The sequence below is a fragment of the Sebastes fasciatus genome, chromosome 21 (assembly GCF_043250625.1).
Source record: "Sebastes fasciatus isolate fSebFas1 chromosome 21, fSebFas1.pri, whole genome shotgun sequence".
In the NCBI taxonomy this organism is placed as follows: Eukaryota; Metazoa; Chordata; class Actinopteri; order Perciformes; family Sebastidae; genus Sebastes; species Sebastes fasciatus.
The window spans coordinates 5,640,665-5,876,046 of record NC_133815.1 but is presented as its reverse complement, the minus strand read 5'-3'; the positions used below and the strand labels follow the sequence as shown (position 1 = coordinate 5,876,046).

General features: G+C 40.1%; 14 protein-coding genes across 28 annotated transcripts; 8 read left to right on the top strand and 6 right to left on the bottom strand.

The window, feature by feature from the left end:
- Positions 1 to 9,965: 9,965 nt before the first annotated feature.
- On the bottom strand, positions 9,966 to 13,234 carry rbis (ribosomal biogenesis factor). The gene is made up of 4 exons (XM_074621860.1): positions 13,086 to 13,234; positions 10,974 to 11,089; positions 10,744 to 10,860; positions 9,966 to 10,652 (listed from the first exon to the last, which is right to left on the bottom strand). Exons 2-4 carry the CDS (start codon positions 11,082 to 11,084, stop codon positions 10,584 to 10,586), a joined length of 297 nt encoding a protein of 98 aa, XP_074477961.1. The 5' UTR covers positions 11,085 to 11,089; positions 13,086 to 13,234; the 3' UTR covers positions 9,966 to 10,583.
- Positions 13,235 to 14,311: 1,077 nt separating this feature from the next.
- rad51b (RAD51 paralog B) lies at positions 14,312 to 15,575 on the top strand. The gene has a single exon (XM_074621859.1). It carries the CDS (start codon positions 14,445 to 14,447, stop codon positions 15,519 to 15,521), a length of 1,077 nt encoding a protein of 358 aa, XP_074477960.1. The 5' UTR covers positions 14,312 to 14,444; the 3' UTR covers positions 15,522 to 15,575.
- Positions 15,576 to 17,812: 2,237 nt separating this feature from the next.
- On the top strand, positions 17,813 to 25,247 carry LOC141759895 (carbonic anhydrase 1). The gene is made up of 7 exons (XM_074622373.1): positions 17,813 to 18,071; positions 18,323 to 18,520; positions 20,238 to 20,356; positions 21,545 to 21,637; positions 21,747 to 21,809; positions 21,904 to 22,059; positions 23,801 to 25,247. The coding sequence occupies exons 1-7, from the start codon at positions 18,044 to 18,046 to the stop codon at positions 23,918 to 23,920; spliced, it is 777 nt and encodes a 258-aa protein (XP_074478474.1). The 5' UTR covers positions 17,813 to 18,043; the 3' UTR covers positions 23,921 to 25,247.
- Positions 25,248 to 65,342: 40,095 nt separating this feature from the next.
- Positions 65,343 to 70,787, top strand: rdh12l (retinol dehydrogenase 12, like). Its single transcript, XM_074621716.1, has 7 exons — positions 65,343 to 65,498; positions 65,787 to 65,902; positions 67,494 to 67,649; positions 67,738 to 67,842; positions 69,204 to 69,413; positions 69,493 to 69,685; positions 70,289 to 70,787. Exons 1-7 carry the CDS (start codon positions 65,485 to 65,487, stop codon positions 70,389 to 70,391), a joined length of 897 nt encoding a protein of 298 aa, XP_074477817.1. The 5' UTR covers positions 65,343 to 65,484; the 3' UTR covers positions 70,392 to 70,787.
- Positions 70,788 to 72,189: 1,402 nt separating this feature from the next.
- Positions 72,190 to 82,368, top strand: LOC141759267 (phenolphthiocerol/phthiocerol polyketide synthase subunit C-like). 3 transcript variants are annotated; one of them, XM_074621164.1, is made up of 7 exons: positions 72,190 to 72,446; positions 72,896 to 73,049; positions 73,456 to 73,616; positions 73,722 to 73,928; positions 74,026 to 74,207; positions 74,972 to 80,695; positions 81,361 to 82,368. In XM_074621164.1, the coding sequence occupies exons 1-6, from the start codon at positions 72,392 to 72,394 to the stop codon at positions 80,516 to 80,518; spliced, it is 6,306 nt and encodes a 2,101-aa protein (XP_074477265.1). In that variant the 5' UTR covers positions 72,190 to 72,391; the 3' UTR covers positions 80,519 to 80,695; positions 81,361 to 82,368. The 3 variants fall into 3 exon arrangements, with proteins under 3 accessions (XP_074477265.1, XP_074477266.1, XP_074477267.1); XM_074621165.1 differs by having other exon boundaries at positions 72,207 to 72,446; positions 74,096 to 74,207; XM_074621166.1 differs by lacking the exon at positions 81,361 to 82,368 and having other exon boundaries at positions 72,207 to 72,446; positions 72,896 to 73,012; positions 74,096 to 74,207; positions 74,972 to 80,636.
- Positions 82,369 to 82,785: 417 nt separating this feature from the next.
- On the bottom strand, positions 82,786 to 91,354 carry pks1 (polyketide synthase 1). Its single transcript, XM_074621163.1, has 6 exons — positions 90,986 to 91,354; positions 90,747 to 90,900; positions 90,202 to 90,362; positions 89,906 to 90,109; positions 89,532 to 89,713; positions 82,786 to 89,193 (listed from the first exon to the last, which is right to left on the bottom strand). Exons 1-6 carry the CDS (start codon positions 91,041 to 91,043, stop codon positions 83,722 to 83,724), a joined length of 6,231 nt encoding a protein of 2,076 aa, XP_074477264.1. The 5' UTR covers positions 91,044 to 91,354; the 3' UTR covers positions 82,786 to 83,721.
- A 934-nt stretch (positions 91,355 to 92,288) lies between these two features.
- On the bottom strand, positions 92,289 to 101,291 carry yme1l1a (YME1-like 1a). Of its 2 annotated transcripts, none has more exons than XM_074621161.1 (18): positions 101,076 to 101,291; positions 99,675 to 99,794; positions 98,924 to 99,092; positions 98,705 to 98,806; positions 98,502 to 98,611; positions 98,248 to 98,398; positions 97,625 to 97,732; positions 97,005 to 97,178; positions 96,721 to 96,873; positions 96,497 to 96,629; positions 96,341 to 96,403; positions 95,616 to 95,728; positions 95,013 to 95,168; positions 94,759 to 94,910; positions 94,546 to 94,672; positions 94,131 to 94,204; positions 93,316 to 93,402; positions 92,289 to 93,222 (listed from the first exon to the last, which is right to left on the bottom strand). In XM_074621161.1, the coding sequence occupies exons 1-18, from the start codon at positions 101,109 to 101,111 to the stop codon at positions 93,070 to 93,072; spliced, it is 2,181 nt and encodes a 726-aa protein (XP_074477262.1). In that variant the 5' UTR covers positions 101,112 to 101,291; the 3' UTR covers positions 92,289 to 93,069. The 2 variants fall into 2 exon arrangements, with proteins under 2 accessions (XP_074477262.1, XP_074477263.1); XM_074621162.1 differs by having other exon boundaries at positions 97,649 to 97,732.
- Positions 101,292 to 103,248: 1,957 nt separating this feature from the next.
- On the top strand, positions 103,249 to 111,190 carry mastl (microtubule associated serine/threonine kinase-like). Its single transcript, XM_074621312.1, has 12 exons — positions 103,249 to 103,580; positions 103,664 to 103,801; positions 104,334 to 104,473; positions 104,554 to 104,642; positions 104,724 to 104,830; positions 104,934 to 105,078; positions 105,245 to 105,393; positions 105,954 to 106,997; positions 107,922 to 108,063; positions 109,662 to 109,775; positions 109,909 to 110,010; positions 110,224 to 111,190. The coding sequence occupies exons 1-12, from the start codon at positions 103,410 to 103,412 to the stop codon at positions 110,379 to 110,381; spliced, it is 2,499 nt and encodes an 832-aa protein (XP_074477413.1). The 5' UTR covers positions 103,249 to 103,409; the 3' UTR covers positions 110,382 to 111,190.
- A 670-nt stretch (positions 111,191 to 111,860) lies between these two features.
- On the bottom strand, positions 111,861 to 119,957 carry acbd5a (acyl-CoA binding domain containing 5a). Of its 2 annotated transcripts, none has more exons than XM_074621313.1 (13): positions 119,826 to 119,957; positions 119,441 to 119,564; positions 118,172 to 118,292; positions 117,452 to 117,524; positions 117,240 to 117,357; positions 116,241 to 116,468; positions 115,958 to 116,149; positions 115,604 to 115,698; positions 115,317 to 115,524; positions 114,735 to 114,937; positions 113,566 to 113,625; positions 113,288 to 113,397; positions 111,861 to 113,201 (listed from the first exon to the last, which is right to left on the bottom strand). In XM_074621313.1, the coding sequence occupies exons 2-13, from the start codon at positions 119,535 to 119,537 to the stop codon at positions 113,189 to 113,191; spliced, it is 1,518 nt and encodes a 505-aa protein (XP_074477414.1). In that variant the 5' UTR covers positions 119,538 to 119,564; positions 119,826 to 119,957; the 3' UTR covers positions 111,861 to 113,188. The 2 variants fall into 2 exon arrangements, with proteins under 2 accessions (XP_074477414.1, XP_074477415.1); XM_074621314.1 differs by having other exon boundaries at positions 119,787 to 119,914.
- Positions 119,958 to 122,809: 2,852 nt separating this feature from the next.
- abi1a (abl-interactor 1a) lies at positions 122,810 to 180,574 on the top strand. 9 transcript variants are annotated; one of them, XM_074621629.1, is made up of 12 exons: positions 122,820 to 123,054; positions 137,746 to 137,913; positions 154,594 to 154,770; positions 159,308 to 159,322; positions 161,100 to 161,203; positions 161,826 to 161,978; positions 167,259 to 167,359; positions 168,497 to 168,643; positions 171,559 to 171,843; positions 175,394 to 175,480; positions 177,054 to 177,239; positions 177,920 to 180,574. In XM_074621629.1, the coding sequence occupies exons 1-12, from the start codon at positions 122,938 to 122,940 to the stop codon at positions 178,093 to 178,095; spliced, it is 1,716 nt and encodes a 571-aa protein (XP_074477730.1). In that variant the 5' UTR covers positions 122,820 to 122,937; the 3' UTR covers positions 178,096 to 180,574. The 9 variants fall into 9 exon arrangements, with proteins under 9 accessions (XP_074477724.1, XP_074477730.1, XP_074477728.1 ...); XM_074621627.1 differs by lacking the exon at positions 168,497 to 168,643 and having other exon boundaries at positions 122,821 to 123,054; XM_074621624.1 differs by lacking the exons at positions 171,559 to 171,843; positions 175,394 to 175,480 and having other exon boundaries at positions 122,822 to 123,054.
- Positions 180,575 to 180,618: 44 nt separating this feature from the next.
- Positions 180,619 to 186,566, bottom strand: pdss1 (prenyl (decaprenyl) diphosphate synthase, subunit 1). The gene is made up of 11 exons (XM_074621630.1): positions 186,332 to 186,566; positions 184,714 to 184,781; positions 184,205 to 184,340; positions 183,850 to 183,980; positions 183,557 to 183,698; positions 183,353 to 183,464; positions 182,308 to 182,417; positions 182,124 to 182,204; positions 181,773 to 181,886; positions 181,607 to 181,687; positions 180,619 to 181,397 (listed from the first exon to the last, which is right to left on the bottom strand). The coding sequence occupies exons 1-11, from the start codon at positions 186,491 to 186,493 to the stop codon at positions 181,257 to 181,259; spliced, it is 1,278 nt and encodes a 425-aa protein (XP_074477731.1). The 5' UTR covers positions 186,494 to 186,566; the 3' UTR covers positions 180,619 to 181,256.
- A 1,406-nt stretch (positions 186,567 to 187,972) lies between these two features.
- LOC141759501 (protein adenylyltransferase SelO-like) lies at positions 187,973 to 195,736 on the top strand. 2 transcript variants are annotated; one of them, XM_074621620.1, is made up of 20 exons: positions 187,973 to 188,101; positions 188,532 to 188,729; positions 188,812 to 188,930; positions 189,747 to 189,875; positions 190,303 to 190,367; positions 190,475 to 190,531; positions 190,645 to 190,743; positions 191,374 to 191,441; positions 191,538 to 191,625; positions 191,724 to 191,793; positions 192,076 to 192,148; positions 192,231 to 192,314; positions 192,404 to 192,530; positions 193,034 to 193,078; positions 193,188 to 193,269; positions 193,363 to 193,455; positions 194,233 to 194,309; positions 194,469 to 194,512; positions 194,694 to 194,773; positions 195,211 to 195,480. In XM_074621620.1, exons 2-20 carry the CDS (start codon positions 188,546 to 188,548, stop codon positions 195,331 to 195,333), a joined length of 1,707 nt encoding a protein of 568 aa, XP_074477721.1. In that variant the 5' UTR covers positions 187,973 to 188,101; positions 188,532 to 188,545; the 3' UTR covers positions 195,334 to 195,480. The 2 variants fall into 2 exon arrangements, with proteins under 2 accessions (XP_074477721.1, XP_074477720.1); XM_074621619.1 differs by lacking the exon at positions 187,973 to 188,101 and having other exon boundaries at positions 188,406 to 188,729; positions 195,211 to 195,736.
- apbb1ip (amyloid beta (A4) precursor protein-binding, family B, member 1 interacting protein) lies at positions 195,574 to 221,828 on the bottom strand. The gene is made up of 14 exons (XM_074621618.1): positions 221,092 to 221,828; positions 214,947 to 215,006; positions 213,529 to 213,616; positions 210,998 to 211,293; positions 209,543 to 209,620; positions 206,721 to 206,880; positions 202,232 to 202,353; positions 200,763 to 200,837; positions 200,498 to 200,641; positions 199,936 to 200,046; positions 197,693 to 197,791; positions 197,465 to 197,588; positions 197,285 to 197,346; positions 195,574 to 196,660 (listed from the first exon to the last, which is right to left on the bottom strand). The coding sequence occupies exons 2-14, from the start codon at positions 215,004 to 215,006 to the stop codon at positions 196,037 to 196,039; spliced, it is 2,043 nt and encodes a 680-aa protein (XP_074477719.1). The 5' UTR covers positions 221,092 to 221,828; the 3' UTR covers positions 195,574 to 196,036.
- A 5,310-nt stretch (positions 221,829 to 227,138) lies between these two features.
- nell3 (NELL (neural EGFL like) family member 3) lies at positions 227,139 to 232,214 on the top strand. 2 transcript variants are annotated; one of them, XM_074621786.1, is made up of 5 exons: positions 227,139 to 227,267; positions 227,806 to 228,461; positions 229,026 to 229,585; positions 230,199 to 230,265; positions 230,546 to 232,214. In XM_074621786.1, the coding sequence occupies exons 2-5, from the start codon at positions 227,834 to 227,836 to the stop codon at positions 232,075 to 232,077; spliced, it is 2,787 nt and encodes a 928-aa protein (XP_074477887.1). In that variant the 5' UTR covers positions 227,139 to 227,267; positions 227,806 to 227,833; the 3' UTR covers positions 232,078 to 232,214. The 2 variants fall into 2 exon arrangements, with proteins under 2 accessions (XP_074477887.1, XP_074477888.1); XM_074621787.1 differs by lacking the exon at positions 227,139 to 227,267 and having other exon boundaries at positions 227,700 to 228,461.
- The last annotated feature ends 3,168 nt before the right edge of the window (positions 232,215 to 235,382 follow it).

Below are 235,382 nucleotides of genomic sequence, written 5' to 3'. Positions count from 1 at the left end.
AATCTGCCAGCAAGAGGAAATACTTCCATGTTTATACTTTCAAGTGTCGACATCTAGGAAATCAAAATCTAGCTTTAAAGCCCCTAAAGGCTTAAATCTTTCTCTATAACATCAAACATTGAAGACTAAAGAGCAACAATTAAAGTTAAACTTTTGGGAAAAAAACTGCCTCAGTTATTATTTATGAAGAGTTTAACTGTCACAAAGGCTTTCTGTTTGGTTTTGCCCATTCTGCCTCTGGCTGTTTCTCATTTCCTGATATTGTGCCTCCCCGTCTCCTCTCTCCTCCGGCTCGTGACCTGGAAATCAACCTCAGTGCTCCATCTTTATGGACGTCCCAGTTCCTAAAATGCATCTCGATGAGCAAGGAGGCTTGCCGGAGGAGCTATAAGCGAGGATACACACAGCTGGAATAATCTCAAACCATGGCAGAACTCTACAAATGTTCCTTTTTCATTCATCGGTTGTAGTTATTAAAATGATCAAACTTTCTGTCCTTCACCGTTTGCGTAGCGCCTCGTAAGGCGCCGTTCTCACCGCATTTCTTAATGACATTAAGGCTTCATCCGAAATCACATACTACGCACTACGTACTCAATATGTGTCCTATCGTTTTGTGTGAATAAACACTAGCATGTATCCTTTCAGACGCACTGAGCAGTAATTTACATCATCACTTCCTGAGAGCCTCTTTGCCGGATGGAGATGTGTAACCATGGTAACCCGAGCCAATCTCATGTTACCAAAACGACGATTTGTAAGAATCAAATTATGAACGAATTTAAAAACTATATTACGCCTAGCAAAGTGGAGTCTTACTGTATACTTACAGTTAAATCGAAGCGTTATTGATGTTACAGAGCTGTCCGTCAACGTCTGCTATGAACGTTGTTGTCACTACCGTATTGCATTGTGGGATATTTATGCCACCGTAGTGTCCCACGTTTCATACTAAGGTTTTCGTTTTAGCGTACTAAATAGCATGTTAGTGTGGAATTACGGACGCAACCGTACACCTTGATATTACATGTGTTTATTATTGAATGAAGGCTTCATCCAATTCAACTGCTATTATGGTGACATGATGTTTACAGCTGCTGACGCAAATTATTATATCAATAATCTCTTACATTCTAATTTGCTAAATCCAACATCTGTTCATTCTTGTCTCATTATGCCACGTTGTGAAATGAAATAGTAAAAGTAAATACAGCTGACAGAGATCATAAAATACAGCAGTATAACAAAACAATGGACAGCTGATGCAGCTGTGCAACATGTCATGTTTAATTGATGTCGCTTTGAAATGACGACTCCGAGGTGAGGATGTCTCATTACTTAAATGCCTTTTGCCTCAACTCCTCTGTCCTCCTTCGCCCTGCTTCGCTCGCATATCCCGTAGGAGGGGCTTAGACGCGAGGAGAGGGGTCAAGGAAAGGAATCGAGGATGTACAAACGGGAAATGGGAAAGGCCCCTCTATCCCTCCTTCCAGCCACTTCCTCTGCATCTCTACTAGAGTCATTCTCCAGTCATCCTGGTCACCTGACTCCCACATCCTCCTGCTCACCTGTGTCTCATTTCCCAATCACCATGTCAGTACATATACCAGCCCTCTTTTCTTCCAGTCAGTTGCCAGATTGTCAGTCTTGCTATGTGCGTTGCTTTCCAGCCACCTGAACCCTTTATCCTGCTTGCAACCATATATCTTCACTTAAATAAATCACTGCCTCACACTCAGCTTCCTGACACCCTAACACTCAGTTAATCTGCTTCATCAGGGCCGTGTGGCTGTTGTTTGATCAGATTTGACCGACGGTGGCAGCAAATCCAGCAGCCAACCTGACTAAAACCTGACAATTATCATCAGGTTTTAGTTCAAATGAAGCTAAACTCTGATTAGTGCAGGAAAATATCACCTCTGTCCAGCTGAGCTTTGGCCGTTTCAAACTAGTGAGAAAAGCAAGGACAAACACACAAACACAGAAATCCTTCCTTTGAAATAAAACTAATAAAAACTGTCACCAGTCTGGTCGCATATTGCAGTGTGCAAGCCAGAATCCTTTTACCCACAATACTCTGCATGGCAGATATATGAGCAAGAGGGTCAAAGTTCTAGGCGCAATGTTGATGATGAAGTAGTCTGTCCCAACTGTAGGCATACTGCTTGCAACAGTACGTTCTTTGTAAGGGCAGCTGCAGTACTAAAAGTAAAAAGAAAAAGTTTGTGATTTGGAATGTATCCTGGGTTTCAAGACCTTTTTAAAGAAGAACAGATATTGTTAGTACGATTTTTTGATTTTTTTTATCTCACCAAATGCAAGTCATGTCTGTACTAAACAGACTGTATATAAGAAGTGGACGTAGTCACCGTGACGTCACCTATTGGTTTGTGGACTACAGTTTTGAAGCATCAGGTTCAGCATCCGTCACCATCTCGGTTTTTGATCGTCCCCATCTTGGTATTTTGCAACCAGAGGGGACACGAGAGGGTGGAGCTAAGTACAACCCAACACTGAATAAGACATTTTTAGGCGACCAAATTACAATTAACTTTCATGAACTGAAAACACACTGAAAAGGTTAAAGTTCTATAAGACGAAAACACAGACAATACCCAGACCAGACAACGCCGTGGTAGCGACCTGTCAATCACAAGGTAGTCACGCCCTAAAGCATCCCCTGCTTTATGGTCTATTTGACTCTAAATGGGACCATAATTTACTAAATGAACATCATGCTGTATTGAAGAAGACTTGAAACTAGCGACTGAGACCATAAACTCATGTTTACAATGTTTACTGAGGTAATAAATCAAGTGAGAAGTAGGCTCTTTTTCTCATAGACTTGTATACAACCAGACTTCTTTTTGCAACCAGAGGAGTCGCCCCCTGCTGGCTATTAGAAAGATTGCAATTTTAAGGCACTTCCACACTGCCTTCACTTCTCAGACCTGGAGGTTGGAGGTTGCTGCCTGCTGCACAAAAAGAGGTGTTTTATTTACAATATATTACCATATATTCTTACATAGACATTTTATTTTTATGCAACTCAACCTTAAACCCTCTCAGTACCTTTGATATAGGCGACATGACACATTGTGGAACTCACACTGAATTTTGCTTGTCTGCGAGTCGATGCATCAGCCAGGCTGTGCAAAATTTCCGTTCGTTTTTGGTATTGTCAAGCCCAAACATAAGGCAGTGATTAATAATGAATCATCTCTAGTTACAACCTTGAATATGACATGTATTTTGAGTAAACATAGAGCCAGGACCATGAGGGCAACTCTATAATGCTGTAAACAGAGTATATTTGCACCACTTTCTCTCTGTGTTTGTGCTCATATGTGTGTGAAAAACAAAGAGACAGTGACACAGAGGCAGGCAGAAATAAGTGCGCTGTGTTTTTAGCCGGTGACATCTGATGGAGGAGGAGGGAATGAACAGATGTACTTTGTTCATACGTCTGACAGGCGTACGAGAAAGCTCTCTCCCCTCTCCACGTCTCTGACAAGCAAGCACACTCTCCCCTCCAGATCCCCTCTGAGCCGTACACTTCTTCTCCTCCCTCTGCTGTCCCTCAGCCACAAACCGGCCCTCAGCACCCGCAGGTGGGACCTCACCGGCGACTGGAGCCAACGTGCCCGGGATCCCATTAAAAAAGCAGCTCTGCGTGCCGTGTTCTCTCAAGTGTAAAGCCTATTTCATTCCCTACAAGCCAAACAGCTTGCAGTGGCTTGACGCTCGGGTGGTTTGTTGCAGATGGAAAACAGAGCAGCAGAGGTTTGGGGTTTGGTTGGGATCCAGATACAGTTTGTGGCGTGGAGTCAACGGGTTTCTTGACTCGTGGCTATAAGCTTTCAGTGGTCAGTCCCAAGCTTTGTCCTGTCCTAAAGTCAAGTTTGCGATTCTTGAATGTTTTTTTTTGGTGTCATTTAAGTTTTTATTTAAATTTGGGGTTGCTTGGCAAATAAATCTAATTCTGTTTAATCAACTTTCAGCTCTAGTTGTTGGTTCAAATTATTAAAACAAACCACAGTATGTGTATGTTTTGCTAATCGTCTCTCAGAAGTAAAGGTGGAAGTAGTGTGACATTGTGTCCGATATGAAAGCCAAAGTCAGCCATGACCACCTTAACCTTAACCTTAACCTTACCTAAGCACTTTTAGTTGCCTGTATGTAATCAAACCTTATTACCACAGAGGTGGCAGAACTGAACATTTTCATATGAATCACTTGGACAAATGAGAAATGAATCATTGAGGGTATGAGGACTGAAGTTGATTTATGATGTTGGCAAATCCCCAAGAACACACTTACTGATTTGTCTTCTATTGTTAACGTTATATTCAATAAATCGTGTGCTTTCGGGAGATTCTCGCCTGGTCTTGATGATTTACAGGTGAGAAGACATCTCGGCATTTAGATACATCTTGATTAAGTTTGGTTGAAGAGTGAACCTTTTTGGATGTATATGAAAATTGTTACTTCAACACGTAGCAGATGTTGAAATAGTGAAAACAATGCAACCTATTTTACCTTTCAACCAATTTATCCTGGACACCTTGATGTCTTCTCACCTGCAAAACAAAGTCCAATTTAGTATCACCAGATTTAAAGCAGGAAATCTCTAAATCTAATGTTGAGTTTCTGAGTTTTTTCCCAGGCAAAGATGTAGCAGACACTGGGGTTGGATCTTTAAAATTCAGTTTCTTCTCTGACCTTGATGCAAAGACAGCAGAATACCAAACTTCCTGTGTTTCTGAGGATAAAGGAGACAGGGGGGAAAAGAACAGTAAATCAGCTTTCCTCGCTGAGACTACTTTAATTGTGGCTGACACTTTAACTCAGCGAGGAGCCTCTTAATCAAGACATCTCACCTTTACCCGCGGTGTTAAGAACAACACATGTAAGAGCTTTAATGAAATTATAACGGGCTTAATCACAACTGTTCTAAAAACACCAGTTCTTGTAAAACGAGAATAAAAGCTATATTTATTAAAGGTGCTGAAGTTGATATTCAGAGCATTAATACAGCAGCTAACAACTATTTGCTATATGTAAAGATATAGAGGAGTAATGTCTACCTGAGCAGAGAATGAAGTCACTCTGTGTGTGTTGTAATCAGAGCTTCTCCGTGCTTTGTTGACACAGCCGGTCCAGTCATGCTTGCTTTTAGTGCATGTTAGCGTGCCCCACTGGTAGCTCACGACCGCCGCTCTGCCCTGCACTCGTAGTCACGAAATGTAATCTATTTGATTCATGTACATAAACACAAATTTCGCTTTTTTCGTGACGCTCGGCACGACTTTCAACAAAGTATTTTTCATGCATTTTCCTACAAATGTCCAGCAACACGTGATGTTCGTGTCAATTTCTGCTCCAGTGTTTTCAAAATAAAACTACTCAGGTTTAGGAAAAGATCAACTTGAAGCGCGATGCTAGCCTCATCACGTCAGTGATTTTATAGGTGCTTCTTCTGTGGAAAAATACCACGAGCGTGGGTTTGATCTGACCTTCAGAGGGACAGCCCATCGATCAAACAGTAAATCACACTGACGGCAGCACAGTAGCAGCCAGAAGTCCCTGAGTTCAACACTGAAGCGAAATATACTGATTCACATGAGATAAGTCTGCAGGCGCCAGAGAGCGTGCAGAATATTTGCTCAACCGGACTCTGGTCTGAGGAGCAAACTTTAATCATAATTTGAATCTTGGCTGTCTAACTTGCTGGCAAAATGCCTTTAAAGACATTAAAGGATGATTCAAACAACTGCTGTAGGAAAAGACATTCATTTTTGAAGAGGTTTCAATGACAAGTCAATGACACAATGGGTTTCAGTAAAGATAATTTTATGAGTAAATATAAGTTTGTAGCGTTATTTAGCCTCCTTTGCATGGTTGGTACCAATGGATTCCTTAGGTTTTCTAGTTTCATATGATACCAGTATCTTCACTCTAGCTTTAAAACTGAGCCCGCTACAATCTAAAGTTCACAAGTTGCGTTAATGCGTTAAATAAATTAGTGGCGTTAAAATTAATTTGCATTAACTTTGACAGCCCTCATCAATATATACCCTTTTCAGGCAGATTTATCAGATTTTTATCCGAGGTTGCAGAGTGACACATTAGATTTGTTTAATATGTCAAGATAACTTTTCACTTTCATTTCATCATGACTAGTATTCTAATTTGATCATCTTGACCTTTCAATTGCACATTTTCAAAGTCAAGGTTGGTTTGAATAGTTCACTACGTTCTCTTTTAGCAGAGCAAAGCTGTCAGATAATCATTTAAAAAGCATATTCAGTTAGGGCATTAAAGCTGATAATGTATGTCCTTGCCACCTACGGTACGGCATTCATGTTTATTTTAAAAAAGCGGAACAGGAAGAAGTTCGGGCTATTAAATAGACGTTATCAGTCGCTATAAGCCCAATAGATGTGGGTCAATAGGAGCATACTACACCCACTAGTAGGTTTTATCATCTATACAAATGGTAGATCACCAAAATAAGGTATAAAAGAAGACAACAGCGACCTCTAGTGACCGTAGTAATTATGAGAGGAGCAAAAGCAGAAGTCAGGCACTGTAGTATAGACAAAGTTGTAGTTTAGTTGCCTAAACCTAAAGAAGTTGTAGTTTTGTTGCCTAAACCTAACTGTTTATTCCTAAACCTAAAGAAGTTGCAGTTTTGTTGCCTAAACCTAAAGAAGTTGTAGTTTAGTTGCCTAAACCTAAATAAGTTGTAGTTTTATTGCCTAAACCTAACAGTTTTTTCCTAAACCTAAAGAAGTTGCAGTTTTGTTGCCTAAACCTAAAACAAAGTTGTTTTGTTGCCTAAACTAAAGAAGTTGAAGTTGTATTGCCTAAACCTAAATAAGTTGTAGTTTTGTTGCCTAATCTAAACAAGTTGAAGTTTTATTGCCTAAACCTAAATAAGTTGTAGTTTTCTTGCCTAAACCTAACTGTTTTGTTGCCTAAACTAAATAAGTTGTAGTTTTGTTGCCTAATCTAAAGAAGTTGTAGTTTTGTTGCCTAAACCTAAAGAAGCCTTTTTGCTTGCGTTCAAAACATGACGTTTCCTTCAGTTTTACAACGTGTTAGAACGTGTTGCTTTTAAGTTTCATTTTTACAACGTAGTAGGTGTAGTAGGCCCCTACTGACCCACATCTATGGTGCTTATAGCGACTGATAACACCTATTTAATGGCCTCACAACAGTCCAATCGGGTGCAAACACTGACATCTGGGCTGTCACAACTACTGCGATCTGAAATGGCTGCGGAAAGCAAATCTGCATAGGCAAACACAAGCAGACAACACACACACACACACACGCTGAGTCTGTCTCTGTTACAAAGACAAACACAGTGATTCTTATTTCTGTCACAGGGAGAAGTGCAGGTGCTGTAACCTTTTGCTGCTGGTCCTGTCACAGTGAAAAACCCAGCTGTGTGGCTGGAATGACATACTGCAAATAGGCCTTCAGCTTCTTATTGGCATTCAGGGAGCGCCCCACGCGCACACACACACACACAGGTCCACTTCCTCGCTTGTCACCATGCATATTGATCAGCCCGTCCAGAGCACCATCTTGTGGACATTTCCCACTCTGGTGGTTGTCTCAAATGCCACTTTTGATTACATCCAATTAAACAACTGACTAATAAAGTTCAATCAAAAGTGCCGGGGAGTTTTTTTCTTTTCTCTCGAGACATCATTTTAATTATGAATCTATTTTTTGAGAATCAATTCTCTGTTATAAAACACAGCATCATTAGTATTGTCTGTCTCTCCTTGGCATTTCAGTGACACATACTGAGTTCTTATTTAATTAATGCTTCTGAAGTTTTAAAGCAACAAGCAGAACTCTTCTTTATTTATTTGCAGCGACAAAAATTACTAACAACTTTGGCTGACAAACACACAAACACACAGATCCAACTACCCCCTACCAGCTCATGTAGATTACATTCAGAATTCAATATGTGTGCTGGCATGATATCTGTCTCCCCGGGGTGTGTAGCGGTGCAACCCCACCGCCTGTGCCCGCGGTGCAGCCATCTGGATCACAGCAGGGGGCACCTGACACCTTAACACTGCATCTGCTACACTCTCCTCGCCAATCGTTTCCAACTGAAAACCTTTTCCTCTCCATTAGAAATAAACGTCTCTGCCCTGAAGGCGTTGATCTAATGCATTGCAGACCAAATCGTTTCATATTTGTTGATTTCCTGTGATTCTGCTGGCGTTTATTTGGAGCTTTTATTGATGCTAAAAGGGCTTTGCTGCACCTTTTCAGCAGCATCCTGCTTCATACAGTTTACATCTTTAAAGCTGCTCGAATAAATATTTTTATGTGAACACTTTTAATGTAAAAGGGGTCGCTCATATAGTGACTATACAAAATAGACTGTATATACTGTAAGAAGTGGACGTAGTCACCGTGACGTCACCCATTGGTTTCTGGACTACTGCTTTGAAGCCTTGAGTTTAGCAATTTGGCCGTCGCCTTCTTGGTTCTTTGCGAGCAGAAGTGACACGAGAGGGTGGAGCTAAGTACAACCGAATGCTGAGAAAGACATTTTTAGGCGACCAAAAGCGTTATAATGAACTTTCATGAAGTGAAAACACGCTGTAAAAGGGTTAAAGTTCTAAGACGAAAACATGGACAACGGCGTGGTAGCTACCTGTCAATCACAAGGTAGCCCCGCCCTAAAGCATCCCCTGCTTTATGGCCTATTTGACTCTAAATGGGACCATAATTTACTAAATGAACATCATGCTGTATTGAAAAAGACTTGAAACTAGCGATTGAGACCATAAACTCATGTTTACAATGTTTACTGAGGTAATAAATCAAGTGAGAAGTAGGCTCATTTTCTCATAGACTTCTATACAATCAGTCTTCTTTTTGCAACCAGAGGAGTCGCCCCCTGCTGGCTGTTAGAAAGAATGCAAGTTTAAGGCACTTCAGCTTTGGCTTCATTTTTCAGACCCCGGAGTTGCCCGCTGGTCGCAACTTTAATGTTTTGGCTCACTCTCATCAGCGTTAATTTCATTCATTTCAGCATTAAATGGCAGACGAACAAAGTTAGCGATTATCTGGTGAACATTCGTGGAGCAATTAGCAGCTAAAGAGACAGATAATTCTGTGTAAATAGGTAACTGTTTGCTAACAAATTCATCATATCGACTTAAAGGTGTTACAGCTTGTTTCTGCTGCCCCCAAGTGGTTTAAATAATCAGTTATTGCAGGTTTAATCTTGTCAGTACAACTACCTCCATCTTCCTTTAAGTCATCTCCACCTTGAGAATCTAATTCTCAGCTTATAAATGTCATGCGTTTTAGTTTACCAGCCTCACTCGTGTTTCTCACCTTGCTCCAGATTTATTGACCAACTATCTCGGCCAGAGGTCGCCATGGAGACGAGCCATCAGCTGAGCCACTGGTACACACATGACCTCTGATGTCAAGTTGCTACAAACAGGATGCAGCAGCAGCAGCAGCATGCTGATAACGGACCGCCACTCGCAGGTGGAGCCAGAAAATCTATATTTCATCTTCAGGTGCAGTCCTAATAGAAATGACAGTGTGAAGCCCTGAAATAGATAGCCTGTACACGGACACGGGGTGGACGAAATATCAGAAACACCTGACAATATGATTCACTCCAGTACGGCAACACCACAAACTACAGCCAACTGATATAAAAATGTATGTGCATTTCTCATTTAAATTCTGTTTTTGTGAACTTCTTCATGAAGTTTTAATGATTTCCACGAGGACAAAACTCTTTGGAGAAAACACTTTCATCCTTACCAACAGCAGTCACAATGATCTCCTTTGTGGCTTCATTTACACTTAATCTGGGGCATGAAAATGAAGGTGTGAAAACCTTGAAGTGCATTGCAAAACAAAAACTCAAAGAGGGTAATGATAAAGTGCACATTGTTATATAATTCCTTTGAAAAGTTGTCTTTAATTGCATCCAGATTCAAGATGATGAACAACAACACTGTTTAGTAGAGAAAGTAGAGCTATAACAAGTTAACTATTTTGTTAATGGATGAATCATTTCAGACATTTTTCAAGCAAAAATGCCAAATATTATCTGCTTCCATTTGCTCAAATGTGAAGTTTTGCATTTGTTCTTTGTTATTTATGATAAATAACAGAACATTATTTTTGTTTTGGACTGTTGGTCGGGCATTTTTTCACCATTTTCTGATATTTTACAAACAAAACAAGTTGCCAATTAATCTAATAAGCAGATTAATCGATAAGGAAAATAATGATTAGATGAAGCCAAGAGAAAGCAAACATTTCTACACAAAAGAATATTCATTAATAAAAATAAAAAATGTCCTTTGTTGCTGAAACAATATCGGAGATGACACAGAGCACAAGTCCATCTTTGCATTGAATATACAGAATGCTTAACTTTTGTACAACAACCTTTTAATTTACAGCTTATCTGCAGTCCTGCATTGGAAGTAAACTGACTTTGTTATTTCATATGTCCAACATGGAGAGACGTGTACAGTAAAACTTTATGACAGTCCCATTTTCATAGTCCATTATAGCTGAGAGAACAGCTGAGCAGCATTATCCACGTTTACAGATTCTTTTGGTGGCTCTCTGACAACCTAAAAAAGACAAAAAAAAAACATTTGAATATATTATAAAATGATGGATGATAAATACAATCTTTAAATATCGACAATTTCCACCCCTTACCTGTGTTTGTTTCTTTGGTTCGGGTGCAACAGACTTTGAAATGCTCTTAACGTCCCTCTGGACCTCTGTGAAGATTTGATTGAGGTTCTCCACCTTCTCATTTTTCAAGGCATTGATCTGTGAAGCCACAAATTACAGTATGTTGCTTGAGCAGCTGCAACAAACGAAAGAGAATATAAAATATATGCAGGAAAAAGGAGAGGAAAGAAACAATAGACAAGAGATCTTACGTGTTTGAGCGTTGTCGTGACAGGTTTCGCTTTGTTCTTGTGCTTCTGGTGCTTGTTTGCAACTTGAAAGACGTTCTTCTGTTTTTTCCCCTTTTGTTTATTCTTCCCCATGTTACCTGAGGAGGAGAGAACGCCAGTCAGCTCATGGGAGATAATTCATTTCTATAGCATGGTCTCGGTTTTATCCTTACTGGTGTGTTTAACTGCTCTAAAGTGGTAGTTTTCACATTAATCTCACTGCTCTCTAAAAGCAGAAAGATGTTGAGATTGTTCCAGCTTCTCCACACGCCTCCGACACTCAGCAGCCACCTGATTAGCAACACCTCCTTGAGACAGTGAGTCATAAAACTCTAACAGTGTCAAGAGGTGCAGATGATGTATGAATAAGCCTAATTAAATTTGGGCATTTTTTTCAATTTTGCAGCTGACCTTCTTGCAATTTCATGCACACAACAGTGTCTAGACTTTTACCAAGAGTTGCACCATAAACAAAACAAACCCCCGTTGTCTGACTGGCAGTTACTTGAAAGGTTGGTGGGAAAAAAAGAACAGAAAAATATAAGTTGCTTTTGAGAAAAGCAGTAGTTGTAGTACTAATGATAATCGATCTTTTATACATGTAAAATACAATCCAATGTGCTTTACTTAAAGAGAAATTGGCCTACCACCATATATAAAAGAAAAGAAAATAGAGAGAAATTGCATTACTAACTTCCCATAATCCTACAGTCAAGTGCAGTGGTGAAAAAAGCCCTCAAGTACAATTTTGGAATACTTGTACTTTACTTGAATATTTCCATTTAATACTATTTTATACTTCTACTTCACTATATTTTGGAAGCCAATATTTTACTTTTTACTCCACTACATTTATTTGACAACATGAGTTACTACTAGAGTTGTTCTGATACCGATACCAGTATCGGAAATGTGTCCGATACAGCCAAAAATTGAGGATCGGGTATCGGCGAGTACGCCGGTCTATGCACCGATCCGATACCATAATTTATAAACCCAGAAAAAAATCAACTTGTATTATTCGGAAATTAATTCTTCTTCTCTTCCAAAACAGTAGCCTTCACTGTCCTGTCGCCCTGGATGCATCATGGATGCCACTGGCAACTACTGCCTATACATACATGGTCAGAAGTAAACAGCTGTTAAATAATAACAATAAGAAGAAGAAGAAGAACTATATATTTTTTATCACGCTGGTATCGTATCGGTATTTGGTATCGGCCGATACCACAAGTTCAGGTATCAGAATAGGTATCGGGAAATAAAAAAATTGTAACATTTCTAGTTACTACTGTAGTTACTTTGCAGATTCAGATTATTAATACAAAACACAAATTAACTAATAAATGATCATGTATTATTATAGATTAAACTACCATGCAATATATACAGTGATTAAAATAATCTCCACCTTTACCAGCTGCGACATTAAAGTGATACACATGAATGCATCACTAATTACAGTATAATCCACTGCTATAATACATATTATTCTGAAAGAGCCACTCTGCATAATGAGTACTTTTACTTTTGGTACTTTAAGTATATTTTGATGCCAATATTTTTACTTTTACTTACTTACGATTTTGAATGCAGGACTTTTACTTGTAACAGAGTATTTTACACTGGTATTACTACTTAGTGAAGGCAACTAGACAACCTGACACTGATTCAACAGATATCATCATGTAGTGTGTATCACTGTCTTCTATTTATACTGACATTACGTTTATTTTGGTCCATGTCAGACACACAATCTTGACTTCCATGAGGGAAAATATGAGTTCTACTAAAAGCTAGATGTAAATAAATATGAATTAAGTAGCCTGTATGTTGTAGAAGCCTTTAAATTACTCTTAAACTGTATCCACATCTGGATAAACTGTAAATCAACTAAAATAAGTCACAAATGTCCCAGATGTTGTTGCCAGTTAGCTGCCTTACTGTACACATGAGGCTATACACGTGTGTTATTATCGTCATTTACTAATGAATTTGATTGATTTTACTAAATGAAATGATTCTTAACAAAAGGGATTACAAACAGAGCGTTCACAGTTTAACAATTTAATAATAAAATCGGTATAAACAGACCTATTAGATGAGCTGATGGCTGGTGTTGATATCCTCACGTTGTAGCTACAGGCTAGTAGGAACGTCCTCTCTCTGTGACGTCGTCCGCGTGCGACGAATGTTGTTGTCAAACATAGTGATGGGAATTCCGGCTCTTTTTAGTGAGCCGGATCATTTGGCTCAGCTCACCAAGAAGAGCCGGCTCCCAAACGGCTCTTCATTTTACCACTTCTGCCTTTTTATAATTCAGCCAAATTTAGCTTTAGCTGTTTTGACCTATGATTAGTATGTGTGCACATATATCACTTAAATTATTCAATATAATTATACTAAACCTTATAATTTCCAGAATATCATAATTTTACATGCTGCTTCGTTTCTGATTGTCACTCATCTTGTCTGCTATTCGTGCACCGCACCACAACACACCACAACACACCGCATCGCACCGCACTCCTCTCCCTTTCTCTCCTCCTCTTCCTCCTGCTCTGTACCTGTAGACCATCAGCGTGCCACCCCTCCCTGCTTGATGGTATGATCATGTCTGTCATCACCTGATTGGTTGCACGGACGTCATTAACACAACATTCAGTCACAGTCAGTGCATAGAGTGCCCGTGGTGCGGAAAAGATCGTCATATCATTCGGCCTTGAATTAAATAAGAAAAGAAAAAAAAAGAAAACGGCTCTCGGACGGGAGCCGGCTCTTATTGTACGTGTCCACAGCCTCCGTGCTTTCCACGCTCCCCATTCATTGTCTATGGTACATGTCCACAGGGGCGTTTTTTATCACGAGTGGACGCGACGCTTCCCAACATTGGACGCTTGGTGGGCTGTCGCTTTCCCTCCGTGGGCTGCTGCTCCCAGCTTTCAAACCGGAACCAGTATGGAGGCTCGTTTGGAAACTTTCTTCTCTTATTTCACAAGAAATATTGAAGCGAGAAATAAGCTGTGCAGTTGATGAATCTGTCTTTATTTTGGATCGACAACCTTTATTTTAAAAGATTCTCGAGAGTTTCGAGAGGCGGCGAGTCGCGTCTGACGCCCCATGATTTGCATAAAGTAGACTAGCCCTCAACTTTATGCAAATGAGGAGCGGGCGTCGTGACGCTCCGCTTCTCGAATCGCTACGCCACGCTACCAGAATGCATTGCGCGGCTGCTTACACAGACAGTGAATGGGAAGCGTGGAAAGCACGGAGCCTGTGGACACACACCATTATCGTTCACTTAAAAGAGCCGGCTCTTTGAACCGACTCGTTCTCGACCGACACATCACTAGTCAAACAGGAAGAAGAAGACAACAGGCGCAAATTATGAACCAGTTTTATGTGTTTGTTGTGTTAAAACAGTTGAACAATAAGAGGTGAAAAGAAGCCAACATGGCTACTAGACTGCTGAAGCGAGCCGGCGTGTCAACAGACCTATGTGAGCAGTTGAAACGACACCACATAGAGAGTTGTAAGGACCTGTTGTCTCTGAGTCCTGTTGAGGTGATGCATGCTGCAGGGCTGAGCTACCAGAAGGTCTCAGAGCTGCTGCAGACTGTCAGCAAAGCTGTTGCTCCACCTGTCACCACGGCTCTGGAGCTGTGGAAGCATCACTCCTGTTTCTCCACGTCTTTACCTGCTCTGGATAAACTCCTGAGAGGAGGTCTTCCCTGTGGGACCATCACAGAGGTGGCAGGACCATCTGGATGTGGCAAGACCCAGATGTGCTTGATGCTGAGCGTCTTGGCCACTCTGCCAAAGAGTGAGGGTGGCATGGACAGCGGTGTGATCTACATCGACACAGAGTCCGCGTTCTCTGCTGAGAGGCTGGTGGAGATCGCACAGAGCCGGTTCCCAGACCACTTCAGCTCTAAGGAGAAGGTACTGCAGATGGCCGGACGGGTTCACCTCTTCAGGGAGCGCACCTGTCAAGATGTCCTCAACAGACTGGACAGACTAGAAGAGGACGTCATCTCAACCGGAGCCGGTCTCATCATCCTGGACTCCGTGGCCTCAGTGGTGAGGAAGGAGTTTGACACAACGCTGCCCGGGAACCTGATGCACCGCAGCAGCCTGCTGGGCCACGAGGCCTCCACCCTCAAATACCTGGCTCATCAGTTCAACATACCTGTGGTGCTCACCAACCAGATCACGACCCACTTAGGGGGTCAGGTGGATTCTGGGTTTGTGACAGCGGCTCTGGGGAACACGTGGAGTCACAATGTGAACACACGTCTTATAGTCCAGTATGTGGACTCACGCCAGAGACAGATACTGATAGCCAAGTCGCCCGTGGCTCCGTTCGCGGTGCTGAACTACACCGTTGAGAAGCAGGGCATCTGTATAGATGGAGACAGTCAGGAGACCCTGTATGAGGGCACAGATCCGGGTCTCCAGCCAATCAGGGTGCAGACTGGATTCAACTTCAACCTGACCAGACCTGTGGACCAGACTGACCAAACACTGTGACTCAACTTCATGTATATGTGTACATATGTTTATTAAAGCCAATACATCATTTCACCTGACTTGTTACGTCCTCAAAATAAACTTACTTCTCAAAATATACCCTGAATATTTCATTTTCAGTGAGGAAAGGTGCACTAACATAACCGAATTAGATGAAAACAACACTTAAAAGCACAAAAGTTTAGATCTGTTACAATTACTTTCATTATTTTTAACGGATCTAATAATGGCGAGGCATGCCACACGCTGTTTGGCACCATATTGTATGCCAAATTACCCTGAGGCCTACTGGAATTCAGAGGTGGAAGAAGTACTACTTCTACTAAGTAATACCAAAACGTAGAAATACTCTGTTACAAGTACAAATCCTGCATTAAAAAAAGTACATAAGTATTGGCATCACAATATACCTAAAGTACCAAAAGTTAAAGTACTCATGATGCATAATGGATAATCACTTTAATTTTGCAGCTGGTAAAGGTTGAGTTCATTTTAATTACTTTATATACTGCTGGATTATGTTTAATCTATTGTAATATAATCATAATGTATTAGTTGAATATATGTTGTATTAATAATCTGAATCCGTAAAGTAACTAAAGCTGTCAGACAAATGTGGTGCGGTAAAAAGTATAATATGTCCCTCTGAGATGTAGTGGAGTAGAAGTATAAAGTAACATAAAATGTAAATACTCAAGTAAAGTACAGTACTTGAGTAAATGTACTTAGTTACATTCCACCACTGCTGGAATTCATGGCACAATACGTTTATGATTAAACTTTTTGGAAGTTACCTCTGCAGAAATTACAACAATATGAAATCTTGAACAGTATAGCCTACTCTAAAATATTATATTTTAAAAAATAATTTAATTCGATTAAAATGGAATTAAAATTTTAAAAAAATGAAGTTGCTTTTGTCTGTTTGCCTATCAAAGCTGCATGCGGGGGGAAATAATTAAACAAACTAAAAGGGGACAACAAAAAGCCTTGTAGTCTCATTGACCAACAGCAGGTGGCAACATAACACCATCACAGATGTGTTCATCACAGCCTGTATGATTTTCTGCTAAACTGAGCAATCATTGTGCACTGAGCTTTACTGACCACTAGGATGCAATCAAACTGGTACTGGAGATTTTGGGGAGACACATGAGGTTTTATAATAGAAAGATGAAACGATCCCTCACAAAGACAATTAATTAAATCTTAATGATGTTTGTTTTAATAGTGTTCATGCACATTATAGCATGCTACTAATATGTGATTATAAAGTATCAGTCAATTCTTTATCAGTAAACACTGAGTTGGCCTACTTGTGTACCTGCTGCAGCAACATCACTAATAGACAAACCTTCAGTTCTTATCTGTCTGGAGCTGTGCAGAAACCACCCACCCAGATTACTCTCCTCCTGTCCTAACTGATCAAACTCTTGCTCCAAAGACACAAGTTATGTTTTAAAGGTCCCATATTATGCTCATTTTCAAGTTCATACTTGTATTTTGTGTTTCTACTAGAACATGTTTACATGCTGTAATGTTAAAAAAAAAAAATTATTTTCCTCATACTGTCTGCCTGAATATGCCTGTATTTACCCTCTGTCTTAAACGCTCCGTTTTAGCGCATTTTGACGGAATTGCAACGGAATTGCAACAGAATTGCGTTGCTAGGCAACAGCTTGGGTCCATGTGTTTTTTTAGGACTATACACTGCAACAGGAAATAAACTGGGACACATTTAGAATGTTTACATTTAAAATTGTGTCAAGGGTCTAAATATTGTATATTTGTGACATCACAAATGGGCAAAAATCCTGACAGCTTGTTTCAAATGCAGTTTCTGAATACGGGCTGTGTGTATTTCCCTGTGGATTGAGCGTTTCGATACTTTCACAGTATTTATATAGGACTTAAGCCTGCTTTATAATTAAAAAAAAACGTGAAAATCTTGCACGTTTCCATTTATGCGTCATAGTGCTATTAACCTATATATATCTTATACATTTATATCTAGGTTATTTCCATAGTGTTTCATTGTGCCTCAGCAGTAGCAGCTGTTTGAATGTGACGCACCGGCTGCACGCTGCTGCGTAATACCGTTACTTCCCCATGTGACATTCAAGTTTAGTTTATTGATCACATACACATTGACATGGCAGTGACATTCTCTGTTCCTGTTTGTTACTCTCTCATCCCTGTATAAATATATATATATATATAGAGAGAGAGAGAGAGAGAGAGGGAGAAGGAGAGGGAGAGGGAGAGGGAGAGGGAGAGAGAGGGAGAGAGAGAGAGAGAGAGAGAGAGAGAGAGAGACTCATTGATCCACAGTGTTGCAGCGCTGCGGCGCATCTTAACTCCTCCCGGTCACGTCGTCGTGGACATGTGTCCACTACCAGCCCGACACCGCTCACAGGGACCCTATATAAACCGTGCAGCTGTCAGGTGGAGGACACTGGAGGGACGACTCTCTTTAGGGAATTAACAGCTCCACATACTCACAGATCAGAACTGTAACCATCATGTCTTGGGGATACGCAGCGACCAACGGTGAGAAGGCTGCACATATACAGTATACTGTAATATAGAGGTGACTTTACTGGGAGGAATGGAAACCAGTGAATGAATGGAAGGACATGGGAATGTCACTGCAGAGATTTTTTTAATTATAGGCGCATTTTACGCACAAGCACATCACCATCATCACCCAAATTTGTTTCATTAAAAGCTCATATTTCATTGTGAATATTCTAATATTATTCTAATATATCTAATTATATGATTTTTTTTTTTTTTTAAAGGACCAGACAAATGGGCTGATAACTTCCCTATCGCCAATGGACCCCGCCAGTCTCCCATTGACATAGTACCTGACTCATCTTCCTACGACTCTGGGCTGAAGCCTCTCAACCTGAAGTACGACCCCTCCACCTGCCTGGACATCCTCAACAACGGACATTCCTTCCAAGTGTCCTACGTAGATGACACCGACAGCTCAAGTTAGTGCCACATTAATATTGCATGAACAGTTCAATGCAAGAAAAATGCAGATTCTTGCAAATATATTGCAAAATATTACAAATGCATTGTAATATTTCGTCTTAAACCTGGGAAAAAATGCAAGAAATACATATTCTTGCATATATATTGCAAAATATTACAAATACATTGTAATATTTCGTCTTAAACCTGGGGAAAAAATGCAAGAAATGCATATTCTTGCATATATATTGCAAAATATTACAAATGCATTGTAATATTTCGTCTTAAACCTGGAAAAAACACAATATCAATATTATTAATATTGTATGAATACAGTTCAATGCAAAAAAAATGCAGATTCTTGCAAATATATTTCAAAATAATACAAATGCATTGTAATATTTCGTCTTAAACCTGGAAAAAACAATATTTTCTTATATTTGCAATTATTATTTCAATGTTTGTAGATGTAATAGAGGAGCTATAAGAGTATTAGATGCGCAAACAAAGGGAATCAATATCCTCGTGATGATTTATGGGATGCAGCAACCTGCACAATGCTGCAGTCAGGTTTAATGCTCCTGTGTGTTAACAGCAGCTCTCAAAGTAATGTTTAATTTTGATATATTTGATTATTTTGGCAGTTTTGTTTTACATGCATTTTCTTTAATAAAATATGTTTTGGTGCCTTTTCTGCAGGGGCTCGATTCAAAAAGGTTATTGTTAGACAAAGCTAATTGAATTGGTAATTTAACCCCGAGTAAACCTTTCCCACGCCAACTCTTTTCTGCTGTAGCAGTGAGGTCAAAAACGAAGGTTACACTGCAAACAAACCTTGTTTGGTTGACTGTTAATGTGCCAAATGTGCGTGAGAGTGAGTTACCATAAAGACGCTGTTTTTTTTTTCCAAAATGGAGATTGCATTGTTTCTCTCTATTTTTGTTTTATTTCATTAAGATTTTTTTTCAGAAAAAAGGATTTAGGATTTGGATTATTTTGGATTGACTGTCCTTTAGCTGATCTGATAAAAGATTAAAAAAAAAGAATATGGTTACATAACCAACACAATCATGGATTATTTCTAGTGCCCATACATCAAAAACAAAAGCACTTTATTCTATAAGAATATGAGCTATAGATGAGTTAGAGCCTCTTAAGTCTCCCTTCACTGCTCTTATTCTAAATAAAGGACAAGCTCAGTTTGCATGTCACGGTCATGCATCAGGTCATGCATCATGAGTGTGTGAACAGTGGAAAAGATGAACAGCCTCCAACACACCCTCAGATTGCTTTAAGATTAGTTCTGCACCCTCTTATTGTTTGAGGCCGACTGCTGAGAAACAAATAGTGTTTGGAGAGGGCAGTGCGTTTCATAACATTGCACCAGAAATAGAACAATATACAGGATTATCTACTGCAAATAGATGCATTATGTAACATTGGGAGGAGGTTTGATGTTAACAATACCTGGACATCATTTAGGGCTGAATGTAGCCCTCAATTTGACCAGAGCTTACACAACAGGATCTGAGTCGGCGCCCATGAAATAGGAAGTCTGCCACATAGTGTGTACAACTCACATCTTATTCATATTGTTAACCTGTTCGTCTTTGTTTCTGCTCAGAACAACATTTCCTTCCAAGTAGGATGTTTTATCGTTTTATAACAAAGTCTCATCATGATTCACGTTCAGTGTGGGATTAACTGATGGGTGGATTTGTGTTTGTCCTGCAGCTCTGAGGGACGGACCCATCTCAGGAGTCTACAGGCTCAAGCAGTTTCATTTCCACTGGGGTGCTTGTGACGACAAAGGCTCCGAGCACACCGTAGCCGGGACCAAGTATCCTGCTGAGGTACGGAGCCATTATCATGATCGTGATCCTCAGACCGCTGTAGTTCTGACAGATTGAGGTTGACATACAGTAACAAGAAGGAAAAAGGCAGATAAGGGTTTTTAAATTGTATTTGTATTGTAGGTTGACTCTCAGATTAAAGCAAGGCCCAAGTAGAGAACTAATTTCTTTGCCCCAATTCACTAACTTCCCCTCAAAGAGTAGCATCTTTTTGTGCTCGTTATCTGTAGTTTTTGGGTTGATTTCTAACTCAACCAATAACATAATTTAACCTCAGAGAAGGTTTGTATGAGTAAAACTTCAATCTGTGAGCAAGTGAATGCGGTTGTTCACCTTAAATAAATGTTTTTTTGTTGTTTTTTCTACGAAAAAATTCCACAATGTTGAGTGAAGTTATTGTCTTACAGCCTTACGTTTTTATCCCCACCACTATACTGATCAAAATTAGGCCTGTGAATCGATTAAAATATTTAATTGCGATAAATCACAAATTATTCGTACATTTTTTACCTGTTCGAAATGCACCTTGAAGAAAGATTTTTCAAGTATTTAATACTCTTATCAAAATGGGAGCGGGCAAATATGCTGCTTTATGCAAATGTATGTATATATTTATTATTGTAAATCAACTAACAACACAAAACAATGACAAATATTGTCCAGAAACCCTCACAGGTACTGCATTTAGCATAAAAAATGTGCTCAAATCATAACATGGCAAACTCAAGCCCAACAGGCAACAGCTGAAAGTTTTTCCTAGCCGAAGTTTAGCATAAGTTTTGAGCATTATTTCCTTCCCGACAAGCTAGTATGACATGGTTGGTACTAATTCAGTATCTTCACTCTAGCTTTAAAACTGAGCCCACTACAACCTAAAAATCGCAAGTTACGTTAATACGTTAAAGAAATTAGTGGCGTTAAAACAAATTTGCGTTAACGCGTTATTATCGCGTTAACTTTGACAACCATATAAAAAAGTTTTTTTGAAGCAAAATAAACTACTTTTCAGTTCAATATCTACTGTTTGATAAAAAAATAAACAAGTTTTTTTACGTAAATTAATTGCACTAAAGGCCCAGTTAGCAGATAAGAAATTACAAGATTTCCACAGTTCTGAAAATGGATCATAAGAATAATATTACTTTAGAAGGACTTTGTTTTTTATGTATCTGCTTTGTTTATTCTCAGCTCCATCTGGTGCACTGGAACACCAAATACCCAAGTTTTGGTGAGGCAGCTAGCAAGCCTGATGGGCTCGCTGTTGTTGGAGTATTCCTGAAGGTCAGTAGGTTAAAGCACGTTGTTCAGTATCACTGTAATCTGCATAATACACTGCATACTTGCACTGCAAATGGATAGTACTGTTTGCTGATGATTTATTATTTTTCAGATTGGTGCTGAAAATGCCAGTCTCCAGAAGATTCTTGACGCCTTTAATGACATCAAGTCCAAAGTAAGTTTCTATAGAAAAAAAACACATTCTCTTGCATTCGATCATTTATTTGATTTATTTGACTGACCTTCTTCAAATTCTTTATTGTTTTCAGGGCAAGCAGACCACTTTCTGTGGTTTCGACCCCTCTACCTTGCTCCCTAGTTGCCTAGACTACTGGACATACGACGGCTCCCTGACCACGCCCCCTCTGCTGGAGAGCGTCACCTGGATTGTCTGCAAAGAGCCAATCACTGTCAGCTGTGAACAGGTATGGCTGCAGCTCACAGAGCCCATTCAGTAGCAGCAGCAGCATTGGCTGCATGCCCGCGGTCTAGAATAGCCCTGTCTCCAAATCCTCTCTTACGCTACGATCTAAATCAAGGACTTAATTGTTCAGATTAGCTGCGCGGCTGAAACGAGAAGAAGAAATCTCTGTAATGGGAGGAGAGGCAATACAGCAGCCTATTTCACTTTCAAAAGAATGGTGGCAAGTGAGAGTTCACATATATGCTGTTGCGTTACCACAGTATTGCTGTTTCAGTATGAGTCAACAAGAAATGTCTACCCACACATGCATTTTAGGCAAAGACACTTAGCTTCAGTCAGTGGGTGATTTCAACCTTTACTAACCACAGTAGACATCATCCCGGCATTTACTAAGTATTTACTGCTAAAATTACCCCTAATCCTACCACTGAAATGGATATTTGACTTCTAACCACCCGTTAATCTGAGCTAACAGCCTCTCTAGGCAGGTTTGTCCTTGTGGTTTTAGTCTTAAGGCCATGTGAGAATGTTCAAATGTTTATTTCATGGTGGCAAGTAGGTTTCTCAAGGGTAAACATGTGAGACGTGTTGACACAACCTTTAGACTTGGTGCCACATTAAGCCGGTCAAGCAGATAATGACAAAGTAAGTCATTCATATAAAGTAATATGTGTCATTAGTTCATGTTTTCTCATCAGATAATACAACATTTTTGAAGTATTCTGTCCCCAGTAGTGAATAGTTACCCAATGTGTACATTATACTTATGTGGCCGAAGTAATGTAATTACCACGGACTAATTCATTAGCCAGAGTTAATAATGAATCCCTTTAGGTCATCTGACACCACCATGCTGTAGCAGCTGACTGGTTTTTCTTGCCCCGCTTTGACTCTTTGAGGAATGCACTTATTTGTTTTCTTGCCACTGTAATGTCTATATGGTAAATATGAAGCTAACGCTAGCAGCTAGCAGCCATTTCTGGAAATACCCTTATCCGTTCTCCGAGAGTTAGATGAGAAGATCAATACCACTTTAATGTCTGTTTGCTAAATAGAGTGGTGCAGAAATGAGTCATAAAACCCGGAAATGAGTTTGCATTTTAGCATTTCCGGTTCCCTCGTCTGAAGGTCAATGTTTTTTTTCTGCAATAATCCAAAACCTAATGGAAAAATCCAATTGGCTTTTTGTCGAGGGAACCCGGGAGATGCTATCTTCCTGGTTGGCCTACAAAAATATGTCTTCCCTGCAGCACTCTATATGACCCCCCGACTAGCTTAATCTTAGCATAAAGACAGTAAATAACCACAATTTGTTGTTTTTATACTTTTGTTTTTGTACAGATTAAACTAACTAGATATAACATTTTAATTGGTGAGCTTTAGAGAAGCTGGTTTTGTCACCTTTGGACAGAGCCAAGCTAGCGGTTTCTTCCTGTTTAGCATATTCTTTATGCTAAGCTAAGCTAAGCTAACCGGCTGCTAGCTATAGCATCATATTTAGCATACAGGCCATGTGTGGTATCAATCTTCTCATCTAACTCTCAGCAAGAAAGCTAAAAAAACTGTTTCCCAAATTGTCAAACTGTTCCGTTATGCATCAACAATACAGCTGCTAATCCACAGTACAAGACTCTGAATTGAAGTCAATGTTACTGCGGTGATACTAGTGATGTGTTTGCTGAGTGACAGTCACAGGAGGTCAGCAGGAATGACTAACGCGACTGTCTTCTCCCTTTTCACAGATGGCCAAATTCCGCAGCTTGCTCTTCTCCGCTGAGGGTGAGGCCGAGTGCTGCATGGTGGACAACTACCGCCCTCCCCAGCCGCTCAAGGGTCGCCCCGTCCGTGCTTCCTTCAAGTAAAACCCCTTCCCCCCCTGTTCGCCCTTTCTGCCCTGTTGCCCTCTCCCTTCCCCCTGCCCTTTAGTCAGAGTTACTTCTCTTGAAGTGAGCCACAAAGCACACATATCTCTCTCCGTCCAATTTTTAAAAGAAATTAAATTCCTCTTCTGTGGCCCATTGCTTTTTAAAGGTTGGGCCGTCTAACTGTGACATGAAGCACTTGCAGGATTTGTATCTCTGTATTTTAATGTGTGTGAAAAGCCAGCAAAGATGTCCTGTTATAATTTATTCTATAAGACAAACACTTCACAATGGCAGCGACATGTTTACTAGGACTCAGCAGCCGGTGCCAATGTTTTCAGAGACATTGCAAACACCACAAGGATGAAAAATGATGAGCCTTAGTCAAAATGGTGCTCGAGAGCCAGCAGAAAGCTAGTCGCAGCAGGCGGGGGGGAGGATGAAACTACCATCACCATCTGTGAGGAGGGTAAGGTGCAGATAAAAAGACGCACACACATACACTCCCTGTGCCAGTCTGTCTGTAATCTCTGACTGACTGCCAGCCTCTGCATCACAGCAGCTTAATGAAACGCTGCAGCCGCCTCCATCACAACCGATTGACTCAGAAAATCCCCCTCTGGCACCCACACAAACACACAACATGGTACGCACAGTCGAATGCAGACACGATGCCTATAGGCGCTGACCTGCTTATTGATCTGAATTCAGCGTAGAGCAACAAAGGACAGGCTGCTGCTAGTGCTAGACACCGAACATCATGACAATGGCTTATTTCTCTTATTGATAAATCTTCAAATGTGTTTGTCATTCCGTGTTGTGTTTTTATTAGTCTTAAGTCTGAAGTGATTCCTAAATTATGTTTTTGTAAGCAAAAGCTCATCTGCATTTTTGATGCCCTGACGATATAGCAATAGAGAGGAATTATCCTCCTTTTTCAAAATTAAATGTGTAAAGGAAATTTCTTTGTGTGTTGTTTTGAAAAACGCCAGCGTGTCGAGTGCTAAAGCTTAAAACGCACAGTCGCCATGTGGGCGAAGCCATAACGGCTAATGCACAAAGCCAAGGAATAAATTATCCTGCCAAGGACGACAAGGAAGAAAAGAAGCTGCCAACAGATCAGATCATAGTGTCAGGCCCTGTATAGGAGAAGAGTTAACAAAAGACCACGAGAGGTCCTTCTGAAACGATAAAGAAAGATTGTAATTAACATAAAAAAGGAAAAAATGCCTTATGCCAATCATTGTTAGGGCCGTCCTATGTGTTGTTGTCATTCTATTTTGGAAGTGGACGTTTTACTAGTTAAATAAATATATTTTATGACTAACAAGTGTCAAGTGTTTTTCTTCTTTCCATACAATTCAGAAAGATCCTCCATATCAGTTGCTGTATGATGTTTTTTTGCCATTATTACCCATTTGAGTTCTATATTCATTAGTCAATCTGACTTTGAAGTCTTTTTTGCAGCTCCATTTTCACATATCAACACCTGAAACCCAACAGGATTAGAATTACACAATCCCAAATGACATGCTGGTCCAAAACTAAAGTGTAAAATGACTCTTCTATGTATCCTATATCTAAATCTTTTTACATCTGGGTTGTTTTATCATATATTTCTCAGCCAAATCATTTTAAAATTAAGGAATGCATCAAAGAGACGGATTGTTGAACACCCAATTTGCAGTATGTGCTTGAAATATAGGCTAAATGCTGACTGGTGACGTTAGCCTATCTTATCTCAAAGGTGGGGAAATTCACCTTTAAACGTCTCCGAAGATAAGGTCGAACTGCTCATGCAGTGTGGTGTCACTGATGTCATCATTACTAATGAAGAAATTAGATGTTATCAAACTTCCTGTTTGCACCATGGCAAACATTTACACAATGTATGCGGCTGCAAGGGTGCAATAGCCTATGCAGTGTTGGAGGAAGTATTGATCCTATCTTAAAGGGATTGTTTGACATTTTGGAAATTCACTTTCTTGTGGAGAGTTAGATGAGAAGGTCGATACCACTTTCATGTCTGTCAATTAAATATGAAGCTACAGCCAGGAGAGGGTTAGCTTAGCTTAGCATAAAGACTGGAAGCAGGGGGCAACAGCTAGCCTGGCTCTGTCCAAAAGTAACCTTATCCACCGTAATATCTTAATTGTTTAAGATGTAAATGAACCAAAGTGTGAAAATGACAAGTTGTAGTTCTACTGCCTCCAGTCTGTATTCTATCCTGGTGGTAACGTAGCTTGATATTTAACGGACAGATATGAAAGAAAGTAAAAGTAGCAACACCACAGTGTTAAAGGTCCCATATCATGCTCATTTTCAGGTTCATACTTGTATTTTGGGTTTCTACTAGAACATGTTAACATACTTTAATGTTCAAAAAACACATTATTTTTCTCATACTGTCTGTCTGAATATACCTGTATTCACCCTCTGTCTGAAATGCTCCGTTTTAGCACATTTCAACGGAATGCCAACGAAATTAAGTTTCTAGGAAACAGCTTGGCTCCATGTTTACATCCTGTCAGCTGATGTCATTCACATACACTGCAACAGGAAATAAACTGGGACACATTTAGTATGTTTACGTTTAAAACATGCCTAAATATTGTATATTTGTGACATCACAAATGGACAGAAATCCTGACAGCTTGGTTCAAACGCACAGTTTTCTGAATACGGGCCGTGTGTATTTCTCCATGGATTGAGTGTTTTGATACTAAACTAGTATTCATATATCACTAAAACCTGCTTTATAATATAAAAACATGAAAATCACACTTTTTACAACATGGGACCTTTAAAATACAACATTAAAAGTCCCTCGATGCTGAACGTGTTTTGGTGTGTAGGCCTATTGAAGTAGAAATATAAAATATTAGATAATACTCGATACTTTAGTAGGCTACAGCACTTTAATGAATGTAGTTTTTACTTTCCACCACTGGCCTTATTGTGTAGCTGTTTCATAAACTGTAGCTCCAGTTCTTGGATTTTGCAACTTGAAAATACTTGCCAAGCATAATAGTCCAAAGTACTGCACCCTCAGCAATGAAGGTGTATTTTCCCGTATTGGAGCGGAGCTGTTACCTAATCTTTAACTATGTGTAATTATTTTAGCTAATCAATAATCTTTAACTGCAGACTGAGACGGGGTTAAGTGGGGAAAAGCCTCCATAAAAAATCCACAATATACCCTTTCTTCCACATATAAGTGATGAATAACTATGACTGCTAACACCAATCAGATGGTGGGCGATGGGCGATGATCTCCTTACATGTATGGGCCAGAAGACACAGCTGTTATCACCTCAGTGCACTTGAGATATTAATAAGCAGTGGCATTTCACCCACTGAAATGTGAGTGACACTTGACTTCTCACCTCCGCTGTGAGCCTTTGACAGGAAGATGAGACAGGTTTTAATCAACAGAGCGTTTCTACCTCCTCTGCTTGAGAGCTGGTGTTACCTTGTGTTTTCAGCTGGTCTTGTGGAGGAATGTGCGGGTCCCTTATGTATAGTAGAAGTTGGCTTGACAACACAGAGCTCTAAATAGAGCTGGATTTGTCCCCAGTATGTCCCCAGTGTACCTTTAGTCACCGCAGTGTGGGATGTGTCCTACAAAATATCAATAAAAAAGAAGAGCTATCGACTGCCCAAATGTCTGTCTGACTACTCCAGTCACAATCAATAACAAATTGCATAATTAAAAACAACTCTGCCAGTGGTGGCATTGGGGAAAAGTTTCATAACCAGTCAACCCTGAAGGTCAGCTACGTTGGAGACAACAGGAGATGAAACCAGTGATGTCTGGATTCTCTCTGTGGTCAAACCAGTTAAGAAACCCCCGTATCAACAATGAGCATCGGTCCGTTTCGTCATGCCTTGTGAAGTATGAGGAACTTCTGCCTATCAGATGTACTGTGTATGTCCCCTTTAGAGAAAACCTTGTTGTTTGGAGTTGTTTGTTATAGGCCTAAATAGTGATTCGCTAAACCCTGCTCCATTTATTTCGACCAGGGGAAACTGAGTGACCTATTATTTGTATTGACATGTGCGTAAAAGGATGAGAACTTAGGCTATTAGACCCCATCGTGACGTATATGTTAAGGGGGTGGTGAAGCCATAAGTAGAATAGGAGTCTAGACACTGGTGGTGGTGGTCAGTAGCTGCAACTTTCGGACATGCGGATAAATTATGTATGTCATTCCTTGAACTTGCACTATCTTTGGTGAAAATGCTTTTAAAGTTTTAGCATCTTGGTGTGAGCTATAGAGACACTTTAAACTAGATGATTTTATAAGCATGGAAGACTATAAAAACAGGATTAAGGACTCTTTGACACCTGAAAATAGGCCTACGTGTCCTGTTACTGGACACTGCTTACAAAGAACGTATACTGCCAAGAAATGAAAGTCCATTGTTCGTTCCATTGCAACATCAGCGCCCAGCAGCAAAGCTAGGACAGTGCAATATGTTTAAACAATGCAATATGTTAAATTGGGACAGTGCAATGTGTTGCATATGTGTAATATTGGACTATTGTCTGTGCAATATGGGCAAGAAGGAAGACGGTGCAGTGCACTACCTGGGTGCAATACCTGCCATGGTGTGTGTGATAGTATGTGCCGTTATGTACGTGGACTGTGAATATGTTGAAACATCTGTTTCTGTCAAACTGTTTCCCTGTCTTGTGTGGAATCGTTTATTATTGTTGTTGATGCTGTTTTAATTTAGTGTTTGTAACTGCAGTTGTATGGTGTCCAGGAAAAATTCCCTCACGGGGACATAAAAGTATATCTTATTTTATCTTATCTTGGCTGGTTTGAACCCAGTCTACTTTTGATTAAGTTGAGCTGTTAGATGAAATTTGGGCTGCTTTTGTCAACATTTGGCAGTTACCAAACAAGCTGTCATTTTATGGTCAAAAACAGATCTTCTCTGTGTCAACTCACTCATAACATTGACACATTTAATTTGAAAGTATTTGATTGACATGAGTTGTTTTCAATCGTTGTTAGGGATAAGGGAGGAGCTACTTACCTTGACGTCATCATCATTGACATTGACATGCGACTTTGTGTATTTGGTTGTCTGACTACACTCTTTGTGGGTTAATTATCAAGCAATTTATCTTTGGTTATTTAATGTAGATATGAAGCTTTGTATGCTTATGATATGATTTGTTCTGTTTTTTATTGAATTGGGCGGGTTTTAAGTTGTGATTGGGCTGGAAGATGGTAATCTGATCTGGCAACACTCTCTCTTTCTCTTTCTCACAACTCACCTGGACATAATCTGCGATCAGCACACCTGCCTACCAATCAAGCACGCTCCTCTTCACTTCTTAAACCCTGCTCCAACGGCCAGTCTCTGCTGAATCGTTGCCATACATGGTTTGTCTTTGTTTGTCTTTGTGCCACGCTTCCAGCTCCTGCTAGTGATCCACAGTAAACCCTGACAGATATGACAAAAGCAGCTTCTCATTCAAAGCTGGGAACCCGTCGTTTTTTATCACCTGAAATGACAACTGTCGCTAGCAGAATTCATAAACAGTAGCTACCTAATTAAGCCAATGTTAGCTTCAAGAGTTGGTTAAAAACACTGTCTTCGACTGACCTAATGTTACCAGCTGACTCATTTCAAAACCCACCACCAAAACATCCCCCTCAGGGGGGTTGCGTCAGGTAGGGCATCCACCGTAAAACCTGATGCCAAATCAATATACGGGAGAGTGATCCGCTGTGGTGACCCCTAACGGAAACAGCCAAAAGACTAACAAAAATAACATTAGGCTACCTGTTCGTATTTTCTTAAAGTATATTTCACTTTTAACGTTTCAAGAGAAAAGGCTTTAAGGATGAGGACTATCTGATGTCAAACGTAGCCTGACGCTATCTTGGGTATAGGCCAACTTTAGCTGACATTTTTGGCGTGACAGATGCTAATGTTAGCCTGAACTCTGATAGCATTCAGGACCAGCTTCCACACAGGGGGTAAATACTACACAGTGGATAAGCTAGTCATAAATAGGGCTGTCTTTTAATATAACCTGAAACAAAACGTAATGATGTTACCACTGTGGTAAGCTAGAAGCCAGATATGCGATACAAATCCAAAGCTTGACAGGCCTCATAATGGTGTTTAGCAAACAGTCGTTTAGGATGACATTCTGCACAAATTAATTAAACTAAAGGTGTGAATAAAACCTAAGATGCCCTTCTAACATCCTCCATGACGGATTGTTTAGAAAACACTGGCTTTGATCGCCTTTATCCCCCGTCTCCATCTCCGTACAGCTTCCTATATTCCCACCGTCCTGTTATCTCACCAGCGCTGCCTTTGTGTTGCATCTTTTCATCTCACTAGCTGTTGTGACAGCTGGCTGAGAGGAAAGACCCTGCTGGGTACCATCATGTAACGCAGATGTGGCCACGCTTACTTGCATGTTTTGTCTCTCCCTGAAAACATGCTTTCATAAACTGATGGGGATGTAACCCAAGGCCTGGTCGTCGTATCTGCAGCAAGGTCACAAGCTTCAATGTCATAACAGATTTATGTTAGTCACACTGAGCTGGGCCTCACACGTGATGCCGTAATGTTGTTTAAATGGATTTTATTGAACATAAAACAAACAAATCTGGGTTAATTCTTTATGGTCAACGCATAAAAAGTCACGGTCAGCTTGTCACACATTTCCCCCCCAGGCTTCTGACCAGCGGTTGTTGCATAATGAAGCGTGGCGGGCGGGTGACATGTATTAGAGAGTCAGGAACTACGCACACATCTATAGTCTGAGAGAAGAGAGAGTGAGGGAGGCCGTCTAAATCCACACCTCTGCAGTCTGCAGATCTGATGTTGCACTTCTGTGTGACTGACAAGTAGGGTGAAATCTAACCTCTAGCCAAGGACAGTGACACCCATTTCCACAGAGGAAGGAGAGGATGCACCAACCTACTGTAGAGACGCAGTGTTATTTAATCTGATTCAGTCTGGATGGTGAACACTTTTATAATTTATCAGATGTTTCTGTGTATTTTCAGAAAGTCAATCAAACATTTGAGGCACATATTATTGTTTTGAAAATGTATCTCACCACAGTTTCCATTAAGTCCTTTACACACCGGGAACGTGATGAATAAACGACTGGAAAATGCTAAATACTCGCCTGCGAATATATGTCTATGTCTAGGGCTTTTATTGTGAAAGGTACAAACGGAAGGGTTGGACCTTGTGGGGGGATTAACATTAAAACTCAGTAAAACTACTGATCAATTTAGGGCAACACGAGTCAATTGTCCCCTCTTTGTTGAGTTTAGGACAAGATGATTAACATCATACTATTGGTATTGATGTGGTTTTATGTTCTCGCAATGTCAACAAAGTCTTGTTGTGAAGCAGGTACATTTGTAGATTAACGCTCTTGATACTTGTCTCCCAAAGGATCCTTGCAATCCTATGATTTTCAAGGTCTAGTTTGTACCTATTTTGATGTACACTACACAGCCCGTTCGCATGAAAAGGCATATGAATGATACGATAATTCGGAAGGCATTTAGCGTGCAATAGGAACGCCTTTCTTGCTTTTGGCGTGGTATTTGTACACCATGTAGTCTGTACCTGTACTGACTTTCTTTCTTTTTTTAATTTGTTTTTTTTAGTGATGTTTATGACATGTTTTTTGTATGCTACGTTGTTTCTGTACGTATTTTACTTAGTTTACATACTTATTTTTAGCCCAACCATCACATTTTTGCTAAACCTACGTGGTTTTGATGCCTAAACCTAACTGCAGATGTTACCGTATTGTTGCGTACAAAAAGCCTAAAATGTGTCCTCATGACACGCCGAACGTCCTTGTACTGTTGTGCTATTTACACGCCTTCCCGTGAGATTGACTTGACCCTACAACAAGTTTCTCCACTTGAGGTTGCATTAAAAAATTGTGCTGGGGCACAAGTCAGGGTCTGAACTATCCTGGCTTGGTCACTTTTGGAGGTCACCCTGTGTTGGTTTTAACAGTGTAAACAGTACAATATTCTCTAAATTCCTGGCAGGGATGTGTGCTTTGGAAGGTATTACTGTATGTGTACTGATTGTGTCATGCGGTGTTGATCAATCATGTGACGGAACATCTGTGGCTGCTTAAGGGGGTCTTGTGTTGTTAATAGGCCTGATGAAGAACACCGTGTTTGAAATGTCCCTCAGTAGATTGAGGTGATGATGGACCCGTTTAGCAGTATCGGAGCTTTCGATTCGCAGAAGTTATTGTTTAGATTTTTGCTCGTGTGTGGTCCGGTGATTCACTTGATTGTGTATTTTACATCCTTAAATCAGGGCAAGAAGGAAAATTGTTAGAAAAAGAGATGCGGGGGAGAGTTAAGTTAAACAGAGTGGAAAGAAGATTGCTACTGTAGGTGGATAAATAGCAGTTGTGGAGGCCGTACTGCCTTCAGCTACTAATCTATGTTGTGTCCTGCTATTCGCTGCTGTTACTTTTGAAAACATTCATTAAACGATAAAGTAAAAAAAAAGCAATATGAATCATTTCATATCTGCTTCTGTAGAAAAACTCCTCTTATCTAGAAGTCGTTAGTTCAAAGATCATATTCAGGAAGCCCTCCACTTAGCACTAAGCATTTTTCAACCTGTGAGCAAGAATGGCCTCACGTAAACATTTCAAGAGCAAATTTCCTGTGTAATTTCCTGCCCTCGCTCGTCATTTGCCATTCTATATAAACATCCACTTCTCAAGAAGAGTGTTTCACTGACAAATGTGCAGTCCGCTGTGTGATTCATTATATTCTCCCTTATTCTTTGATTAAGAAATAAATGTTTCAACACACTCTAACCTGGAAAATTTATTATATCTCATGGCCTAAATCCTTTGTATAAAGCAAATGCTAGTGTGTACTTTATTTCCCAGACATGCACTGACCCTGTCTCTGACCCTCAATCCTCTACAGGCAAAATGTAATTCAAACAATAAAGTTTTATTTGGTTGCAGATGAGACACTTTGTGACAACAGGATATTTGCCTCAAACATCAACAGCAGTGTTTTTACATGTTAATCCATGGTGGCCAGAAAATATGTCAATAAACAAAGTAAAAAAATGCAAATATTCATTCAAGTGGACCCACTCTATTTAGTTTCCCACGAGGAAAAGCAAATAAACACAAACATTTTTGTAAATCGTGTCCATTAACTGAAAGCCTCGATATTAATCTTCTCCCATTGTGGCCTCTTTTATTTTCTGTTATCGCGCTATATTCAAATGTCAAGTAGGCGCTTTGTTAAAAATAGTAGCTTAAATTGCTTCCCACAAAGAATATAGCACAGTGTGAAGCTATAAAAACATCACATTTGATGCTCTTAATAGCTTCTTAGTGAGTATAAATAGATGCCTGACAAGTCCGTTCTCCTGCAGCTCTGCATGAGACTATCAGTATGATTCTGCATTACGTCCACATACTCTACTGTAGCTCTAACTTTAATGAGATCATGGGATAATCCCTGTTAACTGCCGGGTCACGCTACTGCTGAACCAAACTACCTCTGACAGTTACACTGTGGGTCATTACAGGCTGTTTGTGACATACGGAGCATTGACTATGTCCAGCATCTGTTTATGTTTTATTTATTAATCATTCGGGCAGGATGGATAATGATGAATGTGCATTTTGTGTGTCTGTTTTAAACCCATAATCCACCAGATGCTTATTCATATTGATGACATCATTGGGCAGAGGGGTGATGATGTTTTCTCCAACAGCATTTCATGAGCTTATAGTCCGGTAGCTTTGCAAATAGGACCACTTCTCCACCCAACAGTGTTTCAAGTATTAAGTCTAGTTTTGGCTCAGAGATGCTCACTTTTCTGTGCAGAACATGCACGTGTTGAATCAGTTTTTCTATTTTTGTACCTTGGACAAAAGCTATTGCTGCTCATGCTAACTAACCAGTTTTTTTTATATTTATTCCAAGCAATCTGTAATCCGCAATACATCAGGTTTACTAGCATCCAGGTTGACTCTGTAAACTGTTGTTCATCCAAGCGGTCAGTCTGACTGCAACATTTTCTCAGGAAATCAAATTTCTCTGAAAAATTAAATGGGTGTTTGCAGTTGCTCCAAGATAAGCAATAGTAAAGCGGAACCATGTTACGTGCAGTTAAAGTTACAGAATTGTACGGGACTAGCCCATGTGTCATTTTTACGCCATGCAACAAAACTATGGTAATGTCCGTAGTTAGGTTTAGGCAACAAAACCACTCACTTAGGTTTAGGAAAAACATCATGGTTGGGCTTGAAATAAGTATGTAAACTTAGTAAAACACGTACGGAAACAACGTAACATAACTACAGAAACCACATCACAAACGTCATTTACAAAACAAAAGAAAACACTGGTGTCAAACAGCGGTCTCCTGCATGGTTCAAAGTCCTGTGTTTGTTGGACCCATCCACCTCCCCTCCCACTCGCAGTCTTTCCAGACCGTTTTCATTCCCAGGTCCTCAAGTAACGAGGCTTTGTCACGTTCGATGAAACGCACCGGGCATTCCATTAACTATAATATGTAAATCCATCTGCAGAAATAGTAAACGATCCAAAAAAGTGCGCCAGGAGTGTGGTGACGTAGTTTAAAAAGTGAAAAGACACACAGGACAGGAGGGGAGGTGGATGGGTCCAACAAACACAGGGCTCTCATCCAGGAGACCGCTTTTTTTAAGCCCAACCATGTAGTTCTTTCCTAAACCTAACTAAGTGGTTTTGTTGCCTAAAACTAAAGTGACGCCGGTGAAAACCAGTCTGAAAAATCATCAGAGAGCCTAGTAGCTGAGTTTGAGCTGACACATCATGCATGACGACACACAAAGTATCGACCATGTGATGTTTGGAACGAGGTCCGTCGTGGTGATATCTCCTGACTAACATGATAGTATTTTCTACTGATAACAGCGAGAGGAGGGGGGGTTGATAGTGGAGGGGTGTGTCACCTTGGGAGGCCGCCCCACTTGCCTTGTACAGCTCAGGAATAACCTTATCTAGGTCACCTACACAGAACCTCACCTCCTCCTCCTCCTCCTCCTGCTCTGCTGGCCACTCTGATAAGAAGAATGAGTCTATTGAACGAGGCTATCAGGCCGGCTTTGCTTAGTGAGAGTGAGCCAAACCTGTACCAGCTCCAGCCATCTCTTTGTCCATTTGATTGTTGGTTTCTTGACTCTCTCTCTCTCTCTCTCTTCTTGCTCTTTGTCCGCCACTTTTTCTCACACACACAAGCAGCCAACTTTTTGAGGTGGAGAGATGTTTCACCTGAATAGACAACAACAGTCACTTTCTCATTCCTTCCTTCCTTTTGTTCCCTTCTTTCCGAGCCGCTCAGCCGAACAAATCTTGTCTTCTTCTTCTTCATGTCGTCTACTGATTTGCCCCTTTCAATGCTCCCGACCACAGTCAAATTAATCCACCCATGGGCCGGATTTCTGTTCATGCTCCTGTGCTCTCTCTCGGTGGCATGCTGGCTAGCGTTACCCATGGGGAGTAGGGTTTCCTGTAGAGCTGCGGGAGGTCATGTCTCTCACATTACCACCTGTTAGCTAGTGCTTGTGAAGGTGGATAAATGAAGCAATGTGGCGACGTTATGGCACGCTCAGCTGTTCGTTTAAAGAAAGCGTCAATTTAATGTTATGTTTAATTTAATGATCATTTTGTAAAAAGTACCCCAACAAAGAATTTTCATTTTCCCTTTTTTTGTATTTATTTATTTATTTATTTATTTATTGTGTTTTTGTTTGTTTTTAATCCTTTAATTATTTTTAAATTATTTATTCATTTTTTATCCTTCTCCAATACCAATAAACACATTTAAGTCCTTGATGACACGCTGAAGCTTTAAATCTCGTCATATTTAATTTGCAGACCTATAGTCGTCATTATATTTGTACACACATCAATGAATTTTCATTTTCCCTTTTTTAAAATGTATTTATTTATTTATTTTTATTGCATGTGCTCTTTGTTTGTTTTTAATCCTTTAATTATTTTTAAATGATTTATTCTTTTTTTGTCCTTCTCGCTCTTTTGTTAGTAAAACACAAAATGTAATTTGCATTGAACTTATCTGTAAAGCTGAATACCAATAAACACATTGAAAAAATGTCACAGCTTTGATAATCATTTATTATTATTTTAAGAGGGAGTGAGTGATTTTTATTACATGATAGTAATTAAATTTAAGTGGTCGGACCATGACCGCAATCGGTATTTAAAGGTGTGTGTGTGTTTGTTTTAGGTTATGTATTAAAGGTCTAATGTTTGGTTTGCCTCTCTGCTATCAGGAGATTACTGTAATCTTTTTTTTAGTCATCATTCGTCTTTGTAAATTATTTGGCAGCACTTTATTTAAAGATAATGTGACTGTTCACCAAAGTACTGACACGAATATCTGCCAGTGGGATGAGAGAGATTTTATTAGTATTTATTTAGTTTTTTATTACAATATAAAATATTTTCTTGCAGTTTTCTTAAAACAATTAGAAACATATTTGAAACTAGTTGAGTTTAAGCCAGCGTCGAGGTGAGCATGGCTGATGGGGGAGGCTCATGAGAGCAGTGCCAGGTGAGTTAATTGGCACAGCTGGTGCTCATTTGTCTAATGAGCCTCTCCTTTAAATGCATTAGCGAGCTGGTTCTCAGATGACTCACACACACAACAGGACACACGGCCACGTCGGCCTGTCAGATGACGGGGGAAAAAAGTATTGTTTGCTTAACAAGACCAAATACTGACTGGTGTTACTGTCTTTAAGAGGCTGTAGCAGATGGTTTTCATCCATTGGTACCAACCATGTCTTGTTAGCGTGTCGGGAAGGAGGCTAAATAACGCTACAAAGTTAGGCTAAATTTTGGTGAGGAAAAGCCAGCATGGCCATTTTCAAAGAGGTCCCTTGACCTCTAACCTCAAGATATCTGAATGGAAATAGGTTCTATGGTTACCCATGAGTCTCCCCTTTACAGACATGCCCACTTTATGATAATCACATGCAGTTTGGAGCAAAAAACAGAGTTCATGTGTGATGATGTTAGTCCCCATAGGCATTTCATTGTAGTGAGACCATTTTTTGAAACATGACGTCACTGTATAAAATGACCTGTGGTGACCTCTAGGATAATCACAGCCTCATGAAACTTTACAACCACAAACTAGAGACCTAGAGCATTCAGAGGATTGATGGCTTTCTTAGGTATACTGACAATAAGGGGGTTTCCAAGCAGTTTACACAACAGAAGTGCTCGCCATCTAATAGCTGAAAAATGCAATTCTGGCAGAAATCTCCAAATGTCAAAAGTTTTTGATACCAAATCGCTACATGGCTTTTTATTATGGTGTTCCTCAATGCCTTGGTGTGTTAATGTGGTATTTTGGATTTGATTATTGTAAAGGGATATTTAAAAAAAAAAAAAAAAAAAAAAGTTAAATTTAGCACCAAATCTGTGTAACAAATGGTGCAACAACTTATGAGACATAGTATTTGCATCGGGATGACCATAAATGTTCACTAAAAGACTGGTGATAGCAAAATTTTCGGCTCTAAGATGCTATGAAACAATGTTAAATATCATAGTGGTGACATAACATGTTACATAAGAGGTACAAATAATATAGGAGGCAGATTTTCCCTATATTCTACTGTTACCTGGAAGTGCTTTGTCCTCGATTACACATTGAAAATACTTTATATTATAAACACATCACTTTATGGTGAAACACTGCACATTGTTCTCCTCGGAAAACACACAAAGATGAAGACGACTAAAGAGCACGTATCTCACAACATCTGTCACCACACCACAACTGTCGATATTTCTAAAGAGCCCCTCTCATCTCAGAGGAACACTCGTCTGGCGCCATGTAAATAAGGAAGGAAATTCCTTCAATGCAAACATCAGTGTATGGAAAGATCACGCCTTTGATAGACCAACGTAGCCTAAATAGCTTCATGGGAGCATCTAGAGGCTAAAGGAAATGTGTGGAACACGAGGTGATGAGGTGATAAAGTGCAACAGCCGCGGCCCTCATCAGCTTTCAAAAGGGGCGGGAGATGGCTGAGATTCTGGAGGTCCCTCGACAGGTGATACACATGATATAGCATTATCTTGTTCAACAGCCTCAATGCAAATGCATACCCACATGCAGCCATGATTAATGACATGCTGGTGAGCTATGGCAGCAATGCAGAGAGAAGACTAATGTACAGTCTGGATTATTTTGTCTACGCCGAGAACCATAAAATGAGGAGGAAACCTACTGTAATTACCACATGGATTAAGTTTACTACCAAGATTTATTTTTTTTACAATCCAATAATCCTTATACTGCACAGAAGTTATAGAGATAAGGTCGTGGGAAAGCACAGGACTTTGACATCAAAGACCAGGATTTGTAACCTGCATCTCCTGTTGTAGGTTTGAGGCTACTAAACTTTGTTAAAGACACAATGAGTAGGAGTTTCCTAAAAAACTATGTATAGACTCAAAAACTAATCCCTCCCAATCATCACTTATGAAGCACTAGAAGTGTGTGGCGGTGTCTGTATCTGCAGAGACCCTGCAGCTCTCTGTCTGGATTTTCTTATATCGTAGTGTTCCTACGATCTCACTTGTAACTCGTCAAGTACCGCCTGGTCAGTGCCCCTCAGTATGGGATACTGACAGATACTGATACTGACACAGAGGCACCCTTTGGCGACTGTATGCGACGCACCGGCCTTTCAGCTAACTCCAATGTAAACCCACCCGCGGCGTTATCTGACGGTCAGAGCAAGTGACGTGCTATTAAAGTGGCAGTAGGCAGTATATTTTTGGCATCATGTTCTGAGAGAAAACTAAACTTCTGCACCTCCTCATGGCTCTGTTTTCAGGCTTTAAAAAATCTAGCCCGTGACGGGAGACTTTGACCAATCACGGGTAATTTTATTGAGAGAGCGTTCCTATTGGCTGTGCTCCGGTCATGTGACCAGAACTTGGCGTTACTTCATCAGATTTCACAATGGCGGCGGCGTCACAAACTTTCTCATTTTACAGCTAAACCGTGCTCTACAAGATGATTCTGAAAACATTTGAGGCGAGAAACAGGTATTAACGTAACATAATATTGATTCATATTCGTCACAGTTTGACCGTTTGGTCGGAGTTTGCAAGTGATTGACAGCCGGCTCTCATAGACGGCAGCTGGACAGCAGACCTCAGATAAGTTGTTTTCCTCCAGAAAATCTTCTTGCAGATGCCATAAGGAGCACTGGAGGACACAGAGGAACATGTTTTTTTTCAGGTTACCTGTTTCATGTACTACTGTCACGATATAGCAAACTTTTTTTAATCATATTTGCTCCAATCTCCCCTACTTCAGCTTTAATATTGTGAGAGCCCGCTTAGGGATAAACACAGGACTTTCGACCCGGAAACCTTTGTTTGTGGCCCCTGTGAAACTAAAAGTAACTTATTTTGTCATGTCATTTGTACGTCACATGACTCAGTTAGTATTGTCGTTTCTTGCCTAAGTCTATTTTGAAAGGACACTGCATGTATCGAGTGTATGTTGACAAAAGTAACGTAAAAAAGGGTTACCCAATACATCAGTCTCCGATGCCGAGGGGCACTGAACAAGCGGCGGTACTTGACGAGATGGGAGTGAGAATGTGGTTCGGGAAAGTTTCTCTGGGCGTCAACCTCTATATAAACGTAGCGATCAGGTGTCAGATTGTAAGCACGCATCCAAGAGGAAGCTATGAAAATGGCGGACAGAGTGCTGAAAAAACGAATGTTGAAAAAAACACTGTGTCCCGTCTCGTGCTTCCAGTCAGTGTTGATTTGATATTGGCATCACATTTCCTACAAGGCATACTTTTAATGCACATTAGTTGTCAAACATTTTTAGGACACAGGACAGGTTTGGTCCACTCGTATGTTCTATGAACATGAGAACCACCACTTCTTCTTATCTGCAGTTTTCTCAGACACATTGTGGTCATCACCATCACACAGACTGAAACCTTTGAGGAAGCTGGGTATCTGTTCTCAGGCATGTGGGCACAGCGACTTTTACATTAAATACATCATCAGCAGAGACACAGTGCACTGAAACTGACACTCACTCTCATTCCCACGGATTATGAGGAAGATGGAAGGACTGAGGTGACATCTGACGTGTGAATTTCTTTAAATAAATATTGAGTAAACTCTTGCACAACTACGTCCTGAAAGCATTCAGTTTAACTGACATGGGTGTTGTTTGGGATGCTGATAAGCTCAGTTGTTAAAATGTCATCGTCAGACAGAAGGTAATGGAAAAGAATGGGAACAGCTATGTAAATGTAAGACTTGAGAAATGTGATTAAATATGTGTAATCAAATGAAATATGTGGATGGATACTGATTAAAAGTCAAGGTCATGCATGAATAGATAGAAACAGAACATTTGGCAACTAAAGCTAATTAGAAATTTGCATTTACAGATCAAAACCAGCTCATAAACTATAGTTTGTCACCCGTGTACCCAATTCATCCATCAAACCTGCATGTATACGTTGTTGCATGTACTATAGGTGCATGTAATTACTGCTATGTACATATATCACTGACTACTCTTTACTTCTGTGTAGTTATGTGATGGTTAATGGTTGACCAGGTTATCCTTGTTCGCACCGCTGACAGAGAGATAATATGTGACCGCCTGAACTCTGCTCGTACTGTGAATTCAATTTTATTTAAATGAGCAACCGTGAATTTGTTTACAAAACTGTTTTCATGCTGCAAAGAAATGCGTCGTATCTGATGCTCCGCAGGGTGCGGCTGTCCTTTGTCTGCTCCAGACTTCTGGCTCCACATGTTGTTTCTCTGATAACAAACAGTTGGTCAGATAACGTACTGTACGTTCTTCTTGAGGAGACGACCGTATACGAGAAGGGACAACGACCATCCAAATCTACTGTAACCTATAAAGAAACTGTTCAAGACTGGGAAAAGTGTCAAGTCTTCCCAAATTTTACTTTATTTATTTGACGTCTAAATGATCATTTTGCCTCTGAAATGTGTATGTGTATCTTTCAGGACCATCGCCTCGCTTGGAGACCATCAGTCAGAGAGGACATCGGAAACGGCAATCTTTAGGATTTATCTGATAACCCACAGGTCTAACAGGTCTAACATGAGGATAAAGTATAATGCATACCGATGTCAGCGTTATGTTCCTAAAAGAACACAGATAGAACTTGATAGACAACGCGTATATCTTTCAGGAACTTTGCCCCGCTCAGAGGCCATCCTGACCTAAAGAATACTACATTAGGCGCAACGAAAATCAGACGCCGGTTGGTGTTACCACAGTTTTGCACAATTTCTGAGTTTTTTCTTGCAAATTTTGACTTTATAATATAGTTTTTTTATTAAATAAATGTAAATTAGTGAATTTTTAATTGTAAATTGAATTTAAGTGTTTTTTCCGAATTTTAACCCCCTCCCCCGGCTCCGTAATTTATTTATTTTTTACCTACCATGTCCCGAATACGTCATCGTACCGAAAGCTGTCTTAAATCTGTAAAATATTTTCTTTTTAATCATATGTTAAATGTCATTTTGAGCACAAATGCACTTCAATGTCAACATTCTGAATAATTAATGAAAATATTTACACAAACAATGCTATAATGCTCAAAAACATTGCCTTTCATTGTTTATATAACAGTGGCTGAAGTATATGCCCACACTATCAGAGGTCCTGCAGCACGTCTGTGCAGCGTAGCAAAAGCTGAATGCAACTGAAGTGTCATCTACCGCCGTCCCTCGCCTGCAGGCCCAGCGGCTGTACGAGAGAATACGACATGACAGCTTCACTGTAAATCTGACAAATCGCTAGACGCAAGGAAGACCTCGAGGGTCGAGGCTGTAAATCTGTGGGATGTTGATGTTTGTGTGTGTGGATGGGAGGCAGAAAGAGAGAGGCTGTTTCACCAGATGGACATAACCTCTCTCTCTGTCACATTTAATCTCTGAGATACAGACAACCAGCCGGGTCTGAGAAGTGAAGCCAATGCTGAAGTGCCTTAAACCTGCATTCTTTCTAACAGCCAGCAGGGGGCGACTCCTCTGGTTGCAAAAAGAAGTCTGATTGTTATGAAGTCTATGAGAAAATGAGCCTACTTCTCACTTGATTTATTACCTCAGTAAACATTGTAAACATGAGTTTATGGTCTCAATCGCTACCTTCAAGTCTTCTTCAATACAGCATGATGTTCATTTAGTAAATAATGGTCCCATTTAGAGTCAAATAGACCATAAAGCAGGGGATGCTTTAGGGCGTGGCTACCTTGTGATTGACAGGTCGCTACCACGGCGTTGTCCGGTCTGGGAGTTGTCCGTGTTTTAGTCTTACAACTTTAACACTTTCACAGTGTGTTTTCAGTTCATGAAAGTTTATTGTAACATTTTGGTTGCCTGAAAACGTCTTATTCAGCGTTCGGTTTTACTTAGCTGCACCCTCTCGGGTCACTTCATGGTTGCAAAAAACCAAGATGGCGACGGCTAAAATGCCAAACTCGAGGCTTCAAAACGGCACACCACAAACCAATGGGTGACGTCATGATGACTACGTCCGCTTATATATAGTCTATTCCATTGATTATGCTCTACTTTTTGGCATAGAGTTTGTTTTCCAAACTCTAATGCACCAGATATCTTGTACACACTCTCCAAAGGTGTTGCAAAATGAGCATCAACAGCTTGCTAATGCTTTTTCTACCATTTAAGCAATATTCTATGTGATGATAGCATCAAACAGACATGTTTCATTCATGCAAGAAAAGGTTCACTGATAATTAAAGGCGTGGAGTTTATGACCACTTGGCACTGTGGAGCAATGCTCTATAGTCATAAAAGATGAAGAAAACAGGAAACTATAAACAAATAAACTATATCTTGGTTGGTATATGAATGTTATCTCTAAAATCAAATGTTTTTAGGGCGCTAAGGATCTTACCACAGCTGGAAACATCTTATCGCTCAGCTGAGCCTTCATATCAGATTACCTAAAGGAATTTACTTCAAAGATTGAAGGCAAATGAAATGTCAAATGAAAAATAGTGTGCCAAAAAACGGTAGCAATGCGCCTTCAAACGGTGGGGAAGAAGACTGCTTCTGAGTTTGGAAACCTTTTCAAAATATTCAAAACAATCTGGCTTCTATATATTTTATTATGAGGAAGGGAATGCATTCAACACGTTTGCTTGGATGAGAAACATTGAATGTCAAACTTCAAAGGGTTCTATATTTTTTAAGATTCAGCAATAACATTTTAATTTTAAGGTTTATTTTTTTTAATTATTGTTTGCAGAAGAATAAACTTTCTCAGACTGCCTGTTTCTACTTTTCAACATCATTCATTACATTTTACAAAATACATTACAAAGAATTACATTCATTATCATTCACACTGGCATATAAGACAACAACAAAACATACACGACATCACGTTACCCGCTCCTCATTTGCATAAAGTTGAGGTCTAGGCTACTTTTTGCAAATCAGAGGCGTCCAACACGTCTCGCCGCCTCTGGAAACTTCCTGTAGAAACTTTTAAACTAACCGTTGCCGATCCAAAATAAAGACAGATTCAGTAACTGCATGGCTTAGTTCTGTTTTCAGAAACACATTTCGGTGAACTACTATTCATGATATAAGAGAAGAAAGTTTCCAACGAGCCGCCGTGTTGGTTTGAAAGCTGGGAGCAGCAGCCCACGAGGGAAAGCGTTCGTCCAATCAGGTGCCTCATGTCTAGTGGCGGCCCATCAAGCGTCCAATGCTGGGAAGAGAGGCGATAAAAAACGCCCCTGTGGACATGTGCCATGAAATCTTAAAGGGACTGTTTTTAACTTCTTACACGTATAAATCAATCCGGGTCGGTGTCCCATGCACGCTCACGTGTGGCTACGCCGTTCAGACTCAGACTCCAACACAAACTACACGGAAGCACCAAAACCTCAAAGTTATACTGTATCTAGTGAAGCCCGTCTTGCCTAACAGTGTTGGCCGTAGCTTTGGCCTCCAGGGCCGGAGTCTCTGCTGTACTCTGCTCCTCTGCCTGCTTGCCTTCACTCACAGCTCGCTCCACACTACACAATGCAGAAGAGTTAGTTTAGCTCTGAGAATATCTAGTGAATGTTCAGTGGACGTTTGTGCAGAAATAAATGCTGCAGCTCCTCCAGATCAACAGAAGTTTCCCGTGTCTTGTGAAGTGACGGGGCTCCGCAACAAGTTACGTTATCGTCTCCGACCTGGTGCTGGTGTCTCCCCTGTTCCCTCCGACCGCGGTCCAGAGGCTGAAGCAGGAAAAGCCAACACTAGGATCAGCATTGATTCATGGAGAGACCTTCGTCTGGACAGCTAACATTACTGTCAAGCAGGTGAAATGTAGAGTGATATTGTGGTTTTAGCTGACGTGTGTCGCATCACTGTTTTGACGGATGCTCGCTCACATTCAGTTTGCGTGTGCACACGGGCGAGCGCGAGCAACAGGACACTGACTTTCGTTGACTTTACGGCCACAGGTGTCGCTGTTACAACCAATTTCTGATTCTTACAAACAGTCCCTTTAAAGTGACCAAGTGGCAGTAATAATAAATGTGCTGAGTGGATTGTTCTTCCAGAGTATTATTTGTATTTCAAGATATGATTCTTACTTTCATGAGGTTTCTCCTCTGCTCATAGAAAAACCTCATTTGGATTAAAAAAAAAAGCAAGAAGGGATGCTTGAAACTGGGTTCATCCTGAATGATGTAACAGCAGAACTGTGTGTGTTTCCTCTCTGCTGCCTTGATGAGTTGTTCTGATGTCTTTGCAGATAATGATGATTGCTGTTAATTATCATGCTGTAACACACAGAGGCATCAGGAAGCTGGTTGGGCTGGGCGTTGTTTCCCAATGTGCTGCATAATAAGCCTGCTGACCTGAATTCAGTGTTTGGATGCTTGTTTTTAATATATTTTGACAAACACACATTGCTCAGGGGTTCTCTGCTCATATTCAGCTATAAATAGTGCTTCATGAGCATTTTTGTGGGATGTTTTTAACATTCATTAAAGCAGACTCATTCTGCATGACTTTTCTCTGACCTACACATCTGATGTCGCCTTATCTGCCTAGCGCCACAACCAGATACTGACTGTGTCTCCGTGTTGGCAAAGCAAACACAAATGCCTCCGTCATTTGAAGTAAAAACAGAGAGAGTAGTAGGCCGGCTGATTGCCATCACACTTCCTCCCCAGTGAGCGCCAGAGGATGGGTGGGTGGGGGTTTGGGGGCGTGATGGGACCGGCCTCCTTATGCAACCAGACACAATCTGTTTGGCACCCTCATATCAAACTGATGCACAAATACCGTGAGAGACGAGGGAACAGGTTTGTCAAAAACAAGGTGCTCCTGGGATAATAATCACACGTTTATCTGTTTGTACATCACACAGTGCAACGGGTGGCCATCAGAGCTTTTAGGTTCATGGGATGTAGAGACACGTGTGGATAAAATAAAAGATTTAAATGAAATGCCTGATAAGGAGCAAAGTGATTGAGAGTAAGAAAAAGAGAAGAGACACAAAAAGGTCAGTTATTATGTATGACCTTTAGCATTTTTCTTTTATCTGTGTCACTTTTGGCGGTAATGTCTGTTTATATAAAAAAATCTAGTGTACGTCCCAGGTTCATCATGTCACTTTCATATATTAAAAGTAATATATAATCAACATAAATTTAATCGTGATTAATCGCATGATTTTCCATAGTTAATCCCGATTGATCACACATTTTTTATCGGTTCAAATTGTACCTTAAAGGGAGATTTGTACAGTATTTAATACTCTTATCAACATGGGAGTGGGCAAATATGCTACTTTATGCAAATGTATGTATATATTAATTATTGGATATCAATTAACAACACAAAACAATGACACATGTCGTCCAGAAATCCTCACAGGTACTGCATTTAGCATAAAAAATATGCTCAATTCATTACATGGCAAACTGCAGCTCAACAGGCAACAACAGTTGTCAGTGTGCTGACTTGACTATGATTTGATCAAAACTGCATGTGATTATCATAAAGTGGGCATGTCTGTAAAGGGGAGACTCGTGGGTACCCATAGAACCCATTTCCATTCACATATCTGGAGGTCAGAGGTCAAGGGACCTCTTTGAAAATGGGCAGGCCAGCTTTTTCTTGCCAAAATATAGCGCAAGTTTGGAGCGTTATTCACCCTCCTTCACAACAAGCTAGTATAACATGGATTCTTTAGGTTTTTTAGTTTCCTATGATACCAGTATCTTCACTCTAGCTTTAAAACTGAGCCCGATACAACCTAAAAATCACAAGTTGCATTAATGCATTAAAGAAATTAGTGGTGTTAAAACAAATTTGCATTAACATGTTTTTATTGCATTAACTGCTAATTTTTTTAATTGTATTGAGGTTCAAGCATTGTTTCCTACAGTATGCCGATAAAAGTGCATGAACATAATGAACATCCAATAAATAAGGGAGAACTTAATGACCTAAATGGTTGTTTCAGAGGCTAATATTTTGAGTCACAACAAAACTCTGTTTTCAGGTATTACACCAGCTTATTTCCTACTTCTGCTGCAGCATTTTCCTTAAGATGATTATGAATGAACAAAGGTCTGCATTTATCAATAATTACGACAGCTTTAACGGTGTTAATTCAGGGGTGGTTTGCACCTGAGGCTTAGTTATGGTTCTGATCCGACACTGCAATCCTTCACTGCGGAACAATTCTTTAAGAAACAATGAAAACCGTTGTGGATAATGTGCTGAGCTGGTGAGTGTCTCAGGTTTATGTGTCAAGGTCGTTTGTAATATCCGTCCTTGGAAAGTAGATCTCATTATCTCAATATAGCACACAACAGCTTTAATCTAAAGCCTCAAACGCACAGTCACTGCTGTAATTCTGTGAGTCTGCGTGTTCACTGACCATTAAATATCTGAGTTAGACAAGTTTAATAAGATTTCGATTTTCACCTCAGACTTTGAATCTGGTTGTGTCGGTCGAACGGGTCGTTGGGTTGTATGAGGTTCCCAAGGACTTGGTGAAATGGCATCAATAGATTTGTAAAGTAAAGCTTTCTGTAGAAGATCTCCTTGCAGAACATTTCCTGTTAAAAGTGATGTTACTTGAGTCAATGTCTGTTGGGGCTGAAGACAGTGGGATACCTCCGCGTCTGAAAAGTTAAGACAATGCTGAAGTGCCTTAAACTTGCATTCTGTCTAACAGCCAGCAGGGGGCGACTCCTCTGGTTGCTAAAAGAAGTCTGATTGTATAGAAGTCTATGAGAAAATGAGCCTACTTCTCACTTGATTTATTACCTCAGTAAACATTGTAAACATGAGTTTATGGTCTCAATCACTAGTTTCAAGTCTTCTTCAATACAGCATGATGTTCATTTAGTAAATTATGGTCCCATTTAGAGTCAAATAGACCATAAAGCAGGGGATGCTTTAGGGCGGGGCCACCTTGTGATTGATAGGTCGCTACCACGGCGTTGTCCAGTCTGGGACTTATCCGTGTTTTCTTCTATCAATTTTAACCCTTTCAGAGTGTGTTTTCAGTTCATGAAAGTCAACTAAAACCTTTTTGGTCGACTAAAAATGTCTTTTTCAGTGTTCCGTATTACTTAGCTCCTCCCTCGTTTCACTTCTGGTTGCAAAAACCAAGATGGCGACGGCCAAAACCCCAAACCCAATGGTTGATGTCACGGTGACTACGTCCACGTCTTACATACAGTCTATGGGGAAACAGGCTATTACAATATGTGAGCATGTGTGCCAACGGAAACATCAACAAGCATGAGTCACTTCTCGCGTGTGTTTTTTTGACAAATCTTCCCGTCGTAGTGTGAAAACCACAGCGACTTAAAGACTCCCGATTACAAGACAGCAAGTTGTGTTGTGTGAACAGTACAGCGATCTGACGACTTTGACTGTTGTATGGTGTGAACTTGGCTTCACATAACACACCCGTATCTCAGACCTAACGGTCTGCGGTCAGGTTGCATTATGGGTATGCAGCAGGTTTTGACAAGGAAGAAGAATGCATGGTAAAAAATAGATATCTCTGGTTCTGCTGCATCGATTTTGCTCCCCTTTTTTAAAACTGTCCATTATGAGGTTGGACAATGTTATAAGAGTGCAATGCTAAAATGGTGCAGTACTCTTTTAAGTGACTATGATGATATAGATGTCAACATATGACAAAAAATGCACTTTGATTAAAAGTTAATCACCGGCACTGTTTTATATTCGTTCTCTCTCTCTCTGTCTCGTGGTCTCAACACGGCTATTGAAGCTGAAATAAATTGTTCCCAAATGCACAAAGAGGATTAGCATATTAAAGTGTTGCAGGGTTCAGCAGGGGGAACAATATGTCTTAACCTTATGCATCCACAACAGTTCGGGTGGACTTGGTGCAGGTTTTTACAAAGGATCGCCTCTGCCTTTAAACAACAGGTTATGCCCTTTCACCACAATCGTTTGCCACATCATGCTAATGCTAATATTAACACCCAAATGAGTAACTTGTAGTGCTGGTTAGTAGGTAAAGTACAAAGCTCCTGTGAAGATAAGATATGGTGAAACATTATCGATCTATGTCAAGAAATGAGGTCATTGCAGCTGTAAAGGGCCGGGATTTGGCAGTGAGGCAACTAGAGTACACAAACAGCATGAGATAGGCACAAAGAGAGGCAGAAATAGCATCTCATGTTTGGGGGATTATGGAAAAACACACAGGAAGAGGCATGGAAAATGGATAGATTTCTTTAGGTTATCATTGTTAAATTATATTTTTTGGATTACTTACAGTAGAGGTAGATTAATGTGTGTCCTGCAAATTGACTTCATGGACATGTTTTAAAGGTTAAAGTCTTCTGCAACCTAAGTATTTTCAAATAAATCCTTCTGGGTACAAATCATGGACGATCCCGAAATTCTTGCATGCAATTTGCATGTTTTAGAGTTATAAGATCATTGTACCAGTACCGTCACAGGGCTGATTATGTAAATGGTGCATTTTAGAATAGTGACTGGATCCAACCAAAAGGGATAATCCATCATTTTGTAGGATGAACATTGTAACAGGGTTTCCAAGGGATCTGATGCCCTGCAGTCATCAGTGTTCTCCCCTTTTGTTAATTTCTCCATCAGCCATAATTCATCAGCCGCCCTTTAAAAATTCATGTACCGTATGGTCACCATTCAGTAACTCTCATGCATGTCCCAACTGTCATACTATCAAACCCCCTATTAGACTGTAACGTAGAAAACAATAAATCCCAAAGTAGCCAAACACAGAAAGAGGCCTTTTCTTGCAAAGTATTTAATATTTTCCTTCTCAACAGATGGTCTTCCTGACCGACAGAAGGTCTCCCAGCTCACCTGAGGAAGACCATCTGTTTAAAACATTGTCAGTCATGTCCAAATAAAATAAAATGAGGCGGCTTGGGAACATTTCTCCTATAGTCCCCAAAGAAACCAGCACACAGATACACTGTTGTTTGCGTAGCTCTTATAGAACTAAAGAGTCTTTCTTGCCAGTAAACCAGGGGGGGGGAGACGGTCGCTGGGAGCCAGAAATAACGGGTGTGGGGGATTCACTGTAGACACTGCATGTGCCAAGACTCCCCTCAAATAACATTGTTGCACGTCCTCTAACTGGAGGCACAGAAACAGGGCCAGCTCCCCGTTGTGTGCTTCCCTGAGTGTCTGAAAGCACAGAGGTTGCCTGCAGTGACACACAATCTGCCCAATTTCCCCTCAATTTGCAGTGTATGGTAACAAGATGTGGCAAGTAGCGATCTAGAGCTTTAATGTCTATATGCATGTTGATTTTAGCACCATTTCTTTTTAGTTTTTTCATCACCACCTGCCACCCGTTCATCTCCTGTTGGGCGGGTGGGAGCCGGCTAAACCAGCAAACAAAGGATTTTATAATTCTAGCCACGTCTTCAGCAGACCCGTTCACCTCCATACACTATCAAAAAATCATACAGGAAGTTGTGGAATCAACTCAGCTTTTATCATTAGCCTGATCTAAATATATACATTTCATTTTAGGACTTATAAATACGAGTCCTTTGGCCTTTTAACTGGAAATGATGAGAAGAATCAATGAACTGTTTGCATATTAGCATGCTTCCCAGCACACATTGTTTGAGAGCTGAAAGTTTAAAAACTCTCCCTGTTCAGTTGTAGTTCAAAGAAAACATAAATGATGTACACTTGTCTTTAAATGTAAAATGAATTTGCCCAGCGCGGTCTCACCAAATGGCAAGTCATTTTGCCTGCATGCCGTTCTTGCTTTTGGCGTGTCATTTGTACGCCGTGTAGTCTGTACTGACTGCAATGTAACACATCTGTGTGAATATGCTACGGTCAGAGCTAGTGACGTAGAATAAAAAGTGAGAAAGACTGCTTATGGTGGGTGGATGGGTCCAACAAACACAGGACTTTCAACCAGGAGACCGGTGTCCGTGTCCCAAAGTGTTGTTGAGTTATTTTGAAGTTATGTTAGTGAGGTTTGTGAAGTGTTTTCCGTACTTATATATGTTGTTTCCATATGTATTTTACTTAGTTTACGTACTTATTTTAAGCCCAATCATGATGTTTTTCCTAAACTTAACCAAGTGGTTTTGTTGCCTAAATCGACCGTTTCACAGTAACAAAGTGGCATCAAATGACACACAAAAAGCCTAAAATGCGTTATCATGACACACGGAATGTCCTTAAGGTTGCTCTGCCGATGTACGCTTTAGAATCAGCAGAGTTACTGGGAGCAGGCTTATGTTTTATCTTTTTACACACTCAACCAGCAGCAGCCACAGATGATGTAAAGTATTTGCTGCAAATGAAGAACTGGTTCCATGGAAATGTCACAGTTGTTGATTCAACTTATTATCTTAAGTTCATTAGGCTTGTTTACTCGGGTTTAATGAACCTAACTCAGCTGGTTTTACATTGATTTTCACTTAACCGATTGTTCAAGTTCAGTTCAGGTAACTCACGTTTTTAAGGCAGCAGGGAAGTTTAAGTTGACGCAGCTTTTAACTGTTTTAATTCAACTTATTTTTGAGCTCTTGGGAAATCCGAGCTCCTCTTATCCTCTACAAACAGTCAAACAATTTATTATTGATTTTGAAAAGCCAAGAGTTTTTTTTTGTTTGTTTGCTTTTGCTTTTCCTTGTTTGCATCTCAGAGTGATTGCTCATCACCAGTGAGAAATGTAGAAATCTTTGTATTTTTATATTTGTATTTGGGAAATTTCTTGAAAAGGCAATATGTGAGACAAGCGAAACCTTGTTGCTAGTGGTGGTCAACAAACCTCTATGTATTTGCACAACAGCTTCCTTGGTGATGGTGTGAGTTCAGCATCTGCTGAGCCTGAAATCCTCTCACGGACATGAATTGAATATCAATAGTCCATGGCCGGACTTCTTTTTTTTTTCCTGCCAGACTGAAAAGAAGCATCACAGCTTAAACCCGGTGTGTCGCTCGCTCATTCAGATGCATAATGAACCCTGCGAGTTCCCCTCAGCCGTGTGCTCTGGCTCAGTTTTCTATTGAAAGTCCAGTTTTCTGTCCCCCCCGGCGCTGCAGCTCATTTTTTTGTGAATGTGTCCGGTGAATAGCAAAGAGGCTGCTTGCACTCCTTTTGCAACGGACCTCTTCTCCCCGTTGACAATGACAAAACTGTGCAGAGGAGACGTGCTTTGCATGACAACACTGAGGAACATAATGTATTTCAGTCTATTCATAGTCGTCATTCTTCATCTTCTGCATGTCGAGTGTTTCCCTCCGAGAGGTTGGAGACTACAGAGCAGAGCAGCTGGGAGGAAAGACATTCCCTATGTGTGGTGTAAGCTTACATACTGCATATGTGTACATGTAATGATTTATGTCCTCTTTACAGGCAGTAAGCAGTTGTACATACTTGTCTGGCGTATACACTACGGTGCAGTGTTTAACATAACGCCTTGTAGTGAAATCACTGCAGTGGACACAGATGGCAGATGTCCAGGTTTTTGTAAGCGAGGCTGCAGAGAGAGCAAGAACAGGGCTGCATTCAGGTCCTCACATATCTTCAGTAATACTTTAAAATCCCTAGGATGATGGCCCAATTACTGATTATGTTTTGTCCATCTATGGTCTCTCTATGGTCCCTCCTTCTAGTGTGTCTCATGATCTATGGAGGACGGAACCTGCCAAAATAAACAAATAAATCAATAAATAAATGACTCGATAAATAAATAGATAAATATGTCATTAAATGTAGCAAAAATATTATTAAAAATGAATGTAGCCATTAATTAATTGATAAAAATGTGACATAAATTGATATTTCTGTTTTAATCTGCTTCTTTATTTTTAATTTTTTTATTAATTCCCTAATTTATTTACTCTTCTGTTTAATTCTCCCTTTTATTTATATATTTATTCATGGATTTATTTTTGATACATTTTTAAACTTAGTTATTTATTTTAGCGTTTATTTATTTGTATTTATTTATTTTTGCATTTAATTTTATGTATTTATTTATTGTATATTTATTTATTTTGTATTTATTTATTTTGTTTTATTATTATTATTATTTATCTGTTTTTTGCTGTTTCTCCTTGCTTTTTATTTTTTTATTTTTTTATTTTTCTGTCCCCTCACATAAAAATATTGCTTTGGTTTTATGATTATGTTATGGCATGTTCTCTGGCTTATTCATTGATATAGCATGATGAGAAAATTATGTATCTTGGACAACAGAGTATATTTACGGTCTAAGTGAGTCAACAAACAAATAATAAAAAAAAATCTAAATGCATAGATGCATTATTAAAAAAACAAATATTCAGTTCAGTAACATGTTTTAAAGCAAAGAAAACAGACGGATGGCGCTGCAACCGCCACCGTTTTATGTTCAGTCTGTGAGCGCTTTTTAATCCACTTGATCAGTGCTGAACTCTAGTTTAAATACAAATTGGGATTATGTGAAGTTTTACATAATGTAATCCCTGTAAGGAAAACAGATGAAATCAAATCTGTGTCCGGGTGGAGTTCGTTGGAATTTCATTTTGAATTGAACTCCCTCAGAAAGGTTTTAAAAAAACATGGTGGATACGACCATCATCAATTAACCGTCTGTCAGCAACTATACACTGACCAGATGTGTAGGGACTTTACCGTCATGTAATTCCTCCACATATCCTGCATGTGGACATTTCTCCTCAAGTATACACAAGAGAGCTCAAAAGAAAACAAAACTCTCAACCTAAACATTTACCAGATCATTCTTATCATTCTTCCTCAGTGCCTCTTGATAGCCATTACAGTGCAACGTTTCACCGCACACCATCTGAGTCATCAGGCATAACATCCCACATGTTTGGGTTTAGGAGGAAAAATAGTCCTGACTGAATAAAGCAATTAAGTACCACAGATGTGTACTTTGTCATCGTTTGTGTCTGTAACGTAACCCGCTCCGATTACATAAAACATTGTCCCAAATCCAGTCGCTCCGAATAAATCATCTGGTCTCAGTTTGTGTATTTTTGGAGCCCGTCTGTCAGAGAAGCCTGTTGGGCACAGGAAGAGGACAGAGGAGGTCAGAGCCCTTTGCTGTTGTAGGAGAGAGCCGCACAGTTATAATTCCCCATGTCAAATGTTTTCTCATACCACTCATCCGTCACAATCCCTGCCGTCAGACCAAATGTGCTCCGTATCTTGGGGCCAGCATGCCTCTCTGTTTGTGTGACTGCAAAATGACCCCAAAGGCACAGGATGTACTTGTTTCTGTGTAATGACATAATTAATGTAAGCTAGTAATTACAGTCTAAAGTGTAGCAGGTGAATAAGCAAACAAAATGTACATGAAGAAATCTTTGCGTCAAATGAGCGAGCAGCACAAGATGTTCTTTGTGGCAATTTATTAGGTGTAGAATAGAGGCAGTCCTCAAGTCCCGCCCCTTCCGGTGGACGATCATGGGACCTTATTTCGGAAAAAAATATGAACGGTAGTCAGCAGCAAGAGACAAATATATTTTGATCCCGTTTGAACATATTTCTGACTTTTCTTTTTACTTTTTTGGGACATTTTTCAGACTTTTTTGGACATTTTTTGGACATTTTTTAGACATTTTTTAGACATTTTTCAGACTTTTTTCCGGACATTTTTCAGAATGTTTTTTTTAAAACGTTTTTTGGACATTGCCATGGCGCAAAATGTCTGAAAAAAAGTAAAGAAAAAGTCCCAAAAATGTCCAGAAAAAAGTCAGAAAAATTTCCAAAAAAAATGACAGAAAAATGTACCGTTCATATATTATAAATACCGTTTATATTGTTACCGAAATAAGGTCCCATGGGTTCCAGCGTAAAGGTTGAGACTTCACCTCTCTATTCTGTGCATGATGTTGTAGCAGTCTGTCCTTCTTTGTTACATGTTGTCATTTCCTTTTTCCCCCAATTAATTTTAGCTGAATGTCACAATTCCCCTGAGTTGATCGGTGGGTGATTCAGATCACCCGTTGTGCAGGATGAGGAGACTGGTGCCTAATTAAGAATTGAGAGCAGCTTGGTGCATTTTCCCTCTTGGCCAATCAGGGTGTGACGACGCCCTTCCTTTAGGGATTAATAGAGGCAGGGGACTGCACACTCAGGGTACTCTGATCCTTCCTCGACACAATGCAGACCCTTATTTTAGCAGATTCAGCCAGAAACTCTGATCTTTGGGCCCTTTAGAAACTTTTTTGCTGTCTTAAGTTTTCTGATTTAGGGTGATATTGAGCTGAAACCTAGTAGTGAATATTAAAGGTGACATATCATGCTCATTTCCAGGTTCATACTTGTATTTTGGGTTTCTACGAGAACATGTTTACATGCTGCAATGTTCAAAAAACACATTATTTTTCTCATCCTGTCTGTCTGAATACACCTGTATTCACCCTCTGACTGAAACGCTCCGTTTTAGCGCTTGTCTCTTTAAGACGTCCTCCTGAAAAAGCCCAGTCTGCTCTGAATGTCTTGTTGAATCGCATGTTTTCTGATTGAGGCAGACAACAAAAAACTGACAAGAGTTGTCTTATTTCACAGTTTGTGTGTTGGTAAGCACTCCAGATACCCAAATGTATGTGCACAAACTCTGAAAAAGTGAGTTTTTCATGATGTGTCCCCTTTAAAATACCTTTCCACTAGGTTACCGACATCAGGGCAGATATTAGTGCTATTTGTGCAAGCGTTTGTGCCTCTTTAATGTGTTATCTCACCTTAACAACATTCATAGGAGACTTGGTTAAATATAGGACGGTATCATCAGCAAAACAGACCTAAGATACAGATATAGACAGACTGAGGGTACAGACAAAGATGGATCAAGGATGAACCTTGGTTTTATTCATTAGCATATACCAGCTAAAGCCTCAGTACTTCCAGTCCATGCAAAACCACCCAAACCAACAGATAATAATTTGTTTATTTGGATATTCTGGTCAGCATTTAAATCCCTTTTTTGGATAGCCATGAATATAAGCACACAGTGACGCAGTCTAGCAGCAGTCTACACAGAGTCATTCATCAGAGAGGTGGCAGCTGTGACTTCCCTGTAGCTCTATATAAAGCCTGATTATTGTGAATACAAGATAAGACTCACTCATAGAGACACATAGAACTGAAACTGAATTGTCAATATCAGGATGATATGAAAAACAAATAATAGTTTCATACTGTTCCACCTTCTTCTGATGAATTATGAGATGTACTGTAAATCGTGAGAGCAGGTGGGAACAATGGACACAACAAACAACTGGGGTATAAATAATTCCTTCTCAGTTAGATTTTCTTTAGGCTTATAAAAGCATCACAAACCTCATGTGCTAGGCAGAAAACATATTGATTTCTAGATGTAGTAGATCCACTTCCTAGAACACTATAAGAAGACACACTGATGGCCTGTAGAAATAAACAAGCTGGACAGTTTCCAAAAGCTTTCATGAGACCTTTTTACAGATTGAAAGAATCCTGAAAGAATCCTGTTCAGTCACATTTTGCTTTTCATGCATCTTCATTTGTTCATTCCCAACTGACCAGAGAACTGAAAAATAACCAGGCCGCCAGGAGCTTTTAGATTTGGCTAGTGCTTCCTTTCCAATGACTTCCAATGGTTCATTAAAAAGAATAAGGATTTTGTCTGTCCTTTATTTGGAATATCACATATGGACCAAGGCAATCACCAACATGATCAGGCTGGTCTCATACACTGTTCATAGCTATGCCTACAACAAGTTATGCACTGTAATTTGTGTGTATCCCACAAAGTCAATGTGTATAATTCACGTAATCGTGAATCAGGAAATATAAAGAGCGACAAACATTGTGTCCTGAGTGAAACCAGAAGTCTACGTTGATTTATTTGCCATGTAACTTGCATGCTTAAAGGGACTGTTTGTAACTTCAGCTCACCAGACAAAGGTCTCCACGAAGGTCTCCATGAATGAGCGATGCTCGTTCATGTCTATGTAGAGCGAGCACAAGCGCGAGCCCGACGCTGACTTTCGTTGACTTCGCGGCCACAGGTGTCGCTGTTAACAAGCAATTCTGATACTTGCAATAAGTCCCTTTAAGTAACGACACTTCTGGAGTTATTTTAACCCAAACCACGATCTTTTCCTAAACCTAACTAAGTAGTTTTGTTGCCTAAACCTAAGGAAGTTGTTTCTTGTGAAGGCAGAAGTTTATTTTGCAAAGACAGTATGCATGTAACGAGTGGAAATTGATACGAGTTGCTTGGCATTTGTAGGAAAACACACGAAAAAGGAGGAATAATTTTTTGCATGATGGCTCCCTTTTAAACAAGGGAGAGGGGAAGATATTCTGTCCTAAATAAATACATAAATAATCATAAAATACACATCAAATCCCCATTGAAACAAAAAAAATAAGTGAGTTTTGTAATTATTTTTACAAGTATGGTGGTTTCTGACAGCCCCGACATGAACAACTGTGTCACCCGTCATTCATTCATGTATTTATTGTTTATATCCACTTATAAATACTCCGGGTCACATGGGGGTTTTGCTGCCTCACAGTACGGGAAGTCCTGGCGAGGTCATCGGGTCACCACAGGGATCAGATGATGCAGACTGATAACTTTACTGTCGCTGACACCAGTTGCTCCACCGCTGAGCGGTGTGCATGATGGATTACTGTTGATCACTTAGCAGCACTCAGTACTGGATAAAGCTCATGCTTCATACTGGAGCTGCACATGATACTGTATGTCTGCAGGAAGTACGTCTGCTGACACTGGATCAGCTCCGAAGGTTGCACTTTAACACCAATGAGCCATTCGGTAGCAATAAACTAAAGAATACTGATAAAGCTGATATCTGTACTAGTCTGATCGATATATTATATTTGCCTGTGTAAAGCAATATATTAGCCTCTGAAGGCTGAATGGCATAATGGGTGCTGTTCCCATGTAGAGTATTTGGCAAACGTGACATCTGGGATGACAGAATAAATGTGTCGAGGAGAGGATGTGTAAAGATAGTACAGGCTCGATTACCAAACAAGCTCATGTAAGGGTTCAAGAAAAATGTTTTTACCATCGTAGAGACATCATAAAACAGGCTCAAATTAATACTGATGTCTTATATGACCTACATAAGTAAACAAAACCATCAGTTAGAAGATTGACTGACAAGCATTAAGAATAACTATGTAGAAATAGCCAGACGAAATTATGCAGGTTCACCAGAAACTCCTTCATCAGACTCCAGCTGGGTCAGTAACGACCAGCCCAACGCAGACAGACCCAGATCCGGCTTCACTGCCGCCTTCGACCTGCAGTCGGAGCTCCGCCAGGAGCCAACACTGACACCACGCTGCTGGAGGCCCAGGCCCTATTGCTGGGCCAACTGGAGGGAAGGGAGCTACGGGAGAACCAGAACCAGGGCCAAGCGGGGAAATCAGATCCTGCTGCAGTAAAATGAGAGGTTTTGTAAAGGGACTCTGGTGCTCGGAAACATTTCTGCTTTTGTCCACAGGGACCGCTAAAGTCAACACAAAATGAGAGTTCCTTGTGGTAACTTTTAAGGAACAAAAAGCAAGACGTTTACTGCCACATCAGCCCGTTCTCATTCCCAGGGTGTCAAATACCGAGGCTTTGTCACAGCTCGGGAAAACAACCACTTTTGTCCACAGGAACCGCCAAAATCGACACAAAATTAAAGTTCCTTGTGGTAACTTTAAGGAACAAAAAACAAGATGTTTACTGCCAGATTTCACAAAAAGATAAAATTATTTATGGTGATGATTTGTGCACCAAATCGATTTTAAAACAGGAAGTCTGCAGTGATCTATAAACTGTTTCATATTGATTGCAGTGCTGATTATGTTAGAGGTATATAAAGACTGATGAAACCTCTGAAATCCTCAGGTAGTATGAGGTGTTCCCCAGTTTGTGAGTTTATTTTATGAATGATCATTCTCTCATTAAAACAAGATGTCCCATATGTGTTGCCTCACAGCTATAATAATAATAAAAACATTGAGACGAGAGTTTGATGTGTAGAATCGGTGGAGTTCCCTTTAATAAATGGCTTATCAGTTGTAAAGTAATAACAATAATACCATAAAAGACAATTTCTTTGCTGAGGTGCTGAGATTTCTGTCTGTTTGTTGTTTTGTTTTCGGTACCCTGTTAAAAAACAAAAGAGTGCCAACCTCTTGGCATTTGAAACGCTCCCGGTTCTCCCTGACCTACTTGCAGTTTGAGCAGCTGAAAGATGGAGGGCAACAACATGAGCGAACACGTTTGTTATGAAGCCTAAACAAGAGAAAACGAGGGAAAGCAGTTGTAGAATTATAAAGATATGAATGTTTTATTTATGCACGGGGAAACATCAGAGACTTGTAAATGTTGTGGCAATTCCTCAATCACCAGTAGAAGTCTCAGTTGCCTAATTTGCTTTTAATTGAACCAAATTTCATGCAAGCTTTTTAATAAAGTATAATTTATGCAACGGCGTCTCTTGGTACAGTCCGCTAAATAAATAAAACACCACCCATTCATCCCAAATCCATGATACTAGATAATACGCACAGACTTTTACAGTGAAATATGATTCTGTATCTCATGCTGCTATAAATGTCATAAAGCAGCCATTAAAACAGGCCACCCTTGTCCCAGAAGGAGCTCTGGAGGAGGAGTATTGACTCCTTGAGACAGCTCTATAAATAGTTGTTTCCTGGGGCTCATAGCGGGGCTCTAATGACTGTCTGCTCACCCTCAAAGGGCAACACAACCTACATCCACCACACTGCCATCTTGCGACTATCCTGAATTATCTCTTTGATGGACGGAGCCAGAACACATTAACAGCTTCTGACGCCGGTCCTGTTCTTTGCTGTGACAAAGTGACACAGAGGTTTAGCTGTGATGATTAAAGCTGCCACGAAGATGAAACAGCAAAGATCAAAAAGGTGGATATGAACTGAAAGGTGGATATCTGCAGAAAGCTGATTAATGCTTCCGGTGCTTCTCTTCTGGTTTATTTCAGATTAATTAAAGGTGCTGTAAATTAATTTTCTCAATCAGCCTCTTTCTATAAGGGATGGGATTTTATATGAGCAGCAATATTCTGCAAAAGTTCAAACCGTTTCTATTTATTGATGGATATTTGATGTTTCAGAGAAATACATTTTATGGGGCTTTTAATTTGTAAGACTTAAATCTGTTTGGTAATTTTTTTTTTTATTCACCGCTAGACCAGACTTAAGACTTCTACCCCTATACTGCACTTTCATTGGCTAGCTAGACCCTGTTTAAAGGTTAGTTCACCTATTTATCAAAACAAATACTTAATAAAAATAAAATAAAATAATGTAAAATAAACTGAAATAAAATAAAATAATTAAAAAAAATGAAATAAGGTAAGATAAAACAAAATAAAATAAAAATACATTTGTAAATAAAATAAATATGCATTTGTAAATAAAATAAAATAATGTAAAATAAAATAAAATAAGATAAGATAAAATATAATAAAATAAAATAAAATAAAATAAAATAAAAACACATTTGTAGAACATTTTTATAATGTAAAATAAAGTGAAATAAAATAAAACAAAACAAAATAAAAATGAAATAAATTAAAATAAGATAAAATAAAATAAAATAAACATACATTTGTAAAAAAAAAAATGATAATAATGAAGTGAAATAAAAGAAAATAATAAAAAATTAAAGAAAAAAGAAAAAATTAAAGAAAAGAAAAAATTATATAAAATAAAATAAAAATACATTTGTAAAAAAAAGTCTCAGTTTATATTTACATAACACAAGCCGAACTGCATTGGTCTGACAATAAAGTTGTTTTTTATGGTGGAGTGTTGCTGGAGGTTTGACTTGATTTTAGTTTTGTGAATTTAAGTGAAAGTCTAGAATAAAGAATGCAGATCAATCTCAGGTTTAAGACAAATTACACAATCTGTAATATCCTGTTACTGTGAGACTCATGATTACCAACGGAGAGATTTAGCTCTCTGCATGCCGGGTCAAACATAAACCGTACGTTAACAACTGGACAGCAGATTTGAGCCCCTATAGGGAACTGTTATGTAACGTGAACCTTGTTTTTTCCAAAAACATGCTGTACAGTTTAGATAAATGAGGGAGGAAACACTCATTAATCAACTCTGGACAACCTTTAAATGACCTTCCAGTTCTTACATCTTTGTGCTGATTTCTCCAGAGTAAACGAAAACTGGTGAGAAGAAAGGCTTTAGCCCAATTATGAAAGGACCTGATGTGGCGAGGCTAAATGTTGCTGTGTGTTTCAGTCAACAGTCCAGTAGTGAGATAAGGGAATCCGTCATCTGGTCTGTAACAAGACCACGATTTCAAAAGAAGACTGTAATTATGACGGTATAGAGATCGGTATCTCGGGGAAATGTTGTAGCAGTTGAAAAAGCCATTACGAGTCTGAGATTGGATCAGTAAAGAGGAACGGTCCAAGCAAATGAATGGCACCGTTTATGTGTTATGTAAGCACTCAAAGAGGTGAGGGAGGCTAAGAGGGTGAGAAACTAAATACAGAAGCGTGACGGGGGGGGTGGTCAGCAGAAAGAGCCAGACTAAACAGAAACATGAGTGATGGACGTGAAGGTTTGTCTGTACAGTAAAGGTGAGACAGAAGAGGAGGAGATGTTTATCACGTCCCACAGCTTCAGATAGTTTGAGGTTTTGTAGATGAGAGCTCTCACTGTAAAACCAGACTGCTGGTCGCCTGTGTGTGTGCGTGTGTGTGTGTGTGTGTGTTTGTGTGTGTGTGTGTGTGTGTGTGTGTGTGTGTGTGTGTGTGTGTGTGTGTGTGTGTGTGTGTGTGTGTGTGTGTGTGTGTGTGTGTGTGTGTGTGTTTGTGTGCGTGTGTCGGGGGAGGCAGTGACCTTGTAAAGATATTGTTATAATGTAAACAGTGGGGCTGCTTGCTCTGCCAGCTTTGCTACTGACCTGTTAAAGGGCAAGAACAGGAGTTTATTTAACATAGTTATTCTCTAAATCACTGTTTATTGTGGAGCGTTCAGCCTAATGTCTAAAGTCAGTCTTCAGAAAATCGTCTCCTTAACACTGTTTAATGAAAAGGCCTTTCTCACATATCACTACATTTAATTGTCAGGATATTTAAAGTCATATGTCATACTAGCTTGTTGGGAAGGAGGTTAAATAACGCTCCAAAGTTACGCTAAATTTTGGCGAGGAAAGACTGTCATGGCCATTTTCAAAGGGGTCCCCTGACCTCTGACCTCAAGATATGTGAATGAAAATGGGTTCTATGGGTACCCACGAGTCTCCCCTTTACAGACATGCCCAACTATGATAAACACATGCAGTTTGGGGTCAAGTCATAGTCAAGTCAGCACACTGACACACTGACAGCTGTTGTTCCCTGTTGGGCTGCAGTTTGCCATGTTATGATTTGAGCATATGTTTTATGCTAAATGCAGTACCTGTGAGGGTTTATAGACAATATGTGTCATTGTTTTGTGTTTTTGATTGATTTCCAATAATAAATATATATATATATTTGCATAAAGCAGCATATTTGTCCATTCCTATGTTGATAAGAGTATTAAATACTTGATAAATCTCCCTTTAAGGTACATTTTGAACAGATAAATAATGCGATTAATCGCGATTAACTATTTTAATCGATTGGCAGTCCTAGTTTTCTCATTATAGCACTCTGAATCTTTGTTTCGAAGTACAATATAAATAAAGTATGCTATCATTTTTAATTTATTTATTACTGTCTTTATTATTATTGCTCTGAACATTGAGTTTGACGTGATGAAAGACATTCAGAGTTGATGTGCAATATTAATGATGGATTTCTACAAAATGCCAATTATAGGCTAATCACATTTCACAAAGTAAGAGGTAGTTTAGTCTATCATTTTACACATTTCATGGATGCATTTTGTTAAAATCAACAGGTTCATTATTTTTAAGTCACCAACCTGCACAAACATAAGATGTTCTCACTTGTTTATTTGTGTTTTCTCCCTTCTGTATAAAAATAAAAAACTGCATCCTCCTGCTCTCCATCTGCCAAAGTAGAGTTAATAGTCCCATTTTAGCTAATGGATTGTTCTCATAGTTTATTCAGAGCATCCTCCCGCCTCTCCATTGTCTTTGGCCTCTGGGAAGCTGCTAATGCGGCGCCAGTAATAGCTTATAGGTAAACTGTTATGTCTCATGTTTTCTTGCCTCTAATGACAAAACAGTAGCACATCAACAATAGCAAACAGAAGAGGGGGAGAAACACAAGCAGATTGCCATTGTGTCATATTATAAATTAAAAAATAATGGCATTAAAAGGCACAAGCTATCCTGGATAGTCAAATGTTCACCACAGAGCACCTGTTACATAACAAGATGATTTACCGAGGCGATCCCAATAAGTCATGGCGTTATACAGTGTATGATGAATTAATAAACAGCCACTTACAACCACTTCCTGTGCCACTTGCCACCACTAGTTGCTTAAATAAACAAGGAAAAGGAAGTGAAGTGGAGGGTCGTGAGGATACAATCAGTATAAGTGCAGACAAACTTGATTCGGACTCCTGGGTGTTTTCTAAACCAATTATGAAACACCTCAATTTGTCTTTGTTCAGCACATACATGCCTCCCCTCACCCGTACACTCCTTTGCTGACGGGTCTCCCAGAGAAAAGGGAAGGAAATGTTTGCCTTATGCACAATCAGCTGATGACCGGCACCGTGTTTCCTGTTCTAATGACCTTCTGTCCACCGCTGTGACCCCACGGTGTGCTGGGATAACGTCTGTAACGTATGAATGAACCATTCATGGTGTTGTGGTGAACTTTGATGGGTCGTTTGTGTTTACAGCAAATTATTTGCCAGCAGAATGAGATCTCAGCCAAGGACACGATTTACCCAAATACCAACCTGTTAATCTGTCTATAGACATAACACAGTAACACAGGGCCTGTGTCAAAGTAAAACAGGCTCCTCAGATGATTCACGCTGGTAGACGGTCATTGGCTGCCACCTGCTGGAGAGACCAACACTGAGGAATGATGGGATGATTTATTTTTTTTTGATATATATATTATTGCACTAAACATGACTCTATAGCAACACGATCGGAAATGGGAAAGGCCCCAAGTGTATTCTTAAATTGTGCAAAAATAAATAAACTATTAAACTAAATAAATTACAGAAATATGGACCTGAATGGCTATTTGTTAGTGTTGGTAATATATTTGGTATCTTAAAAACATGACAATAAAACAAAATGCCCTGCCAACTTGGAGGTTTTTATTTATTTATTTATTTGTTTTTGCATATAATAATTTTGTAATTTTTACTTTGCTGTTTATTATAAAAAGAAGAAAAAGAACAAGAAAAACAAAAAGACGAAAAAGAAAAAGAAGAAAAAGAAAAATATTTTTTTTTACGTGTAAAGAGTCACAGTTTATTTATTTTATTATTTCTATTTATTATTTATTTATTTATACGAATAATTATTTTGTAATATTTACTTTCCTGTTAGTTATACTGTATATAATTATTATTGAAAAAATCTTAGTTTAGATCGAAATAAACAAATAAATACAAAATAAAAGATACGTGTACAATAATAATATTAACAACAAGAACAACAAGAAAAACCAGAACAAGAAAAACAAGAACAAGAACAAAAAGAAAAAGAACAATAAAAAGGAGAAAGAAAAAGAAGAAAAAGAAAAAAAAGAAAAGAACTACTTTAAAAAGAGTCACAGTTTATATATTTTATTATTTCTATTTATTTATTTTTACATATAATCATTTTATGATTTTTACTTTCCTGTTAATTATACTGTATTTAATTATTATTGAAAAATATCATAGATTAGATCGAAATAAACAAATGAGTAAAAAATCAAAGCAATATGTGTATAATAATTATATTAACAACAACAAGAAAAACAAGAAGAAAAAAAAGAAAAAAGAAAAAAGAAAAGAATAACTTTAAAAAGAGTCAGTTTATTTATTTTATTATTTATTTTTATGTTTTTATTTTTAACATATAATCATTTTATAATTTTTACTTTCCTGTTAATTATACTGTACATAATTATTATTGAAAAATATCATAGTTTAGATCGAAATAAACAAATAAGTAAAAAATAGAAAAAATGTGTTCAATAATAATATTTACAATAACAATAAAAACAAGAACAATAAAAAAGGAAAAGAAAAACAAGGAAAGAAAAAGAAAAAGAAGAAAAATTAAAAATTAAAAGAATTACTTTAAAAAGTGTGACAGTTTATTTATTTTATTATTTCTATTTATTTATTTTTACATATAATCATTTTATAATTTTTTAATTTCCCGTTAAGTATACAGTACATAATTATTATTGAAAAATATCATATTTTAGATCGAAATAAACAAATAAGTAAAATATATTTAAAAAAAATAATAATAATAATAATAACATTAACAACAGCAACAACAAGAACAAGAAAAAAGAAAGTCAGGAAAAATAATACAAAATAAAAAAATTACGTTAAAAAGAGTCAGAGTTTATATGTACATAAATAAAGAAATAAATAGTACTTTTTTTAGTTACTGTAAACTTTGCTTCCCACCCGTCCGGCGCAGCTCGGATTAATAATCGAACACACTCACCACAGAGGGCGGACCCAAATTTACAGCTAAACCAATAAGTGACGTCCGAGAGCCATGAGGTCGCAGCTGATTGGCTGAAATCCCCGCCAATCAAAGATTAATATCTAATGTCACTTCCGGATTGCACTTTTCAACCAGACACTCATCACGTTTGTGGGACTCTGGTGCTGTTAAATCTTAATTTAAAGACTTGTTTTCTACTTTTTTGAGTTCAGTGTTACACCAGACATCCACCTGAGTGCTGTGGGAAAGTAAAATGCAGGCTATAAGGTAATATACTCCTTATATTCAGCTGTCTAAGTAGATTATGTAGTTAATTTAGTTAAGTGGTAACCTAGTTAACTGCTACTAGTTAATAATACAAGTTTTCTTTGATTTATTTGAGAGAAAACTAGTTTATTTTTTCTTTGCCTTATTTGAGAGTAAACTAGTATATTTTTTCTTTGCCTTATTTGAGAGCAAACTAGTATCTTTCGTTTGTAGTAATGTTAAGTTGCTGTGTCATGGTTCATATCACACCCATCATGTGAGTCAACTGTGATTTCTCAACATCCTCAGAAACTTGTTCCGGGCTGCCTGGTCCTCTGCTGAGAGACTGGATGACAACACTGTGCTCATCACTGGAGCCAACACTGGGATTGGTAAAGAGACAGCCATCGACCTGGCTAAGAGAGGTGAGTCTGTCTGACACACCTACAAACTCATGCAACTTTCAGGACTATTTTTGCTGTGTCATGCTTAGTCTAAAGGCAAGGCAAGTCAAGGCAAGGCAGCTTTATTTGTATTGCACATTTCAGCAACAGAGCATTTCAAAGTGCTTTACATAAACATTCAAGAACATTGTGACAAAGTGCAAAAGAACATTAAGACATAATTAAAACAGTTATAAAAACATTAAAGATTATAAAAACAAGCTAAAATAGTGTATAGCACACAAGAGTAAAAGCTCTAGTGCAGTATAAGATCATTATCTGGTTTAATAAAAGGCAGCAGCAAACAGGAAAAAAACTGGGTATCATTTGACATTTTTGGATCTGATAAGATAAGATGAACCTTTATTAATCCCCGGAGGGAAATTCAGGTGTCAAAGCAGCAACATCAGCAAACAGAGTGAAACACAGGAGAGGTAAAGGTATACAAAAATTATAAAAACAATAATAGAGATATAAAAGATACAGAGTGAATGGGTGAACATAGTGTGTACAGTCCGTCAATAAATAAATGTAGTATGTACAATAAATACATATAATATGTAGATATACGCAGTCTATAAAGGCAAGGCAGCTTTATTCGTATAGCACATTTCAGCAACAGGGCAATTCAAAGTGCTTTACATAAACATTCAAGAACATTGCGACATAATTAAAACACTTATAAAAACACTAAAGATTAGAAAATAAAAACAAGCTAAAATAGAATATAACACACAACAGTAAAAGCTCTAGTGCAGTATAAGATCATTATTTGATTTAATGAAAGGCAGCCGCAAACAGGAAAGTTTTACGCTTTGATTTAAAAGAATATAGAATAGAATAAAATAGAAAGCTTTATTGTCATTGTATTAAATACAACGAGATTCACTGTTGCCACTTCTGGTCAGTGCTTTAAAACAAATACTTGACAAGACTAAAAAACAAGACTGTGTGTAAAACACACACAGTTATAAAGTAAATAGAAAAAGGACTCAGAGTTGGAGCGGTCCTGCAGGTTTCTGGGAGCTTGTTCCAAATATTTGGTTAATAAAAACTGAACGCTGCTTCTGCATGTTTAGTTCTGACTCTGGGGACACTAAGCACACCTGATCCAGATGACCTGAGAGGTCTGGATGGTTCAGAACATAGCAGAAGATCAGAAATGTATTTTGACTCTAAACCGTTTAGTGCTTTGTAAACCAGCAGGAGTATTTTGAAATCAATTCTCTGAGAGACAGGGAGCCAGTGTAGAGACCTCAGAACTGGACTGATATGATCCACTTTCTTGGTCTTAGTGAGGACTCTAGCAGCAGCGTTCTGAATCAGCTGCAGCTGTCTGATCCATTTTTTAGGAAGACCAGTAAAGACGCCATTACAGTAGTCAAGTGGGCTGAAGATAAATGCATGGACTAGTTTTTCCAAATCCTGCTATTTCCTCTCTAGTTATGGATACAGTACACATAATGTACTCATTTTGTCACTAGGGGGTGCTGTTCACCCATATTGTCTGCATGTTTATTTAGACATTGCTCATGCTGTTGTATCTCACTGCTGTTTATTGTTTTCTGTTCAGGGGCAAAGGTCATCATGGCCTGCAGGGACATGGATCGAGCTCAGGCCGCTGTGAAAGAAGTCATTGAAAAGTCAGGCAACGAAAATGTTGTCTGCATGAAACTTGACTTGGCAGACAGCAAGTCGATTAGAGAGTTCGCTGAAGCCTTCAACAAAGGTTAACCCATTTATTCCTTAGAGAAATATACACATAAAGGGACTTTTAAAGACACAAACATTTAATTTGTTAATATCTGTATCTACAGGAGAGCCAAAGCTCAACATCCTCGTCAACAACGCTGGTGTGATGGTTTGTCCTTATGGGAAGACAGCAGATGGCTTTGAGATGCAGATCGGTGTCAATCACTTTGGTAAATACAACTATGTAGAACCTTACCTGTATAATAATGAGGAAAGGAGTTAAAGATGTGATAGTCAAGAATGGACTGTCCTGGACTTAATACACCACCTAGTGTCTGAAATTTTTAATCGCAATCAATCTCATGATCGTCCATAGTTAATCGTGATTAATCGCAGATTTTTTATCTGTTCTAAATGTACCTTAAAGGGAGATTTGTCAATTATTTAATACTCTTATCAACATGGGAGTGGACAAATATGTTTGCTTTATGCAAATGTATGTATATATTTATTATTGGAAATCTTATTGGAAAAATTAACAACACAAAACAGTCAAATATTGTCCAGAAACCCTCACAGGTACTGCATTTAGCATAAAAGAAATGCTCAAAGCTCCGAAAGATCAATTGGGTTAATGCGTTAAAGAAATTAGTGGCATTAAAACGAATTTGGGTTAACACGTTATTATCATGTTAACTTTGACAGCCCTAGTTACAATCTACTTATAGCGCCGTATAATTATAGTTATAAGCACTCCTCCTACATATTACAACAATATTATATATTATAATAGACTATGATCCATGCAACAATAACAACATTTCAGCGAGTTACCAGCAATTAATAGATAGATAAAATTAATTATGATTATTCGGTGCTATAAGATTATAATGCATTACAAATATGTTTAAAAGACAAAAGTGTCCTAGAAAGTTTTTTTCTCCCTGCATTTGGCTACTTGTGTTCTTACTAAATCTAGTATTTTATAACAGTACTTTGGTGTCGCTGTGACATTTTTAATGGGTTACTTTGGAAATGATAAATGTAAATCCTACATTGATATCGAAGATCGGGACAGAGATCACTTTGTCACACTCACCTGTATATAACCCTCTATTACACATTATTATTTAGCAGGAACTTCCATTTGCTGTTACATATTTATTGGTGTTGATATTATAAGAGTTTGTTGTGCTGGTGTCTGATAAGGCAGATATTCCGTTGATAGATAGAGATAAAGTTTACAGTTTATATGACCCTGACATCAGGACATTTGATCTCTCCCAAAGTTTATAGACCACCGATTTGATAACTTCCTTGTCTGTAAATCTGGTCACTAAAAGTCCATGTAGTTTGACTTGGACGTCATTAACCCGACCAATTTGTTGTCACCTTTCAGTCACAGTTCTTACCGGTTTCTAACTAAATTCGATAGTTTACGCAGCAGTATTCAACTATTATAACTATTTCTCTGCAACATAGTAATCAGTTATTAAAGTATTTTTTGCTGTAATACTTGTAAGACACAATATCCTCTTTCCGCTTTCTCAAACTCTGAATTGAACATGAAAGTCACTTCCTTTTCCTCCAGGTCACTTCCTGTTGACACATTTGTTGATTGACCTGATTAAAAGATCGGCGCCAGCCAGGATTGTCACCGTGTCCTCCATGGCTCACTCCTGGGGCACCATCAAGCTGGACGACATCAACAGCGAGAAGAGTTACGACAAGAAGGCCGCCTACTCCCAGAGCAAGCTGGCCAACGTCCTCTTCACCCACTCACTGGCGAAGAAACTAGAAGGTGTGCTTCATACCCCTATCTCTGTCATTTCATGCATTTTAAGAACAGTAACAGTAATCAGGTGTTGAATGTCTTTCAGGCACAGGTGTGACGACGTATTCTCTCCACCCCGGAGTCGTCCAGACGGATTTATGGCGTCATCTGAGCGGCCCTCAACAGTTCGTCATGAAGATGGTCAGTCCTTTCACCAAAAACTCTTCCCAGGGAGCTCAGACGAGCATTTACTGCGCAGTGGAGCCGTCGCTGGCGAAGGAGAGTGGTGGATACTACAGGTACACATTGTTTCTTACATGCAGCTCATCATATATTTCTTATCAACAACATTTGATGCCCTTGTGGAGGTCAAGAAGATAATAGACTGTGAACAAGTTATGGCTTGATACTGCAGATCCCCACATTTATGTCTTTTTACAGCCCTTATCACAGTTTGCCAAAGAGACATTTTCCTTCTCAGATTAACTTCTAATTAATTAGTGTTTTTTATAATTATATATTTTTAGTAATCAATACTGTTTGATGCCTGAAATAAAAAAAGAAAATATGATTTTTTTTAATATATATATATATATATATATATATATATATATATATATGTGGTGTTAATCCTGTAAATTATCTTGCAACCTTTAGGATTTATCAGTTGCAACCTCTTGGTGGGAGCAGTTTAGAAGTTTAGAAAAAGCAACCACTGCTAATGTTAACGTTAAAAGACAGTTATTTACTATTTGATGGAATACATATCGAGCAAGGGCAGCTAGAGAGGAACTGAAGCATGAACTCATTGTGCATTGAATCAGGCAGGACCATACTGAATGTATGAAAGAGATGATGTATCTAAATGTAACGTCGCTCATCTATTATGTCTTTGCTTACAGCGACTGCGCTCCTGTCAGCTGCTCGGCGGCCGGTAAGGACGACGTCCTGGCGCAGAAGTTTTGGGACTTGAGCTGTCAGATGTGGTCGGTGACGTGGGAATGAGTCAACCTGGATTTAAAACAACAATCCTTCAGTTTATAGTGTTTCTTTGCAATATATTTAACTAATACTATTATCTTAATATGAGCTTTCTTACAGTTACATATTTTTCCAGCACTTTTTTTTTTTTTTACTTTAAACATACACTATTTGCACAACATGGTGCTATTCCTAATGATGAAAATAATAAGAATATAATATAAAGTATATCATTTGTAATTATCACAATCTAAAATGCTTTTCTATCCATTTTTATAATAGCTTTGTAGTGGATATTTGGATATGATCGTGGAATAATTCAGAAAATGTGTAACGAGTCAGACTACGGAGGTTTCTTCATGTCGCAAATGTTTTTTCTGTATCTGTATTTTCTGGCATTAAACCCACTGTTACACTCCATCCTTTTGGTTCTATCCTTACATGCACATGATTTATATTTCAATTAATTGGATACAAAGAAACACATTTTTGGCCAACTACATATTTACTTTGGAAAAAGTAAACAAACAGCAGCACAATATGACGAAGCAGTATTGTGATTTCATAATTTTGTGTTGTGATGTATTTAGGGCAGGGTGTCTCTGAGGAGTGACGAGAACTGTATCGGATTTATGTCGGAGAATAAGAGGTGCTTTAAAAACAACAAATCAGTCATTTTGAAGCAGTTACGACAGAGATTTTTGGCGCAGGCCCTGCAAAAAATAAGTTCTTTGGAATATAGTATAAAATACTGCAGTGTCCCATCAACTAACATGTGATGTAACTGTTGATATTAGTTTATAAGTTGTTATATAAATGCCTTCAGAGCCCATTTGGCACAAGCTGCCTTCCCCAACACTTTCCCCCTGATGTTACCTCTGGGCTCGATCACCTTTTTGACAGAGAGTAATAAAGACAACCACAGTTAATAACCTTAATACCATCGTATAAATGATCTCTGTGTGACTGCGGTAGATTGATAAAGGCAATAAAACAGAGATAACAGCTGAATGTGCATGACTGGACTGGGAATTTACAAAGGTAACTGCAACTAAGAAAGAAAAACTACCCAGGATTCTGTCTATGAGACTCATTTATCAACCAAATTATCAATATTTTGACTTAAATAGTTAAAGAAAACACTGTATGAATGACAGCTAACACGGTGCCTTTTAGTACATTAAAAGTTCTTTAACATGTAGTGGTTGTGGAAACCTTATAATCATTTCTCTATGTGTTTATAAACTGTCTTTTTTTGTTCTCATGATATTCTGAGTAATTACTAGTTGCACAATGTGTCCAAAGGTAACTGCATACATTATTTATGGACATAATTGCATTGTTTTTGAAAAGAAGCAGAGGTATTATTGCGGCTTTTCCAGAGTTTATTTGAGTGCACTTATCTACGTACTCAACTCAACGTATCTAATCACAACATGACGCTAGTGGGAGGTAAATTAAGGCCACTATGCATTATATTGGAGTCATGATAACATTGTTGACTCATTAATAAGTAGCATATTTCTTATATAAAATGTGGTAAATTATTATTTTTAGATGAACAAAGTTGTGGGGTTTCATTTAAAAAATAATATTTTAAACTTGATTTCCTTGATTGATTGTAAAACTGTGATAAACTTCAATGAAACAAGACCTAGAGTCACCCCGTCGTTGGATAACATATTGATTCACTCATTAAACTTGGTCTAATCATTTGCAAGGCGCCATAAATGTGTGCACTGGAGTCCTTCATCTCCATGGCCACGTATACAATCAATCATTAATGTTTAATAAAGAAAAGAAGCCGGCTATAAGAAGTCCGGCGGTGATACCATCACTGAGGGGTATAAGGCAAACGAAATGGATGTAAGGATGCACCGGTGCATGACACAATGGGACTAATTACACAGTTTTAAAGAATGCTAAACACGTTGTGTTTCTGGATGTGATGGACGTTGCCTGGAGGAAAGGGTGATGGGGCAGTAAAGATTTTTGATTTTGTTTCTCAGTGAAGTTCAGTCAGAATGGAAGAAGGAGACGCTATTGCCGTGGTGGGCATCGGATGCAATTTCCCAGGGGGTAAGACGTTTAAAATTGGGAAATTTTGGTTTGTTTTTTATGTTTCTTAATATTTTTCTGACAAATTTGCCATTGACAGATTTTTCTCTGTTGCTCACAATGTGTATTAAGATAAATGAGAAATATCTCTGAATGTAGTTATAGAAAATTTAAAGACAAACTGCATCATTTCAACATTATTAAATGAAATTAACAGATTAAAATGTGTTCACTTGACACAAATAATCAAAACAAATGTTGTGTCATCATTTTATTTTATTCAAATTTAGTTAATTATGTTTGTTTATTTCATACCCTTTTCACTATAACTTTGTGTTTGAAAATCAGGGGAATTGTGCAAATATAAAATACTTAACACAAACAATGGGCATTTTTCTCCTGGCCTACAGTTTATAGTACCACAGTTGAGCTTTTAAGCACTATATATAATATATTTCTTTTCCAAATAGGAGAAGGGCTTGATAATTTCTGGAAGGTTCTGGTCGATGGGAGAAACTGTTCCGTGCAGATTCCCAAAGAACGATTTGACGTGTCCAGCTGGTATGACCCCGATGACAACAAACCGGGTAAATCCCGCACAGCCAAGGCTGCTCTCATTGACGGGTATGCTCTTTTAAACATTATTATATAACCTATTTAGATTTATTTTTTTGTACTTATTGAGGAAATTCTATTTTAATGTGGTTTGTACCACATTATATATTATTATTTAAAAGAAATACATGCATAAATAAAGGGAAAATTAAACAGAAGAGTAAATAAAAGAAATGAATACAAAGAAAAATAAATAAAGAAGCAAATTAAAACAGAAATATCAATTTATGTCACATTTTGTCAATTAATTAATGACTACTTTTATTTTTTATATTATTTTTGCTATATTTAATGACATATTTATTTATTTATCAAGTCATTTATTTATTTATTTTTGATTTTGGCAGGTTCTGTCCTCCATTATGATTGATTTCTCGATGACTAAATTTGATCTAATGCTTTTTAATGTTTTCAGGTTTAATGAATTCGACCACAAGTTTTTCGGCATCAGCGACAGTGAAGTGGAACAAATGGACCCTCAACAAAAACAGCTCCTTCAGTGTGTCTACCGGGCGCTGGAGAACGCTGGGATGCCTATGGAGAACGCCAGCGGGACAAGGACGGGAGTGTTCTTTGGTACTACTGTTCTTTGAATTATCTAACTCTCTTTATAATCTCCGTGCAATAACCACCAAGTTATGTGCACCTTTCTTACCAGTTTTTATGTTGCTTTTATTATAGGCCTAATGAACAGAGATTATGAGACAAATGCTGCACACGTGCACCCAAGTGTGATCAACCACTGGACTGGCACTGGGCTCGCCATGAGTATAGCAGCAAACAGAGTCTCCTACATCTTCAACTTCACTGGACCCTCACTGTCCATAGACTGTGCCTGCTCATCGTCTCTCGTGGCTCTTCATCTCGCCTGTCAATCCATCAAACAAGGTAACTCTGATGGAAAGTCATGCCGCGGCATTGTGGTTTTAATTACAGGGATAAGATATTACTATGTGAGATAATGAAACGTGTTTTATCTTATCAGGTGACTGTGATATGGCTGTTTGTGGAGGAGTCAACTGTATTATAGAGCCGAGAGTGTTTGTTGCTCTCAGCAAGGCCAAGATGGTCTCACCTGAAGGGACCAGCAAACCGTTCTCCAACCGAGCAGATGGTTACGGTAGAGGCGAGGGCTGCGGGGTCGTTCTCCTCAAGCCGCTGAAAAAGGTCAGAATATGCAGAGTAATAAATCCTTTTTTTATTATACAAGCAACCATATAAGATATTAGAACAACATCAATTAATAACTGATAGACTTCCTATCACGGAACAATTTGTTTCTTTTAAACATTAAACAGTGTGAACAATACCCATAAATGTTATATTAGTCAGCAACATCCGAGTTCCTCTTAGTCCTGTTTCTCTCTACTCACTACATATCATAATATTCAGTTCCCATGTAATTGTATATCAATATGCAACGTATCCTCATACAACAGTTCATATATCTTACAAAAAGTTATTCCCCATTTTTCGTGTGTTTTCCTACAAATGTCCAACAACGTGTCAATTTCCGCTTGTTACATGCATACAGTCTTTTCAAAATAAACCGTCTTCACAGGAAACAACTTGGACAGGTTTAGGCAACAAAACTACAATACCTGGTTAGGGTAAGGAAAAGATCGACTTGGTTAGGTTTAGGCAACAAAACTACAATACCTGGTTAGGGTAAGGAAAAGATCGACTTGGTTAGGTTTAGGCAACAAAACTACTTGACTAGGTTTTTGGAAAAGACCGTGGTTTGGGTTAAAATAGCTCCGGAAGTGGCATAACTTAATTACGGAAGTTAGGTGACAAATAAATCAAAGTTTCTGGTTTCACACGGGGTATGAACACCAGTCTTCTGGCATAAGATGATATATGACATAATTTACAATGTTAAAAACATTATACCTTCGTCGTTTCATTTTCGTCTTGTTGTTGCTTTACAGGCCATAGAAGACCATGACCATATCTGGGGTATTATCAGCAAAACAGCCGTCAACCAAGATGGACACTCAGTGTCTCCGATCACCAAGCCCTCCATGACTCAACAAGAGGAACTCCTGCGCAGAATCTACTCGGAGTCTGACCTTGCAAATGTCTGGTACATAGAGGCACATGGGACTGGAACGCCAATTGGAGACCCAACAGAGGCAGGAAGCATCTCAAACGTCATCGCTAAAGCTAAACCTCCTGGTTCAGAGACACTGCGGATTGGCTCTGTGAAGAGCAACATTGGACATACAGAATCTGCAGCTGGAGTGGCCGGACTCATTAAGGTTCTCCTAATGATGAAGCACGAGACCATCGTTCCCTCAGTTTTCTACTCTGAGGAAACTGCTAGTGTAGATGCCAAAGCCCTGAACATTAAAGTTCCTAAGGAAACAGAAAAGTGGGAAGCCTCCGGTGCAAGAATTGCAGGAGTTAACAACTTTGGCTTTGGGGGTACAAATGCACACGCCATTGTCAAACAGCACAAACAGTCACGCGTTGAGCAAAAGAATGGTGGGAAACAGGAAAAGTATTTTGTCATGTCGGCAAATTCACCAAAATCTCTTACTCTAATGACGGAAGACACCATTAAACAGCTAGAAGCAGATAGCAAAGTTAATCTAGATTCTCTGTTGTACACATCAGCTTGCAGGAGGAGCCATCGAAAGCACAAATACAGAAAGGCCATCGTTGTTTCATCTCTAGTCGATCTTAAAGAGAAGTTAAGTGCAACTGTAGGCAAAAACATTCACCCGTCCTCCTCAGATCCAAGATTGGTGTTTGTCTTTTGCGGAAATGGCCTCACTTACACTGGCATGTGCAAACAGCTACTAAAACAGGAGCCTGTATTCAGAGATAAGATCAAAGAGATTGCAAAACGTTTCAAAAGACTGAGTACGCTGAACATCTTGGACACACTTGAGAGTGAGTTTGAGGGCAGTGACCTAAAGGTTGTCCAGCCACTCCTCTTTGCTATCCAAGTCGCCATTACCACCCTACTCAGACACTGGGGTGTCAAGCCCGATGCAATACTCGGACACTCTGTTGGCGAGGTCGCAGCCGCTCACTGTTCTGGCCTCCTGTCTCTTGATGATGCGGTAAAAGTCATCTATTTCCGCAGCACTCTCCAGAGCAAAGTCACTGGGGGGAAGATGCTTGTGATCAGCAACATGGCTGTATCAGAGGTAACTGCTCTTCTCCCTTGTTACTCTGGTAGAGTTTGCCTTGCTGCTTTCAACAGCTCACAGTCCTGCACCCTTGCAGGTGATGCAGATGCAATTGAGAGCCTTTATAAGGAGCTAAGCACCTCAGCCAACAGTCAGAATCTGTTCCTTCGTGTACTGGATGTCCCTGCTGCTTACCACAGCCACATGATGGACCCAATTCTGCCAGAAATTGAGGAGACAATTGGCTCCTTAGAGGTGAATGAACTCGACACAGAGTTGTTTTCAACAGTGACAGGCAAGGAAGTCCAGCAAAGTGATTTCTGCACAGGGGAATACTGGGCTAGAAACATTCGTGAGCCGGTAGCTTTTGAGCAGGCAGTGAGGTCAGCAACCAAAGGAAAGAAGAATACAGTGTTTGTGGAAATAGGGCCAAGAAGGGCGCTACAGAGAAACATCATGGAATCTCTGGGTAACGAGACAGCTGTTCTTGCCTCGGTGCAGCCAGAGAAAGATCATGAAACGTTAATGTCTGTTGTGTCTAAGCTGTTTGAACTGGGGGTCCATGTTAATTGGAACACCTTCTACAGAGGATATGAGACAATACCACTGTCTATTCCAAAATACCAGTTTGATTGCTCGGACAGAGATGTTATCATTGGCGCAGCACAGAAAAACACAGCTAGCAATCACCCTGTGCTCTGTCAGACAGGAAGTGAAAGCAACATGTTCAGCTGTGATCTGACGTCTGACTCTTCTTTCTACCTGAAAGAGCACAAACACAACGGCATACCCATCATCCCCGGAGCCTTCTATGCTGAGTTGGGTTTAGCCGCATTCATGGCCAGTGCCAAACCAAAAGTACCGCTCAGCTCACTGCAGGTCAGTGTCAATTTTCACAGTCCATTTGTTTTAATGCAGAATTCACCTGAAATGAAGGTGCAACTCGAACAAACAGAGACAGAAACTAAATTCAGGGTACTCTCCCCATCTGCGATGTACGCATCAGGCACAGTGGTTTCAAAGAAAGAGAGGCTGAACGAGGAGCAGTGCATTTCACTTAGCTCCATCTACAAAAGATGCAAATCTGTTGTGAGCTCTCAGGAGTTCTATGGGTATCTCTCTCAAGGAGGCTTTCAGTATGGAGACGTCTTCAAGAACAAGGGGGATGTGCACTATGGAGAAGATCTCAAGGAGGCTTTCGCAAATGTCACAGTTCCAGAAGAACTGCAGTCTCAGTTGCATGACTACTGCATTCATCCGGTTGTGCTGGATTTTCTGATGCAGCTTCTCCCAGTTACAGTAGAGCACATTTTTGCTGGTAGACCGGGATTTCCTGCCAAAATAGGGAGTTTGACAGTGTTTGAACCCTTGCAAGATGAGATGATTGTCTATCTGAGAGCAATCGATGTGGGCGTTGATCACTTTGAGATTTGTGGCTGCTTTGCAGATAAAGAAGGAAGAGTGTTGGTTGAGGTGAAGCATGTAATAATCAAGTACCTCGGCAGTCGCTCTCATGTGGTTGAGGAGTATTTCTACCACAATGCCTTTAGTGTCATCCCTGAAGGCGACACATCTGCTCCTCCTAAGGCCTTGGTCTTCTGTGACCGTTTGGGGATCTCTAAAGGTCTGCAGCAGTATTTGGACTCAAGGTCTAGATATGTTCCATTCACACATGCAAAAGATATCTTGAGCCATGGGTTTCCTTCTCTCCTGGCAAATCTCAATATAACCGAAATTGAGAAAAACTTTGATGAGGTGTTATTTCTGTGGGGCAAAGAAGACCTCACTTCACTGACAGCTGATGTTGTCCTGCAGAATTTGGCGAACTGCTGTGAGACTTTCCGCCAAATAGTCCTTGAGCTAAAGCGAATTCGCTTTCCCAACTCCATCAGAGCAGTCACCTACTGTTCCTCTGACATCACAGTGGACCACATAAGTCCAGGTTTTGCCGTCGTTGGTATGACGAGATCATTTGCTGCAGAGATACCAGATCTTGCATTTCAGCTGATTGATATAAATACTACCTCTGATAAGGACATTGCAGCTCTGTCTGAGGTCCTAAGATCGCATCCTTGCAGCAAGTACCCAGAGTTGGTGGTAAAAGATGGACTGATTCTGAAACCTTCCATTGTCCGCACTCCACCTGAGGTCATTGACAGTTCAGAGGGAAGTTTTACCTCTAAAATATCTGAGCCCTGCATCCTACAGACAGCTGAAGCATATAAGATGACTCACCTGAGTGCCATTCACTTTGAGGAGGAGACCCAGCCAATCAGGGATACATCAGTTGAAATTCGGCCCACTAAGATATGTGTTCATTCGTCTGATTACTTCCCTGTCAGTGCCTCCCATCTGAAATTTGGCCAGACACTGTACTGGAACAAACACTCATCACAGAAACACAAGCTACTGGCTCTTGATTTCAGTGGTACCATTACAGCAGTCGGAAAAGATGTCAGGAAATTGAAAGTGGGAGACCACGTTGCGTCCTGTTACCCTGTGGTGGCAGCCAGCAAGGTCAGAGTGCCAGAGGACGTTTGCTACAGCACCAAGAGGTTCCCATTCCTTCAAAAAACACCCTGTGTTTCCTACTTTGTGTTAGCATGGGAGATCCTGCATCGAGCCTTGCCCAGAGCTAAACATAATCTAGGAATCATATCCTCTGTTCCTGATTCTGCTCTGATGAGTGTTTTGAAAGACACTGCTTACAAGTCAGGTTTGAATGTGATTATTGGCACACAGTGCAATGGCTCTTTTGTGGATGTCAGTCAAATGGATGTATTTGTCATCTTGCCTCCATTTGATGAATCTCTGATCGTAAAAATTGGCAACTTTCCAGGTGTTCAACATGTTGTTTTCATCTGCGAATCTCAGATGCAGTGTTTGCTTGCTCAGGATGTGTTCCGAAGTGTAAAGGAAAGTGTTCACGTGCAGACAATTCAGATGCCAGTCATTTTGCAAAAGGGATCCTTGAGTGCACATAGGCCATACATTTATCACTGGCTGAAATCCTTGAACTTGAGCAGGAAATTTGCTCTCGAAAGCTTTACCTTTCAGAATGTGAAATCTGAAAGCATTGAGAGCCTTCATTCAGAGACCCCCAAATCATACTTCAACTCGAAGAAGCTGGCTGTTGTGGCTCTGGAAGAAAACGTCAACAGTACGCTGTCTGACATCCCATTGTTGCCAACAAAAAAACTGCTTTTCCGAAAGAGAGCAGTGTACGTAGTGGCAGGTGGTCTTTCTGGTCTAGGCTTTGAAACCGTCAAGTTCATCTCGCAAAGAGGGGGGGAGTACATTGTCATACTCTCCAGGAGCAAGCCCACAACAGATGTGCAGCAAGAGCTACACAATGTGGAGAAACAGTGTGGGAACTGCATCACTAGCATGGAGTGTGACATATCTGTGACTGAGTCTGTGCACAAGGTTATCAGTGTCATCAGCCAGAAATACTCTCGTTGTCCAATCAGAGGAGTGTTTCACAGTGCAGTTGTGTTGCATGATGGGCTGATTGAGACCCTTGACAGATCTCTTTATGAGAAAGTTCTCAAACCCAAAGTAAATGGTGTACTGAATTTGCACCATGCAACAAAGCACTGTCAATTGGATTACTTTGTGTGTTACTCCTCAATCTCAGCTTTTCTGGGAAACGCGTCACAAACGAACTACGCAGCAGCCAACACATTCCTTGACATGTTCTGTCAGTACCGGCGCAAACTCGGGCTGCCTGGACAGTCTATCAACTGGGGAGCTCTAAACCTCGGTCTCCTCTTGAATAAGGAACATTTCCAGCGGTTCCTGGAGGCAAAGGGGATGATGGTGTTGGATGTGGCTGAGATTTATAAAAGTCTGGAGCAATGCCTTGTGCTCAATCGACCCCAACAGGCTGTTTGCAGGTTTCACTTCAGAAACATCAGGTACAACATCCTCTCTCAAAATGCAGCCTTGACCATGCGCCTGACTGCATTGGTAGATGAGGCTTTCCAAAAATCCAAAGAGACAGACACTCAAACTGAACAAGCTGAAGTCGTCTCACCAAAAGATTACGTCGTCTCTCTGCTTTGTGAGACCATCGGCATGGATAAAAGTGAGCTGAAAGATGATTCGCCTCTTTCATTCTTAGGCATTGACTCCATGCAGGCCATGACTCTGCAGAATCTCATCTTTCAGGAGAGAGGTGTGAATGTGCCTCTGGTGAAACTGCTGGATCCCAATGCCACACTATCAACGGTAGTAGCTATACTGAGTGAGGAAAGTGAAGGTGAAGGTGAAAGTTTCAGTGATAACAAAGAGTCTCTTCCTGTTGAAGGCATGGGTGTTGTTTCTACCAGATTGTAGAAATGACATTGCAGGCTGTCGTCATACACCATTCGTAGCTATACCTTCAAAAAAGAATACGCTGTAATTTGTATATATCCAACAAAATCAATTTGTATGTAATCCACGTAATCGTGAACCAAGAAATATAAAGAGTGGCAAACGCCACATAGGGAGGAGGTCGGGCTGGATGGGTGGGTGTTACGTGCCTGCAGGGCCAGACAGGCCTGCAGAGCTTTTCTCCTGTGTTGTTCTGCCCCTCCTCCTTGTCTTGCAGGTGCTTCCAGGATCCAGAGTTAATGGAGGTGATTGGAGTCCACCTGTGCAGAGTTTGCCAGCTGCAGAGTGGCTCACACTCATTCTATCCAGCCAATCGCCGTCGTGGGCTGCACATAAAAGAGGCACACTCTGGGCTGTCTCTCTCTCTCTCTGACTCATTTGTAATGAAGTATTTGAATTGTGAAGACACTTGTTTCCAGTGGGAAATTAAAGATACGGTTTGTGGTAAGGAGGTAGAGGGCATAGGTAAGTCTGGGGTACCCTGTACACTTTTGCACGTAGGTTCTTTTCATGTCTAGAAACACTAGGTTTAGTGGTTGTTGCCAACCCATGTATGTTTTGTAAACTGCTGTTTGTAGATAACTTAGTCAGCCTTTTGTTTGTTGTGTTTAAAGAAGACAGATTTAGTTAGGCCTAGTTTTGGTTTGTTAATTTTGATTATTTGGCACAACTATATTGTCCCTACCTCCACCACATTTGTGAACCTTCAGTTGTCCTTTAATAAACTTAATTTTTGAACTTCACTTTGACTCTGTTTAATTTGGTTGTTGTTAAGTTATTGTTCCACTTTGTGGACGTAACAGTGGGTCACAAAGCACTGGACTTTTTCCCCGGAGACCGCTGTTCGTGTCCCCTGTGAAACCAGAAGTCAATGTTGATTTATTTGTCACATAACTTCTGTACTTAAATTACACCACTTCCGGAGTTATTTTCAACCCAAACCACGATCCTTTCCTAAACCTAACTAAGTAGTTGTGTTGCCTAACCATAACAAAGTTGTTTCCTGTGAAAACGGAAGTGTATTGTGAAAAAGACTGTAGGCATGTAACGAGCAGAAAATGACACGTATTTCTAGATATTTGTAGGAAAACGCACGAAAAATGAGGAATAACTTTTTGTAAGATATATTGTATGTGAATATGTTGAAAAATAATTAATGCAGATACAGAAATGTAAACAGTTATCAGAACAATATAATACTGGACTAGTTGATATTTTTAATAGAAGGCTTATGGTGGCCATTGCAATACAACAGCATTCTTGTGTTAATGCAACATATCTTTACTGTTTTTGCCTATTTTTTTATTTTTTTGTGAATTTTGGCTCTGGTTATTGTTTTGGCTCATTTTGGTAATTTTACATCCCCAATATTGAATGGATGTTTTTTTTTTATCACAGTTTTACTTATTTCGTTTAGTGATATGTTCATGAAGTAATCAGGAAAAACAGTCAGTTGTAGATAAATGATGATTTTAATAGTGAATAATTTATGTAAATAAATGTAACAGCATTCTTGTGTTAATGCCACATATTTATACTGTATTTTGCCTTTTTTTTGTTGTTGTAGATTTTTGGCTGTGGTTATTGTTTTGGCTCATTTTGGTAGTTTTACATTGTTTTAAATTGTTATAATGTTGTTTTACTCACTTTTTTGGTGACATCCCCAATTTTGAATGGATATTTTATATCACAGGTTTACTCATTCTGTTTAGTGATATGTTCATGATGTAAACATGAAAACGGTCCATGTTGATAAATGTTGATTTTAAGAGTAAATCATTTATGTAAATAAATCTAAATATAAGTGTTAATGTGGGTACATTCTTAATTATTATTAACTTTCATCAATCTTTCAATCTCGTCTGTAAATTTCAAATCTGTCAAAGGGGTCGGTCCTCATAATGCTTACGTCAACTTACTTTTATCTGCCTGTTTTACATTCACTCATGTCACACAGGTCATCGTCAGTTGTTATCACTGCTAGCTCATTGATTCTGATTGATTATCACCTTTATGGTGATGATCATGATGGAACAAAACATGTGATATAGTATACTGGCTGGTCCCATAAATGTTCAATTGGGGGCGTGTATGATTACTTTAGCCTTTTGTTGTTTGAACCACTAATTTATCAAATGTGCAGACAAGGACTTTACCACCACAAGGACAAACATGCAAATAAAACAGATACAGTAATCTATTATGTAAGTATTTATAACATTGTTTTCCTAAAAAATAAAATCAGAATCAAGCAATTACTCCCATCAATCAAGACATTTTTACTATAATACAACTATTCTGATGGGTTTTGACAATACTGATATTTGGTATTGTAAAACGTTTTTTATATCACCGATTTTTTTAATGACCATCACTAGTTTTAAAAATTGTGATACCAAAGAATTCTTACATGTTGTCATGACAACGTGTCAAATGCTTTTATTTTTTTGCCTCTTCATGACAGAATAAAACAAGCTGCCAATTTCTCTATGCAATTGATAAGGTTGGTTTATTAACAAATATCCTCTCGTGCAGATTACACAATTGCAGTTCAATATGTGCTATATACAATATGTACAGCTTCAAAAATCCATTTGAAAGTCAAGACATTTTAATTTCGAATGCATGTACATGTAAAATGTTGGACCAAAAGGCGTCCTATATACACACTCTACCTTTTACCAACATCATTTAATGACAAAGCAAACAAGTTACAATAACAATAGTGAAGTTCGACATCCAATCAGTGCAGTGACAATGACAGTGGAGTTCCATCGTATGAAGACATAAGCCATATCAGGCTGTAACAATACTTACTAGAAGGAAACATTAATCGTGGGTTTTAGTCAAGGGGCAACCTTCAGTTCTGAAAAGTGTAGCCAATATTGAAGTGCCTTAAACTTGCATTCTTTCTAATAGCCAGAAGGGGGGCGACTCCTCTGGTTGCAAAAAAGAAGTCTGTATGTATAGAAGTCTATGAGAAAATTACCCTACTTCTCACTTGATTTATTACATTAGCATTTACCATTAAGTATGACAGGAAAGGAGAAAAGTTGACCACGGTTCTGCTAGGTACCAAGCTTGCTCAACTGTTTTCGGAGCACAGAGCATAAAGGGGTGGGACTTAGCTTAGGAAGGGTCAGTTCTTTGATGCAGTATTTAAATTATCCATTATTCTTTACCATAGCTGCCAAAGTGGCCAGTGTGCTGTTGGGGTCCAATATCCTAACTAAAGGTACATTCACACCTGTCTCTTGGAAAATCTTGTTCTGCAGAGTCATGGCCAACATTGAGTCAATACCCAGCGCACACAGAGCTGAGTCATCATCCAGGTCATCTACACTAACATTGCTGATGTCACTGACAATTGCTCTCACACTGTCATGTGTGGAAGACAAATGCTGAACCCTGGGTTCATTACTTAGCTCGTATTTTAGCTCCATTTCCACTAAAGCTGACAGACGCTCTCTGAGAGATGCATTTTGTGAAAGCACATGAATGTGAAGATTTTTGAAGTTGAACTTGCATATGACTTGTTGTGGTCTGTTCATCACAAGACACTTTTCAAGTGCCTCTTGAACATCACACACATCCATTGTCATCATCCCCTTTGCCTCCAGAAACTTTTGGAAATGGTCTTTGTTCAACAAGAGACCAAGGTTCAAAGGACCCCAGTTGATGGACTGTCCAGCAAGTCCAAGGTTTCTCCGATAATGACAGAATGTGTCAAGGAAAGAATTGGCTGCTGCGTAGTTACATTGTGAGGCATTGCCAATGAATGAAGAGATGGAGGAGTAGCACACAAAGGAATCCAGTTTGTTGTGAAGTGTTGCATAGTGAAGGTTTAGAGCCCCACTCACTTTGGGCTGCAGCACCTTTCGGAATAGGGACTCATCAAGGTTTTCGATCAACGCATCATGTAATACTGCAGCACTGTGAAACACTCCTTTGATTGGACAAGAGGAGAACTTTTGTTCGATCTTTGAGATCGCGTCCACGACCTGCATCGACACAGAAACGTCACATTGGACGTTCATTATTGTCACCCCATATTTTCTCTGGAGGAGTTCCATTTCAAACTGCATTTCTTCAGTCAGAGTACTTCTGGAGAGTGTTGCAATACAACCTCCACCATTGTGGGCAATGAACTTTACCGTTTCAAGTCCCAAACCAGAGAGCCCTCCGGTTACAATATAAACACAGCTTTGTTTAAAGAGTTGTCCAGGCCTTGTAAGCAAAGGGATATCTGACGGTAGACAATCAGATTCTCTGTGATCTAGAACAACTTGCTGCACCGTCTTCGTTGTGAAGTAGGACTCTGAATCAGGCTCTTTTGTACTTGATAATTGAAAAGTCTCCCTTTTCAAAGGCAGAGATACTGTATCAAAGCCTAATGACAACAGCCAATTAGAGATAGTCCTGTTCTGTACTTGCAGATTTGCTCTCTGGAGAACATTAGCCACATCAAGTCTATGTACATGCATGTGTTCACTCTTCAATGCAAACATGTTTGCTGAGAGTGAGGATGACAAGTGATTGCTACATACAAAAATAATGTGTCTATCGTGACCACCGCTGTCATGCATCCCCTGCAAAGAGTGATCAAACGGGGGCAGAAAAACTAATGCATGACTCTGATGAAAATGCAGAGATTCTCCTCTGAAATGTGACAGTGAGGAAACATTCCAGCCGGACCTGTTTGCTGTCAGAGCCAAAACTTTCACCAGAGCAGAGGCTGAGTTGGAGGAGATGATGATCAGCTTCCTGTGCTGTTGTCTTACCTGGGGCAGCATTCTCTGCAGGATCTCCCATGCCAGTATGAAGAAAGACACACATGGAGTCTCTTTCAGAAACGGGAGTCTCTTTGTGCTGTAGCACACAGCTTCAGGAATTATAATCTTCGCAGTGGCAGAAACTGGATAACATGAAGCGATGTGATCTCCCACTCTTAGATTACAAACATCTTTCCCAACAGCTGTTACAATGCCGCTAAAATCCAAAGCGAGAAGCTTGTGGTTCTGTGACGTATGCTTGTTCCAATACATTGTCTTGCCGAAGTTCAAATGTGAAGTGGTGACGGGAAAGTAATCAGATGAATGAGCGCATACATTGGTTAGCTGAATCTCAACTGACTTCTCTTGGATAGGATTTGGGTTTGTGTTGTAGGGGATGGCAGACAAGTGAGCCATTCTGTATGGATCAGTCGTCTGTAGAACAAAGTTGCTCACAGGGTGCATATCACCTTCACATAAAGCCCCGTCCCTCATTGGGGTCCGTGCTATTCTTGTAGTTGATGCTTGGCCATTGCTGATCATGACCTCTTGTTGTTTACAGGTGTTTATCACACGAACCAGCGTTTGAATGTCCTCACTGGTCACAGAAGCAAGGTCGATCAGTTGGAAAGTGAGACCCGCCATCTCTGCTGCACAAGCCCTCGTCATACCAGACAGCACAAAACCAGGACTGACGTGGTCCACAATCATTCCTGTTGATCTATAGGTTATGACGCGGACAGTGCAAGAGCGTTTGCTCTCTTTCAAGGCTAAAACGATCTGGCGAAATAGCTCGCAGCAAGTCACCAAGCAGTCCAGCATCTTCTCAGATGACAAATGGCTGAGGTCCTCTAGCCCCCAAATGAAGAGAACATTTTCCAAATCCACATTGGTGTTTAGTGAGCCGAACACTAAATTTCGAACTTCGTCTGCCATCCAATGCTCTCTGCTCTCCACAAGTACTGACTCTGGGTGTATGTATGGCCTAAGTCCTTTAGCAATGCCAAGTTTTTCTTCAAAAACTATTGCTTTTATTTGCCGATTTTGCAAGTCTCTCTCGTCAGGAATTGCAGTTATTTCATTGTGGAAGAACCGTGACTGAAGAACACTTGAACAATTGCCCAAAAATGATATCCTCACCCCCTTAAGTTCCACCAGTACATGACCCTCTGTGGTGGAAAAGCAACCACATACATCAAGGTAGTCTGGAGTCTCTTCAGTGGCTCGTAAGTACATGACCATTTCCTCTTGTAGTGGTCCTGATATGGCTATACTGCCGATAGCTGAGGGGAATCCCTGCTTGGCTGTTAGCCGTCCGATAGCTACCACAGCAGTCATTTGCAAGAAATAGTCCAACAACACAGGGTGAATGAAATACTCATGAAGGTGTTTTAGAAGTTCACCAGGGACTTGAATTGCTGTCACCGCTTCCTTGAACTCATCTCCAAAATGCACCTCATCAAGCTGTTTGAAGACAGCACCATATTCAAATCCTGCTTGAGAAAGAATTGAATAAATCTCTTTTCTCTTCATAACCAATTTGCACCTTTGGGTGATCATGTCAAGACAAATGGTTGGTTCTTCCAACAGCGGTTGGCCATCCGCACACCTGTATATGCCGGAGGCATGTGTTGCAACAGAAGACTGTATTTTAAATGAAGCCCCGTTCGCTGTCTGCTCCAGTGTCACTTTCAACTGATGACAGTTTGAGCTTAGTGTAAGCAGACTCTCAAATCTTACACTGAGCTGGAGCAGAGATACTGGTTTCTTTGGCCTTAAACTTGCCATCACTGAGGCATAAGCTAGTTCGACATAGAACGCGCCTGGCACAATAGGAACACCATTATTTTTATGCTCCCAAAGATATGGTGCAGTCTCCAATGAGAGGTTGCACATGTACTCTTTGTGCTTTATTTGGGATATGAGCGTATGGGGGGAAAATGCACAGGATTCACCACCTTTTCTCAGAGCCTCAAAATTCAGTTCTTTCTTTGTGTTGACAAACTGATAGACTGGAAGAGCTGTGGGCAATGTCTCACAACCCCTGTAGAGCTGATGCCAGTCCACACTGATGCCCAGTTCAAATAGCTTTGCCACGGTAGACAAGATTGTGTCGTAATCTTTATCTGGCTGGACAGAGGGAAGAACTATGGCATTATTTCCCAAAGTTTCATGTATGTTCCTTTGGAGAGCCCTACGAGGTCCGATCTCCACAAAGACCACATTTGTCCTTGATTGCTTGTCTTTGGTGGCAGCACGCAGTGTTTGTTCAAATAAGACGGGCTCTCGGATGTTCCTTGCCCAGTAGCTTCCTGTTCTAAAGTCGCCATCTGAACAACTGTCTCCAGTCACCGTTGAAAAGAGTTTGCACTCTTTGTTGTTGGCATCCAAGGGACCAACACTTTTATCAATGCCATCTAGTATAGGATCCATCATATGGCTATGGTATGCTGCTGGCACATCTAACTCATGGAGGAAGACATTTTTCTCTGTAAACACAACCTTCAGCCTCTGATGGAGGATATCTATAGCATCTGCATCCCCTGACAGAGTGCAGGACTGGGGGCTGTTGAATGCAGCAACACAAATTTTCCCAGAAAACTCTGGAAGGATTTTCAGTACCTTTTCTATAGCCACATTACCAACAACAAGCATTTTCCCTCCTGTGACCTTACTCTGAAGAGTACTGCGGTGGTACAACACTTTCACGGCATCCTTGAGAGACAAGAGACCAGAACAGTGAGCGGCAGCAACCTCACCAACAGAGTGTCCAAGCACCGCATCAGGTTTGACACCCCAGTGCTTGAGGAGAGCGGCAATGCCAACCTGAATCGCAAAAAGAAGAGGCTGGATGACATTTGGCTTTCTGAAATCATCACTATTGTATTCACCAGCAAGCCATTGACTGATGCTAATGCTTTTATGACTCTGAAAGAGATTCTCAACTTCTCTGACCTTATCTCTGAAAAAAGGAACCTCTCTCAGGAGCTGCTTGCACATACCCCTGTAGGCAACCCCATTTCCACAAAACACAAAGACCACCTGGATGTCAGACATTATTGACTCAACCTTTGTTTTCAATGCAGATGTTAGCTGACGTTTTAAATCTGAGATGGAAGATGTTGGGAAGGCCTTCCTATATTTGTGTCTAGCATGACTCCTTCTGCATGCTGAAGTGTATGACAGTGCTTGTAAGTCAAGTGTTTGATCGCTGCAAAGCCTCTGGTGGGTGTCAGTGATGGACAGGATAAGTGATTTCTCAGAGGCTGCAGATATTACAAAGACTTTTGGACAGCCTTTTGGGATCTGTGTGGGAACGGTGGTCTGTCTGTACTCTCTTACAATCACATGTGCATTTGTGCCTCCAAACCCAAAGCTGTTGATCCCAGCTACCCTTCCTAATGACCCCTTGGGCTTCCATCTTTCAGCTTTAACCGGAATACTTATACTCAGAGCTTTTACATCTACACTAGCGCTGTCTTCTGAGTAGAAAGCTGAAGGAACAATAGTCTCATGCTTCATCATTAAGAGTACCTTAATGAGTCCGGCCAATCCAGCAGCAGATTCTGTGTGTCCAATATTGCCCTTCACAGAGCCAATCCGCAGTGTCTCAGAACCAGGAGGTCTGGCTTTAGCGATGACGCTTGAGATGCTTCTTGCCTCTGTTGGATCTCCAACTGGCGTTCCAGTCCCATGTGCCTCTATGTACTGGACGTCGGCAAGGTCAGACTCTGAGTAGATTCTGCGCAGGAGTTCCTCTTGTTGAGTCATGGAGGGTTTGGTGATTGGAGTGACTGAATGTCCATCTTGGTTGACCGCTGTTTTGCTGACGATACCCCATATTTTGTTGCAGTCTTTAATGGCCTGTGTATAGAAAGCAGGCTATCTATCATCTCTTGGACTGGGTATCATTTAAAAAATTCTGATGCCAATACTAGTAGGCTACTCTTGTACAGATATCACACGTCACATTAAATCGAAGAATGTTTGTGATGATTGGCTGTGAGCAAAACCATACAGATATAATTTCTTTCTAGATCAGTGCACAAAAAGGATTGACTGTGGGTATCGTTTAACTGGAGAAGTTTCAATACTATTTGGTACGGGGTTATTTACCGATATCAAGCCGTAATTATGTTTACTGTTTTCAGTTTATCAATGGCATAAAATTACTGTAAAAAATAATCACAATGCTTGCTTACATTTTTCAGAGGCTTCAGGAGAACCACACCACATCCCTCCCCTCTTCCATAGCCGTCTGCTCGGCTGGAGAAAGGTTTGCTGGTCCCTTCAGGCGAGATCATCTTTGCCTTGCTCAGAGCAACAAACACTCTTGGCTCTATTATACAGCTGACACCTCCACAAACAGCCATGTCACAGTCACCTGATAAGATAAAACACATTCCATAATCTCACATAGTAATATCTTATCCCTGTAATTAAAACCACAATGCCGCGGCATGACTTTCCATCAGAGTTATGCCGCGGCAATGAAATATGGAACTATTGAATGTGATGCACTGATTAGCTTGCTTTTAGGCATGGCATTTGTAGGGGGAAAAAGTGAACCACATACCTTGCTTTATAGCCTGGCAGGCTAAATGTAGAGCCACCAAAGATGAAGAACAGGCACTGTCAATGGCGAAAGACGGGCCAGTGAGATTAAATGTGAAGGATATTCTATTGGCAGCAACGCTCATGGCCGTCCCAGTGCCGTTGTAGTGGGTTATCGTAGCAGGACTGTTACTTCGGAGTATCTCGTAATCCCTGTTCATTAGACCTGCAACATTATTATAAAAGCAGAGTACGTCACAATTTGTGTGTCGTGAAATTGTGCTTGTTTTAAATGTATCATAGAACGATATCGGTCACCTATGTAAACTCCAGTTCTGCTGCCACTGATGCTCTCCATCGCCATTCCCGCATCTTCTAATGCCCTGTATGTACACTGCAGAAGGAGTTTCTGCTGAGGGTCCATGAATTCAGCCTCTGCTTCAGTAATGCCAAAAAACTTGTGATCAAACTCATTGAATCTGAAATATAAAACATAGCAGATCTCAATAGCAGCAATGACATCTCTCAATTGAAGGATTAACACTTTAAGTTTGAGTAAAGCAAAGTTGATCAAATTCTGATGATTCAGATTCTTTTACTGGGGTTTTGACGCTCAAAACAATCTTAGATAATGTTGGGGCAGGGGTTATGCTAAGGATGGCTCCAGTGCGTCATCATGCCATGATTTCAGGCCCACCCAAAACATCCTGAACACAAAAATGGAGAAAAAATGTTCTGTGTGTTGCGGTCTAACTCCACAATTCAGTACTATATAGTTCACCGTCTTTACCGTATGATGTGTTTAGAAACAAATCTCTGATTTAACTTTACCCGGACTTTAATCTTAAACAGTTGATACTTACCCTTCTATAAGAGCTGCTTTGGTTGTCTGTGTCTTTCCGGGTTTGCTGTCATCAGCATCGTACCAAACAGAGGTGTCAAATCTCTCTGCTGGAATATCTACAACACAGTTCATTCCCTCCAACAGAACCGTCCAGAAGTTGTCCAACCCTTCACCTAAAATAAAACGGACCACAATACCTTTAATTTAACCTTAAGACAACTTGGAAAAAATCATTAATCCAAAATGCTTGCGTCATACCTCCAGGGAAATTGCATCCAATCCCGATAACAGCTATGTCATCCTCTGCGTCCTCCATTGTTCCTTTAAGATGGTAGTGAAGTCGCTTTATTCTAAAAGCCAAAGTGAAGCCTCTCCATAGTGAAGCTTCATGTCCAGTCCTGGTTGCTGTCTGTGGTCAGAACTAGAGCGGCTGCACCTCCCACCCTTTATAAACATTGTGCCACTGAGAAGGAACAAGAGGACACAACAATGCCCTGCCTTGAAGCTTCTCAGTTGGCTTCATCTGTGACTAATTTGTAACTTAAGATCATTCAAAGGCAGCAGAGAATAGGTTTTTGTTCTTGTTTGCAGATTGACAATAGACCACAGTGTATAGAATCCACTTAAGTGGTCATTTCCACAGGAACCTGTGGTCATGTCGTCAAAGGTAATAGTAATATTTTTACTTCATAGATAAAGTGAAATAACTCCATAACTCCAAAGTGAAAACAGGATTTTTTTGCTAATTTATTAAAAAGATTAAGCTGAAATATCACATTGACACAAGTATTCATATGAACCTGAAAATGAGCCTGATCTGTCCCCTTTAAGACTTGCAACTTTACCATTTTAATTCAGGATGCGTTCCAAATCGCTTACTTTAACTTTTTACTTTTACTGCAGCTTCCCTTACAAAGTACGTACTGTTGCATGTAGTTTGCATACAGTTGGGACATGCTACTTCCTCATAACATTGTGCCTTGAACTTTGACCCTCTTGCTCAATATATCCGCTAGGATTGTGGGTCAGAATAGCCAGAAAAGCATAATGGTTTGCACACTGCAAAACACGACCAGATTTAATAGGACATCCAGGTATTTTTGGCATACTGCATTTGACATACTATGTATTTGAACATACTAAATCTTTTTCTTGCATACTAAGTAGTATGGTAGTATGGGGTATTGGAACGCACAGTTAAGTCTCTCTGCTGTCATCAACCTCATTTCCAGCAGTAGCAGGATGCAGTTTCAGGTCAGAAAAAGCTCTGATAAAACCACTTTAACCAGCACCTAACAATAGCAACAAGATGATGAGCATTTTTGGAGCATTTAGCAGCTAAAGAGCCAGATATTTCACTCAGAAGATGGCAAAGACCAAAAGAGAACTACAAGGAAAGTGAATGTTTGACTTCCATTTATCTCCGAATATATGCTAATGTTTCTCTGTCAGCTTGATGTATAAATAAGTAAATGATAGCTAACATAAGCCAATGTTGTGCTGCCCCCTAGTGATCAAAATCAATGAATTCAAGCTAAAGTTTCATGTAGTGAACAACACATTGAGTAAGGGTAACCTTTATTTGAGCTCCAAGAAGGCCTTTGTCTAAAAGGAACAAACAGAAGCACAAAGCCAACCTTTTTTTACACACGTATATATAGTATATATACACATTTCCCCTCATTTACCAGCTACATGTGAGCTGAGAATAGGACATGAGGGCCTATCACTAATATCAGAAAAAGGAGAACACACCTTTGGGCACTTTAAATAAATAAGAACAAGCAAAATAGATGCAACTGAAAGACGATCATTTAGAGAAAATGTGAACAGCGGTATCACTTGTACCTTGCTACAGCCAAATGGTACATTCTAGATTGAGGTACTTTAAGGTCCTATGGTGTTCAAAATGAGACATAGACATACATGAAATCATTCATCTCAACTTAACTAACCATGATCTCTGTGAAATTCCTTTGACTGAGAACCTTGTTATGATACCAAATATGACTCTGATGTATAAAACTACTACAGAAGTCATTCGTCTTGAGAGTCGAGGACAACAAGCCTCTCATGACACATCTCACAAAACAAACTGTGAGAACAAATATTTATTTTCATCCAATAAACTAAGTGCTTTAAAAATCGCTGTGAAACCAAAAGTCTTCTCTACAGGAAAATAAAAATGTTTATAAGGGGTGAAACTTAATCATTTCAGTGTCATCTTCACATTGATAATAAAGAGGGATACAAACAAATGAAAAGCCTCCAAAAGGCTGCAGAGCTTCATATATATATATATATATATATATATATATACATGTTACAAGAGTCTAAAATCTCTACTGAGGTATCTGCTGGTCCAGTAATTTCCCCTCCAGCACCTTCTGGATCTCTTTGGCATCCAGAGTTTCGTACGTTAGCAGGGCGTCCGCTAGCTTCTTGTGCTCCTTGCTGTAGGTCTTCAGGAGGTTTTTAGCACGATCGTATGAGTCCTGGATGGAAGAGGAAGATTGGAGGATAAAAAAAAAAGATAAATATCTGTTTTAATTTATCTGTGAATGAAGCAAAGTCTGTGAGAAACTCACCTGCAGTAGAGCCCTGACTTCCTGTTCGATGGCAGCTTGAGTCTCGGGGCTCTGCTTGGTCACGTCTCTGTAGGTCATGACACCGAGCTGCAACAAAACACAAATTACATCCTTTAGGGTTGAATGAACAATAGACGTTCTCATGCATTAGTCACTGATCATTAAAAGCTGTGAGAGTTTTCCAGGAGTCCAGACTAAGACAGAGATTTTCATTGTCTTATGTGTAATTACAGGTTATAGTAATGACAGGAGGACTGCAGGTTTTCATTTCAACTTCACAATAAATCAGTGTCCCGGTCCCTGATTGGAGACACGCATGCTCAGAATAACATTTTTATGTATATTTACACTTTTGTTTTATATACTACAGGGCTGCATATAATGATTATTTTCATTGTTGATTACTTTCTTGATTAATCGATTAGTTGTTTGCTCTATAAAATTCTGTGAAAAATGTCGATCAGCGTTTCCCAAAGCCAAAGATGACGTACTCAAATGTCTTGTTTTGTCCACAACTCAAAGATATTCAGTTTACTGTCATAGAGGAGTAAAGAAACCAGAAAATATTCACATTTAAGAAGCTGGAATCAGAGAATTTTGTCCTTTGTTTTCTTAAAAAAAGACTCACAAACTGATAAATCAATATCAAAATAGTTGACAACTAATCGATTAATCGTTGCAGCTCTAATATGCAGTAAACAAAAGGTCAAGCCCCACAGCAATAAAAGCCCCCAGAACAGCACTGTTTAGTGAAAACTCTGTTAGTAGAAAGGATAAAAATGTTCCCTCATAAACCACAGAAATTAAAATGTTACCTTGTCGCTCATGCCGAACCTGGTCACCATCATTTTTGCTATTTTGGTTGCTCCATCGAAGTCACTGGAGGCTCCTGAAACGCACAAAAGCAGGAAAAGATTGAAACTAATACTGTATCACAAAGGACCAAAGCATACAATCAATATTATCAGACATGTTTAGGGCTGTCCTCAACCAAAGAAATTCTTAGTGGACTAACACTCATACGATTTTGTGGACTAATCGATTAGTTGATTTAATCAAGAGATCTGTATAAGCTTCTCCACAAAGAATCTCACAAAGCACCACTTTAAATCTGGTGTATACCAGAGATGTGCTCAGAAGTTTCTAGAAATGCAGTCATGAAAAAGCATAAAAAATGACTAATCAACTAAAGATATGTTAGTCGACTGAGGCCATCTTTTCTTCCCGCACCAGTAGTGATGTAGTCGTCCCCAAAGATGAGCTCCTCTGCTACTCGACCGCCCATACTGACATCCATCTGAGCCAGCAGCTGAGCTCTCGTCTCACTCCAGCGGTCATTCTCTGGTAGCAGGGACACCTGGAGGACGGAGACGAGGACAAAACTGATCAGCTTTAGGTTTGGTTTTAAAAAGAAATGTGTATGAGAGTATGAGAAGAGCTCACATGGCCGAGAGTTGGGCCTCTGGGCATGATAGTGGCCTTATTGATGGGCATTGCATCTTTGGTGTAATAGGCAACGATGGCATGGCCGGACTCATGGTAGGCTGTGATGGTCTTATTCTGCTTGTCGATTACAACGCTCTTCCTCTCAGGGCCTGGTATGAAAAGAATTAAAACAGAACGATTTTTTTACTTAGCTCCCATTCATGTTATCTCCTGTTGAAATTCTCCAAACTGTGTCCATTGTGTGTATTCACCCATGAGGATCTTGTCCTTAGCAAACTCCAGGTCCTTCATTGTGACCATCTCTTTCTCGTCCATGGCGGCCTTCAGGGCGGCCTGGTTGACCAGGTTCTCCAGCTCGGCCCCAGAGAAGCCCACTGTGCCTCGGGCAATGATCTGTGCATCTATGGCTGTAAAAGAGCAACACAATAGAAAAAGGCTTCTTTATAAGAGGTGGTCGGGAGACAATGTGTCCTTTACAGAAAGGTATTCTCACAGGTTTACAGCTTTGGATGCTTTAAGATGATTTCAGTTGATAAGGAGAGATAATGTTTCTGCACAATGTGCAGCATTTTCTCATTGATATTGCATAATATTACTGCTTTCACCACTGCTTTGATTTATTTATTTGTAACTACATTGAGAGAAGCCTGCGGAATTTCATTGAACCTGAAACCTATATGAAAGTGACAATAAAGATCATTCTGATTCTGATAAGTTGCCAATTTAGAAATCGTTTCTGAAATGCTAACAAAAATATAAGAATGACAAATAAAGAGTGCAGTAAGATTTGCTTTGTGAGATATTATTTAAAATAATATCCTTAATATTTTTGGATATTTTACACTGAGACCTACCAGAGTCCACTTTGATCTTGGAGAGGTACCAGTTGAGAATCTCAGTGCGTCCTTTCACGTCGGGGTGAGGGACCGTCACCTGCATGTCAAACCTTCCCGGCCTCACCAGAGCACTATAAAGTAGGAGGAAAGCAGTATTAATTAAGATTCATATAGCATAGATTCTTAATTTCTTAACATTTAAATGACTACTACTACTGAAACTACAGGGTTGTTCAGTGTCCCATACTAATGCTCATAATAAATGCTCTTCCTCAGGTTAGTTTGCAATGAGAAACTGAGAAAATGTGACACCGGGAGCAAATGTCAAAAATAGTTTTACACTGCAAAGCACATTTTAATTAACTTGCCATAAAAATACGCAAACAAAACTCACAGTATGATTTTAAAGTTGCCGAATTAGTGTCAGTTGAAATAGGTCAGTGGTTAATTTATATATATATATATATATATATATATATATATTTATATAGTGTTGGTTTTGTTATTTGTGCACATGAAATGGTTCCATTCAGAGTAATACAGAAACTAGGACGAGGCCACGAGGATAAAAACAGCCCGAGGCATCGGTCAGGGGGTAAAGGTCACAGAGTAGGAAGTAAAAAAACTGGAACAGTTTTGTATACATGAACTATATCTACATACTGTATTGATTTACCTTATTTCAAACAATAAATAGGTTAAATAAACAAATTAAAGCTTAGGTTAAAAAAAAGTGAACATACTTATCCAGGGCCTCAGCAAAGTTTGTAGCACCAATAACAATGACGCCTTCATTTGGTTTAAACCTGTGAAACCAAAACATTGAGAGTAAGAAGTGGAAGTTGTTGACAGCAAAAAAAAATTTCACAGTATGCAGTTTTAAAAATGTCAAAACTGACCCGTCCATTTCAGCCAGCAGCTGGTTGATGGTTTGTCTAGAATAGGGATGCATCGGAGACTCGATCCTCTTTCCGCCGACGCTGTCCAACTCATCGATGAAGATGACACAGGGAGCGTTAGCTTTTGCCTCTTCTGCAAACCACAAAAAAAGAGAAAGAGATTGTAGTTGTTTGGTTGCATCCTCAGCTGGTTGCTCACATTTTCTCACATCCAGCAAACTTACTGAAAAGATTCCTGATTCGACTCGCACCAACGCCCACAAACATCTCGTCAAACTCCGATCCGGAGGCGTAGTAGAAAGGCACATCAGCCTCCCCGGCCACGGCCCGCGCTAACAGAGTCTTTCCTGTTCCTGGTGGACCGATGAGGAGGATCCCTGAGAGGATGACAGAGAAAATAAATCAGCATATCAAAAATATAGGATAGAATATAGAATTGTCAAAATTGTGTATCAGGCTACTTTATTGGACAATAAAAAGAGATGAAATTGAACAAAATATAAAATACCTTTTGGAAGCTTTCCACCCAGAACAGTAAATTTCTGTGGGTTCTTGAGAAACTCAACAACATCTTGCAGTTCATTCTTCGCCTCATCGACTCCTTTGACGTGCTCAAATGTCACATTCTTCACCTGGACGGGGTCGACAGCTGAGTCCAGACCAGATGTGGTGCGGAATCTCACTGTGAAATCCCCAAAAACAACTGGTTCAGTACGATAACATCAAAAAAACTTTCCATTTCTTTACAGTGTCCCACCATGACAGACAATATAACTGCTGGTTTCAATATGCTTACTGTGGCATCAATGTAAATACGAAGATCCAAATGTATCCCATTATATATTCAAATACATCCAGCACACTGGCATAAAAACATACAGAGTAGATATTTAAGCATGACACAGTGATATGCAGCAGAATAATCAGTCAAACTCTACATGCACACTGCAGGAGAGACTATGATCTTATCAGCTTCTAACAAACATACTAAATCAAATATTTAAGCTGAAAATCAGCTCAAGTAAAACACTTATTTTACATCTTTGGAGACGTTAACAAGCTTTGTTCGGATTGCAGTGTGTATGTAGGGTTGTGAGTTGATTTGAGAGAATAAAAACGGAAACAAACCAGCATCAGAAAAGGAGCCTTTACCCGAGAGAAATGGGGATCTCGACAAGCCATAAATACCAACAAGGAGGAGGACCAACAAGATCAACCTGGTTCTCCTCAGCGAGTCTGTAAAACACAGCACAAAGTTTAGTTATCCTTTATGTCAGTCATAGGATCTCTCTGTATATTAACTCGGCACTACCACCCAAAGAAAACCTGGTGCAACTCTGACACTGACTACCAGGGAATCCTTTCATATTATAAGGTTCATTTTCTTTCTAAATGATAGCTGTAGTGCCTGATGGCTAAGGCAACATCCACACTAATATGTTTTGTTTTAAAATGCATAACTTTTGCTACGTTTATGCCTGGCGTCCACATTACATCGGCGTTCTTAAGCCTCTAAAAACGGAGACGTTTGTTAACGCTCTTTTACCCCATTTTAGTTTTAAAACTCCGGGGTTGTGCTTTAGTCTGAACGGGCAGAAACGGAGACCGGCGGAAACGGAGACCGTCAAAACGATGACGCAGACACCCATATTCGCTTCTTTATTGGGTCTCATCAGTTATGACATGTCCTTCCCTGATTCGTCACGCCCCATCACGTGAACCTTTTCCAGAAGAAAACAAACGCCACATGCCTTGTGTCCTCTGAGTGAAGGCCTGAGACTTCATGAACCCCTCAGTGAAACCTGTCTTGAAAGATTCCTGCTGGTTATCTGGAAGGTTCTTTTGTTTCACCAGTTGGTCCAGTGATTGTGCTTCTGGCACCTTTTCCCTCTGAAGCAATCCCTGTGAGGGAAACAGAGCGAGAGTTGGTTGGTCAAAATTAAGCCCTTTTCACTTCTTGGTAAAACAAAGTGTCTTCCAATAGGTCCCACTAATCTTCGCTGACCTTCATGAAGGCTGGTGTGTAGGACTCGGACTCCACCGGACCGTCGTAAGCAGACTCCGTTCGTCTCTTCTTTGTTTGCAGTGTCTTGAAACCTCGACTCTGGATCCATGCTGAAAAAACATGGAAAGCCAAAAAACATAAAACACTACCCTGAAATGTCAAGCCGTTCATACACTATAACTTACACACAGTAGGTTTCTTACCTGGCAGGAATTGTAGCTCTGAGCAAGCTTCTTTTAGAGGACTGTGGTATTGTCTGTGGAATATTGGGGTGCCAAAAACCCCCAACCTTCTGTGTGAAAACCCTGTTAGACAAAAAAGTTTGTTTCACTTAACATGATTGACGAATGTGTAAAATTAGTTTTCTGTAGTAAAACAATTGTCTTAGATACAACAAAATAAGTTTTTTATGAGCTGCTCACCATGCTTGTTATGAAAGAAGCTGTCTGCAGAAACGTGGCTCGACCTCCATATCGAAGGAACAGCGGGAGGTTCTTCAGGTCCTGGTGTCGGCAGTAACCTGCTGACCAGCTCGTCCAGCTGACTCACCCGGATCTCTGACAGGCCCAGATCCCTCAGGCTCACACTGGGCTGTGAGAAGAGGATAGTGAAAGTAGGTTATCTAAGACAATAATTGTGTGTGCGTGGCTTTTTAGAGCCTTTAAGATCTTTCTTAGACATCTCACTCACTCACTTTATCATATTAACATGTATATACTGTATATAGCACAAGTTAGTTAATAAATATACACATACATTTGCATAAAGCAAGCATATTTGCCCACTCCCATGTACATAAGAATATTAAATACTTGACAAATCACCCTTTAAGATACATTTTGAACAGATATAAAATGTGTGATTAATGTGCGATTAACTATTTTAATCGATTGACAGCCATAGTTTAAACAAAGAGGGTTCTTCTCACTCTCAAGCAAACAGTGATTTCAGACAAATTCCATGATTTAATTGGCTACAGATCTATTGTTTACTGTAGGTTGTTCAATGTAAGCAGTGACCAGTATGATTTTTGTATGTCTTGTTCAGCATTACCAACAAAGTAAAAAAAGAAAAATCTGTGTACCTGGAGACAAGTTCAGACCAAAGTCAAAGGTGATTATGTACTGTACCCTCATGGAGTCATGTCATGTGTGTGCACGGTGTCCATCTCACCTCTTTTAGATATGAACTGTGCTCTGGAATGAAGTCTTTGTGCAGGGTCTGGACCGAAGCGGTGGCGGAGTTCTTCAGCGAGTGGAGGGCATTGATGAGCTGGCTGAGGGGCACTATCATCTTACAGATACATAAACAGAGGAGGATGAAGATCAGTCTCTCAACCAGGGTATAAAATTAAGTTTTTTCCTCACGTGCCACTGTGGCAGGTCACTGAACATTTCTACTAGCCACACAATTGTTTTGTCTGCCACCTCTGAAATCTATGTAGAACGCTTTAGAATTGTAAACACTAGGACTGTGTATTGCCAAGAATCTGGCGATAACATACGTATCATGATACAAGGGTTACGATTCAATATATTGCGATACTGTAAGCAAGACAATACATCGCTATTTTTTTTTTTAAATCTAATTTTAGGAAAACTGTCATATTATAAAAAACACACCGCCATATGCATAAAATCTGAACAAAAAAAAGTTTACTTGCATTTGCATTTATCACAGACGGCGCATATCTTTGCAAATAAAATAAAGTATTGACTGAGTTAATCTTGTCATATAAACTATAAATTAGAATTCAATACAGAGTTTTTGAGAATTAATACAGTATCACAAAACATAATATTGCAATACTTGATATTTTCTTCCACCAATAGTAAACACAGAGTCAGTGGTAACAGACAGTAGAAATATGGATCATGTAACCTTAATCCCTGACTATTTTTAATGTAGGAATTGCTTTTTAAAAATAATATTTCTTAATATAAGGAATCTGCCATCATGGCAGGTGGCCTGACATTTTTACCTGCCACAGCCAACATTTACCCTGTATTTGGCAGGTGGCAGGTGCTAATTTCATTCCCTGCTTTCAACACACAAGTTAATATTTAAAACAAATATTTCAGGTTTACTAAATGTTGTGTGAATCGTCCAGACAGGACAGTGTTGACAGTTATATCAGTGTTATTACCAGCTGACAGCTCTTTGCCAATCAGAGGGCAGTATGGCCCAATACGTCAGACGTGTACCACTTATATAACCTATACAAATTAAAGTAAGCACCCTTCAATTAACTTCCCAAACATAATCACATCACATGTTAAAGTCATAGCCAGAAAACACCACATAACAAAGCTCGTGGGATCCTTTAAAATAGGTCACTATGACAACGTGACGTAACATGGGCTGACTTAATGCTAACACATTAGCCGAGGTAGCTTGTCATTGACCATGAGAGAAGACAGGACATAAACAAAGACAGACAGAGCTTCTTATTTATATAACTCACACATAACAGTCATTTCCAGGTAACACCGACTGTCTAACTATAAGATATATCTATAAATGTTGTCAGAAGAGTACACAATAGCCTAAAGAGATGCTATCTAGTTAGCTTACCTGCTGAGGCTGAAACGACGTTGACAGTGAAAACATCTTTACTGAATAATAATAATTAAAGTTTAGGAGTTGTTGGTGATGTGTGAGGAGACAACCCTCTAGATAACTGTCCTCCCGGTAGCGGTGTCCTCTTGTTTCCCTCGTTACACAATTTACAGCAGCAGCTTAGCTAACAAACGGCAAATGGAGTCTCCGGCATCTGAGGTCAAATGGACTACAAAATGACGTCAGGTTGAATTACGTCCGGGTGCAGCCTGCGTCATCCTGCGTCAGGACCGTCAATTTATCATAAAGTAATATATAGTTCATTTCATTTTCTTTTTTGTCACTTTAGTCTTTATTGCTTTTATGCATACACAAATAAAACACAAATATAACAATGCAACAGTGCAGCGAGGGGTTCAGTTTACAATTGATGATGCAGTATACAGGGTTGTTCTTATTAAAACATTTTCCAATAACTTACAGTATTGTCAATACAATTATACAGTGCTTATGTCTTTATTTCTATACCCAATCCATTTTTCCCATTTTCTGTTAAACTCATCTTCTTTCACTCTTAGAGAATAAGTAATTTTCTCCATCACAAATATTTCCTGTACTATGTCTAACCATTGGTAAGGTTAGACTGAAGCACTCTTTTTTGCATCAGTCAATCCTTAAACTAAATATGGAGCCTAATCCCAGATCAAATGTGCGTTAAAGGGCCCTGAATATTGTCTTCTGTGATTGTAATGTTTAAATGTTTGTATCCTTGTTTATTGTCTTTGTCCTTTCTGTGATGTTGCAAACGGAGCTGCTGTTATGCAATACAAATTTGAGACCTGTCTGACAATAAAGTATAAAGTATAAAGTAAAGTAAAGTAAGTATTGACTAAGTCTGGGGGTTTCCGCTACAACCCATTTTCTTGTAATGGCCTTTCTGCCAGCTGTCATTCATTTCATTTGCATTTCATTTGCATTTCATTTGCATTTCATTTGCATTTCATTTTCATTTCATTTTCCTTTCAAACATGTAGAATACAAAAAAATAAAATAAAGAATAAAGAAAAAGAGAATGATCATACCAACAAGTGGACAGTCAGAGTCAAGCTTTTTCCCCCAGGCCATCAGACTTTCAAATAGATAATTCATACTACACCTTCTCACACAAAAATATATCTTATACTGTATATACTGTACTGTACTGTTCTTAATGTATATGTTCTTAATATGCCCTTGTACAAAGTATTTCCTTTTTATAATTGTAATATGACTTATTATTTTTAATGGAGCTTCCCAGCAAAAAGCATTTCACACGATTGTACATGTCTAACCGGCGTGACAATAAACATCTTGAATCTTTATTTATTTATTTTATTCAATACCACCTCCTACAGTATCCCTCTCTCTCCCTCTGATACTGATATTGTTTGCACACCGGCAATATTTGCACTCCAGCAATATTTGCACTATCTGTTTATATCATGTTTATTTTTGTTTATAACTTATTTTGTAAATTGTACATTTTTATTCTTATTTTATTCTAACGTTCTATCTATTCTTTTGTTATTATACTGTTTGACTTGCACCAACAAAACCAAAGAAAATTCCTAGTGTATACCTCTTACACCTGGCAATAAACACCATTCTGATTCTGATTCTGATTTATTTATATCAACACCTGGCATGTTTTATGTTACTTTATTTTATTTTATTTTACAATTGTTTGTTTCTACTTATCCTTTCATTTCCTTTATATGTGTTATTTACCTATGTATCAGTTTAATTGTTTATTGTATTGTTCACAGATTTAAAGTAAAATCTTAAAAAAATAAAATAAAATTAAAGTTTATCATGGAGTTTATTAAAATCATATTTTTAAAAAAATTATATGAAAAGAATATTACTTTATTTGCATTTTACCTGTTATGTATGTACCCTACAGTTATTACACAATTTATATATTTACTTCTTATGTGTCTAACGTACTGCCTGATCAAAATTTTCAAAAATACAATACAAAAAATTAATACATATATAAAACAAGTACAGCCTCGTTCATTAGCTATCTTATTTTGACAAATGGTTATACATTTGGCAAACTGACAGCTAAAATAAATAACAAACACTTAATTGTAGCCCACATCGAGAGCATTTTCATGATTTACACACAGGCGGTTAAGTTGCACTACTAAACGGAACGTCAGAAGACCCCAAGAAGGAGCAGCCAAATTCAAAAATTCAAAACAAACCTGAGATTGTTGTTTTAACTTCAAGTGTTTCTTCTGATCTGAGCTGGCTGGCTGTTACAGACGCAAACTAACTCCTCATTCTGAACAACTAGGTGATATAATGGACGCAGAAGAAAAGCACGACTCCGGTTCAAACGATAAATCGGTGGATTTAGCTCCCAAACCGCCGACTATCGAGGATTTCACCGTGTTGAAGCCGATCAGTCGAGGAGCTTTTGGGAAGGTTTACCTCGCTAGGAAGAAGTGTAATGCGAGATTATATGCCATTAAGGTGAGTTAGCTGGTGTTTGATGACTTTCAATCATTATATGAAACTTAATTTAGTTGAAAACACTCTTTTTTTGTGTCTTTTAGATGATGAAGAAAGCAGACATGGTGGTTAAGAACATGACAGGCCAGATGAAGGCAGAGAGAGATGCACTGGCTTTGAGCAAAAGCCCCTTCATAGTTCACCTGTTCTACTCCCTTCAGACAGCCACCAAGATCTTCCTGGTATAACACCTCAGAGGCAAACATAATGACACAAAACACATTTACAGTAACTACTAGTAGACCACTTACACTTACACAGCAAAAACTGACAATAACCTGATATTTTCAGGTGGAATTTCATGTCATTCTCACTGTGCAATATCATTTTCCACTTGTGCAATTGTGTTAATAGTCTGTTTATTATCAATACTGTATATACTGCTCCTATTTTTATACTTCCTTCTATTTAAATGGTTCATATTTTGTTTCACTTTAGCTCTTTTTTTACTGTTAGCTGATGCATCTTGTTTGTTGCACAATCCCCTTTGCTGCTGTACACTGCAAATTTCCCCACTGTGAGACTAATAAAGGAATATCTTATCTTATCTTATAGTATCTTATAGTTAAAAATAATTATACTAATATAGTACTATTGGAGGAGGACGGTCTGCCAGACAAATAATAATGCACTATACTCACTTTTAACAATTTTCTTCATCAGGAATATCTTATCTTACTATAAGTTAAAGCGTTATGTTCATGTTGCTTGCAGGTAATGGAATACCTCATTGGTGGAGATGTCAAATCTCTGCTTCACATCTTTGGCTATTTCGACCAGGATATGTCTGTAAAATACATTTCAGAGGTTGCATTGGCTTTGGACTACCTCCACCGTCATGGTATAATCCACAGGTACAATTTCTTTATAACACTTTATTGATCAGTCTTTGGGTGAGATGTATTGTGTGACCTGGAAATGATAACCTTTTTAGGGACTTGAAGCCAGACAACATGCTTATATCCAACGAAGGACACATCAAACTGACAGACTTCGGCCTTTCTAAAGTCAAGCTTGACAGAGGTACGAGTCCCATCAGCTTGACACAAACAATTTGTGACCATCACCACTTGTTATTAGTAATATTTCCTTTATTTCTATCAGAGCTGAGTCTTATGGATATCCTTACTACTCCATCTTTGGCTAAACCGAGGAAAGATTACTTCCGCACCCCGGGTCAAGTCCTCTCTTTAATCAGCACCATCGGATTTGTAAGTGAACATATATAATTTTGCATGGAGAAATGCCCTAATAGCATGCTTTAGATGTAGTTGGTGTTGAATAATGACTCTTCCTTCATTCGATCAAACACAGAATTCACCGGCCGCTGGAGAAGTCAAGCGCCACTGCAGCACATCTGCTGTGTCCAGTCCCATGTCCTGTGGCAAAATAAAACAGAACAGCTCTCCCTTGATGAAGAAAAAAGATCAGCTGTACTCTCCGGTTTCTTGGAAAATGGGTATGTCTTGGTAGATATCTAAGAGATATGCATCCCCCCCTCCCATTTATTAACGTTGTGGAATGACTGGTTGTGCAAGGACTGTTTTATAAAAGACTGATGCATAGTATAGCTTCCTGCCTGGTGAGATCTTGGCAATGCAAATGTATTTTTACATTCTCCATAGGACCCAACACTATTGCATTCAGCCCTCATAACCTGGCTAAAAACCTGACCCCCTCACTGATGAAGACCAGGAAGAGGTTTGAGACGATGAGTGCCGGCAGCACCACCGACACTGAAGGTGCCATCAGTCCAATGTGGGAGTGTGAGGAGGTCAGTGACTGTAAACCTATGAGCTATTAAACAATGTTATGTTTTTATCAGGGGTGTCCTGACCAACTTTGTCTCAGGCAAAAACATCGTTTTTCAAACACTGGTCAATTTTGAGATTTTGCTTCCATAACATGTCTTCTTTCAGACTAGTGGAAGTAAAACATCCACATACACACATTAGCTGTTTATTTTACTACTTTGTCTATTTGTGTCTGTAGATTTCTCCTAAATTCACCTAAAGTTAGCATTAGAAAATGCCTCATTTGCATATTTAAACATAACATTTCAAAAAACTTGTAATACAAAAAATAATTGACTTAATATAAGTAATCATCTGGGGAAGTTTCATGGTGATATATATTAGTTAAAATTTGTACCCTATTCACCTGTAGTGTCTCCCCATGAATTTAATTTTATTATCTAGTTAAAATTGTAGACATTTTTCTCTTGTGTATAACGTCTGTAATGACAAACAACAGCCATCATCAGTTCCTGTACTGATGTTTCAGATTTGTTCATTCCTTATTGTGACAATTTTCCTTTTTATCTTTCTTCTTCAGAAAGAAAATGAACACACTAATGAACAGAAGGGGAGAGGGCATACTGAGTCCAAAGGGCCTGAACAGGACTCAAAACTGGCCACGCTGGGCTTCTCTGCCAAGGTCACCAGCGATCCAGACCATCTTGTAGAAAAGAGGCCTCACACCAACAACCTAGAGTCTGTTCCCACAGCTCCAAATGATTTTTGTCTGTCAGCCTCGTCTGTAAAGAGAACATTTTCTGACGTTGAGAGAAGCCCCGAGCCTCTGGAGAACCAAGCCAAGAAGAGCAATGCCGCCTATAAGAGATACTACGAGATTCCAGAAGAGACCGCGAGGTTTCGCACCGGCCTGACTGGAGCATTTTCCAGCATCAAAATGAGGGAGTTCATGACCTCCGCTGAGGGGTTAGCTGAAGACCGGATCCCAAAGCGCTCCAGTCCCATAGCTGTGACCAAAAGTCTGTTTAGTGAACTGGAGGAGCCGACGGAGGACGTGTTTGAAGACGGAGCCATAGACCTGTCACATTCAAGTTTCACGTCACCGCTTGCCGGTGACGGCGACGTTTGCAGGAGCTTGAGCCTCGACTCTGACGGGTCTATGCATGAAACATCTCTCACTATTGACAGCCGTGCGTCTCTCAACCCGAGCACGTGTTCCAAAAACAGGAATCCAGCATCATCCGAGGAGCAAGAGGAAAATAAAGACTCATCTATCACTGAATCGCTCCCACAAACTCCATCTGCTGTTACTGATAATGAAACACCCAAATTTGGTAACTTTGTCCGGAGAGGATCTCAGTGTTCCTTTCTCAACCGGCTCCCTGATCCGGCCTGCGGCGTTGCACAGTCCCCCTCATTCCTCAAGCCAAAAAATATTGTAGCTTTCCGTAGCTACTGTAGCTCCATTAACCGCTCCAACATGTCGGGAGTGTCTGCGCTGTCACGGTTTAGCGTCGGCTCTGTCGAGTCGATGGACGTGTCCACAACAGCTCCTCATTACTCTGCGTCTGGCACCGTGACACCGGTGCAGAAAAGACCCAGCTCCAACAGCTCACTCTGTCAGGTACAAGAACACAGGTTAAAAAAAGGTTTCGTGCTGACTGTAGAGCCGCAACGATTACTTGACTAATCGATTAGGCGATCCGCCAACTATTTTGATAATCGATTAATTGTTAAAGTAATTTTTCATTCAAAAATGTTAGAAAATGCTGTTTTCAGCCTCTCAAATTTGGAGATTTCCTGCTTTTCTCTGTTTTATATCCTATTAAAGTGAATCTCTTTGGGCAACAAGACATTTAAAGGCATCACCTTGGACTGGGATGAACATTTGTCACTATTTTCTGACATTTTATAGACCAAACGATTAATCGATTAATCTAGAAAATAACCACCCGCTGTGTCTAAATACAGCCGCTAGCGTGGTTGTAGACTTGTAGTCTTTAGTTCACAGAAGTTATTATCTTGGGTACACAAGATATCACAAAGGTTATTTATTAAAGGGTTTTAAAGAGGATCTATTATACTAATTTATAGGTGCATACTTTTATTTTGGGTTTCTACTAGAACATGTTCTAGTCAAACATCCCTCCCGAAAAGCCCAGTCCGCTCTGATTGGTCAGCCGAACCAAACTCTTCGGACTCCAGCTCCACTCAAACTAGCTTTGTTTGAGGGCGGCCAAACAAGCCTCTTGGCAGGATTTATGCAAATGTGTTACTTGGTGACATCACCACGTTACGGAAGAGAAGGCGGGACTTCAAGCAAGGCGTTTCAGGCAGTTCAGGAGCAGTTTTTCTGTTGGGGAGAGTAACTTCCTTTGGCGCGGCTTTGTAACTTTGCAGATCTTTTACATGCACAAAAAACTATATAACACACTAGAGGAAAAGGGGAAAAAAAACACAAAGCATAATAGGTCCTCTTTAATTCAGTATTTATCTTGTGTCATTTTACCATTTGTCACATTTCCTTTTTATGTCCTTCTCACACCAGACTCCTCAGCCCATGTCGACCTCTCACACCCCTTTCAGGACCCCAAAGAGTGTCAGAAGAGGTGCTCTGCCTGTCGAGGGTGTACCCATTTTAGGAACTCCTGACTATTTGGCTCCAGAGCTTCTCTTGGGAAAACCACACGGTAAGATAAGGAAACTCAAAAAAAACACAACAACACAAAAATAGCCCAACACAGTCTTATGGTTATGACGCTGAATGGTTGTTATTGTAGTCCTTGTGACGGGCATTCTCTTTGAGTTTCAGGAAGTTGTCCGCATGGTAAGTTTATAATGATGTTGCTGTTTGTGCAAGCGAGCTCGCATGTTCACCCAGCCTGCTAATACGCTAGAGGAAATGAGCTCTTTCTTATCCCCACTGGTTCTGTTTCTGCCCCTTGGATTGGTGAACAAACTGTGGGCCTGATCAGAGGGAAGGGGGCAGCGTTTTTAAATGTGTGATTTACAAATAAAAAATCCTCTAACATTCAGCTAACACCATTGTTAACAGCTGGGGAATCAGGCTGATGTGCTTTTAACTGGACAAAAGGGTTTTTCTGTTCTTGAAATCTGCAGATTTTTGGGTAATCGTGGCACATGAAGTGAATGGTATGGCACTGGCTTTTAGCAACTGACATGCAAAATGTCATCTATTAATAGCCTATTGATCTGACATGCTGTTATTCATTAATTCGGCAGTATTTCCTGTCAGTTGCTTCATGCCTTTTTTGTGGCATGATTGCTGCTGTTTGAGTTCATGAGCAGTCGGTCTGTGACATGAATGATCCTGTGTGGCGGTATTTATTCTTCGGCTGTCAAGTATTTTTCTGAACTCAACAATAGATGGTTATGAAGAATGTAATTTTGAATCCTTGCAGTCATTGAATATGACTTAGTTATACGACAGAGTATTAGGGCCATTTTGAGGGGGAAAAAAAATCTGAGATTTTGAGAAAAAAGTCGTAATATTCTGAGAATATAGTCATTGCTTTAAGAGAAAAAAAGTAATTTCCTCCTCCACAAAAGAGGCAATTTCCCCCCAGGTCCGTGTGGTTCTTTACTCAGAATAAACACAGCTTCTTGCACAATCTTTCACAGTCCTGATACTTAATGTATGATAATGTGGTGCTGATGTGCCAAAAGAGTACTAGTAAGAGTAGTAAGTATTTCATCATTTGTGAAACCTAAACTAAAGTATAACTTCACAAGATGCTCCACGTTCCTCATTTTCACACAGACGGCACGCTGCTCTATGGCCCCTCTAAAATAACATGTAAAATTACTACTTTATAATATTATGACTTTATTCTCATATTACGACTTTTTTTTCTCGTAAACCTATGACTTTTTTCTTGTAAACTTATGACTTTATTCTCAAAATATTGCGACTTTTTTTCTCCTAAACTTAGTACTTTATTCTCATAATATTACGACTTTTTTTCTCGTAAACTTCTGACTTTATTCTCAAAATCTCAGATAATTTATCTTCCGCAACGTGGCCCTAAAACTGTCAAAACAACAATGTTACACACAGATATCAAGGGGCATGTGTGTGAGATGTGACCGATATCTACCTGTTGGTGAATGAAAGTTCCCTTCAATCCCTCCATCCCCAACCTAACGTAATCACTGCTTCTGCCACCGCAGTACCATTAAGTGCACTCTAACAGGAGAAGGGTAGTGAAAATGTGGTGTGAAGCCAGCAGCTGTATGAAATGTGACTTTTCTCTTTGCTTCCATCCAGACTGCATGGTGGATTGGTGGGCGCTGGGTGTTTGTCTTTTCGAGTTCCTCACAGGCGTGCCACCTTTCAACGACGAGACGCCTCCCCTCGTCTTCCAGAATATTCTCAACAGAGGTGGGTTTGGTTTTCTCTTTACAAGAAAGCCTGTATTTGATGATCAACATTCCTATTATATTACAGTTTAAGTTGAACAAATGAATTGATAATGTAAATATTGTTTAACCATCTCACTGTCAACAATTTATAGATATCCCCTGGCCTGAGGAAGAGGAGGAACTGTCTGTAAACTCAAGAACTGCGATTGAAATCCTCCTGACCATGGACATGACGAAACGAGCCGGTCTAAAGGGTGAGGACCACTTTTCAATTTTTCTTTATCTGAGTTTAATGGAACAGTTTGTAGCATTTCGGGGGATCTATTGGCAGAAATGGAATATAATATTAATAAGTATGTTTTCTTTAATGTATCATTCCCACTACAACAGTTGTAAGTAAATCTTACTGTATGACCAAATTAAATGGGAAATGCGTTCTCATCATTTTTGCTTGCTACATCCACCAGAGCTCAGGTGTCACCCCCTGTTTGAGGGCTTGGACTGGGACAATCTGCAGAACCAGGCGATGCCTTTCATTCCTCAGCCAGAGGACGAAACCGACACCTCGTACTTTGATGCAAGAAACAACGCTCAGCACATCTCCGTGTCCGGCTTCAGTCTGTAGAGTTGCAAACGTTAACAGTTGAGTTTTATTTAAAGCAACAGTCATGATGAATCTCTTGCTTTCATTGTGGAAAAACTCCAAAATTCAGATCCATTATACAAATAAATACACGGTAATGACGTGGATTCTGATTGTTTCTCTGTTCAACGTTGTAATATTTTAAAGAAAACATTTTACTTATGTGCAATCACCGGTCAGAAAGAAGCTGAATACATTGAGTGTTCAGTTAGATATGAGTATACACTGAAAGTAAACTTCTTTTAAAACTTAGTGTTACTGTATTACTAGTTATGTCTCTTAAATTAGGCTCTTATACTAGTAAAGTAGTATTTGCTGCTGCTTTATCTTTATAATAGGTGTTGATATCTGTCGTTATATTGATTTAAATACAAGATAACTATGTAGATGTTGCACTTATTGCCTGGTGTTAACTTTCGCTGCACTGTTCATTGTAATGTTCCCCTGCTGTTAGCAGACTGGGTGGGCGGGCCCCCTGAATTTCTCTTTAAAGGTACAATACTGCTGAAGAAAAACATGCTAATATATTCATCAATAATGTATTTTATATGTAAATCTTGTTAATAACATTCAGTGTTATTGTTTTAAGACCAGAGTGGAGTACTTTTGTGTTTGTAACAGAACTGTTTTTGCTGCTTTTATGTCACACAGTGTTTGTAATTTTTGACGTGATCTCCTGTCCATTTTCCCACACTACTAGTTTTTTTTAGATAAGTTCACGAGGCTCCCGGCTGCTTGTGAAATTTTATCTTGAGAAAAAAGTTAAATACAAATAAAAATCTTGTTTGTAATCTGATGTACTTTGTGCCTTTTGTGGTGCGTTATCAAAAACCTTATTTGGTCATGTTTAAAGGTCCCATATTATGCTAATTTTCAGGTTCATACTTGTATTTTGTGTTTCTACTAGAACATGTTTACATGCTGTAATGTTAAAAAAAAAAACGTATTTACCTCAAACTGTCAGCCTGAATATACCTGTATTTACCCTCCGTCTGAAACGCTCCATTTTAGTGCATTTTGGCGGGATTGCAACGGAATTGCAACGGAATTGCAACAGAATTGCGTTGTTAGGCAACAGCTTGGGTCCATGTGTACTTCCTGTCAGCGGATGTCATTCACATACACTGCAACCAGGAATAAACTGGGACACATTGAGAATGTTTACATTTAAAATTGTGTCAAGGGTCTAAATATTGTATATTTGTGACATCACGAATGAGCAGAAATCCTGACGACTTGTTTAAAATGCAGAGTTTCTGAATACGGGCTGTGTGTATTTCCCTGTGGATTGAGTGTTTCGATACTTTCACAGTATTTATATAGGACTTAAGCCTGCTTTATAATAAAAAAAACATGAAAATCTATTTTTTTTTAATAATATGGGACCTTTAAAAAGAAAGCGCCTTAATATTTCCTCAAATGTCAAACAAATTCTTTTAAATAATCCAGACAAATTAAAATACTTTATGAAAACTTTTATTAGAGGCTTGGATTATCACATGCAAACACCTCTCTGTCCACAGGCAGAGAGGGTGAGAAAGCCTTTATAATTAGCACATTTCAGTAGAAAGGTAAACTATTGATTTTTTTATTAAAACATAAAGGCTCTGCAAAGATTAGTGCTATCGCAGATGCAAACCTTTGTAAATGATATAATATTCTATATTAATAATAATAATAATAATACATGGGAATGCAATTAAAATACTGCATTTTAATCTGAGCTGTACAGCTATTCTATACAATTTTACATAGATCTTTGCAAACCATTAATGATTACTGTCACACGATCTTTCCACAATAGTCGTACAAACGTATTACATCACACATTAAAATTATACAAAATAGAAAACAGCGTAAACAACACGGACGGTGACGAGAGTTATGCATTAATGATCAGACAGCTGAGTGGACGATGAGGATGTTGGATATTCTCACCACCTCACGGCTGGACTAGGTAGTATGACTCATGTTAATTTGGTCCAGCACTGGAACAGTAATGCTACAATATGTGAATGTTATGTGTCACCTACAGTATGGATGTACCTTATGATGTTGAGGCACTTCTTCTATTTGGAAAACAACTTGACAAAGCACAGACTGATATGCAGCAGGACAGGTGATGAGAACACATCGCTAACCTCGTCTAACCGATACACAACATTTAGCGGCCCACTTTAAATATAACAACCTCATTTATACAGCTGAGATCTGGCCAGCAAATGCCCTCGCTAAAAGCAATAAATATTAACTTATTCTCAGAATTTAAAAGAATTTCATATATCGATATGTTACTACATTCAATCTTCTCTTCTAAATTACACATTTTTATCATAGCAGCATTGCCTGGGCAACTAAATGAAAATTTATAACCACATCAAGCTCAAAACAACAAAGTATCAGGCCCATTTTATGTGCAACACAGCCTTAGTTATTATGGAAATAATTGATTGAAGCTGCTGTAGTTTATAAAAACGTGTGTAAGTTCCCCCCCCCCCTCTCAACACAAACCATTTGTTACAGAGATAAAAGATTTTCCAGTACAGTGGCATCATCTGATAATCACAGGCTGCGAGCCTCATACATTCATGTTTCTATTTGATTCCACATCCACAGTACACAACACACTTTGAGAGATATTCTTCATCTCGCTTGTTACTCTAGGTGCCTTCTTCATAGTGCAAAAGCAAATTACTGGGCTGTGGGTCTAAGCAGGGGGAGTTACAGCCGTTAGTAACCCAACCAAAGACATTTAGAGGACTCCTCCATATCGTCTGGGCGTTACAGGTTCAGTTGACTCGTCTATTAGAGAAGGAGGAAATTTAAAAGGAGTTAAAATGCCATTTTAAATTTCATATTCAAGCTTGTAGTTTTGAGTAAAAGAATACCTTCTCCTCCGCTGCATGTATAGGCGAATAAGCCACTGGACCACAAATGGCCAGATAACGGCGAAGGCCAAACTGGTCGGAGAAATGTCGAAAGGCCACCAGGATGGTTTCTAGGGGAAAAAAATAACAACAATCAACAAATTAAACTGGTTCAAAGTAACGTCTGAATCATTTTAGTTCACAGTAATGATCGTAAAACTTTCATATAGCTGGTACGTGATAAAAAGGAAGATTTTTCTAAATTAAGCAAATATAAAACAGCATTTTAAAAGGTTTACCTGACTCCTCTTATTCACCGGGGTTGATGCATAAGTTGGAGACAGAGACATTGATCTTGCCTGAAGAGAGTTAAGAGATAAATTAAAAAAGAAAAGTCCATAAACTTCTGTCAAAGGAAAAGGTATACACACAGAAATAGAATATAATTTAATATTTCTATTTTATTTCTAGGGTTAAACACCAGTATACTGTAAATGATTCAGTAATGATCTGTCCAGAGAGTGTTTACAATACCAAAGTACAACCTCCTTATCTTCTGTCTGCCTCATCTATGTTTATTTTTAGACAGAGCAATCTGCCACTCCATGATATGGAAATTATTTTATTTTATATGTATGATTAAATTCATGTCATCTTGATACAAAATTAAAATAGAAACTCATTCCACTGGCATTCTAATATTTCTAATACACAATTGCAAAATTCATAAAATGCCAACAAGCATATTTGTGATTAATTTATGGCAATTAGAGCTGCAACGATTAGTCGATCAACAGAAGAATAACCGGCAACTGTTTCGATAATCGAATAATCTTTAAAGTAGTCAGAAAATGCTGTTTGCTGCCTCTCAAATATGGAGATTTCCTACTTTTCTCTGTTCATATCATAATAAACTGAATATCTTTGGGTTTTGGACTGACAAAACAACACATTTAAAGACATCACCTTGGACTCTGTAGTAATTGGGATGGACATTTTTCACTATTTTCTGACATTTTATAGACCAAACGATTAATCGAGAAAATAATCGTCAGATTAATGAACAATGAAAATAATTGTTAGTTGCAGCCCTGATGGCAATATTATCAGAATAATACACTTTTCTGATATATTGGCAGTTTAATCAACTGTTTGTTTACTATGAATGATCATTTTAGAATATTGCCTTCTGCCTTTATTTGCTATTTAAAAAACACAGAAAGCTGTCCCAAATAGTTGTTTAAGCGTTTGGTCTTTAAAATATTATAAATTTTATTTCTCAGAGCCCAAGTTGACATACTTGGATTGCTTGTTTTATCAGGCAAGAGCCCCAAAACTCAAAAGATATAAAATTTCTTGTAATATAAGACAAACAAAACCAGGAAATATCTGAGAAGGTGGAACAAAAGAATGTGATGTTTATGGCCTCATTATTCTTTTCATGACTGAGAGGACGGACAGGTCTGACCTGGCTCGCAGTCAGAGCCTCCAGGGTGTGCAGCCTCTGCAGAACGCTCTGCATGTCCTCCTGCACTCTCGCCAACGCCACGACTATCTGCTCGTTCAGGCTCCCTCCGGGCGTTACCGCTCCTCCCCAGCGTTCCCCGTCCCCGCCTCCACCGCCGTACATGGGCATCAGAGATCCCGAGCCGCGGCCTGGAGACCTGGAGCCTAAAAAAATGATGTGATGATGAAATGATTTGGAATTAAGACATGTTCACACAACAATAGAAACTAGCAGCGAGCACGGCTCCAAATCTTGAACAGTACCGGGCGCCAAGTAGTAGTAAGAACAAGAAGAAACATCACCTTCCTCTGTGAATGCACAGATGAATCCTATTGTGTAATCATGTAGTCTCTTTCCTGATCGGTGTCTGTGCCTCACCTTAACATTTAAAACTGCCATTACGTCTTGAGTGATCACGCTGACGATGGCTTGTAGCTGAAACGTGTTTGTTTGTTTGCCGAGAATAAACTAAAAAAGACACTTTATCTGTTTCTTCAACCCACAGTAAAACCAAGGTTCTTCGCCCTATAATGACAACCTTACCTCTTCCTCTTCTGACCAAAGAGCCGTCCGGCATGCCTGCGTTCAGTCTCTGTCTCTGCGACATTGTCCCGCCGTTCTCTCCATCTTCTCCTCCACACTTGATGCCCTGCGGCGCACCGTCAACGTCCTCCTGTGGTTCCTCTAGAGTTGGCAGGACGTGGTTCTCCTCATCATCTAGGTCATCCAAAGACCGGTTATGGTCTGAGCTCTGGAGGAGATGCGCGTTAAAATTAAAAAAAAAATCAGGAGCTACATCCGCTGCACTAAACAAGTGGTTTTCAACTTGCCTCTTCCTGACCGAACTGGTCCACAGAATCACAGTAGACTTCGCTGTCTGAGTCGCTGGCCAGGTGGGTGGGACCAGACACGTCTACACTAGAATCTGAGACCAGCACAAGAACAGCTCAGCATTGTGATGCAGAGTAGAACAGAGAGACACAGAGGAAGGCAACAAAGCCATTAGTTTAGTCCATTAAAACTGTCCCAGGAGCAGCTGAAGTGTTGAGATTTCCACAGCAGTGGGAATGAAGCTTAACAGATTATCTGATCACATGGTGAGTGGGTGAAGCGAGTACAGAGTCCTCAGTAACAGAACAGTAACATTCTCAAATTTAACCAGGACAGAACTCGGTGTTCCTTACCTGTTTGGTGACCGTTGAGCAGAGGTTCGCCGACTGACCCCTCCTGGGAGTCGCCACCGTTCAGGGCAGCCCTGGAGTGGCTCCCATTGGTCAGATGGATGACCCCGTTGGCCACTTTACCGTTGGACAGGGGCGCTTTGGGTCTCCTGGCTGAACCCTTCTTCTTTGGCTGTGAAGCTGCTGATTTCTTGTCTGAAATGAAAGAAAATCAAGTCAACGAACATTTTTTTATGACATTATTTTCTACAGCTTTACTTTACCTTATTTCTTACAACTTTCTTACCTTTTCTGACTTCCTGTATCACTTCTTCTTCGTCTTCCTCCTCCTCATCTTCCTCCTCCTCCTCTTCTTCTTCTTCCTCTTCTTCTTCTTCTTCCTCTGACTTTTCCTCGACTTCCTTCGGCTTGAGCCTGGCAGGACGGGTCTCCAGGGTGCCGTTCATTTCCATCGTTCTGACGATGCTCTTTGCGACGCTCTTCGACGGCATCGAATTCAACATTGTGCCAAGACCTGAGCAACAAAATGGATTTAGCTGCAATACCGTAAATACCAAAAGACGATGCTTCCTTTAAGGAGAAGGTTTTCTTTCATTTGATACAGATAAATCCAAACTTTGTCTGTGGGGAATTTCTGAAACGTACATGAGGATATTGTTCGGCTCCAAACAGCCCTCCAGTTAGTTGACTAAGTGTACGCTATATTTAGAATATTTTCACTGCTTTATCTTGTCATCAGACAGCCCTTTCCTTCTCCTTTCCGACGGGCAACTGACCTGAAAGTGAAACGCATCTACGCTCTCTCCAAAGCCATGGCTTTGCTCCGGTGCTCCGGAGTACCTCATACAACCCCACCTCAAAACACCGGAACTATCCCTTTAACATGAGGTTGACAGACACAAATTTGAAGTCATCGTCCACTAAATGGGTGGCTGTTTGGAGCCAAAAGATCAGAGACAAAATCCTCATGTACAGAAATTGCACACATTTAATTTATCTGTAACAAATGAAACTTAAATGTGCTAAGCCACATGTTCTGTATCACTAACATGTGCAACATGACTGCTAATAAGCACCAAAAGCATCTGAGCTACAACACCAGACCAACACTAAACTATACCACCAGACTCTAATATTTACACAGTAACATACTTGCCTTCCAGTTGCCTAGCAAACTGTGTCAAACGGGCTGAGCATACCACAAGAGGCAAATCACAAAAAGGTTAAGCTCCACATGCAGCTTTTGAGATCACAAACAAAGTGCAAGGCGGTGAATAAAACCAACCTGTGCTCAGATCTGATATCTGTGTGATCTTTTTCTTGTCATCGATCAGCTCGTAAAACGGTCCGAGGACACGTAGGAGGTCCTCCACCTCATCAGTCATGGGCATACCCTCCAGGATCTACGCATCAAATAGAGCAAACAGTTCAAGAAAGGTTTGAGATTATTATCAAATTGCTAATATTCCTGTGACATCTTCTGTAAAAGTAACATACCAGCTTCATCTCATCCACATAGGCAGCCATCGCGTCTTCTTTTGGCATATCTCCGAGAGAATTCCACGCATCCCTGAGTCATTAAATTGAACAAAAACAGCATTACTATATCACTTTATCAAGTTAAAAAAGTGTAAAGCGTCTGTGCCAGTTTTCAACTATGTCAACAAGGCCGGTTTATCTGAGGTCAGCGTGTTCTTTGTTAGCCGAGGGTCAAAGGCCGACAGAAACTTAACCGTTCATTAGTAACCAGAGTTATTCCTTAACTTAGTGTTTTTACAATTTCCTGATAAACTTGCAAAAGCCTGCCCCAATGTAGAGGGGACCGTGAGAGAAAGTGTGCAGCGTAGTGGGTAAGAGGTTACATTTTAAGAGTCCAGAGATCACCTAACATGACTTGAGACTAAAGACGGAGAAGCTATAAAGAAGTTAACTCTGTCTTGTTTTGCACAGTGAGGTCAAAGTAGGCCAAAAGCAACATGTTGTGCAATGTGCACATGTCAATTTCAACACTCCGTGGTTTATCCTGAATTAAATTCCATGATTTGCCTTTAAGATTGAGGTATTCATACAACCTGTGCTAGTCAGCTTGACACTTGAAGGAAAATTATTGTTGTGTAATTAAATACACTAATATTTTTTCCCATAAATGATACAAAGAATGTAAGAAACCTGTATGTTTTTAGGCAAAGTAAAATCACTGTTTCCTTTCATTGTTACCATTTTGCTTTGCCAACTGCATCCCAGAATCCAGGTCGGGGTATATTGCACGCGCCCACAGTGGCTTGTTTATAGTAACTGTAGAACTTGAGCATCATGTCATTGGAGGGCTGAAAGGGACCTGAGGGAAATAAAAAGGACGGAGATTAGACGTGCTTCAACTCTTTCACAGGGAATAGTAGGCCTGTCTGGTGCTCACTGAATAGGGCAATCTTGTAACAGGAGAGACTTCCAAAGCACACTTTTCATCAGAGAGGAAGATGATGACGATGGATGACGCAGTTGGCGTCGAAACGTTGGTCTTCTAATAAAATTGATTGTCTTAAATCTGTGTGCTCCAGCGTGCTTTTCATGCTGAAAATGTGCAAACATAACTGTTGGTTTACTAAGTATAAGTTTACTAAGTCCTTATATATGAGGTGATTCTGGGTCTGCTCCCACAATGCTTAAGTATTTTTATTACTCAAAAAAATTGTGGACATTATTCACTGCGTTCACAGGACCTCTTTGTGCTCTCTGTCCCAAAAGCTCGGACAAAAATTGTGAAAAGGGGATTTAAATAGTCTGCACCCTCAGCCTGGAATTTGCTCCAAAATGACCTAAAAATCAAAGAGCTGGTATCATTACATATTTTTAGATCTCAAATGAAGGCTTATGAAGCAGACTCTATGGCATGCCAATGTTTTTAACCCCCTTGTTGTACAGCTGACTCCCAGAAAAGTTCCTTTTTGTCCCCCCATTTGTCTTTAGATAGTTCTCTTTTATTGCAAATTGTAATGCTTTTAGTGTTTGTGAATTGTATTTTATCTTGTGTCTGCAACTTTGTGTTCTTGCTGCTGACCGTCTTGGCCAGGACTCCCTTGGAAAAGAGGTTCTTAATCTCAATGGGACTTAAATAAAGGTTAAATAAATAAATAAAATAAGTAAGTAAGCACGATTCCTAATGATTTCAAACTCAAAGTGGCTTTAATGGCATGAAAGTTTCAGAAAACAATGTTGCCAAAGCATCAAAATACACAATAATATTAATATCAATACAAATGCAATAATAAATAAATAAATAAAATAACTGTTTTCCATGTCTTGCATATCTGTGAAGTGACAGGGAGGAGGAGCTCTGCACACTGCTAGTAAAGTGGATTAAGCCTTTTTAAACCGCACAAGATCCTCCAGAGCAGACCAAGCTGTTGCACTGCACCAAACTAGTAGGTCTGTCTGACACCATGAACTGGTTTCACTAACCCTTATCGATTTGTTCTGATCACTTACCATCAGGGGCTAAACTCTTGATCACTTTAACAGCAGCCTCAAACCTCAGCAGGGTCAGACGACCCTCATCTTCCACTGAGACACTCTCCACCTCCATTGTGTGTCACACTGAGACTGTCAACACCTACAGACAGCAGATAAACAAACAATATGAGGACACAGATTTGCACAATAGCATTTAAACTAGCTCTTGATGACAATGGTAGCTTCACTAGTTACAGTATTTACAGTATTTACAATAAGGACCACTAGTAAGAGGTTGTTTATATATCTAGGACACTTCATCTGCTATGCGACACAACCTCTAACTGTTCCAATACTCTTGTTAAATACAACAAATACTTACAAACTGTCGACGGAGAAGCTTTAGAGCGATTACACTCACCGTTAACAGTCCGACGGCCTATCTGTTTGTCAGAAGGCGACCTGTCTTTAGCCTTCGACCAGACGCCATCAACAGTGTAATGAAACCAGAGCAGAGGTGCATTCTGGGAGTGGTAGTTTAGTGATGTGTCGGTCGCGAACGAGTTGGTTCAAAGAGCCGGCTCTTTTTTTTTATTTATTTAAAGTTCCCATATTATTAAAATTAGAATTAAGAATAGCTGTACAGCTCAGATTAAAATGCAGTATTTTAATTGCATTCCCATGTATTATTATTATTATTAATATAGAATATTATATCATTTACAAAGGTTTGCATCTGCGATAGCACTAATCTTTGCAGAGCCTTTATGTTTTAATAAAAAAATCAATAGTTTACCTTTCTACTGAAATGTGCTAATTATTAAGGCTTTCTCACCCTCTCTGCCTGTGGACAGAGAGGTGTTTGCATGTGATAATCCAAGCCTCTAATAAAAGTTTTCATAAAGTATTTTAATTTGTCTGGATTATTTAAAATAATTTGTTTGACATTTTGGGAAATATTAAAGCGCTTTCTTTTTAAAGGTCCCATATTATAAAAAAGTGAGATTTTCATGTTTTGTTATTATAAAGCAGGCTTAAGTCCTATATAAATACTGTGAAAGTATCCACAGGGAAATACACACAGTCCATATTCAGAAACACATTTAGATTGTTACGATTAAATCTGTGAAAAGGGTTTAAATATTGTATATTTGTGATGTCACAAATATACAATATTTAAACCCTTTTCACAGATTTAATCGTAACAATCTAAATGTGTCCCAGTTTATTCCTGGTTGCAGTGTATGTGAATGTCATCAGCTGGGAGAAAGTACACATGGACCCAAGCTGTTGCCTAGCAACGCAATTCTGTTGCAATTCCGTCGCAATTCCGTCGAAATGCGCTAAAACGGAGCGTCTAAGACTGAGGGTAAATACAGGCATATTTAGGCCGACAGTATGAGGAAAATAAAGTTTTTTTTAATGTTTTCATGTTCTAGTAGAAACACAAAATACAAGTATGATCCTGAAAATGAGCATGTTATGGGACCTTTAAGGTTAAAGGAATACATACACATACTTGTAAAGGGACATACAGACAGCAGCAACAACATCTATAAACAAAAAAGTTCATATTCATATACATACATATTCATATTCATATACATACAACCAACCTCATATATATATATATACATATACAGTCAGTATATACATATGTCTATATCTACACGTGCATTCATATACATATCCACTTACACACATTCGCTTACACAATTATCTATTCTATTATACAGACAAAAAAAAAGATCCGGCTCTTTTAAGTGAACGATAATGGTACGTGTCCACAGGGGCGTTTTTTATCGAGAGGGGACGCGACGCTTCCCAACATTGGACGCTTGGTGGGCTGCCACTAGACACAAGGCTGTCCCCACCTGATTGAGGTGCATTCTGGGAGTGGTAGTTTTTCTACTGGATATTTTCCTACAAGCCCAACAATCTAGTGATGGGAATTCAGGCTCTTTTTAGTGAGCCAGATCATTTGGCTCAGCTCACCAAGAAGAGCCGGCGGAAGAAGAGACAGGAAGTGTACTACACTTCCCGTCATGCTTCTAGTTGGGATCAGTTGGAAGGCTGGTCGGTAGACGGGAGAGAAAAGCAAGAGCTCTCACTTTGTCTTTATTTCCGAGTACCACAAGTCGTAAAATATCTAGCTCTGAGATATATCAAACCCCTACTCATTATGTATGGCCCCTGATGACCTTGTCTTTTATATTACTATTTAGTGTTGCCTTTTATGTTATTTTGCAAATTAAAAAAAAAGCAATACAAACAAAGAAAAATTTATATTTTGAATTAAAAGTTTTATTTTTTGTAAATGTAAACCTACTTATTTATGTCATGCATAACACAATACATATATGTATGTAGATATTTTGTAAATATGTATTAATAATAGTATGTGTTTTTTGTACTTATTTTGTATCTTTTGTGTGAGTGATGCCCGTTTTTGTGATGTATGTAAATTGCGAGGATCAATAAAGTCTATCTATCTATCTATCTATAATATAATGTAATATAATATAATAACAAAATATAAGAAGCAATACAAAAATATAAATTTAAGAAAAACAATAAATAGTAGATTTGACTATAAAAGGATTGCATTTGACTGGTGGAGAGTAATTAAGTACATTTACTTAAGTACTTTACTGGAATATTTCCATTTTGTGCTACTTTACACTTCTACTCTACTATATTTCCGTAATATTGTACTTTTTACTCGACCACATTCATTTGATAACCTTTGCTTCTTTTCATGGTTTGATCAATAATAAAAAATATAATCAATAAATAAATTATGATGTAATTTTATAAATTATGGTGAAACTTTAAAAGCTATATACACAGCTGATAAAGTATATAAACTAAAATAGTTCAAATGAGCTCCACATTTACCAGCTGCAAATTATTATTATTATTTTATAATAATAATAATAATAATTATAATAATTATTAAATTATTATTATTTTATAATAATAATAATAATAATAACAACAATAATAATAATAGTAGTAGTCATAATAATATTGTTATTATTATTGTTGTTGTTGTTGTTGTTGTTGTTGTTCTCCTTCTTCTTCTTCTTCTTCTTCTTTTTCTTCTTCTTCTTCTTCTTCTTCTTCTTCTTCTTCTTCTTCTTCTTCTTCTTCCTCTTATTCTTTTTCTTATTATATATATATATTATACTATTGTAAAATGTTCATCATTTGGATATGCTTTGGCAATAGTAGTGTTACGTCATGCCAATAAAGCCATTTGAATTGAATTGAATTGAATTGACAATAAACATCTTGAATCCACCTCTCAGCCTTGCTTGCTTTCCAGACCAAAACACTGGTCCCACGTTTTTAAAACCACCAGCAGAGTGACTCCTCCTCCCCGTCACAGACGATCTCCGTGCTCTTCGGTCACAGTGAATCCCACAATAGAGAGCGGAGCTGGTGGCTGCTTCAATCAAAGAGAGAGAGAGAGGGAAGAGAAGGGAGGAAGGGAGGCTCTGCTGCTGCGGAGGAGACATGTTCATGTTAAGATGGCAGAGCTACAAATGTTGTTAGAGGAAGAGATTCCAGCCGGTAAAAGAGCGCTTGTGGAGAGTTACCAGAACCTTACCAGAGTAGCAGACTACTGCGAGAACAACTATGTCCAGGTGAGAGAGTTAACTATCTTAACCGTTATATCTTTGTCTGCTCTAAAGCTCTTGGATGGACTCGGCAGTTGGGACAGGAAATGTGGATAAAGAAGCTTCAATGATCCGCCCAAAAGCTCGGAGCTTTAACACATGCTTTTATATACTGTTACATACTAGATATCTAGTATTTGTTCTCACTATTAATCACATTTATTCGTTTACACAGAGGGTGTGTCTACTTTTTCTTTTTTTTGTGTTATTATTACACGACTGGGTCGGTTCATAAAGAGAGAGGGCTTCACTTGCTCACAGGGAGGCCTGTGTTTTACAGTTTTAGCTGCTAAAAAGGATTTTATTTCAATAAAAAAACAACTACTAACCAACTAGAAAGTTATTCCAGTTTGTTTTGCTTTAATTGAAGCTGACACAACCTAAAATGTATACACTAAATGCCACACTACTAAACACTACACATGTGAATATTAGAGTATAACATAGCAGTCCATTACATTTCCGTGAGGTCATTAAACGCACCATTTAATACCACAAAAAGTCATTTATTTATTTATTATATATTTATATATCTTTTTGGAGTACAAACCAGAGGTTGAGGAAATACTAATAGATAATATATATATTGTAATTAAGTAAAAGTTAAGTTTATAATAATATTATAATATAATAATAATAATATGTAATAATTATTTGTATTATTATAAAATTATAATAATAATTTGCAGCTGAAAAATTTGGAGCTCATTTGAACTATTTTAGTTTATATACTTTATCAGCTGTGTAGCTTGTAAAGTTTCACCATAATTCATAATATTACATCCTAATTTATTTGTTCATTATATATTTTTTATTATTGATCAAACCACACAAAGTAGCAAAGGTTATCAAATATTTTCAATTTCAATTTAAAAAAGACACCAACTAGAAAGTTATTCCAGTTTGTTCGCTTTAATTGAAGCTGACGCAACCTAAAATGTATACACCTAAATGCCACACTACATGTGAATATTAGAGTATAACATAGCAGTCCATTACATTTCCGTGAGGTCATTAAACGCACCATTTAATACCACAAAAAGTCCCCATTGGGATACTACAGGGATATAACAGTGGAGGGGAGGTATAGTGTCCACATTATGGGCTTGTAAGCACTCAGTGCAAATGCTATAATGTCAGTGCATAGCTTTTATTGGTTTTAACCATTAAACAACTTATAATGCCACATTAAAGCATAATATATGCATGGAAATCTGTGGAAGGTAGCTTGTTTAGGCCAGACTCAATGGAGAAAAGAGGCAATTTAAGATAATTCTGCAAGGAGGAATGTAAAGCTATTGTTAGTTGGTCAATAAAAGGTTGGAGGTATTGATTTTTCTCAACTTATTCATGGTAACAGCTTGCTGTAATCTATGCTGGGGCTTCACATCTGTCCTCTAGTTCTTCTTATAAAAGCTCCTGTAGTTCACTTCACTCTGGTGTCATGATGACCACAGATGTCTTTTTAATTTTAGCACACATATATATCTGTGGTAAAAGCCACTTCTAAAAAAGCCAGAGTACAAACTGAGTGACAAACAAACAGCGGTTGGTGAGAAAAACATTTTTGAGCAGGAAGACAGCAGCCCACCATATCAGCTACAGGGAGGGTGTGTCCACTCCAGCTGTACTCCCCAAGGACTCCCTGTAATTTGTTTTTTCTTCAGAGTCCTCCTCGGGTGATTTGGCATTGTGAGTCAAACTTTGTGCCAGTTATAACCCACGCAAACAATACAGGACAAGAAGGTTGTCATCTTTGTCCCACATGAGCACTAAAAATGAAGTTCATGAAGCTTTTGTTTTTCCCGCTACTTTTAGAAGCAAGGTGTGTCTTTTTGTGCACTTATTTATCATGATAGTTCAGATACAGTTGAATAAATGAATGTGGGAATCTCCTTGTTATGGTTCTTGTTTACCACAGCGAGCTGTAACACGAGATAGAGGCGTTACAAACTGATTTCCCACGATGACACAGTATTGAGATCTCTATATAAAAGCAAAAACAATGGTCTTTAGTTTGCTTTTGAGTAAATCTTTTGCAGCATGACAGTATTTTGGAGGTTTTGAAGGCCGGTACTGATGCAGATGCTGATATAATTTAGTCCAGACCACAGTTGCCAATGGCCCATATTTGTTGCTGATATTTAGTGAGTAGACTGTCACCGTTTATGGGCTGGTTATTGAATACTGACAGACATGTATCCATGGCAGAGATTACCTAAAACTACTGAAAGTTGGTGTTGAATGGTCAGATTTGTGGTTCTTTTCATTCTTGAAGATGTGAAGAAGTTATGAAGTTGTTATTTTTTGATAAAATGTTGTCTTTTGGTAAAAAAAAATGTTTTGGTATAGCTACAAAACTTGGGTACTGCATTGGCACTAGTTTTTTAATTTAAAATAATTAGGGCTGTCCCCTCTTAGTCCATTATTAATCAGTCGTTTTGGTCTTGGTCGACTAAGATTTCTTTGGTCAATTAGTCGTTTTTTTTATGCTTTTTTCATGATGGATGACTTATTTCCCAGAAACTTATGAGCACATCTCTGGTAAAGACAAGATTTAAAGTGGTGCTTTTGTGTGATTCTTTGTGGAGAAACTCAGTTTTACAGATCTGTTGAATCAACTAATCGATTAGTCGACTAAATCGTATGAGCGTTAGTTGACTAAGAATTTCTTTGGTCGAGGACAGCCCTAGTATCGAGATCTCTATATCTCTATATATTGTTTACTTTTGAGTGAATATTTTGCATGACGGTCTTTTAGTCCGAACCACCGTTGCCAATAGCACATATTTGTTGCTGGTACTGTCTTAAATTTCCTACTGAAATGACGAGACTGTCACTGTTTTGTAGGGCTGGATATCGAATACTGGATAGATAGATAATTGCTCATATTTACCCCTATTTTGTCTAAAACGACTTATAAAAAGTGCATTTAAACTCGATAGAATTGCTACATAGATGTCACCAAAAATAGAAATAAATAAAGAACTAAAATATATATTTAGATTACTGGAGTAGTTTTTCTTTTTCCTAAGAAATGATAGTATGAAAAGGTGGGTTTAGTATCTTTAAATCTGACCACTTTTGTATTAACTGACAGAATATTAGTGTGTTTTCTCTTGGTAAACAGAAGAGGCTCCAAAAATAGTATTTAGATCATCATGGGAATAAAAGTCTCCACGGAGCCCCAAACTAATGAGATGTAAAATGTGCAAAGGAAGTGCACAGAAACATACTTCTCCAAAATGTCATTTCCATGTAGCTGTGGATAAAGAGTACAGTGGGGATATTTGTTCTAACTTTAACCATGAAAAGTTGTGTTTCCTGAGTCGAACCGATTTGTGTTTTCTGTCCTTGTGTTGAAAGCGCTGACGTAAAAATGAGGATTTTAAGCCTTTCGGCACACGTTGCGAGCTCTGTGTGAAGCGAGTGTCAGACTAACAGTGCACTTTTCATAATCCCTCTCTGTCTGCTGTAGATACTCTCTCTCTCTCTCTCTCTCTCTGCCTCTGATAGCAACACACAAACACTGTGTGTAAACCGTGCACATATCAACATGCCTCAGCTTGAATCGGCTCGTCCTCCTTCACATTTCCATCCCCTCTTCTTCTTTTTCTTCTTCTTCTCTCTGTTCTGGTCATGGAAGCTGTGGTGGTGTTGTGACTGTTTGATGTTGACCTGCAGTTCATCAGACTGAAGCAGTCGGTGAAATCTCTGTTTAAAGGACAGATCACCGCCTCACTTTCTAACTTGATATAGTGAGTTTTGTTTGTCCAAGCAGGGAGTGTTTGATGGTATTTGTGTGGTATATGACACACTGACAGGTCAGAGTTATGTTTCCTGTTTGCCCTGCTGACTTACTTGGAAATGCATTCTCTCTCTGTGTCAGGAAGTGGCTTAATAATAGAGCCAAAAAACACCCTTTTAAATTCAGACACATGCATTAGATCTGATAAATCTGTTTTTAATTTTTTTATTTTAGTATGTTCCTGTTTATTCTAGCTATATAGAGTAGAAAAAAACAATCTATTTTTGGAATTTATTGGAAGTAACATCAGGTGTAAAGAAACATACAAATAGAGCACAAATGTAAATGATTTTCCCTCCATATTGTTTGGTAATTTTAAGGAGGATAAATCCCAAACTACAGATCAAATAGGCTGATAAACTTTACATCAAATACTCCCCCTTGAGATTTGGCTCACTTGTTTTCTTTTTTAATTGATGCCAGTCAGTTTGTTTAACCTCTGTGACAAGGACGCGTACACTGTATGCAAAGTGGGCCACCTGGCAGTGTTGGCAGGACACACTGAGAGGGCTGTTGACTGGCTTTGTTAAACACTGTAATACTGTAATACTACAGGTTCTATCGGTTGTGCTCGGGCTGTATTTGATATTTGTAGAGCTGAAACAATTCGTTGATCAATCTGCAACTAATTTTAATATATCTTAGTTTTATATTTCAGTGGTTCCAGCTTCAGTATGGGGATTTTGCAGCCATTCTTTGTAGGGATGCACCAATACCACTTTTTTTCAGACCGAGTACAAGTACAAGTACTAACATTTGGGTACTCTCCGATACCGAGTACTGATACAAGTACTTCTCTGTGCCAAAAGACCCTCGTTAACAGCCAGCTGGAGGGTGTGAGTGACACACGACAGGCTGGGGAGTCCCGCATACGAGGCGATGCGCCGCGACCGGCTCTAGGTCAGCTTGGAAAGGCTCGGGGCGAAGGTGGCTTGCGGCCGCAGCTTTACAGCGCTCGCCAGCCCAGCGGGGTCGGGCGCACCACCGTAAAGTGGTATCGGTGCCGTTTTACGAGTACGAGTACATGAGCACATGAGCACAGTATCGGACCCGAGATTTTGCATTTCATTGACAAAACAATGAATTGATTAAATAATCTGTGGATTAATTGATTATTGCAGCACTAGATATTCCTCTCACATAAAAGCATCCTCCTTTTAAAAAAAACCCTCTTGTGTCAGCACATATAGGGTTTAGAGAATGGAACAGTTTACCATCATGTTGGTATTAATATTTCTTTGAAATTGATTGCACTGTCTTTACCAGGAATTCTGGGGGGGAAGTTTAAATATACAGTAACAAACAAAGAAAAGGGAAATGGAAGTATGGCCAACCAGGAGGTTATAGGCCAGATCAGATGCAGTGTTGCAAGCCGAGGAGGACATGTGACTCTGCCTGCTGAGCCAGCACGATGCCCACTTTTAGTTCTGCTCCCAAATTAGCAGTTTTGAAATGTGTGCTGGTATGTGGTAATCAATGCAGGTAGCAGCCTGCGTCAGATATGTCCTGGTCATATAACCTTACCTGTCCTGTGCTGTTTTCCCAGGTGAATTAATGAGAGTTTCTCTCCTGGAAGAGAGCAGGTGGCATTTTTTTTAACACAGTTCTGTCTCTCTGGGTTACTGAGTCCTGGTTTCCTGTCCTTCTTTCCCTCTCTCTCTCTATCTGTCTGTGTGGAGTGGCCTGGTTTTTCTCCCAGCATGGCGAGGCCTAGCGGCTCTCAGCCTACCAGCCGGGCCCATTCATCCTCTCTGACCACCTGTCACTCCTTCCCCCCTCAGCTGACTGAGGCTGGTTTGGTCCAGACTGTTGGACTTATCTGTTACAGTCTCGTTAGAGTGTAGGAGCCATTGTTTCAGACTAAAATTGTCTGCCTGTAGTTGGATTCGTGCAGAAGACGTGTCATCTTTTTATGCATCATTCACACTGTTCCTCTTTATGTAGAGATGTGAATAATCCACCCAAACAAACACCCTCTGTGTCAGGAGAGCGACCCAGCAAACAGGAAGAAGAACTCCTAGGAAACACTCTGAAAAATAGATTGTTAATTTTATTTATTCAGGTATAGATCAGTGACTTTTAACTGGTCACTGAAGAAGAAAGGTTAATGAGTTTCCCTTTGGGTCCCCTCCCTGACACACCGAAGGAGTTTTTAATTGTGCGCTCGCTGGCACTTCTTCAAGGTCAGGTAGACCTTATGGCCTTTCAGTCAGCCTCCATCTGCCCCGCAGGAATTATGAATTCACGTAGCGTACTGCTCAGAGTTTGCTCAAGGAAGGGTTGAACTTGTTAAGTCTGCAGGCTTTCCTGATTCTCATCACGTTCCAGTGTCACTTTCACTACCTCGTCTGTCTCCACAGGTGGACTGTGTTGGCGATAAGTTTCTCACAGTTTCATATTTAAGTTTGGATGTTCTGTCATTTTTATTAAGATCAGTATTTAAATTAGCAGCTTTTTCTTGGATTGATTTTATAAATTGAACTCCCCTTTTAGCTCAGTTTCTTGTTATCCTCCAGGCTCGCTGCCTCGATCGGTTAGTTTGTTTGTGCTATTGTTTGACTTTGGTGAATCCAAACTAACCAAAGTCGCACAATAACACAAACAAACTAACTAATTGAATTTTTGACAAGGGTCCCTCAAGATATACTTAAGATAAACTTGAACTTGTCAGTGCTCACTGATGGACAAATTAAGTAATTGCTTACCACCATTGGCCCCAATCTATATTGTTCTTGCCAGAGTTTGCATTTCCCAAATCTGTATGACAGAAGTGATGAGTAAAATGTTACCAAGATAAAGGGAATAAGACCCAGGCTGACAAATACTGGAATTCCTCTGTAATGATGTGAACTTTGTCCTTTCATGTGATCAAGTGTCATAAAATTGCAGTAATAGAGAAGTAGCAGCAGTAGAAAGTGACACCGAAGCGATCACTAGATTATCGACTGCAACTGGCAGACTCACCATTGGGTTTGTAACATATCACTGACAACGTTTACCTGCACACTCATATTCCACTATTATTCCAAATAGGACTGCAACTAACGATTATTTTCATTGTCAATTAATCTGTAGATTATTTTCTCGATTAATCGATTAGTTGTTTGTTCTATAAAATGGTGAAAAATGTCGATCAGAAGTTTCCCAAAGCTCAAGACGACGTCCTCAAATGCCCAAAGATATTCAGTTTACGTACACGTAGGACGCACGTCATGGTGGCGTTTTATACGTTAATCGGAGTATGCACAGCTGCATGTAAACAGGAATATTAATGGAATATTTTGTGCATGTAAACATGGTCATTGTGTCCGTATGGCAGAAGGAACTAAATGACCAGGAAATATTGGGCTGGTTTTCCGCTACTTTTGATTAAGTTGGGCGGGGAAAAATACTCTTGGGCTGATGGATGAAATTTGGGGCTGCTTTTATCAACATTTGGCAGGGTTTTGGAAATATTGTGAAAACACTGGGCTGTTTTTTTTTTATTGAAATTGGCGGATTTTAAGTTGCGATTGGGCTGGAAACTGGCAATCTGATCTGGCAACACTGGGCGCAATATTTGTTAGAGACAAAATGTGTGTCAAAACACCATTTTAAATTGAATATTGTGGTGCTGCAGAGATGTCCTGGCCTTCACATCATATTCTACAGACTAAATAAAACATTGTTTGGTTCAGATCCCCGCAAGAATCACACTTTATTATGTTTTTCAATGAGAATGATGTAAAAATGATCATTCCCTCTAATATCGCAGTTGCAATATCAGTCAAAATAATCACAATTACAGCCCTATTCACAATCAGCTGCTGGATGTCAGACAGCCGCATCAATACAACAACCCACGGAGCGCTGCGTGTAGCCCTCAGCTGTCTCACTTATCTCACCCTGTCCAGTCTGCAGCGATCAGCGGTCGATACTAAAAGCCATGTGATCTCTACGACCTTCCAGTTGGATTTACCACTCGTTCTGCTCCACACTACACTAGATACCTTAGAGGAGAGACGTTCACCTCCTATTTCTATTCCAACCTGTCCAGTTCACAGATTAGAAGAGACAAATTGGTTGCTCTGTTACGGTATGTTTGTTTTTATTCCTCCATGTAGCAGAGCTCTCCAGCAACACTTGAAAGTTCGGAGATGTATGACATGTTGCAGGATTCCAAACATTCCTGAGAGTTTCTCTTTTTTCTTTTTTTTTTGCTCCGAGAGCATTTCCCCCTCCGGACAAGTGGGAGCACATAAACGCAAATGTGCTTGTCAGCTGTACAAATCCAGGAGCAGATTGCACAGTAATAACGCTGTAGTGTAGTCACACATGTTTGAACTCCTTTAATTTAATCCCTGTTGAGTTTTTGTCAAACTTTGGAGGGATGATTCAGTGAGTTTTTATTTAGATATTATGTCTCACTTCCTCAGATCCTCTGAGTCATGTCCAGGAGTCAGGAGGAATACTCATTTTGTCCATTTCCTATTTATGCTCCGGCTTCTGGGTGGAGAGGCAGCTCCACCTCCTCTGACCCCTGACCAGCTTCTATCCTCAGGGAGGAAGTCTGGAGCTTTCCTTCCTACCGTCTCCATACAGCCCTGACAGTGAAGCAATGCACCACCCTGTTTTAAAAAAAAAAAAAAAAGCACGATTGCACTTCAGTGGCGGTTGTTGGCCGTTATCTCGCCAGACTGGATGGGTGACGAAGTGACTTGGAAGCATTTATCCAGTTCAGCGCTTCAAAAACTTCCCATGAGACAAATCCATTCTTGTGGCTGCCACTCCCTTCTTGCTCCCGGGCCACATACATGCTTCCATACAGCATTTGTAATCAAACATTGCTACGCTGGTTCTGTATTCTCGCTGTATTCGAGTGGCTGTTTGATTATCTAGCTTGCCTCAGCTCCCAGCTACAATTTCACTTTGTGTGTACACGGACCGTGCATTCCTCTGTACTCCCTCTTTAAACCCGGCCGAGGTGCTGACAGACTGTCTACTACTGCCTGGATACTCTGCAGTGTCTTTCAGTCATTACTCAGCTCAGAAATATGAGATAAAGTGCCCCAGGAGCACTAAAGCTCTCTGGGAGCTCACCTCATTCTCTGCATCTCCTGCTGTGGTGTACTACACTCAGCTCTCCGGTGCTGTTATTTACCTTTTGTACTGAGCAAGCACACATTTTGTCCCTCTCCTGGCGAACGTCTCAAGCACCGTTTGTTCTCTTTGTGTGAATCTTTCGGTATCTCACGATATGATTGTGATTCTTGGGGTCACGATTTGATTCAAAATTGATTCCTGATTCAGTACATAGGGGTACAAATTTCAGGATCTACTCCAGTCCGCTGTGCGCTATTAAAGGCGGGAGGGGTGGTGGGAAAAATCGATACAGCATAGCATCGCAATATTTTGCGTAGCAATATTGTATATCTGTCTTTTATTATATAAACTATTAAGAAAGGCCACTATTCTGTCTTTCAGAGGTTGTAGCGGGCTCAGTCTTAGAGTGTAGAGTGAAGATACTGGTATCATATTAAACTATAAAACCTAAGGAATCCATCCGTACCAACCATGTCATGTTAGCTTTTGGGGAAAAATGCTAAATAACGCTCAAAAGTTACACACAATTTTGGTGAGGTGAATCAAAGGGGTCCCTTGACCTCTGACTTCAAGATATGTGAATGGAAATTCAGAGTGAAAACAATTCTCAGTGACCTCAAAAAATTTCAAGTTTTACTACAAAAAACTAAATTGCTGCCTGTTACATAAATACAATTGGTTGGCTTATGTCAACTGCCTTTTTATTTCTCAGAAACTTTCCAATTCATTGATTCAAATCACACAATCATGCGTGACACAACTTTGATTTGGTGTGTAGGATATCTGCCCAGCAGTAGCAATATCTAGCTTCTTTTTGTAGAAAAAAAAAATTTTTATAAATAGATTTTTGCAAGCTGTGAATCGATTCAGAATCTTAGAAGATACGAATCTCTCTTTTCCTCCACTCCTAATCTACCAGTCCATCTCTTTGAGGATGGATGTCAGAGTTAAGATTCTCGGGTAACTGAACAACAAATGTGGTTAGTTTTGTGAACGGCCGACTTCTGATGCGTGAACAAGTGAAGGGACGATGGGGGCTTTAACTAGAGCAGACGGCACTAAGATGCCGCCAGTGGCGATGCAATCAAGTGTCTCATCTGTCCTCCCAACGCCCACCGCTGACCTCACATCACAGCTCTGGCAGCTAATGCAGTTTGGAGCAATTTGTCCAGAAATACAGAAGAAGCTGATTTTACCACTGAACGTTTTTGGCATGTTGACTCGGTTTATTTCATCCTCTGTTTAAGAAAATTAAAAAAAAAAAGATTGTGTGGACTGAGCTCTGGATTTGAAGAATAATTACAGTTGCATGATTAACACCAGGATTTAACATCATGTCAACCATGAAAGTCTCAGTCAGCCTTTTCAATTCATGGTATCCGCTTTCTTGACCATTTAATCTGATTCATTGTGGCTGTAGTCACTGTGTCACTGGGGAAATAAAACACTGAGAAACTGTGGTAGAAGGGGATGACTGTTAATAGTCTTCGGTGCACCAATTTTAGAGCGTAGTTTAACAGCTTCAAATCTGAAACGGATACGAGCTCGTCATCTTGTGCTGTATCATCTGGTGAAAGACAAAATGTTTGTTCATTGTGGTCTTGCCATTGCGGAACAGACATTTCTTTCCCCTTCCACTTATCATCAAAATTAAAGAAAGTTTCATCTGTTTCTTGGGGAATAAAGCATTTACCCAGAATGCATGATAAGTATGAAAAAGGATTGGACACATTTTAAAAATGCATCAATTGCAGCCATTGAAACACACGGACTAAACAACATCACATGTGCTTTATGTGGAAGCTACCTTGAATGAATACGTTTGTAAGACATGCAGGATGTAAATGTGTATTTCTTTACACATCATAGTTCAGTGGTTGTGTGCTGAAGCATCAATGGTGCCGTTTGTTTACAGCTGCAAGATGTGGACAAAACCAAGTTAATTGTGCAGTTTCTTAATATTGCAGTCTGCATCGTGAATCACAGCGAATAGCAGCATGTTTTAATGCGGGATGCAAATTAGTTTTTCATGTCACAGTATGGGTTCAGTAGCTGCAGTGTCAATGGTGCTGTTTGTCTATGCTCTGCAGCTGCAAGATATTAAACCAAGTTAAAGGGATACACCAGCAATTTAGTATTACACTAAATTGGGCGGTTTCTAAGAAACAGATTAAAACCGAATGGTTAAAATTGAAGCAGCAGGCGTTAAGATACCCAGAGCCAAGCATCAAAAACCCTGCATGCTACATTTCCCAGAATACATGTTTTCACCATAGACTGTATATAAGAAGTGGACGTAGTCACCGTGTCGTCACCCATTGATTTGTGGACTGCCACATTGAAGCCTCAAGTTCGGCGTTTTGGCCGTCGCCATATTTTTTGAAACCAGAAGTGACACGAGAGGGTGGAGGTTAAAGTTCTAAAGACGAAAACACGGACAACTCTCAGACCGGTCAACGTCGTGGCAGCGACCTGTCAATTACAAGGTAGCCACGCCCTAAAGCATCCCCTGCTTTATGGTCTATTTGACTCTAAATGGGACCATAATTTACTAAATGAACATCATGCTGTATTGAAGAAGACTTGAAACTAGCAATTGAGACCATAAACTCATGTTTACAATGTTTACTGAGGTAATAAATCAAGTGAGAAGTTGGCTCATTTTCTCATAGACTTCTATACAATCTGACTTCTTTTTGCAACCAGAGTCGCTTGCCTCCTGCTTGCTATTAGAAAGAATGCAAGTTTAAGGCACCTAAACATTGGCTTCACTTTTTAGACCTGGAGGTTGCTGCCTGGTTAATAAACACACCACAAATTTCTAACGCAGATTTTCTGTTACAAATTTAAAGTTTCGAGTCAAAACATGAGATACCCCTGATGACATCATCAGGGTTATTTTCTCAGACTTTAGAGAGCTCCATTCAGAGAAATAGAGATATTATACAACTGGGTTCACTGGCTGCACCCTAACCCTAACCCTAAGCCAATAGTAGGTTTTGTCATCTGCTCACGTGGTCGATCACCAAAAGAAGGAATGAAAAAGTGACCTCTAGCGACCGTAGTAAAGTAAAACTGGGGTGGAGTTCAGGGGCGATGGGATGTGACACAAAACACAGTACGTTCACCCAGGAGACTGGGTTTCGCATCTTTTCTGAAACCCAACAACATGTAGTTGCTTTTGTGTTCACAAGTGTTAAGTTTCACTTTCACTTTTTAAACAAAGTTATTTTAAGCCAAAACATGTTTCCCCCTAAACTTAACTAAGTGGTTTTGTTTGTGTTTTCACTTTAACAACATAGTAGGTGTAGTAGGCCCCTACTGACCCACATCTATGATGCTTATAGCGAGCGATAATGCACATTTAAAGGCCTGATAACAGTCGGATCTGGTGCAGCGTAACAGATATTTTTGTGCAGAGTCTCTACAATTTTATTTTCTGGGATTTCAGATGGAGTCAGCGTTAGGAATAATATTATAATGCTGAGAAATTCAACATAAACGTCATCTCTGACTTGCAGCTTGATATGTGGCCCAGCAGTCCTGCACAGGCAAGCATATGTTGAAATGTCCCTACACAGCAAAAACTGCATTGGCTTGCTATTTAGAAATGGCCGTCATGGATATAAGGCCGTTTTATTTGTTTGTTTTCATTTCATATATTTATATATTTCCTGCAGCTGTTACTCGATCTACCATACTGCATATTGCAGTGTCAGTAGTAGGTGTCTGTGCGTGCACATGAATGAATGTGCTTCCAGCAGATGGCCTTTTGCTCCGAGCCCTCTGGAGGAATCTCTCCTCCCTTCCTGAGGCTGTTAATGCACATCTGCTGCTCTGATTCCCGCTAAAAGAAACGCATCTAAACGCTGTCATGTCCTCACCCGGCGTCCGTCAGAGGCAACCGGCACAGCGACTCTCCAGGTCAGGAGCTTTTAGCCATACGGATTGCTTCTGGATTAGTTACGCGCCGCCACGGGGAATCCATAATGAGACAGCAGTTACATGGTTGTTTTCATTTTGTCCGTCCGTCCTCTCGTCTTCATATGCCCAAATGTTCCCTTCTGTTTTGCCCTCTAACCACTACTACCAGTAATCATCTCCTCCACCACCAACTACCCCCCGCTACGGCAGCCTGTTATCAAAGCCCAGCGTTTCCCCTCCAGGCAGCGCTCTTTGGACTCGACTTTATGAGCGAGCAGCGTTGGGAAGAGCCCGCAGAGATCAAACATGATGGCTCAGTTTGGAGCTTGGCTCTTTGCCTCAGCCTGTTTTTTTGATGTGAGGTGGCTCTCGAGAGCGTGTCATTACCACAGTTTTTCTGGTTTGGCCACTTTTTTGGGTATCGTTTTAACTGTCAGTGTTGTTGTCCTTTTCCAAATAATGTGGTGCAAGACTGGAAAAGTGTAAACTGTAGCATTGTGGGTTGTTAGTTTGTGTTAGCTCAGTCAACATAAACAAACACTTCACTTTGTTTTTTGGCCCACTAACTAACTAGCAGGCTAATTCATTAAACAAGCCACTGGGTGTTTTTGATGTTAATGAGCTTCTACTGAATACATTTACTCAATAATCCACTGAAATGTTTTGAGTATCAAACATACATGACTTTTTGGCTTGAAAGGTGGAGTATTCCTTAAAATGTATTTAGTTTAAGCTCACATTTAAGCACCTAGTAGTTGGTTTAGAAATGAACCTGGCTGGCTGGCTGGCTAGTTAGCTGCCTAGCAAAGCCAAAAAACAAACTCAAGTGCTTGTTTAGGTAGCTAACTAGCCAGCAAACTAATGTATTGAAGAAACCAAATGGTGCATTTGATGCTAATGTGAGCTTTTACTAAATACACTAAATAATTACTCCACCAAAAGTTACGTTTTGAGTATTAAACGGTTACTAACTGTAGTCTTAAAAAGGTGACCCTCTTAAAGTTTGTAGCTACGTTAGCAAAATTATCTGTACTTTAAATTCACAATAGCAGCAGCAGATTCCAGCAATGACTGAAATTACTAATACACTTCCTCTATGTCTGTTAATACGCACAACACGTTCTAAACATTCATAAATATGCAAATCACAGTGATTATCCATCTGATTAGATTGTTGTCGGGTCATTGAATGGGGCTTTATCAGTGGTTATAAGCCTAATAGATGTAGGGCCCTGCTACACCCAATAGTAGGTTTTGTCATCTATTCACGTGGTCGATCACCAAATATATAACATAAATATACAGCTTGTTTTTGTTGCAAGGGCACTTAGCTGTTACCATTTGTAATTTGTGACCAAATAAACATAGTAAAGTGCAACAAAAGTAAAATGTTTAGTGTACTAGCAATGAACAGAAACTTTTTGCCAAAATTGTCAGTAGCAAAATGCTACTTTCTCTTTAAAAAAAGACAGAAATTGATGAATATCAATACATTGTTTAATATGTATGTTAAATGTATGTTAAATTCTACCAAGCTGGTCAAGTTTTCTATTTGTCAGAAATGTAGTCAGCTGTTTGCACTCAGTTCTCAGAGCCTCCGATATGGCTGCTGCAGGACGGGTTACATCATCTCAAATCCCCCCAGAGAGAGCGTGGTATCTGGGGGAATGAGAGCTGGGGTGGGAAAAGGATGCCTCGGCCGCTCTATTGGCCCGAATCCACCACAAACCTGACCTGGATAGAAGATGGATGTGAATGTTATGTGATATTAACAGTAACTAGGTTCCTGTTCCATCTTTTTTTTCATCTCTTTTTTTTTTTCTCTAATCTCTTTTCGTGCACAGGCCCAGGACAAGAGGAAAGCTCTGGAGGAGACCAAAGCCTACACCACCCAGTCCCTGGCCAGCGTGGCCTACCAGATCAATGCCTTAGCCAACAATGTACTGCAGCTGCTGGACATCCAGGCCTCGCAGCTGCGGCGCATGGAGTCCTCCATCAACCACATCTCCCAGGTCAGAATTAAACGCAGATACACACACACAAACCACAGACCATACAGCTGTGAAGAATGGTACCCCACACTTCCCACTTCTCCTCTCACTTTCACACAGACGCTGTTATTTTCAAACACAGTACGAGGCCTTCTGCAGTCTCCATGGTTCCTTTTTATTGGCTGCTATTCGGTATCGGTCTTACACAAGTGCCTGACTGGCTGTGTGTTTGGCTAAATGACTGCTGGCCTGTTTGACTTTCTTTTATGCTCTGGTCGTCTTCAGTGGCACACAAACACTATAAAACAGTTACATTTACCACAATCAATCAGTGTAACTTGCAATTATTGGTCTGCAATACTGATTACTGAGCAGCCTTAACACATATACGGACATACTGTACTTATAGATCTGTCTTGTAGCCAGTAGTAATATCTAATATTTTGTCACATATATCACCAAATAATGTGCATGCATTTTTAAAATATATTTTAATGCTTTTTCTGTTAATTCTGTGGCTTATTTTACATAAAAATTGGACACAAATACCAGATCCACACATTTTAGCAATAAAGTTAAAGTTTTGAAGTTGAATATATCAGGCTAACCGTGGGCAATATGATGATTTTGCTGTACGCTTCATACCCTTGTAGCTAGGACTGCAGGATTGTTTTATGGCAATAATAGATTTTTAATGTAATTGTTTGCTTTCACGTGATGACAAATTTTGATTTGTCAGGTATTCAGTCAACCAAAAACAGACATTCCTGTCTGATTATTGTATTATTGACAAGTTCTCAATTGACTGTCCAGAAAACCAACCCATATGTATGGAGGACGGAACCTGCCAAAATAAATAAATAAATAAATATGCCAGTAAATGTAGCAAAAATATAAAAAATATATGTAGGCTTTAATTAATTGACCAAATGTGACATAAATTGATGAATTGATTTTTGTTTTGATTTGCTTTGCTTTTTCATTTATTTGCCTTTGTATTAATTCCCATATTTACTCTTCTATTTAATTTTTACCATTTATTATATATATTATTATTAACTTTTAAATGTATTTTTGCATTTTAAAATGTATTTATTCATTATTAAATTTCTGTATTTATTTCTGTATTAATTAAATTCATACATAAATTGAATAATGAATAAATACATTTAAACATATTACAAATAAATTAAAAATAAATAAAATTAAAAATGAAAAAGAAGAGTATATAGATAGGGAAATTTATACAAAGATAAATAACTAAGCTAATTAAAACAGACATATCAATTTATTTCACATTTTATCAATTGAGTAATACCTAAATGTATTTTTAATATTATTATTTTTACATTTAATGGCATATATATTTATCTATCAAGTTATTTATTTATTTATTTATTTATTTTTGATTTTGGCAGGTTCCATCCTCCATACATATATCAGATCATTCCTGACTTGAATGTGTATCAAAAACGGTGGCCTTGTAGACACCATTAGAGTTTTTCCTCGCTTAACCTTTTCCTCTCTATAGCATGAGGATTCTGCCATGTGCAGGTAAATCCAGCCGCTCATCCAATGAAGGCATTAAGAGCTCAGACAAATCAAACAAAGAGCTCCAGCCAGGTGGCATCCCGTAGATTAGAAGTGGGTGGCATGCACCAAACCTGGAACACACGTATAACACACATCATGGTTGAATCTAAACTTGTTGGAAACCTTCTTTATGCTGCGATGGAATTGAGGGAGTATAGTTCCTTTTAGTTTTGTCTTTCCCATGTCCGTTCTCTGGTGTTTTTCCTCTGACAGAGCTTTGCTAAGAGCGCCAGAAATTCTTTCAGGATACACTGAAGGTCAGATTTTCAGCCTAATGGAAGTAAAGAGGACTTGTGAGACTTCAGGGCTTGAGAGAGAGAGAGAGAGAGAGAGAGAGAAAAAGAGAGAGAGATCCAGCAAATCAGAGGGAAGGATGAAGGAAATGGAAGATAGATGATGACAAGCACAGAAAGGCAAGAGAGAGAGAGACCAAAAAAGGCGTATTTACACTCAGGTTTTGAGTCAATATCCTGACAAATAGCGTTCAGCCGATACCAAGGTCACTGTCTGCCCCGTCTCCATGACAACCCCCTGGGCAATGTCGGAAAAGCATATGAAAGAGAGTCAGACGTGGTACTTTAGATCAGTAGAAGAAAGCCATAGCTTACATTGTTTGACTTCTGTCTCCATTGCAAGTGCTCATCACCGTCTCTTGTCTTGTGCATGGGAAATTCCATCCTTCCTTCCTGACTGTGCTAAATCTATGCCCACGCTTCTGTACTTTTGTGTGGTGAATATGAACTAGATGGTGTCACGTTAAGTCAGCTGATGGTTAGTGAAGAAATGTTTTCCCCTTTCTTTTGGGGTTTCTTCTTTTTGTTTCAAGAAACTGCAGAAAATCGAAGTTAAACTACAACTAATTATCTTTCTCTAATTTGCATAACTTTTCCCTGACTAATGTGAATGATTTAGCAGCTTTGCCTTGACAACTCGAAAACGCAGAATTTCCTTCTTCGTTTAGTTTGTTTTTCTGTGGTTAAGAAGGTCCTTGTGTGTTTGCCGTAATTAGGGGTATCTCTGTTTTAATAATAAAGAAGCAGAGCTGGGAGCTGTGCGGGACGTGGGTGTGTTTTATTGCTCTCTACTGTCCGGTTCAGAGGTGGATCATTATCGCGTTGGCCTCGCTGCTCATGGATATGAGATTAGCGGCGGCCCTCGAGGCCGGCGTTGCGTTCTGCTGAATCTGTAACGAAGAGGAAAGCCTTCAGCTCCAAGGATATGTGTTGTTTTAACAGTGGAAAGGAAGATTTCTCAGGTGAATACCAATGAAACATGAGCGTGACTCCTGTATCCTCGAGACACCAATAATAAACACACTGCAGAAGCTATACATAATCATACCAGCTTTTTCTACTACTCTCTTCACAGTCTTCCTGTGTTGTTCAGTTTCAGATTTAAACCTGTAGCTATCCATGCCTGAAGCCGGGAGGACGAGGCTCTCTTACATTAACGTGTCAGTCAGTGTGCGGCGAGACGTCGCCTGGCGTCAAGGCCGTTTTCTTCGGTTTGCCCGCAGCTACAAGGGGTTCAGTCTGGTCAGGGTGTGTCTGCTCAGCGCTGGCATCTCCGACTGGAGCTGGCATCCCTCTGAGCTGGAAGCCAAGTGTATTATACTACACTGTACTGTAATACAGAACATCTTGCATTATTCTGCATGTGCTGGGAGGCAACAAGGATATCTATCTTGGGCTGAAAAAGGGACAGTTACAATGCACATTTTGGTCCAGTTGCAAGTCATAAGAGCAGTTTGCATCTTTTAAATATACTTAGCAACTTAACAACTTCAGCCTCTGCAATTTTTTAATCTGCAACCAGTGCTTGATTTCTTCAGCAATTCATCTGTGAAGTTCTTTCTTTGGATCCATAAAATGTTTTCCTAGAGCCCAATATGACCCAAATGTTTGTTTTGAACAAACTAATAGTCCAAACATATTCAAATTACAATCATGTAAAGCAGAGAAAATGAGCAAATCTTTTTATAGTCTAAATATTTTCAAAACCCAATTAAAAAAGTAAATAAAATAGATAATTTTGGGTGGAACAGATGTGTTTTTTCTGCTTTCCTATCCTGTTAATTATTTTGTGACCCCTCAGATTTATTTTATGGGTCCCGACCCCCATGGTTAGAAACCACTGGATTAATCTACTAATTGACTAATAGTTGAAACACTAATCAAGATGCCAATATACTATCAGAATCTTATGTGCTCTAATTAAACTGTGCTAGTGTTTATTAAGTATGCAGTATCTGTACCCGAGCTGCGTATTGATATTCAGTGGACGTCAGGCTGCAGTATGACTTCATAGTGAATTGTGTGCTTGAATCTGTGTGTGCGGTTACAGATGCACAGGTATTTGTGTGTGTTGACAGGTATTTGTTTGTGCGTCACCTCCCCTGCTGTCGTTACCATTCACAAGCCGGGGTCTCTCTGCAGTACTGAGGCGGAAGGGCTGATGGGAAAAAAGAGTCGCCTGCGGGGCTTCCACCTTGTGCTGTGTGTGAAGTGGCTGCTAAGAGGCTGCGAACAGGGAGCGCTTTGTCTGTCCGGCGGAAGAAAATGCCTCACATTGAGAACCTCTCTGTGATACCCAGATAGAAAGGGGTAGAGAGGGAGAATAGTGTGTTGGGGGGGTCATGCACATTCAGCCTGTGTTCATGCTGCAGCTCCTGTGTCCTGATTATAATGTTTTTTTCCCCCTTGACACAGATCTGAAGTTTAACAGAGTAGCTTTTTCCTCAAATCCGATCTGCACCACTTATATTTAGTTTTATAAAGTTGAACCCAGAGGCATGCAGCAGCTACACGTGAGCTGTATTTGAAAATGAGTACACCCTCTGTCGTTCACCTGAGAGAGTCCTAGTTTTGGAGCCGGTGGCAGCTTCGTTGAGGGAGTGCTGGTGTGGAGAATGAGACGTAACGATGGAATAAAAGCAACTTTATTTGGAGAAACTCAGACACATACTTAAACTGAAAGGAGTACAGAATAACAGGGAGAAGAGTAGGTACAACAATAGGAATGCATATCGTTGCTTTGTGCATGTATAACAATACATTCAGCTCACAGTTCAGTACGATAGTGTTTGATACGCACAGCGAGGCTGCTGCAACTAACAATTATAACAAATTGTTTTAGCTCCAAAAGCTATGCCATGATATACAGTTACATTCTTAGTGCATGCATGTCTTCACGAGTAGATAGTAGGGCTGTCAAAGTTAATGTGATAATAACGCGTTAACGCAAATTTGTTTCAACACCACTAATTTCTTTAACGCATTAACACAATCGATTTTTCCGAGGTTGTAGCGGGCTCAGTTTTAAAGCTAGAGTGAAGATACTGATATCATATGACACTAGAAAACCTGTGTCATACTAGCTTGTCGAGAAGGAGGTTAAATAACACTCCAAACCTGAAATTTTGGCGAGGAAAAACTGGCCTGGCCATTTTCAAAGCGGTCCCTTGACCTCTGACCTCAAGATATGTGAATGAAAATGGGTTCTATGGGTACCCACGAGTCTCCCCTTTACAGACATGCCCACTTTATGATAATCACATGCAGTTTGGGGCAAGTCATAGTCAAGTCAGCACACTGACACACTGACAGCTGTTGTTGCCTGTTGGGCCGCAGTTTGCCATTTTATGATTTGAGCATATTTGTTATACTAAATGCAGAACCTGTGAGGGTTTCTGGACAATGTTTTTCATTGTTTTGTGTTGTAAATTGATTTCCAGTAATAAATATATACAAACATTTGCATAAAGCAAGCATATTTGCCCACTCCCATGTTGATAAGAGTATTAAATACTTGACAAATCTTCCGTAAGTTACATTTTGAACAGATATAAAAAATTGCGATTGATCGCGATTAACTATTTGAATAAATTGACAGCCCTAGTAGATACTAACACAAAACAAATATAAAGTTATTACTTTCGAATTGAGCATGAAGACCTTCAACCTCGATATAGCCAGCGATGCATTCACACCTACACCCACGCACATGCTGAGCTATAAATGAAGATCCTTTTGATGTTTTTTATTGCTGCCCTTTTAGAAAATCACCTCAATTCTTAGTTCATTCTTTTAAATTGTTCTTTGGAACATTATTAGCAAGAACAATTTTTTCCGTCTCATTCTGCCTGTTAGTCAGGGAGGAAACACTGAGTCAGGCTCAATTGTGGGGAAATCTGGTCAGCAAAACCTTATATGGTAGACTTTGCAAGACAATACAGCATGTTCAAAATACAATAGAAATAAAATACAAACATGCATTTTAGTGCAACTATACCATGCATGTATCAAGTGCAAGAAACTGAGTCTTTTTTAAACTTTTAGATTTTCTTTAAGCCATATTTATCCTGTCAAAATGTAAATTAAACTGCCGTCAGACCACAAATTGACCACTCAGTGTTAATTAATGAAGTAGGAATTTGAGTGTGCTTTATCTAAAAGAGCAGCTGATAATGTGGTGATAAAACAACTGATAGATTTATGAATGTGTCACTATTTTGCCAGTATGGCGGTGTTTTACTATGATGTTAAATGGTTAAATTGCACTTCCATTTGGAGCTGGTACAGCTGATTGAACCCAGTGACCACCACAGTGATGAAGCAGCAGGCTGGATGCAGAAAGCAGCTGACACATCTACTCTACTGTACTCTCCCAGTTTGCTCCCACAGCCGTTTGCTTCACTGAGACGCTCATAATACAGTTACACAATATTCTTATCTGATCACATGACTCATCCCATGTTTGTGATCTCAGCGTGGCACGCCTGTCATTGTTTTGGTTACTCTTCAGTCCGGTACTCATTCCATCGGATGTGCAGTTGCATGCCGTTACACTCTGCTGCATGTGTGTGTGTGCAGTGATAAGAACACACACTCATGCGAAGGCTTAGGGTTGCGTCTGTGTGCTGCAGCAGCGGCTTTTTGACCTCCCGTCGAGGAAGAATGGCATTCATCCAAACAGGAAATGAAGCCTTATAGGTCTCCCTGTGTGTCTGTGTGTGAGCATGTGTGTCTGTGTGTGTTGTGTGGGTGTGTGTGTGCTCCTTGTGTTTCCTGCTGATCCCGCTGCTTGCCTGTGTGTGTTTTGGTCTCTCTCCTGCCTCTCCTGGTGGTCTCTCCCTCTTGCTTGGCTGTGAAATGCAGAGTTTGTCTGTATTTTCATTTTTCACTGTTGGATATTTACACTTACTCTACTTGCCTCTTTCTCTCTTCAGTGGATTAGAGTGATGTGTGTGTGTGTGTGTGTGGCAGGATCTTTGTGTGGTCCATTGCCTCCGGGCTGTGGTTATTTAAAGGTTAAACACAGGGGTCTGATATTGGCAAGTGGCAAGTTTGGATTCAGAGCGTGTCATGAATTATTTTGGATTAGAATATTCTTCCTTAAAGCTTCTCTATATGATATTTGAAGCATTAATATAGCAGCAAACAACTATTGTCTATGTAAAGATAAAGAGGAGTAAAGTCTACCTGAGCAGAGAATGAAGTCACTCTCCCTCTGTGTGTGTCGTAATCCGAGTTTTTCCTCGCTTTGTTGACATACTGTAGCCGGGCAGGCCGTGCAAGCTTTTAGTGCATGTTCATGCATGTGAGCGTGCCCCACCAGCTAGCTCAAGGCCGCCGCTCTGCACTGCTCTCATACGCCGATTACAACTGTTAACGCCATCCCGGCCAACGGCGTTATCGCGGAAGCGTAGCACCCACCCTCCGGTTCCCCCTCTGTCAGCAGTGTTGCCGTTGTTTTCACTGTTAGCACTGTTAGCTGCCGGCTCAGCCTTCACCATGTTGAGAGCCATGTGGAGGCAATAGAAATGCTCCCAACCTTGCATTTAGCACCTTTTAAAAGGAAATCCAGTAATTTATGATTTTAATTCAAGGTAGATTATTTTCATTATAAATTCATTTGTCTATTTTTTAGGGGGGTTGGGTTGTTAGGTTTATAACGTAAAAAATAAAAGATTGAAATGTTGTGAGAGCCCAAGATGACATTTTCAAATGTCTTGTTTTTTCCGCCAACAGTCTAACCCCCAAATATAGTCAGTTTAAAATGATATAAAACAAAAATCTTAACATTTAAAATTAGGGATACAGAAAACTATTTTTGAAATTGGTCCAGTATTGAGGAAGAACTGCAGCCACTAAACGAGCTGTGAGGGCAAGTGAGCAGCAGCAATGTGACGTTAGGTCCACTAAAAGGGCTTGTTTTTGTCACTGACAGGCTCAGATTGTTATTGTAAGTGTCTGACAACATTATAGAAAGGAGCCTACAGAGAAATAAAACGTTTTTCTTTCCTTTCCCTTGATCCGGTCTGTTTGTTATTGTGTCCAAGTCCCGCTCAAGGAGAAGTCTGGTTGGGAAATGTGAATATCCGTATAATCTGAATCAAATAAATCAAATTCAAAGACCTCATCCACATTGTGGAAATAATCTAAATATTCAGTCATGACATTGCAAATCGTTTAGATAACACTGAGCTACGCTTTCTGTACTCCAACACAACAAACACTTGCGTTCCCACCATTGATGTATTCCACTGTTGTCTTCCGGCAACACTTCACCTTGCCAGATTTCACAACGAGAAGCGAGAGTGGGAGTGAGCGAGACTCTTTCCATAATGTGAGACACTTATAATAACAATCAGAGCCAGTCATGGCAAAAACAAGCACTTTTAGTGGACGTAAATGACGGTGCCAGCTTGCCCCAATGGCACCATATTGCAGCCTGTGAGCAGCTGCCGTCTACAGCGCTCTCCCTCAATACTGGACCAACTTCAGAGATTGCTATCCCTATTAGTGAAGCACAAAAACATGGGAAAATAGGGTCCAGAGTTACCCTTTAAGACTGTTGCTGCATTTCCATCCTGTGTGAGTTGCAACACCCTGAATATGAACCGTGGCAGCATGTGTATGATTATTATGACTCTGTCCTGCATGAATAGAGGTTGAATGTGAAATGACTGGTGAGTGATGTTGTTCAGTGACTCATCCGTGGTTTCTTCCTCTTCCCCATGGCAGAGCATCATCATCATTACCCAGCGCATTCTTTCCCACTTAACAACCCTCCGCAATTACATCTAATCATTACACCTCTGTTCTGCAGTTCCTCTCTGTGTAAGAACACTGTAGGCAATTATTTGACGGCTCCGTAAAAACAAGGCTGATTAGGAAATTGCAGAAGACACAATCTGTAGCTGAGATTCAGCTCTCACTGTTCGTTATCTCTATTGTTGTCTGGCTCGAAGTCTGTCGCTCTCAGCTTGTATGTGAACTTCAGAGCTCAGTCAGAACGCCGTTTGGCCGCAGCCCAAACGTTAGATTGGCAAAAGTCAGCCGGGGTGTTTCCATATGTGCTGTGTTAGCAAACAAAGCGTCGACCTTGGCATGCTGTCCTGACTCTCTTTAATGGAGGGCTTTTTTTTTCCTCTCCAAGGTTTCACACTTAAAATCCTCACACAACCTCCTCTTCTGGCTCCATCACACCACACGTGGTTTGTTAGATTTACCAGAGGAATCCGCTTTTTTTGAGGGATGTTTAACAAGAAGCTGCCAAACTGAGAAGCTCCCCACGGGGTGTTTGACCTCCCATTTTGGCTCTGTGTGTGGATGGAGGCTCCGTCATGCTCTGCGTTGCACTAACAGCCCCACCGAAGGGCCTTTGGACAACATGTTTGAATTCATGCAGATGACGGGCTTCAGATGTGCTGGCTGAGAAACAGACCAGACAAAGAGGCATTCGCTCTGCTTCGACAGCCGTTTTGGCTCGGTGCAGAGGTGGGAGGGTTGGATTGCACTGCTCCTACAGATGAGGCTGGGAGCTTCAGCAGCCTAGAGGCTCAAGGAATCAGGCATGTGACCAGAAGTTTAGCGGTTCAAACTTAGGACAAGGTGCCTTAGAGCAGTGGTTTCTGGGGGATGGGATCCCCTACTGGGTCATAAGATCATTCTGAGGGCTCATGAGAAGCTTTTTCTTGTGAAATACTGGATAGTTTTACATTTTCAAGCCCACAAAATGTATTAGATTGTAGGGCTGTGTGGGTTTATTGAAACTTTTACTATTACAAATACGATAGCTAGGAGATAGCTGGTACAGATACCAACACAAGATTTTTTTACTTACTTTGAGAAATATGAACAAAAGAACCAAAACCCCAGAGATTAAGCTTATTCACTTTCTTTTTGAGAGTTAAATGCGAAGATTGATACCACTTTCGTCCGTTAAATATGGAGCTACAGATAGCAGCCAATTAGCTTAGCTTAGCACAAACACTGGAAACAGGGGGAACAGCTAGCCTGGCTCTGTCCAAAGGTAACAAAATCTGCCCAACAGCACATCTAAAGCTCATTGACTGACATATCTCTTTTATTACACGGCTATGTTGAATACTCGATTCTGATTGGTCAATCACGGCGTTCTACGGTCTGTTATTTCTTTATAACAGACCGTTGCTATGGGCGCGGTTCTGATGTTGGACTCTGGCGTACCGTTTTGTGTCAAATTATTGATTTCTTAAGTAAGTAGCCAATAAGCGGGATAATGTACAGCTAGCGGATCATTGTTGTGAAATAAACCCCTTCAGGGTGATGCATCGCGTCAGGGTTAATTTCACAACAATGACCGGCTAGCTGTTCATTATCCCAAACTTGTTTAATCTGTAAAGGAAACCATCTTGGGGTCCGGTACCCAGTTGTTATAATCCATGACAAGAACATGGTCTCCATAAAATACCGTCAAAAACTGGTACAAATTATGATTTGAATCAGGAACTGTTGATCAAAAAATAAGTAACCAGACTATAAATCTGATCTCGTTACGCAACAACTTTTGGTTGTCTTTTTTCCTTAGCTTTAACAGCCAAACAATCAGTACTCCCAATATAACCAAAGGCAAAGATGCCAATGTCTCCACCAACAGCAGACTCTCAGTACACACTGATGCAACAAAACCACAAGATGCTTTAATGATACAGCTGAATGATCACATTTCCAAGCTCGATTTCACAAAAGCAAACCTGTTCAGGACCCTTCTCATGAGGAAGTTATTTCAGGAAACGTAGGAAACAACTGTAGTAGAAGCCGACCCGGCAGGTTGAGAGAAAGTGGGCGCAGCAGAAAAAAAAAAAAGCACACTTCAGCACTTCAACATAAAATAACCTGCTGGAACACACTGAGCATCACAAACTGTTCAAATCCGCTCTCTCTCGGGGTGAACGTGGGTAATAGTGCGAGCATGAAAGCGGGGCTTTGCAGAGAAAGAGTTTTTTTTCTGGAAAAATAGCAGTTAGAAGACGAGACGTTCATGTCCTCATCAGGCTGTCTTCACCTGTTAGCAGCTCCGACCATTCAGATAAATCCTCCGACTCAGTAAGCCTGAAACTGGGGTTCAGATGTGTTTAACAGACGTGTGCTTCGTAAGTTATTATCTCCTCGTAATCCCGCAGAACAAGGATTTCCAATTCCTGGACTGCTGTAAAGACAAGCTTATCTTAGCACTCAGCCAGGAATGGCCTTTAATAAGACCTTGTGGCATGTCTTATTTCATAATTATGTGTGGTTCTGGTTTATGATATTACACGCCAGTACAAATAGTCCTAATGTTCTTGGACGGCGTGCCATGGGAACTGAGCACTCTTCAGCGTTGTGTGTCTCAGAGTTGCAGGAAGAAGATGCCTCGCTGCCAGATCTGAACTCTATCATTAACCGTTGGTACATGTGTCTGGCCTGGCTCGCCACACAGACACACTGGTATGTAGGGTGTGTTTGTCTAGTAGCAGGCTTTCCCCCCTCATGTTGTGTGTAAGCTCCCTACAACGCCTACAGTACACGCTGCGCAGCCCTTTTTGTTTGTCCGTGCGTTTGTGCATAGCTGGCGTTTTATTGAGGATATCATCCCGCGGCCAGTCTGCTGCCAAAGCGCTGAAAAGGCTGTTTTTTTTTTTCTTTCTTCTCTCCAACATGTGTTGAAGTGAAAACCGGCTGTCTCAATTCCCATATCAAAGTCTACAGACAGACATTTTTTCCCCCCTTTCTAGTATCTTCTTACCTCACCCTCCCAAAGCAGTGTGTGTTTGTCTGGTGGGAAGTTGTCAAGTTACGTTTGCGTAAGGCTTTGAAATTCCTTCCCTGGTGCTTTGATTGGCCGCTGTGCCACCGGACTGAGAGATTTATGCTCCTTTTTGCTGATGTAGTGTAGACGCTTTCTATCAAAGCGTGACCTGAAAAAACCTACCGACTCTGTCTGAGCAGTGCTGATCAGTATGAGGGAAGAGAGGCTGAGTCAAATAAGGTAACTGTTTTAGATTTTCAGATTTATTATTCACTACCATAAGTCTAAAATGCCTGCACTCTTATCTCCATTACACCTAAACTTTCAGTCAAACATGAGTCAAACAATCCCAGAGAACAATACACAATAGAGGAAGAGTTATTATTCACACACCTGCAGGTGATGGAAGACAATTTATGTGTTTTTGTGTCATTGTTTCATCGAGTGACGCGATGTGAAGTCATCAGATTCCCCGGGTGTTGAAATTCAAACAATAGCTGACCCCAGAGGCCCATTGCGGAGCTGCTTTATTGAAGCTTTCCAAAGTGCAGCTGTAACCAAAATGGCAACAATCTGGATGAAAAAAGAAATAAATCACAAATATTTAGCCACTCGTTGCTACTAACAACACAACAAGAATCTCATCGTGGCAACCGCTGCGCTGACTCACTCGTATCCCAAAATGAGAAGAAGTCTTTCAGTCCAAAGTGATCTAGACTGCATTTTTTTTTCTTTTCCTGTCTGGCTAGAACATGTGAATGATGGCGTTGGCAGTAATTCCAATGTATGACCTGGAAGAAAGAGTTGACGATGAGTATAAAGAGAAGTGAAAACATGAGGAGGCCCTTTAAACCCTAAAAGCCTGTAGCTGATGGAGAAGCCAAACAGCGGAGCCAAAACTGCTCAGTGTTCTGGGAAAAACTCAAACATATGGGGGACAGTGGTTGAAAACACATGTGAATCATCCACCTTTTCAGTTTGGCAACATGCATTTGAGTCTCTTTCCACCAAACAGATGGACCATTAGGGTCAGGTAAACACCTTTAGTGCCAGTTGAGAAGTCAGAGGAAGCAGCAGCAGTCGAGGGAAGAGACAGGCTATGAAGAAGCTATTGGAGCTCCCCACTGGGTCAGTCGAAAGGAGTCAAGTCAGAAGACGCTTTTCTACTCGGACCTTTTGCATTTTTGTCACATCTATTTAACGTTCTTTGGGCGCCGGTCAGTGGATTAGCAAAGCGCTCTCGACAGGGTGCAACCGCTCGCTGCAGTTTCGTATTTTACCCCATGTGAGAACAGTTGTATCATCACTGTTACAGCAGGGCTATTTTCTGAGCATACAGGAAGGAGATTAACTCACACCACTTCGCCTTCTCACTTCCCCACAGTTTGCCAGCTGCAATGATGTTTGTCCACACGTTGCTCTCTGATAAGGGGAGTGTGTTTGGCCAAGGCCAGATGCTTTCCAAATTTAGAAACAATATTTCAACAACAGTTCTCTTGTTTAGGGAGGACTTTCTTTCGGTGGTTTATTGTGGCACTTTTCCTCTTTTTGAGTTTTGGCTCTTCCCCATTATATCTCATGATAACAATGACTTTACAAGGTCTGTAGGAGAAGTCGGTGTGTTGAGGTCACAGTGAAGTGAAATGAGGTTAAAATGTGGGTCCATCTGCGTTGTTTTCCATTTCTTTTCAAATGGAAACGCCAACTCAGTCTTTAGCAAAAAGCAGTGACGTAGGTTACCAAAGTAAGTTAATCAATAAGGTTAAGAATAATGTGAACGTTAGCACTAGCTGAGTCAACTGAAAGGGTTATTTAGGATTTTTTGAAGTGGGGTTGTATGTATTCTCCCATGCTCTGCAAGATAAAATTATTATTTTTGTGAATGGAGTCTGGTGGCTTTGAAGAGGGCAATATAACGACTTCGGTTCCCCGTCGGAAAGGGCTGTCTGATGGCGAGGTAAAGCGGCTGTGGACGGGAGCAGCAGCCCTTTCCGACGGGCAACTGAAGCTGTTATATCACTGTCTTCAAAGACACCAGACTTCATTCACAAAAACAGTCATTTTACCTTGCAGAACATGGGAGTTGCTGGTCTACCGCTGCAACAATCGGTTAGTTTGTTTGCGTTATTGTGTGATTTCACAACTGGAAAGTTACAGAATGATATAAAAACCTAAATAAATAAATAATGGACCCACCCTTTTAAAGCTTTGTTTTGCAAGTAAAACCAGACCTAGAATGACTGAGCTATTCCCTACTCCTCCTTTATGCCTTCCTCTGTTTGGGTCCATCGCTGTACCTCATCACTCTCCTGCAATTAGAAGCCAAAAAGACTGATTAGGTTTTGGCCCAGTTGTATCCGGACGATCATGATTTATGACAGTTTTGAAATTTGGGAATTATCTCTGAGCTGTGGAGTCAGATTATTAGCACAAACACAATCGTAGTGGAGGCCTTACACACTGGAGCTTCTGCTAAAATGGAAATATTTGTGCATTGGTTTGTTCGCCTCATTGGGAAGACTTTGTCACCACAGATCTTTTTTACATTAAGAGGCCTCTCATGTACTGGCAGCTCGAGTTAAAAAAGATGACTGTAGTCAACGCTCTGCCATCGCTCTTAATTCAAACAGACACAACAGGGCACTGGAACAGAACGGATGTTTCCCCTTTGTATGGGAAAGTCTCTGTGGGAGCAATTATGGATGAGCATCTTCGCCTGTTATGAAATATTGATTCCCTCTGTTTTCTGTCATTTCAACGATCCACTTTCCTATATCCGTGTGTGTCCTGTGAGAGGTAAAATCTGCTTTGCATCGGTTTGCACGAGAGCTTGTCAGCTCCCAGGTTTAAAATTAGACTTGATATTGTCCAGAGATCACTGCACTACGTACCGGACTACACACAAGTCCAGCAGTGTTGTTGATTCCCTCAACTCTGGGACGAGTGATACTTGAAGGCCATACAGTGGAACAGAGACAGAGCTCAGTCCAGCTCCAGATCCCCGTGGCATGAAAGGAATCCTCTGTTGGCGCTGGTCGCTGCGGACTCCTTCCCCCCCTGTGAGAGACCATCGTTTTACTGGTCTGCCCTCAGCAGACATTGCAGCCTTTCATCTCTCAGAGGAAGGGCAGCTGCTCCTGGGCTCCTCCCGGCGTGTGGAGGCTGAGCAGGGGATGGAAATGCAGCGATGTGTTATGATATTTAGATCTGTAGAAGATATGTCAGTGGTGTTTGAACGTGATAGTTGATGGGCCTCCTTGATGACAGTTGACTGGCAGAAAATTAGTTATCAACTGCTTTGATAATCAACTAATCATTTATTAAGCAAAAATGTGAAACATGCTTTGGCTCTAGCTTCTACACTGTGAGGATTTGGGGCTTTTCTCTGTTTTATAACGGTGTGAATTGAGTATTTCTGGATCTGGGAATTGTTGGTCTGACAAAACAAGACATTACCTTGGCCTTTTAAAGGGATAGTTTGGGTGTTTTGAAGTGGGGTTGTATGAGGTACTTATCTGTAGTCAGTGTATTACCTACAGTAGATGACGGTCAACACACCCCAAGCTTGGAGAAGAAGACAGGAGTTACAGCACAGGAGCAAAGCAATGTACTGCTGTGGATGGGACCCGACAGCAAAATGTATTTTAGCCACCTAAAAGAAAGGCCCATCAAAGAAATCAATATCGGTTTAAGTGTACGCTGACTCCAGATTCCATTGAAGAAAAAACCCTGTAATTTTACCTTGCAGAACAGGTGTTGCTGGTTTATCGCTGCTTTGATCTGTTAGTTTGTCTGTGCTATTGTGTGACTTTGGTGAATCCGAACAAACCAAAGTCACACAATAACACGAACAAACTCACCAATCGAGTCAGCGGTAGACCAGCAACTCCCGTGTTCTGCGAGGTAAAATTACAGGTTTTTCAATGAAGTCTGGCGGCTTTTACGAGAGCATAGATAACTGCTTCAGTTCAACGTCAAAAAGGGGAATGATGGAAAGGTAAAACGGTGAAAATATTCTAAATATAGTGTACACATAAACTGATATAGATTTTTTTTTTCAGGTGGGCCTTTGTTTTAGGTGGCTAAAATACACTGCTCAAAAAAAATACACTCACCTACGGCCATCAACAAATAAAGAGTTTCTTATCCACAAAAGTTTGTACGACAAAGATTCACCTTGTGTGCACAAATGAAAGTATGAATGGACAATTTGCCCAAGTTAGGTGACACATGAAACTTTAAAATAGTTCAATAACAGTAATCAATCCAGATTGAGAAACTTTAGCTCTGCTGCCTCATTGAAGTCATAATGCTGCATTTTTTTCTGGCATGCAGGGTATAAAAAAAAGAGTCATGAGTTCAGCTGTCCAATAAGTTATTTTTTGTCATTTGGAGCCAAGTTTTCCTAATGCATCTTTAAAGTGATTAGTTTTTATAAAAGGGGACGGGCTAATTAATGGAACATTGGTGCAATTTCAGTAGGAAAACACTCTTGGTCTCGAGGAGCATAAATAATGCATCACAGTTTGGCCCAAGCATTTGGCAAACGGAAGATGAAAGAGACGTTTTCCTGATAATAGAAATCTGTGAGGATTCGAGTTAAATACACAATAGACTTAATTTTATTCCTCTGAAATATGAATGCAGTGGTCTCTCAATTATGTCACTTCAATCACATTTTATTTAATAGTTTTCTCTCTTTTTGTGTGTGTATTTTGAGTTTAATAATTTGCTGAATTAATTAGTCTTTATATACTAGATTCAGTGGTCAGTAACTCAATTCATTGTTGAAATGTTCACATGCACATGCTTCGGTCATTCTTCTGTTCAGACCTTCGTCTCCACCGCAATCGATTTTATTAGTGTGCACTGGCTGTTGTAAAAAGATTACGACCCCGGTGATGAAAAGCACGGCCTCGTGATTTAATTAAACCTTCTTAAGCTGCTGTATGACGAGTTCATTGAATCCCAGCGGTCCTTGTTGTGCCGTACGTCTCTTGTGTTTCCACAGTAGCATCGATCACATCCCCTCTTCTGTCATTCTGTCACTTACAGACGGTGGACATCCATAAAGAGAAGGTGGCCAGGCGGGAGATCGGGATCCTGACCACCAACAAGAACACGGCGAGGACCCATAAGATCATAGCGCCGGCTAATATGGAGCGGCCCGTCAGGTACATCAGGAAGCCCGTTGACTACACTGTACTGGACGACGTCGGCCATGGCGTTAAGGTGAGCACACTTTTTTCTCTACTTTAGATCAGATTTCTCTCAGTGCATTAGTTTCTCTGCTTCTGTTCTTCCTCTATATCTAATTTTCCTCCCTTCCCCCTCCGCTCTTTCTAGCCAGAGGTATTCCTATCTCCCGCCCTCTCCTCTCTCTCTCCCACTTTGACTCGTTTTCTGGCTCACACTCCATCTCTTGTGCTTTGTCTTTCATCTTCAGAAAGCACCCCTTCTGACCCTACAGGAATATGTTTCAGTGTGGGTTGGTGGGAACGGGTTGGGGGCGGAGATGAACTAAAAAAAGTGATTACATCATGTAGCTTTCAGAAAGCAGCTCTATTCTTAGAGAAAAAAACGAACCAGTGGAGGACAAATTTGCGAGACGTTTTTAAAGGCACTTAGGCCTCGGACCGCTCTCGTAATCTCCAGTTTCTCTAAACCTCCGCGGAGGAATGATGTTACAATTACATTTGTAGTTTATTTCCACATCTGAAAGGCGGCAGAGAAGCTGATTTTGATGTGATAAACTCTGATGTGACATTTTCACTCTCTCTCTCTGCCATTAGGGCTCGCTTTAGGGGTCACTGGGTCGTCCTGGCAGTGGCGGTAATGACATCATTTCCTGATGGCCGGAGGCATTTTTTGCCCCTTGAGCGTCCCCTGTCCCATCAATCAGACAATCAATTGCAGCTTTCACACAGATTGGATTAGAGGCCCGACATTACCGTCCCGTAGCGTTACAGGCATTGATAAGGCAGGTTAAAAGGATAAAAGCCATTGTGTCATTCTCAATTTACTGTGTAGGGAATTGCGTTGGACCCGTCAGTCATGATGGAAGGGTGTGATGGCGAACGGGGATTGAACGGTTTTATTTGGGTGTGTTTCCCACGACAGGGACCAGGTTTGCAATGTTATTTATTAATTTTGGAGGGAGCCAAACTAGCTGTTTCCCCCTGCTTTCAGTCTTTATGTTAAACTAAGCTAATTGACACCTGGCTCTAGCTCCAAATAGTATTTCTATATAATGATTTAGTATTTATATTTATAGCTTAATTTGAGGTTCATAAAACTTGAATACTGTTGCACAATTAATCACTAGTTTTTAACCATGAAAAACTTAAATCAACAGATTATATTGTTTTTTACTTATTCTCTCTTTTTATTATTCTTAATGCTCTCTGTTTTTTCATTTCACTTATACATTTTAGCATCTAATGTCTTTTTATTATCTAGTTTTTTTTCTATTTTGAAAGCACTTTGAGCTACATCTCATGTATGAAAAGTGCTCTATAAATAAAGTTTATTATGATATAATCACAGGGGCAAAAAGCAAGCCAAATCACAGCGAGGCATGTGTGAATCATCCACACTTGTGTCTCTTCTGTGTTCAATATTAAACAGGAGAGTTGCTCAAAATTAGGATACCACTACATGATTGCACAATAGTGTCAAATTACCGAAACCATCGTGCTTCATGGCTGCTTTGAGAGTGTTTGATGCGTCTATTTTAAGAACATTACATATTACTGTGGGCCTAATCTCAATGGATTTTCTCCTTTTATGAATGCAGCGTTTAGTTGGTGATGGTGATGGGGGAACGCACGCACACACACACACACACACACACACACACACACACACACACACACACACACACACACACTCCTGCAGCCGTCCTACATCACTCACCTCCTTTCATCTATGCATGTCACAGCCCAAAGAGCCAATCAATATTCAGCATCAATACTCCATATTACTTCATATAGCATCCTGTGATGGCAGCTGTCAGATCCCCGGCTTGTATAGAATATCTATAGCCACGGTTTACTTACTGACCAGAATCAATACTTTAATGGGACTTTAAATCATGTCTATTGCCTCCAGTTAACTGTGGAACTCTCTACATGTGCCTGAGTGTTTGCAGTTGGCCTAAATGTTGAGTTGGTTTTTACGGCCTTGCACAGTGTTTGCACAGTTAAAACACCAAAGTGTGAGCCGTAATGCAGAGAAGAGACACCAAGTAGCGCTCACATACATTATTAAATACAAGCTGTTCTCAGATCCAAACGAGCAATAAGGAAAAAAAACTGAGAGACAAGAGGAGGTGAAATTCATCTGGTAGATAATCTAATCTGAACGTCGTATCAATAATAAGCGGAGCTGACGGATCAGGATGTTTCTGCCTCTCAAGGCGTCCTGACAGTGACGTGATGCTTTTTAGCTTTAATACGAAAGATGAGATTTATTCTTCCAGTCAGCTGATGTTTAATCTCGTCAGCGGGGATGATGTCAGGTGTTTGAAGTTAGATTGCATTCCTTTGATATTTTGCATTGTCAGTTTACAAGATTATCTTTAAAGGGAGACTTTTTTGGGGGAATTTTGATATTTTTTCTACTTGAGTCGACAAAGTTATGACTGCCAGTTCATGGAGCTCCCCGACAAAAAAACCCAGATCAGAGGCAAAATCGCCGTTGGTTGTTTGAGTGTCATGTGTGAACTGGCCAAAAACGCTCGCCGATGCCTCGCAGACGTATTCCAGATATCTAGCATGGACCTGTCAGGGACTCCGACCACGAGCTGCAGCCAATGAAACACAAGGTTGAGAATAGGCTTGCCTCGGTAGTCGTTGTTACCGGTGTTACACGGTGGTCGGGCACACACCGATTACATTACTTGCCCAGCGTCGTTTTGCTTTTTTTTTTTCAGAAATAAAACCCATTTAGTTCATTTTGGCGTATCAGCGCCGTGTTATCAATACAAAGTCGGACGACGGACGCTAAAAAACGCTTCGTATGGAGCCTCAGCTGGGAGTAGCAGGTGTCATATTTCACACACACAGGACGAGAGAGAGTTGACAGACAAGACGATGCGAAGCAAAAAGTAAAAGCACCTATTTGGAAAATATTTCAAATTTGAACCCAATGCTATAAGGGAACCATGACGTTAATGAGGCAATCGTCGCGAGGAGGACGGAGCGGTCACAGTCGGTGTGATTGACGGTAAAGATCAAAGCAAGCGCGCTAAACATATTGACCGCCATCTTCTCTGTTAAATGTCCGGTGTAAACGGTAACATCGGTGTTGTCACAAATGTATTAACGGGTGGGACGATTCCCTCGCTGTCACATCCCTAGTTGAGGAGAAACCTGGGGGGAGGAGGGGTCGCCTGTAACAATAGGAACTTACTGTTTGTGTTGCATTTGCAACACGGAGCAAAGTTGTTGTTGCACCGAGAGGAATAAATAGTAAGAAATAGTGTGGAAAACGGTGGAAACACGCTATTTTATAAATACATGTGCCAACAATAACATCAACAATGTGTCTCACATATGGTATCATGTCATTTAACGTGTATTTCTCGCTTGTTTTTGTGACAAAATGTAGTTTGGAGACCTCACCGGGGGTTCCTCCTGGTGAAAAAGAAGAAGTCTACTTGCTAATTAGTCATCTTGTTTGGACTATATATTTTGGGAAGTGTTTTGTGTTCTTTTTTTACTGACCCGTCAGACTCACCGAACTCTAACAGACTGCATTGCTCTACATTTCCACTCTCAGCTCGACATGCTAAGCCTTTTTTTTTACTTGATAATGTCCTTAATCTGAACCTGTCTGTCCCATAATTCAACTTGGGACGTTAACTAAAGCATTTCCACGCTGACAGTCTGGTTTGTGCAGCAAAACAGAGATACGGCATTAGCCGGGAAGATAAGGGGAGGCAGTAGTAGGCCTTTGCATGACCTAGATTGTAAAGTGAATCTCGTCTAGCTCTGATAACCCGGTGGGGAGAGAGAAATTTGAATGTGAAATTTCACAGCTGCACTGAAGGTGGTTCTGTTTTTTAAAGAGGCCGTTCATGCTGACCTATGCCATGATTTTTGCTTTTGGGTTTCATCTTCTCTCTTTCTCTCTCTCGTGGTCTTGTGATGCTACAATGCTTTCTGCAACGGCCACTGGGGAAGCTGCATTATAGATGAGCCACTTGACTCTGCCGTTGTCAAACCCCACTGATATGTTGGCTCTTTATTCTCTTTGACATCAGCCCACACAAGTACATTACAAAGGTGGATTTTACCGCTGCCGGTAATGTCATCATCTGAGTCCAAACCTCTATATGTACCAAAAAAACGAATCAGTAGACTTAAAATCCATATGTATGATAGCTTTTAGATATACAAAGGTAAATTCTTCCATCTCAGACACCCTGTAGATATAAAACTTGCTTCACTCGTGCACAATAGCTCTGCCATCAGATCCCTGTGATTTCCTTCCAGCCCGACCGTGGCACTGGGTGTGGTGCTGTAGCTATGGAGCCACACTGTTTTCCTCAGTGGTAGTATGACTCGTAACCGCTGGCCTGCCTGCCCGCCCGGGTCTTGCTAAATGTTTACTCAGTGTAAATACAACGAGGAATCATTTTCCTCCTGCTCGCTTGTACTCTGACTTCTACTGATCCGTTTAGACGTGGCCATTTTGACATGCCCTCTTTCTCTCTCTCTCTCTCTCTCTCTTCTCTGTCTTTTTTTTTCTCCTACGCCTTCATAAGTGGCTAAAAGCCAAGGTAAGTCTGGTTTGTCACATGACCCATTCTACTATGATGTATTATTGATAGATTCCTTTCACAGCAAACCCCCTATACATGTGATTATTATTGTCACTTCCCATGTTATTCCTTTTAACAGACTGTAGTCCTTTTAGCTTAGAACACACTCTGAGGCCTTGTCCACATGTACATGGGTATTTTTTTGTTATCATAGCTTTTTTCTATGCGTTTTGGGCTTTCGTCTACACCCAAACGGCGTTTTAGGTCAATGAAAACTGAGCTTTTTAAACTTTGTTTTCAGTGTTGACATGTGGACCGGGAAAACTGAGTTTTGGGTTTGTAACGTCAGAGCGTTTGCTCTTATCTCCTTTGTGATGCGTCACTAATTAGGCGATGTTATGTCGTGCAATGGCATTTATACATCCACGGATGGCAGACGTGGCCACATGAACTGCTAACAGGACTTTTTACATGTTTACACCATGGATGTATTAAAAGAACTGGATACAGCGTTGGAAGCGGGGCCCCGGTCATTCCTATGAGACTTGCTCAGTGTGCGCATGAAGCCTTAAAGGCTCGACTTCCGTCTGGAAAAGTACCCGGATCTTGGCATAGTAGCGTCCAAGATGATTGGCGGAGTAGCGTCCGCTCGGTTACATGACTCTGTCACGGGGTCCCAACATCACGGCTTGCGCTCCAGCCTCGGTCTGGGTCTCACTCACATGAACGGAGGAAGGGAAATAACTCTGGATTCGGCTATTAGTGCATGTTACATCTTTAATTTTTTTTTTAAATAAGCGCTATTTAGGTGTTCGTACTGGGAAGTTGATTCACCTCCAAAAAATGTTTTCGCTGAGTTACAGACGTCTCTTTCCCAATGTAAGTCTAAAGGAAAATGTATTTTTGGGCCCAATGCATCACGTGACTGACGCGGAAGTTGCAGTACCACCGTTTGGCCACTACGAAAGAATTTGTGGTAATTTAGCAGTAAGCTTCACTGACTAAACTAAACAAAGTCAAAACACAGATAAATGTGTTTCCAGCACCGTAAATCCCTCACAGTAGCTTTACTGCTCGATTTGTCTGTCTAATTGGCTCACCTTTCAACTGGATGTTGTGACGTCCTCGGACAGAAAAGGTGAAGCCAGTAAAATAGTCCACGGGACAGATTGTAAAGCTCTTGGCAGCCCTGCACTAAAATGATCAACTTCTCCTCCACATATTTACAGTAGACTCTAATTTACGGAAGATATCTGCCAGCGTTAATTGGTTGTTCCTCGTCACATGACATGCGGTCACGTAACAAAAGTACCTGCGTATGTGTGGACTAGGCCCGAGGCTCTGTAACAACTTCCTTGTCAATTTACCAACTGTGTCATTTACTTTACATGTTGTGTAGTTGTCCATAAATGCTTTGTAGTTTATTTAAAATCCTTATAGGCTCCCCAGACAAAGGAATACACTCTATAATTTCTTTATAAATTATTACTAAACATGTTGAATTTGCAGTACTGTAAATCCAGATGTTTTTTCTGTACTTACATGCTTGTTTAGACACATGTGTTTTGCAAGAAGCCGTATTGGAACAACCCAGAGGTTTCTAACCTGCAATCAGCAGAGTTAAACATAAGCTCGGGTGGCATTACATAACTCTCCAAATATTACCAACTCAAATATACATCTATGTTGTTGAATGAGTTGTCATCTGGGCAGCCTATAACATTTGATTTTTTTCTGTCACACAAGTGTCTGAAGTTTGTTAAATAAGTGTTTTTTTTTCTCCTTCTAACCACAGCAACATGGAAACAATCAGTCGATCAGAGGAGGAACACTATCGAGGACCAATCCGCCGACGCAGAAGCCGCCGAGCCCTCCCATGTCAGGGCGCGGCACGCTCGGGTAAAGATTTCCATTTCAGTCACCATGAAAGGAAGACTAATCCTCTAATTATGAAACACTGAATGAAAAAAAGCAGAGCTCCTTGTGGGGGCGATACAAGAACATGCAGTTAAAGTACATGTTGCATTTATTTCGATTATTTTTTGCCTTTTTCTTTTTTAATGAATAAATGTTTGATGAAGTGTAACAGAGTGAGCAAACACAACCCACGGAGCTAACAGGATGCCCCGGGACATTATTTTTCACCACAAGTGTGGTCGTGATTGTGGTTCTGGCTCATATACACATTTGAAATGACAAAACTGATGTAAGTGAAGCCAGAGAGAAGGGATCCAGGCGCCTGGGAACTAGTGTAAGACGGGCCTCACACCCCGATGGAGCCCATCGCCGTCTGATGCGCAGCAGCAGTCATCAGCGACACTAATCAGATATTAATTCCAAGGGTAAACTGTGATGTACTCACATCCAGCCTGTAGCATCCAGCTGGGTAAACTGATAGGATTTACAACGCTCTAGTGAACACAGCCTCGCCGTTTTTGATAGTAGGATTAACACGGAATTACGATCATTCCTGTCCTTGATTTATTATTTATTTGCCTTTTTCCATCTTCGGCCGCTGCAGACGCAACACATCCTACAAGACGCTGGAGCCGGTGAAGCCGCCCACGGTGCCCAACGACTACATGACCAGCCCCGCCCGACTAGGCACCCAGCACGGCCAGCAGCACAGCCCTGGACGCACGGCGTCGCTCAACCAGAGGCAACGCACACACAGGTAGATAAGAAACATAAAGGGAAAAGATGAAAAAGGTGAAAAATTTGCCATAAAACGGGAGAAATACTGGAGAATTGTGATCCCGGGAGGAAACAGGGAGGGGGCAATGAAAAACGTGAATCTCCCAGGAAAATCAAGAGGGTTGGCAAGTATGCATCAAATTCCATAACATCAAATTGATAGCAGCCGGACAGTTTTGCTCCCTGCTGATATGATGAAGAGATCTAAATTTACTCAACAAACTTTATGGATGAAAGTCTCTCAAATCTGCAGTTGAAATGTTAATCAACTTTACACAGCGAGTGAGACCGGTACTTTATACTTTTTCCCCATTTTTGGATAGGTAAGAGTGGAATTAGTGTTCCAGCTACACCTCTTTACTGAGCACTAAATGTGTACTCGATGTTTCAGTAATGTGAGAAAAGCATCTCTCCATTTAAACCCACCGGTCCTGACTGTGTCATATAGTTCTAATCTCCTCACTTAGTTCAGCTGTTCGGATCACTTTCGCACCTCTTCCTCCTCGCCGCTGCACTAAATCCAGCATTTGTCTGACGAGGCTCGGAGGGTTTCTCGAATCACTTTGATATTAATATCTGTAAAAGCCTCGGATATAAAGTGCTGTTTCAAAAAAAATAAAAAAGAAAAGTCAACTGCAGCGTGGAAACCCTTGAACACGGCTCTCAAGGATTGTTACCCAGAAGTCTCCGTGCAGAGAAAGCTGGGAGGTGCTTTCATCAAATTTGAGTTACGAGGGAGCGGAGTCGCCTCATTAGCTAAAAAGCCTGTTATGCTGACTGTGATGCTCATAAATATTACACAAGTGTTTTATTTTCCAGACCCTCCAAACCAACTTCTCTTTCTTGCTCACGTATGTTTGCACAAAGCTAGAAGTTCTTCTTCTACTTCATCAATTAAAACCAAACTTCCTCAGATGCTCAAAGCAGCATCACTGTAGCTGATGTGTGGTTTACATCCGCCTTGATGTCCCTTTTAACAATCTGATGCCGTACCCGCCCTGCTCAGCTGATATTGCTGTGGCATCACTATTTGATTACACCGGCTTGAAGTCGGCTCTGCTTATTCAGCTCATCCGTCTCTGCCATCCTCGACTCAGGCCTAAATCCAATATACTGTAGGCATCTGCGTGATGCTGCTGTTATTATCTGACATCTTTCTGTGGGGAAAGAGCACGCTGTCGTTATTGTGTTAAGAAAACATACTGCTTATTATAGTCACAGCCAGTAAATAAATAAATACAATTTGATTAATTCCTGCTTCGACTGTCCAAACTAAACAGGATGAATTTAAGATGGTGTGAAATACAATAAATTATTTTAAAATGAAGTAGAAATCCAGTGGAACTTCATCTTCTTGTCTCAGAGTATTCGACTTTCCTTTCCCGCTTTTTCTAAATTGTGCCAGCTGTTCTTCCTCAACTATCATTTACTCTTCCACTCCTTCATTTGCCTGTTCAGTGATATACAGACTGTTAAAGTATTTTATTTCTTTTTTTTTATAATGAGGGCTTTTGATATGGGGATGGTAAATGTTTTTATGCCTCTACGCTGGCGACAGCCGTGGCCGGAGGCATTATGTTTTCAGGTTGTCCCTACGTCCGTCCCATTCTCATGAACGCGATATCTCAGGAACTGAGATTTCTTCGAAATTAGCACTCACAACATGCACTTGGACTCAAGGATGAACTGATTATATTTTGGTGATCAAAGGTCACTGTGACCTCACAGCTCTGTCAGCACTGTTGCCGTTGTTTTCACTGTTAGCTGCGAGCGGCCGGCTCAGCCTTTTCCATGTAGGGAGCCGTGCAGAGGCAATAGTAATGCTCCCAATCTCACCGTCTTCATCACCTTTAAATACTTGAATGAGGCTTTTCAAATATGCCACATGGAAGCAGAACTACATAAGTTAAATATAGTAATTACCCTATATTTATACTTTGCTTATTATGCACCAGCAAGATATACACAAGCTGCCCGTTTCTGCACATTTCAACTTGTAAATAAACCTTACATTATAGATAAATATATTTATAGTTTCAAGTTTTTTTTTTGGTGTCCAGTGTGGTATTTAGAAGCTCTGTATTTTGCACGCTGTTTACCTGTTAATCACCTCCTCCAAAGTGACGGTTTTAAAGTAGAACCAAAACCTTGAAAAGGCAACTTCACTGCTACTTTTTAATAATCTTAACATTAATTGTGAACCACTCTATAGAACAGCTGCAAACCCAGAGTGTTTTTTAGCAGTATCGCTGAGCATTTAGTCTCAGAAAGTCTCAAAATATTTAGTTTGAATTTGACATAATTTATCTTTTATACTGTATACCGATTATTTGAGAAGAGCCCTGAGCAATCATGTTGTATTAAATTATTATGCTAGATTACAGCAACCCTTCAGGTTATTTATGCACATCAAAAGCCTCGATAGTCAGTCTTTGGAAAGAGCTTTCAATCTTTTTCATCTCATTAATATGCTCTGGGCTACTTTGTAGGTCTTATTTTTCCCCACTTATGTCGAGTCATATCATGTCACAATGCCTAAGAAGCACATCGTTTTTACATATTGTTTTTACTTTTTGTTTCTCACACAGAGAGAACAGTGTCTTTCTCCTCATTGGCTCCGGGGATTTTTATGTCAGCTGTGAACAAGTGAGCTGGAACTTTTGAAAGCTTCGCTGTGCGTTACAGACGGTTGATTTATAAACAGCTCGCTGTGTTGAGTGGAGGCTGAGCGAGCCAGGCATGCAGGAAGGTGGAAAGATGGAGTGCTTTTATTTCACAGCGAGCGCTTTGAAACAAAAGCAAGAGCCGGGGAAGAGATAAATGGGTTAGCGAAGAAGGAGCTGCTAAGTTATAGAGGGATTAGAATGGATAAATCCAGAACATGCAGAAGGGGGGAGTGAAGTATGACGTTCACTTCAAAAGAGGGATGACATGATTTTGTTTAGCCTTTATCCCCAAAGACACTCGGCTCCCACTGCCACCAACTTCCTTCAGAGGGGTAACCCCTGCTGTTTGTGCCTGGAGAGCCCCGGGGCTCCTCTGACATGGATCAGAGAGGAGGAGAGGGGGGATGATGGGAAACGGGGATAAAGAGATGTGGGGGGGAGGTGAGGAGGGGAGTGGGTTCAGAGGGATGGAAGGAATCAGAGGAGACGGGGGCGAGGGGTATGGGGAATCACTTTACAGGCGATAAGAGGAAGAGGTCGAGGGATGGTTAGAGGTGAGAGGTAGGGAGAAGGATCAGCTGGGAAGCAGGCATGAAAGTGGTAGAAAGAGGGAGAGGTGGGGCGCGAGGGACTGGAGCAGAAATGAGGATCAAGGCCAGAGGGAGAGAGAGAGAGAGAGAGCGAGAGGGGGGATTTAGTGGGCGAGGGCGTTGATCTACGAGCCCCGGGGTCAAACGCAGGGTGAAACCGCGCTTATACAGGCCACTGCAGAGCTGACATACATACCACACTCCCATGCCCTATATCCTCAGAGGCTGGGGACGGGCAGTATTGACAAAATTAGAGGGTTTTTTGTAAACAGTTATTACTTTTGTGTATATGATGGCCAAGTTATTTGTTTATAATGCCACTCAAATAGAACTGTTAAATAAGTGAAATAACTGTCCTTGGCCTTTACACACGGGGGGCGTGACAAATAAACAACAAGAAAATGTGAAATACTTGCCTTACTCGTAAACTATTTTTAGTTTCCTTTTAGTGAAATACTCATGATTTTGCCTCATGTACACTGTGCAACTGTTTACCAATGTAGGGCTTTTATTGTGAAAGGTAAGAATGGAAGGAGTGGATCTGGCCTGCGCTGCCTTTGCCAAGGTTGAAAGGAATAATACAGTTTGCTGTCTTGGTTCGGACTGCGGAGCCTCCGTGTTGTTGAACACTATAATGTACATTTTGAATATGTCTGTTCCGCACAACGTGATCAGTTGATCCCCTTTATTCGTGGTGCGAAAGCTCAGAAAAATCGACCTTTTGACGTCGCTTTTTTTGCAGTGTAATATTCTCGTTCCGTGAGAAAGTACTCATGATAAAAACAACAGTTCGAAAAATATATATTATCCTGCGATTAATCACACGAAAATGCAGCGTTTTAGACCAGAAAGATACAACATTTATTCATCAGAATATTATGATAACCTAAATCTCTCATATCATGAGATTGATATTGATAAGGGCGTCAATTAATGATTAATCCAAACAATAATGAGTTGAGTTAAAAAAAAATACAATAAATTCCCATCTCCCATCAAGTTCCCCGAGCCCAAACTGACACCTTGATATTACTTTTTTGTTTGTTATTGTCAAAGCAGATAACCAAAAGCCTATAATGATATGAAACTAAGAATCTCAGCAAATATTTGGCATACGAAAAAATGCACATGTCACATTTTAATTATATTTATCATGTGGGGGAATAAAAGCTTTATTGTGGTAAAAAAGATATGTGAAATGTGAAATGTAAGATATCAACATCTTAAATCAGTTTGACATTTAATAACAAGTGAAACATTTACATATACAGGTGGTTTATCACATATGAAACAGCATTACAAATGTGATGCATTCATATATATGAACATGTTTCTGGACAAAAAAATATGAAACACATTCATTGCCTCTTTTTTGTAATTGTATCAGCGCTGATGAAATTGACTGGCTAATATTAGCGGGCATCTGTTGCTACATTTGCTATATTGCACCTTGAATCCATGTGTGAACACTGTCTCATAAAGCTGCTTGTTGCTTTCAGTCCATTCATTAATGCTACAGCATTTGAATAGATTTGGCAAAGGCTCATAATCACGTACAATGAAGCGTTTGTTTTGAATTTAGCCTGAGATTCAACGCCGTTGTAATGTGAGCTGCCAGATAAAACCACTGTGTGTATGGTAATTACTGTAAATTAGATCAAGTGTTTTGGGGCAATCAGAGGATCTGAAGATATATTCAGGTGGTTTGCATGACGAAAACAAAAAAATAATAATCCTGGATGTATTCCAATATACATAGATTTACTATGACTGACTCTGACCAAAAAGTCTTCACCAGAGTGACTCATCTCTCGCTCACCTGGGTGTGTCACTCTGCATGCAGCTCAGTACTGAGAAGCCAAGAGACAGAAACAATCAGTGTGAGAGAAGAAGATGTCGTACTGATAACTCTAAAAAAGACACAGAAGCAGCAGAGTCAGTCATATATCTGCAGTATTACCTGCTGTGCCCTGAATATCTCCTTGTCTCTCTCTTCTCCCTCAGTGGAAGCAGCGGGGGCAGCAGCAGCAGGGAGAACAGCGGCAGCAGCGGTATTGGCATTCCCATCGCCGTGCCTACACCCTCCATCCCCAACTCTGGACCAGGTGAGCTTTGCTAGCTGCATAGTGACAGTTAACAGTCAGCTTTTTCTCATTGCTGATATGAAATGAGGGCACAGGATTGTACTCAACAAGCTTCAGGCTTTTTTTTAACGCCTGCAATAAATCCTGCCCCACCCTGCCTTACAGCGCTACTAAGAGTTTTGTTAACCTTTCCCATGCTCCAAAAAAACTGGTGTGAGTAAAAAGAACAAATATCTATTTATATTCCCCCCCCCGAAAAAACTGTTTTTGCACTTGGAAGTCTGTTTGACCTGTGTGAAATGAGATAACACTCTTTAAACATTGACAGACTGTGCTGTTTGAACAATACGCATACCTGTGAGAGAGTTAACTTTGGTGCATTCATTAGACAGTAGACGGAGCAACTGCTACATAACAACGCATACTACTACATGCCTTTAAATCCTAAGTGCACATCTGTGTCTATATGCATAAAATAACCTTTTAATATTTGCTCAAAAATCCAGAAATTTGGAGCAACAAACATCAGGAAGCAAGTTTATTTCTTTAAATATTATATACCAATAATAGGCATTACTTGATAAGGTGTAAATGCACCATGTATTTGCAGATAGAGAGACTACGCTACACACAAAGCCTATGTTTACCAGACAGGGATTATGCAGGCCCATTGTGTCCTAAGCACAGCTGATTCTCTATCCTACTGTGTAAATAGGCCACGCTGCTTTAGGCCTGCTGCTTTATAGTGGAACAGTAAAGGCCCACATTACACCACGCACATAGCCTCGCACATAGTACTGCATTACACCATACACACACGCATCACATACTACTGCGCTTAACTTTTAACAAAAAAGATTGGAGCTGAACAGGAAATATTTTAGGTTTTGTGTGGCAGCTTTTCGTACCTCAGCGCACAGGATCAGCCCAGCAGCACTGAACTAACCAAGGCTCTCGCTGCAAGCCGGTCGCCATGGAAACACTCAATTCATACCACAAAGAATTGTGTCCAGCGCCTTGACAAAGTCAAAGCGCTCCTCCGGCCCCCAGAAGGGTTCCTGAGTAAAGTGATGTGGTGTTATGTAACGGCGTCGGGGTGCAGGAGGCGGGCGAGGACAGACTCTGTTCTGACTTTACTAATGTAAACACTCCTTTCAGTCCCGCCCATGTCTGCTCCTCCGGGAGCTGCTCCGCCTCCCCCACCCCCTCCTCCTCCTCCTCCTCCTGCTCCTCCTCCACCACCTCCCATGGCTGAGTTCGGCCCCCCAGCAGCAGCACCACCAGCTCCACCACCACCACCTATAGGTGAGACTTGTCGACCTGCGAGGCCGCTCCTGTCGCCTCCTCTGCCTGGACGGTGGATAATCAGCCTGCTTCTCTGATCTTCTTATGGTGGAGATGCACAAATATGGGTGCTGTGTGTGCAGATGGGTGTCTGACTGTTTGTACACACTGCAAGCAAGAGGTTCAGAATATTTCTGTGCAATCATGTCATCATGCTGGCGGCTAAGTTTCGTGCAAAAACATTCGGGCTGCATATACATTGTTTTATATTAAATTGCTCTAAATTATATATATCATAATATAGCTTGTTAGCCTAGCCTATATCGTAATAGAAACGATATAGAAATATAAACTATAGACTTATATATCATCATATTGCACAGCCCTACGAGGAAAGATGTAAATCTGATCGCCTCTCAATAGCTGATGGCAGCTTATTCGGTCGATAAACATGTCGACCTTCCGCAGGTTGTTCAGCTCTGTTGGAAATGAATTGCTGATCGTCTTGCTTGCAGTGTGAACAGACTGTATCTTCTTCTGTTTGGAGACACAACAGGTTACAATCTATGTGAGAAAGCTTTTTTCTCTCACTCCTCAGTGGTGGTGGTGGTGGTGCTTCCTTATTCTTCACTGATCTACTATAAATGGGCGAATGAAGAAGTCTCATATCGCCCTAAGGCCTGGCAGAAGCTAATGAAAATTGTCAATTTACATTTGACCTCAAGCTACTGCTGTATATCTAGAAAGACTCTCCGCATCGACGGAGTAGATGATACATTTTACAACCTAAATTTAAGCTGAGGCATTGGCAGGATGTGGGCTGTGTTTCCATACAAAGATATAAAGATAATTTACCTGAAGGACTTTGAGACTTCTTTTGCACAGGTATGTTACTGTTAAATATGAGTTCCTTTCTTTTTTTACCAGGAAAATGATCGTATTTAAAGCTGCATTAGGCAAAATGTCTTTTATTCTAGCTTAAATCATAACTGGGGCTGTGACAGAGAGGAACCATTTTGACAATTCAGATTGTTTTATTTGCACAAAGGCAGCTCTGGAGCCGGTTGCACCAGCTGTTTTTAAATTCAAACTTAGCCTACTTAAAACGCATCAGTTAACTTGGTGAATAAATGTACACATCACTAAATTAAAACAGGTTGCACCACACAAATTAACAATTACATGGAGATTAATCATGACTAAAATATTTACACCCAGTAACTGCCTTAATGCTTTAGTTTAGGGCGTGGGTACCTTGTGATTGACAGGTCGCTACCATGGCATTTTCCGTGTTTTCGTATCACAACTTTAACCCGTTCATGGTGTGTTTTCAGTTATAACCTTTTTGGTCGCCTAAAAATGTCTTCTTCAGCGTTCGGTTGTACTTAGCTCCACCCTCTCGTGTCACTTATGGTTGCAAAGAACCAAGATGGGCGACATCACTGTGACTACGTCCACTTCTTTTATACAGTCTATGGTTTTAATGGTGCAACCTGATTTAGTAAATTTGAAATTAGCTTGTAGTTACTAAGAACTTAAGAAGTATTGGATACTGAAATATAAAACGGTGCTCTCAATTCTGCGACAGCTAGACTCACAGCTGATGTCACATGATATGATTTTCTGGGTAATTCAAACAGCCATTTGAGTGCTGCAAACATTCAATATTGCCTAATGTAATGTGCTTTAATTTACCGCTACGTGGGGTATTGACTCTGAATTACTGGAAGATGCTGGTTTTGATTTACTGCCAGAGCTCTGCAAAGCTCTGTCAACTACTATGTGTGTTTGTTTGTGTACGACGGCTGCTTATATCTGATTGACTGCAGTAATCTTGATGCAAGATGATCACTTGAAACATGCACACCCTCAGAACATCAATGCACCCTTTCAGCTGTAATTACTTCTGTCGGTGACGATATGGAGAAGTTTGTGTTCAATCTGTACTTCCTCTGGTTCCACCCATCCCTATCTGAGAGCTCAGCCTCTCCTGAGAGACCGTGTGTTATCTAGAAATGTGGACAGGAAATACTCAAACATCTCTCCTCTCCCTCTTCTGTTTTCACACACTACATGTATATTGAACGTATTTAATGTTGTAATATTGCTGCTGTTGTTAGAGATGATTTGGTTATTCTTAGACACCCGGTGTAATGACAAAACGTGTACACTCAGTCATGAACTCTCCCCTCCTTGCGGTAGCTCAAATCGACATTTATAATCACATCTTTGACAAGTGTGTGAAGAAGTTATTTTCACTGAATGATCCGTCGGCTCTGCTGCTGCTTCTCTTCTCCTTGCTCACTGAATCGTCTCCTTTCTAAAGAACCCTTAGGTGCAGGATTTATTTGGATGACCTCTCGGGACTCTTGTGTTTCATTTTACCCTCCATGACATATCTCTGTATTATCAATTAACAATCTGTGTTGCTTCCCCAGCTCACCTGCTTCCTTAAAAGGGATAGTTCAAGTGTTTTGAAGTGGGGTTGTATAAGGTACTTATCCATAGTCAGTTTATTATCTACAGTAAATGACGGTCGGCACGCTCCAGTTTGGAGAAGCAGACAGGAGTTACCGCACGGAAGTAAAGCAATGTACTGCTGTGGACGGGGCTGGCGGTTAAAATATGTTTTGCTGCCGGCCCTGTCCACAGCAGTACATTGCTATTGGTCATTGACTATGGATAAGTACCTCTTACAGTACAACCCCACTTCAAAACACCCAAACTACCCCTTTAAATTGGTTATAGATTGTCTCTTCATAAGGTGTGGGGCTCTGATCAGTATTTAAAAACTCACATTATCTTGATTATTCACGTTTTGGGTGCTTTTTTTCTCCTCCTCTTCCCCTTTCCGTCTCCTCTGTCTAACCCCCCACTCCCCTCTTTGGTCCTTTCTATCTTTCCTCCCTTCCTTCCCTTTCTTTGGGTGTTTCTAGTGGTGGCCCCTGGGCCTGGTCTGGGCCCCGCTCCAATGTCCCAGTTTGGAACCATCTCGCGGCAGATTTCGCGGCACAACCCCTCCAACTCCTCTGTCTCTATGGTTTCGGCCACGGGCACCTACCGCCGGGCGCCGTCGGTCACTTCCCAGTTCTCCTTGCAGCAGCAGCAACAACTACAGCTACAGCAGCAACAACAACTACAGCAACAGCAGCAGCAGCAGCAACAGCAACAACAGCTGCCTCACATTAACGGAGGCACTCCTGGCTATGGCCAGAACTCAAGTAAGGCCCTTCTGTCTCGAGTCCCAGCCTGATTTATAGATCCTCAACTGTCACTGAAGCACAAAATCACCTTTTTTTTTCCAAATCATGCACAGCCACAAACTAAAGAAAGCTAACCTTTGTAGCCACAGACCAATATTTCATATTTGCAAGCAAGTCACTGCTGCCTGAAGGTCAAGATTGCATTCTTGTCAGAATTATTGACTTCTTCCTTAAAGGAATACTTCACCCACAAAATGACCGTTTGTATATCAACTACTCACCCCGTGTTACCTTGGATTCTTGGAAGTTTTTCTGTCATGCCTCCACAGTGAACAGAGAACCAAAAACGTAGAATGGTCTTGATGAAATGAAGTAAATGAGGGCCACGTTTAACAAAAGCAAAACTATATAAAAACATAAACTGCCTCACGCTTGCACAGGCGCGCTACTAGGGTTGGGTGATAATTCAATATGATAATTTATCATCTTTCTATGGAATCGTATTATGATGAAATCATATATCGGGATATCGTGATACACAATTACATCATCTAAATTGATAATAACAGGTACAGGCACTTTTCATCTGTCAAGTATTTAATTCACACAAAAATAGGCTTTACCATGTGCTTATTTTATATGGACTATTTATTTATTGAACTACGAGAAAACATGCTATATCATGATATATATCGTTATCGACATATGAAATGATTTATAGCGTGATAGAAGATTTCGCCCTCGTCACTCGTTCGTGCGAGTACTGAGACGGTTGATGTGGAAGTTGTGGAAGATGCATGTGTTTGTGAAGTAGTGAGCATACGACTGGATAAATGAGACTTGGATTATACTGCACGAGTTGTGTGAGAGTTTGTAAACAGATGTTTTCCTGTAGTTTTGCTGTCAAACGCGGCGCCCATTTACTTCAATTCATCAAGAATTTTCTCCTTGTTTTTTCGTTCACCTGCAAGAAAAACAGTTTTCTTCTCAAATTCAAGGTAACACAGTGTGTTTAATTGATATGCAAATAATCATTTTGAGGCAGAAGTATTCCTTTAAGTCTGATGCAGTGCAGGTTAAGGCTTTTATCTAACCGTAGGATGTCTTTAGTATTGATGCCTCGTCCTTGGATTACACAGCAGATACAAACCAAACAATCGATGTCTGGTAACAATACACAGTCACAGTTTTTGGCTTCAAGGCAAAAGCATGGCTAGAAGTTAACCTGTAAATGTATTTCTCTGTCCATTATGTGGGTGTTGATTCCTTACTAGCTGCTGTCTAAAATCTAGTCCTCTTTTATCCTTAGTATGGTGCCAAAATGTGATCAATATCTGGAGCCATTGTATGGATTGTGACATCCGATCCAGGGGGCATTGTCATTAATAAGCGTGATTCTGCCTGGATGGGTGTTGTTTATTTTTAAGTCACTATTTAAAGGGAAGACTTCTGCTAGCTTTTGTCACTACTTGCAGCTTGAGATAGCAGGAAGAAGAGAAGTTATGTGACCTTTCAACTTAAGCAAGAGGATTTTATTTCCCCTTAATAATGTGGTCGCATTGTTAGGATTCACACCTGGCTGAGATCAGATCACAAAGCGAGCCAGACCACCTCCAGATGTGGCCGATCGCATTACGTCACACGTTCATCAGCCTGGATGTGCATTCAAAGAAGCACTGGGCTTGATGTGTTGTCACTAACTGTGGATTGACCCGGGAAAAGTCTGAAAAAATGTAAGGAATTCAAAGTATATAACTGCAACAGATCTGTGTGGAGTTCAGCAGGCTTGCCTGGGATTTGGGTCGAGGTTGCTGGACCTCCAGTGCAAACAGCGCCTCCTTGTGGCCGTCGGAGGCCCTCACTTCCTTTAGCTTAAAGCCATGAGTGGGAGGTGTCTGATTGACAGAAATCAAACCTAATCCGCAGTTTATCCGCCGGCCTCGGTGATCCCCCAGACGTGAATCTCATCACACTCACTGAACTTTGGTGTCTGATCTGTGGAGACGCTGCAGCTACAGACAGTTGAATTAATGAATCTGTTGATTATTTCAATAGCTAGTCATTTTTAAAATGATCTTTAAAAATCTAATTTGGGATTTCTAATGTTTCTGTGAGTCAGCAGGTTAATTAATTTGACGAAGCACTTCAGCTCTGAATCTGTCTCTGTTGCACATCACTCTGTCTTGTTCTATTAGACACGTACACGCTCACAACTCTTGCAGTTTGTCTTTGGTCTCTGTCAATGTTGTGTTTGCTTGGTATTGTGGTGCACTCTTAAAGGAGAACCTCGATATTTTTCAACCTGGACCCTATTTTCCCAATGAGGACAACACTTTTTGACATTGATCCAGTATCCAGGGAGAACGCTGTAACCGGTAGCCACTAAACGAGCTGTATTGTAATCATTTGGGGCAACCTGGCACCGTCAGTTTACGTCCATTAACAGTGCTTGTTTATGCCACTGACAGGCTCAGATTGTTATTATAAGTGTCTGACAACATTATGGAAACAAACTTGATCCGATCTGTCTGTTATTATGTCTCGCTCGGAGAAGTCTCATTCTGAAATCTCGCGTCGCATCCGCAGTGTTGAAATCATCTAAATATTCAGCCATAACGTTTAAAACCTTTTAGATAACACTAATGGTACGTGTCCACAGCCTCCGTCTTTTCCACGCTTCCCATTCATCGTCTATGTAAGCAGCCGTGCAATGCATTCTGGTAGCGTGGCGGCGCTAATCGAGAGACGGGGCGTCACGTTGGCCACTCCTCATTTGCATAAAGTTTAGGTCTAGGCTACTTTATGCAAATAAGGGGCGTTCGGTGCAACTCACCGCCTCTGGAAACTACTTAGAAACGTATAAACTAACCCTTGTCGATCTAAAATAAAGACCAATTTAACAACTGCGTGGCTTATTTCTCGCATAAGATGTTTTCAAAAACACATTTCAGTGAAGAAAGTTTCCAAACGAGCCACCATGTTGGTTCCGGTTTGGAAGCTGGGAGCAGCAGCAGCCCACGAGGGAAAGCGTTCGTCCAATCAGGTGCCTTGTGTCATGTGGCAGCCCATCAAGCGTCCAATGCTGGGAAGAGAGGCAATCCCTCACGATAAAAAACGCCCCTGTGGACACGTAGCATAAACTACGCTTTCTGTAATCCCACACAACAAACTGACAACACCGGTGTCCCGTGGCACTCCTCTCTCTCTCTCTCTCACGTTTCCACCGTCGTCTTCCGGAAACAAGTCACATGTTTTATTTCTCCTTAGGGTCCTTTCCATAATGTTGTCAGACACTTATAATAACAATCTGAGCCAGTCAGTGGCAAAAACAAGCACTTTTAGTGGACGTTAAGCGGCTGGCAGCTGCAGCGTTCTCATTCAATACTGGACCAATTTAAAAAAGTGTTGTCCCCATTAGACGCATAAACATGGGAAAATGAGGGTCCAGGTTGAAGAATCCCGAAGTGATCCTTTTAACTGTCTTCTGTACATTCTTGGTGACTGATGGGCTTTCTCTCTTTTTTGTGTCTCTGCTGCTCTTTCTGTCTTTCCTCTGCGGTGCTTTCAGTGTCTATCGCTCCTCCTCCTCCCCCCATGCCCCAGCTGACTCCACAGATACCTCTGACTGGCTTTGTGGCCAGGATGCAGGAGAGCAGTAAGTGAAGAGGCTAAAGACACACTTTCCTCCTTTATCTGTGCCAACCACTCTCCTTTCCAGAACACCCAGCATGCATTGTGCTTGTTCATCCCTGCCCCCTGTTGAGAACAATTAATATCCATCCTTTTGCAGCAATGAACCATCCGACATTGTGTCTCATCTGAGTCCTGTCATGTAACTTTTTAAGTAGCTGTATCTGCTGTTTGGAGGTGGATTCATGTTTTCAGCTATTAAGCTACATTGTTAGTGTTTCTTAGTTGCAGTGGCAGAAGAAGTATCCTCTTAAAATATGTGCAGTGGAAAACAGAGATTGTTGAGTTCGCCTCCTACTGTTTTTAGTGGTTTAGTCTCATGCAGGGGATCTTATCACAGACTGAAACTTGGTATTCATATGCTGAATGTAGCGCTGCAGGGTTGAGCTGAGGTGAATGATAATGTTTAGAGGGGGAAAAGTGCCTAATAGGTCTCAGCAAAACACAACTGGAGAAGATGGGACTCTTTGCTGCACCCTGCTGGACCAAAACCTGCAATACAGTCCAGTATTACAAGTTGAGGAAGAATTAGTTCACTGGTTCCAAACCTGGAGGTCCCGAACCCAACTAGGGGTCGCGGAAGCTTTTGTGATTATAAGGGGTGTTAGACAACTTTAAAAAATATATATACAGTTGGCCTATATCTCAGCATTTCATTCATTTCTTTGAAGAAAATTAAATGTTGCTGCACAGTCTCATTTTGCATTAGACACTTGGCCAAGTGTCAGTGAGAAGAAAATGCAGAATTTGTCAAAAAAGAAGCCCAGCATGTATGTGTGATTGTTAAAATTGAAAAGAAATACATAATTCAGACAGGTAATTGTATTAAAAGTTCCAAAAAATTATAGGAAAACTCATTTCCGATGCAATATTCTCAGTAAATAATCTGCACAAAATTCATCCAAATCACTTGTTTTACACAAACTTCCTGCAGTTACTGCGTTCACTATTTGAGTTAATTGTACAGTTTATCAGTTGTTCTGTACTGATATTGTTATACATTGAATATAATATGAAATATCCATAAAATATACCACTTACGACTAGTGGTCGTCAGTTTAGTCAGTGATAGAAAAAGGAGGAAAAAGGTTGGGAACCTTAGTTATTTTATATCTTGACAGAAAGCAACTTCTGTGGTGGATATTTGTTAATGAATAATACTTAGCAATTATAGTGTTTGATGAAATGTTCATTAAAAGCTATCTGCATACCTTGTTTTCTCAATGTGGACGCTGTCACACAAACATCTAACCTACTAAATAGCATGACACAGCATGTAATAACCATCAGACCATGGAAGCGTCAAGAGGCTTAAACATACAGTATATCATCCTATTAAGTGATCCATGGGAAGTCCTAACAGTGATGCAGCCTGCTTGATGAATTTAATATTCATATACCGTCCGTCCTTACATACATACTCTATCATTAATTCTGCATGATTCAGCCGCCGCCCTCTCCAGCCACCAGACTCCAGTGATCCTTGACCTTTTTGAACCTGCAAAAGAAAATCTCACTTTCTGTGTCTGTTCCAACAGTTGCAGATACTCCTACTCCACCTCCACCTCCGCCTCCAGATGACTTGCCCTTGTTTGATGACTCTCCTCCACCTCCGCCGCCTCCTCCAGTCGATTACGAGGAGGAGGACGCAGCCGTCGTGCAGTACAGCGACCCCTATGCGGATGGAGACCCACAGTGGGCGCCCAAGATCTACGTCGAGAAAGGTTTGAGCACAACCAGTTGCAAACTCCACGCTGAAAGTTCCTGTTCTTATAGAAAGTTCTACCCCACGAACAGGGCCTGTTTGGGGGGTAAAATGTCCCCACAACTTAATTTGGACCCTGGTCACTGCGGTCAAAACGCAATGAGTTCCTAAAGGGTTCCTAGTTCTGGGGGAAAGTTTCTGTACTTTCAGAAAGTACTACCCCTCGACCAAGGCCTTTTGATGGGTAAAATGTCCCCGGAAATTGTCCCTGGTACTTAATTTAGACCTTGGTCCCTGGGGTCGAAATGCATTGAGTTCCTCAAAAGGTTCCTAGTTCTGAGTGAAAGTTCCTGTACTTTAAGAAAGTATTACCCCTCAACCTGGGTCTTTTTGGGGAGTAAAATGTCGCCTGAACTTAATTTAGACCCTGGTCACTGCAGTCGAAATGCAATGAGTTCCTCTAAAAGGTTCCTAGTCCTTGGGGAAGCTCCTGTACTTTCAGAAAGTACCACCCCTCGACCTGGGCCTTTTTGGGGGGTAAAATGTCCCCGGAACTTAATTTAGACCCTGGTCACTGCAGTCGAAAGTTCCTCAAAAGGTTCCTAGTTCCGGGGGAAAGTTCCCGCGGTAGAAAAGGGGCTTTACGTTGGATACTCTCTCACGACTTATCTGACCAAACGTCTCCCTCCCTGTTTTCAGTGGTGGCCATCTACGACTACAGCCAGGACAAGGATGACGAGTTGAGTTTCATGGAGGGGTCGATCATCTACGTCATCAAGAAGAACGACGACGGCTGGTACGAGGGCGTGTCCGGCGGCGTCACCGGACTGTTCCCCGGCAACTACGTGGAGTCCATCATGCACTACGCCGACTGAAGGGACCCGGCGGTAAACAGTAAAGTCTATTTATTCAGTCATATCATAATCCACTGAGAGACTGACCGCCGCAACCTTTGACTCCTGAGACGCATAGACATAACTGTATGATCCCCTTTTGATATGACAGAATGTTCTTTCCCTTACTGATTGCAAATAAAATGAAAAGTAATATCTATTTAGTTTATTTTGGTGTTATATGGGCGGGTGGGGGACATTTATGGAATATGTACAAAAAAAAGGTTTCTAAAGAATTGGACTGCACGTGCTCACGCCGGTTGAACTCAAAAGACGATGGTCACACAGCTGAAGGATGTACGACATCATCTTGCCTGGACAAAAATGATGAACAAGAGTAGGTTTGATGGAACAAATCAAATGTTTAACGTCATGTAAACACCTCGGAGTGTTTGTACTGTCCGTTGTATATAATATGAGCTGCAGCCACTTGGGTTTCTGTAATGTGAATTCAGTGAATGTCGATTATATGATAGTTTTCATTAAGTGGCGCCCTCCTCGACTCCATGAGGCTTAAAATAAGAAGGCCTGTCGATAATTTACAAATTTTAAGAAATGTACATGGTATTTCACAGACAAACAATTACTCCTGAAAATCAGTCTTGGCGTTAAAGCATGCAAATTTTTAATAAGAGATATAATGTAATCTTAAGTTTATTGCCATTATGCTTCTCCATTATGTTGTAAATGTATTCACCTTTTTAATTTTTATTACACTGTTGAAATCACTGAACTTTTTAGACTCTGAAGTAAATTTCCCCCACGATCTCACCCTCCTAAATGCCGATTTGCATTTGAACTTAAAGGAGCAGTGTGTAACATTTGGGGGTGGGGGGATCTATTAATAATTATGTTTTCATTAGTGTATAATCACCTGAAACTAAGAATGGTTGTGTTTTTTGTTAGCTTAGAATGAGTCCTTCATATCTACAAACCAAACACTGGCTCTAGAGAGCCTTTCACATATTTACGTTACGGGGAAGGCCACCGTAGTTCTCCAAACGCTTGTGAAACTGCGGTAACATGAGTAGCAGAGTGCCCTGATTTTCTGTTCCCCGACAGTTTATGGAGCTCCCTGACAAAAGCCCCAGATCAGAGGCAAATCAACCTTGGCTCGCCGCTCGAGCGTCATGTGTGAACTGCTCGCCGATGCCTCACAGACACTCCAGATATCTAGCATGCTAAATATCTGGACCTGTCGGGGACTCCGGCCACGAGCCAATGAGAGTGCGAGACACGGGTTGAGGGGAAACTTGGAGGAGGAGGCGTCGCCTGTAACAGGAACTTACTGTATGTGCTGCATTTGCAACACGGAGCAAAGTTGTTGTTACACCTAGAGGAATAAATAGTTAAAAAAAAAGTGTGGACACCGGAGGAAACAGGCTATTTTGTGAACATGTGCCAAGAACATCAGCAATGTGTCTCACGTATGGTATCACGTCATTTACCGTGTATTACTCGCATGTGTTTTCGTGATAAAACGTAGTTTGGAGACCTCATCAGTGAAAGATCTTGTAGTGTGTGACCTCCTGTCGCCGGTCAGTCATGTAGTGTGAAAACCACGGCGACTTAAAGACTCACGATTACAAGACAGCAACTTGTGTAGTGTGAAGCGATCTGACGACTTTGAAAGTCTTGTGTGAACTTGGGTTAAAGTATTGTTATTATGGTAAAGATGGCCTCTGAGCGAGGGGAACGCAGTCTTGGAAAGGGAGGAGTGAGCGGAGGGGTACAATCTGCAACCACACCACTAGATGTCGCCAAATCCTACACACTGTACCTTTAAAAAATCCTAAAAATGAAATACTTTTTTTGTGCATTTGAAGCAAGAGAACACACATTCCACTTTTGGCTTATTTATCAAGCATTTTAAGATTATGTCACATCACTGTTTTTATCTTTATACTAACCCACATTAAAAACCCTGTAGGATCCATTGGTAACTGGCAATAAAGGGACTATGCTTCTGATAAGACAGCGGATAGTGTGTGCAGTGACACTGCCATGTGACAATTCAGATGTAATGTAGACCAACAAACAACTCTAATACCTCCTCAGCCTTCACAAAGCAACAAACGACCTGCTCCGGGTTCAAGGACCACGTTGAATCCTCCGGGCTGCACAGGTGTACATATTTTAACTCAAGTAAAAATCATCCAATCAATATCTCAGCTGTCACTCAGGTCTAGGAATCATCTTGATAACATTGTATTTTATCTGTTGGCCCTCGAACGCACCATCTAACATGACCTAATTTTCTTTTTTTACCATTTCAGGATACTGCAGCTTATGCCTTGATACTTTGCCCGCTTGCTTTAGAAATTTCCAATTATAAAAAAAAAAAAACAGCTCAATTTCATGGGTAGAAATATTGAAATCTATCTGTCTGCCCTTCATTTGTACATATAATATGTTGAAAAATTAATGTACAGTCTTTTATAATAAACAATTCTATGTACAACATGCATGTGTGGTCACTTCAATGAAAAAGGAGGGAAAGCTTGGTTTAATTAAATAAAAAAAAGCATGATTGTAGGTTTATTGAGCACAGTCGTTGAGGATGTTAAGGCCTTTATGTTGTTACAATGCATTAAATAAGTAACCATTATAACATTTCACAAGTCAGAAAGTCACATGACTGTTTGGCCTCTGAGGTGTGGACGGATTGTGAAGAACTATAATCCAACAAAACACACCGATGACAATGATTCACTTCCGTTGTGTTTGGAGTTACACAGATGTCGCAACGCCGCCGCCGCAGCTCAACGCTAGCATGTAACAAAATGTCCGTCAAAGTTGGCTAGTTTCAAGCATGGGAGGAAGTTGCAAATTACGGTACTGAATGACGTGAAGAGTTTGTGTTGCAGTTTTCAGCGTCATCCATGATTTTTTCCTTTTCCAAAAATCATCTGTTGATACCATTCAGGAAGGCTGAATCAAAAGATTTGCACTAAAACAGTGTATTTGTATATATGGTGTCTTTTTTTAGCATACCAGCCCTTCCCGAACCAAACTCCCATCGCTTCTCTGACGTTTTTTTGTTTGACCGTTGTCAGCGCAAACACGGGAGCAGGGTGAGAGAGGGCGAGTTGCTTTTTCCCCCCAAAGGTAGCTGCCTGAAGTGAAGCACTGGCAGTGGAGGGTCACTTCTCTCTGGTGAGCACCATCTCAGTGAGCCTGATGAGGGCGTCTCTCTCTTCCGACGGCCTCAGCATGCTGATCTGCCGGATGGCTTCTTGACAGTAGCGCTGGGCCAGGTATTTGGTCTGATCCACGCCGTCGCTCTGTAACAGAACAAGAACAAGAGGTTGCTGTCACATTGTTTTAGTCGTCATCTACCTGAGCATTTATGTTCTGTACCCGCACACGCTACTTCTCTTTCACAGTTTAACACCGTGGTTCCCAAAAATGTTCACCGTAAGGACTCCTGAACCCCCATTTGATACGATTTTGATTTAACCTGCACATCTTTACTTGGTTTACAGTGTCGTACCTGAAGGACGTACTGCCAGGCTCGATCTACGTCTCCTTTAGTGCTGAAACGTCTCATGATCATTGCATGGAGCTCAGGAAACTGAAAAGACAGAGAGAAATTGAGGTAAAGACTGACAGTAATTTGATTTAGATGTAAAGTCTCTAATGACCAACTAAAATCTCACCTGTCGACAAGCAAACAGGACCGGCCCAGTGGCCAAGCCCAGTTTGAGATCTGCAGCCGAGGGCTTCCCCAGTTGACTGGCTCCCGATGTGAAGTCCAAGACGTCATCCACCAGCTATAGACGGAGGAAAATCAACCCGTAGAATCATTTTATATACTTATAGACATTAAAAGTGTAATTCTACACACCATTAAGTTCTGGATAAAAAAAACGAAACCTCCTTCAAGTAGAGGGGATTCTCATCATTTTTAATAAAGCTTTAGGTCTCACTTAATAAAACTGTAGATGGCTGCTGACATGCTTTAGCTGGTAAGGAGTAAAACAGATTCAAGCAGAAACTATAGAGATTACCTGAAATGCGATGCCGACATTCTTCCCGTACATAAAGGCGATTTCATGAACTTCAGGATCAGAAGTTACCAGAACGCAAACCTTGAATGAAACAGAAGAGACAGTCAACAAAAACACATTAAGTGGAGAAACCGAGGCTTTTCTCCAACTCAGTGATATATGAGTGGAAACAGAACGTACATACTGCTTGACAACTGTTTGCGATAAGACTCGCCGTCTTCTTGAAGGTTTTCTCGAGGTAGTGTTTGAATCGCTCGTTCTCGTTCTCTTTGGAGCCCAGCTGCATGAATTCACCTGGAAGCACAGACATAAACTAGAGAGTTAGTTAATGTACGTGTTAGCAGAGTTTGGGTTCTGACGACACATGACACAAAACATTACCACTTTGTGTGTTTACCAGAGATGTGCTCATAAGTTTCTTGTAAGTAAATCAGCATATAATTAACTTTCATGAAGTGAAAACACACTGTGAAAGTGTTAAAGTTTTAAGACGAAAACATGGACAACTCCCAGACCGGACAACACCGTGGTGGCGACCTGTCAATCACAAGGTAGCCCCGCCCTAAAGCATCCCCTGCTTTATGGTCTATTTGACTCTAAATGGGACCATAATTTACTAAATGAACATCATGCTGTATTGAAGAAGACTTGAAACTAGCGACTGAGACCATAAACTCATGTTTACAATGTTTACTGAGGTAATAAATCAAGTGAGAAGTAGGCTCATTTTCTCAGAGACTTCTATACAATCAGACGTCTTTTTGTAACCAGAGGAGTCGCCCCAGTGTCAGCAGACACGCAGATGACTTTTCCGAAACACGAATCATGAGTCTGTGTAATAGAACATGTGTCATTTTGATCATAAATGTATTTATTGAGATATTATGGTTAGTTGTTGTGTCTTTCTAGCCAAACAGCTGCTGCCGTGCCCGGCTCGTGATTAGGTTTGTATGAGTGGGGCCTCGATACCGCGGCTCAGACTCTGGCTCTAAATGACGTCAACAGCGCAGGATGGCAGCTCTCGATCACGGATATTTTGGCTTCACTTTTGTACAGAGGAAGGAAATGGAGACGCGTCGTCCATCTTTATATACAGTCTATGATTTTGACAGTTTGAGGTTCAAATGTTTTAGTTGCTACAAGTTACAGCTTAAAAATGCTTAGTACAGCTTTAAGTATACATTACTGAATGACATGGAAAAATGGCGTGAACAATGTGATTGCTGTACCTCGAACCAGATCCTCAATCACCTGGGACATCAGTTTTACCACCGTGTTGTCACCAATACGAGCCATGGCCATGGAGGCGGCTGAGAGGATCAAATCTCCAGCCAAGATGGCCTAGAAGAGAGAAAACAAATGATATTCACATCCTTAAAAAACATAAGTGAAGTGAGGAGAAAAGGTTTTTGAGGCGATTTAATTCCCCTTACCTTTTTTTCACCCCAAACTTCATTGATGGTTCTCTTCCCCCTCCGTTTATCTGACCCGTCTATGACGTCATCGTGCACCAGGCTGGCAGTGTGAATCATTTCTGTGATCATCGCTACCGTCCTCTGACCCGGGAGCAAATCTCTACGGAGGACAAAGAACAGATAACAGGACGTGAGATGTAATAAAACCCTTTGATTATGCTTCATATAATCATTTAATAAGAGTTAGCACAGGGTGTGGTGCATCGTTGTGCTTAGTAGTAAATAGTAAAAACATAAAATGTTGTTTTTACGCTGTTCTGTTGCTGTGGGAGTTCAGCGCCCGGGCCATCAGGACGACAATCAGCGGTCGGATGGCCTTGCCCTTTCCATCGAAGTAGTAGTCGCATAGAGACTTCAGCTCTTCTCTGGATACAAATAGCTCCTGTGAGGCAGAGTAATATAATTAATGTGTTTTATTTCAAACACCACATGGCTGTAGATAAATGTCTTCTGTTCATTTCTAACCTATATCTTTTTAAAATGACAACACTTGGATGGCTCACTCGTTGCCTGTTATTAAACTCGTCTAAGTCGGCTGAAAACTCCCATTATCTCATGTGTAGACACACATAGCAAGCGAGCACACTCTCTGTATTGAACAACTACCTTTCTGATGTCATCATATAAATTTGTTAAATCTTTTTGGGCTAACATGAAGGGGTCCTTCAGCTTCACATCGCTGTGTACGCTCTTTCTGCAACAGCAGGACTGTAGTGTTGGATTCAGCAACCGTGACCTGTGTCTGGAGAGAAAAGACAACGACAAATAGTGACTGTCAAATACAGAAACATATTTAGACATACAGAAGATATGCACGAAGTAATTTAAAGTATAAGTGGAATACTTTATTGAAAATATCCTGATCACTGTGGTACAACATGCTGTGTGTGTCGATACTATTTACATAGCCCAATTGTATTATATATTATTAATATGTACAGGATACAAAACCCTAAACTCTTAGATCCTTGGTTCAGGAATAATATTGCTTATTTATGTAAATCTTGCATTGCTTGACATTTAACAAAAAAAGTGTGCTAAAAATAATGCATATAATTATATGCAAAAATGCAGGAAATAGTTTGTTTACACAGCCTTTAGTTAAAACAACTCACCTGGGGAAAGATGTGGTAAAGTTAAATGTTTTTGGGTGTAGCTGTGTTGATAGGGCTGCTGGCTGCCCCTGAAAGAACAAAAAGAAATGATAGCAAAGGATTTTAGACTTTATATTTAAATACTTTAAGACCAACAGAGTCAGCATTTCCCCCAATTTAATCCCTGTCAGCTTGGAGAACAAACTTGAAACATATATAGACCCTCATGTTGCAGTTAACTGCAAAATTACAACATAAAAAAATACAAATAATCTAAATAAAATCTGAGATCCTAACTTTGGTTTCTGCTTTTAAATTAGTTGAGGGTTGTGGGAGGGATGTTTTGTAGTTTTTACTTGTTTTAGCATTTGTAAAAGTAACCTTTGTTATGGAAATCAGAACCAGCTTTACTGGCTAAGCATGTGTCTACATACACTCTGTTTTTAAGTTGCTCTCAATGTACACACTTCCAGGTGTTACACTGAAATCTGTGACCTCAGAAATCTGTGTCATCTGTGTGATAAATTAGGCGACTATGTGACAGAAAACACACAAAACTAACTTGTTAAAAAAAGATAAATGTATTTTAATATTTTCAAATTAAAGATATATTCACACAAGATATAGGTACAGTGGGGTCACAGAGTTCAGTGTAACACCAAATCCCAACTTAACATGAAGATAGAAATAGACAATGCAGATAAAAACAAGGACTCTCACCAGTAGACTGGGGAGCAGTTTTTTCCCCAGTAATGTATGTTCTTAATGTATATGTTCTTAATATGCCTTGTACAAAGTATTTCTTTTTATAATTGTAAAATAACTTCCAGCAAAAAGCATTTCACACGATTGTGTGAATCTTGAACAACAAGCTGAACAAACATAGGTAAACATAAACACAGAACTATTGTGTATATACAAGTAGATGAAAAATAGGTGTGTAAGTAAATATACAAAGAAACAACATACAATATGTCTATATATACACAAGTCAAGTGGTCTCTAGACTGTAAACAAATACACATAAATCAATGACAAATGAATGTAAAAAAACTCAATGACATAGTATGTTAGATTCATTTCTCTGTAATATTAGAGGCAGGTCTTGACCTTTAAGATGTGCTGAGTGAGTTGTGAAGGAGCCAAGAAGTCAACATTAATTTATGAATTTATTACAAAAAAAGCAAGTAGATAAAAAATAGGTGTGTAAGTAAATATAAAAAAGCAACATACAATATGTCTATATACAAGTCAAGTGGTCTGTAGATTGTAAACAAATACAAATAGTGCAACAAAATTAACTATAAATGGAAAGGAACTTAACAAGACATGTGTTAGTATGTTAGATTAATTTCTCTGTAATATAAGACCCATGTCTTGACCTTTAAGGTGCTGAGTGAGATGTGAAGGAGCCAACAACAACTACCCCAGAAGTCAACATTCATTCATGAATTTCTTACTTAAAAAGTGATAAATAGCTCAGATAATGACATTTGAGCACTAGTGAGTACCACCCAGTAGCTGAATATGACCATCATTCATTCATCTCCTCTCTGACAGCTCTGACCTTCCTGTCTGACAGCCACTACTCTACTCTCTACCCGGTGTCCCCTCATCTATCGTCCGGCGCTACACTCACCCTGTTCCCCGGCCCGGAGCTCCAGGATCTCCGCCCCACAGAAGAGGACAACGTGGACCTGTTGTTTAAATGCCACACTGTCTCTAATAAACTCGTACTCGTGCTACAGTTTGCACTACTCCACCTCCTGCTGCACTGCCTCAACCACGGGCACGCCATCATGTTTCCACACCTTGAGTTCCTCCCGTGGTCAGGGATAGGTTATATATTACTAGAGGAACCGGAAACATGTAACGAAGTGACGGTTGGTGACGTAGATCCGGTGACAGTACGGAAGTGCGCTAGCCAAATATGGAGCAAAGAGAGTAGAGACAAACATTATATATTATATTAACTCCTCTTAATTAAGTGTTTTATCGGGAATGCAGCGGTACATGTAAACTATGGTTGTTTTCTAGTTAAACTGAAGATATAAAGCGTGTCTTCTTATAGAAAGTCTCTGGGAAATTAGCAACGCCAGTGTACTATCTTGGGCTATCAAAGAGTATAGATGCATATAGGTTCTAGCTAGCTAACGTTGCTGTTTTTTTAAATCAGTTTATTAATCTATAATATGTTAATGCCGAATAAACATACATTTTTATTTACACACTGTAGTTATTGTTTTGTTTTTTTATTTTACTTTAAAACTGATAAAAAGTTTATGGAATTCGGTTCTTCTCATAGCTAGCTATGTTCGCCGTCTCCGGGAAAATAGTAACGCCAGTGTACTATCTTGGGCTAACAAAGAGTATAGACGCATATAGGTTATTTGGGGATAGCTGGTAGTTGGGTTGCTAACAGTTTACATCAGCTAGCTGTTGCTGTTTTCAACAGTTTATTAATCTATAATCTGGGAATATGTTAATGACGAATAAACATACCTTTTTATTTACACGCTGTAGTTAAAAAAAACTAATTTTAGGTTGAGTTTTAATCACTGTTTTTTAGTTATTACTTTAATATATGGTTCTTTTCATAGCTAACTAACAGACGTTGGGAGTTGTTAGCCGTCTCCGGGAAAATAGTAACGCCAGTGTACTATCTTGGGCTAACAAAGAGTAAAGACGCATATAGGTTCTTTGGGGCTAACTAGTAGCTGCTAACAGCTAACGTTAGTTGTTACTGACAGACGTTGACAGACGTTGGGAGTTGTTAGTGTAGCTGACCGACGTTGGGAGTTGTAACTGACAGACGTTGGAAGTTGAAACTGACAGACGTTGGGAGTTGTAACTGACAGACGTTGGGAGTTGAAACTGACAGACGTTGGAAGTTGAAACTGACAGACGTTGGGAGTTGTAACTGACAGACGTTGGAAGTTGAAACTGACAGACGTTGGAAGTTGTTAGTGTAGCTGACCGACGTTGGGAGTTGTAGCTGACAGACGTTGGGAGTTGTAACTGACAGACGTTGGGAGTTGAAACTGACAGACGTTGGAAGTTGTTAGTGTAGCTGACCGACGTTGGAAGTTGTAACTGACAGACGTTGGAAGTTGTTAGTGTAGCTGACCGACGTTGGAAGTTGTAACTGACAGACGTTGGAAGTTGTTAGTGTAACTGACAGACGTTGGAAGTTGAAACTGACAGACGTTGGAAGTTGTTAGTGTAGCTGACAGACGTTGGGAGTTGTGACTGACAGACGTTGGAAGTTGTGACTACTTTAAAACTGGTAAAAGTTAAGTGAATTAAGGGTCTTCTCATAGAAACTAGCTCACTAAAGTCATTGGGAGTTTGTGGTGGACAGTAATAAGTGCATGATACTAAAGTACAATTTGAGGTACTTGTACACTGCGTGAGTATTTCCATTTAATACCACTTTTACACTCTTCACTACTTCTCAGAGTGAAATTATGTTCATTTTAACCACTTACACCTTCAATTACTTGTTACTTTGTAGGTTCAGACAAAAAATATGATGCAGTTGCATAGATTAACCACCCAAATAGTATGTTTACTCCTGATGCTTTAAGTAAATGTATGTGATATTACTTTTACTGATGTAAAAAAAAAAAAAAAGTATTTTGAATGCATGACACTTTGCATTGTGATATTAATACTTTTTCTTCTCCCAATGCTGTGTGCATTATGATTACAAGCTGGAAAACATAATTAAGTAATTGTATCTACAACAACATCTCTACTCAAAGCCAGCTACCTTTAAGGCAGTTGCTGTGTCTGTGATATGTGGAGCTCCTACAAAGTGTTAGTCTTTGCTCTGGTAGCAGCATCCAGCTTCATGTTGGTGCATGCTCTGGACTTCTGCACAAGTACTGACAGTGACTGCCATAGTGATAGTCATGATAGTACAACATCAAGCAGCCAGCTGTCCACAAACGCTGGCAGATCCAGGTGGAACATCAGTGTTTCAAAGCTTATACAGGACCTGGGCCAGTTCAGAGTGTCCTGCAAGAAGCTGATAGGTAAAGAGTGATTTGTGTGTCTTTTCAGGTCAATACAAAAAAAAAGAGTTCACAGTTACTGACTATTCAATCCTTTCTGCAGAATCATTCCCTATCGATGATGTCGATGGTAACTTTGCTCGCCCTGTGAAGAACTGCATATTCTCCAGATCCAGTCCAACGCCACTGAAAGGCCGGTTAAGACTTGCAGCAGCTTCTAAGGTGACGGTACAATATCTTCAGCAGTATCCGTCAAACAATCAGACTTTATTTGTATAGCACTTTTCATACAAATCAAATGTAACACAAAGTGCTTTCACACAATACAACAACCCCCTGCTCATTCAATAATAACAGCATTCAATAAATAGAAACAGGAACTAATGGAAAATTAGCATAAATCTTGTTGATTTACTGAGGAAACACCAGAGGCAGGATGAAAACTCTAACTAACTATACCACCATATTAGAATAAAAACTAAATAGATTACATGAATAGATAAATAAATAAGCTCAATTGAAGGCCAGATATACAATTGCAATAATACAAATAATTAACCAGATAGATAAATAAATAAATAATGCTCAGTTAAAAGCCACACTAAAAAGGTAAAATACAATAATTTGACTGGTAAATACATAAAGCTCAATTCAAGGCCAGACTAAAAAGGTGAAATACAATGAATATTTAGCCAGATGAATAAATAAAGCTCAGTAAAAAGCCAGACTAAAAAAGTAAAATACAATAACTAGACTGATAAATAAACAAATCTCAGTTAAAAGCCAAACTAAAAAGGTGAAATACAATGAATATTTAGCCAGATAAATAAATAAAGCTCAGTTAGAGGCCAGAATAAAAAGGTGAAATACAGTTATTAGACTGATAAATAAATAAAGCTCAGTTAAAAGCCAGACTAAAAAGGTAAAATACAATAATTTGACTGATAAATAAATAAAGCTTAATTAAAAGCCGGACTAAATAGTTATGTTTTGAGATAAATGTGAAGAATTAATCCATGTCTGAATTTGTCTCAACAGGACGCCATCGAGGGGATTTTAGACTTGGATGTGGCCGTGACCCGGTCAGATGATTTCCTGCGTTATGCCAGCGGCGGCAGACTGCCATCAGGATCTGTTCCACTTGCTCACAGATATGGAGGTCATCAGGTACGGATTCATTTAACCCTTACTGGCATGCATTTATAGATTTGAGCATATTTTCTCTACTAAATGCAGTACCTGTGAGGGTTTCTGGACAATATTTGTCATTGTTTTGTGTTAATTGATTTCCAATAATACATTTATATATACATTTGCATAAAGCAGCATATTTGCACACTCTCCTGTTGATGAGAGTATTAAATATTTAAAAAAATCTCCCTGTGAGGTACATACAGAAAAAAGTGATTAATTTGCGATTAATCGCGATTAATCATGGACAATCATGCAATTATTCGTGATTAAATATTTTAATCGATTGACAGCCCTAATTAATATATATATAAATATATAATACCCGTGTACATCTGAGAATAGATCTGATCACAGTTGATGACATTAAGATTAAAAAGATGATTTCTCTTTCTCCCATCAGTTTGGCTACTGGGCCGGTCAGCTGGGCGATGGTCGAGCACATTCCCTTGGTCAGTATACCAACAGGTGAGAACATGTTTGAATTAGTCTCCTTGTGTATTCAAAGTATTTATATTTAAGGTGGATTGCCACTTAAAGCTTTAACTTATATTCCTTATAAATATGTCCCACAGGAAAGGAGAAGTATGGGAACTGCAGCTCAAAGGCTCTGGGAAGACACCTTATTCAAGGTACGGGGGTCATTTTTCCAGCATACTCTTTTTATTTGGCGATAACAAATAGCAGCCAGAGGCATCTATCTTCAACCTGAAATTTCAATATGAATTTGAACATGTTAACACAGGTCAGGAGACGGTCGAGCTGTGATCCGTTCTTCTGTGAGGGAGTTCCTGGGCAGTGAAGCCATGCACTTCCTGGGTGTTCCTACCAGCAGGGCTGCCAGGTGAGAGGGACAGGTGATGGGTGAACGACAACAAACGGGGTTAACAAACTGTATCAAAGGATGTGTTTGTTTTTAATAGGCCTTCATAGAATTTGTGCAGTTTTGTCTGTAATGTATTTTGACCTGGGGGTCGCAAGGTAATTTCTGGGGATCACCAGATGGTTGTGGAGAAAAAATTATACTCTAAAATGTTGAGAACCACTGAGTTAAACTATATAGCTTACAGCGTTTACTTACACCAGACACTTCACACAATTTTAAATGGCAGTAGCGATAAAAACAACATACATTAAAAATGTTTACCAGACACCAAATAATTCAGAACTTTGAAATTGTTAAAATTGTTGACATGTTTAAGAACCCTTTAGAGGGCCACTATCTGTATTAACATGTATACCTCAACATTTTTTCGTGCTGAATGACTTATTTCCAAGAAACTTGTGAGCACATCTCTGGTAAACACAAGATTTAAAGTGGTGTTTTTGTGTGATTCTTTGTGGAGAAACTCAGTTTCAACGATCTGTGTTATTAAATCGTATGAGTGTTAGTCGACTAAGATTTTCTTTGGTCGAGGACAGCCCTAGAAGTTTTAATCTGTTATTGATCTGATTATGTTTTGCTTTGTTTTAGTCTAATTGTGAGTGACGAGCCGGTGATAAGGGATCAGTTCTACAATGGCAATGTGAAGACAGAGAGAGGTACAGTAGTTCATGCAAAAAATACTTCACAAACTAGATTTGACTCATTATCAGCTCCATTTAGTGTTTCATTACATTACTTTATTCTTTTTACAGGAGCTGTCGTCCTCCGGTTAGCCAAGTCCTGGTTTCGGATCGGATCTTTAGAAATCTTGGCTCAAAGTGGAGAGAGAGATCTCCTGAGGTGAGTCTGGTCACGTGATCTTTCAGGCTTTCTTCCCATTTCATGGCCTCCTGAGTACTGCAGCCTTTAACATCGTGTTCTTGTTTTATTGATTTTAGAAAGCTGTTGAACTTTGTGATTGATCAACATTTTCCTTCAATCAACTCAGACGACCCAGATAAATATTTGGTAAGTTAGGTAAAAGAAACTTTATTATTTTGCTCAGTGGTGTCCCTCTGCCATTGATTATTGGAACCGCTTTGAGACGTGCAGGATCTCTCTAAGGCTGTAGCAGGCTCAGGCTAAAAACGCTCCAAAGTTGGCTATTTTCAAGGGTCCCTTGACCTCTGACCTCAACATATGTGAATGGAAATGGCTTCTCTGGCTTCCCCACAAGTCTCAGATGTATAATATTTGTTTCTTTAAGGAACTTCCTCGTTTCATTATTTGTATTTTGTTTTATTTTTCTAGATGTTTTATTCCACAGTTGTAAATGAAACAGCACATCTGATTGCCCAGTGGATGTCGGTCGGGTTTGCACACGGTGAGAACGTGTTGTGGGTGAACATTTGATCATACCGTTTGTACCAACATCTACTGATTTCTATTATGTGTTATCACGACAGGTGTGTGCAACACAGACAACTTCAGCCTCCTCTCCATCACCATCGACTACGGACCATTTGGCTTCATGGAGTCGTATAACCCCAGTGAGTACAATGACTGCTTGTCTGGGTTATATTTCAATAACTGAATGTCCCCTTCTTGTCAAATATCAAACAAAACTTTGATGTTGCAGATTTTGTCCCCAACACATCTGATGATGAGGGCAGATACAGCATCGGAGCTCAGGCCAACGTTGGACTCTTTAACCTTGAGAAGCTCTTGATGGCTCTCAGTGTGCTTTCTAACAAACAGCACGACGAGTAAGGATACCCTGATAACTGTTTATATTAAGAAGTAATATGTGAATAGTATCGACCTGTTTGCCACCAATACAAAGTGCAACAACATAGAGATGATAGAGTTCAGCTTCTACTAAACCTTTTGCACAGTTCTGAATGAAGAGGTCTGTAAACACAGACCTCAAACAAACGATCAAAAGCTTTTTTTTTTTTTTGCTTCAAGGAAAACATATGGCATGGTTAAATCTAGCATGCACATATATGGACTTGTACGGTCACGAAAATATGGCTAAAAAGGTACTTTTGGTAGGATCATATTTAGGCCCTTTTCAAAACTTTCCCTAGATGCAATTTGTGTGAAGTAGACCCACATTTTTATGTAAACGCAGAATTGAGCCAGTAATGTTGGTCAGCAACTTTGTCAGTCTGTAGTACATCATATGAATCTCTTTCTACTCTTTATACCTTGAAATTTGACATTTTCTTAAAATTATTTTGGACTAACTTGTCTTTTCTTTTTTCAGGGCTAAAATTATTTTAAAAGGATATTTTGATATTTACCAGACGAGGTGAGCTCAATATGAAATGATGATTTCTTTATGTTGTCCTCAGTGCTATATCCAAGCAGTGAGCGTAATAATAAAGTGTTTTCAAGCCTTATTGATGAATATATTTCAGGTTTCATCAGCTCTTTAAAGCTAAACTGGGGCTTTTAGGTGAAGAGGAGAATGACAGCTACCTCATTGCCTTCCTGCTTAAGGCAAGTCATTGACAATGTAATAGACATTTTTACATCATCTCCGTCTACTAAATCAATTTAATGTGTAAAATGTTGATGTGTTTGTCCCCCCAGATGATGGAGGACACACAATCAGACTTCACCATGACCTTCAGGCAGCTCAGTGAAGTTTCAGCCCAGCAGCTTCACAACAGGAACTTCACACAGGTAGAGCTGCAACACGTTATATTCCTGTTTGTAGATTTTGTGGTGACATCTTTAATATCTCATCGCTGTGGTTACGCCCAAGACATCATTTTGCAGTGCTATGTTGTGTTTCTTTTAGCGCTGTCAATTGATTAAAATATTTAATCGCGATTAATCACATTTTTATCTGTTCAAAATGTACCTTAAAGGGAGATTTGTCAAGTATTTAATACTCTTATCAACATGGGAGTGGGTAAATATGCTGCTTTATGCAAATGTATGTATATATTTATTATTGGAAATCAATTAACAACACAAAACAATGACAGATATTGTCCAGAAACCCTCACAGGTTCTGCATTTAGCATAAAAATGTCATGGCATGTTGGTACGTACGTATGGATTCCTTAGGATTTCTAGTTTCATATGATGCCAGTATCTTCAATCCAACTTTAAAACTGAGCCCGCTACAACCTCTGAATCTCTGAACCTCCGAGATCGATTGCGTTAAATAAATTAGTGGCGTTAAAACAAATCTGCGTTCTTAGCAAATGTAAAAATAAAATATCGGATGAATAAATGGTGATAAATATGACTAAGGATACATGTATATGACAGTGTTGCAGAGTATTATCTCAATCTGTCTGAACAGTGAATTAGTGTTATTAGTATGCAGGTAACCCACGTGAAAAATGCTGCTACTGCAACAGCAAAAAATATGCAAAACCGGTGTATCTATTCAGAAGTTCAATTTTGATTTTAAGGCATCCTTTGCGTTTATTTTTTGTTTTGTAACAGATGTGGGCTCTTGAAGAACTGTCGTCCCACAAGCTCTTCTCTGATTGGCTCAGCATGTACCTGCTCCAGCTCAGCAGGTAAGCAAAAAGATGCAGAGACCTAGCTCAAGTTAGTTTGGTAACTCAAGTTTCTCTGAAATGTTCACACGGTTTTTTCTGCTTGAAAACACTTGCTGTATTCTCATAATTGATGTCATAATATGTGTTGTTATTTTCTGGATTGTTTCCTCTGTTTAGACAACCAAATGACAGTGATTTGGATCGTCAACACAGGATGAAAAGTAAGCCACTAAATTTACATATTAGTGTTGATCGGAACATGAAATATGTAATCATTTGTAATCTCATAGTGAGTCATGGCATTGTGCTTCAAAACAGCAAATAAGAAAGAATTACAGATTTCTATAATATTATATTTTTACCAGGAACAACTTTGTCTCATTGCAAAAAAATCTCTTACAGATGTAAATCCTAGATATGTGCTGAGGAACTGGATAGCAGAGTCTGCGATACATAAAGCTGAGACGAATGACTTTTCTGAGGTATGTATGACATATTATATATCTATACTATGACTTTTTCTTCGACATGCTATACTATGACTTTTTTTAAAACTTTTTTCGACATACTATATTTTGACTTTTTTCGATGAACTATACTATGACTTTTTTTTTTTACATACTATTCGATGACTTCACTGGAACTTTTTATGACATACTATACTATGACATACAATATTTGACTATTATGACATATTACATCATGACCTTTTTTGACACGCTATACTGTGACTTTTTTAGGACATAATATACTAGAACTTTTATGACATACTATTCTTAAGTATTAAATATAACATCAGGATTCCTGCATATACCCTGTATTAAATTGTTCAATTTTACTATGCAATCCAATGGCCCACTATTATTCTGTTACACATTTGATGTTTTTTGCTCCTGCTGTCTTATCTTTCCCCCACTAGGTGGCGCTGCTGCACCATATCCTGTCATTTCCCTTTGTTACACAAGAGACTGCAGAGGAGGCGGGCTATGCAGCAAGACCTCCCCTTTGGGCCAAGAGGTTAAAGGTCAGCTGCTCCTCTTAGGGAATTCTTGCATAGAGAATAACATTAAAGTGAAGAAAAGTTACAGCATAATTTATCTTTTATATTTTAGTAAATTATCTCATGCTGGTGGAAAAGATTTGGTCCAAAATGTCATGGCTGTTAAATGTTATTTTCTACTTAGATTACCCACCACGTGTGGCATACAGTGACCATCAAAAATTAGATACAGTTCTCAGTGCTACAGAAGAGTTTAGTAGAGAGTGCACTCGAGGCTAAATAGGCATTTTCATATCCAGTGTTTATTGATGTTTATCTATTTTCCTTTATTGTAAAGCACTTTGTGCTGCATTTCTTGAATGAAAGGTGCGACACAAAAAGTTTATTATTGAATGCTAACAACTTCCAAACAGCTTGACACCAAAATAAATTCAAAGTTGCTCAAGTGGAGGCTGTCCTGTTGCTTTTTTTAAGGATCCAGGTTCATATACAGTATGACTTTTCACCCTATTTACAGCCCTCCATGCAAATGTGACAATATATACAGTTCTGTAGAAGTATATTTACCCTTTCACTTAATTCATGCAAGATTATGTCTAGGATAAGCAGTCTGTTTTTATTTACACTGGCTTCATGTTGGAGATGTTCAGTGTTGTTGTGGATGTAAATAGTTTGCTGGTTAAGTTTCGTCGTTGTGCGGGCGCAGTTCGTACTATTGTTTACAGTCCGCAATTTTCTTGCAAAGCTATTGATCACGCTTCTTGTTCATGGCCTTCATCAGTTCTGACATGAAGTCTCCTTCTCCTCCACCTCCTCCCTGCATCGATGGTGTAGTCCTCTTTGGCGGAACAGGAGGCATCTTTCTTACTGAGCCAGGAGGCCGCACCGCTACTCTTGGTGCTGCTGCAGCAGCAGGTGGTGGAGGAGGAGGTGGTGGTGGTGGAGGGGGTGCTCCAGCCCCTGTGAACATTGGCATAGGTGGAGGCGGTGGTAAAAACTCTGGATCTGGTGGTGGAGGAGGCAGAGACTGGTCCATACTCGCTGGGGGATGCGGTAGTGGAAAGGAATTCAATTGCGGCGGAGGAGGTGGCAGTGAACCAAAGCCAGTGGCTGGAGGAGGCGGTGGGAGGAAGTCTGGCGGGGCCTCTGAGGCATTGTCGTTGGGTGGGGGCGGCGGTGGAGGAGGGAGGTTATCCATTGGGGGTGGAGGTAGAGGGAAGTTGGTTGGCAGGTGTCGCTGGGGGGTGGCAGGTTTTGAGGAACTCTTACTAGCCAAAGGAGGTGGAGGAGGAGGAAGGACTGGGTCTGGAGGTGGCGGGGGAAGCATCTCTTCCAATGATGGGGGCGGAGGTGGAAGATAGTCCAAGTCCTGAGGAGACAGAATATCACATAATGATAACCAAAACAGGGTATGTGCAGGATCTTAAAAACATACTACACTATGACCTTGTTTTAGTCTTTTTCATCACACGATACTATTACTTTTTTTTTTACCTTTTTTCGACATACTATACTATGACTTTTTTCAACTTTATTAGACATACTATACTATGACTTTTTTCGACATACTATTCTATGACTTTTTTTCTTTTCTTTTTGCGACATGCTATATGACTTTTTTTTCGACCGACTATATAGGATTTGTTTTTTACTTTAATTATTTTTGGTATTTTTGTTACAGTTCCTCAACTTCTACTCCGTTACTATGACCTTTTGATTTTTTTTTCAAAATATACTATGTATTTTTTATGACTTTTTTCGACATACTATACTGACTTTTTTGCAACATACTATACTATATCTATTTTATTTATCTACTATTTTATCATTGTCAATTAAAAATATTTGAATTTGGCCTGATGTCTGGACAAAATTCACCCTTTGGGCATTTTTCACCACTGTTTAACATTTTATAGACTAAACAATAATAATTAACGGATACATTTCTAATGAAAATAATCATTGATTTCACCCCTAATGAAGAGTTTTGTACCTCAGAAACAGGTCCTGGTTGGGGTTTGGGAGCATGACCATTAGCCTGGCTTGGTGATTTGGCTGGCAGATAAGGAGAAACACCATGAGTAAACATACTGTACAAGCAAAATGTTTGCACTAATATCACTACATCTGGGTTGTTTCATATCAGTGAAGGGCAGCTTGTGTGTCGTGCTACCTTTGATGGTGGGTGAGGGCGTTGACGGATTGGAGCTCGATGGAGTGCTGCGGTTCGTCCACACAGAGCTGACAGCAGCCTTCCTCTCTGCGGTTTTATAGTTTTCATACAGCGACGCACCGTACTGGAAGTGCAAGAAACATACCACAGAGCACGAGTTTGGGTCAAATGGAAATTATTTTCCTATTATTAAATGCATTAAATTGAAAAAGGTCAAATCAATTTTACCTTTGCAATCCGTATTCCGGTTACCCAAAGGTTCATGGAACAAGCATCATCGCAGCACATGTACTTGATGTACTGAGACTCTTTCTGGATCTGAGGATGCTGTGGAGACAAATCCAAATGGTAAACAGGTTAGTAAAGAACTTAATTCGTTAAAGTATTTCCCATTATAAACTGTAGATCTTTAAGATTCCTGTCAACAGGCTTTTATTACTTATTTTTGAGAGAAATTAAGGTAACATACTACAACCGATTACAGTTACATTACACTACACTCCTCTGCACCCACACAACCCTGCCTTTCAGTATAGCTCACATTAAACGTGCAATTAACATTAGTCTCTTGGGTGACATGTGGCACTGTGACCTTCTTTCTAGCTGTTGTGCAAACACGACTGTATTTCATTAGTGCATTCACTGAAACTCCCCCGACTCAGAGTTTTAACTAACTCATTGATTATTCAGCATTGCACTTCTATACAATTCTCAGAGAAAGAAGGATCAAAGCAGAACCAGAGATATTGTTTTTTTTAAGCATCCTTCTTCCTTTTTAAACCCTGGGGGGGCCTACATTACCCACAATGCAACTCAGAGATTCAGGTGTAGTAGCGGCTAATGTGATCAGATGAGGAGCGGGGCTACTAACTTCACACCGACAGATTTTCTTTTTCATTTTCAAACTTGTAGTCTTCAGCCCAAACTGAATAAACAACAATTTTTCACATTTGGAGTGATACTCAACAAGACCTGTAAACAAACTTTGATGTGTAAAATCATTGGAGTTCCTCCTTTAAAAGGTACCACAAGGGGGCAGAGTGAGTCCAGAATCAGAGTGTTTACAGGCAACTCTTGTTAAATGGATGCTATATTTTCAATTCCTGTTGTTTGGAATAGTCCAGTCAGCATTTCTGAACATGAACAAACAAATTACAATGTGTGTGTGTCATTGAGTACATCCTGTAATCCAGTTTAATTTAGGAAATATGAGATGCTCAAACAGTCTTAATTGTTGGATTTATGCCATAAGTGTACACCAAATATTTGCTCTATAGTGCACCCTGTATGGGTCGAACATTATGAGTAAACTGTTTGCCCCTGATGAGGATTTTGACTTCCCACGTAATGTCATGATATCAGTTATGCATAATGGTATTAGAGATCACCTAAGGCAGCTCCTCTGAATATAAAACAGCTGAATGATGAAGCTAAATTGTTTTGCTGTCGTCCTTGAATTGCAGCACTTTTTTTGACAGCCCGTAAACACACCGCCCCACCGATCTGTCAACTCACACCCTAATTGAACACTTTGGCAGCCGAAAACAGCTTCTGTTATTATCATCTTCATCACCATCGACCACAACTGAGGCAGCTTTTTAACAAGTTTTACTGCATGATTCCTAAACAACAACAAGGACAAGCGACCATGTGAAACCTGGCTAGCCTTCCAAAATGTGCTCTCTGACAGGTCATCTTCCTTTGCCCTTGTCCACCAGCGCCTAATAGCCTCCTCCCTTTAGCTCAAACCTTGAGGACTCTCGTCTTTCACTGGTAGGTAATTCAGTTTCTTTGCCTCTCTAAGCTCTTTCTGCTCTGATCCTCAACATCTAGCCTGACAGTATCTGCTGATTCTTGTATTTCCCAGAGAAGGGGAAAAGAAAGAAAGAAAGCAGACTTTCACATCCCTTTAAGACTCACCACCAACTCATCTAATTCTTGCTTTTTTTCATGTCAAGTCAGCATGTCTTGGGTCTTAAATGAGTACAGTATGTACCTCCCCGTAACTGTTAATATTCTCAATTCGATGGTACTCTTTTAATTAAATGCAGGGTGCTTTCCACAGTAATTTAAAGAAATATTAGGAACTGCTTAAAAAGTTCCCTTCTCACCACTTTCGGCTAAATTGGATGAAACTGTCTCCTTTCACTTCTTCAAATTAAACTATTTATTGCATTTCCAGCAAAGCGAGCAGCTGTGCAGCTGACCACACCACACGCTCAGAAACCACCATGCAATAATCAATTCTGCATTGATATCTCTTCCACCGTGCGATATACAGTGTGATATATGCGTCTTAACACTTGCTAATAAAACAGCAAAACTCACAAGGCACCCGAGAGTCTTACTGTAAATGTTTTCTCCAGTTAGGGGAAGTTGCAGCTTCTCTGTTTATTAATTAAACAGTGAAAGGGCGTGTGGCTTTGAGGCTAAAATAGATTGATAAGATGACAAATTTAAAGCAAACGTACCTTCAGTAGAAAGCAGAAGTCAGTTGGGGCTTTGTATTTGCTCTTGAAGTCTTTGCCATAGTAGACATTTAGGTTGTCAAACTGGACAAAGCAGACGAGGTCACGGGATGACTGTAAAAGAAATAAAGGATTATATTAAATATAAAATCAATAATTAGCATATTGAATTGATAATCTACACTACAAGTGCAATAGTAGGGCCATAATGTCTGGTAAGAATGGTATGTGTGGGGTGCAAGAGCTTCTAAAGATATACAGTAAGTGAATGGGTATCCAGCAGGGAGTAAAAGCTGTTGTTATATTCAGCGATGCATGAAAGATGCATGTGGTTGATAAAGCAGAAAACACACTAGAACTTTGTAGTCCAAGTGAAAAATTGTACAAATCAGCTGTATATTTCTTAAGCTTTCAGTTGACGTTTCAAATATATCTTTATATCTGCTGGACTTTCATCTTTCACCACTTGCTTGAGCCCGACTGAATGTATCCTGGATTAGAGTATTAGCTGTTGGATGGGTGTTTATGGGTGTCTGGATGTCCATGTCCCCTTCTGACCCCTGACCTTGGTTTTCCCTTTGGGAACGTAATAAATTCCCGAGGCCCTCAGCTGGAAGAGCCGCGGTTTCCACGACTTCTTGCCGTCTTCTTTGAGGTGAATCACCCCCTCCAGATCAGGCACGATGATGGACGTCCCGCAGAAGTTCTCCTGCAGAGGTGAAGAGGGGATGAAAGGGGATCACTGCGAGGAGCTCCCACGGGGACAACTGTCACTTAAAAGCAAATGTTTCACTTATGGTTTGTGTGCGTGTTTACGTGAGTTTATTTACCTGTATCAATATCTCCTTGTCTTTGTCTTTTATTTCTTTGAGAGCTTTCTTATCCTTCTTCCATAGATAAAAGTTCTGCAGGAATAAAACAAAGTGTCATCAATGAATCTGACTTTTCCTCTAGCGCCACCAGCACTTTCACTTTTGTGTTTTCAAGTGAAATGTCTCAACAACTGTGAGATTTATTGCCATGAAAGTTTGTACATTTTGGACATAATTTGTCCAATACTTTGGTTTATGGCCAAATACTTGCAAAACTAATGACCATCAGCCTCAGCTGTACTTTGTGTTTAGTGCTAAGTAGCAATGTTAGCATGCTAACACGGCAAACTAAGATGGTGAACATGGTAAACACCATACCTATGGAGGACGGGACCTGACAAAATAAAAAATAAATAAATAAATTACTCAATAAATAAATATGTCATTAAATGTAGCGAAAATAATATAAAAAATTAATGTAGCCATTCATTCATTTATAAAAATGTGACATAAATTGATATTTCTGATTTAATTTGCTTCTTTATCTTTGTATAAATTCCCTTATTCCTTTAATCTTCTGTTTCATTTCCCCTTTTATTTATTTATGTATTTATTTTTCAATTTATTTATTTGTCTTTGCCTTTATTTTTTATTTATTTATTTTTGCATTTATTTTTTTATGCATTTATTTTTGCATTTTTATTTTTTTATTTATTTTTTATTCTTTTATTTAATTCAACCTCAAATTTTTTTTTCTGTTTGGTCAAGGATATTTTTAAACCTTTCTGTAATTGTTTTTTTTTAGATAAAATAAAAATAAAAATTTAATTTAAACATAAAATATCAGAACAAATTAACAGCTTTCAAAAACCCTTGAACCCTTCTCTTTGTCCCTGTGACTAAGCTAGGTTGATTTCTTATCATAGTCTGGGCATGTTTTCATTGTGGCGAGAGAAACCCAAAGGGGAATTCTATTTTGGTAGCTCTTGTGAAAAGCTGAAACTGTATACTGATAGGGGCGTTCTGTATAAATCAGATCAGCCTTTTGTTGGGGGGGGGGGGGTTTGGAGGACATGATGGAGTATTTAAAAATGAGAATATCTCACCAGTTTTCCAACCCGACTATTTGTCTCTGCCAACAGACCGAATCCATTAAATACTCTGAGATTATAAAGGGTCCCATTATATCAACAAACATGCCAAGATCTCACTGTCTGTTGCCCGAAGCCGTTTTGTCTGATATATTACAGTGAAGACATAAATGTGAGAGGTCATCCTGCATGGAGGAAAGACATCTCATAATTCAGACAACAATTCAACAGTGAAAATAGCCAGATGGAGCTGAGCTGAAACAATGTGGGGATAGATTTCCACAAACCAAGGCCAAGAACATATGAACCAGCCAGTGTTGGACTACTGAGCTATCACACGCACATCATATGTTCAGAGAGGTATATATAAAAGGTGCATACAGCGAGGGGACCAACCTGTGGGTTTTTGAAAACCTCATATTTTTCCCCTCGCTCCTGAAAGAGGACTTTGTTCTCGCTGTCCCTCGTCCAGGCTGAGAGAGGCTCCACCAGGTTCTCGTGGTCTTCAAATGCCCGTTCTGTCAAAAGAAAAGCAAACTTACATGTCAGCAAACTAGTAGATTATCTAATTAAAGCAAATATGTGTGTATGTTTTACGTGACTATAGCATCTTTCAAATTACTCTGATGGCATAAGTTTTGATTTGTCCACTTTTTAAGGTACGATTAAAGGGTGCTAAAGTCAGAACTTTTAAAATTCTACACATAGTGGCTTTAAAGGTGCAGTGTGTAGGATGTGTTGGAATCTAGCAGTGAGGTTGCAGACTGCAACCAACTGAGTACCCCTTCGCTTTCTCTTCCCTGTCCAAGACTGTGGTAACGTCAAAGAGTATAGAGGCAAAGAGACAAAACTCCGGTGTTTTCTTGACAACCGCTGCTGCCATTTTGGACTGAAAACATTTATTATATTTATAATAAATATCTATTTATAATCTATATCTATCTGGATTGTTACATCCTTTCATAATACAGCTGGTACTGGCTAACAGGAAGTGGAAGTAAAGTGCAATGTGGGCCGAATTAGATCAACTGTATTGGCTTTTTAGTCTAAAAATAATCAATTTGTTTTATTAATGTATTTATTCATTTTCCAAATTATAAATTATAATATTCTTCAAACTAAAAATGAAAAATAATTTTTATAAATAATCTACAGAAACTTCTCGGGGGTGCTACAGCTATCCTAGGGGTAGCTACAGCACCCTGAAGACCCTCTCTGGCGCCGCCCATGGTCCATAAAAGTCCTGCGTTCAAACTTATTTTTGAGTGAAAGTACAGAGTTGATGGCAGCAAACTGTCTGCTGCATCTTAATATTGAAGCTGATCCATGTGGTGCTGCTGTATCAAACTACTATGTATAGTTCAGGGTGGATGTGATGCATCATTTACTTTAATAAATATCCTTGCTTACTTCCCACCTCTGCGGTAAACACAGCCATAAAAAAATATTTCCTCAGCACATTCAAACACTAATGCTCTGGAGACACTTTTAATCTCTCACACTGAGTAAACCACAATCTGCAGCATGTTTCACCATGTCCTCTCTGTTTCAGCTTTGTACCATATAACATATCAAAACAAATGCTCTACCATATGTACAGTAGTTCGCTCTGTCATGAAATCTCTAAATCAGCTGAGCTCGGTTCAGAGTCAGGTTCACAGCTGTACAATCGTCTATTTCAAATGGGATGAATTAAGGAGGGGCTCAATAAAACACAAGACTCCCCTTTTCGCTGGAAGGACTTTAAATGGCACTAAACCTCGAAAACACATTAAGGGCACTTTCCTCCTCCTCCTCTGCCCACCCACACACTCAGGGCCATAGATCTCCAGAATGCACTGGGCATTTGACTGTAGTTTAGCCGTGGTCCCCAATTACAGGTTAGCAGCCGAGGCAGAGGTAGGCATTAAATAAATTGCTGCCAGGGCTCCAGCCTATAGTTTGAGTATTACAATCATTAAATGCAGTGTGACTTTGCAGCTAGAGCGAGGTATTCGGAGTAAAGAAATCCCTTTGAACTGCATTAACCACATGGTGCATTTAGACAGTGTGCATGGTGAGCACATGGGTGAATTTAACTGTTTGAAGATGCTGTTGAGCTCTGTGGGTGTTTATTGGGCATGACTTGACTTGGCTTTTTGTTGATAAAGATTAAAGGTCTGCCACCGCTGTAAGAACGCCACACGCTACAGGGGGTTTACAGGCATTTAAAAATGAACTCAAATGTCAAAGTTGTCACAGCTAGTCAGAGATGACACAGGAACCTGTGCACCCCCGTGCCCATGAGTCAAATGACATGTCATGCTTTAAATAAATCAATGTGTCAGAAAGCTAATTTAAACGCGAGTTAAAAATAAACAATTTTTGACCGAACAGAAACACCCATTTCCTCATTTGTTCCGGGCTGGCAGCATATCTCATGTTTTTGCAAAGAGGATCGTCTACAGTATTTATTGTACTTGTTGTAAGGTTAATAGTAGGGCTGTCAATCAGTTAAAATATTGAATCGTATAACTGTCCAGGATTAATCGCGATTAATTGCGAATTAGTCAAATTTTGTATCTGTTCAAAATCTACCTTAAAGGGAGATTTGTCAAGTATTTAATACTCTTATCAACATGGGAGTGGACAAATATGCTGCTTTATGCAAATGTATGTATATATTTATTATTGGAAATCAATTAACAACACAGAACAATGACAAATATTGTCCATAAACCCTCACAGGTACTGCATTTAGCATAAAATATATGCTCAAATCATAACATGGAAAACTGCAGCCCAACAGGCAACAACAGCTGTCAGTGTGTCAGTGTGCTGACTTGACAATGACTTGCCCCAAACTGCATGTGATTATCATAAAGTGGGCATGTCTGTAAAGGGGAGACTCGTGGGTACCCATAGAACCCATTTTCATTCACATATCTTGAGGTCAGAGGTCAAGGGACCCCTTTGAAAATGGCCATGACAGTTTTTCCTCACCCAAAATTTAGCGTATGTTTGGAGCGTTATTTAACCTCCTTCCCGACAAGCTAGTAAGACGTGGTGGGTACCAATGGATTTCTTAGGTTTTTTAGTTTCATATGATACCAGTATTCTTACTCTAGCTTTGAGCCCGCTACAACCTCCAAAAGATCGATTGTGTTAATGTGTGAAATTAGTGGCGTTAAAACGAATTTGCGTTAACACGTTATTATCGCGTTAACTTTGACAGTCCTATTTTAAAGATTAACGTCTTCAGAGGGATGAACAGAACTTGGTTGCTGAGAGCCACAGAGAGGGTCGTAAAGTATTGCAAAATGAACTTCTAATGAAATCTGTTGGAAATACGGGTTTAATAAATCCAGGCGTTTCCTTTAATTTAGTGTTTCACAGCTTAACTGGACGCAGATAAAATTACTCGAATATCATTTTCAAGCAAAATAATATTGACTTACAATTTATTGCTCACAGAGGTTAATGACTTTACCACCAGTTTCTCATTAAAACTGTTTCAGGGCGGCGTAATATGACTCCCCGTTCATGATAAATATTCTTTAAATATTATCTCCGTAACAATGTGATGAAGATGTTAGTCCAGCAGCCTGAAGTAAATATAGCACAGACGGCTCAGACGGAGGATTGAGATCATAAGGCTTCTATTTCCGTATGACAGAGAGGATGACTGACAGTGTCCGATACAGCAAATTAAACCCACCTGTCTACACTCTATACGTGTGTGTATGTGTGTGTGTGTGTGTGTGTGTGTGTCAGAGAGAGAGAGAGACAGAGAGAGTATAGGAAAGAGAGGGGGAGGGATAGAGAGATGGATGGATCAATGTTTCATTGTGAGCTCGCTGCAGTATGGCTGCCATCGTGCCAATAAAAACACACTTCATCATCTGGACCTGAATGAAATGTCCCTCCCTGCACTGTGTGTGTGTGTGTGTGTGTGTGTGTGTGTGTGTGTGTGTGTGTGTGTGTGTGTGTGTTTAGTTGGCAGTTCATATAAAAACACAGTGAAGGCTTATGTTGTTAAAGTCTATCTTTATTATCACTAAGTTTTTCTGGTTCGGTTGATATATTTGCTGCTCAGCTCGCTCTTATTGCCGTAGTGTTTCTGCACCAGAAATCACAGCAGCATCACCCGTGGTATTTATTCATTGTTTTTTTATTAATAAAATCTTTGTAGTTTCTTATTCTAGCGACGCATTTCTTTGATTTATTCCAAACTGCCGCTGGAAATGTGCACCAAAGGGTTTTTAATTTTCCCCCTGAAAATAACTTAACCTGTCACAAGGTGGTTAAAACACATAAAATGACCACAGATTGAACCACTATGGTGCTATATCAACTAGTGACAACACATTAAAAGCAATGGGGATTGTTGATGGATTAATAATTGGTCATAAACGCTCCTCAGCCTGCGAGTGTGGGCTTCATTTCCCTTTAGTCCCTCCTATGTTACAATCTTCTCTCTTACAAGTGCTAATCACACACCTTTTCATTTTTGTGATGATTTTAAAATGATTTTATTAAATTATCTTGCACTGTGCCTCTAGTTTTTATATTCCAAGCCATTGAATCGCAACTGAAAATGTTAAATTTAGCTTGGGTTTTAATTAGAATGTTTATCTAATTTATTTTAAATGATTTATTTCCCTGTCTTACGTTGAAATGTAAGTATTGTCTTTAATCGTTGTGTGAATTTTGTGCATTAGTCTCAAGTTGCTGTACTGTTCATATTTATCTTATTATGAGCTTCTTAGTCATCTGTAAAACACTTTGAGTTGCACCATCTAACTATGTGAAACATGCCACACAGATGAAGTTTGATTTAATGATCGATACAAATGCAGTCTGTGTAGCATCAACCACATTGTGCATTATATTAGATGTAACTCACCAAGTTGCAGTTCTGGGTTGGTCTCACACAGACTCCAGTCCACGTTGCAGTCACAGTGAGTTTTCTCAAACATGTTGTCCAGAACTTCTCTGACGCTCTGCCTCTCGTCCACCATCAGAGTCTTGGAGCTGCCATTGTTCATCATCACCTTCACCACCAACTGTCAGAGACATGTGTTAGCATAGTCATTTCAGTAGACATACTGTAATCAATCACATTGTTAATTGAAATAACTACATTAATGTATTAATACATTCAATTTAAATGAATTCATTGGTTATGTACAACTTCTATCAATAAGTTTATGTAGTTGTTATATAATTAACATTGTGATTGACTACAGTATGTCTACTTAAATGACTTGGCAGGTTAGCATCATAAGCACATGTGGGTATAGCATGCTATATGCTTATTTCAGTAGACATACTGTCATCAATCACATTGTTAATTATATAACAACCACATTAACTTATTAATACATTCCTTTTAAATTCATTTATTGGTTAAATGCAACTTTTATCAACCAAATGTTTGTTACATGTGCTGCCATCCATGTTACCTGCTGGCCATAATTCAAACTATCAAACAGGAAGTGGCAGCTTCCATTGGCCTTTATAGTAGAGGGGAATTGGAGTGTACCATTTTGAGTATAGTACAGAGGGGTGTTTCATTGTTACAGGAAATAGTCCTTAAGAAAAAAAGACTACAGCTATTCGTACACAAAACAGAAAAAAAGTTATAATAATAATAAAATATAAATATAAATAAAACAAATTATAAAGTAAAAATTATAATAAATTAAATAAAAAAAATATTAATAAACAAATTAAAAGTAATGATAATAATAAATAAATATAAATAAATAAAATAAATTCACACCAGATTCCCAGAACCTACTTATATCCCCGGTGTCCTGTCACCCACACAGGATATGTGTTTAAGGCACATTTACAATAGAGTAAATAAAACAATGTAAAAATAATTAAATATTATGAATATAACTTAAAAAAATATTAAAACAAAATTAATTAAATCAAGGTTGCAACCCTAACTTTTCTTTGTTGACTTATATATATCCTTATGTTCTTTTGAAATAATATATGTTTATTTTTGTTTATTGTTTATTTTTTTATTTTGTATATTCTTTTTTTTTCACAACCTCAACAAAACCAAGCCAGAACTGCATTTTGGTGTCATTTTAACCATGTGTAGATTACTCCGACTTCCATTTACAATCTTTACGCCCCTGTTTCCAGTCTTTACACAAAGCTAAACTTAACAGTCTCCTGGCTGTAGCTTCATATTTAATGGACAGATATGAGAGTGATATCAATCTTTTCATCTAACTCTCAGCAAGAAAGTTACAATAGGCATGGTTTTAAATTTGAATAGCTATTTACAGACTGTGGGGGGCTAAAACACATCCCTGTGTTTGCATCCCTGTTCCCAAAACGTGAAACTATTTATTGAAGTGTTTTTGGCTCTAACATTTCTGTGTCATCTGCATGCCAGATTGAAGTTAAACTATTCTGTGGACAGCAGCAGGTGTCTCTAAGTGCAACATCAATTCAGGCCTTGAAGCACATGCAGCTTGTTTATTATCCAGTTTAATTGCAGGCCATGCACAGTAAATGACTGTTTCTGTTTCCTAATGTTAGTTTTACTAGAAGAGTTGGAGCATCAGCACTTCTGTCTCTCCATTCTGTTCAACTTCTTTTCTTCTTTTAGTAATTTCCTCCCTATTGTATTCGTCTCTCTTTTTTTGCAGTCTTAGCACCTCTTTTTCCCCCAAATTGGCGGAGATTAATTTTGCTCTGGAGCGGTGCTTTCCTCACAGGCTCATATGACTTCACACATCCTCTCATCTGAAACAAATCCAGCTTTGGGAAGCTGAGGAGTTTCACAGACCCGAGGTCAGCCAGTCGCTCGCCTCGTGTCGTAAAAAAAAAAGTGGGTTTCAGAGATGTTATCACAAGAGGATTTAGAGTGTTAGATCACATGTTCCTCGGTCTCGACTTACCCTGGAAAACAATATACCTTAGGCATGTGGTTGAATGTAATGTCACTGGATATCAAATTATTCACCCTCTTACAGTACTTCCTCATGCAAGGCAGGTATCTACAAAATACATGATCCGTGTCGAAGCATGCTCTGGAACCAGTGGGTTTATCTGAAACTGGAGGGCTTCTGCCCACAGACACTCTTTCTGAAACCACTGAGATTGCACCTTGCTCTTCTGCACCTAACAACCCATGGGCAGATGTTCTTGTGAAAGTTGCCACTGGTCTGTGTTTCCTCAGCATCCACACACACACACAAGGCAATCTAGAAAAGCTGTTTTTTGCTGGTTCCCTTTAAATTTTTCTAAGAATTTATTATTACTATCTTAAAAGCGAAACACACCATTAATGCAGCTGCACCAATGTAAATTATAAGCCAAGCCACGAGTCGTATCATCACCTATTATAACAGTGCATGCAATTGGCACAAAACTAGTTTGGTTCTGTGTAAAATTGCACATCCTGATGCGAACCTTTGCATGCAAGACCGCATGTCTGTGCTTTTTTGTTGACTGCTTTGAAGATGAGAAAGTGTCCAAACATCAGCCAAAGAGGGAGAAAGCGTGCCGTTCTGCAGGACGTTGGCTGGATCCATTACGGTGATTGATGGCTCCTCCGAAAGGGAAAATAAAGAGCCGTACTATCTTTGAACATTACGTCTTTTACTGTGACGTCCGTGTAGCCGTAATTCACAAGGTCTTTAAAGTTTACTGTTGCCAGTGGAAGTTAAGATCAGAGGAGTCCGTGTTCGGTCGTCTTACCTTTTTCACTTTAGCTTCCTTCAGCTTCTCAAGGGCGAGCTTGATTTTGTCTGCTTTCATCTGCGCCTCGATTTCCTCCTGAATAGGACAAACAATAACATGTTATGTTATGTTATAGTGCAGAATAGATGTTCATTCGCCATTTTTTATAATCTAGTATAAGAGGGATATATACTACCATAGCGCCATTGTGTTAAAGCCAGTATACTTAGGAAAATCAGCACCAAGAAATCATATTTGATGCCAGTAAACTGCACACAGCACAATCGGGAATAGTTTGACATTTGGGGAAATATGTTCATTTGTGTATAGCTTAGAGTTAGATGAGAAGATTGATACCACTGTCATGTATATCTGATAAATATGAAGCTACAGCCAGCAGCCTGTTAGCTTTGCTTAGCATAAAGACTGAACAGGAGAAATCAGCTAGCCTGGCTCTTTCCAAAGGAAACACAATCTGCCTACCAGCACCTCTAAAGCTCAGTAACTATTTAAAAAGGCGAATTCATTTCTGTGGATGCAGCACTTAAGTTCTGCTCAGGAGGTGTTTCATTTTAATTTCATAACTTCCCGTGTGTGGAGCGTTCAAGAATTTCATTTGCGACATTAGATCTAATCTACTAGATCTCAATTAGCAGGGATAGGATACCCTTTACTTTGGCTTATAACACTGGTTTTTACATTAAAATCCTGCCTACGGTGCAGTTTTAATGAACTTGTACACCTCTACTTAACAATGACACATTCTCTGCCTCAGCACAGCTGGTGTTTTTACCTCAGAAGGATGAGGTAACAAGCCCTGCTAAAGCAATAAGCTCCCGTCTGGCTTCGCCCCCCTCCACCACTGCCACATCTATACCTCCCCTTCTCTCCAACCTTTGGTATTGATCCTGTTACTCTTTCCTGCCTCCCTCACGGCTGTTTGATCTGTTCCAGGCAGACTCTTCGGCTGTTTCGCCTCACGAGTCTCTCTAACTGTAACAGATGCCTCCCGTCCAGGAACGACTCCGCCATGATCTCACTGTCCAACTGTTATAAGAGCAATACCACTCTTCCCAGTTCCACAAAGACAAAAAGAAATCACTAGAAATTTATATGCTGGGAACGAGTGATGTTTTCGTAGTAATACTGTCTTGTCACGCACGGCTCAGGAAGCACTTTCTCATGGCAAACCCAGACACGCCACCAATAAAATGGAGATTATGACATTATTGCCTCTCTCTGCTTCATGTGTCATATTATGTTTTAAGAGCCTGACAATGCAAAGAAATGTCATTTTCCTTCTTCACTCTCTGTCGTCCAGCTTTGTGGCATTTTCCTTGAAAGTGTATCAACCACCTCTGACAAGCCTTAGTTTGAACTCTCACTTTATACATTTTGAACCAGTTCCCAACAATAGAGAGGTCAAAAGTTGATTGCACACTCATCTTACATACTGTACACAGGCTGACTCACCTTAGTAGGCTTTGTAGACTGAGGAGGCGGAGGTGGTAGAGGGGAGGTGGAGGAGGAGGCCGGGGTGCTAACATTGCTGCTGGTGCTGCTCGCTGGTGATGATGGGGAAGCGAGGGAGGAGGTGGGGCGGACGCTCAGGCCCGTCGGTGGTGGCGGCAGCAGGTCTGGCGAGGGCGGTGTTGGCACCTTCAGACCTTCCATCTGTGCTGCAAGTTTCTCTTCCGTCGCATTGAGATCAGCCACCAAATCAGCCATGAGCGCATCCAGATCACAGTCTTCCAGTTCATGGAGGGACTCTGGTGTTAGAAAATAATCGATTTATTCGTTAAGAGCTGACCCTGGTACAGTAATTAGAGACAAGTGTCAGTTAATAGTTCATGACCTCTCTCTTGACTATTGAGCAAACAGGTTTTTTTTTTTGCATTAGTTCCTTTTTTGATATGTACCCTCCCTTAAACATTAAGAACCTTCACTTTTTTTACAAGTTCCTCTCTTTGTTTCATAACTAACTGGTCTGGTACAATGCACCAAATGGTAACATTTATGTTTATTGTACATGGCAACCTTACAAATAAAATAATGAAAAATAAAATGAAGGCATTTCTTTCATTTCATTCCTCATTCATCTCCCCTCGTCTTCCTGTTGGAATAAAGGCTGTAAATGGTTCATTAATGACCATTATTAAAGGTGTAGTATGCAGGATTTAGCCGCATCTAGCGGTGAGGTTGCAGATTGCAACCAACTGAAACATCTCCCGTGTGCCAAGCATGTAGGAGAACTACGATGGCCAATGCGAAAATCCGAAAACATGAATGTCCCTTTCTACAGCCAGTAAAGTCTAGAAACATGGCGGTGAAGAGGACCAGCTCCCTATGTAGATATAAACGGCTCATTCTGAGGTAACAAAAACACAACAGTTCTTATTTTCAGGTGATTAAACACTAAAGAAAATGCCAATAGAACTAAAAAACAAAACTGCCAATAGATCCCCCTAAATGCTACACACTGTTCATTTAAAGCTGGAGTAGGCAGATTGGAGAAAATATGATTAATACAAAATTATTTTTATAAAACGGTCAGTATATCCTGACAGTAGTACATGAGACAGGTAATCTGAAAAAAATCATGTTCCTCTGTGTCTTCCGGTGTCCTCCGGTGCTCCTAATTGCATCTGCAAGATTTCACAGACCGGAGGAAAACAACCAATCAGAGCCGCGCTGGAGCCTGCCGTCTCTGAGCAGCTGTCAATCACTCGATAACTCCGATCAAACGGACAAACTAGGCAGCGCTGATCAAATATGAATCAATATTCTGTTACTCTATTGCGTATTTCTCACCTCAAATGTTTTCAGAAACATCTTGTAGTGTACTGTTTAGCTGTAGAATGAGAACGTTTTGACCCGGCAGCCATGTTGAGATCAAGTTGAGGACAAACAAAGCACCGCCCACCAGCCAGAGTACAGCCAATAGGAACGCTCTCTCTCACTGAAATAACCTGTGATTGGTCAAAGTCTTGCGTCAAGGGGTAGATTTTTTAAAGCCTGAGAACAGAGCCATGAGGAGCAGAAGTCTAGTTTTCTCTCAGAACACTTGCATTACAATATGCTGAAAGGTTATTATGTAATTTTTGCACAATGATGCCAAAAATATACTGCCTAAAGCCACTTTAAGGCACCACTGAGAGCTACTAGCATGGTTGTAGATTTTTCGTCTTGTTACTAGGTCTGCCTCCTCTTAGTCGATTAGGGTGACACGCTCACCAACGGCCTCAAAACTGGCCAACGGCCGACCGTTGGCTTGGGTGTGTCAAGGCCTTTAGTCAATTAGTCATTTTTTAAGCTTTTTTCATGCTGAATGACTTACTGTATTTCCAAATAACTTATGAGCACATCTCTGGTAAACAATAGATTTAAAGTGGTGCTTTTGTGTGATTCTTTGTGGAAAAAACTCAGTTTTACAGATCTGTCGAATTAAATTGATTAGTCGACAAAGAACTTCTTTGTTTGAGGACAGCCCTACTTTTTAAAAACAATGGTTCATTTTGTGATTTATTGTCGTTCAGTTGAACATAGAAAGCTTTGTGACACATTTTGTGGTGAAGAGCTGTATAGATAAAGATCATTTGACAAGACTGACGTGCTTAATGACGTACAGTTGAACAGGATCGGGGAGACTTTAAGTAGAGTAATGACAACAGATGCTGCAACCTTGCTTTAACATTAACCTGCTTGTTTCACAGCCCATAAAAGCCAAAGGCAAACACTGAGTAATTAGCATGTACAGTGACCTCAATCTTTGTCTGAAATCACCTCTTGAACAGTAGCCAGATAAACTGCAGAGCAGTGCTGTTTTCCTCCCTTTTTACGTCACTGCTCGCAATCTGGATGATTTACTAGATAAGTGATGAAACATGCGATATACATCCTGCCTTTGCACAACCGCCACACTGTAGTAAGTCACTGTCACAAACTGTTAACACCCAGCCCTTTGTTGTATTTCTACACCCACGACATGCAAAATGTTGAGTCACCATTCAGGTCAGTGTAGCCGATGGACAGGTTGACTTCGTGGTCGGTGCTGGGGAGAGGTGCAGGAGGTACTGTTTCCTGTCCGAGACTCTGTGGGGAAGAAAGACAAGGCAGTGTGTTTATAAGAGCGTGGATATAATATCTGTACAGCCACAAGACCCCCGGAGGCTCAGCCAGTTAATCCACAACACATTCTAAAACATAAGCGCTCCCTGGACATTATGTAAGAAAGCATAATGTTTACATGTGTAACGTTACATCTGTTTTTAAGTATTACACCTAACAGGGCTTCCATGTGTTATATGAAGCCGCCCTGGCAAAATGAAAGTGATTTAAAATGACTGGCGGGTTAGAAAAACAACATCAAAGTGATCAGCAGGGTTTTTCACTGAGACAAAAAATGTGTAATCTCTGGCGGGCTCATGCCATTTGACCTCCCCTCCAAAAGAAAGTGTAATTTATGGTTGTTAGATGACCACAGAGAGTGTTTCCCCCCGCTGGGTCTGTTGTGCTTGCCAGTCTCGAGTGTCTCGGTGATCGATGGTGGGTTTAAGTGGGTCTGTCGTCTGTCTCTACAGAAGAAAAGTCTATTTAAGGTATATAAGGTGAGGGAATTAACCCACGGGCAGTCTGTAGAAAATGTGTTGTTGTGTTCAGTATGTGCTGCATTAAAAGTGAGTATAATATCTTTCATATAAAATTGTACTTTATTGCAAAAACAAAGAGCATCTGATGCATTTTACTGTGACAGCCAGAAAGTTAAGTGTCTATACCAGGTGTTTTTGCTTGTAATAAGTTAAAAAAAAATCTGTTAGTAGAACAAGGGAAATTCGCTTGGTAAGATTTATTGAAATAAAATGTAATATTTAGGCCTTTCAAGATAAAGAGATCTTGAAATTAGCTGTGAAAAACTCATTTTGAGCTATATTTCACTTGTATTAGGAAGTGTTGTGTGTCATAATAAGCCTGTAATGCTCAAAAGTATGTTTTAAAGATATTAAAGATGCATTGTCTAAAAACAAGTCTCTATATCTCACTGAGATGATACTTGTTAGGTGATTGTGTCTTATAATTTTGTTATATTTGTATTAACAAATTATTACTGTATATATTTATATTTGTTATATATTGTTATGTTTTGGTTATGAGATAGTTTGACTAGTAATAAGACAAATATACTTGGTAAGATTTTGCGTTTTTGCAATAAATAAATGATAGCAATGCTATTAATAATGAAAAAGATCCTAAAAAATCCTCAGCAATATAGCTTTTATATTATATTATATTAAGACTAGTATTAGGTATTTATTTTCAGTCCCAAAAGTAAACCACAATGATGTACAATACTAAAAGATGTGGGATGAAGTGCTATAATAAAACCTGTATGACCATGGTTGTCATGACAACCGTCTTAGCTCACCTGAGTGAGGAGGTCCATCTCCCCCAGCAGGTCACTGAACATGGCATCGATGTCATCCATCTGTTTAAAGCAACAACAATACAGAAATGTCAGACACCAAAAAAATAAATACTCAAAGATCAGACTGTAAACTTTGTCCCCTGTTGAGGCACCGTGTGTATCAATATATTGATCGGTGCTGCAAGGAAGCAAAGAATTTCCATTGATCGGATGGTTGTCATGTGAATGACAGTCAAGGAATGTGTGGAATGAAGACCTAAATCCAATCTGTGTGTTGAAACAACTGGTAAATATACATGCACAGCCAGTGGTGAGACACAGTACTGCTACTTCACTTTGAACTGTGTGTTGCTGTAATAGTGCCCTGAGGCCATGTTATCATCTCCACCCAGACTGAAGGAAGAAAAGTATGTACACATAACTCCCAGGCAGTCATTTCTTGCCCGGACGTGTTGTGTCTTGTAGCAGAGTGTGATTTTATTTCACTTTTGCATTTTCTGCCAGATTTAGAAGTACTTTTTTCTATTGACAGTCCTGTGCCTCTCGATCCTCCAACTCACCACCGCAATCAGTCCTATAATGTCATTAAAGACCGTTATGTGTGGAAATCGTGCACTCACATTACATGAACACAATTTGCAAAGTTGGTTTCAATCATCATGTAAGACAATACCGATTCATTTCAAATACTGTATGCTAAGAAACAAAATCAGAGTGGCCACAAGAATTGATCCCTGAAACATGCTGAGTCGTGAAGATGAGAAACTATCGACAGTAATAAAATATGCATGCTTGTAGACCGTGCTTAGCTATAAATTGCTGCACTTGATTGCTACAGATTTATATAGTTTAACCCTGACAAAAAAGCCCCGGGGACCGACTGTTTTTCATGAAAACAACTCCGGAAGATTCTCTTAAGATCTGTAATTACGTACAGTACGCTGTCTCTCACATGTGTATCATTTGAATCCCCACTTTCTCAGAACAAATGTTATGATGGGCTAGAGTGTGCAGTCAAAACAGAGTGCCTGTTTTCTTACAGTGGAACATGACCAGTAGTGGGACGGAGTCAGTGGGAGTTCATTCGGTCACAGTGGTGCTTTGATGGGGTTTTAACTTCACTAATTCCAGATGTGTAATGTGCTGTATTTGCTACTGTACAGCTCCGATGCATGTTGACCGTCTGGTGACTGAGCCTGTATGGGTACAATATTCCGATTAAGGACATTTCAACAGAAAGTATAGCTGCTCTAACTGTTGAACCAGTCTGGTGAACATTAATGGCCCACTTTCTGCCAGTGGTTCTGTGGCGGTTAATGAATATAACTGGCCTACTTTTTAGTCATGCTAAAGTCATTGGGCGTAGGAAATTTTTTTTTTTTTAATTGACACTTAATGAACAACCACACTTTGGTGTTTCATTTTATTTTGGTGTTTCATTTTGACTCATTACTTAAAATTGTATGCATGGCAATGGCAACTGTTAGATGAATTGCCATTAAATTTTGCATTCATGGTCCTCAGAAGATGAATCCTACTGACTTTGGTGATCCCCTCAATTTTCATCCTGTGCCTTAATGAAGTCAACTTTTTATCTTATCCAATAAACGATCGATCCTAGTGTGTCTATATCCAATGCCAAGGGGCACTGACCAAGCGGCGGGACAGTTGACTATCTCAACATCTCCTGGATGGATTGGCACAACAATTGTTCAGACATTCACGGTTCCCACATGATTTATCCTAATGACCGTGATCCATCATCAGGTCAAAATCTTAATTCGTCAAATACTTTATGACCAAATACCTGCAACAATAACGATAAGCCTTAGCTGTACTTTGTTACGTGCTAATTACCAAATGTTAGCATGCTAACACACTAAACTAAGGTAAACATACCTGCTGTTATGATAGCATTGTTATTGTGAGTAGCCTACTATAGCTTGTTGATGTTAGCATTTAGCTGAAGGCAGCTATGCCCAAGTACGGCCCCACAGAGCCAAGCATGGCTGTAGACTCTCAAGCATCCGTTATACTTTCCGCAAACACAGACATAAGCTGACGTGGAATCGTGAGGAAGCGTTTGGATCTTTTATACTCGGTGCCGGTTTCTCCTCGCGGCAAACCAACATAAAGCTCCTCAAAGTTCTCCATTTTCTCCACCCATCTGCATCCGTAGAATCATTTGAATGTGCGTGGACGGGCGAAAAACCTGCCGCACGGAACCGCTGCGAAGATGTCTGATGGTGTGACGTCACTTTGGCCGTGCACAGTCGCAACACGCGGATGCATTAAGCATAAATCAAGCTTTAGTCTTATTATGTTAAAATTGATCAATATTTCATAAAGATAACATGATGAAGCACAACAACGGCAGCAGAGGCAACCCCAGTTTTTGTTGTTGTATAATACTTAATACATATTCAAATACTTTGTATAAAGTTTGGAACAAAACTTTGCTCATTCAAGACATTAGTAGTGATGATTTTGGAACAGTCTAGCTATGAGCATGGCTATATTTTTATACCAGGTAAGCTCACCAACTACCTTGGATACTTTAGCGTGGCTTTGCTCATTTTGTAGCACAAAAGCATGATTGGTCTGCAAAACTCAGAGGTGCATAATGACTAAACGTGGTTATGTCTACAGTAGCTGTACGACTTGAGACACCTATATTTGAATATGAAGTAACTGAGGTTAGGTAAACGTTTAGAGTTGTTACAGTTATGGCAACAATATATTTGCTATGACTTCTCAAACAGACCTCACAGTGGCTTCACACTCAACCCGTTGTTTCTAATAGGTCACTCTGAGTGTACTGTTAGCCACTAACTGAAAAAGAAAGCTCCACCCACTGATTAATCTCATTGGTTCAACTCCAACCAATGAGATCGTCTCTTCCTCAGAGAAATGTTTGCATAACTAAATGTACAATCTCTCTGCTGTTACGGTACATTAGATATGGAAATGTGATCTGTAATAAAGTGGTACACTCTGTTTAGTAAACGTTTAGAGCCAACAAGAAGAAAAAAAGAGAAGAAAGCAAACATTTGCAGAGATCGGGGCAAACCCTCAGTCGCACTGCAGAGGAGACAAGAGTGATTGATTGTGTTCCAGGCAAGAGTTCATACAGCGCTGTGTGACATGATGTTTCCCATTTTAATCTGAAATGGATCAATATTGTTCCAACATCTGACACATGGCGTGTGCATGTATGTATGTATCTTGTGATTCCATAAATGGGTTTGTGCAGATTATACTGTAGATAAAAAATGTGCAAGTAATTGCAAAGTATTTAACATGATGACTAAACTGCTTTAAGTGTCAGACAATAATTTCCACATGACGTACGTGTGGGTCTTTCTAACTGTTTTAGCACTAGGGCCCACTCCTCCACCTCTTTACAAGAGCGGCTGGCCCCCAGGAGGAAGTGGTAAAGGGTGAACTTCCTGCCACTTGCAATGTTGAAATTGCATAGGAAATGTTGACATGAGCAGCCACCTGCGACTTTAATGGTACCGTTCTCTTCACTCATACTATGTCACATTTTAAGGGTATGAAAACATCCCTTGCATGGGCCTACATAAGTGATATTCTGCATAATGACTCAACAAAACAATGTTAATTAATTGCAGTTTCACATCCGCAAAGCTTGATATAAAACATTCGTTATTTAAAAAAATCGAATACAACCACTCAATTATTTTCATTCCCCTCTTCTTCCTGTGGTTTCACATTTTATTTAGTGCTATGACAACCGCAATACAACACAACTCATTGCAACGACCACAGTATGATTTTAGTCCAAGTCAGCTCTTAGCTCACGAACAACAACACAGAACACGTAAACACTGAGAGCGTCTGATGCCACTTCAATGCAGAATTTTAAAGTCACGCAAGGAAAAAAATTGTGTCAGTCGGGTCATTCAAGGCAGCTACTTTTAGAGGCCAAATGCATTAAATGGAGCGCTCCCAACTGTCGTTCAGTAAAGAGAAGTCAGAGAGGGGGAGTGTAGTGTTGGTCAGACCTTGAAAACAAACAGACATCTGCTGATGGAGGCAAAAGTTTTAACAGTTTCATGTCTCACTCCCCATATCAACATTAAACTTAAGAAAGTATTACACTTTTTTTTTCATTTGTAGGTGTGACATTGCAAACGAAACACAGAGGAGAACCATTGAAAGGTGTTAACCTTAAACTGGTATCATTATTAACCATGTGATTATCAGTGGAGCCTATTTGTTTTACTTAAAGGAATAGTTTGAAATTTTGAGTTATAAGCTGAGAGTTAAGGCCTTTACACAGCGGGGGCATGTCAAATAAACAACACAAAAATGTGAATACTCGCCTGCGAATATTATATCTCTAGGGCTTTTACTGTGAAAAGCAAGAATGGAAGGAGTGGATCTGGTATATGCTTTGTCAAGGTTGAAATGAGTAATAAAGTTCCCAGCAAGGGAGTGAATAAGCTTATTTCCTAACATGTCCAGTTATTCTGTTAACCATGAACAAAAAGAATGACTCAAGATATCAGAGATGACGGTGATCTGTTGTGAAATCATGCAAAAGATTTTTATCAGCAAAATTAGAGAACCGTCATAGTTGGAAGAGAATGTTTGGCATGACTAACGCTATTCGACAGAATCATTACTGACACATAAAGAGCTCTGACGTGAGCTGAGTTTTCCATTTTAATCGAACAAACTGATGACAAGTGTAGATTGTCCTCTGTAAAGTGAGATGTAGGGAATAATGGGATAATTTCATTTCCTGTCAATAAATGCATTTACTGTAAAAAAAAAAAAAGTTTGTTTTTGTGAACTTTCATACGGATGTTGTTGCAGCCCGAAGGAAGACAATCATTAAAGTATGTTGTTGCCTCTATGCACCATTTTCTTTCCAGAAACCGCTCTGAAAATATGTGATTTGTCAGCATTTATAAATAAAATTGGAAATGCTGGAGCATGGAAACTGGCGCCCTTTCAAACCAGCACAATGCATTGTGAAAACACACCACATTTCCAAAGACATAAAAAGTCAAACATAGCATGTAAATTCTACATTCCTCCAGAAAACGATTCCTACATAATCTCAAATATGTTTCCGGCATTTTTTTTTTATAAATCGACACACGTGTAACTCAAGTTTCAGACGAGAAAATGGAAACCAGACAACAACCCTAAGTGGCCGAAACGAAGTACAGCATGTTTACCATATTGTACAGAAACTCCCTCTCTTACTAGGCTCAGATATCTGTGTTTATAGAAGTGGATGTACTCTACTGTAACGTAGGCAAATTAGGGGGTCGGCAGCAGAAACAAAGCGCCGAAGGGCATAAAAACCAAGAATCAGAACTGACATTTAACAATACACAAGATCGTATCTGTTTGCTGAGGGCAGTTTATGTAGAAATCAAACATGGACCTAATTTCCACTAAGGTTATTTTTACATGGAAAAAACTATCCTTCAACCTTTTTTTTGCCACGCATGAGTCATTCGACAGTCTGTCTAAACATATATTGCAGCGTTTTCTGTCTTGACAGCAGTCAGAAACAAAATGTTTTTTACTTTTACTCCAGCATTCCAACTCAACAATGATGTACAGCTTATAAGTAACTCGGCTCATTTTTCTGTGATTTAATCTCATCTCAAAAAAGCCAAATGTACAGAATGTTCCTATCATCAGTGACAGCACTATTAGCTTTAAAATAAGGGGCCAACCCTATCGGTTTCATGTGCTTATTGAGTCATACAGCAGTCTGAAATCAGAGCCGGGGTCCACCCAGTTGAAACCAGACAAGAGAACATATGAACTAACACACTTTTCATTATATTAGAAATAGCTTAATGATTGACTTATCGCTGTACAGCGACCTAATTAAGCCTTATCTCGTGAGTACAATAACATCCTGGGTGACAATAGCCGTTTTGTATAATATATAAGTCTGTACCAAAGAGGCTTTAAATCACAAAATTTGGCAGGATATTATCTGTATTGTTCTTCCAGCTGGAGGAGATTTTATTTGACAGCCTAATCCCCTAAAAAACAACAACGATTCACATAAATCACATACGCTCAGAGGAAAGCAGCTATGGGTGTTCACCGTTAACTGACGGTACAATTAAGCAGAGATGTAACTCACCTTTGTCAAATGTTTTAATCCTTGTTTCACCAGTTAGTTTCAAGCTTCATGGACACCAGTTCCACCTCAGATTATTATCCTCTAATAAAGCTCAACACCAGAAAAAACAGTCATATACGGGGCAGATTTTGGGTGTGTTGATGTCGATTGAATCTGGCTTTCTTGACTCTTGACTTCTTCCTGCTTAATGCGGAAGTTCAGGTCCGGACCTGTCACTGCATTCCTTCTCAAAGCTCAATACTTTCACAACACTCTTGTCTGGGCAGCGCTGGGCCCATCCCCCTTTATTAACAGCCTCCTTATCTCCACTGTAAACTACAACTGTTTCAAGAACTGCTAGAAGCTGTGACTCCCAATCACAGTGCTGATTGACAAGCATTTGAGTAGATGGTGAAGTGTTTGGAAGAAGAAATGAAAGCGAGGTCTCGGTGGGATCGAGAAAACGGCTGATTCAGCAGGAGGAATGTGGCGGTCTTGGTTAATAATTCACCTCGCTGAGACTGATTTACAGCAGGTCTTTAAACAGGAGTGGTAATATGGCACGTCACAGCGGTGAACACCAGACTCCAACAGAGCTCCAGTGTTCTAAATTCGTCTGTCACCTCTAGACAGATTCATACATTTAAAAGTATTTCAAATAAAGTTAAACAAACCTCCTTTAGGCGACTCAAGCTTACAGAAGTTGCTTTCACTTACACTCAAGCGTCTTTTTTCTTCGCTTAAAATCAGGAAGGAATATCTTAAGACACTGGTGTGGTGCAACAAGGTCGGTTATCTTCAGGGGGGAACCAAGGAGAGCCAAGCTGTCAAGCTATGAATAGCCTCTGGCTCTTATCTGACCAGGCAGACACAGATAGCTCTATTTATTTGCATTTCTCCTTGAGTCAACCTGGGAGGCCAAAAAACAAGATCTTTTTTCAATCCCTCTTCTTCCTCTTCTTACAGAGGCGTCAAAATATTTGGAAAAGGTCAAAAAGTAGCGAGGAATGATGATTGTGATGCAAAATGATGCTTAGAAGAACAATTTCCCTTCATTTCTACCATCCTTAATGTGTTTAAAAAGGAAAATATGACTTTCGATTTGCATAATTTTGCTATTATAAGCCCCTCTGTGTCCTATTATCCCCCAAAGATCAGCCTCAGCTCCACTGGGAGAGGCAGACCACCCTCTCTATGGCAAAATCCTGTCATCATATACAGTGAAGCCGAGCACCACGGGGGGAAAACCAAATAACCTTGAGCACGTCCAAGAGCCATTCATAACTTGTGATGTATTAAACAAACATTCGTGGTACAGGCATGTGTCCCAACCATCCTCATTTCCTCTCTCAGGGGTTGACAAACAGATGGACACCGTGGGCAGTCTCCCATTAGCTCCAAGCATCTCCTAAAACGCAAGCACGCCGGTGCCTCGGCGGACATTTCTCAAGTAGATACGCTGATTAACGGTTGTGGAGCTCGGCAGCAAAAGAAGGGTGATTTTTCTGCTTTGTTGTGTCGTCGCAGTCAATCACTGCGGGTGGTCCAACAGGGTAGATACTGATGTTTTTTAGTCATGTATGCTGCAGCTCATACATCACGCCATGGAGTCAAGACACTGTAGAAGATTGTTATTTTTTGTAGTGCAAACTATGTGCTTTCAAATAAAGTAGGAGCTGCGATTTAAAGGTGCAGTGTGTTGGATTTGGCGGCATCTAGCGGTGAGGTTGCAGAGGGCAGCCAGCTGAAACTTCTCCTGTGTGCCAAGCGGGTAGGAGAACTACGGTGGTCAACGCAAAAACGCAAATGTCCTAACCAGGCTGTATACAAAACCGCCTACTACATACTACTGATGAACGCAGTACGCAGTATACAGTGGAATGATGTGGAATTATATCCCTACAAACATTAAAGTAATGTTAAAAAGGGTCGTGTTGTCTCAGCAGGTTATCTCTTTTCCTCGCCTCTTCCCTCACCACTGCCTGCTGCTCTTTAACCGCTCTGTGAGCGTCACTGGCCGGCTCGAGAGCGAGCTACGCCCGCGGACGATTGTTGAGCTTTTCAGCTCCAAAAAGGCTGATAAACGAAGGTTCCCGTTAATTTATAATGGACATTTGTGTTGTGATATTTAAACAAACTATCCATCAACAAGGAAATAAAAGCCTCTTGTCTACGAGACCGGTCTCTAGAGAGGAGGAGAGCTCCAGCCAGCTCATAGCGGTGTGTGAGCGTGACTGCCCGGCTGGCGAGGTAGCGACACCGGCAGGCGCTAGCTAGCTGTCACGGCAGTTTGTGGAGCTTCTAAACTCCGAAAACGATGGAGCAAATGTTCGATTCACCATCTTATATTGTACAACTGTAAACATTCATAATCTACACAGTTGATTTATCACCTCAACATTTTTCAGAGGTGAATTTAGTGATGAAATAGCTACGAAAAATGTAAAAAAAACAAGCCGTTTTTGGCTGCTGTTGTTGTAACCATAGCCAGTACCGTACCTGCTACATTTTGGCCAAATCAGTCTGTATACTACAAGTATAGTATGTGGTTTCGAATACAGCCCCAGTGTTTGTCCGTTCTGGGCTACTGTAGAAACATGGCGACTGGCTCCATATGATATAAACGGCTCATTCTAAGGCAACAAAAACACAACGATTCTTATTTTCAGGTGATTATACACTAAAGAATACATACTTATTATATTCCATATCTGCCAATAGATCCCCCTAAATGTTACACACCAACCTTTAATTCTTTACAGGTTGCAAAACAAAACCCTCGGCTAGTAATTTTGGTTTTAAAGTATTGCAGAACCCCAGATGGTAAGGTGTAAGGTGTAAGAGAGGCCATACGTTGAAGCTATTAGTCTCCATCATATTAAATCAGAGTGCTCCAACACACCTCTAAAAGACATTATTGGACTTTTCTGCGCTGAAAGAAAATGGGGTGATAATGAAAACCAGTGGGCACCTTTCAAAATGATGAAGCATTTGTCATATATAGTACTGCAGAGGACAAACTGTCACACTGATGATGTGAAAAGTGATGCATTAGGAGTGTTGTAGTGCCCTCTGTTTGTACTCTGCTGTACTATACATTCCAGCTCAGTGGGTGGTGGAGAGCAGTTCAGGCTACCAACCTGCATCACTTATTTTCTTTGTGCAGCGCTGATCCACTCTGAATGTTTACAACAGGAAAATAAATAACAGTTAGCTGGATTTTTTTGTATGTATGTAACTAATTTAAGTTTCCAATCAGCCCCTCCTGCTCCGCTTGGCCGGATTTATTTGCCATCAGCATCCAACAAACAATGAAACTGTGGTTTGTTTTTATTAACATGAGTCAAACTTGCCTCACTATGGAGGCCCATTTCTGCCATGTAAAAAAATACTGACAAGATTAAAAAAGTAATAATAATCAGGCTATTTCATTAGTTGGATTATTTCACTACTATTATTTGTTATGTTATTTATATTTTCGTAGACACTAGGGGTACTAAGCACCAGATCAACTTGTTGAGTGAATGGCAGGATTAAGGATAAAGGCAGCTGGTGTTTCAAGGTCTGGTGATGCACCAGGAAGGGACATGTTTTTTACCAGGGCAAGAGAGCTATGGCTTTTTCGTGTGTCATTTAATACCATGTCATTATCTTGAAATGGTCAGGGTTATGTTTAGGCGACAAAACTACGATAATGACAACAGTTAGGTTTAGGAAAATCACCATGGTTGGGCTTAAAATGAGTACGTAAACTAAGTAAAATACATACATAAACAACGTAACGGAAGTATGAAAAACGCACTTTTGGACTAGAACATTGGTCTCCTGGTTGAAAGACCTATGTTTGTTGGACCCATCCACCTCTTTCTCACATTTTATTCTACGTCATTAGCTCTGGCCGCAGCATATTCACGCAGATGCGTTTACATAGCAGTCCATACAGACTAAATGGCGTGCACATGACTCACAAAAGCAACAAAGGCGTTGTTATTGCACGCGAAATGACTTACAAATCAGATAAGTTACATTTATGAATTTAAAAATTATTAGATATTAAGTCAGCAGATACTAAAACAATTGTGAGATATTAAATCAAATGTTTTATTAATTATTAAAAATGCTGAAAATCTAAGGCAAAATTATTAGATAAGTCACAAATATGAGATATACGTCAAATTTATGTGGTAGTTCAAACTTTTAAGAAAATATATCAAAGTTTTGAGAGAATAAGTCAAAATCATTAAAATGATAAGTCAAACAACTTTTGAGTTACGAAGTCAACATTATAAAATAGTATGTCAAAATTAGGAGAACTTATTAAAAATATGAGAAACCAAGTCGAAATTACGTGAGAATACATCAGAATTTTGAGATAAGTTAATATTTTGAATAATTAAGTTGAATTATGAGATACTTAGTCAGAATTATAAATCAAAATTAAGGATAATCTAAGTCAAAGAAGATCACTTTTATTATAATGTCTAATTTTTCATAATTTTCTTTCCTTTTCTTGGCGTAAATTGTCTTCCATACCTGCCTGACTTGAAATAATCAAACAGAAATTTACATCAGAACCTGCCAAACATGTGGACATCATCCTCAGATAACCTCCCGCTGGACACGTTGCTGTGCTGAAGCACTAAAAAAAATGAGAGGGTCCGAAAACCAGCTGTGGGTTTCACATTCCTGACTCCTGCCATCGGTCCCCTCAACAAAAGTTTGACCTCTGTGGGCTCCGACTATAAACACGGGGCGCCGGGTGTTGACAAGGCCAGTATAACCTGAAGGACACTGGGTTTGAGGACCAGCAGCTGTCTCAACATTCACACACTTTTCTGCAACTCGGGTGTCCATAAGGTCAAAGGGGAGTCAACAGTGAGCAAAATGAAAAGTGACAATCATCAGAGAAAAGATGACAGGGCTGGAGGACATCGTGCATAGACACAATATCACTTTGTTTTTCTTCTTTTAACATGAATATGGGAGCAAATATGTATATATATATATATATATATGTTTTTAACAATGTCTTTATTTATTTTTTTGTTATACAAACATCAGCATTATTATGCAATATATACAATACAGGATTTACTTTAACAAACATAACATTACCCCCCCACACACACCCGTTCTCTCTTAACTTTTCCCTTTCTTACAGGGCCAAAATCAATACACAGCTTCCCAGTATCAATCATACAATTGAACAGTTAAAGGGACTATTTGTAACTTTCAGAAATGCTTGTTAACAGAGACATTTGTCAACGAAAGTCAGCGTCGGGCTCGCGCTTGCTCGCTCTAAATAGACATTAATGAGCATCGCTCAAAACAGTGAGGCGACACACGTCAGCTAAAACCACAATATCACTCTATATTTCACCTCTTGGCAGTAATGTTAACTGACCAGACGAAGGTCTCTCCATGAATCAATGCTGATCCTAGCGAGTCGGTGCCGGGGCTGAAGCAGGAAGAGAAACGTTATCGTCTCCCGATTGCGCCCGCAGCGAAGACACCGGCACCCGGTCGGAGACGATAATGTTTCTCGCTGCGGAGCCCCGTCCCTTCACAAGACACGGAAAACCTCTGTTGGTCTGGAAGAGCTGCAGAATTTATTTCTGCACAAACGTCCACTGTACGTTCACTAGATATTCTCAGAGCTGCTAACTCTCCTGCAGTGTTTAGTGTGCGCGCATGCACGTCTAGAGGTGGAGCGAGACAGCGAGAACGCGTGCGGTATGTGAGTGAAGGCAAGCAGGCAGAGGAGCGGAGAGTCCAGCCACACGCAAGCGCGCATGGGATCCCGTTACAAACAGTCCCTTTAAATGGCACCTCTAACAAAATGAAGATACACATAAACAGAAAATAAATATATAGAAAATAACTAATAAATAAAATAAAAAGATTTTCAAAAACAAGAATCCATTTGGGAGCAAATATTTAAATTTAGAAAATGTTTCTGCCTTCTTTCACCTCAATGGGGAATTCCAGCATGGAGAACAGGGAGGGTGAAGGGTTAATTTGTGGCCGGGGAAACCTGATGCTAATTAAGTCTCAGGAATGCCACATACTGACATTGTAGAGCAGAAGCCCTCAGAGTGGGTCAGGCATGGAGAGAGCCAGTAATGCCTGTGTCTAATGGTTTTATTCCATATACTGACAGTCGGGGAAGCCAGTCTCACCGGAGCCTGGAGCTGAAGGTAATGTTCAGATCTCAACTTTGTTTCCAGTTGTGACAGAGAGGTTTTCATCTGAAAGGAGGATGCACAGTTTTGGAGATTTTTTCCAGATTTGGGAATCCAAATCTTAACTTGTATTTTTTTCTTCTTTTGCAGGGAGAGAGATATAGCTGAGGAAAAAAATGGTTTTAGTAACACCAGGATGATGCACAGTTTTGGAGATATTTTTTTTCCAGATTTGGGAAACAAAATCTTAACTTGCATTGATCTTCGTTTGCAGGGAGAGATATAGCTGAAGCAAAAAAAATGGTTTTAGTTGTGACGGAGAGGTTTTCATCTGAAAGGATGATGCACATTGTTTTGAGATTTTTTTCCAGATTTGGGAATCAAAACCTTAACTTGCATTTTTCTTCTTTTGCAGGGATAAAGCTGAAGCAAAAAAAAATGGTTTTAGTTGTGACAGAGGTCTCATCTGAAAGGATGATGCACAGTTTTTGGAGATTTTTTTCAACATTTGTGAATCAAAATCTTAACTTGCATTTTTCTTCTTCTTTTGCAGGGAGAGAGATAAAGCTGAAGCAAAAAAAATGGTTTTAGTAACACCAGCTCTGTTGCTGCTGTCTTGGGCATCACTGCAAGCTGTCGCAGAGATCTGCCGAGGGTCGCACTGCTACGGCGCGGAAACCGCCGATCCAAGACCGTGCACCGGAGCGCACTGCCCGGGGGGCAGATCCTCCAGACATCCGCGGCAGTTTAACCCCACAACACAGGGGAGAGCGGCGCAGATAGTCGCCAGCCAGCACCACGCATACCCGGGTTCACCGAGAGCAGCATCGGATGCGTATCCGGCTGTGCAGCCACTTCGCGGTGGAGGTGGAGGTGGAGGCGCACGGATGAGAGAAGTTCTCCCTGCAGGATGCACCGATGCAGACTGCGTCGCCGCTCTTGTGAAACAATTTCATCCCACTAATGACACCCGAGACTGCAGAGGGATCGAGTGCAGACTGCCGGCGAGGATCCGGCCGAGAGCCCGAGCGAGGTCTTGTGTGGGAGAAGGATGCAGCTCGGAGGAGAGCGCCAGCCAGCTTCCTCCTCCTCTCCATCTGTCCGACAGAGCCGCGCAGTTTCTGGGAGATTTTCCGGAGCTTGGATATCCGTCGTCGGAACTTGGCGGAGCGCCTTTGGGAGTCCAGCTCACATGTGACATCAAGCCAGGTCTGCTATCATCATCATCATCATCATCATCATCATCATCTAACATCTTAACTGAGACGATTATAGACTGATTATCTTCTTCAAAATGTCCTTTACGCACCAGTCAAACCACTGTGAGGCATTTCTGGTTGAGTGGCAATCTTCAAAAAGAAGTTGATGAATTATTATCTTGCTCTGGAAACAGTCTGCCTATAATTTAACCATGCATGTTATACCCTTTATTGACTTTAACTCCCTTTCCTCACCAGTGATCTGCAAAATGGGATTATTTTAGAAAGACTTTGTTGATCTTCAGCCTCTGCACAGCAACTAGAGCAGCTGAACTGGAAAAAAAAAAATGTCTCTGAGTCAGAAAATGTGGAGTGCTTTGATGTTGGTCCACACAGGAAACTTTCATTGCACTTGCCAGCTAGGCCAATAAACTGGGGTCACTGGGTGTTCACACTTTGTTCCAGCAGTATTTCTCCTGAATCTTAATCTCATTTAATCACTTCCTCCACAGCGGTGTTTAACAATAAGAGCTTGTCTGATCCCATATTTCATTCTGCATTATTTGCCCCTCAGGGGAGAATGAAGTTCCCTCAGAAGATGCCCTCATCTTGCACCTCCAGCTGGCAAAAGGTCAGGAGAAACTGGTGGAGGCCCTGCGAGCCCAGCAGATGGTCATCCGAGACCTGCAGCAGAAGCTGGTCGACCAACAGGAGGCACTGCTGTCGCAGCAGAGGGAGATCCTGGACCAGCAGCGGCGTATGTACGAGCAGATGGACGTGGTGAAGGCCCAGTACGGCCTCCTCTCGGACACCGTCAAACAGGTCTCCTTCCAGGGCCTGCAGGGCGAGCTGCAGAGCTACTTCGAGAGCCACCTGGCAGGTCTGCAGAGCCAGGCCCGCAGCCACCTGCAGAAGTCCTACGCCGTGCACAAAATGGACGTGGACGCGAAGGTGATGGATGTAGTCGGAGAGGCTCACTTTCCTCAACCTCTGCTGGGATGCCCTTCGCCCTGTGGGCAAGAGGAGTTCTGTGATTTCCAGAGGGATCCACCTCAGTGTGAGAAGTGCACCATGTGTCCACCAGGCTTCTTTCTGATCTCACAGTGTTCTCCAACTGCAGACAGGATGTGCCAGGTATGGCCCTTTAAAATACTGATCTGATGTCTGTTTTCATGATGGTGAGACTGATATCTGGACTAGATTGGTGTTATCTGATGTGTGAAAACCACACACACACACAAGTGTGAATGAGTTCCAGCTGATGGTTGTGGTGTCATATGGTGGGATCAGTCAGAGGTTTTCAGGCATATGGCAGCAATGAGCAAATATAATAACAGCTGATTTGGAGGGAAGATGTTCACACTCATCCCTCATTAGGATAAAACTAAACTCAGATATTTGCAGTTTCTGTACAACCTATATTATTTAGGGCTGTCCTCGACCAAAGAAATTCTTAGTCGACTAACACTCATACAACTTTGTTGACTAATCGATTAGTAGATTTAATCAACAGATCTGTAAAACTGAGTTTCTCCACAAAAAATTGCACAGAAGCACCTCTTTAAATTTGTTTTTACCAAAGATGTGCTTATAAGTTTCTTAGAAATAAGTCATTCAGCATGAAACAATTACTAATCGACTAAAGAAATCTTAGTCGACTAAGACCAAAACGACCGATAAGCTGACTAATCGACTAAGAGGGAGCAGCCCTTCTATTATTAACGTTAAAAATGTGTTTGAATTGCAGGACAGAGATGAATGCCTTGAAGTACCAAACATCTGTGGAGAGCGAGTGAAGTGCCTTAATACTCCAGGTAACACACTTTTTTATATTATTATGTATTAGGGATTAGGGAGCGCCACCAGTTCTAAACGTGTGCATGGGCCTGGTGCAAATTTTAGAAAGCGCAGCACGCCTACTAGAGGGCCGAACATGACTTTGCCTGTGTAATTATGGGTTATCGGTATCTGCTGAAAAAAAATCCATATTGTGCATCCCTAAAATAATATTTCCCTCTTAGTATTTTCATTTTAGAACAAATTTTCCACCTTTTCACTCCTTGGTTTCTCTATTCTCTGTCTTTAACTGCACAGGGGGGTTCAGGTGTCTGGGAGTCTCTGAGAGAGAAGCACTGATGGGCGTATGTGGTCACGACTACTTCTACAACCAGGAGCTGCAGGAGTGTCAGGCCTGTTTTGACTGTGATGGAGAGCCTGTTTCTGCTCCCTGCACCGCTATCAGCGACTCAGTCTGCGGTCAGCCTTCAGAGAGCCGACTCTCCCTGTCTTGGGGGGCCAGTGTGGGGGTCCCCCCTGCCAGGACCTCTGGCGCCCACATTTTCCCCGGGCTCCAACTAAACATCCACGGAAAAGAGAGAATCGATCTGCTGTCCAACGAGGCTGGGCAGCTGACGTTCCTGCAGCACGGCCTGGTGTGGTTGGATCACAACTTTGCGATAAAGCACAGCTGCAGGAACTTCCTTCAGTTGGGAATGAGGCTCAACGGGAGCCAAGAGGAGGAGGGTCTGGACCTCAGCGGGGTTCGCATCGAACAGCCGGACGGGAAGTACTTCCAGGGCGTCAGCGTCAGCAGTGGCGTAGAGGTGGAGCCCAACCACACCTTCACTCTGCTGCTGAAGAGTCCGAACCAACACTGCAACCAGAGCAAAGACATTCACGTCTACGATATCGCTACTCCCTCTTTCAGCCTGCTCTGGTTGTCGCATGACACCGGCGCCGTAGCTATGACGGCTCAGATGTCCCTGTTGACGCACTACCAGACCAGCTACCGCCCAACTTTCCGCATGACCTCAGTGTCCGACCCGTATATGATCATACTAACGCACGACAACCGCGGTGTGCGCTTCACGGAAAGCGGTGTTGTGAAGTTCGTCTTCCAGCAGGCGCTCTACTCGATGGGCCACACCTGCGTTCGAGAGGGTTTCTCCCTGATTGCCTACACTAACCACAACGGGACAGGCCAGGAGGCGATGCAAGCCTTCAAGACGGGCGTCAACTACAGGGACACCTCCATCACCCTCTCTGGCGCTGTGAGCGTCGCCGGCGGGGACACGCTCAGCTTTGAGATCACATCTCCGTCGCAGTGCAACATCCGCTACTTTGGGGACAGCACCGGGATCAGCATGCTGAGCCTCATCTGGATTCCCTCGGCGGTGTCGTCAGCCCTGACTGCCACCGTGTCCAGGACTGGTCTGCCCTCCGGAGCAGTCAGGAATAAGCAGCTGTCGTTCCAGCAGATCAGCGCCGACACGCCGCAGGTTCATTTGGCCCGCTCGGGGGAGCCAAACAGCCGGAAGAACTTTATATTCCACGAGAAAGGGACGGCAAACATAGCCCTCAACCTGAAGCTGATACACTCCTGCAATATTGTGAAACTCACTCTGCAGCGGTCGGGGGTTCAGGGCGGGCAGGCAGGTCCTGTGGCTCAGCAGGTGTCTGGACATATGCCTGATGGGAGCGAGTGGGCCAGCATCGGGCTGCGAGCTTCATTTCCCGTCCAGAACGGCACAGCGGTGTATGTTACTCTGGACTGTATCCGCGGACGAGTTAACCAGATAACACACGAGGGCGGCACTAACATTTCAATCCTCTGGGTTGCGGTGTGATCCAAGAAGGGATGAAGCCTTTGTCATTAATACAGTTTGTGGAAATAAAAGAAAAGACAGTTTTGCACAATATTGAATTGCAGAGCAGATTCAACAATTTACCAAATTAAGAGAGAATACTGGTAGATGAAAGTTATTCATCTATTACACATATTTTGTCATACTATTGTTTTATATGTACGTGTCATCACCTGTTTAAACTTTTATTGTGAAATCTCATTTGATTAACATACTGTAAGTACTGCTTTTGCTTGAAGTACTTCGGCTGGTTGAGCAGTGACCAATTCTTTATGGGATGTGTGTGTGTGTGTCTGTACAGTATGAGTGTGTGTACATATACTGTATGTGCAGTGGTGCTTATATATGTACTGTATGTATGAGGCATGCCTACTTTTGTATGAGACGTTTAATATGTATATCCTTACGTTCCTGCACATATTTAACTTGCGTACTGTATGTAATAAACCTTTTTGTATTAAATCATTAGGCATTTTAGTTTAACATTTTGAGAGATACGCTTATTCACTTTCTGGAAGAGTTAAATGAGAACATAGATACCACTCTCAGCTGAGCTTAGCATATAGACTGAAAAAAGGGGGAAACGGCTAGCCTGGCTCTGTCCAAAGGTAACAAAATATGCCTACCAGCACCTCTAAAGCTCTCTAACTAACACATCAAATCTTGTTTGTTTAATCCGTAAAAAGAACTGCAGTGTAAAAACATTCACTATTTTAAAGGTGCAGTGTGTAGGATCTGGCGGCCTCTAGCAGTGAGGTTGCAGATTGCAACCACCTGAAACTTCTCCCGTGTGCCAAACATGTAGGAAAACTACAGTGGCTAACATGAAAATTTAACCGCAAATGTCCCTATCTAGAGCCAGTGTTTGGTTTGTCCGCTCTAGTCGACTGTAGAAACATGGCGGCCGGCTCCGTGAAGAGGACCCGCTCCCTATGTAGATATAAACGGCTCATTCTAAGCTAACGAAAACACAACGATTCTTATTTTCAGGTGATTGTACACTAAAGAAAACATGCTTATTGATATTATATTCAATTTCTACCAATTGATCCCCCTGAATGTTACACATTGGTCCTTTAAATGAGAAGATAGACACCACTCTCAGCTGGTTAGTTTAGCTTAGCACAAAGACTGTAAACGGGGAAACAGCTAGCCTGGCTCTGTCCAAAGGCAACAAAATACTCCTACCAGCACCTCTAAAGCTCAATAATTAACACGTCAAATCTTGTTTGTTTAATCTGTACAAAAACTGCAGTGTACAAACATTCGCTATTTTAAGGGGGGTTACGTACCGGACTATTTCTTGGCTAAGAACAGTACACCATTTTTTAAACAAAAAGGTAAAAAAATGAAGTGCTGGTTGGTGGATTTTTTATGATCCAGGCTAGCTGTTTCTCTCTGTTTCCTGTCTTTGTGCTAAACTAAGCTACCCAGCTGCTCTTGCTAGCCTCATATTGGTATCAATCTTCTCATCCATCCATACTCCATAAAGCGAATACATGCATTTTCCAAAATGTTAAACTATCCCTTTAATGCTCTGAAGAGCCATGAAAGAGCTATACACACATATGTAAACTTTCCTAAGCAGGAGTTGGTATTTGATGATGTTTTTGATGATATTTATTTGCCTTTTATAAAACCAGACTTTTGTATTTACACTATAGAATGCATATATTTGTCAAACATGAGAAAAATATAATAATATGTCATATATGGTAAAAAAGTAGGCGATATTCAAATAGAAGCAGTGATAGCCTCTATCATACGTTTATTTGCACACATATAGTTTAACATAGTATTGTGCAAACATTGTACTTTGTTATTCTTTTGCGTAAATGCTGTTTCCCTGTGAAGAGTTGCCCATGCATTTCCTTCCTAATTGCCTCTGTGTGTGTTCTGTCCTCTAAACAATTAGGCATAATTAAGTGTTTCAGGGAGTTGGCAGCGAAGCCACGGACATTCTTTATTCTCACTTCATTATGTTTAGTGATTTTTTTTTCTTCTCTGTGGTTGGGCTCCCTGCACATGTCAATGCATGCATTCTTGTTCAACACCAAATAAAATGTACATATGTTTCGCCAGAAAATAAATAACACTGTTCACAGCTTGTTAATCCGCAACAATCAGAGATGAAAGATATTTCACAATTTAGTTGATTACAGTATATATGTATTTCATTTAGCATAATGTAAAGCATTCCTGTGCAGCCACATCATTTGACATCTCATATGGACTTAATTCTTCTAATTATTTTCCATCAAGTTAAAGAGTAAAAGTTTAACATTCAGACGTTACTCATTCTGTTAATCTCAAACATACTGAACCTATTTGAAAGCAACAGCTATAGGTGCCAAAATTGCAGACATAATACCTGGAAAATCATACAGTGTATTTTCCTCTCAATTGGTCTTAATCAAGTTCAAATTATTCTTCCATCTATTACCTATAGGAGAGCTGCTCTTTAGCTTAAACATAACAAATAGCCTGTGAGTCAACGGGAGGGAGAGGGAAAAAAGTCTGGTTGTGAGAAACAATCAAATGTTTCTGTCGGCTGCCTGAATTGAAAACAGGTGTTTGAGTGGAGCAGTGCTCCAGATGTCTGACGCTGTAGATCAAATGAGACCCACAGCACATGAAGAGTTTCAGAGACATCAGAGAGAGAAACGGGGACAGAGAGGAACAGCAGGAAACAGACAAAAAACAGAGGAGAGGAGTGTGCGTGTATTGAAAACTCAGCCCAGTCGTCAGAAAACACACGACTTTCACCCAGGAGGCCGCTGGTAGTGTCCAGAGTGAAACCAAAAGTAAATGTTGAGTTTACACTTGTTTTGTAACGTTACCCAAGAAAGTCCGGTAAGGGCGGTATTTTTTTACGGAACTTTAGTATTTTAACACTAATCTCTATGCAGAACATGTAGGCAACAACGGGACAAGATTTTGGTACCAATCACTTTCAAGCAGGCTTTGGTTGAATGCAGGTAACCAGTCCATGTGAAGAGCTAAAGAGGTTGAATGCAGGTAACCAGTCCATGTGAAGAGCTAAAGAGGTTGAATGCATTAGCCAAAATGCAATCTCTGAACCGAAAAGGCTAACTCTGACAATGATTTAGCTTGTTATTAGCTTGTAAACTGGCGAGAAACAATCCGGTCTCGCAACTCTAAAGCTGCAACGATTCATTGATTAATCGATTAGTTGTTAACTATTAAATTAATCGCCATCGTTTTGAGTAATTTTTTTTGACAAAAAAAAGTCAAACATTTCTGATTCCAGCTTCTTAAATGTGAAT

Excerpts from the sequence above, each read along its gene's own strand:
- apbb1ip (XM_074621618.1), bottom strand. The coding sequence starts at position 215,006 with ATGGATGACATCGATGCCATGTTCAGTGACCTGCTGGGGGAGATGGAC. Across the intron at positions 197,589-197,692 it reads CCGGAATACGGATTGCAAAG|TACGGTGCGTCGCTGTATGA; the intron begins GTAAAATTGATT and ends TTGCACTTCCAG. Across the intron at positions 197,347-197,464 it reads GCCCTCACCCACCATCAAAG|CCAAATCACCAAGCCAGGCT; the intron begins GTAGCACGACAC and ends CTTATCTGCCAG.
- LOC141759895 (XM_074622373.1), top strand. The coding sequence starts at position 18,044 with ATGTCTTGGGGATACGCAGCGACCAACG. Across the intron at positions 18,521-20,237 it reads AGATGACACCGACAGCTCAA|CTCTGAGGGACGGACCCATC; the intron begins GTTAGTGCCACA and ends TTTGTCCTGCAG. Across the intron at positions 21,638-21,746 it reads TTGTTGGAGTATTCCTGAAG|ATTGGTGCTGAAAATGCCAG; the intron begins GTCAGTAGGTTA and ends ATTATTTTTCAG.
- rbis (XM_074621860.1), bottom strand. The coding sequence starts at position 11,084 with ATGGGGAAGAATAAACAAAAGGGGAAAAAACAGAAGAACGTCTTTCAA. Across the intron at positions 10,861-10,973 it reads TCACGACAACGCTCAAACAC|ATCAATGCCTTGAAAAATGA; the intron begins GTAAGATCTCTT and ends GTGGCTTCACAG. Across the intron at positions 10,653-10,743 it reads AACCAAAGAAACAAACACAG|GTTGTCAGAGAGCCACCAAA; the intron begins GTAAGGGGTGGA and ends TGTCTTTTTTAG.
- yme1l1a (XM_074621161.1), bottom strand. The coding sequence starts at position 101,111 with ATGTTTTCACTGTCAACGTCGTTTCAGCCTCAGCAG. Across the intron at positions 99,093-99,674 it reads ACAGTTCATATCTAAAAGAG|CCCAGTGTGAGCCTGAGGGA; the intron begins GTGAGATGGACA and ends CTCTTCTCACAG. Across the intron at positions 98,612-98,704 it reads AGAGCTACAATTCCTGCCAG|CATGGATCCAGAGTCGAGGT; the intron begins GTAAGAAACCTA and ends ATGTTTTTTCAG.
- rad51b (XM_074621859.1), top strand. The coding sequence starts at position 14,445 with ATGGCTACTAGACTGCTGAAGCGAGCCGGCGTGTCAACAGACCTATGT.
- nell3 (XM_074621786.1), top strand. The coding sequence starts at position 227,834 with ATGGTTTTAGTAACACCAGCTCTGTTGCTGCTGTCTTGGGCATCACTG. Across the intron at positions 229,586-230,198 it reads CTGCAGACAGGATGTGCCAG|GACAGAGATGAATGCCTTGA; the intron begins GTATGGCCCTTT and ends TTTGAATTGCAG. Across the intron at positions 230,266-230,545 it reads GAAGTGCCTTAATACTCCAG|GGGGGTTCAGGTGTCTGGGA; the intron begins GTAACACACTTT and ends TTAACTGCACAG.
- LOC141759501 (XM_074621619.1), top strand. The coding sequence starts at position 188,492 with ATGTGGAGCTCCTACAAAGTGTTAGTCTTTGCTCTGGTAGCAGCATCC. Across the intron at positions 190,532-190,644 it reads GGGAAGACACCTTATTCAAG|GTCAGGAGACGGTCGAGCTG; the intron begins GTACGGGGGTCA and ends ATGTTAACACAG. Across the intron at positions 191,626-191,723 it reads GGAGAGAGAGATCTCCTGAG|AAAGCTGTTGAACTTTGTGA; the intron begins GTGAGTCTGGTC and ends TATTGATTTTAG.
- pks1 (XM_074621163.1), bottom strand. The coding sequence starts at position 91,043 with ATGGAGGACGCAGAGGATGACATAGCTGTTATCGGGATTGGATGCAAT. Across the intron at positions 90,110-90,201 it reads CAGAACTGGAGTTTACATAG|GTCTAATGAACAGGGATTAC; the intron begins GTGACCGATATC and ends ATAATGTTGCAG. Across the intron at positions 89,194-89,531 it reads TCCTGAAGCCTCTGAAAAAT|GCCATTAAAGACTGCAACAA; the intron begins GTAAGCAAGCAT and ends TTCTATACACAG.
- mastl (XM_074621312.1), top strand. The coding sequence starts at position 103,410 with ATGGACGCAGAAGAAAAGCACGACTCCGGTTCAAACGATAAATCGGTG. Across the intron at positions 103,581-103,663 it reads CGAGATTATATGCCATTAAG|ATGATGAAGAAAGCAGACAT; the intron begins GTGAGTTAGCTG and ends TGTGTCTTTTAG. Across the intron at positions 109,776-109,908 it reads CCAGAATATTCTCAACAGAG|ATATCCCCTGGCCTGAGGAA; the intron begins GTGGGTTTGGTT and ends AACAATTTATAG.
- pdss1 (XM_074621630.1), bottom strand. The coding sequence starts at position 186,493 with ATGATGGCGTGCCCGTGGTTGAGGCAGTGCAGCAGGAGGTGGAGTAGT. Across the intron at positions 182,205-182,307 it reads TCGCAAACAGTTGTCAAGCA|GTTTGCGTTCTGGTAACTTC; the intron begins GTATGTACGTTC and ends GTTTCATTCAAG. Across the intron at positions 181,688-181,772 it reads TCCTGTTTGCTTGTCGACAG|TTTCCTGAGCTCCATGCAAT; the intron begins GTGAGATTTTAG and ends CTGTCTTTTCAG.
- acbd5a (XM_074621313.1), bottom strand. The coding sequence starts at position 119,537 with ATGGAGGTGGAGAGTGTCTCAGTGGAAGATGAGGGTCGTCTGACCCTG. Across the intron at positions 116,150-116,240 it reads GATACAGGAAGTCAGAAAAG|ACAAGAAATCAGCAGCTTCA; the intron begins GTAAGAAAGTTG and ends CTTTCATTTCAG. Across the intron at positions 115,525-115,603 it reads ACCAGTTCGGTCAGGAAGAG|AGCTCAGACCATAACCGGTC; the intron begins GCAAGTTGAAAA and ends CATCTCCTCCAG.
- rdh12l (XM_074621716.1), top strand. Across the intron at positions 65,903-67,493 it reads CATCGACCTGGCTAAGAGAG|GGGCAAAGGTCATCATGGCC; the intron begins GTGAGTCTGTCT and ends TTTTCTGTTCAG. Across the intron at positions 69,686-70,288 it reads GAGAGTGGTGGATACTACAG|CGACTGCGCTCCTGTCAGCT; the intron begins GTACACATTGTT and ends CTTTGCTTACAG.
- abi1a (XM_074621629.1), top strand. The coding sequence starts at position 122,938 with ATGGCAGAGCTACAAATGTTGTTAGAGGAAGAGATTCCAGCCGGTAAA. Across the intron at positions 123,055-137,745 it reads GCGAGAACAACTATGTCCAG|GCCCAGGACAAGAGGAAAGC; the intron begins GTGAGAGAGTTA and ends TTTCGTGCACAG. Across the intron at positions 167,360-168,496 it reads CATCCCCAACTCTGGACCAG|TCCCGCCCATGTCTGCTCCT; the intron begins GTGAGCTTTGCT and ends CACTCCTTTCAG.
- LOC141759267 (XM_074621164.1), top strand. The coding sequence starts at position 72,392 with ATGGAAGAAGGAGACGCTATTGCCGTGGTGGGCATCGGATGCAATTTC. Across the intron at positions 73,050-73,455 it reads AAGGCTGCTCTCATTGACGG|GTTTAATGAATTCGACCACA; the intron begins GTATGCTCTTTT and ends TAATGTTTTCAG. Across the intron at positions 73,617-73,721 it reads AAGGACGGGAGTGTTCTTTG|GCCTAATGAACAGAGATTAT; the intron begins GTACTACTGTTC and ends CTTTTATTATAG.